This window comes from Chionomys nivalis, chromosome 15, assembly GCF_950005125.1.
Source record: "Chionomys nivalis chromosome 15, mChiNiv1.1, whole genome shotgun sequence".
In the NCBI taxonomy this organism is placed as follows: Eukaryota; Metazoa; Chordata; class Mammalia; order Rodentia; family Cricetidae; genus Chionomys; species Chionomys nivalis.
In genome coordinates, this window is record NC_080100.1 from 51606004 (window position 1) to 51894361 (window position 288358).

General features: G+C 44.5%; 3 protein-coding genes and 1 non-coding gene across 5 annotated transcripts; 1 reads left to right on the top strand and 3 right to left on the bottom strand.

The window, feature by feature from the left end:
- Window positions 1–742: 742 nt before the first annotated feature.
- Arsb (arylsulfatase B) lies at window positions 743–173220 on the bottom strand. Its single transcript, XM_057789978.1, has 8 exons — window positions 172755–173220; window positions 156321–156507; window positions 151768–151958; window positions 139505–139712; window positions 90940–91183; window positions 60921–60991; window positions 4737–4859; window positions 743–3856 (listed from the first exon to the last, which is right to left on the bottom strand). The coding sequence occupies exons 1-8, from the start codon at window positions 173067–173069 to the stop codon at window positions 3591–3593; spliced, it is 1605 nt and encodes a 534-aa protein (XP_057645961.1). The 5' UTR covers window positions 173070–173220; the 3' UTR covers window positions 743–3590.
- On the bottom strand, window positions 63173–63297 carry LOC130887705 (small nucleolar RNA SNORA24). Its single transcript, XR_009058399.1, has one exon. It is a non-coding gene; the product is annotated as a small nucleolar RNA SNORA24 (small nucleolar RNA).
- Window positions 173221–189497: 16277 nt separating the features above from the next.
- On the bottom strand, window positions 189498–257402 carry Dmgdh (dimethylglycine dehydrogenase). Its single transcript, XM_057789509.1, has 16 exons — window positions 257143–257402; window positions 253432–253600; window positions 245936–246034; window positions 243532–243696; window positions 240278–240482; window positions 234675–234923; window positions 231498–231696; window positions 229469–229638; window positions 228981–229134; window positions 226610–226775; window positions 225888–226018; window positions 222774–222991; window positions 220913–221070; window positions 217178–217237; window positions 196851–196985; window positions 189498–189956 (listed from the first exon to the last, which is right to left on the bottom strand). The coding sequence occupies exons 1-16, from the start codon at window positions 257400–257402 to the stop codon at window positions 189711–189713; spliced, it is 2784 nt and encodes a 927-aa protein (XP_057645492.1). The 3' UTR covers window positions 189498–189710.
- Bhmt2 (betaine--homocysteine S-methyltransferase 2) lies at window positions 257400–277350 on the top strand. 2 transcript variants are annotated; one of them, XM_057789909.1, is made up of 8 exons: window positions 257400–257433; window positions 261112–261244; window positions 262965–263056; window positions 268192–268383; window positions 270725–270872; window positions 271309–271491; window positions 272212–272440; window positions 277216–277350. In XM_057789909.1, the coding sequence occupies exons 1-8, from the start codon at window positions 257401–257403 to the stop codon at window positions 277295–277297; spliced, it is 1092 nt and encodes a 363-aa protein (XP_057645892.1). In that variant the 5' UTR covers window position 257400; the 3' UTR covers window positions 277298–277350. The 2 variants fall into 2 exon arrangements, with proteins under 2 accessions (XP_057645892.1, XP_057645893.1); XM_057789910.1 differs by lacking the exon at window positions 268192–268383.
- Window positions 277351–288358: the final 11008 nt, after the last annotated feature.

Consider the following 288358-nt stretch of genomic DNA (forward strand, 5'->3'; position numbering starts at 1 on the left):
GTCAAGCTTCTGGTCACAGCCAGTCACAAGGCATCTCAGAACGAATCTGCCAATCACATCCAAGCCTCAGATGATCTCTGCTCAACTGCTGGACTGCTGACTCATGAAAGACCCTGAAGCAGAGCCCGCAGATAAAACACTCTGAGTCCTCACCTTTATGCAATGTGTGCAAGAAACGTTTGTTGTTTCAGTGGCTAAATTTTGGGATCATTTCTTGGTCAGCAATAAAACACTACCATGCTCCGTCATCACCGTTCTCACGCCTGCCCTTCACTAATGCCCCTCTGATCTTAGTAGTGAACCTTCCTTTTCTGTGGTGCTCAGGACTGAACTAGGGCCTCATCAAGCACTCTTACCCTGAGCCCCATGATGTATGTTCTTAGGGCAATGTCTCACTTGTTTTTCATTTTAAAGTTATTATTACTGTGTCTGTGCCTATGATGTGGGGGATGTTTATGACAGGGCATGCATGTCAGAGGACAAGTCTATGGAAGAGTTCTTTCTTTCCACCCTTACATGGGTCCTGGAGCCAAGCTCAGGTTGTTGAGTGTGCATGGTAAGTGATTTACCCTCTGAGCAGTCTTACGGACACTAACACATTTTTAAAAAAATCTCCGATATATTTGTTCTTATTTGTGTAACAGATGTGTTGAGATATACTTCACATAATATAAAACTGGAAAGTCAGAAAAAAATGTGGCAATGCCTCTATTACACACAATCTGCCTTTTTCACCACCTTACAGTGTATCCCACTGGGTCCATCATGACCCATTCACCTACCACTGCTGCTGAGTTCCTGAACTTTCAACCATTGCAAGCTGAGGCCCCATGCTCACACAGTTTTAGAAAGATCAACTTTATTTTGTCGCTCAAATCTGAAACAGTCATGTGGTAACAAAGGGATGAGTTTGCACATTAATAAACAAAACCTTCTTTAAAGGCAAACACATTAGAAAGAACTAACATTAATATTCCTAAAGATAGTTATAAATCTTTTCTTTTTGTATAAAACATGAAAATCTAAGGAGATAGATCCTCAGACCCATACCATTCTATTTGTTTGATTAAACAGAATCTCCAGCCATTTTTTATATTTATTTATTTATTATGTATACAACATTCCTTCCATGTATGCTTGCAGGCCAGAAGAGGGCACCAGATCTCATTACAGATGGCTGTGGGCCACCATGTGGTTGCTGGGAATTGAACTCAGGACCTCTGGAAGAGCAGTCAGTGCTCTTAACCTCTGAGCCACCTCTCCAGCCCTCTCCAGCCATTTTTTAACATGACTGTCCGAAAGTCTTCTTTAACCCATTCATATGCTAACATTCCCAAGATGATAGCCCAAGAGCTAGAACTGAGGGTAGCTGCTCAGAGAATAATAAGGAAAATTCAAATAGGTGTTGTGAAGTAGAACCCTTCGGACTCAGAAGACTAACAGCCACCAACAGCTGTGGGACAAAAGGAGCATCCAGAGTCACCTCTGTCATTGCTCTGGAACAAGAGGTGGCCTGGTGGTCAGCTATTAGCCAGCCCAGCTGAGTAAAGGTTGGTAAAAGATGTCATTAGCCTTAGCACCACTTTCTTGCAATAGTTTTATCACAGTAAAATTCAGTGATGTGGGAGGGTCTTCTTTTTGTGTTGATTTCATTGGTTTATATGGAAACTGCCTTGGCCCATTTGATAGGCCAGCCCTTAGGTGGGTGGAGTAGACAGAACAGAATGCTGGGAAGAAGGGAAGTGAGGCCAGATGCCATGAAGCTCTGGCCCAAGATGGATGCAGGTCAGACATGCTGAATCTTTCCCGGTAAGCTACCACTTCATGGTGCTACATAGATTACTAGAAATGGGTTAAGCAAGATATGAGAGTTAGCCAAGAAGAGGATAGATATAATGGGCCAGGCAGTGTTTAAATGAATACAGTTTGTGTGTTGTTATTTCGGGTGTCAAGCTAGCCGTGCGGGAGCTGGGCAGGACGAAAAGCAGGCCTACAGCTCCTTCAACAATTCAGATTATTAATGACCAGGAAATACTGCTACGAACTGAAGGTGGCTGTACACGAGAACCTTTATCATATTATTGGTGGTTTTAATTCCTTGTGTTCAACGTAGAATGGAAATAGAGATTGTTGGCAACAGAAAATAACTAGGAAAAAGAATTCTCTTGTGTCTCCCTGGACAGGACATCACAGCCCTGCCATGCAGGGCCAGAGACTGTCCAGATATGCAGCTCATGCACCCACCAGGGCAGAAGAGACAGCTTAAGACAGACTAGCAAGGACTGGAGGGTATTTACACTGCCCTTAGAGTCAGCTCACTCGACTAGGATCATTCATGGTAAGTCTTTCCCATTTATTCGGTTCATTAATTTATTTAAAAAAAAATATACTGAGTGCCTATTATATCCCTGGCCCTGCTGTGGGCATTGGTGATAAGCTTTGAACAAGGCAACAGTGCTGATGAGAAGCAGTTTTGTATCTATCTGGGTTTGACACTCTCTGAGGCTAATCTGGATGGAGTCACATTGGTAGGATCTAAGAAGGTCTGAGAAAAGGTTGAAGGTCAAATCATTCTTCAACCCCAGAACCCCAGCATACCAGACATTGGTCAGTCCCTTTCTCAAACTGCCCCTTCCATCACCTCAGAATGAAAGTGCTTTCCTGACTCTTCTTCCCACTGCTTGAGAAAACAGCACAGATCATCGTGTAGTGGGAGATACAGCCACATTCTTGCTGGATTCCATGAAGCTGGAATAGACCTGCTTAGCAGATGCCACGGACCCACAACTCCCACGAGCATGGTCATGGAATGACCAGTCCACCTCCTCTGGGCAGGGCTTGGGACTGTCCCAGAGCTCAGGATACTCAGTGGAGGGGAAAGTGTCCTCAGGCAAAGGACAGTGAAGTCCAAAGGCATAACAGAAACAGAGCCACACAAGCTGGGGTGGCAGAAGTCTAGACAGAATGAGCAACAGCGGGTGGGGGAAGTAAGAGAAAAATGTATTTAGTGACGGTGGAAACCTAAGCCAAGGAACGGGCATCCTCCGTGCTGGCTTATTACAATGGGCTTTATGCTCCGCAGTGAGGTGAGTAGGTGAGCAGTGGCCCGTGGATCATGGATGTGGAAAGCTGAATGAGATCTCACAGGCACGGAGCCCTCTCGGCCAACAGAATCACTAGCAATCATCTGCTCCCCGCCTTTGTTACAAGGCATGTGTCTTTCCAATAAAACTGGCTATTAGCAGAGGGAATTCTAATGACCGACTTGTGAAGCAAAAAGAGCCAGCTGCTCTGGCCTCAGGGACTCAGGGATAGCTTCCTATGTCAAGTTCCCAGCGACTGGAGTTTAGGAAGCAGGATGAACCCAGCCACCCTGGCCTCCAGACACTAACTCCAGCCAACAGCAGGATCCGTCCAGATTTTTACTGGCTTTTGAAATGTACTGTGGGTTGAAACTGAACTCCTCCGGTGGATTGTGTAGCCTGAGGGCCAGGTGAGGGGCTGGATGACATTTAGAGAAGCCAGTAGAGTGGGGATCTGAGGTCTAGCCTGCACACAAATGCGCTCCAGCCCCCCTCCCCCTTGCAGCCCTACATCCAGGGGCTCCACACACCAGTATCCTTGGGATCACAGCGGGGGTCCATGGGTGGGAAGAAGGAAGGCACAGAGTGCTCGTGGTAGTACTGCAGGCGGGAAAGGAGCTTCAGGACGATATGGGGGTGCTCCTGGGACAGATCATGTTTTTCTTCGGGGTCCTGATCGATATCAAACAGCCAGACAGTCTTGGTTGATGAGTCCAGTGAACGTATCTCAGAAACGCTGGATTGAGATGGAGGCGGGATCCAGTGACCACAGCCTGGAAAAAGACATGACACGTCAGGGGGCAGAAGCACTGTTGGTGGGGTCTAATCTCCAGGCATCTGGGGGACAAGGCTGCCCTGGCTGTGGGGATGGTCATATAAAAAAATCAAAACAAAACTCCAAACCCCCGTGTCTCTTGGTGTTGACTCTAGATTTGTCTCGAACACTCAAGCATAAGCTAAGCATAGCCGAATTGCATCAGAGCCTGTGAAAATATGCGTGTGTGTCCCTTTCTGAGAACCGGGTAACAGAAGCAAACACAGCATCGGTGGAGACTCTCGGCTAGAGCTAGGTGTGCTATGCTTGAAAGTCACACATGTCTGAAATCCATGTCTATGAAGCATTCAAATAGGATTTTCTCCTCTTGACCCTACTACAAATAATTAAAAAACAAAACAAAAAAACCAAAACTCAGAGGAAGTTTGGTTTGAGCAGCTGAAGCCATTCCTCCACTCTGCAGCCTCAGAAAGAACATTTTATGATTTTTTTTTTTTTTAAAGGCAGTCACAATTTTGGTGAGCTTTCCCTTGCCACTCTTTCTGGGGGAGAGACTGCTTAGACCATGACAACAGAAGTTGTGCGCTTCTGTCCAGACAGAGGCCACGGAAACCCCAAGCAGGTAGCTGCTTTCTTAAGATCTGCGGGGAGCGTGAAAGATCTGAAGGCCTAGTTAGCATTTCAGATGTCTGAGCAAACTGAGGGGGTTTGGCAGGGAGCCTTGAGGAGCTAGGGAAGGAAGAGAAGGGCTTAGAAGGCAGTGATGAGACCTCCCTTTCTAGGGAAATAGCCCAGAGAATGAAGCCCCAAGAGGACAGAAAGACTGGGGGGCACAGCCCCTGCTCTGGCAGCTGTGGGAAGAGAGCTAAGCAGTCTACCTGGGTAGCCTGTGAGGAGTTTCCAGTTTTTGTATCTAATCCCAGCATGGATCGATGTGTTAAAGGGAGAATATTCTAGTGGAAAAGAATCGTTCTTTTCTGCAGCCATGCTCTTGCCAGGACCTGGGGAGAAATAGTTTGGAAGAATTAGACGGCTGTTATTGGCCCGTGTCATTATAAATCAACATTTTATACCCTTCTTGCCGAACAGTAGCTTTTGTTCAAAGCCAGAGCACAAATGAGTGCCCTGCCACAGAAACGAATCTTTTATTAAATATAAACAGAAAGTATAGTTACATTAGATGTCAGTCATAAACCACCACGAATATAAAGGAAACCCCAAAGAGATTAGAAGACTAATCCATCCTTAAAATCACTGCTTCTCGCCAAGACACAGAGGCCATGGGCAGAGCAGTGTCTGTTACAGCAACTGAGCTGGGCGTTGTGTGTGCGCGTGCAAGTGTGTGTTCTCTTTACTCTTAACTGTTTAAGGGAAATACATTTTCTGTGAATGCTCGTATCTTTGCAGATAGCATATCAAATTATAAATGCACATTTTATTGCAGTATGTCTCTCTCAATCCAGGAGAGGTTAAACACAGCGCAAAAACCAAGGATACATTTATTTTTAAACCATTCATGAAATTTAAAATTTGGTGAGCAGTACTTTTAACTATTCAACAGAATAAGTATGGTTATATCAACCATACTTAGGAGAGAGCATGGATTATATTAATTTATCATATTTTAAGGTCTTTCAGCAATGATCAAGTTTCTGAGGGAACAGTCATTAATACTTACCCCACCTCGAGTTTAGAACCAGTTAAGAGACAGAGGACAGACGGATGGACCTAAACTATCACCTTTGGGACTGATAAATCACCTACAGAGATACGGCTTCAGGTCACCGTGGAAAGAATTGGTAATAATTGACCCTTGGCTTCCTCAGCCACCACCACTGAGCTTGCTGGACAGGCTCAGGGTTCTCTTAGCGCACACAGTGAAGGCAGACTGCTTACATACACCCGGTACATGCGCTGGCTCTGAACTTAGACCCGGAAAGAGTTTCAAGCTGAGCACGCCCAGTCTCTTCTTCTAGGCTAACTTCCACTCTCATCTGCTGCTGAGAGGACTGTGCTATGTGAAGTCAAGTGCAACTGTAGCTGTGGACATTGGTTGAACCCTGAGGGCAGGGGATGGGTGGACTCATGGCTATGAGTGTATATTTACATATTTATAAGCTTCCACTTTGGACCTCACTGTATAATATTTAGTCTGTTTTAAGCTTACATTTCTTTGTTAACTTTCCAAATATGGTCAAGGCAATTGTCCGGGGGTGGGGGTGCTTCAGAAGGTTACTAAACAGGTTGCCAGCCTAGTAACTGTCAACATGTATGGTTATGTCTATAAAAATGCAAACTCAAAACAACTAAACTGAACAGGCCTGGAGATGCGGCTCAGCTGCAGACACGTGCCTAGCATGTTCAAGGCTCCAGCACTGCCCAACGAAACTAAAACAACCAAGCGCACACTCCACCAAGGTGGTGAAAGGGAGGTGGAAGTTCAAAACCCGGCTAGGTGAACAGCAGCAACTCGTGTGCTGTGCCATGACCTCCGTCCCTCCAGAGCTTCAGGGCTCGCTGGATTCAAGGCAGCGGTTGGCACAGGCTCCACAGGCCATGGAAAAGGTGGGAGTCCTAACCCCTGACAGTCTTTTGAGTCTGGGAACGGATCGAGTACACATCAGTGGCTTAGATCCTAGTAAGCACCCATAAGGAAAACCTTTTCTGATTGCTTGGTTCTTTGTCTGCAAATGTTTTGGCTGTAACACAGACGGATGCTCCTAGATGGTGGGGATGTATAATACAGGATGCGGGTTCATGGCCCACAGGCTGTGCTAAAACTGTAATCCTCTCGGCTCACCCCTCACAGGTTTGTATAAAGGCCCCGTTTCGATAGCAAACATTTCGGATGTTAAACAAAACAAGCATGTTTTGGTGAACATAAACAAAAGAAAGGAAACAGCTATCTCTGACATACTTACATTTATATACATTTTTTTCTTAAAACAAACAGGAACAGAAAATACCTAAACAACAAGTCTAAGGCTAAATGATGAATGATACTATTATCTCAGCTTTCTTTTTCTCATATTGAGTGACTGAATCAAGAAGTCAAAGAATACTAACACTCTAGGGGCACCACCAGTGAACAGAAGTTAGTATTTTGCCACATTTGCTTCAGAGACTTCTATTACATTTTATTTATTTTGTGTGCACTTATGTGCATGTGGGTGTCAGTGTGAGTGTGTGCACATGTGTCACTGTGGTATGTGGAGGTCAGAGAACAACTTCAAAGACTCATTCCCCCACCCCTTTCCTTACATGGGCCCAGGGGATTGAACCTGGGTCAACAGTTCTGGCGGCAGGTACCTGTACCCACTGAGCTATCACCAGCCTCACTCCAGCTGGACAACAGATCATGTTGAAGCTTCCTCTGCCCCCTCATTAGCTCTTTTTTTCCCATTGTTCCATCTGCCGTTGCTGCTATGGCTTGCACGCATCCTCCAGCCATTTCAAAGCTCAGGGCCATGTGGGTGTACCAAACAGTATACACAGTGTTGTTTCACATCTTACACACGTGTTATTATGCATATTCACACCATACACGTGTGCTATTATACATATTCTGTAACTATCATTCCCTCTTTAGAGTTTTATAATTATATAAGTGCATATGTTCCTCCTCACTGCTTAACTTTACTATACCAAACACTACCTCTTGTCAATCGATGTCTGTCAGTGTTCCCAAGCTGTTTGCTTTAGTGTCTGTTATTGGTTATCCACAGTGAGTACTGTTGTCTGCACAAGGGATGGGGTTTCTCTGGGGTCCGTGTCTAGAAATGACCACTTACAAGGCCCATGCTTTTCCATCATACCAATGGCCCTCCTATCAGTAACATCCCCATTCCTCTGAGTCCTGGATCAACTGAAAATCCTTGAGAAAACATTCTTGAAAAAAGTATCTTTGTGAAGGATGCAATCAGAAAGAACCATGTGTGTGTTTGTGTGTGTGTGTGTGTGTGTGAAAGAAGGGTTCTTACAGACACCTTTTTACATCCCTGTAGAGAAAAACAACATCACAGGTGCATAGCTCGGTGCACAAGAGGCTGAACATTGCCAGGGCTGCAGAACCCAGGCAGGGTCTCCAGATGCTCCCTCCTCGCTCCAAGGCAGCCTCTGCACAGCGAAGACGCTTCTGTCTGCTTTTGAACTCAATGTGAACAGAGAGTATGCAGTATGTTACTCTCACGTCTGGCTCCTTTTAATTCAAACATGTCCAGTCTGATAAAATGTGTCCACAAAACGTGACAGTGAGGTTATACGTAGCCACAGGAATCGGCCTCTTTTTGGTACTTCCTCCACGCCTGCCACTGGAAAGATTCCGTTGGTGAAGATCCAACACTCTTCTCTTATATTTGATTTTGAAACCCATGTGGGACTGAGTTTTGTCTATGAAAAGAGGTAGGAATCAAGAATACTTTTTTTCCCGCTTTCAAATATGGCTTTAACTTCTAAAGACCATTTAGTGCAAAGGCTATCTTCTCTCCATCAGCAGTGGCACCCTTGCCAGCCGCCCCGGGGGGGGGGGGGCGGGATCCTGTCCCTAAATCTTCAGTATCTAGTGGACTCTCCATGATAGTGGGAATGGCCTGTATCTGTGCCAGGCTGTGCTCTGGGCACCAGTCACATGTGGCTATGGCACAAATGAAGTGTGGCTGGTACAACTAAAGCTTTATTTATTTATTTATTTATTTATTTATTTATTTATTTATTTATTTTTAAGACAAGGCTTCGTTTTGTAGCCCTGGCTGGTTTGAAACTTGCTATGTAGACTAGGTTGATCTTGAACTTACAGAGATCCATCTGCTTCTGACTCCTTGAATTCTGGGATTAAAGGCGTGCACCACCATGCCCTGATATTTAACCTAACACATGCTTTGTAACCTAACACATGTTCTACCAATGAGTTATACCCTCAACCATATAAATTTAAGTATTTTACTCTTTTTTTAATCTTTCAAGACAGGGTTTCTCTTTGTAGCTTTAGAGCCTGTCCTGGAACTCGCTCTGTAAACCAGGCTGACTTTGAACTCACAGAGATCTGCTTGCCTCTGCCTCCCAAGTACTGAGATTATTTTACTCTTTTTTTGATATGATTAAAATGTCTTTCTAAAATTTCGTGGTTTTTTGGTTCACTTCGGCTATCCGAGGTACAAATGATGACTGTCTGCTGTTCTCGTACTGCAAAACTCTGTTGAAACTGTTGTTAGTTCTTGCAGCTTTTAAATTCTGACACACGCTTTAAACGTTACATCTGTTTATTTAATGATTTATTTTTGTGTGCCAAGACATGTAGGTGAGTACTGGAACAATTTGAGGGGGGTGGGTCTCTGGGGACTTCAACATGCAGGCCCTGGGGACCAAAATCAGGTCATCAGGACTGGCATCAAGAGGCTCAGCGTTCTACGATCACGACAGATGTACTTCCTTCACCATTTGGGTTTCTATTCTTCTTTATTTTGTTTTTCATTGTTTTGCCTAATTCTCCATATATGTCTGATACAAACAGTGAGAGCAGAATACAGTCCTTATAGCTCCTGATTTATGATGATACCTGTAGGACTTTCAGAATCAACCCCTGATCAAGGTAAATAAGACTCCTCCCACTGCTGGCTTGAGCACTCCTATCAATGAAGGAGTGTAGTTTTGTCTAAAAGCTTCTCTGGATCTTTTTGATTATCACTCTTTTGTCCTTTGATCCATTGACTCTCATTAATTAATTTTTCAATGAAGGAAAAATCATTATAATTAATGAAATGATTTTTTTCTTTAAAAAATCTTTCATTGAAAAATTGAAAAAAATCTTTGTCATTATTGATTTTCAGATGTTAAGCAGATCTTCACCCTACATGGTCACAGCATATAATCTTCTTTATACATTTCTGGATTTTGTCTGTTAGTATTTTATTGAGGGATTTTTTTTGTGTTTAGATATAATGAAATTATAAGGATAATAATATAAAAAATAATGGGTTATTAAATAGGTGTTGATAAGCTGACACAGATGAGACAGACTGTTGGACTGAACAACAGGAGCACAAAATTCATAGAAAAACCAACATCAAAGATTTGTCTGTGAGGGTTGACGCTAATGATGCAGGAAAGAGTCATTGTGGCTGAATGTCTCCACGCCCAAGGTGCACAGTAGGACCATTCGGAACCTGACTGTTTGGGTTCAAGTACCAACTCCTCTACTCACTGTGTGTGATCTTGGTGTTGACTGACCTTCCTGGTCTCAGTTTTCTCAGTTGTAAAGTGTAGGTGCAAGTATCTACTCTGCAATATGATTATGTGGCCTAAGTGTGACGATTCATTCAAATTGCCTGATAGTAAGTTCCTTCTGCAGAAGGTATATAATAAATGTTATTATTACCAGTTGCTCAATCTTGAACAACTTTCTGAACTCTCTATACTTCAGTTTGCTATCGATAAGATTCATTTAACTACAAGTGAGCTAAGACACATACCATGCTTAACATATTTGTATATTGTGAGACCATTATCAACACTAAAGCTACTTAAAACAGCTGGTACAAGATCTCACTATGTACTTGGGAACACAACACAGCATCATAAGAGTCTTCTGCTTGCTGACCCACTTAGTTCCCACAGTTGCTCTATGATGCAGGCAGCAATATCTGCAATCACTACCAGCGAGTGTCAGTTACCATCCGTGTGTACAGGTTTTCTGTTTTTATGTCCTCTTATTCCAAGGTAGAGCAAAGTAGGAAAGAAGAAAAGTAGGCAAAGTGATTATTATTTCAGGAAAACAAAACCGCCAACAAAGCAAAGCCTGCTCCCCTGACGTGAGTCTGGAGAAAATCTGTGATTGCTCCATCGCAGTCCAGAATCAGGACGGGGTGGAGAAAAAACATTTAAGATCAGAAATGACAGTTTTTGCCATTTTGAAATTTAATATCTTTTCTGTTCTGTTGTTTGGCCAGTTACCCACCTCCATGGATCTCTTTGCTTTTGATTATTTTATAATTTACAAAGAGTAGTTTAATATTTCCTTTTCCTACTGATCCATTTGCTTTTTCCTTTTGCCCCCTCTTCTCCCCTCCCCTTCTCTCCCCTCATCTTCCTTTTCTCTCCTCTCCTCTTTTCTTGAGATAGAGTATTGCTACTACGGAGTCCTGGAACTCACTTTGTAGACCAAGCCTCAAACTCACAGAGATCTGTCTGCCTCTGCCTCCCAAGCGCTGAGGACCATTCCCAAGCCAAATGACCTGTGCTTATTTACCAACATTGCAATTTGCTTCTAGCCTATGTCTAGCAAACTTCAGCTCTTCTAAAAATTTGACTGTCCAAGCGTTTTCTAATTCAGAATTCTGACAGGAAACATTTTGGCTTAGCTGCAAATACCTTCAACTTTTATACACCCAAGTTGAAAAAAAATTGTTTTATTTGTTTTTAGGAGTAGACTGTTAACTTATGATAGGGATCAAACATCTCTTTCTACAAATTATTGTTATGCATGTGAGTGTTTTGCCTGCGAGTATGTGGGTGTCATGTGGATTATGTGGGCGCTGGGAATTAAATCCAGGTCCTCTGGAAGATCAGTTAGCGTTCTTAACTGCTGAGCCATCATCTCTCCAGTGCTTCAAGTATCTCTTAAAGTTTACACTGAAGTTTGACTCATGTTAAACATTAAATCGGCTGATTATGTCTTCCTGGTCAAACTAATAGAAAGTTTAAAAGACCCAAAATCTGGGTGAAGTTCAAGTCACAGGTCCTTCTTGTGGCCACTGGCGAGAGGCCTCCTGTTGGGAGTCTGTATCATCTTCTTCCAAACTTAAACCCATGTAGGCTGCAGCTGGATGGAGACTCGCTGCACATGTGGATCAAATCTTCAGGGTGCTCATGGCTTCATGTCCCAGGCACCGTGGGCCCTGGCCAAGGCTGTACTCTCATCTTGCTGTGTGGCAAAGCCTTACATCTCCAGATGTGAGTGCGTATGCTGTTGTCTTGTTTCTTATTTAAAAAAAAATCATTACTGATCCAAACATAGAAGTTTTTCCCCTAAAAATAGTTTCCTAGATGTTACATTGCCTAGAACACCCTCCCTCAAGCTGATACTTTGCTGGATGCTCCGGTTAACTTTGAAAGACGGAAAAAGCCATCTTTTTTTAAAGATGAAGATGGCCTCTTCACTAGCTCCAAGGATGGGGAGAGCTGTGAAGGCATTAGTGGAGGCAGATCCCACAACCCCACCCTGAAGTTCTAAAGGAGAACCCAGACATCACACTGAGGTAGATTTTAGAGGCCTTTAGAACAATTACTTTTTGTCACCTTAATAAATCGTTGAACGACTGCCTCTGTTTCGTTCTGTGTAAAACAAGCATAAAAAGACTGCACAGTCACCAGGTGAATGTAGGTCAGACATAAAGCTTAGGGTGGTGGGTCTCGTGTATGAGCATGAAGATCCAGGTTGCAGGGCTCTTGAATCCCCACTGTAGTTGCCAGTGGACTAGGAGCATAGACAGAATCAATAAACTAAAAGACATCATCTTCATCCCAGATGGACCTATGGCCTGAGACTTGCGATCATGAAAGTCAAGGTGTTACAAGCTGCCCAGACTATAGCAACTGTGTGATCTGAACTAGCTGCCATGGGAACAGTATATGGTTAGAAAATTATTAGCTAAAGGCACAGGAACAGGACCAATATTTTATATACTATATCACAGGTCAAGCCCCACAGGAAGCAGAACAGCAATTATTCATTCTTCATCTAGACTGGGGGATCAGCTGGGGCCTTCAGTCATCCTAACACCCATCTCTGGCTCTCTGAGCCTAGCTAGCTCAGCCATGACCTCTGTCATCTAGCCCAGCCTGGGCTGATCTAGGCTCCTTGCCTTCTGCCCTCTTCAGAGAGCTGATGGTATCATTTTTGTCAGCATTAGTTGTACTTACACTGGAATTTGTATACTTACTACCCTAGGGCAGTCCCTCAGAGTACTTTGGGTTTAACCAGGCTGCCCATTCCTTGGGTGTCAAGCTGCAGTAACTGTAAAGTTCTAACCTGTGTCTCCTTTAATCACCCAGCCCACTGTCTTCTGTAGGCACATAGAGGACACATGACCTTCATCCTCAAATACAAAGCTCTTTTTACTAAATCTATGCCTATCACTGCTGTGAGCGGCTGTTTTCTGAGACAGCAGTCACCATCATGGGAGTCAATCTGCACCCTCTTACAAAAGGATCATCCCAGCTGGGCTTGTTAACTATTTACATACCCTCAAGGAGAAATGTCTTCCTGACTGCTTATAATCAGATGGAAAGAAAAAGAAAAGAAAGGAGGGAGCATAGAGCTAGACAAGGCCATTGTCCCCTCGGAGAGAAAGATTCATTTACTAAACTGATGTGTGTGTGTGTGTGTGTATGTGTGTGTGTGTGTGTGTGTGAGAGAGAGAGAGAGAGAGAGAGAGAGAGAGAGAGAGAGAGAGAGAGAGAGAGATACAGACAGACAGACTAGGGACGGTGCCTGGGGCCTTACCCATGCTAACTGCTCTACGGCAGAACTCTCTGCAGCCCTAACACATAACTTCTTGGGCTTGTACTAGCAGCGGGGCACAGCCAGCTGGAGGAAGACTAGGTAAGCAAAAATGGAGAGCGATGCCAGGAGGTCTAGGAACCCTAAGCGGGGAGTCTTGATTAGTGCAGGTGTGGGGAGACAGCCTCTCCAGAGAAATGATGGCTCGCAGCAAGGGCAGGCGATGCTAAGATTTCCATTTTATGACTTCTTTTGTGGGCTGAGGTGTGAGGGAGGAATGTGACGTGTGCACCGAGCTGTGGCAGACCCTGACATAGCTGTACACTCCGGTTGTCATTTTTACAGTCGCTGCTGAAATTTCAATGTCTTCTTTGAAATTTTCTTGAGGTTGGTTGAAATACCTAACCCAAGAGTGGGAGGAGCTCACTGCTCAGGCTCGCTGGAAGCCTTGGGTGCAGCTGTGGACAATCCACTCCCTTGCTGTTGTCTCAAGTATCAGTCTCTCAAGCCTGGTCTGTTACAACTGCACCAGGAACCGCCTCAGCAGGGCCATCTAATTCATATATAAACCTGCAGGAAAAAGTAGACCGGATTCAAGAGTCCTCATTGGCCTTTGCCTGAAGGCAAATGAAAAGGCCGGTGAAAATGTGCCCAGTGAAGTCACATTGTTTGGAACTTGGGAGTCACAACCTGCGAGCCAAGTCAGACCTAGGCACTTGTCCTCGATGAGCCGATTAGAAGAACCCAATCAACAGCAGGAATCGGAAAAAGGAGACTCATTCAATGTGGCCACGTTGGGAAGAGGGACAAGGGGATCGAGCAACTCAATTCCTTCTGCAGGGTTCTGAAGTGAGATCAGAGTTCAAAGAGAGGGCCCAGGCTATACACAGCTAAGCAGTCCCAACCAAGGTGTGGTCCACCCACCACTGCCCCATGGTTATCTGGGTTTTAGTCTCCTTCTAGAAGGTGGCCTCCTCTTTCAGGGAGACAAGCTACCCTTCTCCTGGCACCCTTTCCTTCTCCCAGCACAAGATTCCTAGGGAGACTGCACTTCCTGGGGCTCCATTGTTCCAATAGTCTCTAGGGTATTATTTCTACCACACCGATACAACACAGCGGACGGTAGAGGATGAGAGCCTGACATGCACAGGACGTGGGTGCAGATGACCTGTCCAGTGTCACCCTGGAAACTAGCGGAGTAGAATAAGAGGGAGATGAGGAGAGAAGCTTGGAGCAAACAGAAGGGAGAGGCAGCGGGGCTGGGGAGATGGGGAGAGTGCCTGGAAGGAGGAAGAGGTGGGGAAGAAGGCTGGAGCCAAGTGCACTCAGGGAAGGTTTAGCAAACCAGCCTTGCCTTTCACTTCCCTGCCTTTCCTCGTCAATGCCCCACCCCAGGACAGGTGAGGACACAGGATAGAGCGACACTTAGAGCATCAGTTCATGCTCAACTGTAAAAACACTTAGCAGGGAGGCCGGCCGGCCTGCCTGCCGTGGGACAGTCTGCTCCTTCCTGGGCTCTAACCCGATTAGCACAGCTTTTCTCGAACATCCACACGACTTATTGAGAAGCCTGTCTGTCCTTGGCAAAACCCTTACAACTTGAAAGAGGAGTGTCGGGGAAAAATACGCCAGACATGAAGCTAATCAGAAAAAGGTGGGGAAGAATATTACAGATGGTATTTATTATGAAAATCGAAAAGCCCATTATTTCTCTATGTACACTCCACGTGATGTATTTGAAATGAATCTAAGTCCGTGATTTTCAGTTGACGAAGTCATTTTCTCTGACACCTACTCACTCACTCCGTATTTGATATTTCAAAAGTCCCTGTGAACAGACAGCTTTGCTGCGACTTACTCAGCCTAGACAGGGCTCAGCGTTAATCACCGTTGAACTGCGCACAGTGAGTACTCAGAAAGGAGCCATTTACGGGAAACTTCAACAGTTGGTTAATGTCTGACACTAGCCAGGAGAGTCAGCTGAGCAATGTCAGCCAAGACACAGAAAGCAACCACTCCCTGAGGTCCTGTCAGCCCAGCGCTACTCTGATAAAGGAAGTCATCGCCATTGGTACATAAAGTAGATTGGCAGAGACCTTCTTATGTTGAGTTTACGCTAAATCTTGAATAATTTATTTGGTGACATTTATTTATCTATAAGACAAATATCTATCTTGATCACTGTATCTGCTAGATACCAAATCATCAGAATAAAAAAAAATGCCAGAGTCTAATCATAATGAAAAGATGATTTTGTTCAAACACCCCATATTGTAAAATAGGCAATAAATATTTGCTGCCAGGATGAAGAAACACACAGAGTGTTAGGAGAGTCTAGAGGACATGTCACCTCCCTGGGAGGGCCATGGGGCAGAGTGCGGCTCTGGAGAAGATGCACATGACAAGTAATGAAAGCTTGAGGAGATCACGCATGCTGGATAGCACATGCCTGTAATCTCAGCCCCTGGGATGCTGAGGCAGGAGGACAGAGAGTTTAGGGCTAGCCTCAGCTACATAGCAAGACCCTGTGGGTAGCGGAAAAGGCAGGCTGGGATCCTAGCAGAAAGAATGTCTCTCTTGGATGGGTGGTCCTCCCTCCACTCCTCCCACCTTCTCCCCACCTTCCCTTCTTCCTAGGTCCATCCCCTTTTTATCTCTCGTTAGAATCAAGCAGGCTTCTAAGGGACTCTGTATGACATGATGCGATAAAACAGAGCTATCACATCGGAACAGGCCAAAACAAAGAGAAGGAAAAGGCACAGATGCAGAGACCCACTTGCTCACACACTCAGGAACCCTACAAAAACACCAAACTGGGAGTCATAATATATATGTAATGGACCTGTAGAGTAAAAGAGAAGAAAAATTTAAATATACATAAATAAAAAAAATTAAAAATAAGATTTAAAAAAAATGAGAAATCCAAGACGTGACATTCTGAGACAAGAAACCTCCAAAGATGGCACTGAATTTGTTTTCTATTGGTCATCTCCTGCTGGGCATGCAGCCCACCTTCAAGAGTAGTTTGTTTGCGCAATGAGACTCCCATGAAGAAAATTAAATGTTCATTTGTGAGTTATCATCAATTGGAGCTTGCTTCTGGGTTAGGGATTGGGGGGGGCGGTGTCCACTTCTCCTCTCAGCTCGAGGACCCCATCTGGTGCAGACGTGGGCAGATTCTGTGCCTTCTGCCCCGGTCTGTATGCATCGATCCTGTTCATTTAGAGGGCCTTGCTTTCTTCGTGTCTTACACTCTTCTCTTCTTCTCTTCCTTGGGGCTCCCTGAGCCCTGAGAAGGGAGGGATTTGAGGGAGATATCCCATTTAGCGCCGAGTGTTCCAAGGTCTCTCACTCTCTGCACGCTATCTGGCTGTGTGTGGCATTTGTTCCCATCTGCTGCAGAGGAAGCTTCTCTGATGATGACCGAGCAAGCATCTGATCCGCTTCCCTAGCCCGAGTATGCATTGCGTCTTGCACAGAATGCCCTAGAAACATGAACTCGTTTGTTTCTGAGCAATAAGCTTAGGAACAAAGATAAGGCAGACAGAAAAGAGAGCATGTATTTTCTCTTGTCACCATCTCGCTAAAATGCTAGCAGATGGACGGTCACGGCCCAGCATCTTCGTGCCAACCACGCCCTCTCCTCTGATCCTGCCGCACACGGGCCAATCTGACGCGGGGCAATGGCTACTCCTCCAATTCACATTCTCAGCCTGTCTCTCTCTAAATACACGTTTTCCAAGTAATTGGTGGAGTCCAACGACAAATGGCTATAAATAGGCATTGTGTGTATAAAAAAAAGGAAACTAACCAAAAATATTCATCCTCAGCCTATGATTAAGGTGACGAGCGCGGAGTAGGCAGGGTCATCTGTTTTCTGGCTCGGGATGAAAGAGGAAAAGCCACCCCCAACCCTAGCACGGCATTTAGTGAAATCCCAACCACAAATCCTCACAGAGGATCCAAATGCCTCGCTGAAGACCAAGCTCTTCCTGCGTGGCTCAGTTCATTTTCCAGCATGCAGGAAAAACGTGTCTAGGCTCTGAGCACATGTTTTGGACAAGGATGAAATGATGCCGATAATTAATTTGGAAAGGAGGGGAGGGCTTGCCTGTGGTTCAGCCGTGATGGCTGTCAGGCGGGTCTGGCCTCTCTGTCTTGCTTGGGGATGGCATCCCTCTCGCTCCCAGGAGCCCACATTCTAGCTGCAAACGGTGACAATTATGGTGCAGGGAACTGAAGCTGGTGGCATCCTCCCAAGAACAGCCCCCGCAATACTGCCATCCACTGCCCAGCTCCAGAGTCACCCACACCCTATAATCACTGCAACAAGGGCCGTGAGCTGCTGTTGCCAGCGGTACAAGAGCCAATAGCGAGGCAGTTCTTCCTTGCCTCCTCTGGTTCCTAGCAGTGGTCGAGTGGGAAGGAAGTTTTATATTCTGAGAAGTTATTAGGGTCTCATGTGAATCCAGAACATAATCTCTTTCCAAGGAATATGGAAGCCTGTTTGAGAGAGTAGGCAAAGGTGGCTACATTGCTCTACAGCCAGTTTAGAACAAAATATTAAAGAACTGCCACCAAGTCTTGAGATCTGCTTTGGAGAGCTTTGCTTTCAGGGAACCCCTGCCTGGAAGGTTCCTGAAGTGCAGATCTGCTTTGAACATGAAGCTTAGCAAGGAAGGACAACAGATAGTTCTTCCAAGGTTTCCAGAGACTTGGTCCTATCCCAATGGCCTGAGCTGAGACCTTTCTGCATTCACAAATTTTAGTTTCTAGACTAGGCCAGGCTTGAGGTACCTCAGGCATATTGTGAGAAGATTCACTAAAGGGGAGACTGAGCCTGTGCTGGATGGCTGCTCTTCAGAGAGGGCTGTGTGTGTGTGTGTGTGTGTGTGCATCTGTCTATATGTCTCTCCTGCTCTTCTCTCCCTCCCTCCGTCCCTGCAATAGTCACTTTACCCAGGCGGGTAAGAGGGACTCACCATCCCCACCACCTTTCCCTTCCCCTCACACCAGTGGGAACTACTTGCATTCAGGGAGAATCTGCTCAGCAAACTCCCCATTCGGAGCCTGCACCTGGAAAACCAATGAAGAGAGGGAGAAAAACTAAACAGAACTGAACTTTCCACCTGACAGAGTCAAACAGATTTACAAAAAAAGGCATTGGGGAGGGCAATTCACATTGGAGGCTTCTTTTTGCCAGAGGATGGTATCCTGCAGAAGCTCCGAGGAACAAAACCCAGGATGGTGAACTCTGAAATACAGGCTGTTGGTCTGATGCCCTCTCTTGGCTTTGGGGCAGTGTGTCATGTGAAAAACCATGGGCTGGTGGCTTTTGGGCATGAAACACAGAGAGATGAAGGAAGACGCCATGGAGACCAACTATTGGTCTTCAGCAATCCACTCTACAATTCTAACAGCCAGAGACAAGTCTGGGGGTGCCCAACCCAGAGAAAGAATAATGTTCAAGGATGCAGAAATGCTAATTGCCATCATTTGACCATGATGCATTATAAATATGTATCCAATTATAATAGCCTAATTATGTCAATTAAAAAAATCTTAAACCAGGCACGGTGGTGCATACCTTTAATCCCAGCACTCAGGACACAGAGGAACATGAATCTTTCTGTGAGTTCGAGGCCTGCTTGATCTAAATAGTGAGTTACAAGACAGACAAAGATATATATTGAGACTCTGTCTCAAAAAACAAAACAAAACAAAATGAAACACAAACCAATTTTAAACTGGGCACGACGACTCATTCTTGTAATAACAATATTTGGAGACTGAGACAGAACTGCTGTGGGCTCCAGATTGGTCTGAACTTCCATGAAAGATCTTGTCTCAAAACAACAAGAACAACAAGAACAAAACCCCAAACAAAGCAAAAGAAATCCAAAAGCCAGATTTCGTGGGAAGCACGAAGATCTTGCAACTTCTTGCTTGAAAAAGAAAAGGGTTGTGAATCGGAAGGACAGAATATTTATCTCCGAACACTCCAAGAAACCCTCAGAGTCACTTCCTAAATTGGCAAGAGCAGCAGGCAGGCAGAAAACTGTGCCTAGATCTATGCTGCTGCCCTCCCAAAATGCGCAGAGTCTCCCTTTGGGGTTGAAAAGGCATTCCTTCCTGAACTTCCCATGGCTGTGCATTTTAGAAGGGATTCTATGTTAAATGTCAAGTTAAAAAATAGTGAGCATCTCTATTGTTCAAGGACAGCATACAATGTTACAGGAATGACAGACAACCCTTCATCCTTATTCTTGGTATGAAGGTGTGCTACATATAATTTTTAGATACAAGGAAGATATCCTCAAGAAGCTTAGATATCAAAGGAGTGGACACGTGCAACTATTACTTGTTCATTAATTAGAGAAAGGGATTTTAAAGATAGGTATGATTTACAATGTCTGCATTAACTGGGTCTTTGGATAATGAGTCCCTCCAAACCAGAGACAGAAGGCTTATTTCTAGCTGGTGGGGAAGGCAAGGATTCCCAGAGAAGGTGAGACTCAGGTGAGGGCTCCCACTGAGGGGCCAGGAGGATTTGTACAGTGGGAAGAAACAGGTGATCCTGGGTAGAGGCGATTGTGTATGGGAAGGAAGGATGGAAGGGAGGATGGTTGGGCACCCTGGCTGGCTGTGGGGGACAGAAATAAGAACAGCCTGGGAAGAAGAGGTTGCTACGCGTGTGATACATAACTAATCTCAGTACTCAGGGGGGCTGAGGCAGGAGGCTAACCCGGGTGTGTCAGAAGAAAAGAAAAAGGAAGCAGACGGATTGGGTCAGTGCCAATTCCCCCAACTAGAGAGAGAGAGGAATTTCTGCAGTAACTGTAACCAAGATCCATCTCCCTGTTCCATTTGTTGACTAAGCTGCAAAGATGATTTAATACTGTGAAAATGTGGTCACAGATGGCAGCCAGGATTAAGTGCCCTGGAAGGGACGGTCTGCATCACAGCTACACAAATGACATTCTGTATAGGCTCAGAGCCTTGCTGGACAAGTGCTGAGAGGGCCCCAGCCTGGGTGTGGGAGTGACCCAGGGGAAACCCAGGACCTCCTAGAGGCTCCTAGTCTCACAGACAAAAGAACTGAAGAATGGACTCAAATGAGGCACAAGGACAGCAGTATTAGAGATTCAAAGAAAAACCCCAGGGCAGGCAAGCTGTGAACCTCAGCAGGTGCCTGGAGGAGGGGAATGGCGGGAAAGAGAAAAGCCAAGGGAGCTGGTATGGAGGTGAGACACACGGTGGGAAGGGAGGTAGAGTCAGCCGCCCCAAATGGGGGGACAAGAGTGCCAAGTGTCACCTAGGAGACAGAAGAAGGAGGGTGAAACTGTACTTCCTCGCTGAAGAACAGAGACCCTGCCGGTCTCTTTAGCATGGCTCATGGTGAGTCCACCTTTGCAGCGGGTGGCCCTTAGCCAAACGGATGGGATGACCCAGCCTGTCTTAGTCACTGCTCTGTGGCTGTGAGGAGAAAGAAAGCCTTTGATTGGGAGTTCACAGTTTCAGATGGTTAGTCCATGACCACTGTGGCGGGGAAGTACAGTGGCATGGCGCTGGGGGCAGAGCTAGGAGCTTTACAACTGTAGACAGCTGGCAGAGGGAGTGGCACTGGGTCTGGTGTGGGATTTTGAAACCTTAAAGTCCTCCCCTAGCAACACACGTCCCCGCAGTGAGGCTTCAAACACCTCCTAATCCTTTCAGATAGTTCATCAATTTGGGACTAAGCATACAAATATACAAGGCTATGGAGGGCATTCTCATTCAATGCCCACCACACAGCCCAGCTGGAATGCGATGTCCCCACCCAAGCCAGAGATTGTATTCCGGTGACTCGTGCCTTTCCTGATCTAACAGGGGGATGATCCAGATGGCAGGCAGACCCAGAGCAGAACTTCAAGGTGTGAAGCCATGATGTGGGAACAAGAAGAAACACCACCAGAGATGCTGCTTAGGAGATGCTTAAGGGATGATGATCTTAGCTTAGGAACTTGGGACAAGGTTACCAAGTGGGCTCACTAATAGCAGGTGTACTCCGGATGTAGCTTCACCTGGTGTACTATGAATAAAGCCAGAGCTGCAACCCGACCCACAGGACCCGTGTCACCCACTCCATCTCCTCCAAAGGATCATGCGGATAACACTTCTGTTCTCCTTTGCACGCTAATAGAGAGTACGAACACCCTCCAGGCCTGGACCAGAACACACTCCTGTACCTTCCATGTAGACAAACGTGTGGCCTTCTCAGCTCATTGAACTGACAGAGATGCAAGAAGGGACTGTGGTCTCTAAAACACAAAACTTCAAAACTCCAATGGGCTTTGAAGAGGCCATTTCACACTATCTAGAAATATGAAACAAGTGTCCGTCCTGTCTTGGCCTACATACTCTGGGCCTGTTCAATCAGCAGCAACATCTTAACCCGTCCACTTGTCTGAGGTCTCCTCTCGTATTACAGCCTTTGCTTGGAATTCTACAATTGTGTTTACCACTCTAGCTGGTGTGGAACTGTGACGTCTCACATGACCGTGTTCTGACACATTGTACAGGTTTCTTTCAGAGCTTGGGGTAACTTTGGATGCTCGGAGCTCTGCTGGCCCCACTTGGGCTCTCTCCACTGCTGCTGTCTTTGCATCTGCCCTCCACCCAGGGACCTTACTATGCAACCCTCTGCCTAGATAACACCCTCTCCGAGCCTCTCATCAAATCACATTGGCACAGGGGCATTTTTGGCCTCCCAAGTTAACCTAGCCCTGTTAATCTTTTATGACAAGCATTATACTTTAACCACATGTATGTGTCTTTCCTTAGAAGACCGGAGTGCAGCTAGGTTCACGACTCTCTTGCTCAGTCATGTACTGTACACCCTGCACATAGCACTGAGAAGGAGGAGGAGGAGAGAGAGAGTTCCAGAAGTCCTTAGACAAAGTTTTAGAATATTCACACAGGACAAAAAACAAGCTGGAAAAGAGGAGGGCTGAAAACAATTTCCTCCCCACCCACCGAGCCAACTAAAATCAGCCACCGTTGCAGGCCCAGAGACAACGCCAGGATCCAAGTGTGACTGTGGATCTTTGTGATACTAAAACACACTCCTGTGGGTGGAGATTTACAATGCTGATGAAGACGCACAATGCATGAAGTTGTATGAAGAACGACACGTAACAAAGCATATGGAGACAGGCTGTGATATGTAAACGTGTCCCCAAAGCCCACGCTAAGGTAACAAAAGGCCAGACAGATGCTCAAAGTCTTTGTAGAGCAGGGCTCTTTGAGTTGTTGAATTGTCACTGTCCCTTTCCTTCCTTGAAGAGTCTTTTTCTTCTTAAGACAGGGTTTCTGTGTAGCTTTGGAGCCTGTCCTGGAACTAGCTCTTGTAGACCAGGCTGGCCTCAAACTCACAGAGATCCACCTGCCTCTGCCTCCCGAGTGCTGGAATTAAAGGTGTGTGCAACCCACCCCCAGTTCAAAGTGTCTTTCTTAACAAACATCATGGGAAGCAGAGACTGGAGGGTCACTAAGACTTGCTGGTTGTCAGCCTGTGACTGCCTTCAGAATTTATCCAGAGGTTCAAACGATTTGAGCAGTGTATAGACTGGAAATCTTTCTCCCATGGAACCCACGGCTTTGTTCATCCCACACACTCCGCCCTGTGCAGGGACAGGAACTGATGGCACTCAGGTTACTGCTTCACAGAGCTCAGGCAGGCTCTTGCAAAGTAAACCAGGAACACCAGGGTGAGAACGGCTCTGAGGACCAACATTGCTCGCTGCAGATGGAACCAAACAGAGTGCCCATGCTCAATTCCTCCTTCCTTTCCTCCCCACCCACCCCGTCATTGAGGTTTGTCAGGGCAAACACACACGGTTCTCTAGAGAAAATAAGAATAGCTAAAGCAAACAGGGGGCTGGGAACGGCTCACTTTCACTAGCCCAACCTCCTGACCCACTCGCAAGCAGCCTCAGCCCCTGGAAGGATCAGGGGAAATCTCTTGACATGGCAGATGATTAATCCGCTAACACTGACAGGCAAAGGCAGCAATGGAGCCTGTAATTACCCAAAGGCTTTCAAAGAGTAGATCCTGGAGAGGAGACAAAAATGGGCGGTTCTTACTTTGGTGGCTGATGACTGGTGAGGACTGGCCTTTTTGAGTCTTCTGTCCTCCCAGCTCACCACAATTATCCCTGCTATAACAGCAGTCCTTGTAGCTTTACCCTCGGAGGGAATGCGGAGACATTGCTGGGGGTCCCATGTCCTCCTGAGGTCCGCTGATGGGTCAGGCTATCTACACTCAGGGCCAGCTGAGGAGAGCAGCTGTCTTGGGCTCCTTGCTTAGTGTTCAGCCTACAGAGCACCTTGGAAATCTTTGCTAATTAGCTCTGACTTGGAGGGCTCTGTGAGAACTCATCCAGTGCTTCTTAGAAGCAGGAAGTTCCTCCCAGGTTTCATCAGAAGAATATGCATTGCAAGCTCCTGTGAGGGTGGGTGCAAGCTGGTGTCCTCGGTGTCAATGCCTGCCTGAGACAGAATCACGTGCCCGGTTCCGTGTGAGGAGGAGGTGCAGCGAGCAGCAGAAATAGCCCCCACTTTATTTTAAATAAAACTAATGTTAATTGCTCTCAGAGCTGGACTTTTTTCCCCCTCAAAATTAAAACTCTTTTTTTTTTTCTTTTGGATTTAATGAAGTACTGCTAGCTGAAGTCAGTTTGACATAGTGAAAGATGCCAGGAAGGAAGGAAGGAAGGAAGGAAGGATGGATGGATAGAGGAGGGATACATACATTACGTGCTGGGCAGAGCCCCACGGCAATGGTATAACTTTAAAAAGCACGTCTCCAGGAGGCTGTTGAAAACACCAGGGCCTTTTGCAAATAATTGCTGAATGGCATAACAAGCAGCAAGCCTAATCCTATAATCACATCAGGTCAATCTGATACTGATTCACTTTCCCACTTACCACTTATCGGTGGCGGGAATCGGCAGGCCAGTGAGGCCCACGGGCAGCTCCCGTTACATCTCCAGGACCTGCACTGAGATTTGACAGCAGGAATGCGATAAAGGTTGGATAAGCACATGAAGAGAAGGAAATATTAGGAAGAGTGCCTCTCCGCTAGTATCGGTTCCTCTTGTTTCTAGTTCTTCCCTTTCCCCCATCTCTGCCTCGTGAGAAAAAGTTTGTTTTTATTAGATTTTTTTTTCAATTTTATGTGTATGAGTGCTTTGGATGCATGTATGAATGGGCACCATGTGCATGCCTACTACGGGCTGAGGTCAGAAGAGGCCTGGAAAGACCCACCATTTGGGTGCTGAGAATTGAACTTGGATCCTCTGCAGAAAGCAACAAGTGATCTTACATAATAAGTCATCTTCTCTCCAGCCCCAAGACAGCAGTGCTGTGATGGCCTGTGAGCCTGGACTTACATAGCCCCCACCCTGCTACTTTCTGAGTGGCCTGGGAGTATAAACAACTGAACTTGCCTGGGACTCACTTTCCTCATCTGAAAAATGGGAATACTGACGCCTGCTTTAATGGGTTGCTGCAAGCAATGAATGGGCTAATGGTGGTCAAGGGGCAAGGAAGCAAGTGGCTGACACAAAATAGAGAGGAAAAGATGATTAAGTTTTACCATCATTTTCAAAACTATCTCCTCTGGGTTTTCTGCCCTCTGCCCTCTTACCTAGTGTTGTTCAGTAGTATTACGCAGACAGAAATAAAACTAGAGGAATGATAAAAGAGTCAGTGACCAGGGTCCTCTGAGGGACATAATAGCCTTACATCTGCTGTGGCTTGATTTTGTGGGTTTTTGTTGTAGTTGTTTTGTGTTTTTATACAGGGTTATTCTCTATTGCAGAAGGGCTGACTGCAGACTCAGTGGGTAGCTCAGGCTGGCCTCAATCTTATAGTCACCCTTCTGTTTTGGCTTCCCAAGTGCTGGGACTATGGTATGAGCCACCGCGCTGAACCTCACGTTCACAATGACAGCCAGTGCTGACTGAGACACTAAACCCCATGTTCATACTGACAGCCAGTGCTGACTGAGACACTGACCCTTATGTTCACACCAACAGCCAGTGCTGACCGAGACACTGAACTTCACGTTCACACCGACAGCCAGTGCTGACTGAGACACTGAGCTTCACGTTCTCACTGACAGCCAGTGCTAACTGAGACACTGAACTTCACGTTCACACCGACAGCCAGTGCTGACTGAGACATTGAACTTCACGTTCACACCGACAGCCAGTGCTGACTGAGAATGAATTTCATGCTCACATCGACAGCTAGAGTTGACAGACATGACATCTTTAGAAGTTTCCCCAGGACAGAATGCAGTGTTCTGATTGGGTCTTCTTTGCTGGACCGGTTAGAGCAGTGATACTTTCGGCCTCTCTTCCAAGCCATGCCACACTAAAGCCTAATAAGTTCCCAGTCAGCCATTGCTCCTAGCCTGTTCTTTCATCACCCGCCTGCCACAGGGCATCTGACCCAGCCTGCTGGATTTGCTTGAGAACGCTCAGTCGTCTGTCTCTCCGTAGCCTGACTGATCTCTGTACTCATCATCACCAACAGCCCTGGTGACACCTGGAAGGTGGTGTGTATAACTCGGTAGTTAGAGCTGGGTGTACAGGAGTTAGCCAGGATGGCTAACTGAAAGAGGTAGCTACCCCTGCAGACACTACCACCCCACTTTGTCTTCTCCAGCTGGGACACTGCCGCCATGCTTCCTCTTCCGCTCTAGTCTCTTGGCTCTTTAGCAACCACACCTACAGTGTGCAGGGCCACGAAGCTGAGAGTGGCTGAAGACAACAGGGCAAGCGTAGAGCGTTCCACGTCATGTCAGGGTGTGTGGCAGAGGACACGGTTTGTAAGTAAGAGAGCTGGGGGAAACCCACTCTGGAAAATGCTATGTGAACAGACTAGACAGTCTGTCTGGTCTAGATAGAGACACAACAGAAACATTTGGGAGGTTAAATAATTCAGCACTGAGCCTGCTTCTTCGCTTTATGTTCCCAGCTGGCCAGGGGTCTCCAGGTTCTATCAGAAAGTTCATCTTCACAGAGGAGCTTCTAAACAGCTTCGGTTCTAGTGAAGGGTCTTTCTTTTCAAATGCTCCCTTGCCAGGTCCCTTGGGACACCGGCACAGCGCACAAGGCACACTTCTGTTTCTCCCATCATCTGCAGTTAGTGGGCAGAGACTCCTCACCAGAGAAAGGCAAGCAATGAGCCCAAAGGGTACTTCAGCCAACAGTTCAGAGCAGGGTCCATAGGGAGGAAGGAACTGAATTTTCAAAGACTTTGAAACCTATTTAACTAAACATAAGCAGAGAGTTTTAAATGGGAGCCAGGACTGGGCTCTCCTAACTAGGGATCCTGATGTGACCTCGAGCAAGGCAGAGACACAGGAAGAGAGAGGCTAAAGGAGGAGGGTCTAAGACAAAACAACCTTCCACCTACTGAAACAGCCACTTTGTTAGGAAAAATACCAGAGAAACCATTATAATAATAAACGCCACCAGATCCAAGCTCCAACTCCAAAAAACACCATCCTACAACCATTTCTTTCTATCTTCTCATGTCAGTATCAGTTCATCCGCAACGGGTTCAGTATGTCTCTTAACAGACAAGGGTTTTAAAACAAACACTTTATAATTCCAGTAAGACTAACACATTAAACTTGAGTTAATATGCCAAGAAGAATGTCCTTCCTAGAATGTTAAGGACATTTCTCTAATATTGCTCACATATTCGGTTGGTGTTTATAGATGTCTGACTGTTGTCAATCAGTGTGTGTGCATGTGTGCTCATACATGTGATATATATGTTTGTGTGTGTGAGATATACATGTTTGCGTGGGCATGTATTTGTGGGTCTATATACAGAGGGTTGAGGTCAATATTGTTTTTTTTTTCTTTAATTTGGTGGCTCTCCACTTTTTTTTTTTTTTTTTTTTTTTGCTTGTTTGTTTCAATCCAGTCTCTCACTGAACTTGTGGTTCACCTCTTTAGCTAAAGATGGCTGGCCAGTGAACTCCAGGGACTTGCCCGTTTCTCCTTTTCCAGTGCGGGGACCACAGACACAGGCTGCAATGCCAGATTTACGTGAGTGTTGGAGATCTGAATCTGGGTCTTTACGCTTGTATGGCAAACACAGACTGAGCCATCTCCTCAGGCCTCCAGAAGCAGCTGGTAGGATTGATTCTGTCCAGTGGCAAGAATCAGGTAGAACCTAGCCTGCTGGCAGGGGCATCCTGTACTGCGTGGACTCAGCTTCGATTTGCGTTGCATTTATCCCTTTGAACAGAGAAGCACTGCCATCAAAGCATTTCCCTGACTTCCGGAGCCAAAGGCACTTCCAGAGCCAAATACTTTTGAAGGCCTCAAGGGGCCAATTTCAGTCTGAGCCCTCAGACCAATGGGTTCTCCAGCCTTACAAAGGTCTCCACACTACTTTGCAAGGAACTGGGGTGACTGCTGGTTCCTTTGGCTGGGGCTGAAGAGATAGAGGATAATTTTTTGCTGGACCCGTAGAAAGTGGGGAAGTCACCAATAAATGTCAATCATCCCCCAGGCCCTGCCTTTATTTCTTCAATTAATCAGAGCTAAAATGTTAATGAATGCTTAAGGCTTCCATCTTGGTTGGTATGAACTGGCATAACAGAAGGCTTGCAAGAGAGAAGCCATGAGCCCAGGACGGGGCTGTGGGAAACACCAAGAGGAAAGAACAGGCCTCTAGGCCCTGGGAACAAATGCTCCTCCTGGGATGAGCTAAGATCATACAAAATGGCTGGAGGGGGCATTAGAATGTGATGTTCCCACCTTTCCTCAGGAGCTTGGAAAACTGCCCCTTAGGCTGAGGCTGACACCAGAAGGGAGCTGCATCTGTGTGGTATGGGACACCTGGTCACACTTGCCCTCTCACCCCAGGGTCCTGCTGTGATCGCGGGTGTCCTAGCCATAAGCCCAGCAGACAGGGCTTTCCCTTGCTCTCTCCACAGCAGGCCTGCAGGCCTGGCAGGTTCCCTGTCCTGTGACACTTCTCAGTTGCATGTCCTCTTGCCTGGCCCACTGGTGCGGGCATAGGATGTGACAGTCCATGCCTTAGATTATATAAACAGGACACAGCTCTAGCCCTTTCCTCAAAACCTCTGTCATTTGTTTTGAGGGGACAGACACTGCCTGCTACACAGCGAGTCACAAGGAGGGGATGACAATATCTCATTCAGCACCAGCTTTCTGAACCTATTAAATGCCTGGTTCACGTGCTTCTGGGAGAACCGACTTGGGAAATGCTGGAGAAAAAGCACAGTGGGAAATCTGTGCATTGAAGGGAAAACAGAGCCAGTCCCCTGGACTTATTTGTTCCCCATTTGCTTTGGAAAGAGATCGTCTTGAGTTTGGAAATCCACATTCCACTTGGGAAAGTAGACCAGATTTCTGCTGACAGGGAGCTTGGCAACGGGTAGATTTTTGCCATGTGAGCTCATTTTCAGGGGACACACTACCCAGCTCTAGTCCAAGATGATTATCGAGGCTGTACCTTCAACCACAAAGCTTTAATTGTCACTGAATGGCTTTTAAGTTTTTATTTAGGATGCATTTTGGGAAAATATAATGCAAGGCCTCCCTTCTGCAAACAGTGAGAGCCACTGGGGAGCTCGCGAGTTAAACATCTTTAATGGAACTTACAGTCAGCCTTCCTATGCCTGGGGCTCCAGAGGCTTCAGTCCTGTGTTCAGCTGTATTACAACATGGCTGGGGTTGAATTTCTCCTAAACTCTCAAAGGCCTTGAATCTTTGACCTAGTGCTGTTAATGCAGTTAAACTTTTTCCTACGCAGAAAGGTTCTATTTTAATAATCAGCAAAACAAGAAAAGCTACGTTTCTCATAGAAAACACAGGCCCTAAGGTGTTAGGTTAAATTTCAAATTTGGAAAGAAAAAAAAAAATGCTTAAAGCCATGAGCATGCCAGGCTAGCGTCTCTTCTTCTTGCTTCTGGAGGCAGGAAGAGCCCAGGCAGAGGCCTGTGTTTGACACCCCCACATACCATCTCATGGTTACTGAAGTTGCTCCTTCTTTCCAAGCAGATGCTGATGCACCTGGGTCCCTCCCCACAGAGCAGAATGGGTGCTCACACTTGTAGGCACATTCCGAGGCTGGGGCTTTCCTGGGAGGCGCTGCTCTGGACGGGGGTTTCTGTTCTTGGCAGTGGAGCTGCTTGCCTCATTTTCTCCTAAACCCCATCAGGAGGACATAAACTTAGCATAGCAAACCAGAGCATAGGCGTTTACCGTAGGAGGTCAACAAACAGTTAACTTCATTTCTGACATGAGCCATGAGACGAGCGGATGAGAATTGCACACAATGGATTTATAACACAGTAGGGTTTTTTTTTCTTTCTTTTTTGGATGAAAGCAGTGACTGGGGACATCTCAGATGAAGAAATGGCCGTGTTTTTAAACATTTGCATCTGTGAGTTGCAGAGGCTCAACATAAAGCAGATTTCCTATATCCACCAAGAACCATTCTGGCCTGAGAAAGTTCCCTTGCCTAAAGCAAACCAGATGTGTGAGTGGGACATGCCAATTCTCTTAGGGGTGTATCAACTTAGAACTACAGAGCGACCTCAGGAACTATATATTCTGTGAAGCAACGAGCATAGAATTCTGACCACATTTTATCCCTAAAAACATTGAAAGCAGAAACTTAATATTGGAAAAAGGCAAATTATTAGTGCAGATGAGAATCCATTACCCACCCAGTGTCAAAGGCTCTCCGCCAAGCAAACTGACCCCATACTGCTTCTCACTCTTCCCGTTCTTGCCGCGTGCTGCATCAAGGATGTGTATTCAGATCCACTCGAGTGTTTAAACAGTTACAGTGCCACATCCTTGTATGTGCTTTCTATGAGGGAAGACTGCACCACGGTCATCTGCACATGGGATCCACAGGCAAGGCAATATGGAAATGGAACAGGAACCCAGGCTATCTCACTTGAAAATCACACCCAAATGCTGAAAAGATTTCACATTATAGAAAGTCACAGGAACATTCTATTCAAACACACACACACACACAGACACATACACACACAGAGACATATACACAGATACACATACAGACATACATACACATAGACACATACACACACATACATATATAGACACACACATACACACATACACACAGAGAGACATATACACAGATAGACATACAGACATACATATATATAGACACATACACAGACATACATATATAGACACACACATACACACATATACAGGCACACACAGACATATACACATACACATACAGACATACATACACATAGACACATACACAGACATACATATATAGACATACACACATACAGACACACACGAACATATACACGAATACACATACAGACATACATACACATAAAAACATACACAGACACACAAACAGACATACATACACACAGACATACATATACAGACATACAAAGAGACATATACACAGATACACAGACACACACATACATGTATACATACAGGCACATACAAAGACATACACAGACACACACACAGAGACACATATACAGACAGACATACACAGACATACACATAAACAGAGTCACACACACAGACACACACAGAGACATACACACAGTATTATATATATTAAATGCAGCTGGGAGAGTTTAGTGTTTAAGAATTGTCTGTGAGTATAATTACAATCACGGTGACAAAGGTCCACAGACTGATTAAGCATACGCAGAATAAATACAGATCCTTTCACTAACAGTTCTGCTAGCTTCACGGTGATGCAAATTAAACTCTGGCCTCTCTTTACCTGAATTCACACAAAACTCAAACCCACAGCAGCGATTCATCTCTAGATAAGAGTCCTATAGCGCTACAAACTCTTTCTATTTCCTCGTTCGTTTTCATGATGAATACTAGCAAGAAAGGGGTCTCTTAAATTCTTATGATTTTAATAAGACGTAAACATTTTTCTGAAGAAAACTTGCTCCAATATTCAAACTTGTTTGAATGAGAAAAAACCAACTACGAACAAAGGTGCTGCACCCATCCCGCACTCGTCAATAAAGACCCTTAACGCTGCCCTAAGAAGAATGAGCTACGATTGAATATCTGAGCTGTACGCGGACAGGCAGGGCACTGCCCTGCAAAGGTCGACAGAACATTCCCACATTCTAATTTGAGAGCACTTCCCTTGGTCGGTTTCACTGATTTGTACTGCAGTCCTCGCTGTCGTGGCTGCCACTTCTGAAGGAAACTATGCGGGGCAGAAGACCACGCTTTTAATGAAAGCATGCTTTGGCATTCGAACTTAATAATCAGACACCAGCGGCGACTACAGAATTTGTCAGCAGTGCAGACACTTAAACAAACCAGGCTGAAATGACACGTAACACCGTGCGTACATTTCTTTTTCTACACGCCATGTGCAATACTTTATGAAACATGCTGGAAAGCGTCCTAATGAGGAAGCACAAGGCTGTGTTTCAAGAATCACCATAGTAGCGAGGCCATCTCACTAAGTCGCTCAGTCGTCTGAGGCGCTCTGAGCTGTCTGTCACCGTACATTCCCACCCAGGGCTCCCTCTGCATTATTTTAAACATAGGCCCTTTGATCATAGCTCATCATTCATCCCCCAACTCCTCCCTCATCCATCCTTTTCTCCACTCCTAAAGGCCCAGTTCGAACCCAGGCCTTTGTTTTAATCCTCTGAAGAGCTCATTGTGGAACAGTCTCTTCCCAGCTACCATCTCTCCCACTCTTGATTTCTCTGCTACCTGTTGGCTTTTTGGCATCCACAATGGAGGTTTATAACTTATCTTGACACGTGTTGACATTCTAGCCCCTAAGACGGTGGCGTGTCCTTTGGACAAGAAACTACAGCTTGTACAACTTCAGGGAGTGTGTGTGCCTGTGGTGTGTGTGTGTGTGTGTGTGTGTGTATGTATATGCACGCATGTGTGTGCATGGGGTGATCACCAAACTCAGAGATCCTGAGCTCTAAGGAAGCTGCATTTTAAACATGTTGCCTGGGGATTTTTATATATGGTAAAGACTGAGTACCACAGTATGTGGTGTGCAAGGACCACAGTATTATAGACACAGAATAGCAAGAAGCATTTGTTAATATACAAAGACATACAAACAAATAAACAAAACCCAAACCCAAGCAAACAACAAATCAATCAACGAAACAAAATATAATGTATAAAATTAAGAGTTGAGTGTCTCAGTTTGGGATCACAACCTAACTATATTTTCATGAAGCCTTGCATAAAGTGGTATTTTAAAAAGAATGGTTTTTTCCTAGTCTCGTGTCTTCTGTGCCTGGGAGATGGAGGGCAGGCAGTGTTCATCCACAGTTAGCAACCTGCCATAGTCTATGGAAAAGGAGGAGGGCATTTCAGTCTACTGACTTACCCCACATTTCCCCAAAGAGAGCTCTTCCAGCTGCTTTTATCTGATTTCACTGCCCACCCCCAACTCAGGTCTAGATGCTGCTGGGGAATAAGGAAGGCCCCCCACAAATGCTCAGGGTGTGAGCATATGACAGTCCCCACATCCATGATGCTCAGGTGTGAGCATATGACAGGTCCCCCCATCCACGATGCTCAGTGTATCACATGACAGGTCCCCACATCCACAATGCTCAGGTGTGAGCATATGACAGGTCCCCACATCCACGATGCTCAGAGTATGAGCACGTGACAGGTCCCCACATCCAGGATGCTCAGGTGTGAGCACGTGACAGGTCCCCCCATCCACGATGCTCAGAGTATGAGCACGTGACAGGTCCCCACATCCAGGATGCTCAGGTGTGAGCACGTGACAGGTCCCCACATCCAGGATGCTCAGGTGTGAGCACGTGACAGGTCCCCACATCCACGATGCTCAGGGTGTGAGCACATAACATCAAGTCGCGAAAGAAGTGGCCTTCTTTCCACAGAGGAGGGAATAAAGGCAGGAAGGCATTTGGGGAAGGAGAAAGACCGGTGACCTAGGAAAGGGAGGTGGTTGAGGAGCTCTTATCTCTGGAGAACCGAAGAAGCATGAGGCGTGAGGTCTGAGCCACACTGCCTTTGAGACCCTCTCTCTGTTTGGGGCCGCTCTTCTGATAACAAAGCTCCTGGACCTCTCCCTCACACTAAGGCCCTGTCAGTGCTTCCCTGTGGGACTGAGGTCCCCACTTCAGGCAATCAGACCCAGATTTAAAACATGGCAAGTTACTTCCAAGAGACCTCGACTGCTTCAGTATTTGCCCAACCACAATGCAGGCTAATGAAAGGGGTCATTCTCAGCGCAGTAATCTGATTCTGCCGGCAGAAGCTGTCCTCAGGTTCCCAGAGGCGTCTCCCGTGTCACTCCATCCCAGCTGCAGCCTCGGTTCTCTGACCTTCCACCTCCAGGTATCATTTCAAGGTCAGACACAGCCACATCCTGGACAGGGGGTGGCCAATTCAAAGACGGGCTACATGGCTCCTGGCCCCCAGCATCCCTCCAGTGAGGTGTTGTTACATTAGGGGCAAAGGGAGTTCTACAATAAGACAACTAATCCATGACCAGCAGGGAGAACACCTGCAGGGCCAACCTAACCCCATAGGCCTTCTGAGAACAGTGTTTTCTCGGGCTGGCAGCAGCCAAGGGTGAGAAAGTCTATTTAAGAGAGATTCCACAGCAGAGGTTCTCTTCTGTGGACTTGGGGATGAAGAGTCCAGGAAGCCAGGGCCTGAGAAGCAGAGGATTGTCCCTGAACAGAGAGTGGGGCTCCAGTCCCATAACCGCAGCCATTGCCTTCTGCCTGTGACCTGGATGGCTTCAAAAGCAGGCCTTCCCAGAGCCTCCGTGGGAGCCCAGTCTAATGACCATCTTGTCTGTAGCCATAGGAGACCCTGAGCTTGCCCGGCTTGTTGCCTTAGAGACGGTGAATGAAGGCAGTGGGCATCATTTTAAGATGAATTCTTCAAAATGAGTCACACAGAGGAATGACATGAGAGCAGGGTCCCTCGGAAACTTCTAGAACCATGTTCAATTTGCCTGTCAGACTCTCATTCAGTCAGCCAATTAATTAGAAGGGATGAAATATAATCATTTGGTGATGGTGGTAGTTGTGGTGGTGGTGGTGGTGGTGGTGTGTGTGTGTGTGGTATTCAGAGATGGAGCCTTTGCCTAATATATAGAGTCCTAGGTTCTGCCCCAGCACAGTGTGTGTGTGTGGGGGGAGAGATTGAGAGAGGGAGAGGTGGGGGGGGGGTGAGCAACAGTGAACAAGAAAAGAAAGCTGGCGTACGTGTTCTCTCATGTATCTCAAACACCTCTTTCCTGCCCATATTCATGACTTCCTCTCCAATCCACCTCCTTATCCAAGGGAGTTTTGGGGACCACTGAGCTACATCCTCTCCGAATCCCAGGACCTCATGGGCAATTAGAACTATAAATGTGGACAGATATAGACAGAGCCCCTGAAGAACCTTCCAGTTAGTCCGAAAGTGATCAAGGGTGGTGTCTTTAAGAATTCCATTATGCGCTTGAATGAGTCAAATTTTAAAATCTTTGATGGACAACCAGGGCTGCTCAGCTTCACGGAGACGGGGATGGCACAGGGTACAGCGCCGGAGTCCTTCACAAGATCTGAGGTGAATATCTCAAATGTGCGCTATGAACTGAGGCGCTGAGCCCCCATCTCTATTCAGGCCTCTGCAGAGGGGCTCTCTAAAAACTTCACGTATTCCTGCCTCGCTTCTCCTTTCAAAACCCCACTTGCCTTGCCTTTGAATGAAGAAAATGCACCGAACGGAGCCTCTGGTTTTAGGTGGAAGCTGTGGAAGCTGTTGTTAGATGTGTTGTTTGGTCCCACTTTGCACCTAAGCCGCCGCCTCCTTGAGCCGCTTTGCTGCATCCTCTCTTCAGCATCACCTTCAGTCTGATTTACATTCTAAGTGGCTGTTTATGCTCCCATCCTGGCAGGCTCTGGCTTCAGGGGCATGTGGGTCACACCCCACTATTCTCTCCCGACCGCCTTCACATTGAACACTGAGTACATGGAAGAGTTTAGTTTCCACACTGGATTGAATTTACGACTGAGATTTCCTTTGCTGTCGGGTTTTAGGTGGGTGCTTAAGGTTCCTTGATCCGGGGAGATGAGGACCAAGAGGCTCCTTTGGCTCAGACCACGCCTGGAGTCTCCTGGAAGGAGTGTGAGGCTGCAGAAGATGAAGGCCTTACCATCCAGAGGAGGCTGGAAGGTCAGGCAAGGGGAAGAGGCTGTGGAGTGATCACCCTTGCGTCCCCTCAGCCAGTCACAGTGGGATGGCTTCTTCAAGGGGAGCTCTTAGCCTTGGCCGAGGTCAAGTGTGCTCTCTGCACAATGACTGTGTGACACACACGGGTGTTGTAGGAGCACAAAGTGAGGGGCGGCGGGCAAAGGTGAGGGGAGTTTCTTTCTGATTTAGCGTTTGCAATGTATGTTTCAGGAGAAATGGTCACCAAGATAAAAATGTGCAATAAATTCTGAACCACAGAGAAAAAGCATTTCTCAATAGCCTTTATGATCTGTAATACTGTATCTAATCGGTCAGTCAGTCAGTCAGCAAACTGGCATAATCCCTGATGACAGACCAGAGAGTCTGCAAAGCAGGACCCACCTGTAGATCATCTCCACACTCCCAGAGCCCAGCACAGTTCTGGGGAGCCAGCATGGTACCATAGAGCAGAGCAAGGATGGGCAGCCAGGGGCAGAGCCAAGGTGGCCCAGTACAGTTCTGGGGAGCTAGCATAGTACCACAGAGCAGTGCAGGAATGGGCAGCCAGGGACAGAGCCAAGGTGGGGGAAAGTGTGCTGAGGGTAAGCCCCGTGACTAGTTTGGGGAAATATACAGGCAGCTGGGAAGGTAGCCTGTAGGAGCTGCTGTAGGCATGGCCCCCTGAAACTGGACCCCAAGGTGGGACAGTAAGGCAGAGTGATTTGGCCTGGCGGCTCCTCCGCCATGAAGAGGATGGACATGGTTGGTTAGTGTGCTCACAAAAGGACTGAGGAACAGAGAGATGCACACCTTTCTCACGTATGACCTCCTGTGCACACCTTTCTCACGTATGACCTCCTGTGCACACCTTTCTCACGTATGACCTCCTGTGCACACCTTTCTCACGTATGACCTCCTGTGCACACCTTTCTCACGTATGACCTCCTGTGCACACCTTTCTCACGTATGACCTCCTGTGCACACCTTTCTCACGTATGACCTCCTTGCACACCTTTCTCACGTATGACCTCCTGTGCACACCTTTCTCACGTATGACCTCCTGTGCACACCTTTCTCACGTATGACCTCCTGTGCACACCTTTCTCACGTATGACCTCCTGTGCGTTTCGCCTAGCGCTGTCACCACGATGGGGCACCATTTCGGACTTGGAGATGAAGCCTTTTATAGACACATCTCTGGACACCTAGATCCCGGGATCCTCGACCTCCAGAACTGTGCAGAGTGAGTTTCTGATATTTATGAGGTGTGTGACCTGTGGCATGTTGTCACAGCAGCAGGGATGGATTAAGGCAGGGGTGTGCAGGGAAGAGAGCCAACTGTGGTGAAAAGGGAAAGACTGTGGCATGGCGGGCAGCAGTTCAGAGGGAAAAGATCCTACGGGGCGCTCTTGGCATTCTGGACCCTGTGTGCAGACAATTCTCTGCTAAGTGATGATGTGCACACTGTCAGCATCCTTGGTCTCTAACCATGAGTGACTACTCTCGAAAAGTCACCAAATCTCCCTGAGGCGAAACAGGCCCCACCAAAAGCCACTGATCTGTACTTACTAACCTGGAAAAACCTCCATATTGGTGAGGACTAAAGCATATGGCAAACAAAACAAAACAGACAAAAAAATTATATAAAACCAAGTATATGTAAAAAAAAGCATATCACACACGTTTGCAATTCACTTATCTGTATTGTGTAAATGAGTAACTGAAGGGCTGACAGGGCAAGCCAAACGTGTTAGCAAAGGCACAAAGCTGCGGCTGGGGTCATGGTGAACTCTGGCTTTATCCACACTGCTTGTCTCAAAAGAAAACAATAAAAGAGAAAGGAAAAGATGATGGAAACGTACTTGAGGCTGGAACTAATAATGGAAATTGAAGATCCAGGGAAAGTGTGTGTTCAGGGGTGCAAATGAGGCAAACCTGAAGGGAGAAGTTTTAGGGCGTGGCAGAACTTAGCACTGCTAAATTCAGTCAAGCTACAGTTCTGCTTCTGTATAGTGAGAAGGGGCTGAATCACTCCTAAAATGCTTCCACTTACTAGACCAAGACTTCAACAATGCCGCGCCAGCGACGATGGCTTCCCACCGCACTTAAAGATGCGCGGACACTCGAGTTTCTCTTTCTGTGTTCCTGCCGCATGTTTTCTCATTTGCAGTGCTCTGGTGTGTGCACAGCTCTCTGGAGCTACGGCACCGAGGCCGCTGTGGAAGCTCTGCAGACTGAGCAAGCCCTGAGAACACGGTTGACGTGGAGTGTGTTTGGTCTGGCAGAGCCTGGGACGCTGCAGGGATCTATTTGTTTTTCATTAATTTGTTTGTCATTTTTCTCCATGATCTAGGGAACATTTATTTCCCCTGAAGCAATAGGATCTGAAATGTCAGAGGTTTTTCTTGGTTTTGCTGGGGTAATGGGATGCTGAGCAAAAGAGATTTTTCTTATATGCTGTTTTTGCTGTGGAGGGAGGCATTTTGTGACCTTTTGCTGCTGTGCGGTGGTAATGAATTTTCTGAAAACGTAGAAACCTTGGGTTTCTTTGTTAAAATAACAAGGTTTGAGGAATAACTTTGACCCAGACCTTTGTAGAATTAATCAGATACAGATTTTGGAAAAATTGATGAGTTTGGTCTTTACCAAGACACTATAATTTATTACTGTCACGGAGGCAGTATACAGATCTATACCATGTAGAGACATCAAACGATTAACTCCAGCCCTAAGGCCCTTGGAGGGGGTGTCCAGTCTGCACACAGTATTGCTTTGTTTCCCTTCTCCTTTGTTCTTTTTTATTTAAAAAACAAAAAAAACCCTTTTAATTGTAAAAGAAATAGATACAGTGAATAAGACCTAAAAGTGAATGAAAACTGTCTATAATTGCACTTCCCCACACTAAGGGACACTGTAACAGTTCTGTATATTCTCTCTAATCCCGTTTGATGCCTCTATTATTTTTTTTATAAAACTGACACTGAATATAAAACACCTTTTCTTTTTATTAGATAGAGTGTTTGCTGCTAATCTTTCAACACTTAGAGAAGAAACCACCACAACAATAAATTCTCCCATTCTCCCCTCTGAATGTGGCTGGATAAATGATGACACCTGCATGTCAGATTCTAGGCAATACTTTTATTTTCAAGAGGCACAGAAACGCTGGGCCCAGAGCACAGGATGGGCTCTTAGGATGGTGTTGGGTGAGCAAGTGTATTGAGACACAGCGGCAGAACAACAGGCATCTCAGATCCTTCCCTGACGGCCAAACAAATGCACAGGTGTCAAAGGAGGGGCCAGAGGGACCTGTCAGCTCTTTACAGATAGCCTCCTCAGCACACAGGCTTCACCCGCCTTTTCTATGCAATCTTTCTGGAGTTTTCTGCACCTAACCTTAGCACTTCTAAGTTTAGAAATCTTCTTTACAGAAGTAAAGAAGATAGGCCCACACCCAAACAAGGTCTCAGGCAGCTCACTGCCTACTACCTTACTCTCAATTTGGGAACCCCTTCCAGGAAGATGTTCAGATCACTGCCATTTATTGGGAGCCCAAGTTGTCTTTCTGAATGTTGACATCATGGGAAATTGTCTTAGTTAGGGTTTCTATTGCTGCAATGAAAGGGCATGACCAATAAGCAAGTTGGGGAGGAAAGGGTTTATTTGACTTACACTTCCATATTGTTGTTTATCATCCAAAAATATTAGGACAGTAGCTAGGCGGTGGTGGCGCACACCTTTAATCTCAGCACTCGGGAAGCAGAGGCAGGCAGATCTCTATGAGTTTGAGGCCAGTCTGGTCTACAAGAGCTAGTTCCAGGACAGGCCCCAAAGCTACAAAGAAACCCTGTCTCCAAAAATCAAAAATAAATAAATATAGATAGATACATAAATAGATTAAAATAAATTGTTTAAAAAAGGAAATCAGGACAGAAACTCAAAACAGGGCAGGAATCTGGCTGGAGGCAGGGGCTGATGCAGAGGCCATGGTGCTGCTTACGAGCTTGCTTCCTCTGGATTGCTAAGTCTGCTTTCTTATAGCACCCAGGACCAGCAGCCCAGGGATGGGACCATCCACGTGGGCTGGGCTCTCCTCCATCATTCATTAATTAAGAATTGTCTGACAGTCAGATCTTGTGGAGATATTTTCTCAGTTGAGGTTCCCTCCTTTCAGGTAACTCTAGCTTGTGTGTCAAGTTGACATAAGACCAGCCAGCACAGATATCACGAAAACAGGGCAAGGAACCATGAGTGAGTCAAGTTTCAAAACAGTCTTGCTTGCTGACTTGAGCTGTGTTTTGGTCAGACACACTCAACTACACTAGTATTGGAAAACATTCTGGGATTTGGATAATCAGGAAGACAATGTATATTGCTACAGAGCCAACTTAAAGAAGAATTTGGGGGAATGTCTTATAAATCCTCAGAAAAATCAGCTATGAGATTTAAGGACTTGTGTGTATGGTGCTAGGGGTTGAATTTAGGGGTCCTGCACATGCTAGGCAAGAGCTCTACTGTGCCAGATCCTCAGCCATCCCTTAAATTTAAAAAGTTTCTGTCTTAAATACAATACTTATATAAATATATTAAATTATAAGACTTGAGCTTCAGATTAGGTGAAAATCATCTGTGTTATGGCTCTCTACTCACACTTTAGTCAAAGAACTTGCCACTTGCCTGGGCACTACCTAGAGAGTCATCAGATATGCTGCATTCGGGGCTGGAGAGGTGGCTCAGAGGTTAAGAGCCTGCACTACTCATTCTGAGGACCTATACCTTCCAGAAAACTCAAGTTCTGCTCCCAGCATCCTCATCACCTGCAAACTCCAGCTCACCTGCTCACACATACCTGCAAACTCCAGCTTCATGGGGATCTGGTGCCCCTGGCCTCATCAGACGTGCATTCTCTGCCCCCACCCTAAACACAATCTTTAAAGGACAGAAAAAGAAATGATGAATTCTGACCCATTGTTAATCAAGCAAAGCAGGAAATCTTCAAGAGCATTCAAAAGTGAGCAGCATTGGTATAAGAGCAGAGTGGTAGACCAGATGTCTGAAATGCAAGTGTTGTTGTTGTTGTTGTTGTTGTTATCATCATTATTACCTGACAGTCACAGATAAGTTCCTAGGAGCTGCAAGAATGGTTAGTTTTGTTCACACCTTGCTCTTTTCTTTCTGAGCAGCAGCCTGATTTCTAATATAACCTCTGCACTTTCGCCTTATTGATCATCAGAGTCTGCCCACTACTGAACAGCACTACAGCAAAGATACTGCATGTGATTTTCCCGAAGCAGAATAACAACACCAAGGTTATTATCCTTTTGGTTCTGAGTGGGGCTAAGACAGGCAGGAAAGAGGGTGGTTGGTGTGGATTAATGAGGCACTGCAGCGTAATTTAGTACATTTTGACAGATACTATTGGAACTCGAAGGAGTGCACGCTCCTTCACTCGCTCACTTCTATTTCTAGAAACAGAGAAACCCATGGGCAATATAAATTCTCGGGAGTGCTCAAAAGTATGTCTAAGGTCAGGAACACATTATGCATAGCAGTTAAGGGAATTTAAACTCAACCCTCATTGGTTTCTAATTAATCTCAATCATTAAACTTGATGAAGTGCCACTGAGTTATCTGAAGGAAAGCAGATAGTGCATAGTCGAGGGGCTGATGTCATCCTTGGAGCTGTCAGCCACCCAGAGCCGGGAAAGTGATTTGTTTTACAGGGAAAATGTACAATCAAGAAAAAGTACAGTTCTTAGATTTACTTGCATTCTCTCCCAAGAGCCTGGTGATTTATATACATCGTACACATCATTTTCTTTCTTTTCGAATTTGGTGCTCACTGTCAATATTTTCATTTAAAAGAATTTACATCTATTTGAGATCAAATGCAGGGCAAATGCTGTTTTTTTAATATTTATGGAGATATGTGCTAGAAATCACCTCATAAATTTGAAGATAGGACTGATGTTAGATAAAGGGAAGAGTCTAGATTCATTTGTAATTCTAACATTTTGGAACATTAGTTATTCACAGAAGTCAGTACCATCTACTAACTTGTTCAAGAAGCAACTCAGATGTAGTCCTCAACTTCTAAAAATGAAATATTTATATTATAAATAATTCTTTATTGCAGTCAGAAGATCATAAAGGAAGGTGTACTTAAGCTGACTTCCCTCTTTTATTTTTCATTTTGCTTTTGAGGGTGGAGCCAGATTTTATGCACTAAGTAATTTTTGCAAGATTTTATAAAACAATATAAAATCAATGACTTTAGGTGAATATAAGTAGTCCAAGTAGCTTTGATTGCCTGGTTAAATCACTGAATTTGGGTAAGTATCAGTCTCAAGTAAATGTTTCCTCAACTTACAATCATCAGAGTCAAGTTCAGGCTCCCTCATGTCTCATCTGGCCAGCAAGCACTAGCTCTTACAATGATGTATCTAGCATATGGCCAATCTCTTTTTAAAAGCAATTATTTATTTATTTATTTATTTATTTATTAAAGATTTCTGCCTCCTCCCTGCCACCGCCCCCCATTTCCCTCCCCCAATCAACTCCCCCTCCCTCAGCAGCCCAAAGAGCAGTCAGGGTTCCCTGCCTTGTGGGAAGTCCAAGGATCTCCCACCTCCTTCCAGGTCTAGTAAGGTGAGCATCCAAACGTGGGAGCCAAAGCAATTTATTTTTATTTTTAAGTTATGTGTATGTTTGCATGTCTGTATATGTGCGTATGAACACAGGTGCCCAAAGAGGCCAGAGCAGGGTGTTAGGGCTGGAATTACAGGTGGTTGAAAGCTGCCATGTGGTTGCTGGGAACCTAACTGGGGTCTTCTGCAAGAGCTGCATGCACTGAGCCATCTCTCTAGTCCAAACCTATCTATCTATCTATCTATCTATCTATCTATCTATCTATCTATCTATCTATCCATCTATCATCTATCTATCATCTATCTATCTATCTATCTATCTATCTATCTATCTATCTATCTATATATCTATCATCCATCTATCATCTATCTATCTATCGATCATCCATCTATCTATCATCCATCTATCTATCTATCATCCATCTATCATCCATCTATCTATCTATCTATCTATCATCCATCTATCTATCATCCATCCATCTATCTATCTATCTATCTATCTATCTATCTATCTATCATCTATCCATCTATCATCTATCTATCTATCTATCTATCATCCATCTATCTATCATCTATCTATCTATCTATCTATCATCCATCTATCTATCTATCATCTATCTATCTATCTATCTATCTATCATCCATCTATCATCTATCTATCTATCTATCTATCTATCTATCATCCATCCACCCATCCATCCATCCATCTATCTATCTATCTATCTATCTATCTATCTATCTATCTATCATCCATCCATCTATCATCTATCTATCTATCTATCTATCATCCATCTATCTATCATCTATCTATCTATCTATCTATCATCCATCCATCTATCATCTATCTATCTATCTATCTATCTATCTATCTATCTATCTATCTATCTATCTATATACCTATCATCCATCTATCTATCTATCATCCATCCATCTATCATCCATCTATCTATCTATCTATCTATCTATCATCTATCCATCTATCATCTATCTATCTATCTATCTATCTATCTATCTATCTATCGATCATCCATCTATCTATCATCCATCTATCTATCTATCATCCATCTATCATCCATCTATCTATCTATCTATCTATCTATCATCCATCTATCTATCATCCATCCATCTATCTATCTATCTATCTATCTATCTATCTATCTATCTATCTATCATCTATCCATCTATCATCTATCTATCTATCTATCTATCATCCATCTATCTATCATCTATCTATCTATCTATCTATCTATCTATCATCCATCTATCTATCTATCATCTATCTATCTATCTATCTATCTATCTATCTATCTATCTATCATCCATCTATCATCTATCTATCTATCTATCTATCTATCATCCATCCACCCATCCATCCATCCATCCATCTATCTATCTATCTATCTATCTATCATCCATCCATCTATCATCTATCTATCTATCTATCATCCATCTATCTATCTATCAATCTATCTATCTATCTATCTATCTATCTATCTATCATCTATCTATCTATCATCCATCCATCTATCATCTATCTATCATCTATCTATCTATCTATCTATCTATCTATCTATCATCCATCCATCTATCATCTATCTATCTATCTATCTATCTATCTATCTATCTATCTATCATCCATCCATCTATCATCTATCTATCTATCTATCATCCATCCATCTATCATCTATCTATCTATCTATCTATCTATCTATCTATCTATCATCCATCCATCTATCATCTATCTATCTATCTATCTATCTATCTATCTATCTATCTATCATCTATCTATCTATCTATCATCCATCCATCCATCTATCATCTATCTATCTATCTATCTATCTATCTATCTATCTATCTATCTATCATCCATCCATCTATCATCTATCTATCTATCTATCTATCTATCTATCTATCTATCTATCCATCCATCTATCATCTATCTATCTATCTATCATCCATCCATCTATCATCCATCTATCTATCTATCTATCTATCTATCTATCTATCATCCATCCATCTATCATCTATCTATCTATCTATCTATCTATCTATCTATCTATCTATCATCTATCCATCTATCATCTATCTATCTATCTATCTATCTATCTATCTATCTATCATCCATCTATCATCTATCTATCTATCTATCTATCTATCCATCCATCTATCATCTATCTATCTATCTATCTATCTATCTATCTATCTATCTATCATCCATCCATCTATCATCTATCTATCTATCTATCTATCATCCATCTATCTATCTATCTATCTATCTATCTATCTATCTATCTATCTATCTATCTATCATCCATCCATCCATCCATCTATCATCTATCTATCATCCATCTATCTATCTATCATCTATCTATCTATCTATCTATCTATCTATCTATCTATCTATCTATCATCTATCTATCCATCCATCTATCACCATCTCCCAACAAATATTTTAAGGTGTCTCAGAATCTTTCTTAATTTATTTTAAATGAAACAGAATATTTATTCTACGAATGCTTTCTGTTGTACCACTACCTACATGCTTGTGCACATATGTGAGTATGAGAGATGAAAATGTCTGGTCTCAGAAAACATTTTAAACAGGAGAAGAAAATGATAAATAATTTTTAAAAACTACAATGGGCAGCTGTGATGTGTGCTCAGGTACACAACACAGGGGTGTGACGTGATTCCTAGCACACAGCTCAGGCACACGACACGGGGCTGCGGCACGATTCCTAGCACACAGCATTGACAGTTAACAGTTTCTTGTCGTTATTTCTTTCTACATAATTTTCTCTCCACTCTCTTGAGTCATGCATGCAGCCCGTTCCAAACTGCTTCTGCGGAGAACTGAGGGAAAGGGGACAGACAGCATGGGCATTGAAACTCATTGCATACTAAAAGAGAAGGTATCAATGGCCCGATGTGTCTTTCCTGAGAAAACAGGATCATGCTTAAGAAATAAGCGAGAAAGCCGTGCACACGCCTCTAATCCCAGCACATAGGAGGCAGGTGGATCTCTGTGAGTTGCTGGCCAGTGAGTTCCAGGTCACCCAGAGCTACGTAGTGAGACTTTTGTCTCAAAAAAAAAAAACAAAACAAAAATTAATGTGAGATGCATGACATATTTTTTATAATATTGCTAATTTAGAAATAAAGGTAAGTTTCATGATAGAAGGGGAACCCCAGTTGGCAGCCTCTTTTGTTACCATGGATCAAGAATATTAGCATCATTTACTTCAAGGAACCCAGGGGCATCTTCATCACAGCAGATGAAGGAGTAAATGCTCGAGGCCCATCCTAATAGAGGGTCAGGCAGAGCAGGAAAGGGACCGGACAGTCACCTGCATGTCTAGAACATAGCCCAGGCTGATGAGAAGACTATATAGCCGACTCCACCAATTGCTCCGTCTAATACAGAAACCCAGAGACTATCTCCCACTCGGATAGCTCATCTGTGGCAACCGCTGAATGAGTTTCTAGTTTATTTATGGTTTCGATATGAAGTGCCCCCTCTCAGTCTCATACATTGAGGGGTGGCTGCGAGTTGGTGCGACTCCCAATAAAGTGAATGAATTCTGAGAGTCCCGATCGATGAGTGGATTCATCGCCTGGTGGGCTCACAGTGCCATGGCGTTATGGGTGGGGGGAGATGGCGAGAGGTAGGAGGTGAGGAAGGAGGTAGCTAGGCAAATCTTTGGGGCTCTAATCTTGCCCCGGTCTCTTGCACAAACACTCCCACCCTGCTCCCTGTCTGCAGCGAGGAAAAGAAGGAAAGCCTCTCTGCATTATGGTTCCTCCACACAAGGCTCTGCCCTGGTGCATGGCCAACCAGGACCTAATCTGCTTCTCTCTTCAAGCTGTCCACGGCCAGTCCTCTGTCATAGTGATGCAAAGCTGACTTAACTAGTCCTCGAGAGTTTTCTAACAGTTTGCTGTTATCTAGCAGAGATAAGCTATCGGTACTAATTTTAATGGAATCCATCCATTATACTCACTGGCTAGATAAGAACAGCATGAGGCACAGAAGAGCGTGCCAAACTATGAAAGCACTCCCGAGGAAGATGAACATATAATTTAGAAGTCAAGAACAGCACAACCAAGAACACTCACTGAAGAGAAATTTAACCCGATAGCATCAACTCCGTATTCATCTTCCTATGCAGACCTGGCTGGCTGGACACCTGCTTTATCCTCCACTCTGACCTCCACAGTGCAGCCTTAGTTTCCCGCTAGGACACCAGGTGTGCCCTGCCACACTTGGTTTCTCAGCTTCCCGCTACGGTACCAGATGCACCGCCACACCTGGCTTCTCAGCTTCCCGCTAGGACACCAGGTGTGCCCTGCCACACCTGGCTTCTCAGCTTCCCACTAGGGTACCAGATGCACCGCCACACCTGGCTTCTCAGCTGCCCACTAGGACAACAGGTGTGCACCACCTACCTGGCTTCATTTGCAAGTTTTAAAAGACATTTTAAAAGGACTCATGTGTGAAGCAAAAAATAAAAAGCACAATGATAATAAAATGCTGATGATCACATTGCAAAAATACATGAATACCCTTTGGATAGAGGCTGTTCTAAACAGGAGAGGCCATAGCTTATTGCAGTTCTGATTTGCATTTCCCTCAGAATTAGAAATGCCCAGTGGTTCTTCCTAGACTAGTTGGCCATGTGAATATCTTCAAGGAACAATTTCTGTTCAGGACCTTTACCCATTTTTCTTCTTTTCTTTTTCTTTTTCTTCTTTCTTTCTTTCTTTCTTTCTTTCTTTCTTTCTTTCTCTCTCTCTCTCTCTCTCTCTCTCTCTCTCTCTCTCTCTCTCTCTTTCTTTCTTTCTCTCTTTTTTTTAACATGGACTGATTTCTTGCTTTGGAGGTGTAGCTGTTCTTGTGAATTTTGGAGAGTAACTTCATCCCAGATACTTTATTGGCAAGCATTTATTTGCAACATTTTCAGTGTTTTATACCCAACTTGTAGCTGTGTAAATACACACCAGGGAGGAGGTGCTGGGTCAGCTGCCTGACAGGTCTACAGGCCCCTAAACAGTGCCTGTCATCTCTCCTTCTCTCTGACCAGGCTCCACACTGAACAGGACACCGTCTGAAGAGCAAGTCACCCACCTCTAACGGTGCAAACCATGGCTTCTATATCACTGAGTGTTCAGTCAAATAGGAAGTGCTGGAATGGCTGCTCCCTCACTCACCGTGCGCTCAGTAGATGTCAATCTGCAGCTGAAGCAGTTCAGGCGTGAAGGGTCTTTTCTACGGATGACAGCGACAGCACCCTTGGCGTAATCCTGCTTAGTGTCCTTGGCCTTCAAGGACTACTAAATAGATGAAATTATCCCAGGAGGATGGGTGTCTGAGCCTGGGGTGAGGTGTGTGTATGTGTTTGGGGTGGGACAGGGTACTTCTGGCACTCATGTTCTAGCTAGGTATGCCTATACTCATGCTTATAGGGGACTGGTTTGTGATTCAGTCTGTCTGATGGGGCCTAGCTTGGCACTGAACACTTAAGTCAACCCTGCTTCCAGACGAGCAGGTTCTTCGTGCCGTAGTGGTGAGAAACAGTAGTCTGTTGTTCCCTACCAGCCAACTGAGTTACCATGAAACATTTGCACAAGGAAGTCATAATGCATAAAAAGGATCTCAATCCTAGTAAACTTGCCTTAAGGTAGTCGCTGTGCAAAAAGTGGAAATAAAGTGATGTGTGTGCGTGTGTGTGCGTGCGCATGTGTAAATAACCCACAAGAGGGGAAAGGCATTTGCAGAATGGGATATACTCTTAGCAAATCATAGAGGTTGTAAATAGTTAAGAGTTAAGGAATTCCAACTACTAAAGTGTCTAAAACCCACACAAGGGGCTAGAGAGATTTCTCAGTAGTTAAGCATACTGGCTGTTCTAGAGGACCAGAATTCATTTCCCACTATGCATATGGAGGCTCATAACTATCTGTAACGCCAGTTCCAGGGGATCTGACATCCTCACAAAGATATGTACGGAGGTAAAACATGAATGCATATATAATTAAAAGAAATAAATCATCTAAAAATCTACATAACTCAACAGGAAAACCATAACTAGCCTCGTTAAAAAAGTAGGTGAAAGGCTTGAAAAGACATTTCTTCAAAGAAGGGTTGCATCTGTGAGCTAGCAGAGGGGGAGCATGCAGCAGCTTGGCAGGTCACACAGGGTGAACAGGCCCGGGAGAGCCGCAGTGCCTTGTTGTGCTGTGCTGTGCTGTGCCCAGAGCCCACAATGCAGCATTGGGTGCCTCCACATTTATCCAGGGAGCAGACTTGGAGTTAAGTATTCTTGCTACAACTGAAAAATGCTTAGGGGGAGTAAATAATAAAGAACAGAAGTTAATAGAAAATCCAGACAATGCAGAGAACCAGCAAAGCTCGAAGAATATTCTCTGAATGAGCTAATAAAATAGACCAGTCTTGAAGCATTACTCATGGAAAACAAAAGCACAAACATGTAAGATTACAAAAACAGGCGGCAACGGTGACAGCAAGAACTCTGGGATGTCTGGGGATTAACTGTGTGAAGTCACTGTGTCTAAAAGTTAATCAAGGTCAAACGAAACAGAGCTGCAGAAACAGGAGCTGGCCTGTGTTTCCCACAGCCAACTACTTTACATTGATGACTTTTGAGAAAACTTCTCATTGTATCTCAGGCAGGCCTTAAACTTGCTCTGTAGCTGAGGAAAGACACTGAACTTTTGCTCCCCCTGCCTCTACCTCCTAAGTGCCATGATAATGGGTGTAGCCTTGAACACCAGGCCACAAACCTGGAGCTTCAGGCATGTTAGACAAATCTCTACCAACTGAGCTGCAGGGCCAGACGTACACTTTGGAAAAAGACTATTAGCTTTTAAAAAGTTTTGTTTGTTTGTTTAAAAGCAGGGTCTTTACTCTGTAGCCGGGGTTACCTGGAACCCCCTTTTGGGATCAGGCTAATCTCAAAGCTGTGGCACTCCTTTTTGCCTCTGCTTCCTGAACGCAGGAATGACAGGCATGTCTGTCTCACCATGCCTGGTTTATATGGTGCTGGGATTTGAACCCAGGACTTAGGGGAGAAACGCTGTCAGAAAAACAACAAAATGACACAAAAAGCTTTACTCTTAAGGGGGTCAACTGTGCAAGTTTTCTCTCCGAGCCTGGGACAGAGACAAGCGTCCTCACCATCACCGCTATTCACAGTCACTGCGCAATGAGACGAGACAAATGAGAGAAGGCAAAGGGATGAAAGGGAAGCAACAAGCTACTGTATCACCACAGATAGTTCTCCTGCTGGGATCAAAAGATGAACCCATTAGACTTGAGTTGAACAATGACACTGACTGGATATAAAAGCAACCGTCTGTTAAGTGTCTAAACTTCAATGGCAGGGCTGCGGTCACAGGTTAGTAGTATTCTGAATTCCATCCTTAGCAACTCCCACCTCTTAAAAAAAAAAAACACTCTGCCGTGTACCTCCTGTTAGCTAACAGAATTCAGAAATAAAAGTAACCCCTGACACCAGTAATAAAACACAAGGTACCTAAAAAATAATGATTGACAATGTGAAACCTCTGGCGCCTGTGGGCAGTCCCTCAGGAAGGGCGGGATCGACGGCAAAGCACGTTGTTCATGAAGAGGACAATCTGCCCCTGCTACAAACCCCTAGTCGCACGAGTGCTATTTTCTATCAGTATGTCTACCTGTTTTCATTCCGGTATACCTAAGAGCCAGCAGTAGATGATTAAACGTCTATAAACAGCCAGGGACAAATGATTAAACCCTCGTGAAACTGGAATATTGGTGAGTAGATGAATGCAAAGATTTCTGCAAAATGAAAATTTAAAACTTAAATTTAAAATGTGTCCTTTAAAAAGCATTGTATTTACTTATTTTATGTGCATGTACATCTATGCGTGCACGTGCCCCAGTGTGAGGAGTGGGCGGTCAGGACCCTGGGGGAGTCAGTGCTCTCCTTTACCATGTGAATCCCAGCATCGGATACACAGGGATGATGGATGCTTACACTCAGTTTACTTTTTCATTTTCAACCAGTTCTGGACCCCGGATCATAAACGTGGGCTCCCTACATTACGGCTGGGCCTTCTCACCTCAATCAACTAGATAATCACTTCCAGACATGGGAGGAGGCATGCCTCTTCAGTGCTCCTGGACCCTGTCAGCCGGCAGACGGTGCTAACCATCAGGGAAATCATGCGCAGAGTGAAACTTTGAAAATATCCTAAAAATGCAGGATTAGGGCAATTGTTGAGCAAAGCATTTTATTGTAGAAGTGGTAGTTTCATCTCATATAATACCAACCTATGTGACCATTCATAAAATTATCATACAAGAAGTCTAGAAATCAGTGCCTATATAAGCTTATGTTAAATTAACTTCAAATTTATGATTCGAATCCTGTAAGGGTGTGTTTATATGTGTCTACTAATGACTAAAGTGGCGCGAGAGAACTGTAAAAGACATACTAAAACATTTGCAAGGCTTATTTCACCATGGCCAGGGTGTTCTAATATGACTTTTACCGGAGGAACAGAAGGAGAGTGAGCACGAGCAAGGAACTCAGGACTGCGAGGGGTGCACCCACACACTGAGGCAATGGGGATGTTCTATCGGGAACTCACCAAGGCCAGCTGGCCGGGGACTGAAAAAGCATGGGACAAAACCGGTCTCGCTGAACATAATGGACAATGAGGACTACTGAGAACTGAAGAACAATGGCAATGGGTTCTTGATCCTATTGCACGTTTAATAGACCTGGATGGAGGTGGGTGGTCCTTGGACCTCCCACAGGGCAGAGAAACCTGCTTGCTCTTTGGGCTGAGGAGGAAGAAAGACTTGATTGGGGGAGGGGGAGGGAATGGGAGGTGGTGGCGGGGAAGAGGCAGAAATCTTTAATAATTAAATAAATTAATTTAAAAAAAAAGAAAAAAAATATGACTTTTACCGCTATCTTTGATATTTACCGTGTGTCCATGCTCCCACTTTAATGCATTACTTGTACAAGAGCCATTAGGCAGCTCCCACCGCTGGCAGGATCAAGTCCCACTCCTGAGGCTGGCCAGCCCTTACTCAGATGTTTTCTCTCTGCCCCAAGCAGGCTTGAGTGTGCCTACACACAGAGCCTGCCACTTCCTGTGGTGATCCTTCCTCCTCCAGCAGCTTCCTGAGGTGAAGAGCCAGCCCCTCCTCTCAGCCAAGCCTTTGGGAGAGGGTCCTGCATTCAGAGCAACTCGTCAGACTCCATGGAAACCACTGACAATTAGCCAAATACAGCTCACATAATCTCTACCACTCCTTCCCGTTATTTAAATTTATTAATCTAGTACATTATTCTTTTGTCTAACTAGCTTTGAGTACTCTGTGTTTTTTCATAAAATACAGGACAACTGAGTGTTTGTGGTAGACAGAGTAATGCATTCCACCCCCCAATCCTTCACACCCCAACCCCCATACATCCCCACACCAAAAAGTCCCTTCTCCCGATTTTCCCAGCATCTGTGAATGAATGTGTTGTGCTACAGGACAAAGGGCAATTCAAGGTGTAGCTGGAAGAGACTGCTGAGCAGCTAGTACCCGAATAGGGGGCAGGCTGGCTCTCCAGGGGGGCCAGTTCATCCTGAGAATCATAGCAAGAAGGGCAGGACAGGAGTTACTGTGAAGGGAAGAGGGGCTGGAGCCACGCCGTATGAGAAAAGTTCAATCCTCAGAGACAGGTTAGGGGACACACCTCTCCCTGGACCACTGGGGCAGTGGCTAGGCACTGTCGGAGCACAGCTGAATTCTGTTCAACTACCGTTCCTCTGAAGAAGTCATTGTACGTGTCTTAGCCAATGTTTCTTTCCCTGTGTTTGGCTGCAATGTATCTAGCTGCTTCCTGACTGCCAGGCCAGCCTCATGTCCGGCCACCATGCTTTCCCTGTCACAGTGGGCTGTATCGCCTCTGGAACTGTATGCCGACAAAAACCTGTCTTCCCTAACTTGCTTCTCATCTGGATGTTTTATCTCGGCCACAGAAAAATTTAAAACTGTGGTTTAGATGTCTCGTTGTGGCAGAATGAAAAAAAAAGGAATCTAAGTGATTAGATGGAGAGAGTTTGCCTCCTTGGTAACTCTGGGGTGGGGCCAGCACACATATAAAAGAGGGCTATGGTTTGAGTGTGTCCCCAGTCAAGATGAAGGCTTGAGTCTCAGGTGATGATGGGAGGTGAGGCCACCATTAAGAGGTGGGGCTCAGTGCCAGGTCATTAGGCCATGGAGGGGCAATGCTGCCCTTTTCAGGAAATGAAGTCCTTGACTGTAAACAAAGACAAGGCTGGCCCTCCCCTCGGGGCTCCCAGCATCACCACCAGGTCACGCCCTTTCATCCCCTACAATGTGACACAGCCAATGGATTGCACCAGAGGGAGCAGATGTCAGTACCATGCTTAAATCTCCAACATAAACTATAAGCTGAACGCATATTCTTTGTTTACAAATTATCCAGTCCCAGGCTTTTCTTTTTTAAGGGTGTTTTTCTACAGCAATAAAACGCAATAGGGTTATAAAGAAGTAATCCCACCGTGATGTGCAGAGGGAATTTGGTGAGGCAGCTGGCCCTCGGTCAAATGGCCTCACTCCCAGAGACAGGGCCAACCCAAACCCTCCAGTCAGCCTCCGTCCTGTGATGCCAATTACCCTGATTTCTTCAAACATCAAACTGGGGCCATGGGATTTGCTAGTGTTGTACAGCCAACATCCATGGTGAGGATTAATTAGCATGCTTCAAGTGCTGTGGTTTGGGTTTGGTTTCTGTATTTTCTCAGGAGGAAAGGCAGCTCAAGACGGAGAGTTAGCAGCAAAGGTTTGACGGATGTGGCTTGAGATGTGCTGTGTGGAGTGGGTGAGACAGGGCATGCGGCTGTCGGGCTGCTCAAGGGATCAAGAAAGTCACACCCAGGAACAAGCAGGAGAGCTCCCCAGAATGGGGGAGGAGGCCTAGGCCTCTGAAAATTCAAAAAGGGAGGGCACAGAGTGACCCAAGGCAAGGGGGTGTGTGAGAAACTACAGGTGACAAATACCGGCAGTTCAGCAAGCATCCCGAAGCGTGAAGATGAGCTATGAAATAAGCTCCCTGCTGAAGGAAAGAGTTCAACAGACTAGGCGGGGTCTGAGAGGCTGACAGCTGAGAAGCTTAGCTCCACACCCGCCTCTCTGCCCCATACAGTGTCTCCACGAGCCTTGAGTAACTTTTCAAACTCAACCTAATACATCGTTTCTGACTATGAAAGTGACATGTGCTCATGGTCGGAACTGGAAACTGTAGAAATACATACATAAAGTAGAAAGGGCAGCGCCCTCCCCACCCGGACAACCACAATACACCTGTGCGCACAGCAGAGGGATCTGTTTACAGAGCTGCGCTGTCACTGTCCTCAGTGTGTTGTTGACAAAGCAGATGAGTGGAAGAGCTCGTCCCAGGCGCTCAAGAAATGAGTCAACCTATCATTGGAACCCAAGTCTGACACTCTACACACTGATACCGCCCATCCCAATATTCCTTTTTCTACCTTCAGAGAAACAGCACAAGGCATGAGCAGGGTGCCCAGGATCAGAAGTCAGAAGCAACCACCATCCAGAGCCAGACTGCACATAAAGCCAGTAAGGTTGGTGTCACCATGAGAGCCGCTCTCCCAGGTACACTGAAATATAGCACACCCCAGCAGGCCATCATTGAAATGAGCTGACTGTCATTACAGTTGACCTGGTTCTGATCAAACCGGTGAAGGACAGGAAATGAGAGGGGCCTGGAATCAGCAGGGTTGGAAATGTGTGAGAGGAGGAGTCCCGAGGTCAAGCTCCGCTGTTTAACAGTTACAAAGGACCTAAAACCTTGATTTCCCCATCTGAACTAGGAAAAGGAGGCAGGGGGTATCAGACTGACAACCCAGAATGTTCCAGAACTTTGCTGTTCTATGCAACAATGCGTGCGTGTGACTGGCACAGCCTGCCACACGCACCACGTTCTGCAGATAGGCAGCTAATCTGAGAATGGGTGAGATCATCACTGCCCATGCTAGCTTGTGTAATCAAAGGGAAGCAGTGGTCACAGACTCACTGGTCAGCATACATTTCCATACACGCAAGGCACTGAGCAAGCTATACAGATGGTGATGCATCTACTTGGAGCATGTTTCTCTGGATGGGAAGCAGGTGAGCACGGATAGGAAAGATGAAAGCATGACATGATGGACTGGAGACAGCAAAAGCTCCTGCTCTTCAGAAGTCCTGCGGAAACTAAAGGAGCTAAAGTTTGGAGCGATCTAAAAAGTCCTCCACAGGCTCTCATTTAAATGCACATTCCCGCTACGAACTGCTCCTAGATCTGTCCCCCTGTCTCTTCCCTGATGGACACCTGTCCAAAACACATCTTTCCTCCTCCACTGAGTTATTTGCAACAGATGATACAGTCACAGAAATAACCAATACAGAAAACTGGCATCGGAGAGCGAAGTGAGGCTGTTGCCATGACTACACCTGACAGGAACAACTGAAGAGAAAGGGCTTATTTCAGCTCACAGGTGAAAGATTTTGGTCTGGTTCCCAGTCGCTTGCCTCTGTGAGTCTGACCTCATGACCTCAGGAGCAGGTGGGGAGGAGATCTGTCTAGATGATGGCAGAAAGAAAGCTGAGAGAGAGAGAGAGAGAGAGAGAGGGGGGGGGGGGGGAGGGAGGGAGGGAGGGAGGGAGGGAGGGAAGGAGGGAGGGAGGCTGGGGCCACGGGTTGGTTTATAACTTCCAAAGGCACGGCCATAGTGATCTACTTATGCCAACCAGGCTGTTTTCTATTTAAATTTGAAACTAGGTGAGTCTTGCACCCCCAGCAGATGTGGCAACTATACTAGAGAAAATGTCTGTATGGGGGAGTGTATTAGTTAGGGATTCTCTTGCTGTGAAGAGACACCATGACCATGGCAACTCTTACAAAGGAAAACATTTAGTTGGGGTTGGCTTAGAGTTCAGAGGTTTAGTCCATTATCACCATGGCAGGACATGGTGGCATGCAGGAAGTCTTGGTACCAGAGAAGGAGTTGAGAATTCTACACCTTGGTTTGCAGGCAGCAGAAGAGACTGTGTACCACACTGGGCGTAGCTTGAGCATATGAGACCTCAAAGCCCATCCCTACAGTGACACACTTCCTCCAGCAAGGCCTCCTAACAGTTCCCTAGGCACCAAGCAGTCAAACACATGAGTCTATGGGGGCCATTCCTATTCAAACCACCACAGGAGGAGAGGAAACCAAGCCCCATTTCTACCATCATTGCTAGCAGAAGCAACATCTCAGAGGGACACCCAAAAAGAAGAGGCCTTCCACCTGAGCTCATAGCAACGCTGCAGAGCCATTTCAGAGTGGGCTTTCAGTGATAGGGGTTATGATAACTTCTGTTAGTGCCCTTCACCAATAGTTGGGCTCCTGCTAGCACAACTCGTGTGTGTGTGTGCTTGTGTGCGTGTACGTGTGTGTGTGTGTGTGTGTAATTACTTATGCATATGTCATACAACTGGAGTATTCTGGAGTTCTCATGATGACATCCAACATCTGAGGTGAGCTGTGGTCTCAGATTGAGAGGACCAGGACCAACCCGACAGCTGCAAGCTGAGGTCACTATAGTGGTTCTTCCCATGATTTGGATGGTTCTGGAAAACATGGAATCTAGCACAGGAGAGCACTCCGTCTATGCAAGCTAAATTCAGACCCAGCATCACAGCTGCTTCCCCAGTCCTCTCCAGGCTTTCCCATAACTCACTGTGAAGAGCGCCATCCATTTCCTCAAGTCCTCACTGGCTACTTCTGCTGCCTACTTAAGGGAAAGACCCTGGGTCTAGGCCACACCACCAAAAAGAAAGGCATAGAGGTACGGGTGCTAGGCTTTGCACATAGTCTGCCCTCCACAGGCAGTGTCCTTGGTCCTTCCCTGAGCGGAGCCCAGAGAGCGGAGGCTTGGAGAGTGGAGGCCCAGAGAGCGGAGGCTCAGAGAGCAGAGGTCCAGAGAGAAGAGGCCCGAAGAGCTGAGGCATAGAGAATGGAAGGAGGGAAATTGCTATCTCTTTCTCCTGCTCAGTGAGCACCTCGCCTGCCTGAAGGCTTCACTTGAGAGCAGCTGAAGTTCCAGCTAGACACTAATCCCTTCTAATGGACAGCTATGGAATCGGACCTCTGGGAGTCCATGGTGGAAATGTGATTATATCTATTCCCCAATTTCAGCTCACTTCCAAAACAACGAATGAGCACAAATGTTAAGCAGGCAGAGATTAGTCATTTTGGAGGGCACTGAAGATAGACCCCTTCCTGGTGGTTGGCTTTGGATCCCATTTTTTCCCTGCTAACACTAGAAAGGAAAACATTACCACTGCCTCTCCTTAGGCCTTCTAGTCAAAAGAATGGAATACCTCTGGCCCTGAGAGGAGATATAACACTCTGATCTCCTCCAAAAACTACATTATATACTATGCTGTCTCGTCCCTTGAGCTTGGCCTGTCAATCAAACGACCAGAGTCTACTCTCCAGGGAAGCTCGTTCACCTAATAACATTCTAAGGAGATGGGAGGAATAATTATCCCGTAATGAGATGATGTGCTCACTTATACTTCCATAAAGTCTCTCCCCTGATGCAGTTGCTTGCACATCTTCACTGCTAAGCTGCCTGCTTTTTGAGTTCTAAACTTCAAAAGTATAATTTTTCCTTTTTTTTCTGCGCCTTATTCCTAAAGTTCAGGCATGTTTTCCCCATCTAAGTGTGCGATCGCTAGCATCCTGCTTTCTCACTCATCCTCTGAAGCCCCACACCCCACTTTTCTGCCATGCAGCTGCTTGCCAACCTCCCTCCACTTGCGACCATGCCAGCTCAAATGGACCCCAACTCCAAGGACGTGACCTTCCCTCTTCATTCTTTTCCACCTACGCCCATTCAGCAGCTGCCAAAATTTACGGCTGGAATGCACTGTTTTTCTTTCAAACGCTAATAAAATGGTCCCTGAGCTTCCCTCTGACTCTGTTTTTAAATTCTTTTATTAATAGGACAGCTAGCCTAAGGAGGGAGCCCAGTCTCCCTGGATGTCCCTGCTACTCTAAGGAGGGCGTAGGAAGAACCAGCTTCTGTGGGAACCTGGGGGGATGTAGAAGGCAGGGCTCCCCTGGGAAACAGCCAGTTCACACAGTGTATGAGGTGAGGAGACATTGGTACAGGAAAGAGGACAGGGCTCAGAGGGGTGAACGGGATATAGCAATAACAAAACCATGTATCAACCCAAACTAGTTTATTGTTTATAACGCTTCTAAGGTTTTCATTTCTATACATTCACGTGTGACTCTGCCTGAGGCAACATTACTGTTTATGAACAGGTGCTCCCTGGCAGCCTGTTCCCTAACCATCCTCCCCTGAGTCTGATACTCAGTCTGGGAGACAATAGAGTTACAGCCAACCGTGGCTCTGCAGTCACATGGGCTAATGTCAGCCCTTACTTGATACACCAAGTTGGCTGCATCCTGGTTTCACAAAAGTTTCTAGAATATCTATTTGGCTTTCCAGATGTTGGTGTCATCTAAGTTTAAATTTTCTTATAACTGGATTTAATTTTTCCCTGCAAATAACTGCATAGAAAAGAAAGCAGGTTCATGTCTTCATGGTAAAAAGCAGCAGACCCCACAGATAGGTTTTTTTTTTTTTTTTTCTGATTTTGCCTCACAGCAGACTGAAGTAATTCAGACATAGCAGAAAAGGCCTGCAGGGTCATTCTGTATGAGAAGGAGGTGGGCATGGTGTTCCCTATAGACATAGACAACAAAGAACATCTCACTTCTATGAGCCAAGTTGGTGAGGAAGGCCAACATCAAGGACTTCTTTATAGGAGGCGCAAGGGACAACAGAGGCCAAATCATGTTCCTGAATTAATGACCGCAATTATGGAACTTAGCACAGCTACAAATAACACATTGGAAACTTTCAAGCAGTTGAGGAGTGGAGTCCCCTGTCCCGACTTCCACATCCCTACTAACCTGCATCGTGAAGAAACCTCTTGTCCATGCTATTATTTTGCTAGGCGTATTTTAGGGAGGGAAGTCAAAAGTGATGGCAGGTTATGATAAGAATCCTGCTGCAAACAGGGTTGTGATGGCCACCTAAGAAGCTGGCTCTAGGTTGTCACTCCTAATGCCAAACTGAAGGGGAAGCCCAGCCAATCACCTTGTTTGTGGGACGTGTTCCCCTTAGGCTAAGACTTACTTATAAATCTTGTGGGTGTGCTTCCTGCTTCCTCTGTTTGTTTTCCTGTGCTTCGCTGGAACTTTGGCTTTGTAAGTTCCCCTTTTCTTCCCCTTATTAAAGCTGAATATTTTATATTAAACCTAGTCTGGTTAATTCTATCGACCACTCGCCAACACCAAACTAAACTATAGCCCAGTAAGCGCACAGGCTATTTATTTATTTATTTATTTTGGTATGAGGATTTAGCAAATGAAGACAGTCCACAGCCATTATGTGGGAAGCATATTCCATCTGCCCTGGACCAGGGTTCTATTAAATCTACTCCTGCATTCGTACTGTTCTCCAGATACCCCAGGAGATTCTGGTATTCCTGGAATAGGCCAAGTCTCTCAGGTGTGAAGGAACAGGGAAAGTTACCATAATAGCCTCCAGGTACCTAATCAAAGGTCTCTGATTCTCTGTGCAGCGGATAAACTTATTTTCTAGCACCTTCTAGAATAGCGCTTGTAGACCAACAGAAATATAATGCAAACCACATATACAATTCTAAGGTTTCCATCAGTCACACTTTAAAAAAGGAAAAAGAAACAGAAGAAGTATCAATAGTATATTCAACTAAACATACTCAAAGTACTGTCCTTTCAATCATTCCAACATGTATACATCATATGTGCACACTCAACATATTCAAAGTACTGTCATCATAACATATATGCACCATATGTGTACCTAGCCTTCAAAGTCTGGTATGTATTTTATACTTAGAGCTGATCTCTCAACCCATAATTACCTACATTTCAAGTGCTCAGTAGCTAGTGGCTACCAGAGTGGACAGCACAAATCTAGCCTATTTGGGCTGTCCTCAGGGTCTAACGCAAAGTCTTGTCTCACCATTAATGTAATTTTACTCTAGAAGAGACATTTCTTGCCTGTTATTAGAACACTTTCCTTTTCTAGGTTTAATGCATCCACCTGGGTCTGGTGGTGTTTAGCTTTTAAAAATTAACATACTATTAGATTTCATATGGCATTTTCAAACAATTTGTTTTTCCTGTCCACCCCGTACTCCCCCATCACCTGACGCCCTTTCTAAAGCCCCCCTTTCTCCTTGCATGGTCCCCTTTCCAGTTGCATGACTATACCTACACTCACATGCATTCATCTACCTAAACATTAACAGCTAAGAGCTGCTCATGGAAGAGAAAATGCCATCTTTATCACTCTGGGTTTCCTTGCTTAATATCGTAATTTCCAGATCCACCCACTGTCCTGGAAATTTCATATTTTTAATTGCATCTAAGCCCTCCCACAGTTGTCCACTCTGTGATCAAGTAATGATTAGTGACTGCTTATCAAGGTGCTGGGCACTTGTGTTAACTGGTGAGAGTCAAAACACAAACAAGTCCTAGATCTTGCCATCCAGACCCTTCACGTCGAAGAAAACCATAAGCCCAATTAGACTGTGTGTCTGATGCTATTCAGAGCCACTAGAAAACACTAAGGAAGGAACAACTGTTTTTCATGGGGCCCCTGGAATGCTCTAGAAACTGCAAAGAGGCAGGAAACAGGTATTGAGTTTTGGGATGATATAATCCACTATGGGCTTTGAAATGGCAAGCAGGACTGGTAATGCTGGGTAACAACGTGACCAGGCCAGGTGAGAGGGTGCTGGGTGCTCAGTGACGTCATCGGGTTAACCCTCTGAGCAGGAATGTGTAAGGGGCGGGCTCTTGTGGTCACTTGGAAAGGACGAAGAAGTAAAGAGAGTTGGCCAAGGCAATCCAGTGTCTGGGAAGGAGGTGGCATGGGCCCCACACGAGTGTGGCAGTTCAATGCCTGGGAAGGAGGTGGCATGGCACCCACATGAATGCAGTGAATGCAACAACATCCCCTGAGGAACTGACAAGGCTCCTGCATGCAGCAGGAACAATGAAGCTGAATGACTCCCAGGACACTTAGGAAACTCACACCTGTGAGATTCTGCAGGTTCTATACAGCATCTGGCCAACCCAATCAGAGGCTGTGGAGGCTCATACAACCCCAGAGCTGGACAGAGGCTTTTTTTGATGGTGAATTTTCTGTAAAAAGGGTTCTGGAACTCTTAGGTGACACAGGCAATGACATGATATTGGTGGTGGAAAGGGGACTCGGGGCTCCTGTGGGTTCCTGTTACATAGAGCCAGCAAATGGCAGAGCCAGAATTTACTAACTTCACAGAACACTGAAGCCATTGTGAGATTACCAGAACAAGTGTCAGAAGGAAATGTTGACACTAACAGTAACTCTGGTGGGTAGAGAGCGCTAGGCTAGACTGTGAGGATCTACTAAAACACAGCAAAACATTTAACACAGCAGCAGTGGCGGGTACTCACACGGTGAGCTGTCAAAGAAGTCCCGGTCAATGTTATGCAGCAGCTCCACTCTGGGGGATGGGATTCCTTCACTGGAAAAGAATTTTTAGGAAAAGTTAACTTCCTCTCAAATGGGTATGCACTGTTTCATGACTTCTTTTCTTGATGCCTACAGAAAACAACAAATCTGCCAGTAAACAATCTTATCACAATTCCGATGTACCTAACAGCCCTGGATGGCGGATGTTGATTGGGTCATCTGTCTACATCATAATGATTATTGGAAGCTCCACATAAAAATGTCAGTGTCAGGCACATGATGACACCATGGCCATATTTAAATGCAACCATTCTTTATGGAAGAAACATAATACTCGAGCCATCTGTGGGGACGTCATACTGTGTAGAAGGAAACAAAGAACATCTTTCAAATCAGTAACACAAAAATTGCAGATGTAGCAGCCTCCTCATTATCTGTCACAGTCTTCAAATCTTTCTCATAGCCAAAGGGACTGCAGATCTATTTTTTAATTAATTAATTAATTAATTGAGTCAGGGTTCCCCGTGGCCCAGGCTGACTTGGAACTTGCTATACAGCAAAGGCTGGTCTTCAACTCCTGACCTTCCTGCTGAAGTTCTGAAGTTGTATGCTTGTACTACTACACCTGGATCACAGATTTAATAGAAATGCAAGTTAAATACATGCCTTTTAAACCTTTTTGGAAAGAAAATGTAACTAACAATAGAACCTAAATTGACCAAAGAAAAAAATTGATGTCTCTTAGTTCAATCTGCTCCTATTACAAGAAAGAAATTATGTCCTAAGTTACTGGAAGAATATTGGGCTGTATGACTTTGAAAGTAGGGTTCTTTAAAAACTAGAAGTATAAACACCCTGAAGAACCCTGGTCAGTTTATCTTGACCTTGTAGAAACTGTGAATCAGGGTAAACCACCGGAAGAGAGCTGAGGACACTTGCTAATCCAGTACCCCTGCTAGGCATTGCTAGTGGCAAAATACAGTTAAAATCACTGGACTCATGCATGTATGAGTACACCATAAAGTTCCTGATAAAACCAAAAAGACATGATTTCCAGAAGGCCCAGGGTCCACAGCCAGACTTACAGTTCATTCTATAATAGTTATTTCAGAATTCAAAGACAGCAACATTTCAAAATGGTCCATCCATCAATTTGATACTTGGTGTTTTCCAAGTAAGAAAATGCTAAAATAGAATTAATAAATTTGAAACCAAATCAAAGAACCTCAACTAGCATCATCATTTTCTAAACTAAGATTAATTTCACACATATAAACACACAGAGAGATGCAACAGGAGGGATGCAACTTGAATATATTTAATGTAAATATTTTACGAGCGTTTGTTCTCACTCTTACTCTCATCAAACACTCCTACTAGAGACCTGAAGGCAAAACACTCAGAGAGGGCCTAGTCTCCAGGGACAATACTCACATAGGATGTTCCACAGTCCTCAGTCCTAAGAGGCAGCATTGCAGGATGAGTTGGAATTGACAGCATGACATATCTCCTAAGACTCTACTCTTCCTATTTTCTACTGAAAACACTTCCCTGCCAAACTATGGATTCTGGAGATGGACAGCTAGTTCCAAACTAGGTTTGGGTGCAGAGGCTCTGAATGCAAGGAAGGGAAGATGGGCAAAGAGAATGGTAACTATAAGAAAACGTGACCACGAGAGAGGCTCAGCAGTAAAGAGCACGCACTGCTCTTCCAGAGGAACCAAGTTCAATTCCCAGCAATCATGCCAGATGAGACTTTCTGAACCCGAAGTCTGTTGACAATCATTTCTGATTATCCTTGGGAAAGTCTTCACAGGCAGACTTCTCAAGATGCCAACAGGATCTCCAAGTCCCCAACTGTCATAGTGTGTTATGATTCTACTTTTAAAATATGCTAATCAAGGTATTTTAGCAAGGATGTGGTTAAAAGACATGCCAAGAAAATACAATACGTGACAAGTGGTTAAAACAATAACAAATATATTGAGGGATTCCAGATTATTAAGAAAACCAAATCAACATTTAGGGGAATTGAATAAAATATAAATCTTGGGTTGCCTAATTTTTAAAGCATGTAAAATCTCAAGACAAGCTCATATAATTCACATGGGTTAACCCTTTGGAAAGGGATGGATTTTAGAAATTACACATGCCTACTTAAACTTTTTACAAACATTTCAATAATCATCTAGAAAAGTATGCCCAAGACTCCGGCACCCTAGCTTCTTAACAAAAATGCTGCCAGTCAGGATCTGTTACCAGATATATGGTGACGGTTTCACCAATAAACAAGAATATGCTCTCCCATGGCCAGGAAATGAGACTGCCACAGCAGCCCAAGGACATAAAGAGATGAAACTTGAAACGATGCACATGGGACTGGGGATGCAGCTTGGTGACAGAGCAGTTGCACTGGATGTACTAGACCTTGTTCTGTCCCTAGCATCACATAAAAGCAACGTTGCTAGGTCGGACAGTGGTGGCGCACGCCTTTAATCCCAGCACTCGGGAGGCAGAGGCAGGCGGATCTCTGTGAGTTCGAGGCCAGCCTGGTCTACAAGAGTTAGTTCCAGGACAGGAACCAAAAAGTGATGGAGAAACCCTGTCTTGAAAATCCAAAAAAAAAAAAAAGAAAAAAAAAGCAACGTTGCTGTGAACAATAAGGGAAGATGATACCCCAGACTGTACACTGGGATGAGGAATTAGTACAATGAACTGTATAGGACTTTGACTTTCTAACATGCTTTTAAACTGATAGTAAATAGAAACATAATCAAGAACAAGGTACTGAGCACTTAGGGAAGAGAACTGTGAGTCTGAGGTCTGCCTGGGCTATAAAGCAAACAAAAACAGCACCAACAAATGTATTGTCTGTGGAAACATCCACAATGGCACAAACAGAACACTTAAAACAATAACAAGGTTAAAGTTCGGATGCTCACATAGTCTAAGAGTGGACATAGTTCAAAGATGGGACAACTATCCATCTCAACTAATAACAAAATGCATGAGTAGCATAGAAGGTATTAGTAAATATTGGGGATTTAATTGTATTCTACCTATTATAATCTATTACAGTAACTGATCATGAGTCTTGATATTTCCTTGCAGGTCTTCGAACAAAACTGTCTTTATCTATAGTTGGAAATGGCAATGTCTCAAGTTCCATTGCTGAAGTCATTTCTTCTGCCTTCAGTAAAGGGCTTAGGGGGTCTCAATGTTTAGAATGGGGGATGGGAGTTAAGAGGAGCAAGAAAGGAAGAAGGAAATTCTAAGGAAGGAGGAAATAAAACATGGGGAAGGGAAATGTGATTAGGAGGGTTGTGTAGTCTCCATTCACAGTTACAAAGTAAGTTGCCAACACAGATACATTAAAATAATTCTCTGTTGAGAAATATTCCTTTACACTGTGAGAATGCACCACTGTGATTGGTTTAATAAAGAACTGAATGTCCCATACCTAGGCAGAAAGAGGCTAGGTGGAACTTCAGGGGGCAGAGAGGCCTCAGGGAAGAAAGGTGGAGTTGCCAGTTAGACATGGAAGAAGCAGGATGGGTAGTGCAGAGAGAACATAGAATAACACACGGGGGTAAATTTAAGCTATAAAAGCTAGTTAGAAACAAGCCTAAAGTATATGCTGAGCTTTCATAATTAATAAGTCTTTATATAATGATTTGGGGGCTTGTAATCCAAGAAAGCCTACTATATAAGGTGCCCAACATCCAGCCATGAATATCCACATAAGTTCTGAGAAAGGCTGTTAAAAAAAGTTCAGAACACAGAGTCAAACATGGCTCTGTACAGAGACACAGCTACCGGCCGCTGCCTGTGGGCTGGAGTCAGCTGCTGGCGCCATGTGCCTGCACCATGCGCTAAGCTGAGGCATGTGGCAGCTGACATGCAGTTTAGGGTTTGTCTCACATGGTCAGAGAATGCTGCAGATGCTTAGTAAATCTAGGTTCAGACACAGAAACTTCTAAAAAGGTACAATTTGTTTAAAAATGTTCTTAGATGTAGAAGAAAAAAAATAAAATAGGTATAGACATTCACAGAAAAAAATAGCTTAAAAATAATAAAGTCTTTAAAAGAGAATAAATTAATATAGAAAAATAAGCTACATAAGGATAGAAAGTACTATATAACACAGGGAGTTTGGACCTTATATTGTGCTTTGTTAATTTTGAATTTTTTGAATGATAACAGAGAATGACAGCTGTTGAAAGACACTGGATTAAACCAGCTGAATTAAACCAGCCGAGATACTTTAGGAATGCCTTAACTTTAAAATGGAACTCAGAAAATGTATTGCTTTGGGGAAGAGACTATCCTTTTGTTTCCACAGAAAACAAAAGACTATGGATTCATTCAAGGCTAAAGAGGATAAGATTTGATTGGGAGAGACTCCCTGAAAATCCTGGCTATAGAAATAAAGAAATAAATCTACAAAAACTATAAGACAGATGACATATATTTTACCTGCTCAAACATAAAACAACAAATAAAATCATCTTTGGCTGGCCTGTGTACAATACACAGTTGATACTTGTGTTAATGCAAATATGTATGTTAGATTTGAAAGGTTGATTGTTTTCAGAGCAAGGGGACCAGATAGCAAGAAAACTGGTGGCCCAGATGAGCCAGTCTCTCAGAATGCCTCTGTTGCAGTTTCTTCAGAGTTCTGCATCCAGAACAGCTTCAAGATTGCCAGCTGAGATGGTTGAGACTCACAGACTATTCCAGCCAGGACTACAGATAAGCCTTGTGCTTTCCCATTGCACAGAGACTGGACAAGAACTGTTATGGCTAGTTTTTCTAGGACTTGACCATTATCTCAGTTTTCTCAGGGTTCCCCAAAGATGCAATCACCGACAACAGGAAGCAGTCTAGAGATTATAATGCCCACGTTCCCAAAGAGTGGGGTGGGTGGCTTTTGGTCATTCAATGGGTTATAGATGTTTGCCATCATTTGGGGGGGGGTGGTTACAAATTATTACTATTCACAGTGAGAGAGAAAACTAAACAAAGGAGATTAGATTCAGGGATCTCATTCTGAAAAGAAAAGGGGGAATACAAAAATAATATGATAAAAGGGTATGTTGTTGAACTTTCAAACTAAAAAAACAACTACTAGTCTCAAATATTTTACATTGATATGGATTTTATACATTGATACAAAATTTGTGTTATTTTTGTTATACTGGATATATGTTTCTATTCCTAAGCTATTTTGTATATTGACACAAATTTTGGGTTATTTTTGTTATATTGTATGTATTTCTATTCTTGTTTAAGTATTGTACGTATGCAGCTCATTTAACATTGTATGTAAAGATCTAGACCTTGAAAGCTATTAAGGATAATAAAGAAAGATAGGCTAATAGTTATTCATCTATGACAATCAAACTTGTAGTCAGGTTTGATATGACACTTCAGAGACATTCATAATATGGCATTTAAGATGTTTCAATAATTGAAGGCTTCCCATGATGATGAGACACATCTGCTCCTGGCAGAACCAATCTGCTTCATAGATGGATGATGGGCACTGAAGAACCTCCATATGGATTTTGTTCTCACTGTGGCAAAGCCATCCATTTGGGTAAGAAACTGTCCTTGCTTCTACTGCTGACAGTATGCTGTACAAACAGGATAAGCAGGACACAAAGGAATAAGACTACTGAACTTGGCCAAGACAAGGTAGGTCAGTCCTTCAAAACTCCTGCTTCACAGAAAAGGCTGTCAGATATTCTATGCATGTAGGCTGAAGATGGATGTGCTAATGTTGCAGTGGAAGCTTGGGTGACTGACTGTCCAGGCAGCCAGCTGTTTCTGTTGTTTCTCTAGTTTTGGAAGTTGATTGTTCTGCATTTGTTGTTTACTCCAGTAATATTATATCCTTCTCAGGTCTTTGATGGGATTGAAGATAAGATAGTTATAGTGACAGTTTTCCTTAGTTGTGATAGAAAGTAAATTAGGTACAAAACTTTGGACTCAGCCAAGATGGTTGATAATGCAGTATTTTCTCTGAATTAGCCAAATACAAATGGAGTGGACATTGTGAATGCAATTCTTACCTAACAATTTTTCTTAATGTTTATAGTTTTATTACATTAGAGAAAAACATTTCATTTTTGCTTACACAAAAAGGAGGAAGTGTTGTGGAATATTCCTTTACACTGTGTGAAAATGTGTCCCTGTGGTTGCTTAATAAAGAGCTGAATGGCCAATACTTACGCAGGAGGAGGTTAGGTGGGCCTTCTGGAGGCAGAGAGGTCTTAGAGAAGAAGAAAGGGCAAGTTGTCAGCCAGACATGAAGGAAGCAGGATGGGCAGTACAGAGTAAAGTAACAAGTCATGTAAAAAATGTAGATAGAAAAATATGGGTTAATTTAAGTTGTGAGAGCTAGTTAGAAACAAGCCTGAAGTCTCCATGTCATGATTTGATGGATGGTGATCCAAGAAAGCCTGCTACATCTCTCTTTTAAACAGCATCGGTTCAGGAAGGCACAGCTGGGCATAGTAAAATGCACCTATAATCCCAATAATTCAGAGATAGTAAAGGTCAAAAGACCATGAGTTTCAGTCTAGCCTGAGCTGCATAGCAATACCTCAGTTCAAAAAACTAATCCCCCCCCAAATAAACTAAAATCCATCCAATCCAACAGTAGAGACCAGAGGATAAGAACGTGTGTGTTTCTAGAACATGGGCTTGAATCTGGGGATGGAGGCCAGGGAGGGTGGTGAACTGAGAAGTGTCAGAAACTTCTGCAGGCCTTATAGGTTTTCCTGGGAAATGATGGAGAGAGAATATTTGTAAAAGGAAATAAAACCAATGACCCAGGACCATACTCTGAGAAGCAGATATAATACAATATAAACTGGGCCACAACATCTGTATTCCCTTTATAAACTACAGTCAGACAGCTGTAGCTTTAATTTCTAAGACGCGTAATGTTCTCTCTCATTTTAGAGGAAAACTCCAGCGTTAACACATCCCACTCGTTATGAGCTATGTATTTAAAAAGATGAGATGTGAACTGCTACCTATGAATTTTCCTTATTTGGAGGCGTTTGAACAGGTACTGAAAGTTTAGTTGCTTAAGTAACACTGTCTTCAACAGGCAATGAATCCCATCTGGGAAATTCCATATCTCAATCATGACTGCTGATGTTTGTGGAAATTTTTTTCCATAATCATATATCTAGTCTTAGGTAAACCAAAGCAATGGTTGCTTCTATTACAGCAGAGCTGTAATAAAATACAGACACAGAACTGTAATCACCCCTTCTGGGCCTGTAAAAATGGCCACAGGAGTAAGTAGAAAAAGTAAGCAAGCAAAGAACTATGTAAAGGAAAAGGACAGAATCACTTTGCTCACCTCTATCCACTTAAGACAGAGGACAGTCTCTCAACCGTACAGGGGACGTGCTCCATCCATGCCATTAACCACCAAACTAGGATTAGTTTGTGCTTGCTTTGGCAAAGCTGGATTGAATAACAGCAACTAGCACTGACACACAATTTAAAATTTAAAATTGCCACGGGGGGAGATTGCTCAGCAATTAATAGTGCTTGTTACTCTTGCAGAAGACACAAGTTTGGTTTCTAGCAACCACATTTAGGTAGCTCTTAACCACATGTAACTCTAGCTCCAGGGTATCCAATGCCCTCTTCTGGCCTTCACATATACATGTGAATACACATACACACGCGCACACACACACACACACACACACACACACACACACACACACGGGTACCCTTGTGCTCTTCCCACAGACAAATGAGACGTGATGACATGGCTCCCCTTCTACTACCAACTGCTGACCACCTGTCACAAAGACACGTCCTAGAAGACACTGTCATATTTTTAGAAAAAGAAACCGCAATGGCAAGAGTTTTTGAGGACAAATTTTGAAGGAAGCAAACAAACAAAGCCCATGCCAGTTGCTGCCAAAAACACGAAGAGACATTCCAGGGCAGCTACCATCCACGTGTGAGCAGGTTCACCTTCCTTGGAGCTATGCTCCCAGATGCTGGATCATCCTTCACCCAGGCCTGGGCTGGGTTTTCCTACACATTCTGCCCAGTCTCGCTTAAGTTCTAAGAAGACGGGTACCACTGTGCTCGCAAATTGTTTGAGCTCATTATTTTTTGCAGAGTTGGGGATTGAACCCAGAGCCTTCTCATCCATGCTAGACAATCACTGTACCACTGAGCTTCATTTCCAGCCTGTGTTACATTTAACACATGATAAAATTAATGCCTGAATATATCAATCAGTAAGTGCAGGAACAATAAACACAGGAGATGGGATTTGAACCAGAGCTGACCACAAAGTACACATTTGAAACCATTACACTGGAAAACCACTTATAAGACTTATTGTATTCATTGTGTATGTATGGGTGGGTATTGGCTCTATGCAAAACCCGTGCTCCTTGCAAAGCCCTGTAACATGCAAGTATTACCGTGAGAAAAGAGGTTAGGCATGGGAATTATAAAATTTAGAAAAAATTTGGTAAGGATGTAGGTTGAATTTATTTGCTAGAGGATAGGGATACTTTTGCATTGCTATTTGCTTATATTAAGGAGCTTATTGAGTTTTTTAAAATAGACTACTCAAGAAAAAAAGAAATTATCAAAACTCATACTCTTAATGCAATCTCTTCCTATTGGTTACTGAAAAGTAAGACTCTTGGGTTAGTAGCAGGACACGCCATAGCGGATGCTATGCCCTTCTTCCAATTTCCATTCTAATCCTCATGAAGAATCTTGAAAAGATGAAGACTGGCAGCAGTGTTGGCAACTAGGCAGGAGGCTGGCTGCCAAAGTCCTGAGGGGATTTCTGTAACGCCAGCGCTGATGAGACTCACAGCATATTTTTTGGTTTTACAATAAGGATCAAAACCTGATTCACTTCATCTGCCTCTAACCTCACCATGTAGGGGCTAAACAGACAAAAATGGGCAGTAATCTCCCACAAACTATTATTAGAGCTGGCAGCTCTGTGTCCATCCATAGTGGCTATCTTGTTTACATCCACGCAGACAACAAATGGCAAAAGATAAGGAAGAGATGGCAAGCTATATACCTTACTAGACTGTGATACACATTAAGTTCTGGGGAAGGACCCGTAAAGTGGAGAACACTGTGAACACAGGCCAAGGCACTTGTATCAGACATGGTTATAAAGAAGGGAATCAAAACCAGCCATGGTTCCTGCAACAAGGCTCTGGGATCCTGGTGGAAGAGGGGTTGGAAAGATGGTAAGAGCAAGAAGAACAGAGTTTGCCATGAGAATGAAACGTCAGAAGCTACACCCATAAAGTCTCACCAACATGGCTGCCTAACCGTAGGCTAAATAAGAACACCACCAATAGATGTGTTAACATGGACAGGGACAATCTCAGAAGGCCTCAACCCTATACAGAAAAAGAACAGGCAAACAAGGAATGCCAAGAGCAGAAGAAACAGTCTTCCTTTGGGAAGAGTCACCAAATGGTTATCCAATACCAATGGCCAGCCCTGAAAACACATGCATACAAATAACATTATACAGACCAAACAAACATACATACATATGTATGTATGTAAGGGTAAAGAAAAGAGAGGCCATGAATTTGAAGGAGAGCAAGGGGGAAGGTGGTACAGAGAGGGGTTTGGAAAGGGGAAATGGTGCAATTATAGTTTAATCTCAAAAAATTTAAAAAAATAGCAAGCAACTTCTTGGACATTTTCTTTTCATAAAATACATACTCAGTAGTCGGTGGATCCTGTGACTAACGTTTCATCTAAGGTTGCTGGTTCTGTTTCATTTGAGAACGGTGAAAGAACCTAAGAGCACAGACATTTCCATCCTTCCTCAGAACAGTGATGACCACTAAATTTAAATATTTCACACAACTCTCTCTAAGCCTCAGGGGTAACGACGTCAAGTAAGAGTGCCCAGATGTCAGCCCGCAGCACACCAGGAGACTGGGTGGAAAAACCATCCCAGACCTGATGAGACAAGGCCGGACCCACCTCGGGGTAGGATCAGGCCAGAAGGATGAGAGAGTGACAGCAGAGGAAAAAAAGGTAGGGGTTCCACAAAATGATCATAGAGTTCAACAGACTGTAGATCGGAGAGAGCTCTGGGTACTGGGTAGTTGAAAAAAGGGGCTGAAGAGTGCAGAGAAAGGCGTCAGGGGTGCACCGGTACCTCTGTGTGAGGAGAGAGAAGAATGGGTGTCTTTTGGAAGACATGGCAAAGCGGAAGTAGGAAGTGTCTGAAGAACAGGTTCCCCTCCACACAAAACCATCAGCAGTCCAGGGCAGAGTAGGCCATGGCAAGGAGGTCAGGCCACCACAGAAACCATCTGGCTCTGCTGTCGTAAAGTAATTCAATTTCTTTTTTCTTCATTCCTTGATTTTTAAAATGGGGTCTGTGATGGCTATTCTTGGTTGTCAACTTGACTATGTCCAGAATGAACTACAATCTAGGAATGGAAGGCATATCTGTGATCGGCTGATCCGGATTTCAAAGCAAGAAGACACCATGCCTTTGATCCGGATCTTAGGGTGGAAAAGCACATTAATCTGGGCCACAGTTTCTGCTGGAAGATCTTGGGGTGGAAAAGCACACCTTTAATCTGGGTCACATCTTTTGCTGGAAGATCTTAGGGTGGAAAAGCACACCTTTAATCTGGATCACAGTTCCTGCTGGAAGCCTATATAAAGACAATGGAAGGAGGGAGGGATTGTTTGTTCTTCACCTGTCTGCCCTCTCCTTGCCAGCACATCCACTCCTTCTCTGGCACAGGAGACGGCTTCTTCAAGGTTCCAGTATATACAGAAGACCAACTGAGACAACCAGCCTCGTGGGACCAATCGGCTACTGGATTCTTAGACTTTCCATGCACAGCTAGCCACTGTTGGATTGCAGCCTATGTCATTCCAATAAATCCTCAGTGTGTGTGTGTGTGTAAGAGAGAGAGAGAGAGAGAGAGAGAGAGAGAGAGAGAGAGAGAGAGAGATTCATTTTATATGTTTTATGACTAGAGAATCCTGATTAATACAGGGTTTCAATTTGCAGCTGAGGCTGTCCTAAAACTATGCAGCCCGCCCAGTTTGCCTTCAAACTGGCAGGGATCTCTTGACACAACTTCCCGAGTACTGAGTTACAGGTGGGAGCCACCACAGCAAGCTCTGAAGTTTCTTTCGAATTGAGAAAGAAATTAAACTACTCAAATCCCACCCTTGCGGACTGCCTGCTAGCGAGGAAATCCCACCCTTGCGGACTGCCTGCTAGCGAGGAAATCCCACCCTTGCGGACTGCCTGCTAGCGCAGGTCTAGGAAAAAGTAAACACGCGGACAAGGCAATAGATAAGAATCTGCCATGAGCACCAAGTTTCCAGGGAAATTAAGAAAATACAGCAAATGAGAATTCAAAACTTTTGGCTAATGAAAACGACTTTCCTACTATGGAAAAAAAAGTCACAAGCAGAAGGAAACTGTCATGTGATATTTCAGCATGAAGCAAATATGATTTATAATTAACTTAGTAACTGTCAAAATTTAAAGCGGGCGGGGGAGGGTCACTTCCCAGCCTTTTGGGTAGAATTAAGTAAGAACGGTACACCAGGACTTGGAAACTCAAAATCCCAGGTACTTCACTAAGGGAGGAAACTAGAATGAAGAGATAAACAAGCCCAGCATGGCGGCTTCTTCCTATAACCTCAGTAGGTAAAGGGCCTATCTGAGCACACCATAAACTATGTAGTGAGTCCCACGTCAGCCTGAACCACAGTGTATACACTACCTAAAGGGGAAAAAAGTCAAAACTCTCAGAAACCAGGGACATTATGTATAACTAAAAGTATGTGAAGGCGGAGGCAGAAGAGAAATAAAGAGAAGGTAATTCAAAATTAAGAAGCAAAAAGGTTGAGAGAGAAACTGCCAGAAGTTTCAAATACTACAGATGGAGTCTCTGAAGAAGAAAATGAAACAACAGAACACAGTATTTAAAACTAATTGTACATATCTTGAACAAAAGACTTGGATGTCCAAACAGAACTAACCTACTTTGTATCTGAGAAAACTGGCCCAGAATGGTCAGCTCTAAGACACACCTAGCAACAGTCTTTTACATAGGAACAATAGTGACACGGACGATCCCCTAGGCCTCTGAAGGAAAGGAACTTGCTACTTGCAAAGGAAATTAATCCGGGCTGAAATTAGACCTATCCATAGCAACATATCAAACAAGCAAAGACAGGGGTAATGGTTTTTAAAAATTCAAGGAAAGACAGTATGAGACAAAGATGTTTATTTTAAAATTATTTGAGATTTTTTTTTAATTATCAGGGTTATAAAAATGTTTTGATAGGTATGTAAGAATCTAAAGAATTCTGGGAAATTTATCCAAGGAAAATTCTTCCAAGGAAGAAACCACTGGGAAGGCTTCAGAAATGGATGGATGGCTAGTATTAACTATAATATTGCAGACCTAATAGTGGAACAAAACATGGGTGGGAGAACACAGCGTTTCATATTATATGCTCTGACAAAATAGAAATAACATACTTAATAATAAAGCTAGAAGATCTGGAAAGTAGAAAGGTAAGGCTGAACAAGTTAGTTGGGTCCCTTATGGATAAGAGAATTACCAAAGGATATTAGTATATTGGTGAGCAATTGAAGAAGATACAAATAATTCTAAATATTAAAATTTCTAATAAATAAGATGTAAAAATATTTCATTAAACAAAATGACAATTGTAGTAACATACATATAAATAAAACTCACCCATTAGAGTAAAACACGTAGGGCCAAGTCTTAAATTTAAAGGACTGACTATCAAAAGCACCTCCTTTGACTGTGAGTTAAACTAGAGCTCACACCTGAGCATGGAAACTGCCTAGGCCCATTTAATAGGCTAACTCTTAGGTGGGTGGAATAAACAGAACAGAACGCTGGGAGAAAGAAACCGAGTCAGTGAGTCGCCATGATTCTCCCACTCCAGACAGATGCAGGTTAAGATCTTTCCTGGTAAGCCAGCTCGTGGTGCTACACAGAATATTAGAAATGGGTTAGATCAATATGTAAGAGCTAGCCAATAAGAGGCTGGAGCTAATGGGCCAGGCAGTGTTTAAAAGAAAAAAAAAAGAAAGAAAATAAGGTGGGAAGCAGTGAAGTCAAAGGCACAGTCAATTTCTTATTGGTTACATCGATTTTCCCTTGATGTATGAGGTCTTTTTGTATTTTTGTTGTTTTTATTGGTTAAATAAAGAAAACTACCTTGGTATTTTGATAGGGCAGAAACTCAGATAGGCAGGTAGACAGAACAGGATTCTGGGAGGAATAAAACAGAGTCAGAGAGAGCTGCCATGGAGTCATCTGCCAGGTCAGATATGCTGAATCTCTCCTGGTAAGCCACAGTCAAGTGGCGATACAGATTATTAGAAATGGATTGAATCATTTGAGAGTTAGCTAATAAGAGGCTAGATATAATGGGCCAGGCAGTAATCTAATTAAAAAAAAAAAAAAAAAAAAAGCTGCTTGTCTTACTACAGAATGGTGCCCAATGTGGTAAACTGACTCTACTTAAAAACTGAGAGGGCTTAAAAAAATTCTAGACACAAATATAAAGTTAAGCACAGCTGGTGACGTGCCATAGCTCCTTCAACAGCTATACAAAAAAAAAAAAAAAAAAAAAAAAAAAAAAAAAAAAAAAAAAAAAAAAAAAACTCGTGCAGTTTTAAAACGTGGCTTTCTGGGCCCTGCCGATGGTGTAAACTCCGACTATGGCACATTTGTGGGCCTAGATGTTTGTCTGTCCGCTCGGGATTGGGAGGAAAGTAGCTGAGACCATGCCCGTGGCTCAGCTCTTCCTGCCTGGACAGACGAAGAAATCAGGCTTAGGTAGGCGGGACAACATGGCGGATTCCTGCCACCATATACAGAGATGTTTCCAGGCTGTGCAATGCCCTGTATGACAGATTTGACTGTAACTCAAAAAAAAAAAAAAAAAAAAAAAAAAAAAGAGTTTATGTGCCACACACTCAGTCTCAAGAGTTAAAGTGCTGAGCGTGGCTCCTACCTGGCGAACCCAGAGCTAGCAAAAATAGTACATCCACCATTTTAAAATTAAAAAAAGGTGGAGCCAACTTCCAGAGCAGCCACAACCAAGCTGCTCAGCATTTTAAAATCTCTTCACGACAGTAGGAAATTACAGACAATACAATGGGACAGATTCAGGCATAAAAGACCTCTAAATGGGTCATACTGTTAGATAATGTACGTAGGCTTGAAAAAAATACAAAAAAAATAAAGTTAATGCCTTAAAATAAAGTTAATGCCTTAAAAATGAGGGGGTAAAGTCTTTAAAAAGGCAGAGTACAAATAGTTATAGATTAAAAAAAATAAAAAAATAAGCCACATAAAATTAAAAAATTCACAAAAAGCCTAAATTTTGTATATTATTGTGTCTTCTTTAAATTTTTTTAACTGTAAAAAAGCTAAGTACAAAGAAACATCTCATTATATGGGCTGCCAAGCTAAGCCAAAATAAATATTATAAAGGTATTATGACTTCAAAATTTGGATCTAAGGATATGATACTTTAAAAAAGAGGTTCTTCTTTTGTTTTCACAAAAGATGAGAACCTATAGATTGCTTCCAGAACAATCACATGGTTTCATGGACCTCACCCTCCTAAAAGGTTGCCGTAAGTAAATACCCTCAAAAAATTACTTCTCTCAACTGCAGACTGAAATAAAGCTAACAGACAGGTTGTACCATAAAAGACATAAATAACAGTGCCCCCATACAACAAAAAACATTTTTAAAAAAATCTGTGCCCATATTCCCAAATATTGTTTATAAATTTTCTTTTACATTTAAAGGGGGAAATGATATAGATATGAATAATTTACATTGGTATAAATTTTGCTTTGTTAATATAAATTTAAGGTCAATTTTGTTATATGTATATGTATTTCTGATCTTGATTAAGGTATTGTGATTGTGTAGTTGATTTAAAAATGTAATGTATAATTAGAAAATATAGGTTGTTAATGGGTAATCATTGATAATAGTCGTTTGTAGTCATTAGATTTTCTAGATATATAGAGATATATTTAAGTTAGATATGCATTCTTCATATCTTTCAAAGACTATAGAATATGACATTTAAAATATTTTAATAAATTAGGGTTTTCATGACAATGAGACACGTCTGCTCCTGGCAGCACCAATGTACTTCAAGAGGAAGATGGTCATCAACGAGGCTCCTTATGGAGTTGGTTAGCCATCTGGACAAAAAACTGCTCTTGTCTGGACTGTTGCATAAACTGGACACAAAGAACCTGCAGAGAGAGGACTGCTTAACTTGCCTAAAGGTGAGATGATTCTTCAGGGTTCCTGGTTCATGAAAGAGTCTGTGAGACATTCTGCAGGACACAGCAGAAAGTGACTAAACTGCCTTTAAAATTTCCTGCTTCATGAAAACGTCTGCTGGATACTATGGGCCTGTAGGCCAAAGATGGATGCCCCAATGGTACAAAAACAACTTTGGGTAACTGTCCAGGCAGCAAGATGCCTCTGTCATCTCTAGAGTTTTAAAAGTTGCTTACAATAGACTTCCTGTTTACTTAGGGAATATTATATCCTTCTGGAGTCTTTGATGGAGTTAAAAATAGATAGTTATAGTTTTCCTTTGTTATGATAAAAGATAAAAATAATGTAGCTGTAATTCTTGCTTGATAACTGTTTTGTTATATGTAATTTTACTATGTTAAAGTAAAAGCCTTTCTTTTTTGCTTAAACAGAAAAAGGGGAAATGATGTAGGATGTCCTGTATTTCTGTTGCTTTCATTGGTTAAATAAAGAAAACTGCCTTGGCCTTTTGATAGGGCAGAAACTCAGATAGGCGGGTAGACAGAACAGAATTCTGGGAGGAAGAAAACAGAGTCAGAGAGAGCCGCCATGAAGCCAGCCACCAGGTCAGACATGCTGAATCTCTCCCGGTAAGCCACAGTCAAGTGGCGATACAGATTATTAGAAATAGGTTGAATCAAGATGTAAGAGTTAGCCAATAAGAGGCTAGAACTAATGGGCCAGGCAGTGTTTAATTAATACATTTTCCATGTGGTTATTTCGGGGATTAAGCTAGTCTGGTGGTGGGATGCAGCCAGCCGCTTGTCTTACTACATTTCCCTAAGACAGAAAAATGGACAAATGGGATTTACTTACCATGATTCCTAAACCACTCAAACAAAAGACCAGCTGGAATGTATAAAGAATAACACCAGATATTAGCCAAAGGATAACGATGCTTGATAGGTGGGAAAAACTAAGACATGTGACTGCCCCAGTCTGAGGGAGTTTCCAAGTGCTGGTAGATGAAAGACAACTGAGATGGGCCCTGGAAAACTCCCTGAGCTGAAGAGACAGAGCTGAAAACCCAAGGAGTCCAACAAAGAGAGTTCTAGAGAAGAGAAAGTACACAAATAGAACTGGAGAGCTTGTAGAGGATTCCTAAGATCTGGGAACTTTGTAGAGGATCCCTTAGAGCATGGCTAACTACTACTTACCACCAGGAAGAGATCCTGCTGAAAGTGGGAGCTTTGTAGAGGGTCCCTTAGAGCATGGCTAAATACTACTTAGCACCAGGGATAAAGAATCCCAGCTGAAGGGTTGACAGGAACGGTGTTCAGAATTCAAACTGGGTGAGAACAGCACCCAGACGGAAATACTCATCACTCACCAGCAATGGGCATAGAAGGCTTTGGCTCAGTCATGAAAGATAACTGGCTCTAGAATAAGTACTGTCTCGAGCCTATGTAATTAAGTCACAAAAGCATTATTTAATACTAGCTGCCAATCACTAGAAAAAGAAGCATCTCTGATGAGGGCTAAAAGCTGTATTAATCTATGGGTATGATGGCAACTTGATACTATGTCCATGTAGCAAAATAATAGTAGTAGATTCTCATCTAGGGCTTATGATCTTGCCAGCCATTGGTTCTTGGCCATGTTTGCAGTATTAGGTATGTGTTCTGTCCTATGGAGTAGGCCAGAAGCCAATTTGAAAGGAGTTGGTTACCTCCACAACATTCCTGCCGCTATTGTGCCTATATGCTTGTCTCAAATGTGATGTCTTTGTCTCAGCCCTCCCCTCAAGGATCAGGATACACTGCAGAAGAGAGGCAGAGAAACTGTTGGAAGAGCAGAGGTTGGAAAGTTCTGCTGTGAAACAGCATTTTCTGGATATAGCTACTGCTGCTCCCACAAACTCACAGCAGGTGTGGCTTCTGTCTAAGACCTGGATAAGATCAATCCAGTCAAAATTCCAGCATGGGTAGGGGAGGAACTCATGAGGCCCCATTTCTCACAGAGGGGCTTTTGGCAACTGATTACTACCATAGAAGGGAGACTCAGTTGTCTTCAACAGTGTGTCCCTGGTCGGCTGGCCATGCTCCAATGGATGGCCCTACACCTATGAGCATATAGACAGAACTAACTGGACTCAATGGGTTATATAAAGCAGGGAGGACATGAGGTATTGAAGGATAGGATGTGGTAGTGGGGATCTGGGAGTCTGGGGCAGTGAGGGGTAGATGTGATCAAAATACATTGTGTACATGTATGCAATTCTCAAAGAGCAAATTTAAAAAGCAGCTTTCAGAAAAGCATTGCTCAAACAAATGCAGTGTCAACTGCATCTCTGAACAAAGCATTGCTCAAACAAATGCAGTATCAACTGCATCTCTGAACAAAGCAAGAAGATCCACAAGATGATAGGCTTTGCAGCCTCCAACTAAATGTGTGAGAATACAGACAGACATAGCAGCCACCAAGATAACGTGTGGTAATACAGAAAGGCGTGGCAGCTACTAAGGTAAATGTGTGGTGCCTTCCAGGCATGGGAAGATGACCCATAAAGAGAATGATCAACTAGTCACAACCACCTGGAACTAACATGCATGTTGGGATTAGTAACCTTCCCAGAGCAATTAAAGAACCTAATGCCTGTTGTAAGAAACGATACTGCTCTGGATCACAGAAAAGCTACAGAGAGAGAACAAAAAACACAGGAGAAACCATAAAGTGAGTAGTTTGACAAACTTCTATAAATGAACAAAGACCAAAATTAAAAGTATGAATAAATTACATTGTCACTGAAGGCCTGGTAGACACAGGTGGGGATGTAACAATTATGTCACCAAAATCTTGGCATCCAAATTGGCCTCTTCAGGATGTAAATGTTCAGTTTTTATGGACTGGAACTTTATCTCAGGTAAAGCAGAGCACAAGATGGGTTGAATGTATAGGGGCAGAAAAACAGAGAGAAATATTAAAACCACATGTGGCTAAACAGCAATGAATTTTGGGGACTTGATTTGTTATAGCAATGGGAATACTCAGATTAATACTCCCCAAATTTTAGAAACAAACCATAAATTTCTAAATGCTGATGAAAAAGGAACAACAGCTGCAGAGAGACACTGGATAATAGGAAAAAACTACAGAATTAAATCAGCCAATATACTTTCAAGATTTGTTGGCCTCAGCATGGAAACCCGGACATGTGTTATGTTGGAAAAAGGGTTTTACTTTGTTTCCACAGGAGAAGAAAAGCTATGGATACCATCAAAATTGATAAAGATTCTATTTGAATAAGATCTCTTCTTAATTAGAAGAGATCATAGTTCATTAAGCACCATGGCTGTTTAAACTAAACTAACCTTTAAAACTAACAAATGCTTTTCATTTGATCAGATATAACTTCCCTAAAGAGAATCTCCCCAAAGTTAGGGTTGCGGAAGGATTTTGTTTCTGTCTTTTCAGGGGAATGAAGACATCCAGTTAAGGAATTTGAAGATCACTGGACAAATGAGACATCTGAAGAAAAAGGACAAATCATCCAAAAAAAATGTCTCAAGAAAAAAAAGTAAATTGGCCTATTGGTATAACACATTTCCAACAGGATAAAATTTCAAAAATCTTCCCAAATGATTATTTCTACTGTTCTTTACAGACATATAATGCAAATGGTCTTTTTGTGGTCCCAGTCCAATTGAAGATTAAAGCTGGCTTTGGAGTTGCAGTGTGGCTCTCTCCTTCTCTAAATCCAAGCATACTTATTAAATTACAATCCAAAATCTCTGTCTCATGTCAGAGAGTCACCTGATATGAGACAGAAGAAAGACAAAAATTTAAGGACTATTTTATTGTTACTAATCTCATTATCCTTTGGTTTAATACTGACTCTTTAACAGCTTTTCTTTAGGTATAAATTTTATAAGATTAATACATATATATTCTATACTTTTGTCATGCTATTAATGGTCACATGGAGTACTAACTAATTCTAGAAAAAAGTTTCATCTACCTTTTTATACATGATATTGGTCAGAGTCTCTATGAGTTTTCTGCAGTGAACCATGAGCATGTCTAACAGTGACCTTTGAAGTATCCGAAAGGAGGATAGGGCGCCACAATGACAATTCCTCCAGGACTATGATAGCACCACTAAGCTGAAAAATACCACCTAAATATCAGCTTCAGACTACAAACTACTCAGAACAATTTTGAGGTGGCTAGGTGAGATGATCCAGCCTAACAGACTACTCTAGTCAGAACTTGAGATAAGTCCTGCACTTTCCCAGTTCATAGAGACTGGACAACAAATGATGCAGCTGCCTCTCCCAGGACTTGACAATTAACCCAAATTTTTCTTTTCAAAATCCCCTAAAAATGCCATCGCCCCCAGACAGCAGAAGGTAATTTAAGAATATGACACCCACATTCCCAGGAGGTGGGGTGGATGGTTTTTAGTCATTCAATGGGTTATGGATATTTGCTATTGTTTAGAGGGGTTGGTTACAAGTTGTTATTGATTACAGCAAGAAGGAAAGTTAAACAGAGGAGATAAGATTAAGAGTTCTTGCTTTGAAAGGAAAAAAATGGGGCTATAGATATGATAGGATAAAAGGATAAATTATTGAATCTACTCTGGAAAGAAAAAAGGGAGGATATAGATATGATAAGATAAAAAGGTAGATTATTGAATCTATTTTTAAAAATCAGCTACTAGTTTTAAATGCTTTATAATGGATTGGATTTTTTTGTATATTGTATTAAAATTCTGTATAATGATACAAATTTAAGATTAATTTTACTAGAACATACTGTACGTACATTTCTACTCTTGTCCAAGGTGTTGTACCTACACAACTCATTTAACAGTGTAATGCAAATTTCTAGTCCTTGAAAATTGTTACTACCAACTGTCTAGAATAATAAGGAAATGCAGGTTAATAGTTAATCACCTATGATAATTGAATGTGCGGTCACATTAGGTATGTTTTTAAGGTCAAACATAGATATATTTTAGATAGGTCATCTTCAAACACTTCAGAGATCTACCAAATATTTAAGATGTTTTAATAACAAATATTCTTTATTTTATGACCACGAGACAAGTCTGTTTCTGGCAGAACCAATCTACCTCAGAGAAGATAATGGGCATCAAAGAAACTCCACATAGATTTTACTTTCTTTGTGGCAAAAGCAAGCCACAGAGCAAGAAAATGCCCTTGTCTCAGCCGCTGACAGTATGTTGTCCTAATTGGACAAGTAGGACACAAAAGAGAGTAACTGCCAAACACTGTCAAGACAAGGAAGGACAACTCTGCAAAATATCCTGCTTCACAAAATGTGTGTCAGATATGCTAGGTCTGAAGGCTGAAGATGGATGCCCCAATGCTGCAGAGGAACTTGGGGTGACTATCCAGGCAGTCAGCTGTTTCTCTCACTTCCTACATTTTTTGAAAGTTGCTTGCTTGCACTTCTTGCTTACTCAGTTAATATTATTTCCTTCTTGGGTCTCTGAGGGAGTTGAAGACTAGATAGTTATAGTTATAGTTATCCTTGTTTATCAGATGCAGAAATCAAGTTATAATAGAAAGTAAATTAGGTACAAGACTTTGGACTCACCAAGATAGGCTGGATATGGTGTATTTTCTCTGAATTTGTTGAATGAAAATAGACTAGATACTATTGATATATTTATTGCCTTATAGAATATAAATAGTTATTGTACTTATTATATATAGTTTTTCTTTTTTTTTACATTTTATTTTATTTTTTTATTTTTTTTTTTAATTCTTTTTTAATTAAAATTTCCACCTGCTCCCCGTTTCCCATTTCCCTCCCCTCCTCCCAAATATTGCCCCCTCCCCCCACTTCCCTCCCCCTACCCCCACTCCTCTTCTCCTCCCCCCACTCCATTCCCCCTCCCTCTTGATACTGAAGAGCAGTCCAAATTCCCTGCCCTGCGGGAAGACCAAGGTCCTTCTATCTACGTCCAGAAAGGTGAGCGTCCAAACAGGCTAAGCTCCCATAAAGCCAGTTCATGTATTAGGATCGAAACCTAGTGCCATTGTCCTTGGCTTCTAATCAGCCTTCATTGACCGCCATGCTCAGGGAGTCCGGAATCAACCCATGCTTATTCAGTCCCAGACCAGCTGGCCTTGGTGGGCTCCCAATAAATCAGTTCCACTGTCACAGTGGGTGGGTGCATTATAGCCTTCCTTTATTTTAGATTTTTAAAAAGGGGGAAATGTAGTAACATATCATTTGTATTTTTAAAAAATAAAGCTTTCCTGAAGACCAGAATGCAAAGCAGGAACACTAGTCAACCATACAAACCAGGCAGTGGTGGCACTCACCTTTAATCCCACCAGCCACACTAGTTAGTCATAGAGGCTGGGCACTGGTGGTGCACACTTATAATCCCAGCACTAGAGAGGAATATAAGGTGGATGAGACAGGAACTTGCTCCCTCTTTTAGTCCTAATATTTCATAGAGGTAAGAGCTCTCTAGTAGCTTGACTGCTTTGCTGCTCTGATCTTCAGGTTGAACCCCAATATCTGTCTCTGGGTTTTTATTACCCGTGCTCCACAAAAGAAACAGAATGAAGAAGAGACCAGTGGTGAATCTAGCACATATTTAAACACACTCAAGAAGGGTAGTGATGACAGCAGTGAGGCACTCGCTGTGTGAAACAGATCCCAGTGCTAATGAGGACTTCAAACACTATTACCACGTCTAGGAAATACTATTCACAATCCATTTGACTGCAGCACTACTTACAACGAAGAATAAGAATCAGAGATTCTTTGCTCTGGCTCAATGACCACTGGGCTTCATGGTATCCAGGATGCAGGTGGGGAGGGGAGGGAAGTGATTTTTTTTGTATGACTTTCTTCTTGAACCTTCAATAGCAAGAAAAACCATCTCCAGAACAACACAGTAAGTTTTTAAGACATTGCACACCAGTAGTTAATAGTCAATTGTCATTGAAGTTGGGTGCCATACACAGATGCAGTCCCCATGGATGGGAAAGGAAAAGCGCATTCCTACCATTAAGCGCCAGGCTTCAATTCTGTCTTATGTTAAGATTAACTAATGAGCAAGTTCATCAAGAAATCATATGAAGTGTGAATCCTTTGATCTCCCTTTTTGTCATCCAATCTTATACAATATCTAGAAACAGCCTGTAAGCTGCTTATTGGTGTAAGACAGAAAAACACACAGCACTGGAAAGAGCCAGGAGAAGATTGGGCACCCTAGAAATGATGTGTGCTCTTGGAAGGAAGAGAAACTGCCCTATCGAAAACAGCATCAGTGCCCTACTTAGCTTTAACTATCAACCCAACTGCCCTATCGAAAACAGCATCAGTGCCCTACTTAGCTTTAACTATCAACCCGGCACGACCTAGAGCCATCTGAGAGGAAAGCTTTCATTGCAGAATTGCCTAGACTGGCCCATGGGCATGTCTGGGGTGTTTTCTTGATTCATAATTGATGCAGAAGGGGTGGGCCCACTGTGGGCAACACCATCCCTTAGAAAGTGATGCTGGGTTATATAAGAAAGCTTGTATAACACGATCAGAGAGTACCTAGCAAGCAACAAGCATGATTTCAGCTTCACACTCCTGCCCTGATCTCCCTCAATGATGGATTGTGACCGACCTGGAAGCGTAAACCAAATAAACCCTTCCCTCCCCCAGGTTGCTTGTGGTCACAGTGTTTTCTCACAGCAACAGAAAGCAAACTAGAACAGCTCTAGAACTCTGCTGTTCCTCTTAACATTTTGAAGCAAGTCTAAGAAGAACTGATGTCCATGCCCTGAGGGAGGCCTCTGATGCCCTGGCCAGCACCGATGGCCATCCATTAACTGCCATGCCCATTTCATGCGCCTCTGCTCAACGTTGAAAAAACTGCCATCACCTTAAAAAAATGGTTTTTCCTTTCCTGGAAAAAACCTCCCGTCCTCTTGGCACGGATCAAGTGTCTCTGACCCTTGGCTGGCTGCTTGCTTTTGCTGAGTGGGAAGGCGGCTCTGACACCAATGTGACTAGTCACTTTCTGTGCCTGCTGGTGAGTGTGAGGTGTCCTGCCACTGGTGTGGAAAGACTTAAGCAGAGCCAGGGGCACATGAAGATTTGTTTTTCCTCAGAACTTTTGTCCTGGAATGATATGATATGCTGAGTTTTCCACAGAGCGAGCCTGGAAACGTTTGATTAACCTGCAGAGACAAATCTGCCTTAAAACACACACACACACACACATAGAAAAGCCTACTCTCTTATGATATAGCATATATGGGCTATATCCTTTTAGTAACAATCCTGAAGAACCCAGAGCTCTGACTCCCTAAAGGGTTGATCACTGAGAAAACATACTGAAGAAAGACAGTGAGTTGGAGTTAAAGGTGACCACATACTGTGCCAGTTTCTCTGCAGGCAGAAACACAGAGAAGCCAGACTCTGAAAGGTCATTCCTGATTGAGATAATCTTAAGAATGAAATAGGGGTTGACAACCTAAAATCTGATGATACAGATGAACATCGATGATGTGCACTACGCCAAAAATAATAGCCCCAGTGGTCGGGAACAAAGGAATTTTCTCAAAATGAACAAAATGTCCCACAGAACCACAGTGTACATTTCTGCCTAAAAAACAAAACAAAAATAAACACTGACTTGGCGCCAAGCACACCACAGCGCGACCACATCAGAGCCATGCAGTTTTACCTCGTTCATATTTTCCTTACTTAATTTGCATGTGTGTGTGGTATACACGCGTGTGTGTCATGCACGGGTGTGTGAATGTGTATGTATGCATCTGTGTTTGGAAGCCAGAGGTTGGCATTAGTTGTTCTCCAGCTTATGCGCTGAGGCAGGGTCTCTCACGAGCTCTTAGTCTGCTGATTTAGCTAGTCTCCCTAGCTGCTTGCTCCAGAGATGTTCTGGGTCACCACCTCCCATGGGCTAGGATTACAGGCAGACTGCCGTGTACCCTGGCGCAGACATGAGTGGCGAGGATCTGAACTCAGGCCCTCATATTTATGGTGCAAACACTCTGTCCACTGAATCATGTCTCTAGCTCCTCCTTTTATTTAATTTACTTATTTGATTTTGACAGAAGAGTTCGCTGTGTAGCCCAGGCTATCCTCAAATTTGCCATCCAACTGCTTCAGGGTCCTGCCTATTGTGTGCCTGGCTTTTCTTCCTCGTCAGCCTTCACTGACTTCACATTAGTCGCTGATAACGTGAACTGAAGTCAGTGATGCATTATTTGGATGCTATTTCTTCTCATGCTGTGAGACATAGACTTGTCCAAAATTGTTTTCATATTTTCCTGTGTACTAACGTTTTGGCATCCTTATATCTCTCAGTGAGATCAGCTTTTCTTGCTTTTTTTCTTTTGTTCAAAATTCATTTCTCAGCTGTGTGCTTGGTATCCATTGAGATTTTCTTCTGAGTTTTGTGGATTGATTTTCTTCCACATAAATCCTGAATTGTGAGGTGGTGGCTCAGCAGTTAAGTGCATTTGAAGCTCTTGCAGAGGACCTGGGTTCAGTTCCCAGCACCCACATAGTGGCTCATGACCCTCTGCACCTCTGGTTCCAGGAGATCTGGTGCCCTCTCCTGGCCTCCATGTGAAGCAAACAAGTACCTGATGCACACGCAAACACTGAGACAAATACTGTAGGAAAGGAAAAGTGTGTGATTGCAAAAGAGAAAATGCAAATGGAAAGAACACTGAAGAGCTTTTTCAAAGACCACGCAAGAAAGGCTGTGATGCCCGGGAAGTGGTGGCGCACGCCTTTAATCCCAGCACTCAGGAAGCAGAGGCCAGTGGATCTCTGTGAGTTCAAGGCCAGCCTGGTCTATAGAGCGAGTTCCAGTACAGCCAGGGATACAGAGAGAAACCCTGTCTTTAAAATCAAACAAACAAAAAACCAAAAAGAAGAGAAAAGAAAAGAAAGGAAGAAAAGAAGGGGGAAAGGAAAGAAAAAAAGAAAGAAAGAGAGAGGAAGGGAGGGAGGCAGGCTGTGATGAAAATGAATATTTCTGTTCATCATGAATTATGAGAGAAGCCTTCTTGGAGAATAGTTAACTATAGTCACTGTTTATAATAATATATAATATTATATATGTCGAGAGATCATTATATCTATCTCTAGAGATATATATTATATAGAGATAGATATAATAATCTCTATCACAATTAATTTAAAATAATTTACATATAAAAAACATTTAAATGCAGGCAAAGATTTTATCCAGGAATAGTTCATTTCAGTGTTATTTACTAAAAACATCAGATAAGAATTTGAGGCTAGTGTTGGAGAAATAGCTCAGCGGTTAAGAGCACTTTCTGTTTTTGCAAAGGACCTGGGTTTAGTTCTCAGTCCCCACAGGGCAGCTCACAATTCTAACTCCTGTTCCAGAGGACCTTATGCCCTCTTCTGATCTCCATGGACACTGCACACATGTGGTGAATTACATTCATACACATAAATTAAAAATAAATAAAAATGTTTAAAAATTAAGGCAATGGTTTGGCATTTCAAGGAGCCTTCCACAAAATGGTGTTTGCTAGGAGCAGCTAAATGACATAATGAAAAACTGGTTATTTATAGCAATTGCTTATAAAATGATTATTTTTCTTTATCACAATTGATTTCAAACCTGTTAAATGAGGGAAAAGATGCAGAAAATGGTGAAAACATGTATTTGTGTGTGTGTGTTTATGTGTGGTATGCACATTTCTGAGGATTGATCCTGAGGCTTGTGCATGCTAAAAAATCACTTTACCACTGAACTGTATCACTATCCTTAACACAAACCTTTTAAAGAACAAATATTGGGTTTAAAAAAGAAATTTTAATACTTCTTGGCTCTACAATTCACTTGCAAGTTTTTTCAAATTGTCATAAGTTGGCAATGGCAAAAAAAAATGTGTTCTCTTGTGGTCCTTTGGCATAATTTTATGGCATTTAATTCATATAGCACAAAATGTATTGTTTGATTGCTAAGTCACTGGTGAGGCTTATGATAAGTAGCAAGCTGCTTATAAAGTTGTGGAAGAGTACAGTCACATGGAGAGCAGAACCCAGAGAATCTGGTTCCATTATCTCCATAGTAACGAGTAGTAGAGGCGATAGTCCCCTGGAGAACAGTGAAGCAGACAGGATTGTCTGTCACCCCCACCCCAGCACTGCAGCATCAAGCTGTGGACCACGCAAGGGTGAGGGGTGCACCATGCAAGGGTGCAGAACGCACCATGCAAGGGTGCAGGGTGCACCACCAAGGTGCAGGAGTCTCGTGTGCAGTCTGAATGTTGGAGGGGAAGGGAGTTGGGGACAGCAGATGAGAGTGGGACCAGCAGAGCTTCAATTCAAAGTAAAAGGCAATAGCCGCTTCCTATGTCATCCACGTCTATAGTCCTTCATACTCATAGCATTACCAAGAGTGAGTACAGATGACAGAAAGAATGGGGCAGGGCTCACAGAGCATGCTCTAGGTCTATGACCGGCACTGCTGCTCATAACTCAGGTGAAGGTCTCCACTTACTATATACAGAGACCATATGGTGAACACCTCATATGCAGAAGTGATGTAGATTATCGATAGCTAGGGTACCACACAGCCAGGGAGACCAGTGCCACAGGCTATGCATGGCCAGAGATTACAGACCATCATACAGCAAAGCTCTCTCTCTGTCTCTCTCTCTCTGTCTCTCTCTCTCTGTCTCTCTCTCTCTGTCTCTCTCTCTCTCTGTCTCTCTCTCTCTCTCCCCAGAGAGCCTAGAGAAGACAAGGTAAACCAGGCGATGAAGGTCAGAGCCCAGAGGCACAGCTACATGCAGCTTTGCAGCTTCAGCTTCAATTCCTGATGCAAAGGCAACAGAAATAGCAGCTCCGCCAGCTGTGGGCTTATCCACTCTCAATGATGAAGAGAGCAGGACAGAGAAAACAGTCATTTATCTGCCATATCACCTATCAAGAAGAGAGCATGCAAACCCAGCAATAAGGAAAGAAGAGACTGAGTGGCAGGGCTTGCCTTCTGCCTGCTGAGAGAGAAAACCGAGACCGCCTACTCTGTGCACTGCGGGGGCTTTCATTGCTGTCACTTTTTACTTAAAGATGCTTCTTTTTGGACATAGTACAATAAGGCCCTGTTTTTCTCAACATAGCTTTGTATATTGTTTCATAAATGATCAAAATGAATTTTTTTTAAAAAACTTCATTTTTAATCTTCAATATAAGTTTAGAAGTTTTTTTGAGTCTACTGACTTCAAATACCTATTAATAAAGATGTTAAATAAGAAGTTTTAAAATTAAGTGTGAATTTGTGACTATGCAGGGGTGACTTCAGACCCAGCACTGTTCAAGGGTTATCTCTAGTTGAAAAGTTGAAAAATGGGCCAATCCTTTTAATTTTGCTGCTTGAAAAGCAAGCCTTAAATTTTTATACATTCCCCAGGGAAAACCTGGAATTTGAGAAGCACAATCATTTAAACAAAGTTATAAAGCTAACAGAATCAGACCTCCTTGAGTTTGGAAGAGCTGAGACCTTCCCTCCTTCCCTCATCCTTCCTCCTAGAGGAGATGCTGTGCTTTGAGAAGCAGGAGGGCTCGGCTGAACATATCTCCCATCTTTCCCAAGCTCAGGAGACTGTCAACTTCACAGTTTGCACATTAACAGCCGCCAAACGCCCTCTACGTGACATGATATCATTCTAAACCCTGATTTAAAAATTTAATTACATTTATCTATTTATTTATTTATCTAGTTAGTGTGGAGGGTTTGTGAGAGTACACCGGCCACAGCGTGCATGGTACATATGCGTACATGTGTGTGTGCATGTGTACATGTGTGTGTACAACAAATGGAAATTGGTTTTATCCTTGTACCACATGCATGGAGGGGATCAAACTCGGGCTGTCAGGCTTGCAGCAAGTACCTTTACCTGCTGAGATATCTCAGCAGTTCCCTATATCTTTAACATTAAAATGACTACAGGAAAAACAAGAATATTAAAAACAAACAAAAAAAGAAATGGCTGGGCGGTGGTGGCACATGCCTTTAATTCCAGCACGTGGGAGGCAAAGGTAGGTGGATCTCTGTGAGAGTTTGAGGCCAGCCTGGTTTACAGAGCAAGTTATAGGACAGCCAGGGCTGTAGAGAGAAATGCTATCTCAAAATAACAAAAAAAAAAAAAAAAGAAAGAAAGAGAAAAAGAAAGGAAAGTAACAGAAAGAGAGTGAGAGAAAGAAGGGAGGGAGGGAGAGAGGGAGGAAGGGAGGGAAGGAGGGAGGGAGGGAAGAAACGAAATAAGCTATATGCTTAGCAGTGAGGGATCAGTTCAATCACCGTATGTGCAGAGTATGTGCACAGTATTGGCACCCTAGCTCTGTGAACTTGGATGACCAACTAGGGACTAGATAGGTGTCACCAGTGAATGCAGGGGCCAGTGGTCAGCTAGGAGTCTGTTTGAGTCCCCACCCACGATGCTCACGCATACACACAACCTTATAAAGAACCACGCACACCAAGGCTCTTCACCCCTGTGTCCTCTGCTGTGCATTTCCTCTGAGACCTGAAACTTCCCTGTTTTGAACTCAAAACATCATAGATGAAGAAAGCAAAGTATGGGGTGATTTGCAAGAGGACACTCGACCAGCGACCCCCAGACAAAACTTGGCACACCGAAGAGGCTGAGAAGCACAGTACTATCCAATATGTTGCTTCAGTGAATACAGCACTTCCAATGCACGTAATTTTATGTATAAACTGGATCTAGGTACTAAATCACAGATGCACATGTTATTAAACACATGCTGAATACAGACACCACGCTTGAGGTTTCCTTCCCATACTCCAAGGCAACATCTTCCAGCCTCCAGGGCCTGTGCCTCCCTTCCACGCTGTGGGAGAGAAATGGGCAGGACAGCTGCCATCGCTACAGCTGAGGACAGGCCCTGCTCCTACATGGCGTCCCCTTCTCCCAGAACACAGCATTTATTTCCTTCACACTTCTTATCTCCTCCCAAAGGACCCGAAGTATCTCGCTTCTTTTCCTGATTTAATGCCCTTACTCCACCCCCACCCCCAACTCCACAACGTAAGCTTCTTGAGAGCCAGGGTTTCGTCTGAGTTATTTCTAATTTTACAGAACCCAGAACAGAGCATCACATAGTAGGTATTCATCAAATACTTATCAATAAACTTAGTTCTCCAGACTGCACAGTGTCTCCAGGCTCCCATCCCACGCCTTCATCTCTGTTGAGGCCTCCATTTCTCCAGCTGGCAACAGGGTAGAAGCCCCACCATCCTGCAGGGAGTCAGCAATACTCTGTCCTACACCAAGAAAACTTCTCAGCTCTAAAGACCTTCTACAGGAGAATCCTGTCCTTTGCATAAAACACAAAACCAAAATGCCAAAGGTAAGATTTAAAAATATGTAAGGACAATATTTGGAAGAAATATTTGAGACTCATTTCTTTTTCTTATAAGGTGGGGGATAGGGAGTCTTGTATGTCTACGCTGGACTGTCATCCTACAAAGCAAAGTGATTATTCTCCATCAACCATGTTAAGTTGCTGGAGTTTCTGTCCTGACAACGAATGGGGAAAGGCATATAGGTACCTGATGGTTCTCCACACGTCGTATCCATCCAGAGGCTTGGTACCGTTGGTGCTTCCCCCAGCCAGATTCACCAGTGTTGGAAGCCAGTCTGAGATGTGAATGAGTTCCCGGCTCTTCACGCCTTTCTGTTTCAGCAAGGGGCTTGCCACAAAGCTCACTCCACGGATGCCTCCTTCCCACAGGGTCCATTTCCTTCCACGGAGTGGCCAGTTGTTGCCCCCGGACAGAGTCTGCCCACCATTGTCTGAAACACAGATAAGCCTTGGCATGAGCAGGTGAAAGATACCACAATGGAGTCCCTTGTGTCAAGCCCTAACAGACAAAGATGTCGTTGGAGAAGCTGAGGTTATGAAGGAGTGGGGTGTCATATGCATATGCCACATGATGAGAACACGCCAGAACCACAGTCTTGGGGGTGGGAGCTTACTGTGACCTTATACAAGAATACTCCTGCAAGGACATCCATCCAATAATTGTCAACCTTAGACAAGTTCTGTTCTTGTTACTCAACTCTGTGGCCAAGGACTATTACGTCAAAATAACTTATGCAATCTTCCTCAGCTTTCCTTTAAAACATCCCAGGTGCCAATCTCTTTAAAAATGCCCAGAGTAGCAAGAAAACATGTTCCCGTTGCGATGTTCCCTGCTCTCAGAAAAACTCATGACCTTTGAGATTCTATTTGGTAGTTAGGGGGATAAGGATAATGCTTCCTCTCTTTAAAGAAGAAGTTAATTATGTGTGTGTGCCAGTGTGTGGGGGCAGGGGGCCTACAAATTTAGGTACCTGTGGAGGAAGAGGATGCCAGCTGGGGCTACAGGTGTGAGCCACCTCATGTGGTGCTGTAACCTAACCAGGTCTTCTGTAAGAGCAGTACACATACTTAGAGGCTGAGCTATCTCTCCAAACAGCAACGCTTCATTCCTCCTCAGCCTGTCTTGCCTCCCCATCTTTCCAAGTGGTAGCACTTTGCCTAAGGGTGGGGACGAGCGGTGTGGCCCAGCTACTGAAAAGTGGTCAGGGCATGTTTTCCAGTGCTCAAGAACAGGAGGCTTCCATGTAACTCTGGGTAAAGGGATCTTGAGGAAGAACAGTGTGCCCTCTTCCCTTCTCCCACGGGACACCGTCCTCCAGGACCAGACATAACCAGGGTCGAACATGACACTCATCTGGTAAAAAGCCCTTTCATCCTCTATGAGCTCTACAGTGTAGATGGAGGCCTGGACAAAGCCATGGAGGAACCTCACGGACAGAGGACAACGATGCAAGCACAGGAGCACAAGAGCTGGCCTTCCCCGGGTTCATGAAAAGAAAACGCAGGGGAGTTTCACTTAGTGACTCCAAGCTCCTTCAGAGGAGGGCAGAAAACCTTTTAAGATTTGTCTTCCAGCACTAGGCATGGTGGCGCACGCCTTTAATCCTGGCACTCGGGAGGCAGAGGCAGGTGGAGCTCTGAGTTGAAGGCCAACCTGATCTACAGAGCAAGTTCGAGGACAGCCACGCTACACAGAGAAACCCTCAAAAAGAAGAAAGATAAGTTCATCTTGAAAGAGGACTTCTAACCCTGAAGCTGGTATCTCAATTACCAACCCACTCTCTGGTGACCTTTCTTATGTGAAACCCTATCTTATGCGTGAAAGTCACAGTTTCTCCCGACACTGCAAACATCGAGGTGTGGGGGCAGGGGCGGGAAGTGAACCATTTCCCCCCTTTACAGGGTGGCAAGGTGAAGTTCCACTGTATGCTGTACCAGGAAGAGAAGGTCTTGCTCCAAGATGACAGAGGTGTGCAGGGTGCTGGTGTAAACAGGGTAGAAGTGGTAAGAACAACAGACACTGGGTGGCTTATGAGCTGGGTGTGAGCTCAGAGGGAAACACTGAGTTTGGACTGTAGAAAAACAGCAGTGATGTTTCTTGGTTACCAAAATTGTAGAATCATATTAGTTTCCAAGGTACCCGGGGCCAAGGTGACTTCATGTACATATCTAAATAATCTTTATTTGCATGTATATGATACTTAAACATTGCTTCTTTTAAAAATCCACTGTTGTCCAAATGACCTACAGGAGGGGGTAAGATAGACTTGTTCCATGGAACGTTCCACACAGTCCTTATCCTGGAGGAGTGACCCAAGACATCCAGTGGATACTTGAAACCCAGTATCCACTCTGTTTTTTCCTACACACACCTATAATAAAAGTTCAATTTAGTTTCTTTTCGTTTTTACTTTTTATGTGTATGAGTGTTTTGCCTGTATATGTCTGTACAACATGCACACACCTGGTGTGGAACTCTGGAACTAGAGTTACAGTCTGCTGTGAGTCACCATGTGGGTGCTGGGAATTAAAGCCAGGTCCTCTGGAAGAGCAACCAGTGCTCTTAACTGCTGAGCCATCTCTCCAGTTCTGTATTATATACAGTGACCCTTCATAAGTTAGACATAGTAAGTCACCAACAACGATAACAATAAAACAGAACGAATACATTGTTACAAAAGCAGGTGCGTGCTGCCCCAGCTGAGGAAGGGTGGATGTTTTCCAGCCCTGGAGCTTGAGACAAGACTGAACAATACAGAAAGACCTAATCTAAAACTCCAAAAGTCATGTGGCTGTGGTTTCTCTCCCGCAGTATGGTACCATACTACATGTTACATGAAGGAACAGTTCATGTACTAGCATGATGGCAGACTTCACTGCACTAGATGTCTCCATGCAGAAGAAAGTACAATTTAAAACTTGGAGTTTGTTTATTTTGGAATGAATTTTCCATTTACTATTTTCAGTGGACCATGGTGGACCCTAGCAGACTAAAACAGTGGAAAGCTAAGCCATAAACACAGGGGACGCTAGAGTATGGACTGTGTCTACAGGAAGCAAGGAAACATTAACGCCACATCAGACACCACGGATTTCACAGGATCTTAAGGTCTAAGATGGGACAGAGACATAACTGACGGCTAATGCCAGCTGCTCACGAGCTGGGTGGCCAGAGACAACATGCTACCTCCGTTTCTTCATTGTTCCTCTTTGAAAGTGAGAATGAAATGCCACCTGGGTGTTCAGTAAACAGTAGTGACCGTCATCGTCCTTCATGCCATGCCAACCATCTAGATTACAATGGTCCTGCTACTTAGAGAGGAGGAAGATGAGGACTGAAAACAGTTGAGAATAGAAAATCTAGATCTTCAGGCTCTGGCTGACCCCGGGGCCTCTGCCCCACAGTGCTAGGCCCTGGTGTTCCTAGTGCAGTGTGGGCTTACAAAAAGGCTTCATCTCCCTGAGCAAGCCGCAAGTACCAGCAAAGAGCAAGCACACTCTTCCCATGAGACAGCAGGGAAAATCACTTCCAGGGTGTTGGGGGAGGATGTTCAAGGCTGCACTGCCACGGAGGCTTCTCATGGACACACCGGCACACACACTGTTGGTTCCTTGTCCTGCTTCATGAAGGAGAGTGTAGGGCTAGGCTAAAGAAATACCTCTTCAGCATAGGCCTGAGTGATAACAGATCTCATCATTTGATATCAATGACATATAAGACCACCTCTTCAAACTCCATTGCATTTTTTTAAGACTAAAAAAATATATGTATGTGTGTGTTCTTCTGTGAGTTTATGTGCACAACAGGTCTGCAGGTGCCAGAAGAAGGCACTGGATCCCCTGGGGCTGGAGTTACAAGCAACTGTGAACTGCTATGTGGATTCCTGAAAACAAACCCTCGTCCTCGAAAAGCTGCAAAGACTCTGAACCACGGAGCCATCTCTCCATACATCCTGTACTGCATTTTCTCCTCCCGCAAACCCAAGGACCAAATCCTCATGCAAGTTTATGAAACCCACATTCTATGTCATGTGGCCTTCAGTTCTCACAGAGTACCAGGCCCCTTCAGTCAACAGAGCAACATTATAAAGAAGGAGCCTTCGTGTGTTCAAAACTCAGACCCCTACAGCCAACAGAGCACACTGCAGAGAATTGTTGTGTGCTCAAAACTGCCCTTGTAGCTGAGGAATGCTGAGAACGAGAGATATCGTCTTCCTCGGGGATTAGATAAAGCACCAACTGGTTATCTAATACCAAATGGTCAGCCCTGAAAACATGCACACAAGTTATACTATGCAGACAGAGCAGGTTGTATTTATATTTTTAGGAATATACACATATATGTATAAGATAATGACAAGACAGAATTTGCAGAAGAACAAGGAGGGTATATGGGAAGGTTTGGAGAAAGGAAAGGGAAGGGGCTTTATAATTATGTAATTATATTATGAGCTCAAAAAAATTAAAAGAACTCGGGAGGCAGAGGCAGGCGGATCTCTGGGAGTTCGAGGCCAGCCTGGTCTACAAGAGCTAGTTCCGGGACAGGCACCAAAGCTACAGAGAAACCCTGTCTCGAAAAAAACAAACAAACAAAAAACAAACAAAAAAAAATTAAAAGAAATATTTTTTTAAACGCACCAAAACAGAGTGGTCACAACCTGGTGCATGAATGACTGGGGTGGCATGGCTGTGAAGTGGTACAGTGCCACAGACGATGCCTGCTGTTGCTTTTCCGAGCAGACACAGGTCTTTGAAATACTAGTTAATGAGTCCCTCGGTTCCATCCACATACTCGTTTGTGCTCCGTGGAAAATACCGGACGGTGGTGACGGTGGAGATCAGAGGTGGTGGGGCCGAGGGCAGCTATGTCTGGAATCTGATCCTAGTCTGACTGAGGGAGTCAGGGAGGAAAACACTCCTGGATGGAAATCGAATCTGGCCACTGCTGCTACTGCAGGAATTGAATGCATCTCCACACAGCACGCTGCCGGGGCCAAGGCAGCAGCGAGGAGGACTGTTTTTGTGATTAGCTCACCGTGATGTTTCTGCTATTAGCAATGATAAAGTCGCCAGCACCAGTTAGCAACATGGCTTCCCCTTTTGGTTTCTCGAGACTGCTCTAAAGGAAAGAACGGTCAATGGACACACCTGTGACTTCCACCGGCTTCTTCAGCCACAAAACCAACTGCGGAGGGACGTTTGGCGCCCCCTGGGGGTGGAATCTCTACACAGCAAGAATCATGTGCTCTAATAAAACAGTAGAAAAGGGGAGACCCTGTAGTGATCACTAGTTCAGATAGAGATTTTTAGAGGGACTATGGAAACACTGTACTCAAACATCTCTTAATTCTCCCTCCCCATTCTCTACATAGCCGAGTTAATTTTCTCCTATTAAGAATTCATTTTTCAGGAGAAAGTCTGGCTTCATTTTCTGACGGGCTTATGCAAAAACTTCCAAATCAAAATAAGATGACTCCAGCTTTTTAGGCTGGAAACTATGAAACTTTTTTTCCAGAGAAATAGATCCCCGCCCCCAGCAACATTTTGGCAGACACAAAACCTAATTAGAAAACCTTTGCTGTCTAGAAAGAACTGTCAAAATAAAACAAATGCTGTCAGATGGAGACGGTAAATCTCACTTTATTATTCATTATCGAATAAAAAATAACTGTCAGAAATCATGGAAAAGCATCAGTTATCCAAAGGTTCGAGAGAAAAACATTTAAGTCTATGACACCGACACCTCGTCTGTATCCAGCTGATAAAACCGGAAATGAAACCGTGACAACACTAGGCCCACCCCTGCTCAGACAAACTGGTGGCTTGACCATGTGACATTACCCTGAGCCATCAGCCTGATGTCCCTTGAATGTTCTGGGCCAGGTTTCCCCAAGACCTCCTTCTCCCACAGACCTGAAAAGCAAAGGAACCTTCCTCATCTTTTAGGAGCCCAGACTTCTCTCCACACAGGGCACGCTTGTGGATGTGAGGGTCTTATGGAAAAATGCCACTCTGCAGAGGACACGGCTTTGTCCCAAAGCTGTACCTACTGGTTGAGAGTTGATCCCTTTTGTTTTGTTTCGCCGAGACAGGAAGGTCTCTCTGTCCTGGAACTCACTCTGTAGACCAGGCTGGCCTAGACTCACAGAGATCCGCCTGCCTCTGCCTCCCGAGTGCTGGGATTAAAGGCGTGCGCCACCACCGCCCGGCTGGCAGCTGGTTCTTTTGGATTCATTTTCTATATTACTCAGGTGCAAAGTGGAAAATCAGTCTAAGTCTTAGCATTATCTGAAGGTCTGGGGAAAGTCAAGTCTCTTGCACTAAAGTAACCATCAAGCCGGCGGCTCGAAGGGTTGACCTTCATCTCACTGCGGTCAAGCTTCTTTGCCTAAACTGGACAAGCACTCAACTCTGCTGTGGATAAATTCAAATCGGCTCTCCAGTTTATCACCTACTGCCTTGGGTCAGGCACACCCCTCAAATGGGCTCCTTGGATAAGCAGGTTTCATATCACCTACATGCCACCAGAGGTATTTTTATAAAGTTACAAACCTATCAGGCCACACCTACGTATAAAGATCCAGCTGCTTTCCCACCACAGGAAGGGAAGACTTCAGCTCCCAGACAGAATCCTTTACACACGTGGCCTCAACCTGCTTTGTGGGCACTCATGCCTACCAAGTCTCTCACGCTTCAATCTTGTACAACTAAATTCTTCCACCGTCAGAACGCACCACGGCCTTTCAGACTAACTTGATCTTTGTACGAGTTAGTTTCCTCACACAAACACATCCTCCTTCCTTTCTGCTGGACTCAGATTTTAAGGCCTGAGGTTAAATATCAGATCTTTAGTGAACCGTTAGTAACCCAAATAGCCTTTCTCTCCCCCAGACCACACATTTATTTCCATCACTCCTGGGGCACTTGGCTCGATTGGCTCTTGGTGGTTCTTTTCTTCCCTATAACTCTGCTCCTTGGGGCCAAGTAGGAAGCTCTGCTGTTTGTGTTTGCAAGACCTGGAAAAGGACCAGCTAACAGAAAGAGAGGCCAGTAAATGAAGAAGAAGCACAGCTCCAAACAGGGAGTGTCGACACTGAAAACTAGTGTGGGATGCTGCAGGCTCTCTAAGTCCCTGCCTGACCTTGACCCTTAGGATGGAGATGCTGCTTCAATCAACAGATGGTCAACTAGCAGGGCCCCAGTGAGGATGTAAGCATCAAGCCTACAAGAACTGCTGGTCCCACCTGGGTACCTCAGTCACTCTGAGGTTTGGGGGGCTGCTCAGGAGCCCTTTGCAAAGCGCTGGCCTGGAAGGGACTCTCCAGAGCACACTGTAGCAAATCTGCTTTGAGTTCTGCCATTTTCCAGGGCCACCCTAGCTCTAGAACATGGCAGCCTACGTACGAGACACACAAACTCTTCTCATGATGTAAGTGAGAAAGAGACGAGAGCCCTTCTTTGTAAGCAGTAGCCTGGGCTGTCCAAAGAGAAGGAATGAGACAGATACAGAGCTGGCTCTGTGGTTACAGCACTGGCTACTTCTGCAGGGGACCTGGGTTTGGTTCTCTGTATCCATTAACCCCAGCTCCAGGAAGCTGACAGCCTCTTCTGACTTCTGTGGGTACCAACCCATACAGCTACAAATAATCCAAAATAAATCTTAATATTTTTTTTAAAGCTGAAACCAGAAGGGCAGTCACATGACCATCACAAAGCAGACATCCCAGACACAGGGAGCAGGCAGTACAAGGGCCTTATTCAATTACACGGGTTCCTGAGACGAAGGCTAAGGTCTCCTTTAGTTAGAACGAATTAGCTATATCTTTCATTCTGTAGTGCTGGGGGCGGCGGTTGAGACAAATGCTCTGTGCCCTCATCCCAGCAAACTACAGTACAGTCATACAGAATCAAGGAACTGAATGACAGCTAGACAGGAACAAAATTCGTCTGTTTTATGGCTGTTGTCATTTTTCTCCATCGTCCCTACTGTGACTTTGCTAATTTCACTGAAACACATTCAAGTGACAGGGCTGTCAATTGGGCCAGGATACTTAATCTCTGGGTCTGGGAAACAAAGCTAACCAAACCCACCTTACCACATAGTCTGGCAGAGAAGCACCACCTAGCAAACATTTGCTGTTTTTGTTGACAGAAGCCACCAGAGCCGGTAAAGGGTGCAGAGCAGACTGCCCTGACATTAAAGACAGCCTAAATTTAGGAGCGGCATTCTCGGGCTCTCTCCTTATCGCCCTGCTGGATTACACGCTACACTGTGAGCAGAAGACTGCAGTGAATTATGATGGGTTTTGTTATTATTAGGGAGAACTCAGGATGATTTCTTTCTATTCTATGGGTTTAAGTGAAGTTCATCCGTGAACCGTGGTTCAGCAATGACGTCCTGAGATTCAAATGAAGCATCAGAATCTGAATATTTATCCAGATGTTCATCTGAGCATCTGTAAGGCTGTGTGGTGGTTTCTTTCCTCAAGGAAGATAAGAGCCGTGACCCTGGGCTCCCAGCACACACTTCTGTCTTGTTCATCTTGACAAGCCAGCAGCCAGGGGAGGATCCTGCTGAGTGGGCTCCAAGAGGATTCTGGGAACGTGGGAGATTTGGCAGCTAGTCACCAAATAACTGACCTGGCCACCAAAAGAACTGAGATAAAGGAAGATGGATGTGGGGAAAGGCCGACACCAGGACTGGTGGGATCCAAAAGAAAGACTGTAAATAAAGCCCTTCCTCAATTCGCCAGCAGGCATGCCATTACTTAGAATAATGTGGGACCACTGAGATCTTATCTCTCCTTTGAAGTGTGCTGAGGGCACAAAGACAGAAAAGTCTGTGGAAAGACCGAGAGCATTTGTTCTCTGGAAGCCATGGTGGGTCTGGGAACCGGAAAAGCGTTCTAATTTACTACACTCTGCTCAGTGGATAACTTTTTCTGAATTTAAAGCATTGGTATCCACAGATTTGGGAGCTCTGTGGATGCAGTTATAAGATCAGCACAGAAGGTTGCGAGCCCCTTGCTCTTAGAAAGCAGAGATAATGTGGGTTTACTCTTCGTATTCCGGGTCCTCTGGTAAAGGGTACAGAAGGGTCACGTCTGCTATGCTAAGCAGAAGTACCAAATGCTTGTTCTGGCCTTATCTTCTCTGTGTTTGCTATGGTGTGATTTTTACAGGAGATACTCAATTTTAAATTTAAAAAAAAATTAACAAATTTCCAGTGTCTAAGAAATTTTGGGTCTTCTGAGGGTTCTAGAGTTTCCTGACAAATGGTTTGACTCTTCTTTCAGGCCTGAAACCATCGTTGGCGATCAGGTGACTCTTTACTAGACTGCTGCTTATCTCTCAGTAGTGCCAAACCAAAACCCAACAAATGGTTACCGCAGAAGTGCTTGAAGGTTTGGGACAGCAGGGAGACACTGAAAATGCTATTAACAGATAGGAAAAAAGAGATGTAGTTTTGGAATAGGCGTATTACCTACATACATGGTGAGGAAAATGAAAGTTGAGGCCAGTGAGCTTCAGAGATGTCTGGAATATTCCACGTAGGCAAACATCGGTGATCTTGTCTTTATGCTTCCAAATAAGGAATGTAAGCTAAACGTGTCAAAATCTATGGAGCCCTTGCTAAATGGCACTCTCGGGGTCAGCATTGTACGGGTTCTCTTAGGGTCACTTAGAAAGGTCAATGAACCTAATTGAGAGGCCGGGCAGTTCCGTTTCCCCAGAGCACTTCTCTGAAGCTCTGCCAAATGCTAAAGGATCTCACTGGGGGTTGGAGTTCCGCATCAGGAGAGGCAGGCAAACATAAGAACTGACCGGGAGGAAACACTCAATGGCAGACACAAAAATAACTCTATAAGCCCCAAATATGAAGCAGTCTAATTAGAGATTTCAGATGCTGAGCGCAAAGAAAAGATTTCCTTTAGATCTGCAGATGACGCCTGCTCTAAGGCCAAGAGGACGAAACCCTGTGAGTCCCTAGGACACTGGACTTCCATGCAGGCAGAAGCAGCCCTCTGACCAGCACAATGGGAGGGAGGGTGAGCTCTGGCAACACCAGGAGTCCCTAGCAAGTGCAGAAGCCATCGTAGTGAGAATGGCTGGAACAGAGAAGCTGGGAAGGAGGCTGCTCTCTGTGCCCAGCGAGGTAAGAGCAGATAAACAAGGCAGGGGGCAAGAGCATGCCAACAGCCCCAAACAGTATGCCGCCAAGACCAAACAATCAGCCAAAGCAAAACATGTCCTTGAGTGGTCACATCAGGCTCCTGATGTCCCAGGCCATGAGACAAACGTCCCTGAGTGGTCACAACAGGCTCACAAAGTCCAGGCTATTAGACACAGCACAGGGCTGAACTGTCTCACACTCAAGTCTGCTGATGTGGGTGGTGACCAGCCTCGGAGCAGGATAGGATCCTGATGCAGCAAGAAGCCTAACACTGTCTCCACAGACGAATGGAAGAAAAAAACCTGAGCATTAAAGATAAGTTGTGCACTATGTTTGTTTTTCCAACATCAAGTGTTCCACTTTCCTGACAGAGTAAAGGAATTATTATATGAAACACATTAGAGTAAAATGTTAGGACCATGACCCTCTTCATTGAGACAGTGAGAGGCGCAGGGCTGAGTATTTTAGACTTAGGGAAACAACTGTTATATTTCATAGTCACATCATGGATTCTGTCTATATCAATATAAGGTAAATCTTCACAAATGTTTCCTCCAGAATCACCTCCATATACACATGAAATTTATGCCGGGATAAAGTGATATTAGGCTTGAATACCAAAAAAACGAGCTACTCGTAAACAAACAGGATGCCTTTGGTGACTTTTATCTCCACAGCAATAATGCTACCAGATAGTTCTTTGTGATTCCTGTCACCTCAACCCAGGAAGCAGTCAGGGCAGTCAATGCTTGTCCTCTGGGGACAGAGAGTGGGCAGATGACACCTGGCTGGATCCACCATTCAGATCTGGAGGAGGAAAGAAGACAGCAGAAAAGGCAAGGGAAGGAAGGCAGCGGCATCCCTAAGAAAACACTCATAGCTTCAGTATCATTGGTGACCTATTGTTTTTACTGTGAGAGCTGAGTTGTTGATTTCGTCTATTATATATAGAATTCGTAAGGAAGGCAGAGCAATTAGGATTAGGATTACAGCTGGTAAGATGGTTCAGATGGTTTCTACTTCTTGGGCGTCTACAGTACTGGTATGGGTTAATTTTGTTGTTAATATAAGCGTAATAATATATAGTACCAGAGAGCTAATGAGGAAGACAATTATAAATGTGTGGTCATGGAACTTTATTAGTTCTTCTATAATAGGTGAGGAAGCATCTTGTAAGCCTAGTTGGAAAGGATAAGCCATATAAGATATATAGAGTTTAATCTATAATTTAACTTTGACAAAGTTATGTAATATATTTACTAATATCTCATTGAGAAAGACATAGAGTTTATGGTGCTGGCTTGAAACCAGTTTTAGGGGGTTCGAGTCCCTCCTTTCTTATTTTACTTTAACGAAGGTTGGTTCTTCAAATGTGTGGTATGGTGGTGGACAACCGTGAAGTCATTCTAGATTTGTAGAGGCATGTTCTACGTGAAGTACTTCCCGTTTGGATGCAAAGGCTTCTCAAATTATGAAAATTATGATTAGGACTGCTGTGAGTGAAATAAAGGATCCTATAGATGAGACTGTATTTCATGTAGTGTAGGCATCTGGGTAGTCAGAATAACGTCGTGGTATACCTGATAGGCCAAGGAAGTGCTGAGGGAAGAATGTTATGTTTACTCCTACGAACATAATGGCGAAGTGTGTCTTAGCTCACATATCGTCTAGTGTGTATCCTGTAAATAGTGGGAATCAGTGCACAAATCCGGCTATAATAGCAAAAACGGCGCCTATGGAGAGAACATAGTGGAAGTGGGCAACTACATAGTATGTATCGTGAAGAACAATGTCTAGTGAAGAGTTAGATAATATGATGCCTGTGAGCCCTCCAACTGTGAAGAGGAAAATAAATCCTAGTGCTCATAGCATTGCAGGGGACCATTTGATGTTTCCTCCGTGCAGGGTTGCTAGTCAGCTAAAGACTTTGACTCCTGTTGGAATTGCGATAATTATTGTAGCTGATGTAAAGTAGGCTCGTGTATCCACGTCTAAGCCTACTGTAAACATATGGTGGGCCCAAACAATAAATCCTAGGAATCCAATAGATAATATAGCTCAGACTATTCCTATATAACCAAATGGTTCTTTTTTGCCTGAATAGTAGGTTACAATATGGGAGATAATGCCAAAGCCTGGGAGGATAAGAATATATACTTCTGGGTGTCCGAAAAATCAGAACAAGTGTTGATAGAGAATAGGGTCGCCTCCTCCAGCTGGGTCAAAGAAAGTGGTGTTTAAATGTCGGTCTGTAAGAAGCATTGTGATTCCTGCGGCTAGTAGGAGGACAGCAGTGATAAGAACTGATCAGACGAATAAGGGTGTTTGATATTGTGTTATAGCGGGTGGTTTTATGTTAATGATTGTAGTAATGAAATTAATTGCCCCAAGAATTGAGGATACACCTGCTAAGTGTAAGGAAAAGATAGTTAGGTCGACTGATGCCCCAGTGTGAGCTAAATTACCGGCTAGTGGGGGGTAAATAGTTCGGCCTGTTCCTGCTCCGGCTTCCACTATGGATGAGGCTAGTAAGAGAAGAAATGATGGGGGTAGGAGTCAGAAGCTCATGTTGTTTATTCGTGGGAATGCTATATCTGGTGCCCCAATTATAAGTGGTACAAGTCAGTTGCCAAAGCCACCAATTATTATTGGCATAACTATGAAAAAAATTATTACAAATGCGTGGGCTGTGACAATTACATTATAGATTTGGTCGTCACCTAATAGGGCCCCTGGTTGACCAAGTTCAGCTCGGATTAAGATACTAAGGGCTGTTCCACTTCTTAAACCCCCCACGTTCAAACACAGACATAGAGGCAATTAAACCTCAGTTTGGGAAGAGACGTGAAAGCCATAACACGAGGTGGCCTCCACACAGCAGAGCAGGAACCTGGGCAGTCCTGGAGTCCCTGGGGAGGAAGGAGGAGTCACACGTTGCATTTCTAAGTCTGAGCCCTGAAATCTGGGGTCACTCTGCTCATATCTGATCATTTGGATCTTAACAAAGGTACTAGGGTTAGCAGAGGGAAATTCAACAAGAGAGGCCAGACTCTGGTGTGTTAAGAGCAACACAAAACAAATAACCAAGACAATAACAAAACAAGCCTTGACCAACCCCTACTTCAACACATACCTTAAAATCTAAAGACAGTGCTATTGCAATTCAACAACAAATAGACAAGGAACTCAATTAAAATATGAGCAAAAGATACAAAGAGACATTTCTCCAAAGAAGGTGTATTAGTGGCGTGGCCGATAAGCACGTAACAAGATGCTCACATCATTACTTAGTAAGTAGGCAGAAACTAAGACTACAGGCGGTACCGCATCATACTGAAGAGTACATGAGAAAAAAAAACAAGCCTCACAGCTTCAACGAGAAGCAATTAGAACCGATTTTACTGCCGCTGGGAATGCAACACTATTCAGCTACTGGGATGCAACACTATTCGGCCGCTGGGATACAACACTATTCGGCTCCTTGGGAGAACATTTACGTGGCTTCTTAGAAGGTTAAACCTAGAGGTCCCATGTAGATTAGTCACTTTTGTGACTAATACATTACATAAAATATATTAAAATAAATTAAAGGACAGAAAATGCATTAAAGGACAGATTCATGTTACAAAATGGATGAACCTTGAAGACATTACACTAAAGAGAAAGTGAGACATAAATAATCAAATACTATATGGTTTTATTTATAGGACATGTTCAAAACAAAAAAAAATCTATACTGAAAAAAGTAATGACTGCAGGATTGGGAGGGGCAGGGCTGGGAACAACTGATAATGGGTACAGGATTTCTGCTGGAGCTGATAAAATGTCCTGGAATTAGATAATGACAGGGAATGCACAACTTCGTTCCTAATTTTATGGTAGGTGAATCATAGCTCAGTGAGCAATACTGTGTGATGGCCTAGATGCTGTGATAAAACACAGATGGAGGAACTGAAGAGATGGCTCAGTGGACAGGAGAGCACTGTGCTCTTCCAGAGGACCTGGCTTGGGTTCTCAGCATTGATGTGGTGGCTCACAGCTGTCCGTGACTACAGTCCCTGGGGCTCACGGCTGTCCGTGACTACAGTCCCTGAGGCTCACGGCTGTCCGTGACTACAGTCCCTGGGGCTCACGGCTGTCCGTGACTACAGTCCCTGGGGCTCACGGCTGTCCGTGACCACAGTCCCTGGGGCTCACAGGGACTCACAGTTGTCTGTGACTACAGTTCCTGAGGATCACAACTGGTGATCCAATGCCCCCTTCTGGCCTGCACAGGTACTGCATGTATATGGTACATATACATACATGCTTGTAAATACTTGACAAACTAAAAATAAATAAATCTTTGGAAAAAAAACAGTAGCAACAAGAAACTTAGGGGGCAAAGGTTATTTGGCTTACACTTCCATTCCATAACCCATCACTGAGAGAAATCAGCACAGAAATTCAAGGAAGCAACCTGGAAGCAGGAACTGAAACAGAAATATGAAGGGGGACTGCTTACTGGTTTGCTCCCCTATAGCTTGCTCAGCCTGCTTCTTATACAACACAGGACCACCTGCACAGGACTGGCACTGCTCTCCGTGGGCTGGGCCCTCCCACATCAATCATTAAACAAGACAATGCCCTATAGACTTTTGTATAGACCAATTTGATGGAGGCATTTTCTCAATTGAGAGTTCCTCTTTCCAAATGTGTCAAGTTCACATAAAACTAACCAGCATATATAATAAAATAAAAGAAAAGATAGATTAAAGTCTTAATGGCAAAACAAGCCCTAAGAAACTCTTACAGAAAAAATAAAATAATTTGTGCACTGGGGCAGGTCAAGGGTCTCTCTAAGCCATGTCTTTGTCTCACTACACTTGTGCATAAAACTAGTAAGGCCCAGCATGGTGTGAGAGGAAGCAGGGTGATCATGTGACTTCAAAAGGAGAAAGTGCAGTTCCGGTAGGCTGATGGACACCATTACAGGGGAGCAACCATGACTCCTGGGGCAGCAAATGGACTCTCCTGGACAGGTATTCCAAACACCATCCTATCAAAGTCCAAAGCTTTCAGGACATGGCAGATTCTTGACTCATGTTTTCACGAATCTACTACAGTGACTTGGCTTCTTACAAATAAAACACACATGCACGCACATGTGCACACGCCAGCAGGTATGTTCTGGAGCCAGGGAGTCTCTCTCGATTTTATAGATCCTGATTTTGATAACCCATTTCTCAGTGGAGTCTTTTGGGGGCAAGCCGATCCTACAAAACATCCATCTGACATGTGAAACAAGACATTCAGATTTGGAAAGCTTTCTGTATGTGGTCAGAGAGACTGCCTCATTGTTTATTCCATTTTTGGCTTCCTGAAAGTTTAAATATGAATCAAGTGGAAAATGACTTCAAAATAGATAAGGGATTACACAAATCTTTCCCTATTTCCCATTGCCATGGAAATAACCCTCTTAGACACGAAATGGTGTGCTGGCACTTTCCTTCTTGTTTTAAAATTACAGATGATAAAAATCCAATTATTCTACATGCATTTCTATGGATTTTGACAGCCACATAACATCACAGCAAGCATCCTCAGAAATGAAGCACCCCGAAGGACTCCCTGTACGACGTCCAACCCCTGATATTCTCTCCATCTTTGAAATTTTCTTTTGTCAGAATGTTTCATTAGAAAAATATCTCACCATACAATCTTAGCCTCGCTTCTTTTCCTCGGCATAACGTGTTGGCAAGCCGTCCACGCCAATGCCTGTGGCAAGCATTTCTCACATGCAGCGGGAAGCCCCACACTTGTTCACCCATCCACTCGTTAGTTACAGAAAATGGCTGTGGTTTTTCCCGTTATCAGTAAAGCTGGACTGGGCGTGCAGCTCAGAGGCAGAACACTTGCCTGGCACATGTGAGGCCCTGGGCTCGACTCTATGCACTGAATGAAAATGCTACAAACAAACCAGGTGGGGGTGGCGCACGCCTTTAATCCCAGCACTCGGGAGGCAGAGGCAGGCGGATCTCTGTGAGTTCGAGACCAGTCTGGTCTACAAGAGCTAGTTCCAGGACAGGCTCCAAAACCACAGAGAAACTCTGTCTCGAAAAACAAAACAAAACAAAACAAAAAGAAAAAAAGAAAAGAAAAGAAAATGCTACAAACATAAAAAGTATAAATTTTAAATTAAAAAAAAAATCTTTTGAGGCAAGGCTTTCCTGTATCTTCATTTGGCCTCAAAGTAGGAAGCCAAGGATGACCTGGGACTTCTGATCCTCCTGCCGCCACCTAAGTTCTGGGACTGCAGGTGGACACCAGCACTCTTGTTTGCTGTGGTGCTGGGGACCACACCCACGGTTTCACGCGGCTTCGGGCTGCATCCTCAGTCCCAGGGTTTACATTTCACAGGACCAGTTTCATTTCTCTTGGCAGAGCCAAGCAAATAGGACTGCTACCTTTAAGGCATTCTATTTCATTAGTTTCCAGCAATTTATGATTTGAGTATTTTTCTGTACTTTACTGTGTAGGTTTTTCTGACTTTCTTTTCTACACGACCCCTTCATTAAATCCCCAATGTCTTCCATCATTCCCTTCATTATATATTCTGCATCGATATTCTTTACTCTGGGAAAGCTAACGACAGGCCGATCCCTTTTAACCCCCACCTTTAAAGCTGTATAATCCCCACAGACCCATCTTGAATTTCATTGGTCCTTTTCATTGTCATCTTCATTTGGGCCACTAAAATATATTCTGAATTTCAACAGGACAGTTTTCAGTTAGAAAAATTGGGTTTGTTGATTTAAGTTGCTCTTTGTTTGGTTGTAGTGTCCACTTCTCTACTGAGAACTAAGGTTTTCCATTCATTTCAAGACTGTTTCCCTCATCTCACAGAGCAGGGCAGCAATGCTTGCCTGACAGAAGCAGCTGCAGCCTGACTTGGAGAGGCTGCCTCTCCTTACAGCAGACAGTGGCGACCATGGAGACTCAGGTCAGGCCGCCCAAGATGCAGAGAATACGTGTGATGGATACGGCATGGGCTCAAGCCTAAACAAGTCATGTATACCACCCCCTGAGGCTCAGGGAACACTGGGAAAGAGAAGACAGGAAGTGTGGAAGAACCAGAAGATGGGGTAGGGGGCTACAGAACTCCATCCTCTAGACCAGATACAACCACTACAACAGTTAACTCCCATCAACTGTAGTTGCCACACCGGACCCACAAGACCAGGATTATCAATACTCAGTCAAAGGCTCACATGGTTCTCCCCTTTACCTCGGAACTACTGGCTATTAATAGATTCTGCGAGAGGGGGAACCACTGTCTTTAGTTTTCTGTCCTCTGCTGAGCCACCAGGCTCCAACAGGCAGCTTCATGGTCATATACATGGCCCTGGTTAATATTGGTAGATCACAAAACAAAACAGATAAACATGAACGTGTGAGGGAGGTTTGGGAGGAGGGTGGAAAAGACAGATGTACATAGGAGTGGTAGGGAGATAGGAGATCAAAGTGGTTTGTTTACCAAGTATACACATGTGAAACTATAAAAAAATAATTAAAATTTTAAAAATATTTATCTTTGAATTCCAGTATTCAGCCCATCTCAAAGATGGACATGTACACTTAGATTTTTGCTCTGGGTGCCAGTTCTTAATAAGACGAGGAATTTCGAATTGTTTCCTGAGTACCTGGAATATGGTGTTTTGCTAAAAGCCTCTCAAGGGGTGTGTTCATTTGTGCAGGCCTCAAGTGGGTTAATTGGCGCATGGGCCTGTTCCACAGTCTGTGGACAGTGGTGTTAATAACGGTTCAGTCTTGAAATCTGTTATCACGCACTTGGGTTAGTCTAGGGTTTGGCGAAGAGTCCTCAATGCCCTTGTTTTGCCTCTGTGGGTCTGTGTGGTGGTTCCGGGTGGAGGGATGCCTTGGTTCACAAAGAGTAGGGTACTCCTCTCCAGGTTTGTCTTCAGATGCCCTCACACATGCCTTACTCCTGCCCGGAGTTTCTCTGTCAGGACAGCTTTCCTTTGCGTTAATTTACTCCATCATGACTTTATGTAATCTGTACAAATGAGATTGCCTTTGGGAGTAAAGTAGCCCAAGAAAAGAGAGGAAAAAATAATGAGGATTTCCCACAGAAGCAAAAATAATGAGGATTTCCCACAGAAGACTATGCGTCTTCTTTTAGGTGTTAGATACAAACCGCACCACAGGGGAAATGGAGAACCTCAGCTGGAGTTTACGCTGAAGCTGGGTCAGAGAGCATTGAGTGAGGTGAGCAGAGAGGAGAGCAAAGAAACACAAGTAGAACAGACAAGAGAAACGAGAATTCCCCATGTTTTCCAGGGCGTTACTGATTTCTTCACTCACACTAGAAGTAGGGTTTTCTACAAGAGAGCACTATCCATGCCTGCTTCGCGTTTCCTGGGCCGGAGCTGAGAGACAGAGGAGAGGATATAAACAAGGAAGTCACCCCAACACAGGAACTAATAAAGCTGAGTTCACTGCTCGACTGCCGTCTGCCCTTATGAAGTCTCCGCTAGTCTATTTTGCTGTATCATCCATTTTTCAGCTGTCACAGTGGATGAGAAACTTGGTGGGCTGACTCCATCTTAGCTAGCCGGGGAAGGCCGTGCCATGGTGTGAATGAGAACAGGCCAAGAGCACTTGGGTTTTAAAGCCTGTGTCTGGATGAACACAAAAGCACCCTATGTAAGGTAAGGAGTAAAGAGAAAACGACGATCTGAATGCCCTGATTAAGGGCTTCCTAGGCTGCACGGTTGTTAGTGCTGTGGAAACAGAAAATACAGGTTTAGAAAGTGGTTCCTGCTCTCCAGGAACACAACTATGGGAAGTCTGGCCCAGGGGGAAATGTATGGCTGCACACAGTCAAAAGTGAACAAGACTGCACAGGAAGAGGAGGAGGAGAGAAGAAAGCTGGGGTGATATGCGGGCCAGGCAGCTCCGCGCTGGACCTTCATGGAGACCAAAGGCATATTCCACCGGGGCCAAGAGACCTTGACAGGGTAATTATTTTTCTCCAGATGGTTTTGTCATTAAAAAAAAAATTATACAGTGAGATTATTTTCCTAAAAGGAAATCGGGAGGCAGTTCCTAAGGGCATTTTTTTTTTATTACTCCTGACCCTGATCTTGCCTTCCCATCTCTGTGCGTGATAGAAAGGGTCTCAGGGTGGAAAGGAGTGGCCCAGCTGAGACGAAGCAAGTCATGGTATCTTCACTAGGGAGTCTCGGTGACCAAGGTAACTCAGCAGGTTGCTGGCGCTGCTGTGTGCTTTGGCTGAGCTCAGGCATCTGGAAGTTCATTTCTCATATTCTATCTGGGTTTACTCCTACCAACCACGGACTCTTGATCCTAGGAGAGAATCTATTATGTTAGAAGCCACTTTTTGCTAAGCATTTGGAAGGTCTTCACGGAGAACCCCTGCTAGAGGCCATCCCCACAGGGGAGAGGCCCTGGGTAAGCCTTCGCACAGATGGCCAGGAGGAGCGAGGAGGCCAAGTCCAGGATGAATTTTCACTTGCAGCTGTGTGGTAAGCAGCTACGCATGCTGGTGGCTCAACAGCTGTGGGTTTCCAGCTTTAAATTCAGGCGTGGATGTAAATCTTTTCCAATGCTGAGCATACAGTGAGATCAAAGGACCCAGGTGAGGTCTGAGCCCATGATGACCTTGGGTTGCAAACCTGAGCGTGAGGGATCTCTATGAACTTGAGCATCCAGTGCACAGAAACCAACCTGACAGATCTGACGGGTTCTTCCCATCATATATATCTTTACTTCCATCTAGTAAGGCTTTGTGCCAGGGTCCTGATTTTTCTTTGCTGCTGCTCAGATCCAAAATTTATGCTCACCCAGCCATACTGGGTCACGTATGAACGGCAGGACTATGAACGCATCACACTTGTGCCTTTTCGGAGTTTTGTCTGGAGCCCTCCTCGTGTGGGAAAGGACCGTGTGTCCTCGGACTCCCAGCCCCATCCCCCTACTGCACCCCTCCCCCATTCGGCCTGCTGGTGGGACTGTATTCTGTCACTTATCTAGCATAAAATAAACAGAACAATCTGGAGCTAATTTAAGTGGCTGACCATATCAGGATACAGCTGGGAAAGATTTGAAGAAAGGGCTGAGCGGGGAACAATAGCGCTGTGGAGTGGGGCTGCGCGGCGCAGCGCGCACAGGAAGGCCGACGCAGACAGCCTGGCAGACAGCTGTCAGCCACTCCAATAACAATCCCCAAAGCCAATGAAAACGGGCAGGCTCTGTGCAGGCAGCTCGGCCGGAACACCAACAATGAAAACAAGGGATTATAGGGTGTTCGGACTTAGTGGCTAGGAGTGTCAGGGCCACCCCTCTCCCGGGAGCCCTCCGCGGGGCTCCTGACCAGTGAGGCCAGAAGATGAATTGCAGATGAGACTTTTCATTTCTCGACTACGCTGGCCAAGATTTTTTTTTCAGACTCATGCATACATACTGGCTTTACCCTGACTTATGAATTCAGCAAGGCCCTCAGCAGCACATCTGGTTTTGACATCAGTTTCTTCCACTCTGCAGGATGGCTGGTTTGTTTTTTTTTTTTTTAACTCTTTGGGGGACTCTGGCTAGACCTTAAATTTCCTGGTGCAACTTGATGGAGCTGAGAGGACTTGAGGGAGTTAAACAGAGTGGTGTGCTGTTCTTGAGAGAACTTGTGAATGCTTTATATTAAACCAAGCCAAAAAAAAAAAAAAGTGTTCGGAGCAGGGGCGGTGAGGGAGGAACCCCTTCGGATGAAGCTTTAGACAAAAATCCAGTCAAGAAGGGGTTCTCAGAAGGCTAAAGGCAGCGGAGGAATTCCTGCGAAGAGATGGAATCAGAAGCAAGGCTACCTGACCCTCGTCAACTCTCAGCACCAGGCCACGGCTTCTGGGTCAGTTTCTTCATCGAGGCTGAATGACATTCTCCCCTTCACCATCATGCGATGTCTGACGTATGCTCATACTCTCTCCTTTCAGAAAGAGTTCTAGATAGTGAAAATCCCCCTCTGACAAGAGTAACTTTGGGGTCTACTGTGGGAAAAACTTCATTTGTTTCAAAGTAATTTTAAAAAGATAACTTAACCCTGCTGTCCTAAAGCAAGCAGAACGACGTCTGGGAGGCTCAGTAGAAAATTAACCAGCTGAGAAAAAGAAATAAAGGTTTTATTAGTGACCATTCTCACCGTTTTAAATTGTGTCTACCACATCACAGTAGATCACTGAAATAAGTTACTCATGTTTCCATAATGGAAGCTAAGCCTAAAATTTCGGTGTATAAATAAGTTTTGAAACAGAAGAAATGTGAAAACTTCTAGGAAGCACAAGGATAGGAAGACTGGAAAGTATTTCTTTAAAGAATATAACACCCAGGGCCGGAGCAACCACTCCGTAGCTGAGAGCATGGACTGCTCTCCCAGAGACTCACGTTCAATTCCCTGCACCCACACTGGGCAGCTCACAGTCGCCTGTAATTCCAACTCTAGGGGACCCAACGCCCTCTTCTAGCACTGCAGACACTGCGCACGTGATCATAAACCCAAACACAGACACATACGCTGTGCTGGCTAGTTTTATGTCAACTTGACGCAAGCTAGAGTTATTTGAAAGGAGGGAACCTCAGTTGAGATTTGCATCCATAAGATGCAGCTGTAAGGGATTTTCTTAGTGATTGATGTAGGAGGGTCCAGACCTTTGTAGGTGAGAACACCCCTGGGCTGACTGTCCTGAATTCTACGCTAAAGCAGGCTGAGTAAACCATGAGGTGGAAGCCAGTAAGCAGCACCCCTCCATGGCCTCTGCCTCAGCTTCTGCATCCAGGTTCCTGCCCTGTGTGAGTTCCTGCCCTGACTTCCTTCTGTGAACAGTGATGTGGAAGTGTAAGGCAGTTTGCTTTTGGTCAAAGTGTTTTCTCACAGCAATGAGAGCCCTAACTAGGATACATACATATACATAAAGTAATTTAAATTAAAATATATATTTTAAAATGCAACGTCCAGTTAGGCTTGATGGCACAAACCTGGATTACAATCCAGGTACTTGTGAAGTGGAGGCAGGAAGATCATAGATGACATAGTGAGTATGAGGCCAGCTTAGACTACATAGAGAGAGAGAGAGAGAGAGAGAGAGAGAGAGAGAGAGCGCTCATGATGAATACATCCTTACTATTTTTAAACCACAGCAGCTCAATGGTTATTTCAAAAATAATGATATCGCAGGGCGGTGGTGGCGCACGCCTTTAATCCCAGCACTCGGGAGGCAGAGGCAGGCAGATCTCTGTGAGTTCGAGGCCAGCCTGGTCTACAAGAGCTAGTTCCAGGACAGGAACCAAAAGCTACGGAGAAACCCTGTCTCGAAAAATCAAAAAAAAAAAAAAAAAAAAAAAAAAAAAAAAAAAACCAAAAAACAAAAACAAAAAAAATAATGATATCACTTTAAAATGAAACCAATTTTTCTGAAAAACCAATTTTTTTTTTCCTAGGAAAATGCTCCAACAGTTGCGTGCAGAATTACCCAGAAGACTGTGAAGCATAGATTAGGATCCCACTTCAAGGGCCTCTGGTCCAAGGAAGAGACCAAAAGTTTGTATTTCTCACAAGTTCCCAAAGGTGTTGCTATTGCTGCTCCTGTTGAGGCGGGGTTCCACTGTGTAGCCCTGGCCGTGCTGGAACTCGCTCTGTAATCCAGGCTCGTCTCAAACTACAGAGATCCACCGACCTCTGCCTCCTGAGCGCAGGAATTAAACATGTGTACCACCACCGCCCAGCATAAAATGCATTTTTAACTCACAGTGAGTTTCATAGGAAGGGCGAGTCACCTACGAATGCAGACATCTGGGCGGGTTTAGTGCACCTGCCGCCCTGTTGTACTGTAGGAGCTGTTTACCTCACTTGGTTCTCAGGCTTCCCTACTATGGCCAAACACAGAGGTGTGATTTCTATGAGTTTATTTTACAGCGGTGTAATAGGGCCCCTTGGTTCACATCTCAGTGTAGGCGCAAGGCTGTGTATGGTTGGAACTGAATGCCACAGTCCAGCCAGCACATCTTCATCACAGCTACTCGCCAACACCATGGCTAAGTGTTTAACCAAAGTGCCACATTAAGGTACCCAAAAATTTAGCAATGACAAACAAAAACTCTTTGGGTAACTGTATTCACCAAACTCTTGGATTCTTAAAGTGAATGCTATTGCTAAAAAGTGATTTTGTTTGTTTGCTTGTTTTCTTATGTTGCCTTTTAAAAAAATGGGGAACGGGACACCACATATACCCTATAGCATACATGTTGGTTAGAGTACAGCTTGGGGGGTCTGTTCCCTCCTTCTGCCATGTGGGCTCTGGAGACCAAACTCTGGTCACCAAGCTTGGCAACTCTACCCACCTGGCCATCTTGGTGATGTTTTTAATCTTGGGACTAGAACCCACAACCTTTCACGTGCCAGGCAAGACTCAACTACTATGGTACCTCTCAGACCACAACTCATGTTTGTAAGGAACTGTTCATGTCAGGAGAAACTTTCCCATGAGTTTACACAATTCATATTTTCCTCTTTATCTTTTCACTACTTCTAACTTTCACGATCATGAATTGATTTTAAATCAGAAATAAGAGCCATTTGATAAAATAACTGAGGTGATTTTTAAGAAATCACTGAGGAGATAGTAAGGATTTCTTTTGACAGCTGATATTAAATCTATAATGTCTGTGACGGGGCTGGAGAGTTGGCTCTGCAGTTACCAACACTTCTTGCCTTTGCAAAAGCCATAGATTCAATCCACAGCACCCACACTGCAGCTCACAACTGTCTGTAACTCCTTTCCCAGGCACCTGATGCTCTCATCTAATCTCTAAGGACACCAAAAATACACATGGCACACAGGTATATATGCAGGCAAAACACACGAACGCATGCACACACGCACACACACACACAAAGTAAATAAAATAGGTTTATTAAAATGTCTAATCTAGAAATCTAAAAATCAGAAAGTATTATTCACTGGTGTTAAGTTACAATGAAGGGAGAAATAAGCAAAAGAGGACCTGTTTTCTTTTGAAAGAGAGAGAGATCACTTTTTGATGGAGAAGCCTTGTTAACCAATTATCTTCAAGAAGTGGGACCAAATTAGGGTGTGGCTTTCTGTGACCAGAGAAAAAGGGGCGCATGGCCCAGGTGCTCCCTCTCTCTGTGGTTCCCACACAACACAGCTGAGCTTGGACTTCTCGTTCCTTTTTCGTGAGTTTTTCCCTTACAATAAATAAAAATATAACTGCTTTATCTTTTAGCTAGCCTGGTTATTTCCCGAATAGAGTTAGTTAACTTCTGCAACTTTTCAGAGCCATGTCATTAATCTAATACAGTGGTGGCCCGGACAGACAAGGTTCCCTCCCAATGCGCTTAGCTCTGCTGAGAGAAACAGGTTTAAACAAGGAAAGGAAAACAAGAACAGTCAAGAGCGTTGTGGTAAAAACCAAACACAGTAATACAGACTGGATTTACAGAATGGGAAGGGGACACACCATATGACAGCCATCATGGCAAGGCCAGAGTGCAGAGCTCAGACAGGAAGGAGATCAAGTTGATGGCAAGAGTATATAGTTTCTTTGGAATTGAAAACTATATTAACTGTATTTCTTATTGTTTTCCATTGTCAAAACAAATAAACAAAAAAACCACAACCCACATCCAATTAAAGTTAAACGGCAGGCACCTCAGAGTGCAGCAGGGAGACGCTGTGGTCGGGGTTCGGGCACACAGTGCAGCAGAGACGCTGTCTTCTCCACAGTAACTAAGCATTCTCTGTGAAACTCTGTAGTGACAAGTTTACACACCAGGCACAGGTGATGTGATGTTAAAACTACAACCTTAATACTTCCATGTAGAGAGCATGAGCTGTAGGAAGGTAACCCATAATACAGCTTCCTACAGTAGAGTTTCATTTTGTGGACACGTTTGGACACGCATTTGGTGTGACCACTCAGTTTACTGCTCAAAGTTCCTTATTTGGCTTTAATAGTCTATTAGATTCTTAGGAAAACAAGCTTATTTTTTAGACTATTTTGAATGTCTGAGATGTCCTGGACAATGGTTTCCACACACTGTAGACTGTTCCCCTGTGCTAATATCACATAGAAATCAGTCCTATATATATATTTTTTAGAGAAAAGACTCAGTTTCATTACACACACACACACACACACACACGCACACACCACTTAATACAAAGAAATCTCAAACCAGTGTGGGTTTCCCCATAAAGCTGTATCATTTGTCATATCTTAAATACTACACAAAGGTATAGGAAGGTAGAGCAAAGAATGAGAAAAAGATTGAGAACTGGGGACTGTCACTCATAGTAAGACATTATAGTATAGTATACAATTATAACCCCAGAAAAGTCTTTCTTTTCTTTATATTTTCTTTCTTTTTTGAGACCCTGTCTCACGTATCCCAGGCTACCCTCAAACTCACTATGCATCCAAGGATGACCCTGAACTTCTGGTCCTTCTGTCTTTACCTCCTGAGTGCTGGTGTTGGCCACCACACCCAGTCCATGCAGTGTTGGGATCAAGGCCAGGGCCTCACTCATGATAAGCAAACATTCTACCAACATACCTGCATCCCCAGCTCCTTTCTTCCTTTCATCCTCTTCTTCCCTATCTGTCTGTCTTTCCTTTTTCTCTCCTCCCTACCCCTTATTTTTTAAACAAAGACTTCCTCTTAGCAAAGGCTGGCCCGAAACACTCCATCTTCCTGCATCAGCCTCCTGAGCACTGGAATTACAAACAAACACCTCAAGGCCTTTCCTTTTATGAAGATTTATTTTTTACTTTTATTTATGTGTATTTGTGTGTGTGACATGTGTGTGACGTGTGTGATAATATGTGCAGGTTCCCTCAGAGGCCAGAGGAGGGCACTGGATCACCTGAAGCAGAAGTTACATGTATGTGGCCATCAATCAGGTCCTCTGCAAGTTCAGCAGACGATTCAAGACCTTTCCCAGTGTTACAATTTTCTATGACATCAAAGCAGCAGTGATTTATTAAATTAAGCAATTCTTCTTGAGACAATTTTAGACTCAAAGCAATTTTTTAAATCAAAAGGTCACTACCCAATAATTATCTAATTAGTGAATACACTTTTTCTCAGCTCAAACGGTAATTAAAAATTACAACCGTAAAAGAATGCTAATTGGGTTTTCAGGGAAGTGTGAAGGGCCTAAGCATTTTTGTGCCTCTCTCCTCTGTTGATGGTTGTGCTAATTACTCCTTTCTCTTTTGCATGACAGCGCCAACAGGAGATGTTTGGGTTCAATAGAGGCAGCGGGGGAGAAGGAGCAGAGTCAGGGGAGCTTCCGGATTTTCCGAATCTATGAAATTTCCTACAGATGGTGTAGGTCCAGTCTGGGACAGAAGCAACAGACCCCACGCTTTCACCTGGGAGGAAGAAATGGAGGTGAAGCAGGGAGGGCAGAGCTCAAAACATCCTTGCAGGAAAGTCTACTGCAATTTTATACACCAACTCAACGTGACAGTATCACTTATGTGCCGGTAACCCTGTGGCATCCCTGACTGGAATCGGGCTCATGATAGGTCAAGCTTCGGAATGGCACCGTCCTTACCCTATTATATGCCTGCCCAATTCAAATGTCAGTGACTTGCAGCATATTGATGGGTGCCAGATATGGAGAGGCTGCCATGGCTAGCAGCTAGGATGGACAGGGTTTGGGGAAACATACAACCCAAAGCTCTGCAGGTGTCTAATTGGATTGTGTACTCTGCAGGGTAGCTGCAGAGATGAATGCATATCTGCTAATTGGCAGAAGGCATGAAAAGTTCCCTTGGCCCTAAAATGGTTCTGTGTACATTTCGGAGACCAGAAATCAGGGTGGCCACAAAGTCCTCCTGCACCTAGATGCAGAGATCTGTCTGGTGGTCTTACTGCCGGCAGTGCTTTGACCCTGTCCCCCTGCACTTTCCCCACTGCCAGTCCAGTCATTGTCCTCAAAAAATTAGTTATGTGTGTGTTTGTGAGCATGCATGCATGTGCGCATGCCACAATGCATGTGGTTCCAGGAACTGAACCCGGGTCTTCAGGTTTGGTAGCAAGAGCTTTGGTCTGCCAAGCCATCCTTCCAGCCTTCACAATCCTTCATTTCCATATCAACACATCTTTCAAAAGATGATCTTTCAAAAAGCCTGAATAAGTCTGAACCCCTCACAACCAGTCTCCAGTAGCACACTCTCTGATGACTGCTGACCATCTTTTCAGCTCGCTTCCTGTAGAACCGAGCTGTTCAGAATAGCGGCCACTGTTGGACACCTGAAATAAGGTGATTTAAACTGAAACTGAAATGTGCCATCAGCATAAAACGCATGGTTTTAAAAGATGGCAAAATTCTCCTTCATAGCTTCTGATGCTGATTTCTTGTTGGCGTGGTGATATTTTTGATATATTGAATAAGAAAACATATTGCTAAAATTAATTTCTTCTAGTTCTCTTTAGTTTTTTTTTTTTAACTTGGCTATGTAAGATTGCATCTGTGGTTCACATCAATGACTTGCACTGTATTTCCACTAGACCGGACTTCATCTTAGTAACTCTTCAACTGTGGGGGTGGTGTATCTCCAGTCCTGTAATCATACTTTTCACTACTCCTAAACGACCCGCCGCCTGGGTCCACCGGGTCCACCTGGGTCCACTGGGTCCACTGGGTCCTGGTTTCTTCCCAGCTTGCATTCCAGTGCTGCCCATCACCCTGCCTCTCACTTCTCCTTCTGCGGAGCAATAACCTCAGTCAATTCCATGGATATTGATGTGTGCAGAAATCAAATATCATTAGTATCTCTTTGACCAAATTTTGTCATCACTGGTCTCTTCCTCCCGACAAAACAGCTTGACGGTCAGCATGTAAACTGCACGTGGCGGGATGATGGGCATTTTTAGAGGACAGACTATTAGCCAAAGGCCAGAATGAAGTTCTGCTCCCACACCTGTCTCCGGCACGTTGTGTGACCTGGCGAGTAACTTCACGTCTTTGGAGCTCATTTTCCTTATCTACGAAACGAGGCTATTAACCTGTTAAGCCCCCGAGCTGGTGAGATGGGGGAAGCTAGTGTGAACATGATGAAGGACAAGTGCTTTCGGGCACCAGTTCGGCTTGGGCCGAACGCAGAAGCGTGTACACGGGGAGTTTGTTTTGGAAGCGATCCCAGAGAGTAGGAGTGAGCAGCTGGGGAACAGACAGGGAAAAAGGAAAAAGCAGCACATGGAGGTGATGTCATCCTCGTTGGTCCCTGCCGCAGATGACCAACCTTCAGCCTCAGCATGACCCTTAGGAAATCACGACAGAATCCATCTCAGACTCCTGCCCAAAGAAGCATTAACCAGCTAGTTCCCGATAAGTAAGGGCGGCCCTGTAGAGATGGGCTCCCTGAACATCTAGGTTATGGTGGCCCTGTGGAGACGGGCTCCCTGCACATCCAGGTTATGATGGCCCCAGGGAGACGGCTCCCTGCACATCCAGGTTATGGTGGCCCTGTGGAGACGGGCTCCCTGCACATCCAGGTTATGGTGGCCCCAGGGAGATAGGCTCCCTGCACATCCAGGTTATGGTGGCCCTGTGGAGACGGGCTCCCTGCACATCCAGGTTATGGTGGCCCCAGGGAGATGGCTCCCTGCACATCCAGGTTATGGTGACCCCAGAGAGACTGGATCCCTGCACATCCAGGTTATGGTGGCCCCGGGGAGACGGGCTCTCTGCACATCCAGGTGATGGTGGCCCTGTAGAGACGGGCTCCCTGCACCTCCAGGTTACGTATGAAAGTCCTGCTGTATCACAGACCTCATGGACTCAGAGCAAGGTCCTGGACGCCCACTGAGAAGCTGACCAGCTGCTCACCCACTCAGCACAGTGGCATCTGCAGCACGATGGGGAGGGAAAGAACCCAGCGACACCTGGAGGCGCCTGCAATGGACTTTGTCTTAGCATGTGTGGTTCCTAAATGAAAGCCCGGAGCTACTGGACACAATTGTTTTAAACTATGTGCCACTGTGCCAGCAGGGATAGTTAGCAGTAACAAAATTTGGCCCTGGAATCACCGATAATACTTTGCTTTTTGATACTCAAAAGGCAATGGAAAATCGAGTGTAGTGGGCTTGAGTGTGTCCAGGTGAAGTGTATAGAAAAGTAAGGGGCCTTTGCTTTGAAGGGATGCTGCCGTCTCTCAAGCCCAGTTTTGTTTTTCATGTGAGACATGAAGAACTAAGACAACATTCCGAGAAAAGCTTAACAGCAGAAAGCTAATGTTGCATAATTTACAGAACCTCTGTAATATTTAAATTTAATGCTGGTGATCAGGTCATCTGCCCCAAACATGCACAGAGTGAGTCTGAGCCTTCAACACACAAGTTCGGCTCTGATACCACACTCTTGTGGAGTCTACAGCTTTCCCTCCTACCCTTACTCCCATCTCTCTTGCAGCAAAACCTTCACCCTACCTGCAGTGGAAGGTTTGTTTCCGAACAACTGTTTCTGTGACCTGAAAGTGGGGTTCTGAAGCCTGGACAGCCCTTACCAACCGTCTCCTCCAGGGGGCGCTAGTTTATATCCATGGAACAGATTCCACCCAGAGACTACTGCTGCAGTGTCCTCTCTGGCCAGGCAAGATGGCCAACGGGACAACCATAACAACTGCATTTGCGAATTCCCACTTCTGTCAGTTTTTCTTCCAGCTGTTTTGCATCAATTCTTTCATTGGATTCTCACAGTAGCCCTGGTAAGTCCAAGTACCATTTTGAAGATAAGCAAACTGATGTTGAGAAAGGGCATGGTCCTACACGGCACCGATTAGCAGGTAGTAGAATGCGGATCTGAGCTCACGTCTCTCTGCGTCCAGAGCCCTGCTGTCTCGGGCACTGTACCATACTGTCTTTCAGCCTGGCACCCGTGACTTTACTTGGACTTGGCTGCCCACCTTCTCCCCTTCCCCAGAATGCCAAGAAGTTGATTCTATTGCAAAGAAGATTTTCCAGAGAATGTTATACTGACTGGGCCTGGAATCTTTCAGGCACATTATTTTATTTTATCGTTCATTTGGCTTGGACCGTCTTCTTGGGTTAAGATGTAATAGAAAGTCCTTGTGTTAGAACAAAGTCTGGGTTTAGTACCATATTCTCCACAAGAGCAATGGATATCCAAAGCCAAGAAGAGAAAGAGAGGTGGGGCAGATGAGGGGAGGGTGATCTTCAGGGACTAATACTGAACCTGGCTGAACTCACAGCATAGGACTCTGAAAGCAAAATGCTGTCCTCAAATACCAGCACGTAAACATTGTTCTTTTCCAGATGTGTATCTTACTCCACACACATTGTACTCATATGTGGCAGAGATAAATATCTACTAGCAATTATTTTACATGTGATAAAAATATCCTCTCCAGACTCCATCCACTCCCCATATTCTAAGTGTTAAGGAACACCATGGCAGATTGACAGCATGTCTGCAAGAAAAAGGTTGTTTATGTCTGCTCTTCCCTGGATCTGCAGACATGGAACAACTTATTATCATGGCCCACACTTTCTGATTTCTGATTTATAGAACTCCGCAGGATCCCCAGCCAATGCAGCCTGTGCACCAACCCACAGGAACACAGTTTCTGCACTGAGTGTAACCAGGGATCTTGCTGAAGCCTCATAATCAATTAACACTCCAAGCCTGGCTAAGATATCAACAAAGGGATGGCCATCCAAGAGAAAAGTAAACACATTACCGCAGAGAAAATAAATGTCATTGCTTTTCAATCATATGCAGCAAGACAGGAAATTAAGTTCCTCAGGCATGCAAGCTGACAGAGCAGTGAGAAGAACAAGGAAAGTCACATGACTTCAGGGGCCTGTCATCCCCTAGAAAGGCAATGGGGATAAAAAAAACTGGCTTTTGTTTTGTTTTGTTTTGTTTTAACTGTTGGGCGTATTGACCAAGACCAACAAATTATTTAGCTTTTTTACCTTTTAGGTATTTTATAAACATCTATGAGTGCTAAACAGACAGTGCAGAACCTAGGGAAAAGAAATCCATCCAAAAGTGAGTCTCACCTTTGAAGTTTTCAGAATACTATGCACTATTAAGCACAAAAGATATTTTAGTTCTTACATAGCTATGCCAGACTGTTGTGGAATATTATTTTAAGGTGTGTTATGTTTCTTCCTACTTCTTTTGTTTACAATGCAAAAACATTTTCCATTTGTTTGATTAAATAAAATTAACCTGTGGTCAGGAGGCTGAGTCAGCAACTAGCTGACAGGAAGTGGAAGGGAGAAACCAGTTATACTGAGTGTTCTTTAGTGGGAGCTAAAAGAACACTCGTGGGTTTTTTGGGAGATACAAACAAAGAGAGGAGGACATCAGGGGCCAGCCACACACTTACATGGTAAGCCATGGAGGAAGAAATAAAGAAAGGTATACAATAATAGAGAAAGATAAAAGCCTAGAGGCAAAAGGTAGATAAGTTAAGAAAAGCTGGCTAGAAATAAGCCAAGCTAAGGCCAGGCATTTCTAAGTAACCAGAAGACTCTGTGTGTATTTACTTGGGAGCTAGGGGACAGGCCACACAAAAGAGAAAGAGTAAAAAGAGTAAAAGAAAAGCCAGCAACATTTTGGCCCTCAAGCATGGGGCTATAGTAAAAGAACAACCAACTACACCAGACTGTTGTAGGTTTGATGAGAATGGCCTCCATACGTTCCTATGTTTGGATACTTGGACCCAGTTGGTGGAACTGTTTGGGAAGGATTAAGAGGTGTGGCCTTGTTGGAGGTAGGCTTTAAAGGTTCAAAGGATTCAAGTTATTCCCAGCATATTCTTTTTTTCTCCTCCCCCTCTTCTCTCCCAGCCCTCACCTCTGTCTCCTGCTTGTAGACCAAGATGTATGCTCTCAGTTATTCTTGCCACCATGCCTTTGCTCCACTATCATGGACTCTAACTCTCTAAAACTGGAAGCCTAATCAAATGCTTTCTATTGTAATTTGTCTTGGTCATGGTATTTTATCATACCAGTAGAAACCCAAACTAAAACAACCGTGAATGTAATAGCTAGAATAGAATGCCACTGAAATTTTTAAACTATTTCTGCCACTGGTCTCTTGGGGTTTTCAATAACCTCACTACAATTGTTATTTTTACTTATAAAAGAGATATAGTTATTTTTAATATACCTCAGAGAAGAAAAAAATGTTGCAATGTATAAGAGGTGCATGTTATTAAATCTGAAATGTCCCCAATATGCTCATGTTTTGTATACTTGGTCTGTAGCTTGTAGCACTATTTGGGGAAGCTGTGGGGCCTTTAGGGAGTGAGATCTGGCTGGCAGAAGTTTGCTGATGGAGGCAGGCCTCTGAAGGTGGGATCTGTCTGTGCTTCATGTCTGAGCCTTTGCTTCATGGATGGATGTGATGTGGACAGCATCAACTCCATGCTTCTGTCACCATGAACTGCTCCATGGTGTCTTCCCCACCAAAACACACTGCAACTCTGAACCTGCCCAGATGGGTCTTTCCTCCATCACACTGTTCTTCCAGATACTGTGGTCACAGCTAGCAAAAGTAAACTAATACAGCACAAATACAGAATGCTAGACTAATGTTCTTCAATGCCTGTGCTGCATAGTATGCTTCCTTTGACCTCTGTGTTCGGTGATTACGATTAATGAATAAAGAAACTGCCTTGGCCTGTTGATTGGGCCGAACTTAGATAGGCAGAGAGGACTGGACCAAATGCTGGGAGAAAGAAGGGCAGAGTCAGGGGACGCCATGGAGCCGCTGCCAGAAATAGACGTGCTGAAACCTTGCTGGTAGGCCACGACCTCATGGTGATACACAGATTAATAGAAATGGGTTAAATGAATATGTAAGAGTTAGCCAGTAAAAATCTAGAGCTAATGGGCCAAGCAGTAATTAATACAGTTTCTTTGTGGTTATTTCGCGTTTAAGGTAGGCAGGCGGACAGGACAAACAAGCAACCTCACCCCTACACATCTTAATCATTAGCACCAATACAGCTTGAAAGTGTTCTCAGAGTCAGAGCATCCCTACTCAGAAATCTCTTCTCTTCTCTCCTCTCCTCTTCTCTTCTCTTCTCTCTCTCTCTCTCTCTCTCTCTCTCTCTCTCTCTCTCTCTCTCTCTCTCTTTCTCTCTCTCATTATGTTTTGCTCAGACTAGCCTCAAACTCCTGAGAGCAAAAGATCCCCCTGTTCAGTGTTCAGTCTAACAAGTAGGTAAGATCGCAGGTATACGCCACCATATCCAGATTTCTTTTTAGATTATATTCTTTTTGCAAATTTGTTATTAGTATTTTTCTCTATCAGACAGAAATAGTCTTTTCCTCCTAAGCATAGAAAATCTTTTATAAAAAAAATGAAAGCTATTATTTTTGAGGAAAAATGTTATCACAGCACAGTAAACAAATTAAATTTCTCTCCAGAAGTTCCAAAATGTTTTCCCCTCCTCTGTCTATATCATTTCTCATTCTCCGTTGCTAAAATAACAGTAGAAAACTAGGCACCACATTTTAACCCCACACTAGGCAGGCAGAGGCAGGTAAATCTCTGTCATTTCCAGGCCAGCCTGGTCTACATAGGGAGTTCCAGGCCAGCTAGGGCTATATAGTGAGGTGATTAAAAAAAAATGGCTACCGAAGGGAGTGGCACTATTAGGAGGTGTGGCTTTGTTGAAGTAGGAGTGGCTTTGCTGGAAGAAGTGTGTCACTGTGGAGGCAGGCTTTGAGATCTCCTATGCTCAAGCTACACCCAGTGAAACAGTTCACTTCCTGTTGCCTGCAAGACGTAGAACTCTCAGCTCCTTCTCCAGCACATCTGTCTGCATACCGCCATGCTCCTCACCATGATGATAATACTAAACCTCTGAAACTGCAAGCTGCTACCTCAATTAAATGTTTTCTTTATAAGAGCTACCATCATCATGGCGTCTCAGCAGAGCAATAAAACACTAAGACACATCGTGAATCCCAATCTCAAAAAAAAAAACCAAAACAACAAATAACCAAACCAGTACACACAGGCATGTTTCCTGGTCACGTTCCTCTCCACACCCTGAGCAGCCCTGAGCTGTGCAAACCAAGTGCATCGGCAGTGGGGTGCTGGACGGTGAGACCTGCTGTCAGTGATGCTCTCAACGCACAAAACTGTTTCTGGAGTTGCTTTCAGAGACCATTTGTGAGCCTTCTAAGCAAACTGGCCTTTCTCCTCATGCTTCCAAACAGAGAATAGGAAAAGCAGAGTTCTCCCAGTCAGCATTACCTAATGGCTCACAGCCCAAATCTGCTGAAAACAAAGAAAGGTAGCCGGGGCAAATTCCTGGGTGGGCAGAGGGAGCCAAGGAGGGAATGTCATACTTAGAGTCAGTAAGGGAAAAATGACAACTGCCTCTGGGGACCCTGCAACTCATTATCCTGGAAGACGGCCCCTGACAGTTCTCTTGCTTTCTTGACAAAAAGAGCAGACTTGACTCCTGGCCTGTGGCAGAGGTGTTTCACAGCCGCCGTGTGAAGACAGGCAACTGTGTTGGGGACCACACTAACTGCTATGAAGATCGCCATCACTGGCAGTCTCTAGAGCCTGCCCCCTCCATACACGCTGGGGTTTTCTAGCAACTAAGCCAAACCTTCTAACCTCCTCAACCTCGCCCGCCACAGCAGCCCTGTGGATTGCTGGGCAATTCTGATGCCTGTTGACGGCCGCTGACTTTGAAAAAAACAAAGTCAATGACCACTTTTAAAGAATCTTAAACTGTTACACTGAAAGAGCAAAAGAAGAGTGGAGATAGGCACGGTGGTGCACCTTTAATCCCAACGCTTGGAAGGCAGGGTGGATCTCCAGGAGTTCAAGGCCACCCTGGTCTATGTAGTGAGCTCCAAGACCAGCGGAAGCTGCAAAGAAAGACCTGTCTCGAGAAGGAGGAGGAGGGAAAGGAGGGGGAAAGGGGAGAGAAGAGGAGAGGTGGGGAGAGGAGAGGGAGAAGGAAGAAAGGAAGGAGTAGAAATCTGAGTTCTTACATTTTTAAGTCTACGGGATTGCATTCTCTTCAATAATGTGCCCCTGTTTTAACATAAAAATGTTTAAAACTACTACATTGTTAACTTATTACTCTTCCCTCCTGTGCAGACAAACAAGGTGCTGAGTCCTGGAGGCACGTCTTGTCTGTCTTGTCTACTCTGGAGCCGTGTGCTGCCGTGAAGATGACTGGTTCAGTCACCATGCCACCCTCTTCCCGTGCCCCTGCATGGGCACAGATCCATGCCCCCAAAGTCCTGTCCTCTTTTTCATTGGCCGCCCTACCTCGTAGTGATTATGAGAACAGTTTGATTTAGATCCCATGTCCTCCCCTAAGCTGGCCTGATGCCAGTCTCTTCCCCAAACTCCATCATTCACACCTGCCTCTTGCCCTAGAATTGGGTCCACGTAGATGTGAAGTTAAATTCCAAGTATGTCCACTATCTCTACTGCCCAGGACTCCTGCATTCTTTAGGAAGCACTGCACTAGCCATAAAGGACAACATACAATTTTATGCCCATTCACATTCCCTTTAGATCTTTTTGGAGGAAAGTTCATAACCTCAGACCCAGGAAAAGATTCCCAAGGACAGGAACGTTGCTTACGCCCCAGACCACCAACTGTGCCAGATAAGTTAAGAGACCATAGCTCATTTAATGACAGATCTCAGAACCAGTTCCTTGTCTAAATCAAAATTACAAAGTCCTGCCTGTTAACTATGGATTCCTATTGCCTCCCCTAGTAACAATCTGATAACAACCTCCATGGAAACCAATCAGGTCACTTCCTTCAAGGACACAGAGACAATGTGTACTGTGCACACAAAGCACTTTGAGGGCTGCACCCCACCACCCAGCCTACTCCATTAAACACTAAGTGAAACTAACATGATATTTGACAATGACATTGCATGGCCACCAATCTCAGAAACATGGTGCGCCATTCTCCTCATCCTACCTTCACTTACGATTTCATAAATCTGCAAGTGTCTGAATATGTGATAAGACCACAGGCTGATCTGGCAAGAGAAAGAGGTCAAAGGCATTTGGCAAGTTCCATAGCACTGAGATTACTTTTAAAGTTTGTTAAATTTTAGAAACAATTCTTTTAAAAAGAAGCAAAACCCTACCTAAGGTAGAAAGTGCTTTATGGATAGAGATGGAAAGAAGGGAAGGAGGAAGGAAAGGAAGGAAGGAAGGAAGGAAGGAAGGAAGGAAGGAAGGAGGGAGGGAGGGAGGGAGGGAGGGAGGGAGGGAGGGAGAAGGGAAGGGAAGGGAAGGGAAGGGAAGGGAAGGGAAGGGAAGGGAAAGGAAAGGAAAGGAAAGGAAAGGAAAGGAAAGGAAAGGAAAGGAAAGAAGGAAGGAAGGAAAGGAAAGGAAAGGAAAGGGGAAAGGGAAAGGGAAAGGGAAAGGGAAGAAGGAAGGGTTGTAAGAGTCCTCTTGTTTGTTCCTGGCTGCTTAGACTCCCAAAATAACCACAGAAACTGTATTAATTAAATCACTGCTTGGCTCATTAGCTCTAGCTTCTTATTGGCTAACTCTTACATCTTAATTTAACCCATTTCTATTAATCTGTGCATCACCACAAGGTCTTGGCCTACCAGGAAAGTTTTAGCATGTCTGTCTCCCGTAGAGTCTCCATGGCTTCTCTTGGACCTCGCCCCCTTCCTCCCAGCATTCAGTTTAGTTTTCCCTGCCTACCTCTATCCTGCTCTGTGCAGGCCCAAGACTGTTTATTAACCATTGGTATTCACAGCATACAAAGGGGAATCTCACATCAAGGAAGGAAGAATATTCTGTTTTAAATTTTTTAATTTTAATTTTGAAAGTTGTTTTAGGTTGATTTATGTGTGTGTGCTGCCTGTGCACCATGTGCATGCCCGATGCCTGAGATGGTCAGAAGAGGGTACTGGATCTCCTGGACCTGAAGTTAGCAGATGATTGTGAGACATTGAATAGGTGCTGAGAATTGAACCTGAGTCCTCTACAAGAGCAACCAGAGCTATTAACTGCTGAGCCATCTCTCTAGTCCCTGTGCTCTTTAGTCGTTGACTAGATGTGGCCCATAATGGAACAAAATTACAAACAAGATCACAGAGATTTTAGTTGGTTAAGAGCAAAAACTACCAGAAAAATAAATAAATAAATAAATAAACCTGCAGTGCCAATAATCCCGAAAATATGTCCTCATTAGGAAAGCATGAGAAAAGAGCCCTGTGAGGTTAGGGTTGCTCCGTAGGAGGGGAACAAAGCCTGGGAGGCAGAACTTTTATGTCCAGCATTTTATTGCTGCTTTGACCCAACTGCCAAAGTCAACAAGAAAAGTAAATGGGGAACCCTTGGAATACATTCCTGCTATTGTTTTAGGCCCAGTGGGCGGAGGGGGGGGATCTGATGCTCCTGCAAGCACAAGATGGGAGGCAGCAAAGCCAAGCACAGCAGGGCGGGTCCCAGCCAAGAGCCTCCACTTGGGTTCTCAGGCCCTCACCTCAGGGAAGAGGCGGCCGATAATGTGCGGAGGAACAGCATTTGTGGACTTTCTTCGGCCTTTCAAAGCTCATCAGAATGTCACAGTGGCCTCTGCAAACCCCACAGAGGAGAGGGATCCAGGACATACGTGCCACTAGCTAGCCCTGGAACTCTCTTGTCCTTGGAGCAAATGCTTTATGTATACATATATACAGCACCTACCACTGCCCTCAGGGAGAATCCGCACAATTAGAGCCAAATGGGGAAAAAAAATAGGTGCATCAGTAGCTAAAATTTAACCAATCTCAGTTTTCTTCCTTAAAAGATAAAGTAACAGCAGCAACAACAACAAAACTATAGAGTAAATAAGTGTGCATTTTTATACTGTGAAAGAGATGAGGGTAAACAATGTGGAGCTTTTTGTCATTCAAAGGCCAGTCCCTGCTCCCACCCCCAGATGTGTATGTGTGTCCTTTACCTACTGTTAATAACCCTCAGCACCTGCGGCCCACCTACTTTCTGCAGACTCATGAACCAATATCTCCTGGGTGTTCAGCCTTTTCTTCCTCTGGCTGCTTACACTGGGTTCCACACTGCTCATGGGCATTTTCATTAGGAGATGAAATCTGCAGTGGGAGGGAGGGAAGGAGGGCAGGTGGGCTAGGGGAGAACAATTAGCTCTTCAATTTTGCCACGGATTGGCAGGTAGAATAAGAGCTTGGAAAGAACGACAAGGTTCTCCAGTTTTCAAGTCAACGATAAACGCATGTTTTCTTCTATGCTGGTCCTCACCCAGTTCTTAAAGGTGGCTACATACAGGTTAGAAAGACGTTTTGCCCAAGAGCTGAAGAGCCTCACATAGTTGTTTCGGCTCGAGTTCAGCAAGGCCTGTTCTCAGAGGGCATCCATTTCCAGGTGACTGAAGCTGAGCTCTTGTCCCCACGGATGGACATTAAGACCTCCGTGTCATTATCACGTGGATGAAACCTACCGTGCAGAGAGGGAAGAGCCTAGGGTTGGGAGGAAAGATTAACCCAAGTGTCTACTTTGACATCATCTGCTCAGCCTGCCTAGGTCTGTTTCAGTTTTTCGATGATCAGGGTAGACTGGAGTGCCTCCTAAACCCTCCCCAGCTCTAAGATTCTAGAACCCCACCCATCCAGGCAGACCTTGTTCCGCTCCTATGCGCTGAGCTGAGCTGTGTGTACCTTCATATCAGACCCCACTGACACAGAGCTTGTCAGACAGCCTTGAACTGGGTTCCACCATCCACTGAAGAGTGCTGTGCATGGCTGCAGACTGTGAAGACCCTGCTCCAGTCTCGAGGGAGCCTGCAGCACCTGCTGATGAGCTGGCACACATACATCTGTGATGCTCACCGACTATCGGCTGTCACCACTGTCACTGTCTCCATGAGACCTCTAGAGATGACCATTTCTTTACTCTCCCTCTGCCTCTCAAATCTAGACATCCTCCCGGGTCCCATCTTTCTGTGAATCAAGCCCAGGCTATTCCCACTTGCATTTTTCCTTCTCAGCTTTGAACGAAGTTTTCTATAGCGCACATTAACAACTGTCGGGACCACACAATTTAGAACTTGGTTGTAGCACATCTTCTATTACTAGGGGCTTAAGAACTGGCTCAGTGGTTAAGAACACAGGCTACTTTCCCGGAGAACCCTGCTTCAGTTCCCCGTACCCCCGTGGCACTCATTACCATCTATAATTCCAGTTCCAAGGAATCAGATGCCCTAGTCTGGCTCATAGGCACCAGGTATTGTGCAAGACATGCATGCAGGCAAAAGAGCCATACACATAAAATAATTTTTCAATTAAAAAGTTGTATAGCACTAGCAGGTTGGGTCAGATGGCTGGTCTGATGTGGGTGATAACGGGAGCTCTCAAAAGCAGAACTCAGAACGTACAATTGCAGAGATCAGGTCATGACTCCTTCTATGGAAGATGAGGAGAAAATGAGACCTCAGAGGACGGGGCAGAAGGTCATGTTTTAAAGGTGAGTTGATCAATGAGTTGACAAGGGATGGAGTTGGGATGTTTCCATCCTCCACCTAACAGGCTTTGGAATCACACCTCCAGAGAGTGTCAATCAGTGTACTTCTGGAAAGGGTTAATGGAAGAGGGAAGACACTCTGAATGGAGGCAACATCACCTGGTAGGCTGGGGTCCCAGGCTGTCAGGAAGACAAAAACAGATTTAGCACCAACTGGCATCCCCACTCATCTCAAGGGTTCCTTGAGGCTGCGGTTCAGCAGCGACTCCTCAAACTAGCTCCTCATTTTTTTCCTGGGCTCCCCTATAGCCTACAGAATCCTGTCATGGGAACAGCCCTACAGTTACGTTTGGACAAGACTACCTCATCAAGTAACGCATTCAATTACATTTCTTTGCAGGGTTGACAGGCATGTTAACGATTAGCCTGTTTGATAGGGCTGCTATCTTGAAACACTTGCGGCTGCTGGAGGAGAACAGATGTGCACAGACCAGACACGTGTAAACAGGCGGGGAGGCGGGGGTTGGCTTTGCTTCAGCCCCTTCCTCTTATGTCTGTGATTTCTAGGTGCCTTCCTCTCTCTATATATAATCTTCCTTTATCCTGACTCAACCTTTCATAAAGCTTGTGCATCAAAGCACCTCCTCCCCTTGGCTCAGAGGGAACTTGAGCTCCAAGTTCTATGAGAACTGAGAAACGGAGCCATCTTAAGCATGACCTTTAAAATGGAACACAAAGGGAATGCGGAAAAGAGCTCCAAATAATTTGAAAGTTTCCTGCAATTTAGTCAATAAATATGCTCGGTTCAATATGACCGTCCATTAATTATAAACTCAGAGAAAGGCCACGATGCTATATGCTCACAGAAGCGTGGAGATGTCGATTACTTCATGTTTCACCTGCTGGAAATTCAAAATATTAACAATATGATATTCTTGCATCTATTCAGTAACATAATAAAAACCGACAGTCTATAAACAAAGGATTGAGAGGCGTCCTATCCTTAGACTTGGATTGAGCATTCAACGTACCATCACTAAAACCAAGACCAGAGCCCTGAATGTACACTGGTGATTGTTTTCACTTGGTGATGCTATCAATAAATTAATACCCCCTACGAATAAAAATTTCACGCGACCCAACATGCTCTTTGTGTGGACGCTAATATTCAAAATCTCAAGGGCTACCATGAGCCTAGGGGGCTCAAGGACAGCTCAATCTCGTCTCAGTTTTAATCTACCTACTGCTGCCTTCCTCCGACAGACACGTGTTCAGTGCACACGCCACTGCAGGGTGAGCGGTAGGGTGATGTGTGCAAGCCGCTTCATGGACCTGACAGCTCTGTCAGACATGGCCTTGAAGGTCTGGAGCGCCGAGCCACGCCGCTCTGCCTGTCAGGTGGCACATTCCCAGCATACATTTCTACAATATTTATAAGTCTGCCAACTGCACAGGCATCCTGAAAGCCACGGGGCAGCTCTCTATGGCCACCTACCCGTTCTGAAGAGAATTCTCATAAAATGCCAAGGGGACTTTGATGTCAGAGGCATTGGTTACGGTTCCTTTCACTCTCACATAGATGTGTGAACGCTCAAGTGATAGGAGCAAAACTTCATATGCTGCAATAACTGACTCTGTCTAAGCATAAACATGCTGCTGAGCAGGCCCTGATGGTCTAAGGATGATGTCATGGACAAGACCCCTCTGCACAGGGCTGGCCTGAGCACCATAGAGCCTGCAACTTCTCTGAACGGCAACTTCTCTGTAGTCAGGGCAGCAGTCGGGCCTGATTCACATATTCCCCACTCCCCCAGTCTATGTCCCAAGTGCACAGTGAATCCAGGGCCTGTGACCCCACCGCCACACAGATTACACATGCACTCGGCCAGAGTCTGCACCCTTCATAGTTCTCTGCAAACGCACCCCAATCTCTGGCAAGACCTCCCCTGCACTGGAGATCACAGGTTGACAAGCTGTCAGCGTTGCTAGAAATAAAAATGTTCTTAGCCCCAATTCTGCTATTTCCTAAATCTCTTGCAGCTCCATCTCTTATCCCCATTTTTGTCTTTCACCCCTCTTTCTTGTCAGTCTCCAAAAACCCTCCCTGCTTTTAATGCACCCCCCCACCCCACACACATACACCGAGTTAACAGGGAGATTTGATCCTGCTAAACACCTGACATTATCTCCTCAGCGCTCACAGAGGCCAAGTGATTGAACAAATGGTCATTTAACAGACGGTAACTGAGGCAGAACCACGAAACTCATTCACAGGAAAGCTGGACTGGAACTCTGATAACATGATATCAGAAGGATTAAAAGGGTCACTGTGATATAAAAACACAGCGGTACCTGTGTAATGAGACAAACAGTATTTGCTTATGGTAAAATTAACCCCCTACACAGAAAGAGTGGCGTGAGATGGAGCTATGGCCAGTGGTAAACATGCCTGCATCAGTGTGAAACTCCCAATCACAGAGAAAAAAAAAAAAAGTCCTGACCAAATCCATAACAGAATGACATTAATTGATCAATTGTAATTCAAATCAGTAGGAGCATGACAAACAGAATAAATAAGTTTAAGTTTGTCTCCTTAGCTTTAATGAGGAGCCTAGAAATGAGTACATTTTCTGTTTTAAGGAAATACATTTGCTCATTTTATCTTATGTAGGTGGATTTTGCTCGCACGTGTGCACCAATGTGTGTACACTGCCCATGAAACCAAAAAAGGGCATCAGATACTTTGGACCTGGAGGCTGCCATGTGGGTACTGGAAGTAGACCACAGCCCGCTTGAAGAACAGCCGAGGCTCTAACCACAGAGCAATCTCCCCAGTCCCTACTTTTTCTTCACGGAAAGCTAGCTGGGAGAAGCTGAACGGAATGCTCAGTTGGTTTCTGGCAGGCACATATGATTAACGCAACCATTAGCAAACATCCCATCTCAATTCTTCTTACACAGAGATCGCTAGTCCTTCTCTGGTAGCATGTGAACAGAGAACACATTTCTCCTAGTGTGCAGGATATGCACGTGAACTTACACTTTGACTATTCCTAGCAAGGTAAACTCCCAGGACCTGAATGAGAGTCACCTCAGCTCAGAGGTTCTCAAATTCTCTGTACAAAATAATTATGTGCAGCGTTACAAATTCCAAATCCCCCAATCTTGGGGCATGTGCTCACAAACAAACAACACACAAATAAATAAAAAGGCATTACACTTTTAAAATTAAGGCGAGATTCATAGGGCATGAAGTTAGCCACTTTAAAGGGCTGGATTCAGCAGCATTTAGTATATTATATGTGCAGTGTTGGGCCACTAACACTCCAGAAAACCAGTACTGTGATGGTCTTAAGATGATGACAGATAATGGTCACCTTAAGCCCTCAGACAAGGAATAGGTGACAAAGGATGAGATGTCCTGTGGACTTCTCTCAGATTATAAGGGGAACTTCAAGAAGAGAGCAAGCACCTCATGACACCCTAACCTAGAACCTGTCTCTCTCTGGCATGGAGCACAAGCTGGACACCAAGAGGCTGGTGCATCTTGTGGTCTCTCTAACACATCCAACACTGCACAAACCCTTGAGCGCTTACAAGGAAGAGGAACACTAAGTAGTAAGAAAACTGGAAAAGATGAACCACATGGTTTCAGCGCAGGCCCTTTCTCCTGGGGTGTAACCACACTGTTCTGCTCGTTACTAAATGTGACCTCAGGAAATAAACTGTCGAGAGCAGGAGAAAACCCTCTGAAGAAAGAAACGCAGATTAGGTTTCTCCTTAACGCCAAAGCCTAAGTGAGACTAGCTGTTCTGGGAAGAGCTGGCGTAGACATGTACAAGATGACACTGTTTCTTCTTTGGACTCTCCTGGTCTAGTTCAGTGGTTCTCAACCTCTGGGTTGCGACCCCTCAAAGACCACTGGAGAACACATATGTTTGCATTACAATTCATAACAGTAGCAACATTACAGGTAAGAAGCAGCAATGAAATAATTTCCTGGCTGAGGGTCACCATAGCATGAGGAGTCAACTATATTAAAGAGTCACAGTGTTAGGAAGGTTGAGAACCATGGGTCTAGCTGATCAAGAACTGGCTCTCACTCCTGAAGTTTAGCAAGTAGAAAGATGAGCCCTAACGAAGGGAGTCCAGGCTAACATCTTGTCCTTTTGACTGTAATGAACACTGCTTCTTTTAGGCAATATCTAGCTAAAAACAGAGAAAGATGGGAACTAATCATAGCTCAGGCATGACAATAGGAAATAGCTTATAATCCTAGAATCATGAAAGTTTCACAAAGTTTAAGGCCAGGGATGCTGGACCGAGGAAACAGGGCTAACCTGCGCTACTTGGTCTCTGGATGTGAGCCACTCCGCCTACTTGAATGGAAGCAGGAGAAAGGCTAGGAGTGCTAATTTTGCACATGACCAAAGAAAGAATTATTACCTCTTTACCCTTATATATTTAGTTAAGAGGTCTTGATCACTTCTAGAAGATGGGATGGGAGGAAGGAAGGGTTTCCTGGGCTATTTCCAAAAGTAAAACATGAATAGAATGGAATTGACGGGAGTCAGGTCACAGTGACCTGGGCTGGTCTCTGGGCTGGTCAAAGAACCAATGGCCAGAAGGGAAGGAAACGGCTTCTGCAGGGTGGAATACACTTCACTCCTAGAGGGCCTGGGAACCCAGTGAGCTGTGTCTATCAACCTGACCCCAACCACAGATGTGGGACAGAATTAGCCAGGGCACAGAGAGATGGTTACACGTGCTGTGCACACAGACTGCACTTCACTACATTGGGAGAAAGCTGGCAATGATTTGGCATAAAAATAAAGACTTTAAAGTTCTCAGAAAGATTTGGGGAGAGGTTGGCTTTGGGAACTGATGCTCAGAAAGCCAAGAAGGAAATAAAAGACAAGGAGATGAACTAAAGGACAATCGATTGGTAATTAGATATTGACCCCAGTAGACCTTAAGAATTCTGGCTCTCTCATGACTGGCATGTAGCTAATCTCTCAGCTTCTTGAAGTCATGGTTCTTTCTTTGATAAAATGGAGACTGGGAACCAGCTCACAAAAGAACCTTGAGCTGCCCCACTTACATTATGAGCAAGGGCAGTGTAAGTGGAGGCAAACACTAGAGGGCGCCTAGGTGTGCAGTCAGGACTTAACACAGTGGTCACTCCTACTATGAAACTGGGCAGAGAAGGGCACGGAGCAAAGAAGGGAAGGAATGCAAAGATATTAAAAGCACAGTCACAAATAATCTCTGCCAGAAACACTGATGGACAGAGACAAGACGGCAGAACCTCCAGCTCGTAACACAGGCACGAGAGACTGAGGGAAAGGACAGAAACACAGGAGGGAGAGGGGAAAGACAGAAACACAGGAGGGAGGGAGAGAGACTGGGCTAAGACAGAAAGTCAAAAGGGGATAAGAAAAGAAACTGGATTAGCAATCCAACCTATTAAAGTTTGATTTCCCCCTCCCCAATTTAAGCAGACCGAAGTCAGCAAGCTAAATATGGGAAACTTTCCTGGGATGGAGAATCATCTGAAGGTGCGATCAAGGCAGGCACTGTATCTCAGGGAAAACTAATCTGAAAACATTTGGAGACTCATATGGAGACATAAGTAAGGAGAAATGTAAACTATGGAGACAACCTTTACAGAGCCTCCGAAGAAGGCTCCAGGGACTGCCCATCACTCCAGATCATAGAAGACATGGGAAACCATCCTAATTATTTTATCACGTGGTTCAACCAAGACAGCAAAGCCTGCCAGTGAAAAAGGAAACAACCCCACTCTCACTTGTGAACTGATGTGGAAATCCTAACTAAAATTCCACCGAATCAAATTTAGGAACATTATTAAAACGTCTAGTCATCATCAAGCTGCATTTAGCCCCGAAAGCAAAGATGACCTAGGATTAATACATCTGTTAAGACATCATCACATCAGGAAACAAGAGCTCTATTATAAGGTGATCACCATGTTTGTAGTGAAAGGCTTCAAATATTATTTTTGCTAAATTGAATAAATGTTCAGATGTTTATAAAATGTTCAACTCTGTTTTAAAATACACACATATCTGAAATCATGACACAAAAGAGACATCGATTTTTAAATATTTTTTCATTCTCATATATCACACAAAAAATTATTCCAGCTCTTCCCAGACATCCTTGATACCAATATTGCTATTCCTATGAGAGTCACTGAGATACTTAACAGTTTCCAGAGTAAACCATCTTCACTTCTGAGCGCTCTTTAGTTCATGAGTAACATATTAATTCATATTCAGGAAATCACTGTCCAGAAACCATATAATTATGGTTTCTGCAATAAGGCTTGAGTTTTGTTTTTTGTTTTTTTAACTTATAGTCTCCAATTTTTGCAGCCATGAGGTCATTTCCAAGGAACAATTGATAAATCGGTGTTGAGCATCTTGGTCTCCTTTTCCAAGTGTTTCTAGAGACTCCAAGGCCTTCAACACCACATTGATCAAAAATGCTATAGAGGGATTGTTAATGAAATAAACTGAGGTTGACCCCCAGATTATAAGACACCCTGTAAAGGGATACAGATGTCTTTCTTCCTTTCTTTTTTGTGAAAAAAAATATCTTCTATTCAACCCTTACCAATATAGGAAACACTTTGAAAACTATAGTATTTAGATGGCACTACAGCAACCACACAAACTGCTCGCCAACCACCCACCGACTCACTGTGCCCTGCCCGGCTCCTTAGCCGCCTGCCACTGCAGCCCACCATGGAGACAGTTCTGCTGTGTCAGGAGTTGGAAGAGAACACAAACATCAGCTCACCAGGGATGGTGATGAATCATTAGAGTCCAGCACCGAAGAGGCCGAGGCAGGAGAACTGAGAATTCAGACCAGCTTGGCTATATGGCAACAAGATCTTGTCTCAGATAAACAAAGATCGCCATCGTTGAGGCCAGAAAATGCTACACCGCCTGAAACAGAAAGTCAGAACTGCCCAGGTATGGCGGTGTAACCATGGGCTAAGTATTAACTTCTTGGGGTCCCGGTCTCACATCTGCAAGACGAGGGAACAGTCTCAGGGAGTGAATTACTGTGACGGTTATTTGAACTAAACATGCGAGGCTCTTGAGATTGTCTGTATACAGTAAATGCTCAAACACACTAGATTTTACAACTATACTTAAAGTAAAACATCAGAACAACAGAAACAACTACGAGGCCAGCAAGATTAATTCTTCGCCATGTTGCCTCACCTCCACCCCCACCCCCACACCGTGACTTTTCAGGATAGCTCACTGGATGACAAGCTCTGATCTCACACAGAGTTTCCAATCAAAGGTTATGGTATTAGCCAAGGTCAAAAGGATGTGAAGAATTAACTCACTTGAAAGCCTGACGAAAACAAAAATACAAACCTACACACACACACAAAAACCACCTTAAAATAGAGAATGGTGTGAATATAGTAAATCTAATGATGTATATACACACATGTATCATACATGTATCAAGCACACGCACACATATTGAAGAATAAGCTTCTACATCTATAAAGAACAAAAAACCTTAAAGAAGTGGAATTACCAGGAAATAAGGAAGAGTTCTTGGTAGTTTAAAAAAAAACTAGTGAATGAGATAAATTCAACACCAAGTTTAGAAAAGACCAATAAGTAAATTTTCCAAACAGTAAAAGAAATGTAAAGAAAACGGAACAAGAAACCAAGAGTAGAAGACTGATCAAGAAAGCAAATATCGGGGTTCTGCAAAGCCGGGACGAGAGGTGGGGGTTGTCTAACAATCCCAAAGTCCACGATGAGAAAAGCTCCATCACGGCACGCTCGGCACGTCATACAGAACATGCCGCCTGCGTGCTCAGGACAAGGAGCAAGCAAAGATCGCAGCCCAAGTCCCACTGGAGGGAAATCAAGAAAACCGTTTCTGGTGGAGGACGGGAATCATGAACAAAGAGATTTCTGCTCAGAAAGTCCCTGACTCCATGAAAGCGGTCTTCAGTCAGCTCAGGGGAAGTCCCTGACTCCATGAAAGCGGTCTTCAGTCAGCTCAGGGGCTGATGTTTGACTCTCCTGTCACCCTTTTCAGTGCTTACTTTTCCTCAGTGAATGTGTGACTTTTATTGTCAGAAAAGCAGTTTAATACAAAAAAATCCTATGCTCTGAGACTCCAGTGTGGGGGTCCACAGACGTGAGCCTGTTCCGCCTGACTGAAGGTCAGAGAGGTTGAGCTTATTCTTGCTCTTTCAAAGTTTTTGACCACAGGTGTGGCTACAAACAAGCGATCCTGACCTAGAGTGTGGCTAGTTAGGATTTTGCATAGAGAGGTGGATTGGCTCCACCTGGAGCAAAGGTGGAGGACACTTGGTCCACTCCTTAAATCATGTTAATGAAGTCTGTTGCCTCCCTTCCCCTTTTGGAGTGAAAATAAAAACGCACCGAATTTCCCTCCCGATGCTGTTTGTGTTTCTGTCTCTTATTATTTCTCTCATGTCTATATTCCTTTTGCTTAATAATTCTAATCCTCACGCTCCTACACGGGAACATACGAATTTCGTCGAGGCTGGAGCCCGACACTCTGGCCTAAGTTTAATTGGCTCCTTTTCTAGTCTGTCTTTACACTGTTGAGGCCTGTCTCTGCCCAGACACACCCCTTCAGTTAGCAACAGTGGTAGTCACAGAAGATGCCTGGCCTGGCGAGGCACTCTGGGGACTTGCCATCCTGATGCCCTGTAGATGTGTGGCACCTACTAATGCACTCAGTGAGTGCTGGTCTTTGAGCACACTCCCGGTGTATTCTGAAATATTAATGAAAGGAGACAAGGTATGTAATTCTGTTTCCTCATTCACTTTGCGACTGCGGTTCCGCTACCACAGTTAGTGCTTGTTTTCATATGGAAATGCTAACTGCTCCGATCTGTTTTCATTCCGCCTACCGAATGCCACATCCTAGGCTTTGCCAGGAGATGGATAACCTAGTGGCAGACTTACCTGTGGAGAAGATGAACACCGTGTTGTTCCAGAGCCCATGGTTTCTCAAGGCTGCGGTGACATTCCCCACTGCTTCGTCCATGAGGGACACCATCCCTGCATAAATACGTCTGTGTTTATCTTGGATAAAGTCATACGGCTTCATGTATTCCTCAGGGACCTGAAGGGGATCGTGGACAGACTGGAGAGCAAGGTAGAGGAACAGCGGCTGGAAAGAGAGTTTGGAGACAGTAGTTAAAAGGGAACGGAGGCTTTCGATACAAAACATGAGACAGTTAAGATTTATCAGTTCATATCAATAACTTCAAGAACCTACAGAGGGCTCCAAAAGTATCTGTGAACCATATCTGTGGTAAGAATACATGTCCAGAATACATAAAGTCAACAATAAAAGGCAACTTAGTTCAGCACAGAGAATTTAAATAGGTATTTCTCCAAATATGTAACCAGTGTTCATAACCAGGGGACTGCAAAACAAAAACTGCAGTGAAACATTATTTCATGTCCATTAGATGCTTAGAGCATCTAAAATAGTAAGCACTAATGTTGGCGAGGCTATGGAGAAATCGGAATCCTCAGCTGCTCTTGTGGGAATGTAAGTGATGTATGCAGACACTGAAAAGCAGTGTGAAGGGTTTAGTGTTACACAGCTACCTTACAACCTGGCCTTCCTATTCCAGAAAACCATGAAAAAACATGCCCATGTAAAATGTACATGGATGCTCCCTGCACCGTTATTCATAATGGCCAAGAAGCAGGAAAACTCAAATGTCTGCAAATTGATGAATGGATAAATAAATTCAGAATAGTTAAGTCGTGGTACATACAACAAAACAATCAGTAACAAGACAGTTGGGCTTTGAAAACATGTAAAGAGCCAATCAGGGACCACATCTTGCATTGCTACATTGACCTGAATATTCTGAAGAAGCAAGTCTACGGAGACAGAAACTAGGTGAGTGACTGTCTGTGGCTACAGGGAATTCTGGGACAGAATGATGATGAGGCACTGCTAGCGGGCAGAAATTACCCTCCAGTGATGAAATATTTTAAAAGCAGGCTGTAATGATGATCAAACACTGCTTAAGATGCCTAGTTAACTGTGTACTTTAATTGGGTGAATTTTAAGCTATGACAATTACGCCTCGGCAAATATGTTCAAAGATGACAAAGGACCCAAAACATAACATGAGAAAAGACACAAAACATAAAGGTCAAAGTCCTAGAATGGGATGGAAGGTTCTGACCCAAATAAACAATAATATCAACAACACACCACATATTAAATGCTTTATATAAAATACATTCTGATGACTATCTGACCACTCCATGTCATTTAACACCCAAGCCATCCTGTTATGTCCATTTTACAGGTGAGTTAGCCAAGCTTCAAAAGTTAGATAGTATGCCCACATACCACTAATTGGTGAGGTGTTTTCTACCAACAGTCTCACTATTCTGCTATTGACATGCACCAATAGATACGTTAGGTAAAAATAAGAAGTTTACAGGGTTTTTAAACATGTTTTTTGAGGAAACAGTGTTTTGGCAGTCTTTAATGCTGAGCCAAATAAATGTAAGGCCAATTTAGTTCCTGGGATTAGGAAGTGTGTTCACAGGTTGTTTTTTTTCTCTCATGCCAATCTGTAGCATCCGGCATCTGTGGTACACCTAGTCAGCCATTTCTCCTTAGGGGGCCACTCTGCACATATCCCCTGCACTGGGCCTTGCAGGGTTCTCCAATGAGCTGAAAACCCTCAAGGAGACAATTAATGACTTCAATCCAAGAATAAGCACATTGTGCTATTAGAGTATTTGGGGCATTTAAATCATTAATGAAGGAGGCAAAAAGGCAGATGAGAGGGACTCGCTTCCTTTTTTTTTATTTTTGTAAAATTGGTTTAAATAATACAGACATACATCCCTTTGAGTGTGTGCCCATCAGTTAAGGGGATGCAGACACATGATAACAGGAAGGACTGTCCATACAGGAAGCCCAAATAGACACCCAAACTCTTATCTGGAGTTCAGATATTGCAAGTTAAATGTTGGACATATATCCATGAAAAAATATTTCAAATCCCCATTTGTAAACGCTATACTACAAGTTCTAACACCATTTTGTTCTGCCTGTGCTCCCCGCCTACACACACACTTCCCACTCCATCCTACAGGCCATACTGGCACTCAGGGTCCCTCTGGACCATGGAAGGATGAGGGGGTGGGGAATTCATTCTAAACTCTGGCAGTGCTCGCAGCTCGCCAGGGAAGTCTTCCTGACTTATTCTTCAGCACTAGTCCAGGCACCAGCCAAGGTATAGATGGGGATAGGACTAAAATTCACAAGCCAACCATAATTTGCAGCCCACATAAAGTGTTAAAATAAAAGTCACATGAAAATCATCTGACACTTTGTTAAGCTGCGCATGGTGTCCTACGATGTAATTTTAGTTATCGGGAGCCTAAGGCAGGAGGATCGCCATGAGTTTGAGGCCATCCAGGGATATTGTGAGTTCCAGGCTAGCCTAGACTACAGTGTGAGACACACCCCCATATCTAAATTAATTAATTAATTCTTGAAAAATTAGAAAAAGGTGTGGACTTCTGGGAACAGACTGGGGGTGGAGCAAAGAAGCCAGTCTGCTCACTTCCTAGGCCTCTGACTGAGAATTTCTTTGGTGAATCTGATTGGCTCTGCTGAGAATGAGCACGTATAACAACTTAATATCAGGCAGGCTCCACCCTTCCTTTAGCCAACTGTGATGTGGAAAAGCAGGAGCGTTAGGGCAGTTTTCCGGCTGGTTTGAGGAGGAAGCTCTGAATTACCTGCCCTGGGGAAGAGGAGTCCATCCCACTGACCTGTCTGTCTCTGGGGAGAAAGCAGCAGAGGGCATTGGAAATACCTCACTCCTGAGACTCAGCCACTTGTCTCTCACTGGATGTACTCAGCACACCACAGTACTGTACTTGGGGCTCACCATTATCTGGACATGCATTGGTGAATACAAGAGCCTGTAATCCTGGCCAGGGTTCTCCACGGAAGGTGAGATGTAAGGACAGTGGGAAGAATGGGAGCTGGAGAACACAGCTCAGGTGAAGGGTGAAACAGGATCTCTGGATACCGACTGCCTAGGTAAAGGCACCGGAAAATAGTAGGTACAGGATCACTTTGTCTGCATGTTATTTCTTCATAATGAGATGAAATCCCAACATGAAAGTCACTTTCCCTGACTACAGAAAGGTCTCATCTTTATCTCTAAGGACATGAAGTCTGGATGGAGAGAATTCCATATAGACCTGTTGTCTTATTTAAGGTCTCTATTGCTGCAACAAAACACCATGACCATAAAGCAAGTTGGGGAGGAGAGGGTTTATTAGGCTTACACTTCAGTGCTGCTGTTCACCACTGAAGGATGTCAGGACAGGAACTCAAACAGGGCAGGACCCCAGAGGCAGGAGCTGATGCAGAGCCCATGGAGGGGTAATGCTTACTGGCTTGCTCAGTCTTTTTCTTTCCTTTTTTTGTTGTTTTGGGGGGTTTGTTTGTTTGTTTTTTGAGACTGTCCTGGAACTAGCTTTTGTAGACAAGGCTGGCCTCAAACTCACAGAGATCCACCTGCCTCTGACTCCCAAGTGTGTGTGCCACCACCACTGAAGAAAGCTAAGTCTGCTTTCTTATAGAACCCAGGACCAACAGTCCAGGATCATACCACCCACCACAGGCTGGGCCCTCCCCCATTGATCACTAAATTGAGAAAATGCCTTACAGCTGGATCTCGTGGAGGCCTTCCCTCAACTGAGGCTCCTTCCTCTCTGATGACTCTAGCTTGTGTTGAGTTGGCATACAAAAACAGCCAGTACACCCAGTTTAAATGGCCATTACCTCTTAACTCTACATGAAACTTAGCCACATTTTCAGTCACTAGTCTTTGTCCTTAGCATATAAGTAACCAGACACCTTCATGTCTGTTATGTCCCCCTTTTCATTTCTGATTTTGTTAATTTGTATATTCTCTGTCTGCCTTTTGATTACTTTGGATAAAGGTTTGTCTATTTTGTTGATTTTTTTCGAAGAACTAAATCTTTGTCTCATTGATTCTTTGTATTGTTTTGTTTCTATTTTGTTGATGTCAGCTCTCAATTTGATTATTTCCTGCCGTCTAGTCCTCCTGGGTGAGTTTGCTTCTTTTTCTTCTATACTTTTCAGGTGGACTCACTGGTGTGGGTTTTTTTCCACCTTCTTTATGTAGGCATTTACTGCTCTGAATTTTCCTCTTAACACTGCTTTCATTGTGTCCCATAAATTTGGGTGTGTTGTGTGGTCATTTTCACTGAATTTTAGGAAGTCATTAATTTCTTTCTTGACCCATTGGTGAGCATTGTTCAGTTCCCATGTGTTTGTGGGCTTTCTGAAATTAGTGTTGCTCTTGAATTCTAATTTTAAGCCTTGGTGATCTGATAAGATACATGGGGTTATTTCAATTTATTGTATCTGTTGAGGTTTGCTTTGTTACCTAGTATGTGGTCAATTTTTGAGACGGTTCCATGAGATGCTGAGAAGAAGGTATATTCTTTTATGTTTGGATGGAATGTTCTATAGATGTCTGATAAGTCCATTTGAGTCATAACATCTGTTAGTTCCTGTAGTGAGCTGCGTGAAGCCACACCTGATGGCAATGTAGAGAGCTGCGTGGAGTCGCACATGATGGTGCTGGCTCCCGCCCTCTGCAATCCCAAAAGCGAGTGCTCTCTGTGATAATCAACTCCTATGGCTAAGGCCTGACGCAATGATTGTCAGCTGCTTGTATATGCATGGACCTATGGGCAGTGCCCACCTGGCAATCCGGGGTTGGTTGCCCATGCCTTCTTAAGGGCTGGGAGAGGTTTGCCCGGAGGGAGAGAGAGAGAGAGGAGAGAGGAAAGGAGAGAGATTTTACAATTGTCAAAAGGTCCCTGAATAAAACTGCAGTGAGAAGAGCTCCGGTGGTCGCGTCATCCTTGCTGGACAAGGGGGGCCGCGACAAGTTCCCTTATTTCTCTGTTAAGTTTCTGTCTGACTGATCTGTCCAGTGGAGAGAGTGAGATGTTGAAGTCTCCCACTATTAGTGTGTGAGGTTTAATGTGTGATTTAAGCTTTAGTAGTGTTTATTTTATATATGAGGGTGCCCTTGTATTTGGGGCATAGATGTTCAGTACTGAGATTTCCTCTTGATAGATTTTTCCTCTGACTAATATGAAATGTTCTCCTTTGTCTCTTTTGATTGATTTTAGTTTGAAGTCTATTTTGTTAGATATTAGGATAGCTACACCTGCTTATTTCTTAGGTCCATTTGATTGGGAAAATTTTCCCCAATCCTTTACTCTGAGACAATGTCTTTTTCTGAGGTTGAGGTGTGTTTCTTATATGCAGCAGGAAGATGAATTCTGTTTTTGCATTTAGTCTGTTAACCCGTGTCTTTTTATAGGTGAGTTGAGTCCATTTATATTAAGGGATATTAACGACCAGTGACTGCCAGCTCCTGTTATTTTAGTTTTTGTTATTGGTGATGTTATTATGTGTGTTTTTCCCTTTTTGGGGATATGATACTGTGAGATCATCTATTATCTGTATTTTTGTGGATGTAGCTAACTTCCTTGAGTTGGAGTTTTCCTTCTAGTACTTTGCATAGGACTAGGTTTGTGGCTAGATATTTGTTAAATATGATTCTGTCATGGAATATCTTGTTTTGTCCATCTCTGGTGATTGAAAGTTTTGCTGAGTGTAGGAGTCTGGGCTGGCATCCTAGTCTCTTAATGTCTGCATAACGATTGTCCACACCTTCTGGCTTTCATTGTTTCCATTGAGAAGTCAGGTGTAATTCTGATAGGTCTGCCTTTTTATGTTACTTGGCCTTTTTCCTTTGCAGTTCTTAATATTCTTTCTTTAGTCTGTAGGTTTAGTGTTTTGATTATTACCCAGTCTATTTGGTGTTCTGTAAGCTTCTTTTATCTTTATGTGCATTTCTTTCTTTCAGTTAGGAAAGTTTTCTATGATTTTTCTGAATATATTTTCTGAACTTTTGAGTTGAACTTCTTTTCCTTCTTCTATACCTATTATTCTTAGGTTTGGTCTTTTTATGGTATCCCATATTTCCTGGATATTTTGTGTTAAGCTTTTGTTAGATTTAATGTTTTCTTTGACCAATGAGTCTATTTCCTCTGTTGTATCTCCAGGGCTTGAGATTCTCTCTTCTATCTCTTCTATTCTGCTGTTTTTGCTTGCATTTTTGGTTCCTGATCATTTTCTCATAATTTCTGTTTTATAGTTCCCTCAGTCTGTGTTTTCTTTATTGTCTCTACTTCAGTTTTCAAGTCTTGAATAGTTTCTTTCATCTGTTTGATTGCTTTTTCTTGGTTTTCTTTAAGGGATGATGATGTCTTCCAATTTTTTGTTTGTCTTTTTCTCCATTTTTTGAGGGAATTTTTCATTTCCTCTTTAAGGGCTTCAAACATTGTCCTAAAGTTATTTTTTAGGTCATTTTCTTCTGCTTCATCTATATGTGAGTGTTCAACTCTTGCTGTTGCAGGGTCACTAGTTTTTGTTGGTGTCAAGTTGCTTTTTGTGATGTTGAGTGTGTTCTTACCTTGTCTGCCCATCTTTTCCTCTGATTGGTATAGTTGGGACTGTGACTCTGGTGATCAGTCTTCCAGGTGCCAGTGGATCCAAGGCTCAGATGGTTGCTCCTCGTGGTGCAGACAGGGCCACGGTTTCAGTCACCCCAGAGGTCACTTGGTATTACCAGAGGTCACTCAGTGCTCCCAGGGGTTGTTTGGTCCTGCTCCCATAGAGGTTGCTTGCGTGGGTCTGCTCCCACTGAGGTTCCTGCCTTGGGCCTGCTCTGATAGAGGTCGCTGGCTCAGGCCTGCTCCAGTGGAGGTCGCTGGCTTGGACCTGCTTCTTTGGAGGTTGCTGATTCACATCCAGTTCCGCAGAGGTCTCTGGCTTGGGCCTGCTGTGGGGTCACCACTCCCTTGTACCTACTCCTGTGGAGGTCACTGCCTCAGGCCTCCTATGGCAGAGGTCACTGGCTCCCACCTTCTTTTCTTAATGTAACTTTTAATGTAAACTGTCTCATGTCAGTTTGATTCTTGGAAGCAGTCAGAACCCCAAGAGGACAGAAGTGAGTCTGTCTGCTCCTAGATCACTTGTGGCAAAAATAACAACCTATTTGGTGAAGGCCATAAAGGGGAGAGCGGCCTATCCCCAGCTAACAGCGAACCCTGAAGACAAAAGCAGCAGAGTATGGAACGCTCTTGTTTCGCTAGAGAAAAAATGTGGCCTGGGGAGATGGCTCAGTGGTTAAGGGTGCTTTCTGCCGTTGCAGAAGACAGAGTTCTGAGCTGGGTCCCTAGCACCCACATGGGTCAGCTCACAGCTTTCTGTCACTCTAGCTTCAGGGAATCCAGTGCCCTCTTCTGACCTCTACAGGTACCTGTACACATGTACACAGCACACATATACACACAAACACACACACAGAAAAAAAATCTTAAAAAGAGAACACGATTCTGGAATCAATATTAAAGGGATTTACAAATTCTCAGTGTGGAACAAATTGTACTTCTTTTTGTTAAATATCGAAAAAATTTGACCATCATTCTATAATTATTCCTTAGTGGCTAATGATATAACCATCACTCTTAAAGGGATACAAATAAAAAACCACAAAGACCATCATATTGTTAGCAATCTGACTTACACTCACTTAAACCTTAGTGATGGAGCTAAAGTTAGTCTGTCAGGTGACCATCACATGCAAAAGTCTCGCACCGCTTGCTGACCAGACCATAATTTCATAACATACAAGAATAAATACGTGCATTTTTTGAACAACAACAAAAATGTTGTCTTTTCTTACACTTCATCAGGAGCAGTCAAGGGCAGTTTGCTGTGGGGTAAACAGCCCCCCATCCTTGCACAGCTCTGGGTCATCGAGAGGACACAGTGATGTGCAATACTGTCCATTTCATGAGGTTGGGACCAATGAAACACATTTTATCTGCTTCCCTACTCCCCCAGGTCCTGTGTCTGTCTGTCCTTCCCCCACCACCCATTTTGTTTTATTTTAAGACAGCATCTCTCTATGTAGCCCAGCTTGACCTGGAACTTGCTATGTAGAGCAGGATAGCCTCAAACTCACAGAAATTTGCCTGTCTCTCTACCTCCCCAGTGCTTGGATTAAAGGTACACGCTATCACACCCAGTCATTTCATAAACGTGTATAACACTATAAATCAAACTTTTAACTCTCAGTAGTACTTTATTTATGAACAACCAATTCTTCAACATTACTAAACAGAAGTATCACTATACTACTATTTTTAAAGATTTTTTTAAGTTAATGTATATGAGTATTTTGCCTGCACATTATGTTTGTGCACCATGTGCATGCAGTACCCACAGAGGCCAGTAGAGGGTGTCAGTTCCCCTGGAACTGGAGTTAGAAATGGCTGTGAGTCACACAGCATGGGTGTTGGGAACTGAACCCAGGTCCTCTGCAAGAGCAGCCAGTGTTCATAATCACACAGCCATCTCTCCAGTTCTGCTGTATTGTTTTTTAAATTTCAGGGGGGAAATGGTAGTTTTTGAACTACATGGTTGCCTAATGGAAGGAGCAATTATCTAAGGCCGTCTCCAACCACCATCAGGACCCTGCCTGCAGCCACTATGGAGTCCTCCAATGGAAAGCTGTACCCAGTTTCTCCACACCTGCCAGCTGCAACCTCTGCTCACTGCTAAGAGCAAACAGCCAGCATCTGGCAATGGGTTCCTTACAGGTCTGGGTCCTGAGGCCTAGCCCGCTCTGGCCTTGGCTTTGGAGGGGCCCATTCTCACCTCATCGACTCTGGATTCACACTAATGCCCAGCCCCACCTCAGCCTCCACCCATCTCTGTTTATGCTGGAGCCCAACATGTCCTTATTATTCTCTCAATTCCAGACTTGGGTTCTGACCAACTCAGCATGGGCTGCCAACTTTACCCCAATCCTAACTGTGACCCTTTCAAGTATCCTAAGACTATAAAATGAAGTCCCGGGTAGGAAATCATGACTAGACATTTGAGTATCACAGAAAACCCAGACATAGCCAGCAGAGCTATTCGATGCCAATGGCTCTTTCTCCTTTGCTCCATGCCTCCTCAGTTCTAGACTCTGAACATCCCCACGATGGAGAGAAATCACATGTCACTGAGGAGCAAAGTCTTATTTTTATGTCTTTATAGGTTTTCCTGATTCAAAGTATGAATGGAAAAACGTATTACTTTTTTTTTTCAATAAATGTTACTACTGTGAGAGCCCCCTGACATCAAGGAGAAAGGACATCCCTTCCTGACACATGTACAGCCATGAGAAATGTCCCCACTCAATAGCGACACAACAGCTCTATCGATTTTCTCCCTCGGCTGCCCCTTAAAAGCAGGGACATTTTTAGTTGACTTGTGGACACTTCGTGGGAATTCCTTTAATGACTCCCATCTTAGAACAGATGTCATGCTACAGTCTATAAATGTCGCCTGGCAGCCTAACACAGAATCAGGTTAAACCTTGGAAGAGCCACACCAGTCTTAGGAACTGAAGCTGGCAGATGTGCAGAAGCTGCCTTGTGAAAATGGTGGAACTGCCTCTGACTGCCATTTCCTTGCCTGTGCCTGTGCTTGGGGACACTAGGCACCTCAGACACTGGCGGGGAACGTCCATCTCTCATCTGCTGATTTCATAACGCGATCTGTGAGCAGTGCCACGCTGACAACACCCTTCCATAGCATGGGAGCGCCTGAAGCCTTTCAGTGTCCTCAGTTCCGGTGCTTTCCCCGCCAGCCCAGTTTAGCTGCCCACCCACAAAGAACAGCTTCTGCACAGCTGCTTCCTCTTAGCTGCTCGATGTCACGAGGGCACCGGGAGACAATACTGTTCGGTACACATTTCTAAACATTTGAGAGAACGTTTCCCTTTCTTCACAGACACAGTTGACTAGAGATGTCAGCATGAAGCTCTTAAAAACCCCAAGTGAGGCAAAGCTGAGACGGTCACCAGGAAAGATACCCTCATCCTGAGTAAGAGGAGCCAAGACAGAGCTTCTATAGCAGACAGGGAGTCATGAGGCGGTCACTACGGCTGAACAGGTGTGCAAGCCAGAACCTTTGCCAAGACCTGTGCTGAGTGCCTCCAGGCAATGACTTTTTTATTGTAGGCAGAGTATCCCTGTGGCTTAGAGTATCATGAGATCGGACTGTGAACCTGAGCTAGGTAGTTGAGAGTGCCTGAATAACATGTCATAGAATCCTAACGACACAGGCTATTCACAGTGACAGCATGGGACAATCTCTGAGATGAGGTGACAGAATACTGGCGACTCAGTCCTGCCGGGGACCAGTCCCTCACAACGTCTGACATCATTTCTTACAAGTATCCCAGGAGAGTCTACTATGGTGTCGAAACTGGGACTGTGGAGCTGAATGCGAACTGGGTTTCAAAATCTCTGCACTCGGATACTAGCTGGGAGCTAGGGGCGCTGATTAGGAAGAGAGCTCACATTCTGACGCTGCCTTCCAATGGCCCTGGAATTTTGAACACGTCTCTTCGTTTCTCCAAGTCTATTTGCTTAAATAAGTGGTGTGCCTTCCTCAAAGGATAACAAAACATTTATTTAAAACCTGACTTTGACTTTTTGGGTATGAGGCTATGCTTACAAAATGCCACACACACAGTTAAGAACTACAGTACTGTCAGCGAGGAGGGCCATGCTAGCGAGACCTCTTCCATGGAATACAGGCTCTTAGGGGCTCCTATTGTCCTCAGTTTCGTGCCTACCCCACCACTCCCGGCTTAGAATACCCTCCCACAGAGAACCCTTCACCCAGCTGCTGCTTTCCGTCCATTTACAATCCATGAAGTCAGTTACGGAGCTCACCAACTATCTTAGTTTAAATCTAGACTGAAAGTGTGCCTGTTTCTAAATGTTTGAGAGAACGTTCCTCTTTCTTCATGTTGCGTGGCAGATACAGTTGCCTAGAGATGTCAGATTGCCACTCTTAAAAAGCCAGAGTGAAGCAAAGCTGAAAATGGTCACCAGGGAAGATCCCTCACACTGAGTAAGAGGAGCAAAGACAGAGCCTAGAAGATTCCATACCAAACAGGGAGTCACTGGTAGGTCACTAAGTCTGAACAGGTAGGCAGGTATGGACCTTCACAAGACCTGGCTGAGTTCCTCCAGGCATCGCCAAAGACAAAGCACAGCAGCAGGACCTGTGCACTTTTTAGGCTCCTCTGTGTTAGGCAGGCTCCCACCGCAGGACACTCTGTGTGAGTGTGTGACTACATTCATGAGGACACTCTTTGAGCCCAGTGTCTGGCAACATAAAAAATGATAATTTCCAAAACACTTGGATGCTAAATCCAGGCAGTCTGGGTTTAAGGCTACTCACAGCTCTTTTTAACCTGCAGCTGTCTGTGCATGACATACCCAATGGCTTCCTTAGTTACCTGTGAAAACCAATCTACCATGCATTTGAATTTTTAAAGCTCGGTATAGCTAAGATGGCCATTTCCTTTAAGTTAACCAATGAACACCAAATAAGGCAACTACCTTTTGTTTTCTTGGTAAAAGTCGGTCAACAGAATCTAAAATTAACATGGGCATAGAAATGATTCAGAGTAACCAAAATAATCCTGAAAAGTGTAAGATGGGAGAGTTTGCTCTGAGCCCTGAACTCCTAATAGTTCTCCATAGGGGGCCCCACCTTGCATGCAGACACCTGTTTGCTAGCCATTTACTGTGATGCACGCAGAGCATCATAAAAGCAAGCAAAGACGGGCAATAGTTGCGCATGCCTTTAATCCCAGCACTCTGGAGGCAGAGGCAGGCGGATCTCTGTGAGTTCAAGGCCAGCCTGGCCTACAGAGTGAATTCTAGGACAGCCAGGCTATGCAGAGAAATCCTGTCTAGAAAAACCAAAACAAAACAAAGAGAAAGCAGGGTTTCCATGAAATCCTGAAAGTCAGCATCCCTACGCCTGCAGTCCAGGGTCCTCTCCCATGAGAATCATCTCTTCGGGGTTCCTGTATGCTGCATGACTTTCTCCCACACTGATCCACAAATCTTTAAGATTCTTCACTTTTAACCACCCTTCCCTTTCTGGCTAACTGGAATGTGCTCTAAATTTTTTTTTTTTAAAACCTTTAGAAGTAACAAAATTTTGAGAATAATTAAGAAGGAAGCCTTACCTTCTCTGGTGGGTGGTTAGCTATGAGGGATGTAGCCCTTTTGCTAAATATGTTTGTTGAATAAATATTTGTATACTCTTTCGCGGGCTCTTCACCGTCTCGGAAATCAAGAGCACACCGCGTAACATTCAAAGGCTCAATTAGTGCGCAGACCTCGTGGGTGTAATAGTTTTCACTGCCGAGGAGATAGCCTACAAGAAGAATGGGAGACGAAACAGTCAGCAGGCGAAAAGCTTGTTAAGCAAACGAATGTTCCAGCATTTAATTGCCTAATGCAACTGATTGCCCGTGACGAGGCTAATCAAATGACAAGGCTAATCAGAGCTACATTTCTTAACATCTCTATATCTGCTGGCAGACACTGTTGAAATGTGACTGCACAGAAGCCCAAGTCCTCTTCTCACTCGGGTCTTTTAGGGCATCAGTTTCATCACATCAGCTCTGTAGGTAGATGATTCCGTGGAAACAGGTTCTTAGGAATCAGAGTTCAGGTTCAGTAAGCAATAAGATGTTAATCCTTCAAGGCTAAGAGAAAAGATCACACACAGGTAATGCGATTTGATGCAAGGTTTTTTTTGTAAGATAAAAAAAAAAACGGGATTCAGCTCACGCCATTTGCTGTCACTGCTGTTGGGAGACTGATGGCTGCGGTCATTTATGAACGAGGCCTCAGCGAGAGTTATATTTAGTCAAATGCTGACACCCACTGGTGGGAAGGTAGAAACCTTCCCAAATACAAGCGAGGGGAAGCTGCGGTGACTGCTCAGGAGATTTGGTTTCTTTTGTGAGTGATTAAAGATTGTCCTGTACCTGGGTTGTGATGGTAATGACACAATCCCTCAACTTGCATAAAAATTATTAAATTAAATACCTTGATTGGGTGAGCTGTATAGTATATGAATTATACCCCCAATGAAGCTATTAAAAAGAAATAAACTTTCCTAGGCTCTTAAATATATTCCTTTTTATTCTCAAAATGATGAAAAATGGGCCTATCTCTTTCCTTTCTCGTGGAATTTCTCTATAATTAAGAGCCTTCGCCGGGCGGTGGTGGCGCATGCCTTTAATCCCAGCACTTGGGAGGCAGAGGCAAGCGGATCTCTGTGAGTTTGAGACCAGCCTGGTCTACAAAACCACAGAGAAACCCTGTCTCGAAAAACCAAAAAAAAAAAAAAAAAAAAAAGAGCCTTCTACAGCTTATATAACAATTCAATTTATAATTAACTTATATAATAATTCACTTTAGATTAACCATTTTCCATGATTCAAGGTCAAAGTCCCAAACATAACTAGTTTAGGATCTTAAGTCAACTTTTTATATGATTTTCACTTTTTTCATTTATAGCAAATATATATAACATATTTATTACTTAATGTGGAAATAGAAAAATATGTATTCACAAAAAATAATTTCAGGGCTGCTGAGATGGCTCAGTGGGGAAAGGTGACTGCCACGTTGCAAACCTGACAACCTGAGTTAGATCCCTGAGATCCACACGGTGGAAGGAGAGAATTGATTCCTGCAAGCTGTCCTCAGACCTCCACATGTGTGCTGGCACGCATGCGTGCACACACACATACACATGAATGAATGGATGAATGAATGAATGAATGAGTAAGTAAATAAATAAATAAAATGAAGAATAATAATCTCAACCCTTACCTTGGCAATCAGAGTGATCGGGACCTACTTTATGTTTTAACATCGATAAGGTATTAGAGTTTGGAGAGAAAACTTCAGGTTCTCTATCCATTCATATAAACTGTCACTGGGGAGGGCATTGCACAGGCTATATTTGGTTATAGGAGCCATAAACATTGACAGGAGAGTCGCAAAAACAGAACCACATCCTCAAACACTTGGCCAAGCTGACCCTGCACAGCTAGTGACAGTCACACAATGCTGTCATCATTGAGGTCCACAAACTTGAAGGCTGAACCTCAGGACAACGGCCGCCTAGACTTTTGTGAGGAACTTTAGAAAATACTTTTAAACAACTAAATCTGTGTCCTTCAATGGTTTTATTGAGATGCAGTTCACGTCGACACCGTTACCCATCAAGTGTGTACTTCCTTGGCCTCGAAGGCATTCACAACCACCTACCCACTTCCAGCAGGAAGGCTAAACTACAATGCTAATGACGGCCATGCGCTCCAAATACTCTTCTTGGTTGCAAGTCTCTCTTCACGTGAATGTGGGTATTGGTCTACCTAGCTCCAGGGAAGACCTTAATTCTCCTAAAGCCTATGGTTTCTGCCTTCTATGTGAAGGTTTCCGTTCGTGTCTGTGTATGAGTGTGTGCACAGGCTAAAGTGCAATACTTAACCACTGCCAGGAGCTAGCCCCCTTTGTGGTTTAAGACAGGTTCTTTTACTGGCTTGACAATTAGGCTAGGTCCCTTGGCCAGTGTCCCCCAGGGATTCACCCATCTTCACGGCCCGTGTGCCAAGACTAGACCCCACAAGACATCCAGTTTGGCTTTTTTTTTTTTTTTTCACTTGGGCCTAGGGACTGAACTCAGGTTCATGGACGCACTTTACAGACTGAACTCTCTCCCTAGCTGTCCAACTAAGACTTGGATTTTTCATAAAGATTTTTAAGATCCACAGTCTGTCAAAGGCCAGACATGAACACATCCTCTAGCAAAGTCCTGGGTGGAAAACAAAAGTCCCCAAGGTGCACAAGCCATTCCTCTGGAACGTCCAGGATGCTAAATCAATGAAGGCTGAGTTTGAACAGTCATTCAAGGGCGCTGAAGACTCAGCCAGAAAGAATGTCATGGCTGGCTAGTGGTGCTGCGGCACCCGGTGGGAGAGGGACACACCTGCTCTCCTCTCTGACATGCTGGTATCTTGACCTCAGGGTTAAATCCAAGTGCTTGGTGCATCTAAGCATATGTGGCCCCGCTCCCTTTCACTGGGCTCTGCTTTGTCCTTACCTCACACGGAAGCAAGGAATGACGAAGGAGCTACAGGGAAGCCACCACTCTGTGACTAGAGTGGCTCTCCACTCTACCTCTTTCACCAGAAGCTTTTCTCACAGCTAAGAATCAGGAGCAGCTTCACTTCCTCAACGCCTACTGTCCACTTAGCTTGGAATAATGTCCCTCTACTCCTCCTCTCCCTACCTACTGATATAAGAAGTCTCCTATCGTAGACTTGAATGTGGAGTGCTCCTGCAGCCACACAGCTTTGTACTTCTTACTTTTATTTATTTTGCAATTTGGTGCATTTACATTATCCCATGTCTGACTAGTCACTCCAATTTTGTTAGTCTACTTAAATGTTTATGTTAACTAACCATCCAGTTTGGAAGAAGCAGGTGGGAGGGAGGGAAGGAGGTTACTAAACAGACAACAGAAGGACAGCTCAACATAAAAAGAACTTGACAGAAAGACACACAGTTTGCGGCAAACAGGTTAGTAATCACTGCAGAGTTTATGACAGACATACAGTGTCACACTTTAAAACAAACAGCAGGCTTCACGTTTCTTTCTGAGGGCTCTCCTGTTTCTAGTTATCACTTCATTATCTCCCACTTCTATTTATTATCTTTTATTGCTATTAATTTTTTAAAATTGGTTTTCTCCAATCTAGTAATTTCGGAAACAGATCTCACAGGTAGGAGAAGATGCCGTCATTCTTCCCCCACCCCCAAGAAGAGGGCCACAGGAAGAAAAGCATGTGAACTTTAGTGAAGGACGCACAAAGTCTGCCTCTAATTCCACAGAGACCTGCCCCATCACCTCCAAGATGACCCTGTAGAGTGGACAGTTGATGGAGAAGGGTCATCTGTCTATCTGTTGCTTTCATTGGTTAATAAAGAAACTGCCTTGGCCCTTTGATAGGACAGAAAATTAGATGGGTGGAGTAGACAGAACAGAATGCTGGGAAGAAGGGAAGTGAGTCAGACGCTATAGCTCTTCTCTCCAAGATGGATGCAGGTTAAGATCCTTCCCGGTAAGCCACCACCTCGTGGTGCTACACACATTAATAGAAATGGGTTAATCAAGCCGGGCAGTGGTGGCACACGCCTTTAATCCCAGCACTTGGGAGGCAGAGGCAGGCGGATCTCTGTGAGTTCGAGGCCAGCCTGGTCTACAAGAGCTAGTTCCAGGACAGGCTCCAAAAACTACAGAGAAACCCTGTCTCAGAAAACCAAAAAAAAAAAAAAGAAAGAAAGAAAGAAATGGGTTAATCAAGATGTGAGAGTTAGCCAGTAAGAGACTGGAGATATGGGCCAGGCAGTGTTTAAATGAACACAGTTTCTGTGTGATTATTTTGGGTGTAAAGCTAGCCGGGTGGCGGGAGCAGCCCACTGCTCCTTCTACACAGTGGTCTCTGAGTGGTCCCTTAGGGTTCTGGCAAAGGTCCACCCAGCGTTCAGCACAGAGCTGGCTTATGGAGGGACCATCAGAAAGCAGCCCCACTATGGTGCTGGCTGATTTACTCTGTGTTCAAGTTTCCAGTCATTGTGTTGATGTTACTTGGGTGTGTTTTATGAGCGGGATGTAGTAGGTCTGTGTTGTTAAAGAAACATGAATTTCCATTACCGAAGTAGGTATCGAATCCTCGGCGTGTTGGCAGACACTCTTTCTGGCGCATTCCCAGGTGCCATTTTCCGACCATATGCGTAGCATAGCCTGCTTCCTTCAGGAGCTGGGGCAGGAGTTTTTCATCCAGGGGAACACAGCTGGGCTGACAGGTCTTGATGAGGTAATGCTGTAAGCCCATATGGATCTTAAAGAGACAGACATAGAAGCAGGGATTAATGCCCTGGAAACTCTGTGAAGGAGTGGATACAGCGACCACCTAAGTCATGGAATCTGTATGTCCAGGTTTATTCTGAAAGGTGGTTTCCCCAGTGGCACAATAGGTAAGGGACACAAATAGGAATTAAATGTATGAATGAAAAGCATTACAACAAACCAATATTTTCAATGAATATTGATCATGGCAGTATGTCAGGAACCAGTAATTTGGTCTCTCAAGGAAAAGGATTCAAATCCCACTGCAGGTGAGAAGTTGAAATCTGATTAGAAGGATTTCGATTCTTGGAGGACTTGATGACTTTTTTTAAAGACTTATTTAACAGTACGATGAAACTAATCGTTTATGATTCTTATTAGACTTTACATAAACCATAATCCGGAAAGACACTGATCTTTTCAAGAAAGCATCCCACTGACTGCCACTTTGGAATGGCTTACGAAAGAATTCCCAGGGCACAGGGTCCACACAGCATACTGTATTAAGAGACAAAGACTTGTTTAGTTTTAGAACAGTAAAACTGTAATTTCTATAATTTTAGAAGTTCCTTGGATTTTAATGGAAATACGATCCTAATAAATCCTTCACAAATTGAAATGATCATAAATTGCAAGATGCATTTAATAAAGCTAACCTGGAGGATACTGCAACCTAGACTAGGCTACCTTACATATCCTCAGCACTTACACACAAAGCCTGCTTAACAGCAGCATGCTGGACGGTTCTCGGGATTTAATGACCGCCACACCAGAAGTGAACAGCATGACTATGTGGACTTGGTTTCTGAACTGTTATAAAGGTGAAAAGTATTAAGCTAAACCATTATAAACTGGATTCTATCTATAAATGAAACTCTCTCTCCCTTTTCCAAAAAAAAGGGGGAGGGGACTGCAAGCCTTTATGAAGTCAGACTTTCTTCATCAACTTTTACCTATAAAACATATTGAGATCATGTAGATCAGATGGAAGAAAGTGTTCAACAACCTAGCTATCTTTTATGAACAGAGGCAATTTAAAAAAAAATCAAACAATGCTAAGCTTCATGGCTGTTGTAGAAAGCATGCTCTTTTTCTCATTCTTTGTTTTTGGTAACATATAATGGGCCCATTATTGTCATTTTCATGAATAAATGCATTCTCATTTCTGTTAGAGTAAATTGCAAATGGTATAATTTGTTCATTTACTCTTTTGGTCCTTCAATAATTTTTTTAAGCAAGAGCAGATATCCTAAGACCAAAAAGTTTGACACTGGACTCTACTGTATGATAAGAACCATTGTTCTGAAGAAACATAGAAGAGACGGTGACAGGTGACATGGGATAGGTGGCCAAAGAACACGTCTCTGAATCTCTGAAGATATGCGTGAGAAGTCAGCTGCACATGAAGAGAACTAACACCATCCGTGTCCTGGACTGTGAGAGCACTCTGGACTTGCCTGTGGCATTTGAAAGCCAGCGAAGAGGAGCCTAGGGACCTGGGCCGAGCTCTTGAGCTGTTAGATGCTACCATACCCGAAGATGGATGAAACACTCCTCCGCCGGCCCTGGCTTTCCCTAGCACTAGATCCTGTGTTTCCTCAAAGCAGTGGCCCTCAACCTTCCCAATGCTGCGACCCTTTAACACAGTTCCCCATGCTGGGGTGACCCCACAACCAGAAAATCATCTCCATTGCTACCTCATACTGATAATTTTGCTACTGTTATGAATTATAATGTAAGTATCTAGTGTGCAGAATATCTGAAAGGCAACCCCACAGGGTGAGAACCAATGCCTTAGATACACAGGACTCTGAGGAGAGTGAAGGCTATGGGTATCAGCTGACAACCCAGGTAGGACTTCAGCACCCTGGTCCACTAAAGGTGGGTATCAAGCAACTTGCTGCTAATAATCCCTTAAATGTGTTTGCAGGTGATCGACATGCTACATAATATAATGCAGAATAGGACAGAGCAGGAACCCAACTCCAACATGGCCCTATCTTTACAAACTTTGTGACCTCCAGACAGTAAGATAGTGGCTTCTGTGACTTCCTTCCGTCTCGACATTTGTAAGGTTATCGTCATCTGTAAAGGAGGGAGCACAACAGTATCTATTTCCTGTGGTTTGGGCAAGATTAATGAAGGGATACATAATGCCAAGTGCGTATTAAATATCCAGCGATGGTGATGGTAACAGGTCTGAGCAGGTATCAATAACACCCTCCTGTCCTAGGATGCTTCTCTGCTGGTGAGCTAAAACGCTGACCAGCCCACCCAGCACGAGAAAAGAGTTTATTTTGCTCACAGATTGACTGCAGTCCGTCCAGAGTGATGCCGAGAACTCGGAGCCAGGAGCTGAAGTGGAGACCACAGAGGGACAGTACTGACTGGCTGTTTCTCAGGCGTCCTCAGCTGCCTTTCTTAGAGAGGAGGGGCCCACCTGCCTAACGATGACACTGCCCACGGTAGGGCAGCCCATGCGACATCAATTAGCAACCAAGAAAATACCCTCAGAGACATGCCCCAAATCAAGCCAATGGATGCAATTAGTCAATAGGGGTTCCCTCTTCACCGGTATTATCAATCTGGCCACCAAGTTTAACCATCACACCTCCCAACACTGTTTCCTTGAGGACCAAGGCTTTACGGGACTCTTTGGGCTAATCTTGAGCCGATTTCCTGGCCTGTGTTTTGCAGATAACTATCATGTACAGTGCACACTGGAACTTCACACTCGCAGTTAGTTCTGCTCCCACTGGAACTAAATAAATACACAGTTAGCACTGACTTTCTCAAACTTTCAATTGCTAACTACTCAGACCACATAGATCCACAGACTTACATTTGGATCGGTGTTATTTTCACTATTTTTAAATTATATCTACATGCAGAGGGAGGTGCCTGAGAACATGAGTGCAGTGGTTACAGAGGCCAGAAGACAGTGTTGGAGTCCCTGGAGCTACACAGGCAGCAGGGAGCGGCCAGCTCTGTGTGCTGGGATCTGAACTCAGCTTCTCTGGAAGAGCAGCAAACAGTCTTAGTTGTTAAAGCCATTTGTTTTCAAGGTTTTGTTTTTAAATATTTGGCAATAAACAAATGCAAAATTCAGACAAAAATATTCAAATTTAGTTTCATCAATAAACAAATGCAAAATTTAGACAAAAAAATTTCGAACTTAAAGTGTCATTTTCTTTTTTACTATGAACTTTGATGAAAGAGTTTTCTCCCGAGTTCTGAGAGAATGTGCAAAGCTGGGATGGAACACGGAGCCTTGTGCATGCTCTTCCACTGAGCTACACGCTCGGCCCTCTTTTAATGTTTTAAGACAGGAAACTCACTCCATATCCCAGGCTAGCCTCGAGTGTGTGACCTTCTTGCCTCAGCCTCCTGAATAACTGGGATTACAAGGCTGATCCACCATGTGTATTATTTTTGCTATTTTTGTGTGGAAATCACTAGTTTGCAGACTGAGGAGGAACCATGATTCCATGCCTGCTGGGCAAATGCTCTGCCACTGAGCTATATCCTCACACTCCTCATGAACTTTGGATTTTATTTTTTGTGTATTTTGTCAGAGCCAACACTTTTGAAATTGTGGCTATTATGGCTTGAGTCCATGATATCTTTGCATAATTTCATTTGAGACCACATGGACTGTCTTAAATGTTAAAGTATGATAAACTCACTATCATGGTTTCATAGGTGGATATAAACATCAAAATATATCAAGTTGTATGTTTAAAGTATGTTAGCTTATTGCATGTTAATCATATGTCAATAAATATTTTTATTTTAAAAATGAAAGTGCATTTTCTGTGGATTCTTAGGCCTCTGTCAGCAATAACTGGACATAGACAACGAGAATGTTCACAGGCCTTTCAGGTGCCTTCCAACCAGGTCGTATTCAGTATCTAGAAGCCAAAACAAAGGACTTGTTGCCCTCCCAACTCTGGCTTCTGATCAAGGTCAGTCAGTGGGGAATCAGTGATCAGAGAGAAGGGGAACAGGAGAGAGTGAGCAGCCTTCAGTCACCTGCACCTCTGCACTGAAGGTCACTTTGAAGGCAGCTTCCCCATATACCTCCTCTTCCCGGTCACATCAGCCCTTTCTTCCCTCCCCACTGGGGTGGTAACAGCTTCACTGAGTGTCTCCCTGACACTTTCTGCCCACTCCCACATCTTCTAAAACCTCACTTTGCAGAGAAACCCTCTCTAAGGGGCTCTCATTTGGATATGCCATCTCTTTCCTGATTCGTCCCTGAATGCCAAGGGTTTTATAATTTCTAGGGAAAGGTCCTCATCACTCTGCAATCGCATAGGCACATACATGCGCACAGACCACATGCACATATGCACATGCATACAAGCGTGTTCATACACACAAAGGTTTCTTTCCATTGTTAGCACTACAAGCTTACTAAACAGAAACTCGAGCCAAGGCCCAAAACACTTCATAACATATTCTAATATATCACCAGCAGGATGTAAAAGTAGTATTTATGGAGCCCAAAAGCATCAGTGGATATAAACGTGCAAAGCTCACATGGGAAGCTCATCTATCGTGCACAGAGAATTGTCTCTGAGCACTAGAAAACGCTGCCAAGAGATGCTTGGCAGCTTGGTTTTCCTGTACCATGGGCACCAAGCCAGGCGGTCAGCTGAAACCTGTCTCCATTCTCTCCGATCACACAGAACGGGGAATTTGTTCTTTTTAGTTCCTGAGAATTTATTTGACAGGGCATTTTTATGGCATTACTGGGAAGCAGAAGTCAAACTCTGGATAACAGCCAGAAATGTGGTTGCAGTCTGTTCAAGCACTATTTGAAGTCAGGAAGCTATAATGTGTGGAGACGCAGTAAACAGGCAAGAGCCAAGCTCACGACCCTCCAGCGCAGAACTCTGGAGTGACCCCACAATGCCTGGGGCAGGCTGTCATGGGGTACAAATGCAAACCAGAGAAAGAAGGGCAGCTATCTAAACAAGAAAATCTACAAGTCCAATCCAAGCCTCATCTTCAACATCCAGAAAGAAGGTGTGAACAGAAAAAGACATAGCTGTAACCTATGAAAGCCCATGGGAGCTAACACACATCTGCCTTGTGTGGCGGTATCTTCTTCATGAAAATAAATCCTCCTGCAAAAACACCCCTTCCAAAGATTGCACTTGGCCATTGAGGATCTGCTCCACTGATGCAAAGGTCTGCAAACCCCGGGAGGGACTTGCTTCCCATGAGATAATTGACAAGAAATCTTCAGTCTTTTCCCTGAGATCTAGGAGATGCATGCTTAGTTTAAAAGAGAAAAACAAAACCGAACAAAACCACCTCCTGCTGTGGGGAGGAGGATCATGGCTCTTAGGTCAGAACTTTGTCCAGTCCTCTTTCTGAGGCCCATGCAGTCCTCCGATTAAATGTGTGTCTGTGCTATGTCAAGTTGACACAAGCTAAGGTCATCTGAGAGGAGGGAACTTCAACTGAGAAAACACCATCATATCAGACCGTGGACAAGCCTGTAGGACTCTTCTTTAACTAGGGATAGCTGGGGGAGGACTCAGTCCATTTTGGTGATGCTATCCCTATGCTGGTGGTCCTGGGTTCTATAAGAAAGCAGACTGAACAAGACATGAGGATCAAGCCAGTAAGGAACGCCTCTCTATAGCCTCTGCATCAGCTCCTGCCTCCAGGTTCCTGCCCTGGTTGAGTTCCTGCCCTGACTTCCATAGATGATGAACTATGATACGGAAGTGAAGTCAAATAAACCCTTTCCAACTTGCTTTTGGTCATGGTGCTTCTTCCCAGCCAGAGAATCCCTTCTTAGACAGTATCTCAGAGCTCAGGATGCTTCAGCCACCTTGTAAGAAACTGTACCAGGGGCTCAGTGTACCCCTGTAGCACACTTGGCAGTGGATGCCATTTGTCTCCCACCCTGAACAGTGGAGGGATAACACCTGGTGGAACAGAAGGGAAGCGTCCATCTGTCTATCCCTCCATGCACCCGAGTGTTTGTGAAATGCCACCTCTATGGCATTTGAGAATTCAGGAAAGTGAGCAGGCCTGGCCTCTGCCTTACACACCACGGAGCCTGAAAGGAGGTTTCCACAATAGATCACAGTCACACGACAAGGCAGTGGCCAGCCAGGCTTCATAACCCTCAGCCTGTGCTCTTGCCAGTTTCCTGTAGGTTTTGATCATGGTCAGGAAACACTTGTACCACCCTACAGTTTACCCCTGGAGATGGCCACAGGACAACTGGAGAGTGGAGAATCTGCTCCCTCCCCCTTGCAGCCCGCCTGACAGTCAGCTGCCCAGGGCACTGAAGCCAAGAGCTACAGAACACACATTATGCCTCAGGAGCCTGGTGTGGCCAGCTGGCCTGGCCCCTCAGAGCTCAGGTTTCAGAACTGGCCCGCACCACTGACAGTTTTAAGGGCCTATTTATTCTGTGCTGACTAGTAAAGAGCACAAGGCTCTGACTAAACCCACAAAGCAATGTTGTTTGTGAAAAGAACAAACAAGGCAGAAATGGTTTCCGTGACTTCCTCTGTTTAAATTATGAATCCGACAGAAGCTTATTGAGGAAGAAAATATGAAGAACTCTGAGAAATGGATTTTTTAATAAAGAGATATGATTAGGAAGCAAAATCAATAATGATAATGACCTGAGAGCAACAGAGTATGCACAGATTTTCAATAGAAATTATTGCATTTATCATGTATAGGGTTTTTATGTACATGTGTGTATATGTATGTGTGTGCTTGTGTGTAGACATGTGCACACCATCTCACACATGTGAAGATCAGAGAACAGTTTGCAGAAGGTGGTGCTCTCCTCCCCACCATGTGGATTCCAAAGATTGAGCTCAGGTCAGCAGGCTTGGTGACAAGCAAGCGCCCTTACCTGCTAAGCCATTTCACTGTCCTCAAATAACCAACCACATCAGTCAATCAGCTACAAAAATGCCACAAGTCAACTGATCACATTCCATGCAACTCCGAATGCAACTTACTTTCTTATTTCCAGTATCTTGGGAGGTAAATTAAACATCTCCATCAGAGCAAGTCGCCCCTGGGTTCCTCGTACTGGAGACCCATGCTTGACTGCTGGCCTCTTGCTAGCTCATATAAAGCCAATGCATCCTTTGTCTCCCCCTTCAATGAACACAGACATGAAAACTACCACTGGCAACACGATGGCCTGCTGGCTGCACGCTACTCTCGTCTCTGCCTTTGGCCAGACGATGCTATGGCTCTTCTGACTAGAATCACAAGTCCTCACCCAAAGTCCCCTCCCAGTTCTCCCAGCTCCTCCGCTATCTCTTTAATCCAATTCAATGACAGGAATCCATCAAGGCTGATGGGGACCAGGCCAGACCCTGAGGACAAGCAGGAACAGCAGCTAGTAAGGCCATGTTTAGCTGGACCTTCATGCCACCAGGCCCTCTTCCTCTGCAACTGTCTCCTGCCAGTCGTGAGGCAAACTTGTAGCAAAAGTCAGGAATCACCTGCCCTGTGCCTGCATGGCCTCTTCCCCATATTTCCTGTCCAAGGTTCCGCTTCAGGGGTGAGTAAAAAGCCCTGAGAGTGGCTTGTCTATTTATCAGGATGATTAAGAAAAATGTGGCTCAGGTCCCCTAGGAAAGAAGCGGTGTCATCTTTCATTGTCTGTCTTCTCTGCCAAGGCTTATAGAATTCTGGTGTGGAGTGACCTCCTCGGTCCCCAGGGGAAGAACAAGCTGAGGACTAAAAAGAGTTACTTAGTGTTTTCCCTGAGACCTGCCATTTTTGTTGTCCTTCAATCTTTGCTTCCTTCCTTCCTTCCTTCCTTCCTTCCTTCCTTCCTTCCTTCCTTCCTTCCTTCCTTCCTTCCTTCCTTCATGTGTGTCTCTGTGTGTGTGTGTGTGTGTGAGAGAGAGAGAGAGAGAGAGAGAGAGAGAGAGAGAGAGAGAGAGAGAGAGATGGGAGGGGGCTCATTTTGTAGGCCTAGGGTAAGCCAGGCTGGCCTCCAACTCACAGAGATCTTCCCAAGTGCTGGGATTAAAGGCGTTGCACCAGCTCCCAGCTCGCCTTCTCAAAAGCCTCATTAAAAACAAGCAGGCATTTATTACCACAGAGCTACATTTCAAGTCCTTGTTTGTTTGAGACAAGTCTTGCTTTGTAGCCCAGGCTGGCCCTATGCACTTGAGTCTAGCCTCAAATTCCTAGTCCTTCTGCCTCAGCCTTCCAAGGCTGGGATTACAGGCACATGGCCTCCACCCAGCGCAGTCCTAGGCCTTGAACTATGATGGAGCTCCTTCTTGTGTAGGCACACAGCACACACATCTGCTTAGCTGATCAATGTGAGTGCTTCTCGACGACAGAGAGAATCAAAGTCAACCTAATAGGAGGAGCAGGCCTTGAACTACTAACACGTGGGACTAGAGGTCTGAACGGTGGCTCAGCAGTTAAGAGCACTCAAAGCTCTTGCAGAGGACCTGCGCTCAGTTCCCAGGACCCACATGGTGGCTCACAACCATCTGTAACTCCAGTTCCAGAGGATCTGATGCCCTCTTCTGACCTCTGAGGGTACCACAGTATCAGATACATGTGGTACACATGCATACCCCCAGGCAAAATACTCATCCACATAAAATAAATCTTTTTAAAAGTAGACAATTTTTATTGGAGCATGGAGAGATGGCTCAGGGGTTAAAAGCCCTTGTTGCTCATCCAAAGAACCCAGGTTCAATTCCCACATGGCAGCTAACAATTATATGTTAACTACAGTTGCAAGGAATCTGATGCCCTTTTCTGTCCTCCATGGGCACCAGGCATAGACACGGCATACCACATACATGCAGGCAAAACTCCCATACATGTAAAAAATAAAATTTAAATTAAAATTAAAAAAATTCACTGGGAATGCAGACATGTAATGGATACTGTATAGTGAATCAGGTCAACTTGTTAGAATTTGAAAATTCAGTATTTTTAAACTCTCTGAACTGAAAACAGTACAGAAATGCTATTCGGAAAGATGAGCAGTTTGAATAGAGGACAAATGAATAGAAAATTTTTTCCCCTACAGGAACCATTAAGAAACTAGTAAAGAGGGACTGCCAAGTGGAAGTGTGGGAAACAGAAAAACACAGCTTTGTATTAGAAACTTCCGGATGCATTTCCTACATGCAATTTTGAAAATAAGAATGCTTAGCTGGGCATGGCAGTTTAGCCTTTAATCTCAGCACTTGGAGACAGAGGCAGGTGGATCTCTGTGAGTTCCAGTGGACACAATCTTTAGGGTATAAAAATATCAAGTGTAATATTCTTATGGAAATAGCAACAATCAGAGCTGAAGACTTAACATTTTTATCCTGAACAGGAAGCATTAGGTCCAGAGAGACCTTGCCTTCCTCTGAGCTCCCAGCATCCCTTTGACCCTTCATTCCCTCAGTGCCCACTACTATGACCTTCTCCAGTCTTAGGACAAGCTAGATCCAGTCTCAGGGCTTGCTTCTCTTCTTCCTCCCATAGCTTGTTAAATCCTTTGCAGGATCTTGACCCTGCTGACTGTGACATTTGGGCCTCTGTCAACCTCGCCTCCTTGGGGACATTCTCAGGGTCCCTATCACTCTACCTACTTTATTCTCAACTCTTATCACCACACTCTTTAGAGTCACCTTCCTCACTTCCTTGTTCATACCCACTTAGTTCACTCCTCCCCATCCCTCCTCCTTTCACCTTAAACACCGGAAGATCCTGCAGGACAGCACAGTGTCCGGCACAGCAAGCTGCTCCACAAACACCTGCTCAACAAAGGAACAAATGAACATCACATTTCACGGTGATGGACTGCAAGCCTAGACAAGATACACATCTATTCAACAAACACCAAAGGTTCTAGCCCAAGCAACCAGGCAAGGAAATATAATGAAAGACACTCGGGTTTGAAATCAAGCAAGAAAAGTGCTAATTCAGGAAACCTTGAGATTTCACACACACATACATGCATACATGTACACACATGCACAGGAACACGCACATGCAAACACACGTGTACAAACCCTAGTACATCTCACAAGCGTGGTCAATGTATACACATTAGTTGCATTTCTATATAAGAGCGCTAAACATCTGAAAATGAAATTAAGAAAGCAATTCCAATCACAATGGGACCAAATATGAAATATTTAGAAATAACTTTTACCAACAAGCTACAAAATCTGTATTCTGAAAACTAACTACTGCCGGAAAGCATTAAAGAATACTTGCAATACTGGAAAGATGGCTCAATTCCAGGACTGTTGTCAAGGCTGCAATACTTTTAAGTGGTTCTGCAGACCAGTGACATCCCGGTCAAAATTCTGTGTCTCGTTCCCCACTCCCGAAGTAGATAAGTTGATCCTAAAGTCCACATAAAAATCAAGGGGGCTCACAATCATTAAAACACTCTTGCAGGGAAAGAAAGGCGGGCAGAATTCACACTTCCATATTCTGGAGCCTAGTATATAGCTACGGTGTCATTTAGAGTCATGAGAAACACACAGACTTATGGGAAACCACTGTGGTCAGTGGGCTGACACCGGCTGAGGTGAGAAGACAAAGGAGGAGGAGCAGTCTTTTCAGCGAAGCACACATCTCCACACCTGAGTGACACACACAAATTAGCTCAGAATAAATGCAGAGCTCAATGTAAGGGTAAAAGTCATAAAACTCCTGGAAGAAAACAGAGAGACCAATACATGCAATATTAGGCAATGACTTCAGTATGTAACACCAAAAGCATAAGCTATCAAACAAATTAATTATATTACATCAAAATTGAAAACTTGTTGTATATCAAAGGACACTGTCAAGAAAGTAACAAATAATCATCTGATTAAAGTTTACTACCCAAAACATAAAGACCAAGAGCCAACATTAAAAACGCACAACCCAATTAAAATTAGGCAAGGGCAAGAGAGGCTGAAGAGATGCCCAGTGGTTAAGAGCACTGATTGCTCTTGCAGAGAACCTGGGTTTTGTTCTCAACACCCACAAGGCAGCTCACAAACATCTGTAACTCCAGTTCTAGTTACTTCTGATATCCACAGGCACTGCACTCCTGTGCAGACGCACATAAGCAGACGCACATAACTACAAACAAAAATGAGATTTTTCTAAAAGTTCAAATTTACAGTACAAAATTACAAACGAACGTTAAATTAAATCCAGAAATTTTGTTTTTGGGAAACTGTTCTACAGATGTGTTTCAAATGAGCAAAAGGACATGTGTACAAGATATCGATTTCACCTTCTTTGATAAGGCAAAAGGTTGAAATTACTTTTGTATCCATTATTATGTGACTGGTTAAAATGCTCTGTTCATGTAACAAATCAGCGTGCAGACATGCACGAGGATGCTATTTATTTAACAACATGAATGATGTCAAATGTTCAGTAAAATTAAACATGGGTACAAAGGTGTGAAGAGAACATTACAATATCTACATGTGCACTTGCATGCACAGTCATGAGACACTTCTGGAAGGATCTTGTCAGTCACAGCTTGTCACTTCTCTGTATACTTCTCTATATATGGGAATGAACGCCTAAGGGAGTGGCTGGGTAGGGAAAAATTTTCAACGTAAGCCCCTTTTGTAAGCTTTGAGTGTTTTAATTTTTTATTTGAAGGTTCACATATTTATAACAGATTTAGTTGCTTTCGTACTTCATTCCCCACCCTGCGCTCTCCATTGGAGCCAAGGCTTTCTCAGCAAGTTCCCCTCCTGCACTCATGACTCCTCTTTCTCTGTGACCCTTCGAGTTTAACTAGAGTTTGTTTCCTGAGTGTGGGACGGGAAGATTCCACAGGAACGGGGGCTACTTACAGGGACTACACCACTGAAGAAAATAAAACCTCCTTTCCCCAAAATTTGGGTTTTAAACCATACATTTTTTCTACTTAAAAATAAAATGTATAGGCAGATTTTAAAGATAATGGACAAAGGTCATGGGGAAAACACCAGCTGGCTGTAGAGAGACTGAAATCTCTACCTCGACTACCTCCCTCATCCGTGGCTCAGTCTACCGCCTATCTACCACAACTACCTCCCTCATCCATGGCTCAGTCTCCCCACTACCTCACCCTCCTCTCTCAGATGCTATAAATTTTCCACCATGACGGTTAAAAGGATCTTGTGAAAGAACTGGTAATAATTAAATGTTTTAATATAAAATCTTGAATTCATATTTCTGTTTCATTCTCAAAAGCTGAACAACTAACCCATACAGTGTGTAAGGCAGCACTAGGCAACAGGGTCCCATACAGCGTGTAAAGCATGCTAGGCAGGGTCCTCTCCTCCCGTGCAGTGTGTAAGAAGTGTGAGGGTCCTCTCATCTGTTCCTACCAAAGACAGGCTGGTGAGTAGGATAATAGCCCTTTCCCTAGGAACAGAAAAGCATCAGCGTTAAAGACATGTTAGGCTAGGCAGAGCATCAGATTTTAGCCCTGGTCCTGTATCTATCTGTGAGGAACAGAGTTCGGCAAGGTTTTGACACAGCCAGGACTGAAACCTACCTCTCAGCATTCCTGACCATTCTCTTTACTCATCACTTTCAAAAGTAAAACACACACACACAGCTCAAGAGAGCAAAGTTCGGTAGTCTAGGCTTGTCTAGATTTTCAAATCTGAAGGGTTCCCTAAACATTAACTCTCTCAACATTAGTAGAATTGACATCCTATTTTCAATTCTATTGCTGTGATAAAAAAAAAAAAAAAAAAAAAAAAACCAACAAAAAGTAACTTAGAGGAGCAAGGGTTGTTCCATCTTGAGATTGCAGGTTTCATGACGGGGAAGTCACGGCAGGAACGTAAGCTAACCAGCACGTCCAGTCAAGAGCAGAAACGCACCTGTGCCTACTCAGCCCACTTTCCCCATTCCCATCCAACACCCAAGCTCAGGCCATGCTGCCAACACCGTGGGCTGCAGATGAATGAACACAATCAAGATCTGTCCGCATGCCAACCTAATCCAGGCAGTCTCTCACTGAGATTCTCTTCCCAAGAGACCGTGCCAAGCTGACAGAACCCATTACCACAAGTGCAAAGGTAACAGACAGGACTCTTGAAGAGTTCAAGTACCTCATTTTGAAATAGTTAACAATCTTTTCATTTTATTGTACTGAACGATTCTTTCAGAAATAACAGTCATTCCCATTTTATAGCTAACACAGGCAATTTTTAAGTAAAAATATGTTAGATTCATTTTTCAGATAGAGATGTTTAGGAGTGACTTAAATGCTCAAAAAATAATAAGGATATTAAGTATGAAGGAGCTACTAGGGGAAATAGGTTGAATACTTCTGAGGAGAAAACAGTTGCGGTAAGTGCTGATTCTAAACACACTGCCTGGTACGTGAGCAGTTCCATCCTTTAGTCCTGTGGCCTTGGGCGCATTTCTTCTGGATGAGTGGTTGTGTGTGTGTATGTGTGTGTGTGTAAATGTGGCTGCAGGTGTGTACACACTCAGCACCCATCGTGGAGCCAGAGGACAACCTAAGGCAGCAGCCCTCAGACACGGTCCACTTTTCTGTTTTGAGAAGGCTCTCTCATTGCTCTGAAACTCTGCCATAGAGACCAGTCTAGCAGGCCTGAGAGCTTTCTGGTGCCTACCTGCCCCTGCCTGCCCCCGCCTCCCTCCACCTGCCACCTGCCAGGGTTCTGGCACCCAAGTCGTCCCCAAGCCCAACATGTCTTACCTTGTTCCAGCCTCAGTTTACATCATTGTGATAAAACGGCAATGCTAATACAGCACGACTTTTAAAAATGTAAAAGCACTGCTCCTCAGTATAAATATGGCATCAGGACAGAGGAACTAGTTGATTTCAGAGAATAATCCTGATATTATGAAAAAAAGTATCTGGATGTTCCAGAACTATCACCACTGCTGTATCACTATAACTCCATGAAATATGAAATATTAAGAGGTTGCTATGTGAGAAAATCTACAGCTGAGTATTTGGAAGGTACAGAAAATATTTCTTATAGTTTTGACAATGATTCTAAACAAGGAAGGGTCATCAGTTTTGAATTATTTAAATATAAAAATCATTTTTAATTAGCTTTGAAGGATATGAGAAAGGTACCCAGAATGTACCAATGTATAGAATTTGAAAGCAATGATCCTTTTTAGACTCCAGTAAAAGAATATCATTAAACCAAAGTAATCTTTAACAGGAACTCGTGGATCCTGTGACAGACTATAAAGGGTGGAAAAAACACCAGATATGTTTGAGTCAGCTCCCTTGAGATGCCTCTGGTGGTTCTGAAGTACACGGCTTCTCCTTTCCCTTCACTTATTAACCACAGATTTACTCCCAGTACTCAAGTATTTTCAAGGGCTTGGTGGGGTAGCACATTAGGAGGTGAAAGTAATCAAGTCTATGAGAGGTTCGAGGTGCAGCATTGGCTTTTCCGTCTACGTCTGTTAGGACGCTGCGTAAACCAACAGCCCCTCTGTTACTTTGCAATGTGAGTTCAGTTTTCTCTCTTCAGAGCAAACCCAGAACCTTCCCCTACTCCTGGGAGACTCCTACTGTGTGCTGGAGACACTTGCATTGGCCTCGGGACTACGATTACACTTCACAGTCAGGTAGACTCCTTGGCATGACCTTCCCGCTGGTAGGGAAGCAGACCATGCTTAGTTTCCATAGTAAACTCTTGGCTATGGATGTTCCTGAGTCTCTTAGAGAAGCATTGTCTTCTCCCTTCAGCCTTCTGTTGAAATCTTTATCTTGGTCTTAGAACATGAGGTTAGCGTTGGTCTGAAAGGTTTGGGGAACACATATGTAGGAGGTCAGTGAGTTCAAAGTGCTTGTTGAGTAAACTGTGTGCTTAGAATCCATTACACAGTAGATGACATCATACTTACACTTATTGCTAACTCATTTTTCCTCGAAAATATCTGCTGACATCTTTGATTGACTTGTTCTGAATATCCACACTGGCACCATGTTATCTAAATCTTTGCATGAAGAAAGGCCAGAAGATTGTGTGATGTGTGTAGAAAGATAAGAGAGATGGATGGATGGATGGATGGATGGATGGATGGATGGATGGATGGATGGATGATAGATGGGTGAATAGAGACAGAGATTGAATATCAGTATCCAATAGTAGCCACTAAAAAATATTATATTTAATTTGGTCATAATCACATCAGGATCTTATAAACTCATCAACTGCACTCAGAATGGGGAGTGACTAATTTCATAGGTGTGAGATGGCCGGTGGCTGCAGGAAACTGAGGACCACAATTGAGTAGCTGACATCCGTGTAGGCAAGCTATCTCCTCTCACCTGTACAGGGGATTCACGATAACTATCTCATGGGGTGTTTTTCAAAATTAAGTTTAAAGACAATAAAACACTACAAAAGTGTTCTTCCTGTTTCTGGTCATCTAACATACACATAGTCCGTGGGGAAATCCGTGCGTTGCACTTTTCTAAAGGGCAGTGAAGACGATCATACAGGTTGGATTTACCCTCCAATGTGGAAGGAGTATCAGCATCCCGTGTTTCATTCTAAGGTGCAGAGGACCTGGAAGTGACTTCCGTTGTTGGTTGTGTACGGCGGACGACCTGGAGGGCAGGCACTGGAGTTTCCAGGTTGTTGGCACAGGGGTAGTTACAGGCAAGTGCTTATTAAAGGAAAGACATACAGAGGCGCCTGGGGTACACCTTATCTCTCCTGTAGCGGGCTCCAAGGCACAAAAGGAACTGGGGGTAAAGGTTAAGACTTTTTACAGTACCCTCCAGACTCATACACTGCAGGCTTCTCTGATTTTGCTCCCCTTGTCAACAATCCCAGTCTTTTTATAATGTTTCCAAGTTAATCTCTGAAACTCCCATCTACTTGGTTTCCTATCCTCCTGTCCCAGCAGCTCACTCCTGACCACTGAGCACACCGATTATCAGGATCCTTCCCACTCTAATTCCACTCTGGAGCTCCGTGAGCCTCCCTCACTTTCTGCACCCTTCCTCCTTAGGTCCCCATCTACCCTTGACCCTGGGGGTTCACAGGCACAGCACCTCGAGTTCCCAGAAACCTCCTCTCCTCAGTCCTTGAGAAAACGAAAGCCACTTCAGCACTGGAGCCACCAAGAGGAAGCCGGGCATGCGCAGAGGCCTGGGGAAGCCATGGGCAAGCGAGCGCGGTCCCACTGAGCCCCTAGTGCCAGCGCGCGGGCTCACAGAGCCACGCAGGGCGAGAGGCCACCTCATACCTGATAGCGCCCGGTGAGCAGCTGGCTCCGCGAGGGTGTGCACAATGGCTGCACGTAGTAGTTGTCCAGGACCACCCCGCCGGCCGCCAGCGCATCCAGGTGCGGCGTGCGGATGGCCGAGCCGTGGAAGCCCACGTCGTTCCAGCCCAGGTCGTCTGCCAGCACGAAGACCACGTGGGGAGGCCGGGCAGCCCCGGAGGCCCAGCCCGGCGACGGCTGCAGGAGCAGCAGCGACAGGAGCAGCTGCAGCTGCAGCTGCAGCTGCAGCCCGAGGCCTCGGGCCTGCCTCCCAGCGCATCCTCTCGGCTCCCCCATCCTTCGCAGCCGGCCGAGCCCGAGCTGCTGTTGTCCCGGACAGAATCGGGAACTGAGTGACCCGGGGCCGGCAAGATTTCATTCACCGGGGCGGGCCGCGGGCTGGGGAGGGCCGTCGTCACGCCCTCCGCCTCCCCCACGGGGGCGGGGGAGGAGCCCGCACAGAGCACGCGTGTAAACTCCACTGGTGTGGTGCTTTCAAAGCCTAGAGCAGAGACCCGTTATTTTCCCTAGCCATGAACTTGAGAACCACGAATTCCAAAGGGTTTTCACATCCCTTATCTGATTAAATCTAGCTGCAACCTTGGCAGCTAAGCGGTATAATTATCTCCTCTCTTCACCCTCCAGAAGAAACCACCTTGTAAATGGCTCTACTACTGGCTCCCCTTTCTCTGTTTCCCTGTGCCGATGTCTGTCTGTGTCTGTTTCTCCCTCTTTCTTGTGTGTTTGTGGGGGGGGGGGGGGAGGGTTTTGTAATTAGCAAGTTGTGTCTAATTCAAGGCCATAGCTTGGGGCACTTGAGAAAACAGAAGACAGCATGCAGATGGTGGGGTTTCAGATCCATTTATAAAAAGTGTGTACCCATGAAGCCACTTCCTTCCCATCAGCCGTGGGCTGAACACCGTCCGTTTGCAAAGGGTGAAGTTTCATTTCCAGGTTGTTTGGGGGTGTGCCACAGAAGACCGTCTGCTTACTCAATGTCTAGAGATGAGTGATAACTGTTAGGTGGAGGAGAAAACTCTGCACCTAGGGAAGACACCCTCTCAAGCCGAGGCCAAGTCCACGGAGCTATTTTACAGCTTTAGAGACGGTCCTCCAATGATAGCCTTGACAAACAACTACCCCAAAGTGCATACATGACTTCTGTGCAGCTGGTCAACAGGCATTTGTTGCCTTGTTCTTTAAATGGGTTTTAACTTCTTATCGGTTTGTCCATTAAGTTAAATAAAATCTGATGATGTATTCATTTTTGCATTTGTGTGAGAGTAAAGATTTTTCCTTTTTTTGGAAAATTATCCTTAACTGCTTAGCTTATTTCCCTCTTAACATACTTACATCTTTTTCCTTTGCAGTAGATAACTACTTTTCGTCTTTTATAAAGAATGTAGCTGAAAGGTTTTTAATTTTAGCATTGTAATTTTAGCATTACAAAGAGCAGTTTGTTTCCCTTTGTGTTGAGGATGGACTAGGGGGAGACAGAATTGTCCACTGTGGTCTTTGCATATTCTTCTACCCCATAGTTGTTCTCTATATCCCCCCCTCCTTTTTTGTTGCTTTTGTTTTTGTTTTGAACCAGGTCCTGGCTGTGCAGCCCAGGACAGCCTCCTCCAGCTCTCTGTCTTCCTGCCTCTTCCTCTAATAGAGGGAAACTGGGGTTACAGTCACATGCCACCATCCCAGGCTTTCTCTGTCCTTCTTGATAAAACTCCAGCAACCTAGCTAACCCTTCTTTAACAACTGCTCCTGAATCTAAGCCCACACCAGACTCTCTGTATCCTACTCTGTCAACTAAGCATATAGGTGGGAGGTGCCCTGGAGACATGCAGATGGAAGGGTCCCTTCTGGTTTCCCTATGTCCTGAATGTCCATGGCGTGCATGCTGTGGCAATGGTTAGTTGTTTTAAGTAATCTCTCTACTGGTGTCCGTTTGCTGCTTCGTCAGAATTTGAGTCGGGCGACACTTTGACCATGCATGCAGGAAAGTGGTGCGGATGCTTCTGGAGCCTCAGACAGAGGCGCAGTGTTGATTAGCTCCTTTGTGGAGCCACTGTGGTACTGGCATCCTATCTCCACTGCAAAGTTACCCTTCCCCCTTGTCGTCAAACTTCGCTCTTTGGTTTTTGTCTCTTGCTTGAGTTGGTTATAATTAGGATGGCTACCAATAGTGACCTTTTAGTTTTCTTTCTATGAGTTTCTGAGTTCCCTATGTATTTAATTCACTGTGAACTCTTGGAATCTTGTTTTGATTAATATGCCCTAATTTTTAGCATAATTATCACCCCCATCTCAACAGACAGAGACTGCTTTATTGGAACAGTGAGTGGCCCCCAACATTTCTGAGGGATGAAAGTTGAGTGCATTTAGTGGGCATGGGAGATACACACACGCACACATGTGCGCACATGCACATGTGTGCACATGAACACACAGATACAATGCACACGTGCACACACACACACACACACACACACACACACACACGTAGCAACCAGGAAGTTAGAGCCATTTTTTTGTGACTTGCTTGGGAGCAGAGTGGGTTGTTTTTACTATCTGAGCATATTGTTTCCACAGGTAGATCCAGAATGGTCAGGCTGGGGCTAAGTCATTCTTTATGGCTCAGAGCTATGCCCCCCCCACACACACAGCCTGACTCAATTTATCATGACCCTAGACCAACATATCCCAACTCTGGAAGAAAAATAAAGGGGGGGGGTGTAGTTTCAGGGAGGCTGCTTCCTGCTGGAAGGAAGCTACAATCTCAACATTTGGAAGGGGCATGTTGAAGTAGCTCCCAGGTGGGATAGGGGCTGGTCATTTTCTGCATGAAGAATTCAGTGACCTTCTGGGAGGCAAGAAGATGCTCAACTCAAGGCCAGTATTGCAAAACTTTGTTTCCAAATAAATAAAATGTTTGCTGGTGTTTTATTGGAACTGAATTAAGTTTCTAAGTTAATTTTCAGAGATCAAGGTTTCTGTGATACTCAACTATAGCCACCGGTAAGAGGTGCCTCTCCTTTTTTTGTGCATTTTTTTATTAGATTAAAAAAATACCAATCTAGCCAGGCGGTGGTGGCGCACGCCTTTAATCCCAGTACTTGGGAGGCAGAGGCAGGCGGATCTCTGTGAGTTCGAGACCAGCCTGGTCTACAGAGCTAGTTCCAGGACAGGCTCCAAAAACCACAGAGAAACCCTGTCTCGAAAAACCAAAAAAAAAAAAAAATACCAATCTAAATTCCCACTCCCTCCCCTCCTCCCATTCCCTCCACACACCCTCCCACCTCACGCCCTCCAGTTTTCAGAGAGGGTGAGGCACATTGCTTTGTGGAAAGTCCAAGGCCCTTCCTACTAAATCTAGGCTGAGCAAGGTATACATCCAAAGAGAATAGATTCCCAAAAAATGAGTACATGCAGTAGGGATGAATCCTGGTGCCACTGCCAGTGGCCCCTCAGTCTGCCCCAGCATGCAACTGTCAACCACATTCGGAGGGACTAGTTTGGTCCTACACTTGTTCCTTCCCAGTCCGGCTGGAGTTGATGAGCTCCCATGAGCTCAAATAGGCTCTTTAAGTGGGTGAACCCATCATGGTCTTGACCTCTTTGCTCATATTCACATTCCTCCCACTCTTCAACTGGACTTTGGGAGCTCAGTCCAGTGCTCCAGTGTGGGTCTCTGCCTCTGTTTTCATCAGTTGCTGGATGATATTTAAAATATTCATCAGTCTGACTACAGGGCAAATCAAGATCAGGCCCCCTCTCCTCTATTGCTTGGGGTCTTAGCTGGAGGGGAGAAGGGAAGGTGTGAGGAGAACTTGGGGGAATGGGATAGTCGAGATGGAGAAAGGACAAAGATGAGAACAAGGAAAGAGATATCTTGATTGAAGGAGCCATTATAGGGTTAGCAAAAACCTGGCTCTAGATTAATTCCCAGCCTCTCCACTTTTAAGACCTGCTTCTGTAACCTTTAGGAGTACATTAAGATTTTTCTCTAGCACTTTTTTTGGCGGCTTTTTTAAATTTTATTTTTATTTTATGTGCATTGATGTTTTGCCACAGGTGTCAGATCTCCTGGAACTGGAATTACAGACATTTGTGAGCTGCCACATAGGTGCTGGGCATTGAACCTGGGTCCTCTGGAAGAGCGATCAGGGCTCTTATCCACTGAGCCATTTCTCCAGCTGTCCTCCAACACTTTTCCACTTATTAAATCAATTCCTGAGTACTTTTCCTTCTCTGCTGTTGTTGAAATGGAGTGGTCACTACCATTTTATCTTTCAAAATATTGTTAATTACACTTGTTGATGTTGGTTTTTTTTGTTTTGTTTTGTTTTGGTTTGGTTTGGTTTGGTTTGGTTTGGTTTTTCGAGACAGGGTTTCTCTGTGGTTTTGGAGCCTGTCCTGGAACTAGCTCTTGTAGACCAGGCTGGTCTCGAACTCACAGAGGTGTTGATGTTGTAATCATCTAAAAAGATAACGTGGAACCATCTCCAATACACTTTCTTCTTGGAAACAGTGAAAGTTATGGGTGGCATGCTTTTATTTTCTTCAAGTTTGTGCGTGCGTGTGTGTATGTGTGTGGAGAGAAAGAGGGAGGGCTGGTTGTCCTAGGTAGATAGGTTGGTCAACAGAGGGATGGGAACATATTCAGTTTTCCACCGTATTTCCTTCTGTGCCTTCAGTTTTTAAAAACCTCTGCATCTGAGTACCGCTCTCTTCTTGTCCTACTCCTGTTAACGTTATTATTAGTGATGCAATGACACAATTTGCAAAGCATCATGAGTAAGTCTTCATCTTCCACTAAGGAACCCACACCCACAGCCACAGCCACCCATGCCCGCTGTCTCCTGCTGTGTTTGGCGGCTTGTGCTGAAAACCAGCGAGCTAAGCTCAGAGACAGAACCCCAAGCAATTTTTGTCTCAATGCCTTTGAAGATGCTCAGTCCCAGCAACCGAGGCCAGGCCTCCTCAAACCTCTTATGTCTGAACGTGAAACCGTTGGTGTGGGTGAAGAGAAGCTAAGCAACTGCTGAGATAAGACTGGCAAGCGGGCTTTCTTCAGAGAGATAACTCAACGGCATGCCCGTGTGTTAAGTTGTGGTTGATGTTGCTCATTGATCCTGGAGGCACAGGTCAGGCACCTGAGCATCAGAAAGGGGGCCAAAGTCTGTTCATCTAGATGCTGCCGACTAAACTATTTTCATGGTGTATTCGGTTGTAGAAATGGATGTGGGGACGCATTTGTAACTAAGAGCAAAGGATCTCGTAGGTGTGTAAAGGTCTAAAACAGGTGTCCAAGGAGTGTTCTGGGGGCCTTGGACCCTTCTTCCATTTGTTAGTACTTACATGCATACACTTTCTGTACTGTTGAAGCAGAAAGAGCCCTTGAGCCTCCAGACAGCATATTAAAAAAGTAATTCCTCATAAAGAGTACCTTCAGTTTAGTGTGTGTGTGTGTGTGTGTGTGTGTGTGAGAGAGAGAGAGAGAGAGACAGAGAGAGAGAGACAGAGAGAGAGACAGAGAGAGAGACAGAGAGAGAGACAGAGAGAGAGACAGAGAGAGAGAGAGAGAGAGAGAGAGAGAGAGAGAGAGAGAGAGATGGGTGGGGAAAGGTGAGGGGGGAAGAAGAAAAATAATTCACTTTAGCTCTTAAAATTCCCCAAATTTATGAAATTGGTAAGTTAGAACAAAAGCTGATGCTAATTCAAAATGAAACTAGCTTGACACCTTCACCCCGGCCACTGTTTGTCACCTCCAGTCTCAAAGCCAGCCACAGCAGAGAGAAGACCTTGCTTCTGCTCTGATGACGAGATCCTGGCATTGACAGTGTGCCCAAGGCAATGGATTCTAGCAAAGTGATCCCATTTCTTCTCTCCTTGAGCACAGCCTGCTCATTGCAACAGCTTATTTCTCGAGCTAGTTAGTGTTGGTTTCTAGAATTCATGGACCTGTGTATACTTTTGTGTGCTTATTTTGTGCATAAAAAGAAATGCGAACACTGTTTTTACGTTTGGTATACTACACTGTCTACATTTTATATCCATTTCCTGAAAATAAATGGATATAAACACACACACACAACCTAAGTAGTAGTTCATTTCACTCTGTCAGGGAATTATGTTTTCAATGCAGAAAGCTCTCCGCAGGTTGTGCTTTGAAAGCTTCATCCCAGCAGGTAATGCTGCTGTTTGGAGACACTGCAGAGTCTCTAGGATGTGTGACCTGGTTGGAGGAAATGGGTCCCTGGGTCATAGATGAACTAGAAGTTTATAGCCCAGCTCTGCTTCATGCCCTGACCCCAGAGGTGTGAGCAGACAGCCTGACTCTCCTGTTTGCCACGGTGTCAAGCCAAGCTCACCACTGTGCTTTCCTCCAAATGATGAACATGTCTTCAAACTGTGACCCCAAATCAACCTTTCTACTCTTCAGTTGCTTCTTGTCAGGTGGCCACAGCATTAGAAGTAATTAGTACAGTTTTAACGTGAGCAGACGTTTGAAAAGTGTTGGCTCACCGAGCTCTCACTCCTTCCCACTAGGCACACATGCTCCTCTTGACCATGAATCAGCCAGAACACATCTCTCTGTCCCAGGGGCAGCCACTGTCCAGGTTGTGTTATCTGTTCCACAGTCTTCTTTGCTCTCCGTCACAAGGGGCCAATGCTTACACAAGAGACCAGGCCCCTCCTCCTCCTTGGCATCCAGCTGGACTGATTCAATGAGGAGCCCAGGACAGGGTGTAGAGGGTGACAGTAAGGAAGATACTTTGGATTCGGTTGTGACAATAGGGCTGTATCTATGGTTCCAGATCCTGCTAGCATCTGGTCCCCATGACCCTAGGGACTGTTTGGTGACTCCTGAAGAGCATTCTCATCGGTCATTCTGCATGTTAGGTTGATTTCTTTTAACTGTTTGGCAAGTTAAACTCATGGAGAGGTGTAGTAAGGAGGCCACTAGTTCCTTCCCAGCTGCTCAGGCCCGAAATAACCACACAGAAACTGTATTAATTAAATCACTGTTTGGCCTATTAGCTCTATTGGCTAGCTCTTACATCTTAATTTAAGCCATTTATATTATTCTATATCTTACCACAAGGCTCGTGGCCTACCAGCAAGGGTCCAGCTGAAGGCTTGCGTCTTTCCCCTCTCATGGCTACATGGTGTCTCTTGACTCCGCCTTCTTTCTCCCAGCATTCAGTTTAGTTTTCCCCACCTAGCTCTGCTCTGTCCTATACAGGCCAAGGCATATTCTTTATTCATTAACCAATAAAAGCAACACATATACAGAAGGACTTCCCACACCAGAGAGGCCCCTTACTCAGAAGGCTGGAGAAGAGTTTTGCAGTTCAAAGCTAGCCTGGGCACCTTTGAGTCTGTCTTGAAGGGGGGTCTATGGAGATAATTCAGGGGTAGAGTGCTTGTTTACCATGTGCAAGGCAATAGATCAAATCCCCAATACTGGAAAAAAAAGAAGCCTTTGGTTATATTGGATAACCAAATGATGAAATTAAATTTTTAAAACAAAAATTTGCCTCTTCCATGTGACAGTTATTTTTTTTTTAGTAATATCATCAAATAAAATGAGAAATAGTGACCGGAAAAGAAATAGGACTGAAAATTTTCCTTTGTGTCTGTAAAAGGGAGATGAGAAAAATGAAAATGAAATAAATATTACATCACAAAAGGAAGCAAGAAGATGATATTTCTAAAATAGGTTACATAATATAGTTTTGAAAAAGGACAATATTCAGCAAGACTCCTGGAACTCAGTCAAGTGCTTGGCTGAGGATCCCTGTGTCTGCTTTCATCAGTGACTGGATAGAGTATCTCTCATGACAAGTATGGTAGTCACCGTTATGATTATAGGGGAAGGCCAGTTCAGGCACCCTCTCCCTCATTGCTAGGAGTCTTAGCTGGGGTCATCCTTCTGGATTCCTGGGGGTTTCCCTGGCATCAAGTTTCTGCCAAAATGCCCCCCATCAAGACATCTCTTTCTTTAATCTCCTCCTCTGTCTTACCTCCCATCTGCCTCCTGTACCCAGTCTAACCCACTCCCTGAAGTTCCCATCCCCTGCCCCCAGTTTACCCAGGAGATCTCTTTTATTTCCCCTTCTCAAGGTGATCCCCACATCCCTCTTTGGGCTCTCCTTGTTATCTGGACTCTCTTGAGCTGGGAATTATAGGTTAGTTATTCTATACGTTACTCCTAATATCCACTCATGAGTGAGCACACACCATGTTTGTCTTTCTGGGTCTGGGTTACCTCACTCAATGATTTTTTTTTTCTAGTTCCATCTATTTGCCTGCAAATTTCAAGATGTCATTGATTTTTTTACCACTGAGTAGTACTCCATTAATGTATCACTTTTTTTTTTTCCATTCTTCAGTTGAGGGGCATCTAGGCTGTCTTCAGGTTCTGGTTATTACGAATAATGCTGCTATGAACATAGTTGAGCAAGTTTCCTTGTGGTATGATTGCACATCCTTTGGGTATATGCCCAAGATGGATATAGATTGATATGGGTCTTGAGAAAGATTGAGTCCCAATTTTCTGAGAAACCACCATATTGATTTCCAAAATAGCTGTACAAATATTCATTCCCACCAGTAGTGGAAGAGTGTTACCCTGACTCCTGATCCTCTCCAATACATGCTGTTATCAGTGTTTTTTTTTTTAATCTTAGCCCTTTTGGCAGGTGTTAAGGGTCATTATTGATTTGCATTTCTCTGGTGACTAAGGATGCTGAGCAATTCCTTAAATGTCTTTTGGCCATTGGATTTTACTGTTGAGAATCTCTGTTTAGATTTGTACCCCATTTTTAAATTGGATTATTTGATATTTTGATGTTTAGTCTCTTGAGTTCTTTGTATATTTTGGAGATCAGACCTCTGTCAGATGTGGGGTTGGTGAAGAGACAGGGGGATCATGACAGGGGAATCCACAGAGACAGTTGACTTGAGCTCATGGGAGCTCATAGACTCTGGACCAACAGCTAGGGAACCTCCATGGTACTGACCTAGGCCCTCTGCATGTGTGTGACAGTTGTATAGCTTTGTCTCTTTGTAAAGCTCCTAGCAGTGAGATTAGGACCTGTTCCTAGTACCTACCTGGCTTTTGGGAACCTGTTCCCTCTGTTGGATTTCCTTGCTCAGCCTTGATGCAAGAGGAGAAGCTCCATCTTACCTCAGTTTGATGTGTCATGTTTTGTTCAAACCCTTTCTGAATGGAGATGGAGGAGTGGATGAGGAGGTAGAATAGATGGGAAGATGGAGGTGGGGGGAGAGGGAGTGGAGGTTGGGGACAGAGGACCGGGAGGAGAAAAGGGAGGGGAAAATGAAGTCCCTATGTAAAATAAATGAAAAAATGCTATTTAAATAAAATAAATTTAAAAAAATAAAAAGGGCAATATTAATTCATATATACACATTCTGTTGCAATAAACTAGTCTGCCATGTATGTAATTCATTTATTACTTTTTAAATTTCATGTATGTGAATGTTTGCCTGCGTGTATATATGTGCACCACATGGGTGCAGTGCCCACAGAGGCCAGAAGAGGGAGTCAGATTCCCTGGAGTTACAGATGGTTGTAAGCTGCCATGTGGGTGCCAAAAATGGAACTCTGGTCCTATGAAAGTGGCCTTAACCTCTGAGCCATCTCCCAGCCCCTCAGCCTTTCTGTCTTTAACCCTAAACTTTTGCAAAAAGTGTCAATGACTTCAGCAAAACCAGTTTTTTTTTTCAAGCATCAGTGTTTAAATGTCAGTGCAGCCAGATTTGTCCATTTATTGAAAAAGCATTTTTTTAGGCTTTGTCATCAGTTTCTTTTACATGAGCATCAGACAAGTGGGTGGTTAGGAAAAGACTCCACTCTAATGATGAGTTTGGCAAATCTGCTTTCACAACGCTATTACAATCGTCTGTGTCTTTGTTTCTTCGAGAACAATGCTGGATCATTTTAAGTGTCCTCTGTACTTGAAAAAAATCCCTATTCAGCCGGAAATTCACAGAGTGCTTCTTTGTTTTTTTTCACATAACTAACAACTTGAAAAGAAGAAATCTGGGGTTTAGCAATTCAGAGTATTTGCTGCTCTTTTAGAGGGTTTGAGTTCAGTTCCCAGCACCCATGTTGGGTAGTTCACAACTGCCTGTAACTCCACCTATATATGATCCAGCACCCTCTTCTGGTTCAGCAGGCACCTGCACACAGGCAGCATACCCACACACACATACACACATGTACAGGAACAAGAATAAATTAATCTTTAAACAATCTGAAAAGTGTCTGAATTTGACAAATATGTTCAAAACTGGTGAAATACTTCATGTATGACCCTACAGTGTTCTCTTACTTTACACATTGAAGCTCACAGTTTGCGTACAGTCTAGCTAATAACATACATAACAAACGAGAACTTCAGTCACACAGTACAGTGGAATCTAAGAAGCTTGCTTCCTGCCCCTTTCTGTTTAAATACTCTGTGGTTATTGTTATTTCCAATTTGGGTCATAAACATAGGATAGCTAGATCTATAGGGACTGAAGACATAGACTCAGCCTACGTAAACTTGAGGAAATCCAGTGCAAAACCTCATTCTGAAAATGAATGGCGTGGAGCAGTGAATACTGGGAACCCATGAGAAAACTGTAGCTCTCAAATTACCTCTGTAAACGGTGCAGTGTTCACAGATGTGAGTGATAGCTGGTCGTGCAGGGACAGGCCTGTCATTCTAGGCACTTGAGGGGCTGGGGGAAGGATCAAAGCCAGTCTGGGCTACAAAATGAGGCCTGGGGAGATGGTCAGCTGCTAAAGTGCCTGCCGTGCAAGCATGTGAACCTGAGTTCGGAACTCAACACTCACATAAAAGCTATGTGTGGCCAGGGCGTGGCAGCACATGCCTTTAATCCCAGCACTCAGGAGGCAGAGGCAGGCGGATCTCTGTGAGTTCGAGGCCAGCCTGGTCTAGAGAGTGAGTTCCAGGACAGCCAGGACTACAACAGAGAAACCCTGTTCCTCTACACACACACACACACACACACACACACACACACACACACAGCCATGTGTGGTTCTGTGCCCCATTAATGCTAGCGCTGAGCTGAATTTGGGAGAGAGGTGGACCCTAGAGCTGACCAGTTTAGCTAATCAGTGATCTCTAGGTTCAGTGAAACACCTGTTCCAAAAAATAAGAGTGATAGTGGAAGGCACCCAACCAAGCAAATGTCATGGGTTCAAGCCTTCCACCAGAAGAAAGACATCCAGAATATTCTCTCTCTCTCTCTCTCTCTCTCTCTCTCTCTCTCTCTCTCTCTCTCTTTCTCTCTCTCCCCCTCCCCCCCGTCTCACATACACACACAGACACATGCACATACATACAATTAAAAAAAAAAAACCTTTTAAAACCCAAAGATGTAATTAACCAAAAGTACAAACTTGAAGGTAATCATATGTTACATAATAATATATTGATATGTATGACAGCCTGGATTTTGTCTTCATCCGTTCCCTGAAATAGTTCATGCCACTAGCATCATCAATAACCATTCTGCTTAATTCGGGTGGCGGATGTGTTTCAGCCTTTAATCTTAGTTGACATCTCCTTCCTTCTGATATTAATCATGTAGTTAGAATTGAGGAGGCTTCAACAGCGCAGGGAAAGAGATCTATGAAGTTCTGGCACCTACCAAGCTTCTTAAGTGATTTAATAAAACCATCATCACCCCAGCTTCTGTTATTAGGAGTGTTTTTAATCTGCAGTCAAATGCTTGCTGCTAACTGACAGTCTTTTAATCATCTTATTCAAAGGTTACTTACCCCAGACTAAAAAAATAAATAAAAAAAGTGTGTGTCCTAATTCTCCAACTCCTTGTTTCTTGTTCGTCTTGTGATGTTGTCTGACTTCTCACTGGTCTCCTAAGACGTAGTGATGGTGGCATGAAAAACCTGGTCCTAAGGGGAACTTTCAGCTTTTATTTTTACTTGATGGCTGCTTATGTTCTGCCCCTCTTCCCCTTCCCCTCATTCTCTAAAGGTGTTGTCCCTTTGACAATTTTTGACAGCATCATTTTTAACTGTAGAGCTGTGTGTTCTTTTCCTAAATGCTTGCCTGGAGCTTCTGCAGTCTGGACAACCCTGAAAATCTGTGTTACCAGGGAAACCTCTTCTTAAGAAAGGAACTTAGAGACAGACTCTGAAGAAAGCTTTGGGATGATTTTATAAGTCTCTAAGAGAAAGTCAACAAGGCAGGCAAGCTGCAGATCTTGGCAACTGCCAGGCAGAGAGATGGCGAAGAGGAAGAGAGAAAGCCAGGCCATGTGCCATTGAGGTCAGCAAGCACCTGCATGGTGGAAAGGAGGGGCCTTCAGAGAAAGAGAGAGAAAGTCTGGAGATGCAGGGAAACCATGTGGAGGCTTTTGGCCAGTATCTGAAGGCAGGAAAAGGCAAAGTTAGGACAGCTCTGCTGTGCTGCTTGCGGGGTACCTCGAGCATCCCTGACGAAGAGGCTGCTGGAAGGCTAAGAACACTATAGCGTTAAGGGGACAGTTAGTCCTCCCTAGCCTTAGCACGTCTTCAGGTGAACTAGTTTCCCTACTCAAGTGATTGACAGGCCCAGCTGTAATCCTTAAAGGCAGAGACTAGCATACAAGGTTTTGGGTATCTCAGACTGTGATGTCTCCACCCAGGGTCATAGTAGAACTTAATTCCTATTCTTTTGACCAGAGGAAGAGGCTTTGAAGGACCTCAGTAAGGCCTAGATTCTGCATCACCTCCCTATACTGCAGTTTAAATCCTAAGGCGGGAGTTTCTTGTCTAGTATTAACAAGAAGCAAGAGATGGGATTGGAAGCCCACCTGGAAAGAAGGGCCCATCCTTAATGGCCCCCAATCTCTGTAATGGGAGGGGCTTGTCTGCTCGGGAATCGCTACTTTCCCAGGGCTGCTCTGTATAGACCAACACATCCTTCTCTAAGCTGTTGATCACACATTTGAAATATAGGTGTGGCGTCGGGGATGGAAGGTGCGCGGTCTGTGCTTTGTTTACGGGAGGTCTGGAGTCCTTCAGTCCTGACGCCTCCACACTATCCAGTACCTCCATGATCCTATGATTTCTACAACTATTAATGGCAGAGAGATAAAGCTGGGATGGTTCTATATGCCAGCCCTCCTTAGCCTTCTTCTCCAGGGAAAGGTGAGTGTGCTATCTGCCTGTTCCGCAGCCCCACGGTGCAGGACAATCAGATGCGATAGGGAGTCAAGTCAAAGCAGGAACTCAGTTTATTACGGTGAGAGTCAGCTTATATAGGTTAAGCGACATAGCATATGTGGGGGCACCTCAAGCCAATGAGAGACAACCAAGCCCTCCCTCTGGGGCAGCTACCTAGATTTTGCTGTCTCATCCCCCCCTCAATAGCTTTGAGACTATCCTTCAAACTCCAGCCAGGCTTTTCTCTGTCCTACAGGCCTCAAGGTACAGGCCCTGAGATAATTTTGGCCCAACACTATATACACTAATTTTTAAAAATATTTATTTACTTTATGTACTTCAAGCAGTTTGTGGGCATGTATGTATGTGCACCACGTGTATGTCAGAGGGGGCATTAGATTCCCAGGAACTAGAGTTGCAGATAGCTGTGAGCTGCCATGTGGGTGCTGGGAATTGAACCCAGGTTTTCTGCAAAAGCAACGTGAGCTCAAAAACACTAAGCCAGCCCTCTAGCTTCCCTACTTTTCTAAATGCCATAAACTTTTACTTTTTTAATAATACAACTTGCAAATAAATAAAAAAATACCACACACCAAAATTACCCAGACCAAAGTCTATTCCGCTCAAAGGACACAGCTACAATAGGCATTTGGGGCAGGCACCCATTCCTCTGGCTCCTCAAAGGGCAGAATGGACTCAGCTGCCTTCTCAGACCCTGGTGCTGTGAACGGCCCTCGCTTTCACGGCTGCTCTTTCCTAACCCTCCTCCGCTTTCCTTCCTTCGGCTCAGTTTATATATTCACAAAGGGAGGTCCACAAACGTCCAGAATCTAGCCCACCTATTTAATACCCTCCACTGCAGACTTCGAAGTGTTAAAATAATTTTTCTCCTGTCATTTCCCCCTGTCAGTAGACAAGAAAGATGCAAATTCCTTAGGACGTGAACATCAACAGCATAGTAACATCCATAAGTATCCTGAAAGAGAGAGATTCCCTCTCCTGTGCCTGGGCCTCTTGTACCCCAGGATGACCTTGAACTCCGCATCCTCCAGCCCCAGCCCCAAGTGCTGGGATTGCAGGTGTGTGCCACTAGGTGCAGCCAACATCAGTTCATCAGAACGGTTCTCCCGTAAGGCTCTTCTACATATCTCTCTAGTATTTTCAAATTTATTACATTTATTTATTTATTACTGGGAGGGCGGGTCACGTGTACCAAGGTGAGAGAGTAGAGGTCAGGGACAACATGTGGAAGTTGGCTCTCCCGTTCCACTGTATTAAGTCCCAGGGAATGAGCTCAGGTTGTCAGGCTTGGCCGCAAGTCTCTCTATCTGTTGAGCCATCTCGCCAGCCCTCTCTCCTCTGTTCAAGAATGCTGGCTGTTAGCTGTTCAGAGCTCACATCAGTCCTAGGCCCAATTCTCAGAAATCTCTCGGTCTATGATCCACATTCCAGAACTGGTTACACTTGGGCTTTCCCTCCCCCCTCCCCCCACGCCTGATGCCAAGGATCAAACCTAGGGCCTCCTAGTGGTTGGAAAATACTCTGCCACACTGCTATGTCCCTGGCCCATTTTACTTTTGATTTTGAGACAGGATCTCACGAAGTTGCCCAGGCTGGCCTTGAACTTGGGAATCTCCTGCCTCATGCTTCCAGGAAATTGGGATTATAGGCCTGAGCTACCAAGCCCAGCTTCACTCTTGAGCTCTTCTGGGTCACAGTGCTCATCCGAGAGCTGCTGACTAGCCATCAGGAGCTGAGTGCCTGGGGACCTTGTGGTCTCTGTCTTTCTGGGGCTCCCTTCTCAGGAGCTCGTGGCCTCTGTAGGCTTCATGGCTTCTTTTGCTGTGTATCTTGTCAGCCCCAATTTTGCATACTAACCAGATTGTTCGCTGTGAGACACCGCCCACATTCCCACGGGGAGAAATCTGCTTAACTCGCCTCTCTAAGGGCAAACTGGGCTGTGTAGCAATGGATTACCTAGAACAAGGTCACACCACTGACTGATGGGGATAGGAGCACAGGGGTGACCTAACTCCTAATGGTACAACATGAACAGAAGAGGGAACTTGGGCAACTTCCTAGTGAACTTACAACGTAAGAGGCGGCCTCTTTTCGAGGCTTACGTCCTGTGCATTCCAATTTAATATGGCTGTTTTGTTTGGTTGGCTGTGGTTTGTTTGGTTTCTGTTGTTGTTGTTGTTTGGTTGGGGGCTTTAAAACCAGTGTCTTATTCTGTCGCCCAGGCTCTTCTAGAACTTGAGTTAATCCTCCTGTTTCAGGCTTTCAAGAGCTAGGATGACAGGCATGAGCCGCTCTTCCTCGCTATCAATATTCTGCTTTCCACATTGCTTCTCGCTGTTGTATCTTCAGAATAAGAGGAATGTAAGCTCACTTGGCATAGAGAGTAACTCTCCTGAGGCCATCCGATAATGGAGCCAGAGGATAGGAAGCCATGTTCCCGACACAGGGCCTTCTGCCAGCCTCACTGGGGAACTGGGTTCAAGCCTGGATAAAATTCCTGATAATCAGGAAGCATTTGTAAGCAAGGGCTCCCTCTTTATGTAAGAGGACATACTGAAAGGAATGACGGGAGAGACTTTTAGTATGTAATTTCTCGGATAAAACATTTAAAAATGTAAATTTGGTGTCATTTCAAAATTTGCAGGGTAAGAACTCATTTTAGAGTTTGTTTTGATTACAGACTCTTAAAAGTCTTCAGGAACAGTTTTCTTTGGTATCTAGGAAAAGTTCAAAACCACAGAGCAAATGTATATATGTGTAAATTAATCATGAATGATATACCTACCACCTTTAAAAGCCTTTTGATTTATTCCATCAGCTAAACTCTAATGATTTTTTAAAAAATATATCAAAGGACTATCTCTCGGTTTTTCTCCCTTGACATCTACAGCGCTACGGGTAATCCTGTCATCTCTTAGGCCTTTGCAAACCTGCGTGGTCAAACGCTTTGTGAAAAGCTTCTCAGAAGAACGCCATGTGATGTCGGCTCACATTAATTCTCTCTCCAGGAGAGGCACTCAGTATTCAAACTGTGTTTGTGCTGGCATAATCTATTTAGTCTTCAATTCGCTTCTGGAGATTTACAAGCACGCTTCCTTGACAAGACTCTCCTCTCCGCAAGCCCTTTGCAAGCAAAGCCCGGGAAGAGAAATCACAATGTCCCTAAAGCCGCTTTCCATGGAAGCCATTAAGAAACCGGTATATATCTGAGAGGACTGCATAAAGATGTCCGTGACGACCAGATAATAAAGGCAGCTGCCCCCATCATAGACATGCTATGAAAACTTAAAACTCACACTTACACACCCAAGGAAAAATTTCTCAAAAAAGCAAATGGATCCATGTCATTGCATCTTTTTATGTAGAAGGTAATTTATCTACTTGTTTTCGGCTTTCAGCCACATTCTGTGTTTCTGGAAGCACAAAGTCCCTTAATTCCATTAGAATCATGATTTCATGCTAGCCAGCGCCTAATATTTCTCTGACTGGATTTCATATACATCAGTTTGGGGGAATAAAATGTGTCCGTTAAGTTCCTCATTTGAATGGATGACGGAAATCACTGATTCATCAAGCCACGGTGTTCAGAAAACAATTAAGAAAAAGCTTTTACTAAGATGTTGGTCTAGATGTTGATGATTCTGAAATGAAGTCTTGGGAACCTTTATCCTGGTTGGAACAGGACTCCGGAGCAGTCCTGTTAGCTACAACCCAGTTGGCGGGAACGGGCCCTTCTCAAGTTTTGTCTTTCTACCGTCCTTCTGGAGTCTGGTTCTGGTAGGTTCCGTGAGTACCAGGGGTTCTTGTATGATGGTTGCTGGGTAATTTTTACCCAGCAGTTCGACCTCCACTTGCTGCCCCACTTCACTGAGCTCTATGGGGACATAAGCAAAAGCCAGGCTCTTCTGGATGCTGTAGCTGTAGCTTCCAGACGTTGTGTTGCCAACCACCTGAAAAAGAAGAACAGCTGTCCTCAGCATGTCAGCATAATGGTCAGAGCCTTGCGCTCTTCATCTCCAGATGTTTCCCGGGCTACAGAGTTGGCTCACAGCGGGGAGGAGGCTATTAGCATATATTCACAGTACAGAATACAATTCACCCTGAAATATTTACACGTGTGCCCCATGTCCTTCCCCATCCCCCATCCTGCTGGTCCCTTTCTACTTTTATGCCTTACCTATAGATATTTTTCAATCTGTATTCCACAGATGAAAGCAAACACATAACCCTGTCTTTCTGAATCTGGTTTCTGTCACTTAGCACAATGATCTCCAGTTCCACACATCCTTCCTTGTCCCTGGGGACCTCACTAGTTAACCCTCCCACCAGCAGTGTTCGAGGGCGGCTTTGCCTCTCACATCCTCACCAGCACTGTCTGCGGAGATCCCGTCTAGGGAGGGCATTTCAGCCTTGCCCATTAGAAGGCACCTAGGTAAGGTGTGATGTTAGCAGTTAGTTTTACCACGTCTCCTATACTCTGGAGAAATGGGCAGGAGTTCTGGCACCTACCTTCAAGAGCTTCCAGCTTAGGTGGGAGAAATAATAGAGCTAGAAGGGAATAGAACCAAAACGCCATGGCCTAAAACATGAAAAGCCTACTTTATAATTTGAAAACAGGTGGAATTAGGTTGGCAGAAATGGAGGGTTAAAGCTTCCAGAGGGAGGGAAGGCTACAACCAGCACAGATAGATAAGTCAATAAAAATGTGTTTGGTAAGATTGCACCCTACCTTAGTTGGCAATGGGCAAAGGAACAAGCCATCAAAAACAGGGACGTTTCTAGGTAACTGGGGTGTGAACAATACCAATCAAGCAATCAAAACCCAGGATTTGATAATAGGAACTTTATGGGGAAAAAAATCATGCAATAAGCCTCTTTAGAAAATCAGAAGGCTAGTGCAAGCCAGATCTAAAGGAAAGGATGACAGAGAAATAAAAACAGAATGCCGGGCTGGAGATATGGCTCAGCAGTCAAGAGCACTTGCTTCTTGGTCCCAATACCCATGACCTGTGACAACTCCAGCTCCTGGACCTGGCGTCCCCTCAGGCCCTTAGGCACTGCACACACATGGTACACAGATGAGCAGGCAAACAGGCACATAAAGTAAAAACCTCTCTTTGAAGAAATTAAAATTCAAAACCACTTGTTAAATCAAAACACTGCTTGGAACAAAGAATAGAAGACAACAAAAGCAAAATAAGACATGTAAAGAAATGTACACACACACACACACACACACACACGAGGTCTCATGACATTCTGCTGTTCCTTCTGTCCAGCACAGAGAACTGCACATGGGTGGTGTCAACACTCACAGCATGAATCCACCTAGTCCCTCTGACAAGAGCACAGGCTAGCCCTCGTTACTTCAGCCTTTTAGATGTTAGCACACTCATGAACTTAACCCTAGACCTTATCTCTGAGGTCCTAGTTTTTAACTATCCCTTTGAAATCCTGAATCAGAAGCTCTCCGTGAACTTATAACGAGAACTGGCTATTAAAGACAGAAACAACGGAGTTGAATGTTTTCTCCTGGCATATGATTGACAATTAAAATACTGCACACACTTTGAAGTTGCTTTTTCTCCTTTGGGTCAGACTTTAGTAACACAAAACAAGGATCTGGGTCCAAGAGGATGGGGGTCTAAAGGCTATCTTGGTGACTTTGGATCCCTTTCTACATCTGTAAACCAGAGATTTGTGTGGGCAGGTAGGAGAGTTGACCTGGTTTGCCTGGGCTACTTAAGAAACAGGAAGAGTTCTGGGTGACACCGGGTGCTGTTCCCTGACTCACTGATCACAAGCCCTCAATCACTCAGAGATTCCACAGACATCCTGCTTCTCCTAAGGCCCCACAGGAAATGCTTGCTGGCATTTCTTCCTTAGTCTCCTAAGAGGACTTTGTATTGAGTGTTAATTTTTAAAGGGGCTTTGTCTTGTGTTAACACTGACTTTCATTTCTACTTTAGCCTGAGACAGTTTCAAAATCTAGCCTTTCCTTTTATCTTACTTATAAAATCCACAGAGAGGTTTTTTTTTTCTTCTAGCACGATCTACCCCAACTCCTCTGGGTTCAATTAGACCCATCCCTTTTCACCGAGGACACCATAAGGACACGTGTCCCACCCTCCCCAGTAGACCCTCACTCTTCGTTTATTGGAACATTGACCTTGGGATTTTGCTTTTAACCAATGTATATAATTCTCATTTATTGTTAGCCTTTTCTCACTTGTCTCTTAAATTAAGTCTCTCACTGATGCAGGACAGCATGGGAAATGAACTTTCAAGAAAGTGGCACATTTTAAAGTTGCATGGTAACTTCTTGTGCCTCTTCTGCTGTCCCTATGTATTGCGATTTGTAAGCAGAAAGAGGAGGAGACAAAGGTAATGACAATGACCACTGCGCTTACCTCCTGAGCTCTCTAGACTTTCCCACAAGCCTCTTCCTAAAAACCCCCTTTGCTGCTAAGGGTCTTTCAGAACTAAAGTGCCCTTATGTCTTAATTTCTAAAAACTTAAACCATATTAAGGACAGGTATCCCCCAGCCCCCACTTGGACTGTCCCCAAAGGCTGCCCATCACCATTCACTGTGCATACATCTCATGGACCCCCTCTCTGCCCACCCCCTCTCCCTAGTGTATAAACCCCACAAAGACAATGGTTCTCTTCTGTTTAATTTGCTGTTGTGCCTATAACATTGCTGGCACAGAGTAAACTCCAAAACAATATATAAAATGCATTGAAGAACATAAACTTCTTTTCTATCTCCAACACTGAAATGTTTGTAGTAATAAAACGTCAAATACCAAAAGCATAGGAGATAAGCACAGTCAGGAAACAAAAAGCAAAAAAGTATCTATCATTCCAGAATCTAAAGAATAGCTGACCAGAAGGATAGTGCCTCATGTAGTTAATAGAGAGGGTTCTAAATGCTCCCGATTGCCTCACAAGGTGACCCATGCCTTGAATCCCAGCACTGGGGAGTAGAGGCAGGTGAGGCCAGCCTGGTCTACATAGCAAATTCCAGGATAGCCAGGGCTACCTAGAGAGACCCTATCACAAAAAAACCAACCAAGCAAATAAAAATAAGTGCTGTCAACACAAAGAAATGATAATGTCTCTGATAATGGAGCTGTCAATCACCCTGAAAGGATCACCACACTGTGTCACACGGCCCCTCATAGATATGCATAATTAGTGTGTCAATTCAGACACTTACTAACATTTTTAAAAGACGATCTTTGGAAATGAGGATTTGCCATGGAAGATCTTTTAACTAGGAATATTATATGATATATTATTTTAATTAGTTACATTGTTTATGCTGCAGACTATTACTTTACCTGCATAGAGGTGTGTTGCTTTTGTTTATTCTGCATTTGTTTTATGATATAAGAATGTGCATTTAATTATGTAAAGATGTGTTGCATCTGCTTCACCTAGCCTGCTTAAGGTACCTGATTGGTCTAATAAATAGCTGAACAGCCAATGGCTAGACAGCGAAAGGATAGGTGGGGCTAGCAGGCAGAGAAAATAAATATGAGGAGAAATCTAGGCTCAAAAAGAAGGAAGAAGAAAGGAGAGAAGAAGGAGGAGAGAAGAAGGGACACACCTGGGGCCAGAAGCCAGGCAGCTGTCAGCCAGTCAGACAGAGATAGCAAGAAAGTAAGAAAAGGTAAAAAGCCACAAGACAAGAAATAAACAAAGAAAAATATGTTCATTTAAGTTAAAAGGGTTAGCCAGAAACATGCCTCAGTTAGACTGAGCATTCAAAACTAATAATAAGTCTCTGTTTCATGATTTGATAGCTGGTTGGTAGCTTAAAAGAAATAGCCTAGGGGCTGGAGAGATGGCTCAGTGGTTAAGAGGATTGCCTGCTCTTCCAAAGGTCCTGAGTTCAATTCCCAGTAACCACATGGTGGCTCACAACCATCTGTAATGAGGTCTGGTGCCCTCTTCTGGCCTGCAGGCATACACGCAGACAGAATATTGTATATATAATAAATATATAATAAATATTAAAAAGTTAAAAAAAAAGTAATAGCCTGGTAGACGGCTTTTAAAAAGAAGGCTTTTAGCATGATAAACGGGATTACCCTACTAAGCGTCAACAGCAGGCACGCTTCTGTTAGGGAATTTGAGAGGAAGGATCCTATAATTGGCATAAGGTAAGAAAGATAGATTGGGCAGGGGATGTGGTTCAGTCAGTAGAGCTCCCGCCTAGCACACACAGAGCCCTGGGCTCCATCCCAAGCTCAGCGTAAAGCTGGGTATGGCAGCATGCTCCTGAAATACCAGCCAGCACTTGGAAGGGAGGAGAATCAGAAGTTCGGCGCCATCCTTAACTACAGAGTGAGCACGACATCTCCAGCATTCACGGCTGAGTACAGCAGCATGTCGGTGGGAGGGTAACGGAAGACTAATGACTAATTTTGATTGACAGCTTGTTTGAATTATGAAACAGTGGGATTAGCAAAGCCCAGCTCACATATGTCTATGAGGAGGTTTCCAGTTACAGCTGCATTATGGGGGTTCTGATCTAATCAGCTGAGCAGCGCCTTGATGGGTCCATACGATGATGGCATCACTGGGAGGCAATGAAAGGAAGGAGATGGAGCCTACTGGGGGGGGGAGTAGGTCACTGGGACTACATCCATGGGCCTCTGCTTTAGCACTTCCTGTTGGTTTCCTCCTCCATCTTCTACCTGCCCACCACGAAGAGAAAAGCCTGCTTTGCTCTGCTCCCACCCACCCCCTGCCATGATGCTCTGATCAAGAACATGGGGCCAACCAACGGAGGACTGGGTTCCCTGAAACCTTGAGCCAAAAGAATTCTTCCCTCCTCTAGGTTGCCCATTGTGGGTGGTTCCATCCGTGGAGCAAGCCGGTAAGCAACATCCCTCCACGGCCTCTGCATCAACTCCTGCCTCCAGGTTCCTGTCCTGTTTGAGTCCCTGTCCTGACTTCCTTTGGAGATAAACAGTGATCTGTAAGTGTAAGCCAAATAAACCCTTTCCTCCCCAACTTGCTTTTTGGTCATAGTGTTTCACCACAGCAATAGCAGCCCTGACTAAAACAGGTGTAGCATTATCCTGTCCAGGGGCTTCATTCTATAGATGAAGAAACCAAGGTGAGCAATCGGGTCAAGAACCTGGGTAGTAGCAGCTGGTGCTTGGTAGAAGTCGTGTCGACTGTGGACAAACTAGAAATCGGAGGAAGAACAGGCAGTTGCTGTGCAACCCAGGCTGGCCTCAAATTCACTGCATAGCTCAGGCTCGCCTTAAACTGACGATCCTCCTGCTTCAGTTTATTGAATGCTGAGCTCATTGGAGTTCCTAGCTAACAACATGTATCAAGGAATGAGGTCAAGAGCCGGAAAGGGGCTCAGTAGCCGAGAGCCCTTGTTGGGGTATTTGATTCTCTATGTCCATCTGGTGGTTTACATCTGTAACTCTGTTTCCAGGGGATCCAAATATAGAGAAAGGAAAGAGGAAGGAAGGGCCACAAGGAACATTTCAAACAGAAGAGCAAGCTCAGCCCTGGCTGAGATGGGAAGTGAAGACCAGCTTGGTGGGGAAGGCAGAGAGGAACTGGAGATCTGAGGAAAGCCTATCAGCTCCACCGTGTGTGATAACACGCTCAGACAACATGTGGAGCTATGGCGTATAACTAGGTAGTAAAGTGACTTCAGGGTACACCAGCAAGGACAGAAAGAGGACAAACTGAAGGAGTCAGCAGTCTTTAGAGGAAGGAGCAAGAATCAAAGCTCTAATATAGGTGGATTAACTCAGCTCCATCATCCAATCACTAGCTGTAGAAACTAAACGGATTTACCCATTCTCTCTGAGCCTCATCTTTACGACAGAAATGCTCACACGTGTCCAGCAGGGATGCTGCAAAGCTAAACGAGCAAACAGGTGAAAAATATCTGGTATATAGGGGCAATTCAGCCACAACAGTTCTGTCAAAAGGCGTGTGCCTTCGTTCGTGTGTTTGTTCAGTGAGGTTATGATTTGATGCCACAGGTCCCCGACTCCAGTCACCTACCACTAGAGGGATGGAGAAAATGAAAACAGGCCTCAGAGGCGCTGCAGTCGGTGAGAAAAATCACAAGACCGGGATCTCTGAGCTTCTCATATTAACAAAGCTGACCCTGCTCTATATGGAATAAACAGCTCTTAGAAGGGCCTCGAAGGGCCAGTGCTCTCTCTCCCCCATCATCCCACTGGGCATCCCTCACCAGCCAAATCACATCCAGATGCTGAGCCACACTGGACTTTACAAACAGAGAAAGTGAAGGGAATAGAGACCTGTGGCTGGGCTATCCCACTAACCCTGCTTAGACCGAACTTTGAGAAGGACGTGAACAATGCAAAGTTGGAAGACAGCGGCCATATTCTTCCTGAAAAACCAAATGAGAAGGTGGCTCCCTCCCATGTCACCATCTAAGCTTCAACCCTCATTGTCATGATGTGTCTATTTGGATCTGTGGCTGTTGTGTTAATAGTATCTTTTAAAGAGATTCCTGAGAAATTAAATCAAATACCAAATTCTTAAAAAAAAAATCAATCTTCTGCCTTCACATACATAAATATATTGTTTCCCAATATATTTAAAATCTTTGGCTATATATTTTCAAATGCACATAGATTCTTCTGTTTATAAAAATGAGCAGCATTTCAATTTCTTGTCAGTTAATTGCTTTCTGTTTCTTTAACGTCAGCTCAGAAATTAAAACTGTGTCATCCTTTCAGTAAGCAGATAAATTAGGGGAAAAAAACATCCACCCCAGTAGAGCCTAGAGAAGTTCAGTCGTGGGTGATGGGGTGGCCCTGGCACCCACCTTGCCCTTGTACCAAATGCTTTCATTTCCCTCCGGATCCACATCCTCCGTTGCCAAGGTGAGGCAGACGAGTCTCCGTTTCAGGCCCTCGGCTTTAATCTGCTTCAGTGCTTGCTTGCCTATGAAGTCGGCTGGCTGCAGGAATCCAAGATAATGATGATGAATGAGGGCTCAGACACCGTGACAAGGTTAGAGATGCAAGCATTTAAATTTGTCTTTGCTATTTTTCCCCAATTACACATTAAATAAAAATACAGATTGGATCAAACGTCTACACAAATATTTCTTAGTGGCCAAGTGACGGTACCAGCCACCCATTCCTTCGGAATAGCTTAGACTTAATTTAATAACTTGGGAAGACAATTTTACCAGAACCAACTCAGCGAAAAAAGTGTAAGGAAAGCATGCATACCGTGCCAGTGGGTGACACAAGTGGCCCTGTGTCTAATGGGTCTGGACAGTGGCATCAGCTATCTGGACAAAGGATGTTTCCACCCATTGGAAGTTTTTATAAAAAAAAATTCTTTGATATGTGATGCCAAAAACTCCCCCTAAATGCTACATTTCCCTTCTCCTTCAGAGTAAATTCCCTGGGATGTTTTAACTCCTGGGCTTTTCCCATTACTTTACTCAGGAGAACACACAGGTGTGGAGCCAGAGTCCAAGTGAGACCCCGTGTAGGCTGTGAGGTAACAGAGTCAGATGTGGGCATCTGTAACAAAGACCTTACTCCTGAGACTGCTCTTTAGCCTTTCTTCCTTCTTCCAAGTAACACGTGACTGACAACACCATGCTCCAACTTGAAGGCTTTCCCATTATTAGACACCCCACAACTGAGCAGGACACAGCAGTGAGCCATAACTGAGCAGCGGCGACGCTGGGTAATAAAGAAAGGAAGATACAATTCCACCCAGCCAGAATGCCAGGGGACCTGGGACAAAGTGAGACAAATTCACCGGAGGCAAAGAGCAAGGACAGTGCCCAGGAGAGAGGAGTGCCCTTCAGGAGAGAAGATGATAAGCCACACACGCACATCTCAAGGGGTGAAGAGGGAATTCGCTACAATAAAAGACATTTGAGATGCAAAAAAAAAGTCTCGAAATCAACTGTCACACACACTCAAAAACAAACAACCCACAACCCAAAGAAGCCGTCGTAAACTTTATTTCTCTACTAGCCAGATAGGGAACACTAGTTTGTGCCAAAGGCGTACTCTGTGGCCAGCACCTAAGATTTATATAGTGATCTCTCAATGCGAAACATTTAGGACTGTGTGCAATAAAGCCCATGCCCGCCGACAATCAGCGGGAGTTCTCACACGCCGCCTCACACCTGATGCCCCCTCACCATGCCTTCACTGATGCTAGGCTTCCAGGATGGGTCCTGCAGGGACTGCAATCTAAGTTGCTGACCTGCACAGGACACAGGCTTCCATTACCCTAGGTTTAAATACTAAAAACCTTTGTTTAATGGGATTGGAGGAATAACTGCCCCTTTAAGACAATGTGCTTTTCTTCGCTGGAAAGCTTGTCTCTGGTGAAGTCGAACCTGGAGCTACAGCCAGGGGTCAAGGTTACATCTGCCGTCTGCCCACTACGCCCACCGTTCTGAATTATTCATCGAAGGATAACTTCCTTTTTTCCCCTTTTCATTTATTCCCACTTCACAAAGCATGGGCATGTTTTCCTGGACACTTGGGCTTACTTGCTTTCTTTCTATAGCGTTATCCTCCATCGCAGCCCACCACCCATACCTCCCCAGGGCTGCTTACAAAAGGCTTAGCCTTCTTAGCCTTGCTCTTCCTCTGCTCCAGCTCCCTCCTCTGGGTAGCTGCTGAGGTTTAGAGTTTGCTATCCTGCCATTTTCTTTTAAATGCTAATAAAACTGCCCCGGAGATTTCTTCTGAGTCTGTCCTTCATTCTTTCACTAACAAGACTAAGAACCCTGAAAAGGGTCCCAGTTTCTGTGGTGACAGGTGGCACCCCAGGTGGAGCTCCCCAAAACTTCCAGTAACCAAATAACAGGAATAACTCAGTAGAGAATAATTCTTGCTAAGTCACATTTACGATGGGTCAGCTTTATGATGGATTAGGCTATGCGACTCGGTAATCGTCACAGTAACCCTGAGGTAGGACTGGATAGGAGTAGATAGGACTGGATAGGACTGGATAGGTATACCAGTTCACAGGGCAAGGACCTGAGGCTCAGTCAGTGGTAACACAAACCAGCATCTGTAGGTTTGTCCATATGTAAAAACAAATAAAGACGCAAACACATCTGTATCAGGATCCTGGGATGCATGGCTGCTAGAAATACTCCAAACACTGAGATGCCTGGAGTCCTAGCACTTGGGAGGTCAAGGCAAGGGGATTTTTGAGTTCAAGGCCAACCTTATCTCAAAATAAAATCAATAAATTGTAAGAGTCAAAATTAACCTGTAAGCCCCACCTGCCCAAGGACAAGGTAATTTCCTGAAATTGGGAGTTGTCATTCTTGGGAAATAAGCCACGTGGTTTCTCTCCCCTAAACAAGTTTATTTGAAGCAACTACACCAGAAGTGCTTGATCACATGTAGGTGGGAGGTTTGTAGGCAGGAAAGACATCAGGATGTATACTCCCCCTTGATTGGACCTAAGGTGAAAGGCAATGAATTATGACTTTGGCCTTTTTAAGCCCTTGCAAAATGTGGTCCATGGCTGTCTTCTGGGGACCCAGAGGTGGACCTGGCCAGTGTTTAGTTAAAACTTGCTTCCAACTGGGCTCAAAGTTGTGAAACTTGTTTTTCTCAAGAATCTCAAGATTAACAAAACACAAAATCTCTAAAAGGAAAATGCTTTAAAAAAAATTCCTTCAGGTGGCCTCTGTCTGTTTAGGTTGACATTTATTATCAGTAGTTTTGTAGTGTGAAATATTTGAAAACACTCTGCAAGCCAATACTAATAAAATCTGACAACTTCTGTCTCTATCTTGTGAGCAAGAGCATCCTTCGACACGAGTGTTAACAATACCCTGACAACCAAATCCTCACTGCCCGTACATCTCGCGATGGTTCGTGTAGTCAACGTGACCCGATGAGAATCGCCGAAGATGCTCATAAAGCAGAGTTCCGTGTGTCTGCTGGGGAGTGTGCAGAGATTAGAGCGTGAGCGCTCTGATCTAATGGTTTAATTCACAGGTGATTTCAGAATTTGTTTAGACCTATGGGAGTTGGTGGCCCTGGTTCCCTTCTGCAACTCCAATTCTCTCTGCTTCCTGGCGGCCATGGGCGAAGTCTCTCTCCCATGGGCTCTTCGCTGGCATGATCCTATACATGAACTGAACCCTCTGAAACCACGAGCCAAATAGTCTTCCCCTTCCAGGTTGTTTCTGCCAGGCATTTTGTCAGGGCAGTGAGGACAGTAACAGAGAGGAAGAAGTCAGCTTCCACCCCTTCACACGCCCCCTCCCAATCTAACGGGACTCCCAACACGGCTGACTTAAAGTGCAGTCATGACATTTCAACCCTGTTTTATTTGGCTTACTCTCAAGAGTTTACTCTACCACCTACTAATTGATTATAAATGAGAAGCAACAAGTCTGCAGGGGATGCTGTAATTAAAAGTGGTACTTTCAGAATGACCCAAGAACAGAAATACATCTGTTTACTGAGTCACTGATGAATTACTGATATAAACAGCAGTTAATGCCTTTAAGAAATGTACCGATTTCTGAGGCACCGAGTCTTCAACTTAAAAATAGTCTTGACATATTTTTTAGTGTACTACTTTTAAATACCAGTAAAAGTCATAAAGTCAGCCACCTGTGATACACACTAAATATACCATCCGTATATACAAAGTAGGCTGTCTGTGGAAGCTGATTACTCAGCCTCTGTTAGCCCTGTTAACGGCGTGCATGTTACCTGAATACTGGTGTAAATTCAGTAAATTAAACCAGTGTATTTGGGGAATGAGTCTTAGGGCAGTGAAGTGTTTGACGACGCAGTCAAAGGTGACAGCCACACGGGAGGAAGACTGGGTCACAGAGCTGGGAGAGGGGCCTGCCATAGACCAGAGGAGAGGAGAAGGATGAAGGCTTGGGTCTTCCGTTCCCGTTTATACAGGATAAAATGCCATCAGAAATTCAAGGGTATCTGTCATCAGTTTACCTTAGGTTTTGGGCTCATATCCTTTAAACTCAAATATTAGAAGTTCCAAAGACAGAACTGAAATAAGTTTCACATCCGGCATCCCAGAATCCCCAAGAACAAGGCATGGGCGTCTAATCCTGTTCTGTGTTTTTCAGCCGCTGGTTACCAGCTGCTCCAGAGTACAGGGTGAAGATGAAAAGCCAGACTGCCACTGTCTCTCATACACACTTGAGAAGCTTCTTGTTTGAAATGGGCTCAAAGAATCACGGGAGGCCTCCTGGCGGAGGTCTCCTTGGGAAGCTCAAGGTCATTGCTATCCTGAGACTGGGTTAACTGTCACATCCTCCGCTCAGCTGTTCAGTGCTCTGGGTGTGACTCAGAGGCTGAGAAAACTGTGTCCTGAGGTCACTCATTTGGGGAAAGGGTTGGTTCAGGCTTCACCCCATCAAGACAAACCACAGCCTTATTCAGAGGTAGACCACAGAGCCTACGAGAGCTTATAGTCATAGGGCCGGTCTCACTGTAGTACCAGAACTGCAAAGCCGGCGGAGGCTGGAGGGGATTGAGCAACCAGGCTCAAGCCTGGGCAGCCCTGGTAGGCTTTCTCTGCTGTCTAGCCAAGCGCATCTTCAACAGAGCCTTTGTGGCAAGGTAGTAAGTAATGAGGTTAGCTGTATTGTTGGCTGGAAAATGAACGGTCCCACATACATCAAGATTTCATTCTCGGCCCTTAGCACACACGGCTGAGGAACAACTCAACCAGCATTTTCCTAGCCCCAAATTACTAGCCAGACAAGAGAGAATTCCTTCTCGGAAAAAGTCTTTAAGGGAGCAAGGAAAGGGACTCTGCCAGGTACTGGGAAGGAGAGGAGAGAGGAGAAACTCAAGGAACAGTGAAGTGGCACACACCTGTTCTCTCAGCACTCAGAGGTCGAGGCTGGAGGATCGCGGGCATAGAGCCAAACTAAGTAGCAAAACTCTGACTCAAATCCCAACAAAACAATCTGTAAACTGAGGAAAACATTAAAACATGACTGAGGCAGAAGAATAACCAGGATAATTACCATCTAAACCTAATTAAAAATTTTTGAAAACTAAAACATCCCCTTTCACATGTATTCTGTGACTTCCATTCAATCCAATTTTAAGGGAAATAGTAGCTAGCCTTTGAAGCGCATGACTCAAAAGCAAGCTGTGGGCTGGATGCGTGACTTTGCCAGGTACACTTTTATGCTTAATTTCAGCAACAGCATTTAGCGTGCTCACAGTATAGTGGACCACTGCAAATTCTGCAAGTTCAATCGATTGCAGAGCAAAAAAAAAAAAAAAAAAAAAAAAAAAAGATCAGGAAAAAATTGTGCTTGTGTTGAACTTATGTGAGCATTTTTCTTATCATTTCCTAACAGTGCAGCGTGGCCCCACCCATTTGCATAGCGTTTGTGTTGTGCTGTGTGCTGTGTGATTTGAAGTATACAGGAGGGTAGGAGGGTGTGGAGGGCTCAGAACTGGGGTCACTCGCCATTCTCTAGAAGTGTTTGAGCGCATGAAGATTTTTGTACGCTGGAAGGGCCGGGTCTCCACTACCCACCCATCATAGGGACAGCTGGGTTTTCTGCTCTCTCCAGGGTAAACAGATAAATGAGTGCCTGTTGGGTGTTTTACATCTACACAAAGCAAACGACCCTCAAGGAAACAAGCATGGAAACTGAGTGAGCCTCAGCAGAGATCTTTCCTTGATGACGTCTTGACTGCTGCAAGGGTTTCATGCCTGGCTGCTTTAGCCTATGCATTTCATTTAGATCTGAGCCAGCCAGATGTTTACTGTGGTGACAAAGGCTCTTGATCTCATCTCAGGCTCATAGCCTGCTCACGTGGTTTATGTTTCCTTCGTGATATAAGTAAGAACACTGAAGTGTGCGGAGGTGAACAGATGAACTACCTTGTGTGTCTTAGCCTGGCAGGTGGAGCAGCAACCACTGAATCCGTCAGCAACCCAGACTCGGCTGCCACCAGAAGTGCAGGTGGAGCTGAGGAGGCAGCAAGCACTCTGCAGTGTGATGCACAGTACTAATACCCTTTACTGTTAATTCCCACACATATCTGAAAACCCAAATCCCTGCTTCCGGAACAGAGTTCCAAACCCACAGGCCCAGCTGCCTGCCAGGCCTTTTCACCTGGTTATTCCACACCCACCAAGCCTCCCTGTCCGCCAGCCACATCTGTTTTGTTTCCAGATGCCGACAATATCCCGTCTTTCTCTCCACCCTTCACCCGCAGCCCCCGGGGTGAGCTCCATGCTACCGTCTCATATTGTTCCCATTATTTCCTCCTCCACCTATGGCCTCCACTTAGCTGAAGCTTTTGCCCTTTCTCCACTAGACTCCTTCAATAATTGGGGAAAAGATCTTCCTGTCACACGAGCAACTTTCTTCTAATCAGTTTTCCATCACCGGAGTGTCACTTCTTGCTCAAAAGCCTTAAATCACTCCTTAGCTTGACAGACAAGAAAGCCCCCTTCCTGATGGGCAGCTCTGTGTTCCTAATAGCAGTTCTGGGCACTGCTTTCAATGGAATAGATTAACTGAAAAGTTATTTATGTGCCAGTTCCGAGTTAGGTGTAGAAGATAAAATATTTTGTATACTGAATTGAAAGTGTACCATTCTGATCAAAAGAAATAAACAGAATAAGTTTACTCTTTGAACAAGTAAGATAATTTCAAATGCTCAAGACCAACAAGGAGATCATATCTGTTAAATTTATGTTGGATTCCATAATTTACTTTAGAAATGATTTACTAAAACCTGACAATATCTTTTAAAAGATCAATTGTAATCACCAAGTTAATTTTATGCCTAAAGTGAAAGGCTTAACATTAGAAAATAAATATAATTCAACAGATAACAAGTAAAAAAGAAAAACTAGCTGATTAAATGTAGAAAAACCCTTTAATAAAACGAATATCTACTCCCAATTAAAAGAAAACATTTAGCACTAGGAACAGAAGAAATCGCCTCAACATGAAATAAAGCAGCTGTGCAAACCTAGAGTGAACACCATCCATAGTGAAGGGGAGCTGTGCACACCTACAGTGAACACCGTTCATGGTGAAGGGGAGCCATGCAAACCTACAGTGAACACAGTCCGTGGTGATAGGGAGCCGTGCAAACCTGCAGTGAACACCGTCCAGAGTGAAGGGGAGCCATGCACACCTACAGTGAACACCGTTTATGGTGATGAAGATGGTATTTTCCTCCTGTGGTCAAGGTCAAGGCAAGGGTGTTTGTCCTCACCACCACCATTCAGCTTTGCTGAAGGTGAAGCCAGTGGAGGATCTGAGCAATGAAGTAAGGTAAGAAAAAGAAATAGAAGACTTTAAAAGAAACAAAGAAAAGCTGTATTTTCGTACAACATTGTTGTCTATGTAGAAGATCTGATGGAACTTGCAAAAAATCTACTCGAGCTACTAAGTAGCATTATTAACACTGAAAGGTACAAAACCTACTGTATTTTTTTATTCATCTGTGTGTGTGTATTCGCATGTATGTATGTGTGTGTAGAGGTGTGTATTTGTGCGTGTGCATTCTTGTAGGGTTTGCACATGTATGTGTTGAGTGTGTGTATACATGTGTGTGCAGGTCTGCAGGTGTGTACATCTTCTTTGATGTGCATTGGTGTTTTGCCTGCCTGTATGTCTGTGTAAGATATTGGATCCCCTGGAACTGGAGTTACAGACAGTTGTGAGCTGCCATGTGGGTGCTGGGAATTGAACCCCGTCTCTGGAGGAGCAGTCAGTGCTCTTACCTGCTGGACCATCTCTCCAGGCCCCAGGGGTGTGCATTCTTACAGAGGGTGTACATGTATGTTGTGAGATATTTGACTATACTGTGTAAAGATATGTCACTCTGATTGGTTTAATAAAAAGTTGAACAGCCAATACCTAGGCAGGATTTCCAGGCACAGAGGATGCTGGGGAGAAGAAGGGCAGAGTCAGAGGAGACATCATGAGACTCAGTGAGTGGAATGGGAAGGATGTGGATGAGGTAGGTGAGCCTTGGAACGGCACATAATTAATAGACATGGGTTAAGTTATAAAGGCTAGCTAAAAATAAGCCTGAGCTATTGGCCAAATATTTATGATTAATAATAAGCCTCTGTGTGGTTATTTGGGGACCAACTGGTGGGACAGAGCTCTCGGGAGTCTAGATGGAAAACTGCCTACACATGTTTGTTTGTATGTATGCAGATCTGTGGGCGTAGTTCTCTTTAGAGAGTGCACATGTATGTGTGTGTACCCATGGAAACTAGAGTTTCATGGTGGGTGTCCTCTTCTATTTCTAACTTGTATTTTGAGACAAAGTTTTATGCTAACCTGGAGTCCACTGAATGGACTAGAACTGATTAGTGAGCCCCCAAGATCCTCCTGTGTCTGCCCACCCAGTACTGAGATTACATGTGCATGCAGCCATGCCTGGCTTTTTATATAGGAGCTGAGCAGTGAAACTCAGGTCCTTATAGTGTGGGCTTCAATCTCTTTACCATTTGAACTGTCTCCCAAGCTTCCAACTGCATTGCTATAGGCTAACAGTAAACAATTGAAAGCTGAATTTAAAATAACATTTATGGTAGTATTAAAACATGAAATACTTAGGTATGAATATGTACAAAGATTTACAGACTTATGCACTATAATATACAAAATATTTCTGAGAAAAATGATTGATGGTCTAAATGAACGTAGAAACATACATTGTTCTCAAGTGTTGAAAGATTTGAATATAGATGCCCAGTATTTTCAATCAAAATACCAACAGGGCTTTTAAAAATCAATTCGCAAGCTGATTCTACAATTTATGGAAAACCCAAAGGACCTAGAATAACCAAAATTAATCTTACTTAAACTATAGCAATTAAGGCAATGTAATATTAGTATCAGGAAACACTAATAGTTCAATGGAATATGGCAGAGCCCAGAAATAGGACCTACGAACATACAAGAGCTGAGTCCTCCAGGTACGTGAAGGCGGTGAGTGCAAACAGAGCAACCTTTCAACAGATGGTGGCAGAGCCAGGCGGTGCTGGCGCACGCCTTTAATCCCAGCACTCGGGAGGCAGAGGCAGGTGGATCTCTGTGAGTTCGAGACCAGCCTGGTCTACAAGAGCTAGTTCCAGGACAGGCTCCAAAAACCACAGAGAAACCCTGTCTCGAAAAAAAAATAACAACAACAACAAAAAAAAACAAATGGTGGCAGAAACTTGGGAGCCACAGGCAAATAACTTCATCCACCCCTCACAACGGATACAAAAATCAACTAAAAGTGGACCATCAACGCAAAAGTAAGAAGGTGGTTTCAGACCTTGCTTCAAAATGAATAATTTTTAAATGTTTACAATTTCTAGATGGAACTTAGCTATTACTGAAACTTTGGGTCAAGCAACGGTTTCTTAGATATGAACTGAAAAACGTCATCCATAAGTGGTCATCCGAGGGCCGGTGAGACGGCTCAGTACGTAGAGGCACCTGCTGCCAAGCCCGAGGGTCTGAGGTTCATCCCCAGGCCCCACAGGGAGGAAGGAGGAAATCAACAAGTCGTTCTCTACTCTCCAAGACACATGAATACTCTCCCCCACAATCCATCAACCAACCAATTCATGTGAACCGTTTAAAGATCAGTTGATAAGGCTTCGAATTTTATAAATTAAAATCTCTGAAAGACACATTTCAACAAACAAAAATCTAAGATACAGATTGCAAAAATATTTACAGGAAATTTGCCTGATAAAATTTATATATTAAAAATATATAAGTAACTTGATCAACTCAGCAATAAGAAAGTAAACTGAACATGGGTGAGAGATCTGAGCAGACACCAAAGAAGAGACAGAAAAAAGCAGACAGGAAAATAAAAAGGTGTTCAACGTTATTAACCACGAAGGAAACAAATTACAACCATTTCACACCTCACATAATAACTCCAGTTAAAGAAACAGACCAGCACCTGGTGGTGGTGGCAAACACCTTTAATCCCAACACTCAGGAAGCAGGGGCAGGCAGATCTCTGTGAGTTTGAGGCCAGCCTGGCCTATAGAGTGAGTTTCAGGACAGCCAAGGTTGTAAAGAAACTCTGTCTCAAGAAAAAAAAAAATGGAAAAGAAGAGACTAGCCAGGATAACATCTGATAAGGCTGCAAAGAGAGTGAAATTTCTACGTGCTGTCGTAGAAATATAAAATAAAAATGATGCACTTTGTAAAAATCAGCATCTTGAACATTGACATAAGAGCCAGAGAGGTGGCTCACTGGTTAAGAGTATTTGCTGCTCTTCTGGAGAACCTGGGTTCAGTTCCCAGCACCCACATGGCAATTAGCAAACTAGTTACAGAAATCTGATGCCCTCTTCTGGCCTCCATGGGCACTGCATGCACATGGTGCACATATATACAGACATACATACACACAGGCAAACATATAAAAATAAATCTTTTATAAAATAAATATAACATATCCTTGCTATTTGACTCAATAATTTTACGTCCAGGTATTTCTCCAAGAGTAAATAAGGCAAATGCTCAGAGAAACAGTTGTGCAGAAATGCTGCCAAGCACTGTGACACATGCCTGTAATCCCAGTACTTGGGAAGAGGAAGCAGAATGGCAGGGAGGTCAACCCCATCCCCAGCTAGTGAATAAAGAGCCAACGGGGCAATACGAAATACTGCTTCAAAATAAATATGTCTTTAAAAACTTTTATAGCGGTTGCATTTGTAATTGTCCTAAACAGAAGCAGCACAGATGTTCAGCAACAAATCAGTGCTTACACAAACTGCAGCTCAGAAGAGGGAAACTGCGGCCATGTCAGCAAACGCAGCGGGTTTGCAGCCTGGTGAGTTTTGCAAAGCCAAAGCTTGGAAAAGCAGAGAGAGTTTTACTACCAACAGTAGACAAGAACAGCATTGAGTTATTGCCAAAATGACACCTTCTCAACAAAGGAAGCTATGCAGGCTCATGTAGGGATTGGCCCATTGCTGGGCACGCTCGGTTGAAGGTCATAATTTAAGAATGATAGTAGACTCGTCTTTGGATGTGCTTTGGATCACATATATAAAGGTTAAAATGAAGGCAGAGGCAAGAGGATCTTTGTAAGTTCAAGGTCAGCCTGGTCTATGAAGCAAGTTCCAGGACAGCCAGGGCTGTAGCACAGAGAATCTCTGTTTCTAAAAAAAATAAAAAAGTGCTCAGTTTTCAAGTTTGGGCTGGAAATAAAGGAAAGTACATCCTGAAGTTGCAATAATGTAGGAGTTTGCCGCTAAGGACACCTGCTTCATCTTGCAACCAACAAGTAACAACACGAATGACTCTTGAATGATGCTGAGTAGATCCATATCCAAAAAAGTGTATGCCGTATGTGATAGTTATAACTTGACACAGCCTGGAATCCCTGGGAGAGTCTTGATGGGGGTTTGTCTACATTCATTTAGTCCCTGGGAATCTCTGGAGGTGGGAGCTGTCCTGTGAATTGATGTGAGAAGGCCCAGCCCACTGTGGGTGGTGTCATTCCCTGCTCAGGAGTTTCTGAACTGTGTAAGTGGAAACATCAAACTGAGCCCAAGCAAACAAGCAGGTGGGCGTGATGTATCTCTTCTCTTTGCTGTAACCATGACCGGCTCACTCCAGTTCCTGCTGCCATGACTACCCCACGTGGTGGACTAACCTGGAATTTTGGGCTAAGATCATCATCCCTTCTCCCCTAAATTGCTTCTTGTCGGGGTATTTTACACAGCATTAATTTCATTTATAGAGATGTTCCATCTATTCCAAAAGATGCGGAAATAAATTAAAGTGCTAGAAAGCAGAGAAATGGGTGCCTGGGAGTAGGTGAAGCTATGGGGAGGGTTGGAAGGTGGGAATTACCAAGGGTTGTAATTATTCCTTTTGCCTCCGGGGTAAGGCACTTGCCATTTTTATTGGAGTTATAATTTCATTTTGGTATGCATATCAAACCTTTCAAACTGTTTTCTTCAAATGTCAATGATTTTTGTGTTCAATATGCTGTTCAAATAAAAATGATATACATAAAAGAAAAGCAGTCTAAAATTACTTAAAATTTATTCTGAGACCAGAGTTTCCATGGACGTCAAGGTTTGGAAGCAGTTAGTGGAGAGCACACTTGGGCTTTTCGGGTAGAAATACTGATTCGTAGCTGAAATTGGATCTACCTAAGGATGATAAGTCAGTAGCTGTTAGTCTAATATGCTCTGACAGGTGTTTGGGAACGGTAAGCTCTGCTCCAGCCCAGGCTGAACCCTGTGTCTTCCCTTCCTGCCCCCTTGTCACTTAGCAATGAAGACGGGTAAGAGAGTAAGGATGGCATAATGAAAACAGCGGAATTATATGGCTCATAAACACCGTGGCCCCAACCTCTATGCACAGTGGCATTTTGTAGACTTTGAGACTCGCAGAAGGGGCTTCCTTTTTCAGATGAGAAGTCTCAGGTACAAAATGAAATTAAATTGTTTCCTCGGGCTGCATAGATAGGGTTGAATGACTTTTAAAAACATCCAGGGGCTTGGCAGCTAAAAGCACTTGCTGCTCTTGCAGAGAACTGCTTCTGTTTCCACGTGGCAGCTCAGCTGTCCGCAGCTCAGATCCAGGAGATCTGACGCTCTCTCTTCTGACCTCCACAGGTACCAGGTAGGCACATGTTGCAATATATACATGAGTGTTATTTGTAAGTATAAAACAAATAAATATAAATAATAAAGATTTCTTAAACCCAGGGGCAGGAGACATGGTTCGGTGGGTCAAGTGTTTGCCTTGCAGTATGAGAACCTGAGTTCGGATGTCTTGTACTCATGTAAAGCCAGACATGGTGGTAATAGCGCCTGCAACGCCGGCGCTCCTATGGCAACATGGGAGGTGGAGGCAGGAGAGTTCCAGTACACTCATTGGCCAGCTAACCGAGTACACACAGTGGTGTGACCAACACCCAAAATTGTCCTCTAACCTCTACACAGGTACCACGTCATGGGTGAACCCTGCCCCCCCATACACATTTTAAAAGCCCATTTGGGACTTGAGCTCTTACTTAGTGGTAGAATGCTTGTCTTGCAGGTGTAAGACATGAGACTTACTTCTCAAGGGAAAATAGTCACTCGTTGCACACCTCTAAAGAACAAAGACGTGGGACGCAATATTAGTGACATGCCGCCTAACCAGGACGGATCACAGACTTGCCAGCTCCCTTCCGACACAGCAGGCTCCACAGCACCAACTCTGCCCAGGCCTGTTGTTTTGCCTTCTAATCTTAAAACCGCACTTGGTATGGGGTTACAAGAACTAATGTCATCATCTTCATGCTTAAAAAAGAAAAGGAAACGATACAAGACGGCTCACTGGTGGGACAGAGCAATCTGGATCCTCCTTTCAGAGTATTGGGCTGGGGGAGAGGGGGAAGGACTGACAAGATGTCTCCGTAGGTACAGAGACTTGCTGCCAAGACTAACAATCTGAGCTGGGTCTCTAGACCCACACGGTGGGAGGAGAATAGCAAATCCTACACGTTGCTCTCTGAGTTCCATACGTGATGGGGCAAGTGCGTTCCCCTCCCCCTCCACCAAATAAACACACTCCACAGAGACTTGAAAAGAATAACATTGGCTTGGGGCAGGTCAGGAGTTTTCAAATTAACTACATCAGAACCACTACATTCAAACAAATTATTGCAAGTCAACTATGGCCACATACATTTGTAGGACCAGCATACAGAAGGAGAGGCATGGTTGCCACAAATTTTAGGCCAGCCTGGGCTACAATAGTAAGACTCTTCGGAATGCAGGACAAGATGCTACATCACCCTAAATCTCCAGTCCTCTTCTTAACTCTTGCTCCCACCTCTCTCTCTCTCTCTCTCTCTCTCTCTCTCTCTCTCTCTCTCTCTCTCTTTCTCTCTCTCATATACATGTTTATGTGCTCAGGTTTGTATGTGTTCAGGTCCAGGTGAACATGTGTGCACATAGAGACCATAGGTTGATGTCCGGCATTTTTCTCCATCAGTCTGTGCTGGCTAGTTTTATGTCAACTTGACACAATTTAGATCGGTGGTTCTCAACCTGTGGGTAGAGACCATCAGAAAACACCTATTTCCAATGGTCTTAGGAACTGAGACATTGCTCAGTAGCAGCATTACAGTTATGAAGTCACAACGGAAATAAATGTATGGTTGGGGGTTCCTAAGTATGTGTTTTCCAATGGTCGTGACCCACAGGTTGAGAACCACTGAGCTAGCGTTCCCCCAAAAGGAGAGAACCTTGGTTGAGAAAAAAATGCTTCCATAAGATCTGACTAGAAGGCATTTTCTTAATCAGTGTCTGATGGGGGAGGGGCCAGCCCATGGTGGGTGGTGCTATGCCTGGGCTGGTGGTCCTGGGTTCTATAAGAAAGCAGGCTGGGCAAATCATGAGGAGCAAGCCAGTAAGCAGCACTGCTCCATGGCCTCTGCATCCGCTCCTGCCTCCAGGTTCCTGCTTCAGTCCCTGTCCTGACTCCCTGAGATGACGAACACTACTGTGGAAGTGTAAGCCCAATGAGCCCTTTCCTCCCCAAGCTGCTTTGGTCATGGTGCTCCATCACGGCAATACTAACCCTAACTAAGACACTCCCGTCTTATTTTATGAGACAAGACATCTCGGGGAACCTGGATCCTTCTTTCTCCTCCCTTTCTGCCCAGTGCCTGGGTTACAGGTGCACACTGCCACGCCTGGCTCTTTACCTGGATGTTGGGGTTCCAAACACAAATTCTTCTGTTTGCATTGCAGGTACTTTCGGCCTGGTCCTATGCAGTTATGCAGCCCAGAGTGGTCTTCAACTCACAGCAATCCTCCTGCCTCAGCTCTCTATTTTTTTATTTTGACTCTGGGTCTCATTACATTGCCATGGTGGCATTGTGCTCATTCTGTAGCTCAGGCAGGGCTTGAACTTGAGACCCTCCGGTCTCAAACCTGGAAGTAGCTGGGATTACAAGTGCCTGGGACACACCACCAGGCCTGGCTGAAATTTTATTTTAATTCAAGTAGGGTGGAGAATGGACCTTGGTGGGATGGGGGTAAGGGATAAACGTTTAAGAAAAATCTGCTCTACCTAAGCATGTTCCTCTTAGTGCTTAACTCTCCCTTGCTCTAGAAATGAACAGAGGTTCAGTAATTGCAGGAGAGAAATTCCCAAATGCCTGTGGTGTCCTGAAGCAACTGCGTTCCCTTTGCTGGTGATTAGAATAATACATTGCTCCATTTCCGATGCTAATCAAACGCCGCCGATTTTTCCCTCCACATAAACTTCTTTTGGAATGAATCAAAATACCACGAAAAACGATGGTAAGACTTATTTTACTAGAGGAGGTTTAATTCGATTTTAAAAAGCAAATTTCTGATTGGGTTAACCTATTTTGCAGGTTTGAAATTCTTCCTTTGGGGTTCTACTGCTCACTTCCACAAGGTGGCAGTGCTGTGCACCACGGCAAGCCCCTCCTCCTGCAGAAGTGTTTCCAGAATGCAGCCTTACTTCCCCGAAAATTCAGTTTCTTGGGTTCTGAGAGGCATCAGAAGTGTTTCTTTAACCAGGGGTTTAGCAAGAAATATAAGGGTAATCAATAAATGTTGGCTAAATAGATGTGTGCATGTGTGTGTGTGTGTGCTTGTGTGAGTATGTGGGCATGTACACGTGAGTGTGTATGTGTATGCGTGTGCGCATGTGTAAATGTCTGTGTGTGTATGTGAATGTGTGAGTGTGTGCATATGCATGTGTGATATGTGTGTACATATATGAGTGTGTTTGAGAGTTGTGCATTTGTTTTTTAGTGTATGCATGTGTGTGTTTGCACATGTGTGTGCATGTGTGTGAGTGAGAATGTGTGTGTTCTTGAGTGTGCACATGGATGAGTTGTAAGTGTGCATGTGTGAGTGTGTACGTGTGTGTGTTTGAGTGTATGTAAGTGGGGAGTATATGTGAATGTGTACATGTGTGAGTGTGTGTAAGGGTATTGTGAGTGTATGTTTTTGAGTGTGCACATGTATAAATATGTGATTAAGTGTGCATATGTCTGTGAATATGTGTATGAAGGTGTGAGTGATGTGTGTGATGTGTGTATGTGTGTGAATGCATGTATATGTGAGTGTGTGCATCTGTGTGTTAGTGTGCATGATATGGCAATGTGTGTGTGTAGATGCACATGCCTATACGTGTTTGTGTTTGTGCATATGACTGTGGATGAGTGAGTGTGGATGAGTGTGTGTTCATGAATGTGTATGTATGTCTATGAATGTGTCTGCATGTGTGCGAGTATGTGTGCCTGTGTGTGTTTGGACATGTGTGTGTACTGTGTGTCCATGTGTATTTGGACATGCAGGTGTGCATGTATGTGTGTGTGTATGTGAGAGAGTGTGACTCAATGACCACTTTGATTGACCACCACAGTGAATGCTACAACTGACCACCACAGTGACCACAAAAGTGACTACTTCAGCCGACCAATCAATGACACCACATTGACCACATGATTGACTATCACAGTGGATGCTACAACTCACCATCACGGAGACTGACTAATACTGTGAATGACCACAGAGTGACCACCATAGAGACTGCTACGCTGACCATTACAACGACCTTCTCAGTGAGTGTGTGTGTATGTGTGTGTGGTGTGTGTGTGTGGTGTCTGTGGGGGAGGGGAGTGGTATGTGTTGTGGTGTGTTTCTGTGTGTGTGTGGTGTGTGTGTGTCTATGTGTGTAGTGTGTGTATCTGTGTGTCTGTGTATGTGTGTATGAGGTGTGGTATATATGCATGTGTGTGTAGTGATTGTATGATGTGTGTCTGTGTATGTGTGGTATGTATGTCTGTGTGTGTGCATGTGGGGTGTGTGTGTGTGTCTGTGTCTGTGTGTCTTTCTCATAAGCCAGTGCCAGGCAAGGAGCTGAGCTAGTAATGGAAGATTCCTATTTTCCATTTTCTCTCTCTACCTTCTCATTGGTTTTGACAAGAACATGGTTCACTTAACAAGGCCTGATGACTATCCCCCACCCCTGTGCTTTGCTCCTTAAAATGGGCGTGCAGTCATGCTCACCCTATGCTAAGAGGAAAAAAGTTGTTATAACAAAAACATGCCTGAGGACAGTTTCAGTTTATAAGAGAGTCTCTATAAACCATAACATACGTCATAAGGGGTGGGGGACAAACCTGAGCAGATTTTCAGGTCTCCTGATGCCCTAAGAAAGGGAAAGGCGAGGTGCTCCACACCGAGCTTCCCTCGGGTGGCATCATCTCTGTGTGATTTGCTTCCATCCTCACAGGCAGAGGAAGAACCAGGTGTTTCCCACCACCTACCCCTAGGTCAGACAGCCACCTGCCCATGTCATCTCCCTCCAGTCACTGTCACGTGATAGATGTTAAAGATACAGCAGAGGATTCTATTTGCTTTGGAGGTAAAGAAAAGAAAAAATTATTTCAATAAAATTATCAATTTTTTGTTTTGTTAGCTTTGTTTCCTTATAAATAAAAAAAAAACAAAACAAAAAAAAACAAAAAAAAAAACATTCCCCTGTATCCACTTCAGTCTCTGCCGGGCACTCCTTTCCCAAGCAATGTGGACTTGGGTGCTATTTGCTATTATCCTCTTAAGTGTTACAGGACACCTTCTAAAGATGATCCTTCTATAGGGATCGTCTCTCTGTACATTAAATGTCCGAATAATGTTTTTGGTTCTTAGGCCCAGGACTTGACTTATCAAGTCACAATATTTGATTTCCAGAAAGCTGTCTCTCATTGTAGACTGTGACAGAGCTGTGAAACCCCCCCCCCCCCCGGGGAGGATCTCAGGATCCTGGCACTCGCTTGAGAGATTAGCCTGTACCTCTACCATGAAGTTGTAGGCAACCAACTGTCTTTGGTGGGAAGGACCCAGCTCAGTTAGGGCTGAGTCCTTGGGTTTCAGGAATGCTAACCCAACAGAATCATTAAGAACAAACTCTTGGGGGCTGGAGAGATGGCTCAGAGGTTAAGAGCACTGGCTGCTCTTCCAGAGGTCCTGAGTTCAATTCCCAGCAATCACACGGTGGCTCACAACCATCTGTAATGAGATCTAGTGCCCTCTTCTGGCCTGCAAGTATACGTGCAAGCAGAACATTGTATATGTAATAAATGAAGATTTATTTTAAAAAAAGAACAAACTCTTTGACACCTGACCAAGAATCAACAATTCAGTATCAAAAAAAAGCACATTATCGATCAAAATTAGTATCTATTAAGCAATTTACTTTGGAGCTCAGCTTTGTATGTTTGATTATATCGTTTAAAAGAGCTAATAAATTCCTGTGTGCACCTGCTGATCATCAGAAAGAGCATCTAAAGCTTCCACTTCCCACATGAAGACTTCACTCATCTAGGCCCTTCTCCTCACAATAACATCCAGAACACGTAGGCTGAAGAACTGATTCTCCCTCCACCCATCAGGGCCAGCAGCTCAGAGCTGGGTACTCCAAGGAGCCAGGCATTTTTATCTTTCTTTCAAACAGCCAAACACAGACTTCTGTCACCGCAAGGAGCAATCTGCTGCTAGGAGCTGCCCTAGTTCCAAGCACCTGCTTTCCCTCGTCTAGAGACAGATGGAGCATCATAAAAATAAAAGCCAGGAAAATGCGCAGAGACGATGGGTTCCTTTAAGAACTCTTCATGGAGTCCTTGCTCCTAAAATTCGGCGCTACAAACACACACGTTTCCTGTTAATACCTTAGCTGAGAATTTGGGAACTGATACAAAGAAAAAAAAAACCATAGCCTGGTATATAGACAGACGTTTGCATATTCCCACAGGAGGGAAAGCCAGCCCAGAGACTGAAACACGATGGTGTATTTGGGGAATCCTACAAATATCGTCCGAGCAGCTGTTGCTCCTAACCTTGAACACTGTCGACGGCTGCAAGTCCTTTCAGTTCTTTCGCCCCCTCAATGACATAACCTCGTTTGCATGTGGAGGACTGGCCCCAATGAGTGGGACCCCAATAAATCGGCCTCCTATGATATGAATCTCCACAGTAATAATGTAGCATAGTGTTTCTCAATTCCTGGGAACCCCTGTAGGGTTTATTAAACCACAGCTTTGTTGGCCTGGCTCCCAGATCTTCTGCTTTTAAGGATTTTTTTAGGATTGGACCTGGGAATTGGCATTTCTAACACGCTCCCAGATGTGGCCGAGGCGGGCAGCCTGAGGACTACTGATGTCAATTATGATTCTCTGGGCCTGTGTTGGCTCCTCCCATCTCATACTGGGCGTGACGGAACAACATCCTTTGTTTGTATTTAGATGTTATCATTAGATACAGACTGCTTCTTAAGCATCTGCTTAATCCAATGTGGCAAGACCACTAATTTACCCTTTGAACATCCAAGGAGAGTCAATGACCAGTCTGCTTGGTCTGCTCGGTTAGCTGATGTACAGCCTCACTAGACACCAGAAGTGTTGATACACACACAACATAAACAATTTCTGTAAAGATGTCTGTTGAAATCCAACTGATTATAATCATCTTATGATTTTTTACTATCTTTCTTTGGTTTTTCAAGACAGGGTTTCTCTGTGTAGCTTTGGCTATCCTGGAACTCACTCTGTAGACCAGGCTGGCCTCGAACTCACAGACATTGCCTGCCTCTGTCTCCCAATTGCTAGGATTAAAGATGTTTACCACTACCCAGTGAATTTTATGACCTTTCATCTTGGGTTTTAGTCTTAACCCTGGATTCTGCTCTCTTAAGTCTCTAAGTCAGCGGTTTTCAACCTTTCTGATACTGTGACCCTTTAATACAGTGACTCATGCTGTAGTGACCCCCTAAACATAAAATTATCTCATTGCTACTTCGCAACTGTAATTCTGCTGCTGTTATGAATTGTAATGTAAACATATGCTATGCGGCGTATTTGATATATGACCCCAAAGGGGTTGCGACCCACAGGCTGAGAACCACTGCTCTAAGCGCACTAACATAGACTATACTGGTCAAATTATGACAGATAGCGTATACGGAGAAATTAAGCAATGCTTAGTTCAACTGATTTTTTTCTATACTCACATTGGTTTAATTTTAAAGCATGTCTCCAGCACAAAACACTGTCATCATTTTATGATTTATTTCATATACATTTGAGAATATAAACATACCTTATTCAGCTTGACAAAATAGTCCAGTCCAGCTTCCAAGGGATTTGTATCACAGTTCATCTGCAAGGAAAACATGGTTCAAATCTCGGGTGAGCATGTTTACATCAGAACTGTGCTGCCTTGAAAGGGTTTGGCACTTCACCAAGATCTGCCTGCCTCTGCCTCCAGCGTGGAGGATTAAAGGGGTGTGTCACCCCCCAGCAAGTCTTAGCACATTTTGGGTAGGGGCGAGGGGTAGACAAATTCCCCGTTACCACAAAGAGAACAGTAAAATGGAGAAGCAAACCCACTGCCTCCATTAACAAACAGTGGCAAACATCGACTTCCGCCCTGAACCGATGTTCACAGCTGATTCAAGCAGCAACACTTTTTTTATGGTATTCTTCTCTCAGAGCAAAGATGCTTTATGATTTTTGAGTAAAGATTCTTAAAGAGACTAGTTATGGACTAGTCTTCAAAACAGTATTTTTCATTCAAAATTCAAATAAAGTCTTTGGCAAATGTCATTTAAATATAGCACACACAGAAACTGAAAGCTGGGATTTATTTCCATTGCTCTTTTATATTAAAGATGTTAATTAACTAATTTTAATTATGTGCACGTGTATGTGTCTGTCTGTGTGTGACTGGGTGCAGGCAAGTGTCCTTGGAGAACTGAGACACTGGGTTCCCAGTCCCAGGCCTGGAATAATGGGAGGTTGTGGGCTGCCCAAGGAGGATACTGGGAGCTGGCCTCGAATCCTCTGCAAGAGAGGTACAAGTTGTTACTGCTGTCGACCCCTGAGCCATCTCTCTGGCCTCTGCTCTTTTAATAACTATTTGAAGGCTAGCACATGACATTCCGCAAACAAGAATCTCCTGTGTATTGTGTGATAATTTTACATAATTGTGTTTTCTGAAGTTCTGAAATAACTTTGCTTATCTTGTCATTAGCCATGAATAGGAGTGGAGAGAGAAAAGCTGATGGCGGAACACTGGCCTTTGCAGAGTCCAGAAAAGAAGAAGGGAAAGGGGGGTTGCATCTCAAAAGTGGTCGAATCATGATAGACGATAAATTGATTCAGAGGAAAGCCGATATTTAGCACTGAACTTGAATAAAGTTATGTGAGATTTTGTTTCTGCTTTGTCTTCAAAGGGTTTTTTTGCCTTCTCAAAATTTTATAAGTTTAAAATTTATATGATGAGAACTAAGGAAATATGAAAGTGGTTGAGATAAACGTATAGAAATGGGAACAAACAGAATACCACGCATTATTCAGTTAACCTTGTAGAAATCAGCCTGCTCTGTTGTTCTCTTATGGCAACGGGAACTCCCTGCTCTAACTTCCCAAAAAGTCAACACAGTGCTTACACAAACTACACAAACACAAGACTATTTTACAACACGTAAAATTGTTCTCATATTTCTTAAATCAGTTTGAATTACTCTGAAATTATTTTTCAGTTTGCTCAAACTTGGAGAATCCTTTTTAGTAAAACAGAGCGGCCGGGCGGTGGTGGCGCACGCCTTTAATCCCAGCACTTGGGAGGCAGAGGCAGGCGGATCTCTGTGAGTTCGAGACCAGCCTGGTCTACAAGAGCTAGTTCCAGGACAGGCTCCAAAACCACAGAGAAACCCTGTCTCGAAAAACCAAAAAAAAAAAAAAAAAAAAAAAACAAAAACAAAACAAAAAAAAAAAAAAACAGAGCGGTTTCGTCGCTGTTTCAACACTAGAGGGCGCTCTGGCACTGTTGGGAAAACGGTCCTAACTCAGAAGAATGCCTCTCTGCACTTCTTTGGGGAGACAACGGAGACAAAACTGCTCTGTTTTTCTGAAGGCACTGGCCTCATCTAAGTCCTGGCTGTAGATCGTGCCTTGAAGCAGACAGGAACTAGCTTCCTCCAAGGCCCAAGACCTGAGCTTTCACGTTAAATTAGAAAGCATGGGATAAAACCGGACTCGCTGAACATAGCGGACAATGAGGACTACTGAGAACTCAAGAACAATGGCAATGGGTTTTTGATCCTACTGCACGTACTGGCTTTGTGGGAGCCTTGGCAGTTTGGATGCTCACCTTACTAGACCTGGATGGAGGTGGGTGGTCCTTGGACTTCCCACAGGGCAGGGAACCCTGATTGCTCTTAGGGCTGACGAGGGAGGGGGACTTAATCGGGGGAGGGGGAGGGAAATGGGAGGCAGTAGCGAGGAGGAGGCAGAAATCTTTAATAAATAAATACAATAAATACAATAAAATTTAAAAAAAGAAAACAAACCTCTTAGTATGATGAGTCTAAAACAGGTTAGAGAGGAATACACCATGATGAATGTAATATGACCTATTTCATGATCCAAGATCTCAATTTGAGTGATAATAAAGCAATATTAGCAGAGGGATTAAAAAAAAAAGAAATTAATGGTATGGTGTGTTTATTTGGCTCTTTATAAACCATCTCTGTGTCTGTGTTAATTCTTTAGGATAAATACTCTATTTCACTGAAGAACAGAATATCCGAGAGATTCCGTCACCGAATTAGCTTGTAAGTACGCAGGCTGTAGAGGATAAAGCTAAACCCCAGAGTCCCCACTCTGAGACTCATCGTTTCCACGGCCCCTAAAACCTCAGTGTTTTCCAAGAGAACAGTTCTCTGAAAATGTTAGGGGTTTGGTTCTCTCACAAGGAAATAAAAACAGGTGACTAGGACCAGGATCGGGAATCTGGACTGCGTGACTCAAGGATACCAGCGTGTTTGGATGCAAAATAAGAATCTTGGTAACAGTTCGTTCTTGGACAGCTGAGAAGGGTGATGGCTAAATGTCACTCGTGGGACAAAAGCTTCTGTGTGCGCTTGTAGTGTATCTTGATTATAATTGATGTGGGAAGACCCATCGTCATTGAGGACACTGCATTCCCTGCTCAGGGACCCTGGGCTGGTTAAAACGCAGAAAGCCAGCAGCCCAGCAGCAGTACGCAGGCATTCATTGCGGTTATGGATGTGTTGTGACCAGCTCCCTCAAGCGACTGCCGTTGTGACGTCCCCACTCTGAAGAACTGGAACTGAGGACTGAATTAACCCCTCCTCCCTGAATTTGCTTGTGTCAGGGCATTTTATTACAACAACACGGAAGAGACCAGGCAGCAGCTAGGTAGAACAAATACACATAAATAAAAATGTTGCATAAATGGATAAGCATTCTACAAAGAGAAAGCCTTGATTACCACTATTACTGGTGGGAAAGACTAGACCAACATGTACGGGACCCTTGTCCCCATCCCACAGGAAAAAAAAAAGAACATTAGTTCAACCAAGGTTGTATTATGAGAAAAAAATGAGACGAGACACTACACAACAGAGAAGGAGAGATGAACGGAGATTCTCGAATCCTCTGGGATGTGCCTGTTAGAAAATACCTGGGGGCCTTTAATCCCAGCACTCGGGAGGCAGAGGCAGGCGGATCCCTGTGAGTTTGAGGCCAGCCTGGTCTACAAGAGCTAGTTCCAGGATAGCTAGGGCTACACAGAGAAACCCTGTCTCGAAAGGAAGGAAGAAACTGTTTGGAGGGTTAAGGCAGAATAAACACGATTCCAGAACCCAGTCAATGTTCGATGCTAAATAGAGGAAGCCTCTTTCCCTAATCAAAGTCACCTAACAGTGTCTGATTTCTCTGCCAGAATTGACAAGACTGTTAGACTAGTGCCCCGACAAACATTAGATAAACAGACATAAGGTCTTAATGAGGGTGCCGGTATTCAAACCTCTGAGCCCCACGCTCGGAAAGCTTTCTCCAGTCTTAAGGCGTTCAGGGCATATGTTCCAAAGTTGTCGATCCCCTCCTGCTGGCCCGCATTCATGATGAGCTCATACAGGGCTGCAGAGTCTTCTCTCCTGTGGTACAGCTCCCATCCCAGCTCACCTGAAATGCACGGGCAGAGTCCACTCAGCACTGAGAACAGCGCTTGCAGGGCGAGCACTCGTGTGTGTTAGCCAGCGCGCTCAGGAGAAAGCCTGCTCGCATGATGCCGCCTTTGCCAGGCCATTTGTGTGCAGTCCTGGCTCCTACACGGAGGGCGAGTGCCAGATGACTTGTCTTCGGAGACAGAAGGACTCTAGTCCGGACTCACTTCCCACCCTAGACCTTGGCTTCATCCTGAGCCTCGACTGTTTCCAGGGCAAGGATAGTAGGGTAACAACCAGCACATGTTTTCAAGGGTTTGGGTGGATACAGAGAGGATGTCTGTGATGCTTATACTCAGAAAGCTGAGGAAGGAGGATTCTGAGCGCAGGGCTAACCTGGGCTACTGAAACACTATCCAAAAACAAAGCTAACTAAAAGCTTTAAAGAGGGCAAGGGGCCAGTTCAGACAGTAATGATCCCAGAAAGCATGTCTTAAAAAGGTGCAGGATGGGATGGGGGTCACACAAGGGTTCAGTGGGCAAAGGTGTCTGCTGCCAAGCCTGATGATCCGAGTTTGATTCCTGTTGCTTTTTTTGCCAAGGTTGGGAAAGTTAGAATGGAGGTCCGGGAGGCTGTGACGTTAACAGTGAGCACACTCTTGTTCCCCATCGTCACAGGTCGGTAGTGATGGGCTCCGCCAGGACACCACCCGAGCAGGAGCATTATCGAGCTAAGTGAATGCCTGGGCACCCAGCGCTCCTTAGTAAGGGGACACAGGAGTGGGAGGAGTGGGAGGGGGTTAGCCTGAGCATCATGGGGTAATCAAGAGCTTCCTGCACCAAATGCCTACTCTGTGCCAGGCTGGCCGCAGGTCTCCCAGAGACCACATGACTGGGAGGATTGCCAGGGGCCATGCTCTAGTGCAGTGGTTCCCAACCTGTGGGCCTCGACCCCTTTGGAGGTCAAACAACCCTTTCATAGGGGTTGCCTAAGGCCATCAGAAAACACAGATATTTACATTATGATTCATAACAGGAGCAAAATTACAGTTATGAAGTAGCAACAAAAATAACTTTATGGTTGGGGAGGTCACCCCAACATGAGGAACTGTATTAATGGGTCACAGCATTGGGGAGGTTGAGGACCAGGGGACTCGTGGAAAGCTTGCCACAGTCACATCAGGTTGGAAGCCACACTGTGAGCGTTCCCATACAGTCTCCTGACTGGGGTCTTCCAGCTAGTCCAATGGCTGTCTTTTGCTCTTTGCTTGTCTACCCTTCCAAAGGGAAGCACCTAGAAATGGGTGGGGGCACTAGAGAGGAGGGTGGCCGGACAGACTTCTTGTCTTAGAGTTGGGCAGAAGAAATATTTCTTCAAAATCAGAGAAAGTATGTGTGTGTGTGGGGGGGAGTAATGCATGAGTGTTTGTGTGTGAGTATAAGTGTATGTGTGAGTGAGCATGTGAGTGTAAGAGTGTGGGAAGGTGAGCATGAGTGTATGTGCAGGTGAGTGTGCATTAAGGGTGTGACAGTGGGGGTATGTGTGAACACGTGTGTGTGTCAACATGCATTGCGAGGGTGTGGCTGTGCGTGTAGGGATGTGTGAGCGTGTGTGCGAGCATGCATTGTGAGGGTGCAACTGCCTGAGTGTGCATGTGTGTGTGTGTGTGTGTCCCATTTCTGGCAGCCTTTCCTTACTTTAGGTTGTTTCCCAGTTCTTACCCGTATAGGAGATCCTGATCGCAGTGACAGGAACGTCAGACATCTTTAGAGACTTGGTTTGAAGGAACTTGAAAGCGTCATGGCTGAGATCTTCTGAGGTCAGCTTCTGAAGGACTTGCCTTGCATATGGCCCTGCCACTCCCAGGACCCCAAGCTCATCAGTTATGTTTTGAATTTCAACATTATAGCCACCTCTGACAGCTGCTTCTTCAATCCATCTGCATTGGGATCATAAGCACTGCGTAAGCGTCGCTGGAATAATGCGTGCCTCTAACATATCACGTCTCTGAAGACTTGCTGCAAGTCAAGAATTATCAGAAAGTCCCTAGAGGGCCATGGTATGAAGCCATCTCGCTTTGAAAGTTGCCAACACCGAGTCCCTGAGAGGTAAAAAGATTCTCTTTAAATTGCTCACTTAAGACTTGGGAGGGAATTTTCCAGGTAACAAGAATCATCCAGTTTAAATGAGCTTTGCCACGGTTGTAAATAGGGATGGTTCTGTTGCATTTAAACTAATGGTTCCATCTTCAAAAATTAATTTAAACTGAGTTTGCTTCAGTGCCTGCACCCAGGATGCATATTGTGCTGCTAGCCATTAATAATGCGCCTGCCACCAGACACATAATTGCTCTGACAATCACAAAGAAAGAAGAAAACTCCAGTCTCAATTTCTAAGTCTTGATGAGGTTTTGGAAGGCAGTTCTCTGGCCCGTCTATAATTTATTGAGCCGTCCCCAGAGCCCTGGGAGTCTATCACAGTGTTCGTCTAGACTCAGGGAGGCTTCGATGAGTAAGGTGACCTCCACGCCCCTCGCACCTGATCAGCAGACTTTCATCATTCTGCAACTAAGGGAGACTTTGAGTCAGACCTTGATTTGGCAATAACATCCCGCGTACTTTGGGGATGTTGAACGGAAGACGGAAACTTTACAAGCAATCTAGTTGTGAGGCCGTGTGCACTGGGTCCCACAGAGGGAGCCATGACTAAGGGAAAGCTGGCTGAAGTGAGCCCGGTGTGGCACCTTAATCACTCCTGCAGACGTGGGCAGGTGACTTTTACCCACACCTGTTTCCCCATCTGAAAAAGAGGATAATGCTTCCTTTGTAAGAACTTTTTATTGGGCACATGCATGTGTGTGTGTGATGTGTGTGCATGCACACATGTTTCATGTTGTATGTATGTGGAGATACGTGTGTATGCATGTGTAGAGGTCAAAGGTTGACAGTGAGTAACTTCCTTGATGGCACTCCACCTTATATTTTGAGGTGGAACCTCTCTCCTGAACCCTAGTTGACAGTCTAGCTAGCCAGCTTGCTCTTCAAATGTCCTGTCTCTGCCTCCTAAGTGCTAGGATTACCTGCAAGCCACCATTCCTATCTGCCGTTATATGGTTGCTGGGGAGTCTAAACTCCAGCTCACACTTGTGAAGGATGCACTTTACCTATGAAGCCATCTCCCCAGCCCCTGCAAAATCTTAAGAGAATTGAGGTCTGAAAGGCGTGGTGGCTCATTGATGATGTTTAGTAAATTAGAGTCAGTATTGTCAGAACCAGAAAACCCACTGGGCAGGCAACCTTGTGGAGTGGGCTGGGACTTTGCTTCAACTACTCCTGCAGAACAGGTGAGGTTTGTTCACATCGGTAAGGTTTAAGAATTGAAGTTGGGGGCTGGGAGATGACTCTGTAAGAGAGCGGAGGCTCTTGCAGAGCACTCAGGTATGATTGGTGCACAGCCACCCGTAACTCCAGATCCAGGGGCTCTGATGCCCTATTCTGGCCTCTTCAGGCATCTCCATGCATACATACACATAAACACACACATTCACATACACACACATACTCACACACACATGTACTCACACATTCACACACAAACTCACACTCGTGCACATATACACTTACACACACATACTCACACACACATGTACACACACATTCACACACAAACTCACACACATACTCACACACGTGCACATACATACACACATGCACACAAACACTCAACACACACACACTTTAAGAAAAAACTAGCCGGGCAGTGGTGGCACACACCTTTAATCCCAGCACTCGGGAGGCAGAGGCAGGCGGATCTCTGTGAGTTTGAGACCAAACTGGTTTACAAGAGCTAGTTCCAGGATAGGCTCTAAAGCAATAGAGAAATCCTGTCTTGAAAAAAAAAAAAAACAACAACTAAAGTTGTTCTTTAAGTACTGTGTCATGATTATCCTTTTTTTTTTTTTTTTTTTTTTTTTTTTTTTGGTTTTTCGAGACAGGTTTCTCTGTGGCTTTGGAGCCTGTCCTGGAACTAGCTCTGTAGACCAGGCTGGTCTCGAACTCACAGAGATCCGCCTGCCTCTGCCTCCCGAGTGCTGGGATTAAAGGCGTGCGCCACCATCACCCGGCTTATCTTTTTAAATTTTATTTTATTTATATGTGGGTGTATTTTTGCCTACATTTATGTTTGTACATCATGTATGTGCTTGGTACTCCTAGAGGACAGAAAAGGACGTAAGGTCTCCTGGAACTGGAGTTAAAATGGTTATGAGCTACCATGTGGGTGCTGGGAATCAAACCCTGGTCCTCTGGAAGAGATGCCAGTGCTGCTGATGGCTAACCCATATCTTCAGCCACCATAAAGAGCATCTTTGTCAGCTTGATGCAACCTAGAGTCATCTGGGCAAAGTCTCAGCGAGGAATGCTGGCCTGTGGGTATGTCTGTGGGGCATTGTCTTAACTAAGTTAAGTGATGTAGAAAGATTCATCCCATAATGGCAGCCTCATTACCCAGGCAGGGGTCCTAAACTGTCTGAGAATGGGCTGAGTGCCAGCAAGCAGCCATGCATGCATTCCCTTCTCCCTGCTCGTGACTACAGATGTAACAGTGCTAGCTGTCTGAAGGTCCTGCTCCTGCCCTGAGCTCCCCACAATGACGGCCTGTAACCTGAAATTGTAAACTGACCTAACTCAACACCTTTCTTCTCTACATTGCTTTTGGTCGAGGTATTCCATTACAGCGACAGAAAGGAAACTAGAATGTTCTGGCACCAGCAAAGCTCTTGTGAGATTGAATCAGTGCATCACCCGCTCAAAATTATTTTCCTGGTGTGTACTTACCTAAGATCATGAAGCTCCGACCCAGAACCTGTAACCAACAGGAACTCGCTCGGGGACTGGTGCGAGACAGTAAGCTCAGCATACACTCGGCCTTTGGGTGTCAGCATGTGACTTATGTTTGTAAAGCCCACCTGCGCCAAAGGATTGAAAATCATGTTAGGGTGAATTAAACAGCTTAGCACACATGTAGAAGGTGTGGACAGTGAGAAACCGCCACCTCTTATCATCTGTGTCAAGTGCATGAACCAAAGCAAAGGTTCATTTACATTTTCCATTTAAACAATCAGACAAAGATTATTTGTTCGAAAAATTGCACGTCGGGGCTGGGAAGATGGCTCTGGGGAAGGGCAGTTTCAGCCAAAGCTGACACCTTAAATCCAGTCCCTGGACCCCACAGGTGAAGAGACACCTGTAAGTTGTCCTCTGACCGCTGCAGGCGTGACACACATAGATAAATAAGCATAGTAATTTAAAAAGCCTCCACATCCATTTAACTGCAGTCAACTTTTAGGATCTCATCGGCACGTTAAATAAAGCCATTAGTTTCCTAAACTACAATTCACTCAGCAGAAATGGCCATTGAGAATCAGCTTGCGTACTCTTGGTCAGTTGAAGCCTTCTAGCCTTCAACTCAGAATAAGTGAAATCGAAGAAGGGTGGGTTAGGGTTTTTGTTTGGTTTTTGGAAGGACCAGGTCAGAATCCTGGACCTTGTCTATTTACCTGAGGAATGACATTTGCAAAGAGATGGTCCAGAAGTCGGGTGGAATCTTGGCCTTTGATGTTGAACTTGCCAAATGGAGACAGGTCAATTACACCAACTCTTTGCATAACCTGTTTGTACTCAGAACCCACTGGCTCAAACCAGTTTGTGCGGCGGAAACTTGGCCTGGAATGTGATATTTACTGTTCAAGACAATTGTCATCCATTATCTAAGAATTATAGAATAAGAATATTTCAATCACGCCCCCCCCATCTCGAAAAGACTATGGGGCTGGAAGAGGTGCACCCTCCAATGTGTTCTGTAAATTATATACACATGTTGGAATCTGACCTTTTATAGCTTACTTATCTAAGTGTTCCACTCATTTTATAGTGAATGAGTGTTAATTAGTGAGAAAAATAGGGCAGAACTCTTGAGTGCTCTGGTCTGAAGGGCAGTGAATAAGGCAACAGTCCAAGGGTTTTGAATCCTGCTTGCATGCTAGAATCATCTGGGGAGCATTTTTCAAATACCAATTGTTAAGCCTCATTAAATCAGAATGGAGTGTGTGTGTGTATACCCATGTGTGTTTGAATGTTGAACACATGTCTGTGCGTGTGTGTATGTCCCTGTATGTGCATATATGTATATATGTCTGTGTGTGCATATATATTCATATATATACACCCCTGTATGTGCATGTATGTATATGTCTCTGTGTGTGCACATGTATATGTCCCTGTGTGTGCACATGTGTTTATATGCCAAGTGTATATTCCTGTACATGCTCACATGCAGCTGTTTAGCCAGCACTATCTTCAGAACCATGAATGCAAGTCACTTTCTCTTGTTAAAAGAGACTGAGCATCGTGGAGGGTTGCAGAGAGTGTCCATGACTGAGTTAAGCAATGGTCTAGCCTAGCACCTTCACTTTCCAAAGAAAAGGCACAGAGTGACTTCTAGGTCTTTTGCAGCCGCTAATGACAGAGCTGGGTCTAAAGCAAAGGTCTCTGGATTCATTTCAGAAGGTCCTTTCCACTTAAGCAAACTTCCAACATGCTATTTTTCACTTCAGAGCACCGTGCTAAGTCTGCAGGATTTTCCAGTAGCTTAACTATTAAAATAAAAAAAAAATGAAGCCAGATCTAAATCTCACAAAATGAAACAAAGCTAGTATTTATCTGAGTCATTCCTGGAAAACCAAGCCAAGTATCTGGCCCCCAAACATGCTAGGTCAGCTGCTCCTAGAGTGGAACACACTCATTCATTCTGAGTGTCTCACATCACTCACCTGAATTTAAAGTAAACATCAAAACCTGTTGTTTCTTGTGCATGCATGTTCATGTATGGGTGCATGTGTTCATGTTGAGGCCACAGGACAATCTCAGGTACCATACCCCAAGAACCGTCCACCTTATTTTATTACCCAGTCGAGCTCTCTCACCAGCCTGGAGTTTGCAATAGGCTAGGCTGACTGCCCAGCAAGACCCAGAGACCCCAGTCTCCATCCCGCCAGCACTGGGATTACAAGCATGTGCCCCTACAGCCGACTTTCCTCCATGGGTACTGGGGGCAGCTCAAGCCCTGGCGTTTGTGCAGCAAGTGCTTTACCATCCAGACTTCCTTCTTTCCAGCCCCAAGCCCTGGTGAGAGCAGCAAAAAGGAACCATTTGCCGGGAACCATAAGTTGTCTTCTAGACTTGCTATTCAGTTTTCCTTAGTTTACGGGTTCTCGTGGGGAAAATAAGCACCATTAACCCCGCGTCCATCAATGACATGCAGCACTTCACAGGAGCTCACATGCCTGTTCTGAGGGCAGGTTGGGTATTTTAGTTTAACCCAAAATGCGGGTGCCCTTGGCTGTTTCGTGACCCAGAGCTGTGGGTTCTTTCCATGTGGTATTTGAACCTAAGCTATGACAAACCTTCTGCTGTCAATCAGAGCCATATCAGTAATTGTATGGGGACGAGGAAGGGTCCCTGAGGTCTGGCAACTGCCAGTAGAAGAGTCTTCACTGAGACTGGCCAGTGTCCCTTGGGCTTGCTTAATAAGTGCCGCCACCACAAACAGATAAGAGATACCCGAGTGGGCTCAGTGCTCCCCTGAGAGCGACACATGGTAATGGCAGAAGAAAGAACCTGTGCCCTCCCGTCCTCCTGCTCTGCCGTCCTCCCGCTCCTCCCTTTCATCCTCCCGCTCCTCCCTGCCGTCCTCCCTCTCCTCCCTGCCGTCCTCCCGCTCCTCCCTACTGTCCTCCTGCTCTGCCCTGCCGTCCTCCTGCCCTGCCGTCCTTTGTTCTGCTGTCCTCCCGCTCCTCCCTGCCGTCCTCCCGCTCTGCCCTGCCGTGGAAGCCCTTGATCAGATCACAGGCCGCTAAGACATTCACTTACCGATACTGAGTGTCCTGGCCAGGTTTGTAGAACCAGTGTGGCTGTTCCCAGCCTGCATGGAAGCCCATGGAACACTTGGACCGCAGGATCTTGTAGAGCCCACTGACCCTCTGGGTCGGCCTCCCTGCAAACCGCTCTTCTTTAGGATAACCGACTGTGAAGAGAACATGGGTGCTCTAACAGCTTGTCACGGAAACGACACAATGTATCGAAGGGATTTCAAAATGGAGACCAGAGAACTTACAATCCAAAGCATATATATGTTTCTTCTAAAAGATGTCACTTATACTGATCATCAAAAGGTAAAGTAAAAATACACTCAAAACTTAAAATCAGTGATGTATCCAATCATTAGCTCTATGTAGTCACACACATCCCTTGTTGTGTCTTAAAGCACAGTGCTGTTCACAGGTCCTCGCCACCCCCAGGGGACAGAGCAGGGTCTACACCTAGAGGTCTTTCTAGATGTCAGAAAATTAGTACTTCACCAATGTTGTTGAACCCGTATGATTCTCTGGCTTTGGCCTCCGTGTACTGGGCCGTGGTCCATTTGCCATAGCGATTGGGATCCAGTTCAATCAGGTCAAAAGGGGGTTCTCCGTGCAGGATCCAGTCACTGAGGAACTTCCCTACCCCACCAGCGTGGATTATGCCATAGCTTTTGGATACAAAGGATGGTGGCATGTTACAAATGAGGTACGTTCGAATGGGTACAACATGTTCAAACAGCTTCCAGGCCATCGAAGTTGGAGTCACCGAGGCCAGGGAAAACACACAAGTAATATAATCTTTATGCTGTACGTTGTTTCCCCTCAAAAACACATCAGTGTGTGGTACGGTATGCAAATGAAGGCACCTGACTTGATTGCTGGTGTGTTTTCACAGTTCCACCCTGAGGGAAACCAGACCTCCAGGTAGCCTGTGGCTGCCAGCTAGTAACAGCACTGGCTTCAGTGCGGATTGGTTGCCCTCACCTGCCTTCTGAACTGTGATTATCCTGTGATAGGAAACTCTGTGGGAGATACCCCTCCATCTCTTCTCAACTCAGAGTAGTGCTGATTCTCTTAAGTAGCGGCCTCTATGCAAGGGATCTTGTACTTAGAAGCACTCCAATGGGGGCGGGCACTCAGTGGGGGCTTGTGGGAGAGGGTAGAAGGGGACAAGGCCTCTGTAATTAGTAACTAGCAGGTCTCTTGGAGGGGAAGGTCTGCCTGTCCCTGTTCCCACAAGAAGATGCATTGGGGTCTCATGTAACCCAGGCTGGCCTCAGACTGACTATCTAGCTGAGGGTGGCCTTGAACTTCTGATCTTCCTGTCCTCCCCCTTCCTAGCCCTGGTATCACAGGGATATAGTACTATGCATGGCTTGTAGGGCACTGGGGATTAAACCCAGGGCTTCTTGCATGTTAAACTGGGATTCTACCAACTGAGCTACAGTCCCCATTCCCCAAGGATGCTTTAAACTACACATATTATGATGTCAGAATCACAGTTCCCGGTAGGCTTTATGTGGGTCTACCCTCCCGTCCTTATCCAACAAAGTCTTTAAATACGGGTTTATCTGTGGTTACATAAAAAGGAACTTTTAAGAAACTGAATGGGGTGAGAGTCGTGGGGAGAGAATCAAAGGAAGTTGATATTGTGAGAACCCCATTCTATCCCTGGGTTTGACCCCCATTCCCATATATTTAAAAAAAACCCTCACAAAAGAACCCTGGCATCCCCCAAACTATAGTGACTTCACAGCCTGCACTTTGCTTCTGAGACGTGTGAGAGGAATTTGGCAGAAAGCAAAATGTTCTCCCCACAATTGCACTCCTTTAGAAACATGGTTAGGTCCCAAGGAGAACACAAAGGCATCAATTGGTACTTGCAGCATGAGCCCCGGCACAGAGCCGCAATCATTAAAGATGATCTGAACAAACAGCCAAACAGAATAGAGAAGAAAACTAGAATATTAGAAACTGTGATATGATGGTGAAGTGAGCTTGACATCAATATTCAGCATATTAATGGAACAAATATTAGAAATGAAACACGGGCAAGGACTGGAATCTTAAGTAGGAAGCGGCCAGGGAAGTTACACAGAAGTAAATCACGTTAGACAAACAGGAATTACTGTGAAAACACATAAGACATGCGATCCATTTGATACTTTGAATATGTCACATTCTGATATGAAAATATTCATGTCCAATTGGGGCAAATAACCCGTTGGAAGTCAATGGCATAAAAAGAATGGAAGGGCAGGAAAGACGTGAAGAGAGTTTCAGACAGTGATTGCCTCTGCCTGCTAAGCTTGATCACATAAGTGCTTAGCCCATTATGTGATTAGTTCCTCTTCATTCCTTGGTTATCAAAAGGAGAAAATCCCACCCTTCCCTTACTCCCCACTCTACTGCTTCCCCATCCTCCGTCAGCTCTTCCTCTTCCATTCTGGGGCCTGATACTTTGATAAAGGGTTTAGCTAAAGTAAGTGCTTCTTCAAGACATGTCAAGCATTAGGGTGCTACTCACCCAAAGCCTATGGCCACCCAGTAGTTTCTGACCCCCTGGTGGGGCCCCACCATAGGCAGAATGTCAGGAGAGTAGGTGATGGGACCATTGACAATATTGATGATGTCTGCCTTTTTCAAAACAGGAATCATTTCCATGGCAGCTTCTAGGTGGTCCGTGATCCGGTCCAGGTCAGACTCAAAAAGTTCTTTTCCAAAGCCTAGAGAGACAAACCTCTGTGGTCAAAGTGTTGTGGACAAAAAGGTCTCAAAGCAATGCGATCTCTGCAACAAATGCCTGTAAGGCAGACATTCTTTTGTCTTTAGACGCTAAACTCAGGGCCAGTGAGAGACTTGGGTTAAAGGCACTTGCCCCCAAACCTGACAACCTGAGCTCATTCCCTAGGAAACAACTGACCCCTGAAAATCATTCTTTGACCCTCACACAAGTGTTATGGCATTTAAATGTCCACATATACCTGTCAATCAATGTAAAAGATATTAAGCCTAAACTAGGCACTCACTATTCCCACGTGAGTACCTATAATATTCCTGGGAACAATAATGCTATTCCTTTCTAAATCAAAGTCATCTTTTTAGTAAATAGAAATTGAAATTTATGGTTGGGGCTTAGCCCCCAATATTTGATGCAATTGTTATTAATAGCTTAGTTTGTTAGGAGTTTTTTTATTTTTGATTTTTTTATCTTTCAATTAACATAAAAGGGAGAGCGAATGGAGTGTATTCCCGGACCCTGGAGAATGAGGACCACTGCCCCAGGATCCAGGATGGAGGACTTAAGAATGGAGTGTATTCCTGGACCCTGGAGAATGAGGACCACTGCTCCAGGATCCAGGATGGAGGACTTAAGAATGGAGTGTATTCCAGGACCCTGGAGAATGAGGACCACTGTTCCAGGACCCAGGATGGAGGACTTAAGAGCGCTTTGAACTCTCCTTTCCCTGGGCAGCCTCCATCTTGTAGCTTGCTCCCATGTGCATCCGCAGGCCAGATCCCCGTGTGCAGAGGTGAGTCTTGCACAACGATTACCTTCTGCTTGTCCTAGAAGTAACCGTGACTAAAAGCATGGCCACAGATAAACTTCATGATGTTCATCCACATAGCATCCACCCAGGTTCTCCCAGCCCTTCTTGAGAATTGCAGGTCAGGGCAGAGGCATGGAACCTCCAAGCGAGCACGGTTACACTGGGTCACGTGGACACCCATGTCAAGCACAACGCACAGTCCACTCTCTCTCCAGTTAGGATTATTTAAATATTTGTTCTGCATTTATTTGGCAGAGAAGCCACAGCTTAGGCAGGATGGAGACAGAGCCGCTCTCCATACTAACCTCCCTAGCAGCCCAGCCGTCACTCTGAAGTCAGGATCAATTCTGCTCAGGCCCAGATGTGCGGGGCCCAGATGTGTAGGGCCTACTCAGCAAAACCAAAGCCCTCGGGCTGCCAGACCAGCCTCTTCAGGGGGCAAGGTGGGTTAGAAATCCTTTCCTGGTACATGGGAGGAAGGATAAGTTCTCTGCCCCAAATTGCCTATCAACATACAGTTGCAGAAAATACACTTACCTTTCTTCACATTGCTTCAAATATTTCAGTGCCCAAACCAAACCATAGTTTAGCTCCTTTCTCAGGCTGAAACTAGAGGGTTGGGGAGATGGATCTGCCTAGAAAAGAGCTGGTCTTGTGAGCACAAGGACCTAAGTTCAACCCAGAGCCCATGTTTTAAATAAATTAAATAGATGCATAGATAGATAGATAAGATGGAGATAGATAGATAGATAGATAGATAGATAGATAGATAGATAGATAGATAGATAGATGGATTAGATGGATAGATAGGTAGATAGATGATGGATGGATAGATAGATAGATGATGGATGGATAGATAGATAAGATGGAGATAGATAGATAGATAGATAGATAGATAGATAGATAGATAGATAGATGATGGATGGATAGATGGATGGATAGATAGATAGATAGAAGATGGATGGATAGATAGATAGATTAGATGGTTAGATAGATAGGTAGATAGATGATGGATAGATAGATGATGGATAGATAGATTAGATAGATAGATAGATAGATAGATAGATAGATAGATAGATAGATAGATAGATAGATTAGATGGATAGGTAGATAGATAGATGGTGGATGGATGGATGGATAGATAGATAGATAGATAGATAGATAGATAGATAGATAGATAGATAGATAATGGATGGATAGATATATAGATAGAGGATGGATAGAGAGATAGATAGATAGATAGATAGATAGATAGATAGATAGATAGATAGATAGATAGATAGATAATGAATGGATAGATTAGATGGATAGATAGATAGATAGATAGATAGATAGATAGATAGATAGATAGATAGATGAGAGAAAGCTGGGAATGGCTGCATGTACTTGAAACCTCCAACACTAAAGAGGTGGAGACAAAGTGAATTCCTGGGGCTCACTGGCCATCCAGCTTACTTCTGATGAGTTCCTGGCCAGTGAGAGACCTATTCCAACAAATAAAATGTAGACTGTGTCTGTACATATATGCACCTGCATACAGGGACACACACGTACACACAAGGTTAAACTAGGGGTGTCTGCCTAGATAAGCCAATTCTTGATTTGGCTTCATGGAAATGTCTCATGGAGGAAAAATAATGAAAAACAAAACAAAAAACCGTGGCCCTTCTCCCCTACGGAACTAGGAGCATGGCCCTTCTTGCTGCAGCCCCGAGCTGAGTCATCCTTGCTTGTGAGGTGCAGGAGGACCTCTGCCCATTGTTCCAACTTGGTTGAGGACTCTGGCCTGCATTCTTTGTAGGCTGGAAATCCTGTCTTGGGCACTTGCAGTGTGGACAACTGTCAGAGCACACGAATCTGTGTTCAGATCTTGAAACCAGACCAAATAGGCAGATTGAGGGAAAGGACTTGGCAGACGGTTGGCATGGTGAAAGGGCCTTTGCCAGAAGCCCCATCTCTAGCGTCAACTTCTCTCCTCAGCCCTTTCCTCGGGTCTGCTTACTCTTCACAGACTCACCTCCAATCCCTCCCTCATGCCATCCCAGACACCTGAAGGGTAGCACTGGGGTTCCGTCTTGTTCTCTACCTGGCTCCCAGCCACGGGGAGTTGATCCATCTTCTCTGACCTTTGTACCTTCATTTGCTGAACTCACCTGGAGGGACTCCCTGAGTGACCCAGGAGGCCTGAAGCTTCATCTTCTCCTGACTTTCATATGGCCCAAACAAGAGCCCGTCCCTTTCCTGTCGGAGGTAGTAGGATCCTTCCAGGTCACGGAGTACCGGGAGCTCTCGTTTCAAAGCTTTCACTTCCGGTATGGTTGATGTGACGACATATTGATGTTGAACAGGGATGAGGGGATGCTCTAGTCCAATCATTTTACCTACTTCACGAGCCCAAAATCCTTAAGAGAGAAAATTATTTTAAAGACATCATCACATGTATACATATACCTATGACATTGATATGGTAATTTGTATTTGGAAACATCATTGTTTATTTGGTTCAGTGCTCTGTTGTTTTGTTTCCGTCTGGCCTGTCAGGGTGTCACGCTTGAGTAATCACCCCCCACAGGCTGCCCTTTGTAAACTTGGAATCCAATCTGTGGGCATCTGAGACCTTTGCTGTCTTAAATAATTTAGAGACTTAATTTATTGTTTCTTGTAGAAAGGTGTGAATTACCACTGTCAGGACTTTCTAAGAAATAGCAAAGCTGTATATTGTCGTTATACACACTAAGACAGTTTTCAAATCTAAAGTCAAATACTTAGCCAAGGAATTCAAAGTACTACAGTATCCCCAATCTAGTTATTTTGATTAAAAGCATAAATTGAAAAAGATAAATTCTGTCCTATTCAAATATAATTATAAATTACTGAGTCGGATGCCTTGCTTATTAATGCATTTTATCATTAAAATAAAAAATTCATGTTTGCCCGCATCTCAACTAACTGTATTGCTTTAAATCCCACAAGCTCCACACCATTTACCCTTTGGTGCTGGTATCTGAGAAGCCGCCTTTTCTGTTTATTGAATTAGTCTAAGTCTAGCTAGGATTATGCTGCAACTCCTGCAAGAGCACTCGGCATCCAAGGTCAAAGGGGAGACTCAAGCACAGAAAAAGCATCCTGAGAGGAAGCAAGGTAAGGGCACAGAAAGGTAGCACTGGAAACGAGCTCTGTTTGAGAGTGCAGAGCCGGTCATGCAAAACTACAGTGGTTGGAAGGAAGGAGGTTAGATTGAAGGGAGGTTGATTCATGACCCAATTCATGTCTTCAAAATGCCTTGTACACAGTGACAATGGAGGTCTCTCTCGTCTGATACAGTGACGGGCAAAATGTAGCAACAGGGCTTTTCTCTGTAGCTTTGGAGCCTGTCCTGGAATGCACTCTGTAGACCAGGCTGACCTCAAACTCACAGATCCGCCTGCCTCTGCCTCCTGAGTGCTGGGACTAAAGGCGTGTGCCACCACCACCCAGAAACTCTTTTTTAGATAAACACTAGGCTCCGTGTCAGCATCATTCAGTCTCTTCCTGATTGGTATTACTAGGAAAATTCTTAGATAAAATTTACAAAATTTTCTCAGGTTAATGAATCAACTGGGAACAGGGTCAAGAGGTACTTTCCTTACCATGCACGAGAAAGCTTCCCTTCATAGTGAATGGCTTCTGTGTGTCTAGGCCCTGTCCCTGTGCGGTGCTGTGTCCCTGGGATGTGTCCCTGGGCCCAAGCAAGGGGTGGACTAAAGCAGAATCCAGTTCATTTATGAAGTTCTGGGTAATAAAGGGCAGTTAGCTTGCTGCGTGCTAAGATGTTGGAAGCACTGAGAACCCTCCTCAGCCCTGCTCGCTCACAACTAGGGTCACACAAAAAGAAAAACTGGAAAAGAGAGGAGGGGAGGGGAGGGCACAAAAGGGGAGGGAGGGAAAGGAAGGGAAGAGGAGGGGAGGACAGGAGAGGGTTGGAAAGGAAGGGGAGGAGAAGGGAAGGCAGAAGAAGGGAGTGGGGGGAAAGGAAGGGAAGAGGAGGGGAAGGCAGAGGAGGAGAGTGAGAGAAAGGGAGGGAAGGGGAGGGGAAAGCAAGAGAGGGGAGAGGGGGGAAAAGAGGGGAATGACAAGGGAGGAGGACAGAGAGGAGGAGAGAAGAAGGATGAAAAGAGGAGGAGGAGAGAGGAGGAGAAGGCACAGGGAGAGAATATGGTCAGCACACTCCCCTTAGGACCAGGACTGTTCTCAGGAACTGTGTCAGCCCGATGAGGTGAGCACAGGGTAATCCCAGACCTCAGAGGGTGAAAACAATTTCAAGTTTAAAGCCAATTTGCATCCGGGCAGTGGTGGCGCACGCCTTTAATCCCAGCACTCAGGAGGCAGAGGCAGGAGGATCTCTGTGAGTTTGAGGCCAGCCTGGTCTACAAGAGCTAGTTCCAGGACAGGCTCCAAAGCTACAGAGAAACCCTGTCTCGAAAAACCAAACCAAAACAAGCAAAAAAAAAAAAAAAAAAATTTGCATTTGCATTCTATACAGTTTGAGGCTACCTGGCAATTGAACAAGGCCTTAGTTTGATGTAAAATTAAATACATAAATAAATAAATGTGTAGGGTGTAGTTCAGGGGCACAGTTCTCAGCGTGAATGAGACCCCAGGTTCACTCCTCAGCAGCAACCCTCAACCCACCACCACCACACCCAAAGAAAAGGTCTTGGGAAATCATCTAGGAACAGACAATATAGTTAAAATACAGTTTCTAGACCAGGAATATAGCTCAGTGCAAGAACACTGGTATCCTGGCTAGTTTTGGACAAGGGAACCCCAAGTGGGAAAATGTATGTGTAAGATTGGCTTTATACAAACCTGTGGAATATTTTTTAAATTAGTGATGGATGTGGGCGGGCCCATCCATGTGGGTGGTGCCATCCCTGGGCTAGTGGTCCTGGGGTGTGTAAGAAAACAAACTGAGCAAGTCTTGTAGGTAAGCAGTGCTCGTGTGTGGCTTCTGCTTCAGTTCCCGCCCCTGGGTCCCTGCCCCAACTTCCCTCAGTGATGGGGAAGTATAAAATGAAATAAACTCTCTGCTCCTCAGATTGCTTTTTCACAGCAATAGCGACCCTAAGACAACCAGCCTAACCTGCACAAGGCCCTGGGCCCAATCCCCAGCATCTCAAAAACAAAACACATATAATAAATACACCTTGCTAGCCCCCAGCTAGACTCCCTGAATTAGAATCTTTCTGAAGCCTGGGAAACCTTCCAAGGTGATTCCCAGGTACCCTCGCTTAACAACCAAGTTCCTTGGGAAGTCATTTCCTAGCAAATGTTTGCTAGATGGTTTCGGGACAGAAGAAAGGAATAATCTTATGATTAGCACCAAGAAGCCATGATACTTGATGCTAGTTAATGTTTCCCAGACAGGCATAAACTCTCAAGGAAATAGGCATTACAGCCCTAATTATTATCACTGTAACTAATGTTCTGATATTTCATATTTTACTGTCCACAATAACTTTCTGAGAGGGCATTATTAACTTTTCTAAATTGGTAACTTGCCTCAAGCAGAGGCTTGGCCAAGCATGTGTCTCTGGACCAGAGCTCCCGTGCCCTGAGCAAACGCACAGGCCTTTGTTCTTTCCCCTCCCTATGGGCATTCCAAAGACTCAGCAGCCCCTACATCTCTCACAGTACGACCCTTTCCAACTCTGCATCCTGGTTCCTTCAGGAGGATTCCAGAGCTACCCTGAGGACTTTGCCCAACGGTGTGTGGCATCTTGGCCTCACTGGGTAACTCTGGGAAACGTTCCAGCTGCCACGTTCTGAAACCATTAACGCGATGCTTGCTTTTATTCATAAAACTGGTGTTATTAAAACAACATCAGTGCAGGAAAGTGGAGTGACCGGATCTCTGCCCCCCCCCATTACCAAGGCCAAGGTTGACCTTACAGAATGCCTCCAGCTGTTAGAAAGGTTCTTTGAAAACACACACACACACACACACACACACACACACACACACACACACACTCCTCCTTACTCCCAGGGGCTACTAATATGTAATCAGTGACTTCTGCCCAGGGGAGGAAAAGGAAAAGAAACTGGGAGGGAGGGATGGATTAGAGATAGTGGGAGATTTGGTGTGAATGGGATAGAGTTGAGAACTGAGGCGGGCCACTTCACACAGGTTTCAGCATGAGCTTCCTGGAATACCACAGCGAGACAGCAAAGGTGACTGGACAGCTTGGAGGGGCAAAAACGTGCAGGAAGGACAGCCATTCCTTGAAGAGCTGACCATTGTTAGAATGAGATCCCTAGAGCTTTTCTTCCTGGGCAGCTCAGACAACCTTTTTTCTTTTTCTTTTTTTTTATGGTATTATTTAATTCTATTTTTGTTTTTGTTGAGCTATGTATTTTTCCTACTCCCCTCCTTATCTTTCCCCTCCCCCTCAACCTTCTCCCATGATCCCCATGCTCCCAATCTACTCAGGAGACCTTGTCTTTTTCTATGTCCCATGTAGATTAGATCCATGTATGTCTTTCTTAGGATCCTCATTGTTGTCTAGTTCTCTGGGATTGTGATTTGTAGGCTGCTTTTCTTTGCTTTATCAGACAGCCTTTTCTCAGGGCTGTCTGTATTGCTTTTCCAAGGCCATCACCTCAGAATCTCACAAATGCATAGAAAACGCCACCCGATGACCAGTTCCTGGGCTGAGCTCAGGTCTCTTTGGAGCAATTCTCACTTCGCTCTTCAAAACGGCCTTAATGTCACAGTAAAAGAAATGCAGAGTGTTGCCATAGTACCCTATTATATAAGTAATTGTATCCATTTTAGAAAAGCAGTGGGTAAATGTCTTAAACTGAGAGTTACTTCTCAAAATACACATTATGGCTGCAAGAGTTCCTGAAGCGCTACGTTGAAACAAAACACAGCGGGCCTCTGTGCAAGCTCACCTAAAATTACTAATGTCTGCCCCAGGAACTGGACACGGAGGTCTCAGTCTTTGCTGTTGCTATGAAAATAGTCAAACAGTTTTAGGAGTAAATTCAGGAGACCGTAAAACACTGCAAATTTACAAAGAACTTATCAGGTGATGTTGGTGGAATGAATGATTTCCAAGATAACTTGGACTAGAGGTTCCCAAGGACAGCGGGACAGAGGAGTACCAGACAGAGCATTGAGGGGAAAGAGCAGTTTAAGGCCTGACTTGTGTTCAGTTGCTTCTACTTTTTAAGCAAGTTTTATAACGTGTTTAATAATGTTCTGAAAGGTAAGGGGTTAAAAGTTTTGACGAGTCAAAGTAATCTTTGGATAAGAGAGAGAACGAGAGACAGAAATGATCAAATCTGCCTTAAGAGATAAACTAAGAGCAAGTCACATGGTAAGAAACTGGAGCAGCGGAATTCAGGTTTGTCTGCTTGCTTGGTTATTTGTTTGAGGCAAGGTCTCAGGTATCCAGGCTGGACTCAAACTCCCTACATAGCCGAGAAAGGCCTTGAACTTCTGATCCAAGGACTTCATGTAAGCCAGAGAAGCACTCTGCAAATTGAACTACAACCTTAGTCCCTGGAATTTGATCATGAGCGTAACCAGTACAGGATAAAGATAAAAAACTTAAAAGAGAAAGAAGCCTAAGTTGGCTAAACACAATCTAGAATAGAAGGGAATGGAAACCGGGGGAGGAGACAGGAGAGGATGGGTAAAGCCAGGCATCTGGAGAGAGGGGGCTGGTGGTGAGAGGGGGCTGGTGGCGAGAGAGGGCTGGAGGCTTACCGGCAGCATTCACAATTCTCTTTGCTCTCACGGATCCTTGTGGAGTTTCCACATCCCATGTTCCATCTGGCCTGGGCTTCAGAGATGTCACCGGTGCAGGATACTTCAGAAGGGCCCCATATTTCCTAGCCCCGGCAGCCAGGGCCATTGTCAGAGAATAAGGATCAATGTGACCATCTCCTGGATTATACAGTCCAGCTAAAATCTAAATCAACCATAAGAAAGTCAGTATTCCATGTTTGTTTATTATTCAATGCATTTTATAGCCTGCTAAACAGATGTTTAATAAAATCAGTCTTTAAAAGTCTGTCAGTGGCTAGAGGTGTCCAGAGCTGAGTGGCAGAGGGCTTTCCTGACATGCACAAGGTTTTGACTCCAGCATAGAAGGAAAACATCTTGACAGCAGGGGGAACACCTTTTTTTCTAAGTCCTACTCAGACTTGAGCAAGATTTACAATGAGAGTTGAGTGACTTGTTACAATGACAAGCAGCTTTATCAAGCCTTGCCATAGTCTCCGGTAGTTGGACATACACCACTAAGAACGAAGGGCACAGTTTCTAAGCTGCTGGCTGCTATTAAACTCCAGCCAGTGGCTCAAGCAGGAGGCAGGAGCTGATGCAGAAGCCACGGAAAAATGTTGCTACTGACTTGCTTCACAAGGCTTCCACAGCCTGCTTTCTTATAGAACCTGGGACCACCAGCCCAGGGATGGCCCCGCCCACCATGGGCTGGGCCCTCCCAAATGGATCACTAGTTGAAAATGTCTTACAAGCTTGCCTATAGCCTGGTCTTATGGAGGCATTTTCTTCACTGAGGTCCCCTCCACTCAGACAACTTTAGCTTGTATCAAGTTGACATAAAACTAGCGGGGACAAATGCTTAAATAGACTCACTTAAACATTATTATTTCAGTCTCTTATGCTTAAAATCAAATCTAATTCTAGCTGACATACAATATATTGAATTATTCAATACTGTAAATAAAATTACATATGTGTTAATGCATATCAGATATCATCTGGGTCTGGTGGTGCAGGTATGTAATCCCAGCTCCTAGGAAGACCAAGGCAGAAATTTCAAGTTCAATACCTGTTTGGAACAGAGTGAGTTCAATGTCAGCTTGGGCCGCTTTGGGGAGACCTTGTCTCAAAATAAAAAACTAAAACAAAAAATGGGCTGGACTGTAGTCCAGTGCTAGAGTAACAACCTAGTGTACGAAAGGACTAGGTTTCCATCTGCCCTGCATTCATAGGCCCACATACATGCTTGAGGAAAATGTATACACAGTTCATAGTTCAACAATGCCTTCTTGAACACCTACTTTGTGTTAAAGCTTCAGCTCAGGCATTGGGAGAGAAATAATAAAAGGATGGAGAGACGAGGTGAGTTGGCAGAACCAGCGCAGTGGCATGCTATAATGCGATCTCAGCTATCGGACAAGAATTTGCCATCACCCATGAATTCAGAGTCTTGACAAATATTTTATCCTGCATCTGTTTAAACTATTTTAGCTCTTTGTCCTTTGTTGTTGTGATGTTATTACATTATGTTGATTGACATTTAGTTTTCAAACCAATCTTGCATTCCTGGGACACACTCTATTTGACTATATTGTAGAATTCTTGCTCCAATTTACTGGATTTTTGTGAAAGACTTTGCATCTCTAGTCATGAAGGGCTATAGCCTGTCTTTTCCTCTGATGCTTTTCTCTGGTTCTTATGTCAGAGTCATACTAGTTTTATAGGTTGTGTCGGGAAGTATTCAATTCTAATTTTAGAAGACTTTGTGAGGGATTGGTATTAATTCTTCAAATATCTGTGTAGAATTTATCAAAGATATCACCTGGGCCTGGACTCTTCTTTGTCTGAGTTTTTTTTTCTATAATTTAGTCTTTGTACTTATGGTTCCAGTGTAAGAGACTTTGGGTTTCAATGGAATTCACACTCCTGTCTACTTGCAAATGTCACCCTGGTGGTTTGTCACGACCACGTCCTTGTGGTGATCCCATGTCTGTTTGGTTTGGCACACTGGCCCTGGTCCATGTGTTTCCATTGCTTAATATCTTTGAGAAAAATCTGTAATGATGAGAGTTCCTAGGCAAGTGTTGCAGGGTTGACATCTAAAGAGACATAAATGGATTCTCAGTGTCATAGCGGAGATGATTTCAATGAAGACATTGTTAGCACGTCAACTCATAGACAAGGCGTTCCATGCTCTGTAAAAATCCACAAGAGCACAGCGCCCCGGCACCCACAGCAGTTACACAAACACTCAGGGAGAGGAACTACTGACAGTCACTAGCAGGGCAACAACTGTCTGCTTTCCCCAAGTAACCCATTGGCTACCCATACCCAGGACGTGTGCACAGCACAAGTCAGGGGCCTGGGTTCGAATCTTTCCTCCAGCAATTCTGAACGGAACAAACTCATCCCACTGTGTAAACAGTTTAAGATTCTGTTTTCTGGGCCACGACAGCCAGTTTTTGCATAGGAGGGGCTTAACATGGTCTCTATTGCATAAACACTACCGAAGTAGATGCTAATGCTGCTCTCATCATGTTGAAAGGATGGTCACCCAGGAGGGGAAAAAAAAACCTTTAAATTCCCGGTCAGTGGATTCTCTGCAGGAAATTCAAAGTTGATCTAGATCTTCCCCAGGCGCAGTCTGAAAGGGAAGTGCAGCTAGGGGCCAGGAAGTGCATGAGGATGGCACAGGGCTTCTTGAGTTTTAAAAATTCAGAAAACCCTTTCTAGAACCATTACAGCAGGATGCCATTCTCTTTGAAGTTCCCCCAACAGACAGCTGGTGTGTAAAACTTCAGTCTGAGCGGTCTGGTCCTAGAAAGACTTTGAAATGTCTCTTTAGCTATCGTGGACAGAACTAAAGGGTTTTCATTGCCCCTGAATATGTTATTGAGTAACAGCTCACCTTGTGATTTGCCCACGTTCCAGGATCAATCATCTAATGTTGCCATTCTAAATGTACGCACGGGTTACTTTTACCTTTATTCTACCAAACTCATAAATTCATGGAACTTACTAAAATATATTGACGAAGTGAAATTGCCCTTCAGATAAATACCTTGTTCAAGCAGGACAGTGGTGGCACATACCTTTAATCCCAGCACTCTGGAGGCAGAGGCAGGTGGATCTCTGTGAGTTCGAGGCCAGCCTGGTCTACAAAAAGAGTTCCAGACAGCCAGGGTTGATGCACAGAGAAACTCTGTCTCGAAACAAACAAACAAAAAAAATACCTTGTTCATGTTGAGTAAAGGGAACATCTCTTGAATTTTTTCAGGCTCAATAATATACTGTTCAGTGGCATGCCAGTTGGTCCGGGTCATTTGATATTTAAATTCATCTACCCTTACAGGAGTCGTGGCAAGTCTGATACTGCCTGGTTGATGGAATCCCACCACCTGTGACAATAATGCCAATAAAAGCACATCAATAAACTACCTCCTGGTACTCACACACAGATCTCCAGCACAATGAAAACTCAAGCGTGTAAAAGAGAAGTTTACTAAGTAGCTAACAAAATAATTACATAAGATATACTCAGCTTATGAAAAGGTATTCATCCGGCAACAATTTACCCGGTGTTCCCATACGCCGGACAGCACCGAAAGCCTGAGGTGCAGGGGAAAGAGAGAGGCAGAGCCCCTGACTGATGGAACTGTCCATCTGCAGCTAAAGGCAGGGCAGGTAAGAGCATATGGTTGCATGGACTGAGGGTTCAAGTGCGGAGTGGAGAAGCAGCACATGAAAAGGAGAAAGCCAGAGGATTTAGGGAGGGATTACAGAGAGTCTACACGCTGCTCTGGGGAGAGCAATTGTAAGTCAACGTTCATTTGGCATTTCTTAAAGTCTTTCTATTTGAAAAATTTCGGTGAGGTCCTGGGTCATGGAACAAGAAGGCAGTCCTGGTCCTCAAGTTGCTCACATCACAGTTTGCAGGAAAGAGCAACAGTAACAGTGGGACAGTGTGTTAGAACAGTGTGCACACACGCTTGTGTTAGAACAGTGTGCACACACGCTTGTGTTAGAACAGTGTGCATGCGCACTGTGTGTTAGAACAGTGTGCACACACGCTTGTGTTAGAACAGTGTGCACACACGCTTGTGTTAGAACAGTGTGCACACACGCTTGTGTTAGAACAGTGTGCACACACGCTTGTGTTAGAACATATGCATGTATGTTGTGTGTTAGAACAGTGTGCACGTGTGCTGTGTGTTAGAACAGTGTGCACACACACTTGCGCTAGAACAGTGTGCACACACGCTTGCGTTAGAACAGTGTGCACGCAAGCTTGTGTTAGAACATATGCATGTATGTTGTGTGTTAGAACAGTGTGCACGTGTGCTGTGTGTTAGAATAGTGTGCACACATGCTTGTGTTAGAACATTGTGCACTAATGCTGTGTGTTAGAACAGTGTGCACTCATGGTGTGTGTTAGAACAACGTGCACGCGTGTTGTGTGTTAGAATAGTGTGCACACATGCTTGTGTTAGAACAGTTTGCACACATGCTGAGTGTTAGAACAGTGTGCATGCATGCTGTGTGTTAGAACAGTGTGCACACACACTTGTGTTGAAAGCATGAGGGGTTGGTCGTCTGTGTAGGTTGACAGAAAGGTGGTTCCAGTTGGAACAGGAAGGAAGAAAACAACACAAATTTAGAAAGCAGGTGTGAGAGCACCCAGAACATTCCAGAAGTATACACTGTTGAGAATAATTAAAGCACACGAGCAAAGGAAATTGAGGCCAAAGAGAATGTTAGAAAGTCAGGAGACAAAGGCTGAGAGCCTCCGACCCTGCTAAGTCTTTGGTTTTGATCCTGCAGACTCTGGGAAGCTTTTAGTGGCCTTCAGTCAAAATAAATGCATGAAAACATTAAGAAGCCTTTGATCTTAGCTCATGGAAACTTTTTATTTTGTGAGCACAGTCACTATGAGAAAGGATAAAGACAAAGATGGGGAAGGGGACTTAGTGCGCTGTTTCTAAAGCCATGCGGCAGTTAGCGCACCTTCAAATCCTGTGCAATCCACTTGCTGGAGTGCTCTGACTTTATATTCTCTAGGTATGGGAACTGACTAAACAATGTTTGAAGCGTTGTTATTTATTATCTTCTGCTGTGGGATAATCCTCTTACACACTGTAAAGCCTCGTCACTGGAATTGGTTTAATAAAGTACTGATTGGCCAGGAGCCAGGCAGGAAGTATAGATGGGGTGGCTAAACTAAGGATGATGGGAAGGAGAAAGGCAAAGTCAGGAGTCACCATCCAGACGCAGAGGGAGCAAGAGATAAATGTGCCCTGCTAATAAAGGTACTACCATATGGCAGCGTGTAAATAAGGAATATGGGTTAACTTAAAAATGTAAGAGTTAGCTAGTAACAATCCTGAGCTATTGAACAAGCATTTGTATTTAATATGAACCTCTGAATGGTGGTAGCTGGTGGGTGGGAGGGAAATGTCCGACCACACTCTTTCTTTAAAAAATGAAGAATAGTTAATTACATGGGTAATATGCTTGAAGAAATTAAATCAACCCGGGTTCTTACCTTAACCTTTCTTTCTCTACCACAGCCAGCCCTGCACATGGATTCTATATCTGAGTGACTGACCTCACAGACAACTTCAAACTAAAAGCATTTACCTGTCCAGTTTCTTCTTCCAGCTTCTCGTACAGTTTGATGCTGTCATAGTGTATTTTCTTCAAGTTTATCCCAGGGTGAAAGTAAGTTGTTAGACCTGCCTGAAGAATAGAGAGAGAAGAAAATGCTGAAATGAGTCGGCATTTGCACAATATTGATAACTCCTCTGCTAAGCAGCAATTTCTTGCTGCTGAGACGAGAAGAAAGTATAGGGTGGGTGCAAGAAAGAACACATTGGTTGGAGGCCGCAGAGCAGATGGCTTATCACATGGAACAAGAAGCAACTTCAGTCATACGAGTAAGAGCCAGCCCACAGACATGCCCAGGAAGAGCCTAAACTTCACTAGGAAAAGGGTGAAATGGAGTGGGTTAGGTGGAAGGTTTAGAACATCTGCTGTTGCTGATTGCTTTTTATCTGAAATGCATGGGACCAGAAGTGTTTCGATTATAAGTTTGGAGACCAGGAAGATGGCTTGGTGGGTAAAGGTACCTGATGAGCTCCCAGAGCCCACTGGGTCTTAAGAGAGTATCAACCACTGTAAATTGTCCTCTTGAATTCATGGCATGTGTCAGTAAATAAGTGCACACACACACACACACACACACACACACACCCCTACAGATAAATTAATTAAATGCTGAGTGGTTGTGGTGTACGCCTTTAATACCAGCACTTGGATCTCACTACAGATGGTTGTGAGCCACCATGTGGTTGCTGGGAATTGAACTCAGGACCTCTGGAAGAGTAGCCAGTGCTCTTAACCTCTGAGCCGTCTCTCCAGCCCTAATCCCAGCATTTGGGAGGCAGGTAGATCTCTGAGTTCAAGGTCAGTCTGGTCTATGGAGTGTGTTCCAAGACAGCTAGGGCTACACAGAGAAACCCTGTCTGGAAAAACCAAAACCAATAATTAATTAATTAATTAAGTGTAATTGAAAAACAAAAATAAAGATTTTGAATTTTAAAATTATGAACAAGTGCAGAGCAATGGGTATCTCTCAGGACAACTGGCGAAAGTGCTGCAAGATCGGGGGTAAGAGAAAGCCCGACCACAGGAAGCAGGAGTATGATCTGGGACAGCCTGCTGCCAAAGCTAAGACTGGCCCTGGTGGTATACACAGTCCAAGTGTATAAGAGGCAATAAGAAGTGCCATGCCCTAAGAGTGGATGTGGGAAGCTTTTCCTGGGATTCTGAATGCTATACTCGCAAAGTAAGGATCATTGATGTTGTCAACAATGCATCCAAAGACCAGCTGGTCCGCACCAAGACCCTGGTGAAGAACCACATTGTGCTCATTGACAGCACACCTTACCGACAGTTGTACGAGTCCCACTATGCACTGCCCCTGGCCTGCAAGAAGGGGGCCAAGCTAACTCCTGAGGAGGAAGAAATATTAAACAAAAAACAATCAAAGAAAATTCAAAAGAAATATGATGAAAGGAAAAAGAACACCAAGATCAGCAGTCTTCTGGAGGAGCAGTTCCAGCGGGGCGAGCTTCATGCCTGTATCGCCTCAAGACCAGGCCAGTGCGGCAAAGCAGATGGCTGTGCGCTAGAAGGCAAGGAGCTGGAGTTCTATCTGAGGAATATCAAAGTCCAGAAAGGCAAATACACCATCATTCATAACTCATGTAATAAAGGTGTTTATTGTTCTACATTTAAAAAAATATATTTGTGTATACATAAAAATGCCCAGGTGTATACAAAAAAAGAAATCTGTGTGTTTCCTAGACATCTTATGTACACATTATATTATACAGTATGTCAAATAACCAAATAGCACCTACACATGTTTGGTGAATAAATGTTGATTAATTATTCTTTAGAAAAGATTGATAAATATTAGAAATCATGTAGCCCCTCCCATCAACTCTGAGAGATGCAATGTACCATCCAGACCAAGAATTCTAGGCAATTACTGAAGCAAGAGTTTTCTTAATTAAGTATCTGGGGTCTCATTTTTCAGCTAATTTATCTTGGGGAGCTCATCAGAACACAATCTGTTCAAACTCAAATCCATTTAGGAATATTTATAACTTTCTCCTAAGGGAATTTGAGTCTCTGAAACTCAAAACTATTTCCCATTAAAGTCAATCAACCAGTGTTTAAAAACCAGAAGCTCAATGCTTCCAATCTTGTCGAGAGGTCTAACATACACACAAGTGATGCTTCTGACAAAAATCCCATCCTGGTTCCGAAGGCATCTTGTAGCGCTGCCCTGGTGAGCGTATTGGAGTGTTTCCACCACAGAACTCCTGCCAGGGTCTTAGAAACACAGCCGAACCGCTCTTTCCCCTTCATAAGCTTGGGATTTGGTGTGCATACGAACTTTCCTCATCCAATCAGTGAGCATCTCTGGTCTTCAGGTATGAAGATGAAGTACTGTACTGGTCAGAACTCTGATTACTCCTGGAGATCCTGTAAGCCACAGCCCTGGAAGAACCCAGGCTTAGTCGGTGTTTCTAATGCTGTGAAGAGACACCATGACCACTGACTGCAAAGCTGAGAAAGGAAAACATTTCACGGGGGTTTGCTTGCAGCTTCAGAGGTTTAGTCCTCTGCCATGATGGACATGGCAGATGAGAGTTTTACATCCAGATCTGCAGGCAGCAGGGAGAGAGAGAGACACTGGGCCTGACTTGAGCTTTTGAGACCCCCAAAGCTCACCCCAAGTGACCCACTTCTTACTTCAACAAGGCCACACCTACTTCAACAAGGCCACACCTCCTAACCCCTCTCAAGTAGCCCCATCCCCTAATGCCCAAGCATTCGCATATATGAACTTGAGTAGGGGGCAAATCCTGTTCAAGTCACCACACCAGGCCACCAGAAAGTTCCATTCTTTATATCTACCTATAATGTATTTTCTGTTCCCCTACCTCAGAAACTAGAGACTATTGAATTTTCATTTGAAAAAATCACACAGACTCACTAAAGACATATAGCCCCGTGTACTTTGTTTAGGGAACACACACACAAGTCTTTGAGTCAATTCAGAATCTGCAAATTTTTGTTGGTGTAAATTTAAAATAACAAGAAAGGAACACTCTTCCCTATAGTGCAATGACAAATACCAAGTAAGAAAAAATTGCAGGAAAATCATGAAGGGTTGCTAAATAATGGGGGTGACTTGGATGCCAGCTCAGGTTGTGACCCCCTAGTCTGATATGCTTCCTGTCTCTCAGGGGCCTCTACTGCCTCAGAGAACCCAGCCATTGGCCTAAGCCATCATCTATCCCAGTGACTCCAAGTCCTTTTATTCATCCACGCATGCTCAGTTGGAATGTTTGCACGTAACCACTAAAACATTCTCATGCCTTTATTTACACATAACGTGTAAATATAGGTTACGGTATTAATAGAAATCGTAAAGCACACTAAATGAGCTTGGGATGAGTGAAGTGTTTTAAATAAATTTCATCTTAGTTACTGTGTCAGAAAGCGTGTGAATATTAAGCTCATGAATCATGTTTTCAATAGAGCGTGGTGATTAACACACTCCATTATTGAGCTGTGTACATGGGATTGAAAATACAGCCTGGTTCTGGGCTTGCTTTACATCCAGGATGGCTTATTTATTTGTTTGAATTCCTTTGTGCCATAAGCGGTCTCCCTACGTAGCTCAGGCTGGCATTAAACTCTCAGTCTTCTCCTTGGTGTGAGCAAATACCAAAGGAGAAGCCACTAGAGGAAGAAAAGGTTTATTTTGCCTTCCGGTTCGCGGATTACAGTCCATCACGGTGAGCAAGGCCCAGAGCAGAGGGGAGGAGAGCAGATGATGCTGAATCTTCCCTCAGAAAGAGGTGAGTGCCAGGTCTGAGCACTCCTTTTCCTTTTATTCTGATGGGGACCCTGGCATGATGCTCCCCACAGTTAGGGGTCTTCCCACATCGATTAACACAATCTGACAACCCCTCACAGATGTGACCAGATGTTTGTCTTCTAGGTGATTCTACAGCCTGTTAAACTGACAAGTGGGATTAGCTACAACATTCTTCCTTGTCCTCTTGAGCGCTTGAGAGTTGAGACGGATTTCAGAGGCTACGTGAGCAGAAGACACCTCTCAGTCCTACATGGACCCAAGTGGAAGCAGAGGTCTCTTGGCTGTGTGCTCTGTGTTTTAAACCCCCTTCTCCATTTCAAACACCTGTTACTGCACCAACCTATCCAAAGGTTCCTGGTGACCGCTGACTATCATGGTCTCTCGTCTCTCCGTTCTTGTTAACAACTTGAAGAGTATCATGCTCTTTGTATTTTAAATACATAGGAACAAATCCTACTGGAATTCCTTATCAGAAAAAAATTAACAGGTTAAACAGACACACCCGCATCAGGAGATATCATTTAGTCTAGAAAATCTAGCCGTAATATCCCCATTTCTAACTATCCCTTTTAGCATGCTCTCCTCCCAACAGGGCTGCCTTGCAGGCCAGCTGCTCCCTCTTTAAAGCCTCATCCTTGCTCACCCATCTCTTTCTAGGGCTGAGGATCAAGCCTGGAGCCTTGCACTGCTCCTAGACAAGCACTCCACCATTCAGCCACACTCCCAGGTACAGTTTTTGCAGCCCATGTAACTGCTATGTAGAAACCACGCACACCCCTTTGGATTACTATAGGCCAACACATTTGGAACTCCTATTTGTAGAAGAAATACAAGCTTAAAATTCTCAACCCTTTCTATCACTACCAGGTAGCAAATCTTTCCAGAGTGCGGCTCTGGCAACCTCAAGCCACTCGCTCCTCTTCCTCTCCTCACAAACTACACCATGTAAAGGCTCAGTAAAGCTAGTCACCATGACGGCCTCACATAGCAGTCAAAGAAAAAGCCAAGATGAGCCCACTGTGCAGAGCCAACCTGCCCCCAGAGAACCTGGGGATCCTAACCAATACATCAATCACGTCAGACGCTACTCGTGTTAGTAAAGCTTGATTTCTTTCTTATGTATGTAAATCAGTAGAAAGTTCTAGATTCTCTTCCATCTTGTGACGTCATTCTCAGGGACATGGAGGACCCTACTCTCCAAACCTGCGTCTGATGCCATTCCTTGGGCACTGATAAAAGTGAGCAAGACCTTAGGGTCTGCAGACTTGGCTACACTTTGAACATTCGGTCTCAGGCTGTGCCGCCCTCTGGCCCTCATTTCCTGTACCTTGTGGACGCTTGCCATCACAGAAAACATATGGAACTCTGGGAATCTCCAGGGATGCTGCCTTCATTTTCAGTCTGTCCTTTTAGCTGGTTCTCCAGCTCTGAACATTCCAATCTGTTCCCAGATATGTCTGGGCGGAACACACTTGGCTTGTGAAACTTCCTGATGGCATCTCCTACAGAGAAGGCTCGTCGATGTGTAAAAGCTCCCAGAATCAGTCCCTAGGACAAGTCTTGCCCTGTCCCTTATTTCAAGGGGCACAAATAACCTAGCTGTTGCTGTCTGACTCTGCACAATGGTTCCCCATTTGGCTCTGGCTTACTGCCTTGTCTAACGGGGTGGGGTGCTTTCCCCACTATTTTGGTATCTTTTAGGGAAAAAATATTAAACACAGTTAACTTCACATAAGGGATTATCATCTTAAAATCTTTGCCTGCTTGTCTTAAAGAGTTTAGGCTAAGGTAGGCCCTGTATATTGGTGGGAGAGCTAGTGAAATCTCAGGGAAGCCTGTAATCTACCCTGAAACGTTAGCCTTACCAAATTACTGTCAGTGAACAAATAAGCCTTTCCAAATAAGGCTGTCCCCACTTAGCAGTCGGGAAGCATGAGGCTGTAAGCACCATTCTCTTCAGTTGGTCTGGCTAACCTCAGAGTCCCCTTAGGACCCTTGAACCTACTTCCCACTGTAGTGTCCTCCCCTGTAGCTGTCTCCCTAACTGCTCCTCCTGCATTCTGTACTCCCTACCAAGTTTCTTCTTTCTTCAAGGCTCAGGCCCACTCTTAGTGCTTTCTGTGCCCGAGACTAGCTCCAGGAGGGCAGGACTGCTCTGCTCCCTTGTGACCTCACTTCTGGGACTGACCATAGTGCCCCAACATGGTCTTTCAGTCTTGAACGATGACAAAGTGCACACTGAATTAGCTGAGTTTCTGCCAACTTGACACAGTTATAGAGGAGAGAGTGTCAATGGAGAAAATGGGGCTGTAGACAAGCCTGTAGGGCAACTTCTTAACTGGTGATTGACTGCTCTGCTCCCTTGTGACCTCACTTCTGGGACTGACCATAGTCCTGGATCCTATAAGAAAGCAGGCTGAGCAAGGCTTGGGGAGCAAGCCAGTAAGCAACACTCCTCCAGGGACTTTGCATCAGCTCCCGCCTCCAGGTTCCTGTTCTGCTTGAGTTCCTGCCCGACTGCTTTTGACCATGAACTGTTAGATAAAACCGTGAGTGAAATAAACGCTTTCCTCCCCGAGTTGCTTTTGGTCATGGTGTCTCATCACAACAACAGTGACCCTAAAGCTCACACTAAGAAAAAAATAGAGGAGGTAAACTCGCTTTTAGGACAGCATGAAGTCTACACAGAAAATTTAGTTCAGGGGCACGAGACAAGCCTAGGGGACCAGGGCTTCTGCAGGCAGAAGGAAGGCAGAGGGGAATCAGTGAAAGCAGATACCAGTGCTGAGAAGACTGCCACGGGCAAGTGATGCGGTGCCCCCCACCCCTCCACACACACACACTGAGTGAGGATGAGGGGTTGGAGGGAGAGGAGCTGGACTTGATGCTATTTGAGGGGAGCACTGGCTGACGGATGTGTGTGGGCTGACTGTGGGACTAGAGGCTGCAGCCAGCTGAGTTTGAGTCGGGGTGGCAATGTTTACCTGCATTGAGCCTTGACAACCATGTCAGACACCTGGCCTGTGCTTCAAGTGTGTGCTGAACATGAAGGGAACTTCAGAGAGAGTTCCCCTTTCCTCTCCTCACCACAGGAAAGCTGATTATGGAAAGAGATAGGGAATGAGGCCAAGCTCTTCCTCTCTCTTTCTCTCTCTCTCTCTAGAGACAGACAGATGAGACAGATGAGGCAGAGAGCAAGCATGCACATTTGCAATCAACGGATCTTCCTTTCCTATCCCTTGCTGACTCAGACCATATGGGAGCCATGCTAACCCAGGGCCTTTACCTAGGCCATTCTCCAGCGCTGCCCCGGCATGCTGCATCACTAGAACAATAACAGAAACTGCCAACAGGGTGATACTGTCACAAAATACAAAACAAACCCCACTCAGAAATGGAATGCATCAGAAAATAGAAACCAAAGGAAACTCCTGGAAGTTACCCTGGGTAGAAAGTGGTAGAGCCAGGATCAGAATCTAGAACCCACATGTTCACATAAAAGGTATTTAAATAGCGATTTCCCACTTCCTGGAAGCACAACGGTCAGGTGACAGTACACTTTGTGGTGAGGTGAAGGTCCCATGCTCGGCAGAACTCTCTGTAGGACCCATGAATGGGAGGAGCTGGCTCACAGTTTGAGGGGCATACATAGGACATTTTAGGGTACTTTTCTTACTGCGTGCCAGGTAGAGCCAGCCGTGAGCTCCGACTTCTCCAGCAGGACCACATCTCTCATCCCTGCTTTGGCCAGATGATAAGCCAGGCTCACGCCCACACAGCCGCCTCCAATGATCACCGTCTCTGCCTTGTCCTTCCATTCTGGGGCTGAGGGTGGGCTTTCCTGTCTGGAAGACAATGTTTTTATGAGTGACTCACTTGCAGAGAGCAGGTCCAGTTATTCCCTTGCTTGCCTGTCTCTAGGACTTCACGCATTGCGTGCAGGATGCATTTTGCACTCAGAAATCTGGGGCATCTGAGCCCCGACTAGGTTCCCAGCATCGAATGTGGCTCAGGAAAGGAGCAGTGGTGACTGCTTCTTTCTCAGTCTAGACATCATTTTCCCTTTCTGAAAAACACATTCTGGCCAGGCGATGGTGGCACACACCCTTAATCCTGGCACTCTGGAGGCAGAGGCAGGTGGATCTTTATGAGTTTGAGGCCAACCTGGTCTACAGAGTGAGTTTTAGGACAGCCAGGGCTACACAGAAAAACCCGTCTCGAAAAACAAAAAAAAATCAAAAAACAAACAAACAAACCACCCATACGCTGGGACTGGGGCTCAGCTGGTCAAGCATTTGCTGTACAAATATGAGGGCATAAATCTGATCCTCAGGTTCCATGAAAAGTTGGGCATGTGGCTCCCATCTGGAATCTCAGCTCTGGCCAAATAAAGACAAGAGGATCCCTGGGTATTGCTGGCCAGCCTCCCTGTCCCAGTCAGCGAGAGACTCTGTCTTCAAAAACAATTTGGAGAGCAATTGAAGAAGGCACCCGACCTCTGGCCAGCACATGCTCACACCCCCACGCACTCCTTAGAAAAGCCCTAATCTTCATGCAACTTGGCACCTGTTCATCCTCTTCTCTCTGATGCTCCCCAAGCTGCAGGGAGATGGATGGAGAAGTATCCTCCTCTTCCGGCATCTCTACTCATCAGTTTGTAGGATGGTCGTCTTCCTGGCTTTACTGTGAGATTTTTGAAGGCAGGGGACAATATTTGTCACTGATCTCAGCCCTCTCTCAATGCCCACATCCAATGTGTATGTCCCATGAACACATCTGATTTTTTTCATGACTTGTTCTCAACTCTCTACTGGCACGACTTCCCTATACAAGTCTCTATAGGATGGCATCCTGGCACTGGGTAGAGGGGTTTGTTCATTATTGCCACATTTCCTTCAGAGTATTTCCTTTTTTATATTTATCAAGGGGTTCTTACATTCCTGCTGTGTGTAGGGCTGGACACACAGGGCCTCAGAGCTCTGAAGCTTATAGCAGACCGGGGAGATAAAACAAGTCAAACTGAAAATGTGTACAGTACGGCAATGAAGCACTCTTTAAGGGAAGGTACAGGTTGCAGGAGCGTCCATCAACAGGAGGGCATGATGGGGTAGGTGAGGAGGAATGAAGGAGTCAAGGGGTAGGGCAGAAAGGCTCCCAGGCTGTAGGGGCGGTTGCGGGCAGTCAACACAGGGATGGGCTGGGCTCTGAAAGGCCATTGAGGCTGCATGTGGAGGGGCCTCAAGGATGCATCTGGCTCTCCTTAACACAAAGAATACTCACAAGTCCTGTGGAACATAACCAAAGGATGTGATTTATTAATTCCTTGGTTCTTGCTTTCTTTCCTAGTCACCAACCTCTTTGCTCCAGTAGTGTCTGACATAGGAAGTCACAGTATGAATTAATAAGAATTCTGTGGAAATTCTCCATGGTATACTTGTTGGCACCAAACCAAAAGGTGTCATTTTAAGGATAAGGTTTTGTTATTGTTGTTTTGCTTTGTTTTGTTTTGTTTTGTTTTTTCGATGAAGGGTTTCTCTGTGTAGACCCAGCCATCCTGGGACTTGCTCTGTAGATCAGACTGGCCTCAAACTCAGAGATTTGCCTGCCTGCCTGCCTCTGCCCCCTGAGTGCTAGGAATAAAGGTGTGTGCCACCACCACCAGCTTAAGGATAAGTTTCAAAGTGAAAAAAAGCAGGATGGAACCTTCCCTCAGACTGACGTGGTAGTGGCGACTGTGTTTGTCTAAATACACCTTATCTGGGAAAAGATGATCTGGTTATCTGACGAGGATTAAATTGTTGAGCTTCTGGATGTCTCAATTCTAATCTGTCTTCATGGTTTGTCAGATTTAATGACATGGGGTGTGACTTTGTATTCAGACATACAATTTCAGACTGACAAAAAAGAAAAACTTGTAGAAAGGCCTCATAGAGCTCTCTTTGGTTGTGGCTGCTTCGGTTTGGTTTTTGAGACAAAGTCTCACTAAGTATCTTCCACAGCCTACAATGGCTTTGAGGTTGACACCCTGCCTCAGCCTCCCGAGTGCTGGAACTTCAGTCTTTTGCCACCACAGCCAGCCTGTCTTAAAGTTGTTAGAAGAGAAATGTCGTCTGTGATGACTCTCAACATTCTGGAATATATGCATATAAACACTCCCATGCCCATGAATAAAGACTTTAATGTTACACTGTATCTGTCTAATCAGATTTAAACAAATTAACCCAAGATGAACACCTTTCCATTTCCTTCCGTATTAGATGCAGTCTCCTGATTGGGATGCTTTTACAGCTTGTAACTCCTTCTTGCGCTGTCTTTCACTTAGGGTTTGCAGTACTCCTGAAAGCCAGGTAGAGGGGAATTAGCATCCTGTTTTTGCTGATGAGGAATCTGTGCTGGGCCAGCAGCTGCTGTGTCTGAAGGAGCCAGAACCGCTGTTCTGGGGGCCCTGTATTCCCAGAACCAGAAACAATCCCGCACACCACAGGCGCTATGTAAAAATCTGTCGATGGAAGGACGGCCAGCTGCTCCTCAAAAGCAATCCTTGCACACCATAGGCTGTACAATGCAAACGGAGTCAGCATCTAACGTTTGTTGAGTGACTCTATGAACAGGAGCCTCGCCTTGCCACCGTGGGTGACATCAGGAATGAGTACAGGAAAATCAAAGATGTTGTCCCGCTCATTTACATACAGACAATTCCATCTCACTTTTGAAGTTTCACAGCCCTGCTCTAGGAGCCAAGGAAGGAAGACATGGGTAACAAGCACCCACCGGAAGCATCCTAACCTTACCCGAATCTCACTGTCTTTGGGCAAGTTTGTTGCTGTCCTTTGATCTTTCAAATGACCTAACCCTTTTCCTAACAATTTTGTTAAAAAAAAAAAAAAAAAAAAACTTAAAACAAAAAAAGACTCTCATATTTGCCTAAACACACGTGCGTTAAAAATGCCAAGTTTACGTTCTGTGCATTACCAAGCAACCCGACCTAAGCAGTTTAATTGTTAATGAGTAGACTGCTTAATTATATTATAGACTATTGATCAGATGAAAAACTATGCAGTCATTCAAAAGAATAAGGCAAATCAATACGCCCTGGAATAGAATAATCTCGAAGACGGATTAATCATTGAAAATAAAACAATGATAACAACCACCATCAAGGTGGGAGTATATCAGAGGCAACGGTGTCCAGCTGTTTGAACACAGGAGAAAGGTTCCTACAGACAGACATCCACACACTGCCCATTGCTGACCGGGCAGGGCTTGGGGCCAGAGAAACTGACAGTTTTCCCTGGTTGTTGTAGGTAATCCCAGGAGGACTCCAGCCGGTTCCTGTGGGGAGCCTAACGGGTCCCCTCTTCCACACCTGCAGGCGGTGAGCACTCACCCTTCCCGGCGGCCGGTGGAACTTGGGCGCCCAGGGCAGCCACGCAGTGCCAGACCCCGCAGCCGCAGCGCGCCCGGGCGGAGCATGGCGGAGGGGAGGCCAAGCACCGACAACACGGACTGTGGCCTTAGGCAGGAGGCAGAGGGAGTGGGGAGGGAGAGGGCGGAGGGGGGTCCTCCCACAGAGGGGCGGACTCCGGCACCGAGGCGCCTCCGGGACCGGTGCCACCGGGACCCGCGCCTGCACAATCGCAGCGACATGGCACCAGCCGGAGGCCAGCGGGCCAAGAAGGTGAGTGTTGCTCAGGCCCTCTTCCTTTCCAGCGAAGTTCAAATCCCGCTTCAGCCAAACCCCTAAAACCTTATTAGAACGTTACGTGCGGCCTAGGGCCTCAGTTTACCGGATTGCAAGTCGATTAGCATGCATGGAGCCCTTACCCAGCCCAGAGTATCTGCATTTGCTGGTATCCCGAGTTTGCGGAGCGGAGGTGGGGGGATGGGGGGTAGGGTGGGGACTGAGACTCAAGAGTCAGGCGACCTACTCAGAGTTGGTGATCGCGTTCAGGGCAGAGGAGGGATCTGAGGTCAAGTTTTTGGATTTAAGGGACCCTTATTTTTCTCTCTCAAGGAAGCCCATGCAATAGATAGCCCCTGGCGTTCATCTACCCGTTTCCGTCAGTTTCCCTCAGGTTTCCTAAGAGCGTCAACCAGGCCCTGCTGCTTCATGCTTGTCCTGTATGAAACAAGGACACCTTGCATTTCTCAGGGCCGGGGGTTTAAGTCCCCTCTGTTGCCTTCAGAAGGCAGTCCCACATCTGGCCCTTCTCCCATGGCGACCAGATTTGGACTTTATTCCCACAACACTGAGGACATGTTGTGGAAGCAAAGAATAGCAAAACAACCAGAAAGGCATGAACTTGGAAGAGGGGACTCCCAGGACCCACCAGAATCATCCTCCCCAAACAATTCAGAGTCCTGGGATAGTGGAAGCAAGAAATGGGCACCTCTGTTTTAGGAATGCTAAGAAACTGGGGACAGAGGTGACTTACACTAGGGATTGAGAGAAGTCCAAGTTCAACCCCTTGCTAAATTGCTAGTCAGCCATTAACAGCTCCCGGTGAGAAAGAACTGAGGGCAATGGTGATGTCAGGCAGCGTAGACCCACCCTAACTGAGCAATAGTTACAGACACATGGGCAAAAGACTAGTCAGGGTCCCACACAAAATGTGGAGCCTAGGTTTCATAGCTCTCTGAGGGACGTTCTTTTAATGGCAAAAGTTAAAGTGTAGGAAAGAAATGAGATTGTTTAAAAGACTTGCCTGGGGTGTGGCCCATGCACGCCTTTAATTTCCAGGACTCAGGAGGCAGAGGCAAATGGACCTCTTCTGAATTTGAGGCCAACCTGGACTACAAATGGAGTTCTAGAACAGCCAGGGCTGTCCCTGTCTCGAAAAACCAAACCAAAACAAAAAGACTCCTTTTAAAGATGAAGAGCATTGTGTCTCCTTCCTACACCTGCCTCTGCTGGGATTAAAATAAATTCCAAGTGCTGGGATTAAAGACTGCACCGCCACTCCTGGCTCTTCCCCTTTTAAAAAAAGGGTTTTATGGGGCCAGTGTGGTGATACATGTCTGTAGTCCCAGCACTCAGGCAGCAGAAGCAGGTGGCTCTCTGAGTTTGAGGCCAGTCCAGTTTACATAGTGAGTTTCCCCTACCCAGGGCGACACGGTAAAACCCTGACCTTTTCTTTTAAGATTTTGAAAACATTCTGTGCCCATTCCTCTGGGACTCTGCTCCTGGAACGGCATGTTTTCATGCTGGTCCCTGTTAATGTGTTCCTGAGAGAGAACTCGGAACTATCTCTCCTGAGCTGGCAAGCACAGGTCGCCAGTGCTTTCACCCCATTCGTCAAACCACAGAAACTGCCTCTTCCCACCCCACCCCCAAGCCAAGACAGGCAGATGGGGCTGCTTAAGCAGTTTGAACGGCCTCCCGTGAGGATCAACAGTCTCAGCCTGAGCCCAGATGGTAAATGCAGAGGTTTCAGGTTGATATCTTCCGAAGGAGGGATGTAAAGGCACCCCCAGCCCCCACCGTCAGATCAGCAGGTGCACTGTCTGATAGAGGATGAACGAGAAGGCAGGACTGGGCAGGTGAACCCACATCCTCACATGCTCTCCCCGTTCTCACCTAAGCTGGCATTAGAACTAAGTGAGGAAGGGGAGACAAGGAGGGACGGGCTGCGCGGGCTTCAGATTTCCAAAATCCAGTTATTCTGATAATGATGACAAAGAAAAATGGAGACTTTAAAATGCTGGGCACGGGGCTCGAGAGGTTGTTTAACAGTCAAGGGCCTGGCTGCTCTTCCAGAGGACCTGAGCTCAGTTCCAGCACCGGTGTTAGGAAGCTCACGGCTACCTGTGATCGGTTCCAGTGGGTCTGCTGCCCTGCAGGCTCTTAGGTCACTGCACACACACGCACACGTGTGCACACATACACAAAAACACATAAAAGGTAACATAAAGAAAACATTGGAAAAGCTTCCAGATAAGAAAGGAAAATAAACCGAGTGGTGACTCATGCCTTTAGTCCCAACACTCAAGAGGCAGAGGTAGCAGATCTCTGTGAGTTTGAGACCAGCCTGATCTACAGAGTGAGTTCTAGTACAGCCAGAGCTATTACATAGAGAAACCCTGTCTTAAAAACCAAAATAATAATGATAATGATAATAATAATAAAAAGAAAAGAAAAGAAAATTTCTCCCCTCCTACCTCATCTCACAAAGACACAGTAGTCAAAATCTGCATCATGGTTCCTTTTAAAGCCTGCTGATTTTTGCTGGAAGAGTGCCAGGCTTTGCCTCTGTTTCTCAGGAAACAGCCACTACCACTTGTGGTGCATCCGATGTTTCCAGAACCACTCGGTACCTCTGCTGTCTCAGCTGGCAGAGTTCCCTAAGAACCTCTCTTGCATTAGATGCTGGTAGAGGTAGGAGGAACATAGACAAATAAGATATGTCACCCGCCCTCCCCCCACATCCTACCATCATAGCGAGGCAGGTAATGACCGGATGCTGTTGGGCAGCTGCACACATGGACGAAGGTGCTGAAGTTGTCAGGGCACAAGGAAAGGCAATGACCGACAGGAGAAGGACAGTGAGGTGTATTAAGATCATTCTGTAATCCAGTGGCTGTGGCAATAGGGGCGAGGGAGCCATGAAATGCTTCACAGACACAAGCTGCAAGGTTGGATACGAGAAGAAGGAACCTACGTGAGAAACCTGGAGTGACGATTTCCCCTCAAGGACTGGGTGATGTGTTCTAGTAAATTTGATTCTCGAATTGGTTAACCCAAGGAGGTGATTTGCATCTCTCACCCAACGAGATGTAAAAGCAAGCCGCGCATATCCGCTGTGGCTACAGTGGATGGTCCTGCAAAACCGTATTACCAGTTGGCTCCTCCTAACATTGAGTGCAGCTGACGGTGGCAGGGTTACAAGATGATTCTACGCCTAGGTGACATAATGCCACTCCAGTCAGAACGGGAAAAATGGCTTCTACCTGTCCTGCTGGCCAGTGCTGTGACAAGGCCATGCCCAGCAGCCTGCAAGTTTGGGGGTTTGTTTAAGTTGAAGATATTGTGCCCTCAACCCCTAGTATATTATTAACAAAGACAGAACATAAAAAAACTGAAAATGACTATCAGGTTAATCAGTGCTTTCAGTATAGTTTGACCCAGAAACTGTGAATCAAGAACAAAAAAAAAAAACCCATAGCCCCTCAACTGCACAAAATAGGTGTTTAGATTGGCCAGGAATCATGCAGCAATGTCTTTTGAAACACTTAGACATAATTTTAGCAGAACTATTGCCTGAAGAACACAAAATCCACATTTCTAATATTGGAAGAAGCTTTACAAGGAAAAGCAGGGTGCAGAGAGGGCCTGCTGAGTCTCCGGTCTCTTTCCCAGGGCATTTTGGAGCGCCTGGACAGCGGAGAGGTTGTGGTTGGGGACGGCAGCTTTCTCATCACGCTGGAGAAGAGAGGCTTCGTGAAGGCCGGGCTCTGGACCCCGGAAGCAGTGGTGGAGCATCCAAGTGCAGGTGAGTACCACGACACCCAGAAGTGTATGTACAAGTAACAGTTGACTTCAACACCAATGAAGGAAAATCAAGGAACAACAGCAAGCATTTCCTAAGGACTGCTTCCCTTGCACAATTGCCAAGGGGTGGAGGCTAAGGCAGTGTGGACTGAAGCACAGGAAACAGTATCCTTCTCTCTCCCTCTCTTTCCTCTCCCCCCTTCTCTCCCTCTCTCTCTTCCTCCCTCTATCCCTCCCTTCCTCTCTCCCTCTCTCAGCTCATATTTTCTTAAATAAGCATTTGAGATATATATATATATATATATATCACTGTTTATTCCTTGGAAATTTCCCTTCTAGCTATTCAAGAATTTTTATAAGTTAGCAAAAATCACTAGTTGCTTTAGATTCATCCTGCTGAAGGCTGTGCACGGTAGATAACAACCATGGCCATCACCAGCTTAATGAAGCAGACAGCCAGACTCTGGGGATCAGAATGCATCTTCCTGACTTGGGAAAGAAAATAAAACTAAAAGAGTTAGAAGCTAGAAACCATTGCAGTTGGTTGGTGACCTTACAATGGTCCTTTAACTATACTTGGCTTTATTGATTTCCCTTGCCCTTCTAGAGTCGAGGGACCAAGCCCAAAGAATAAGAGGGGAGATCAGGCCACACACTGGAAGTGTGGCTTGAATCTACCGGACTCCATTCACACATACATCATGCACAAAAGAAAGCTAGGGTCCTTGCTTGGTTCTTCCCCAGAGCAGCAGTGTATTAAACAAGACCCTTGACCTCTTTGAGAATCTGCTCCTCTGTCTGTCACATGGGGCAGGACGTGGGTCAATGGTGAGGACAGATGAGTTTACCACCTTGAGCTGCCCATGCGTTGTTGGAGCCCTGAGCCCATTCATGCTATTTCCTGAGACTGCTCAGACACCCACTTCCGTGGAGGACAGAAAAGCTTCGCTTCTCCAGTGCCCATTGGGACTTTTTCATTTTTGTCTTACTTTTGAAAGATCTTTCAGCTAAACTAAATGTGTTGAATTAGCCAGAAGGGGGTGCTGGTGGGAAGGAAGTAAAGGGGGATTTTCTTTTCTTTCCTTAGCAGAGTCTCAGACATCCTAGGCTCGCCTCAAGCTAGCAATGTAGCTGAGGAAAACCTCAAAATTCTTCTGATCCCCATGCCCCCACCTGAGTGCTAAGATCACACCTGCTTTACAGGGTGCTGAGGATCAAATCCAGGGCTTTATTCACACTGAGGAAGCGTTCTGCCAACTGGGCAACATTCCCACCCCAGGGAACTAACTCTCTCAGAGGCTATGTGCAGCCAGGGCTGCTTACCACTTGCTGTGGAATCTGCCTGCTGTGGGTGTCGTGTGCAGGCCTGCTGCACTCTGTGTGAGCTTCTTCACTCTTCCCACTTGGGTGATAATAGGCCAGCGGCATCCTGCACACACTGCCGTGTGAATAAACTCCAGACAAGGAACGAGGGGACAAGAACTAGTCAGGCTTTTTAGTCTCTGCAGGGGACGCACTGGAGAGCAGTCAGCAGAACCCTGTGGGATGCTCCCACAGTGCATGTGGCCCTGTCACACTCCTGGCTTTAATTGGTAGCTTTCTCAGTTCTCGGTTTGAAATTGGATCTGGTGGGGAGGAAAGAAAGAAAGGAAGGGAGCTGCTAGTGAGAACGTAAGCTTCTGGAATTTGATTTTGTGCTTGTGATTTCAATCGCTTGGCAGTTCGCCAGCTCCACACAGAATTCTTGAGAGCGGGAGCAGATGTCTTGCAGACTTTCACCTTCTCTGCCACTGAGGACAATATGGAAAGCAAGGTAACTGGGGTGCGGATAGGGGGCAGCCACCAGGAACAAGCTTTCTCATGGGAGGTGGTAGAACTGGGCTCCTGTGTTACTGCGCTGGTCATGAATTCATGACTCCACAGGCGTGTGTATGGAAGAGAATGTCTTCGGGTCTTCATTGCTGTGAAGAGACACCATGACCTCTGCAAACCATACAAAGCAAACATTTCATTGGGGTGGCTCGCTTACAGTTTCAGAGGTTCAGTCCCTTATCATCATGATGAGGAGCATGGCTGTGTGCAGGCAGACATGATGCTGGAGCTGAGAGTGCTACATCTTGTAGGCAACAGGAAGGCAACTGATTGTCACACTGAGGGAAGCTTGAGCAAAAGAGACCTCAAAGCCTGCCCACACCCTGACATACTTCCTCCAACAAGGTCATATGTCCTAATAGCGATGCTTCTTTTGGGGGCCATTTTCTTTCAAACCACCATAAAGAATATCATCAGTTCATGTGTAAGATGACAAGACCAGACAGAATACGCTGTTGGAAGAGTGAGGCATCCCTGCAGAGGGGTTTTGTGGAGAAAGAACATTTCTCTGGATCATTTTTTACCCCGTCATTCTGTATTGTTCTTTTATCCCCTTATCTGTCTGGAGACAGCAGAACCTTGAGAACCTAAGGCTGGCCTACCAATGACAAAAATCAGGCTCGATACCCAACTCTGTGGTCTACTGCCTGTGTGGCTTCATGGAAGACCATCCTGCATGGCGCATTGGCCTTAGCCCTGGAAAAGATAATACACAGAATTGTGCTCAGACCTGCCAGGAAGAGCAGATAAGATGAAGAATGAGGAAACATTTGCAAAGCCAACTGTTCATGACAACTGAAGCTTATGGGTGCTCATGTTCACTGGGGAAACCCACATTTAATGAGAAGCAGTATGTCCAGGTTTATGGTTCCATCCATGGACTCTCATTATGGTGCTCTCTGTGCTAAGCAGAAAGATGATATAAAAAAAAAAGAGAGGTGTCTTAGTTAGGGTCCCTCTTGCTGTGAAGAGACATCATGACCACAATAGCTCTTATAGAGGAAACATTTAATTGGGGTGGCAGCTTACAGCTGCAGAGATTTAGTCCATTGCCATCATGGTGGAGAGCATGGTGCCATGCAGGCAGACATGGTGCTGGCTACATCTTAATCAGAAGACAACAGGGAGTCACTGTCTCACTGAACAAAGCTTAAGCAAAAGAGACCTCAAAGAGACACACAGTGATGCACTTCCTACAACAAGGCCACAACTCCTAAAAGGGCCACTGTCTATGAGCTAATGGGAGCCAATGACATTCAAACCATCACAAGAGGCTTAGACCATCTTTTTTTAATTTATATATATAGTTTGATTTTTTATTGAGTTCTACATTTTTCTCTACTCCCCTCCCTGTCTCTACCCTCCCCTTCAACCTTCTCCCAAGGTCCCTATGCTCCCAATTTACTAAGGAGATCTTGAATTTTCTATTTCCCATGTAGATTAGATCTATGTATGTGTCTCTTAGAGTCCTCATTGTTGTCTAGGTTCTCTGGGATTATAGTCTGTAGGCTGCTTTATGATTAAAAACCACTTATGAGTGAGTACATGTGATAATTGTCTTTCTTTCTCAAAATGTTTTCTAGCTCCATCCATTTTCCTGCAAATTTCAAGATGTCATTATTTTTTTCTGCTGTGTAAATGTACCACATTGAAAGAATGCTGTGTAAATGTCGTTATTTTTTTCTCCACTGTGTAAATGTACCACATTTTCCTTATCCATTCTTCGTTTGAGGGGCATTTAGGTTGTTTCCAGGTTATGGTTATGACAAACCATGTCATTATTTTTTTCTCCACTGTGTAAATGTACCACATTTTCCTTATCCATTCTTCCATTGAGGGGCATTTAGGTTGTTTCCAGGTTCTGGCTATGACAAACAAAGCTGCTATGAACATAGTTGAGCACATGTCTTTGTGGCACGATTGAGCATCCTTTGGATATATACCCAAAAGTGGTATTACTGGGTCTTAAGGAAGTTTGTTTCCTAATTTTCCAAGAAATCGCCACACTGATATCCAAAGTGGTTGTACCAGCTTGCACTCCCACCAGCAATGCAAGAGTGTTCCCTTTACCCCACAACCTATCCAGCATAAGTTGTCATCAGTGTTTTTGATTTTGGCCAATCTTAAAGGTGTAAGATGGAATCTCAGAGTTGTTTTGATTTGCATTTCTCTGATGACTAAGGATGTCGAGCATTTCCTTAAGTATCTTTCAGCCATTTTAGAGTTCTCTGTTGAGAGTTCTCTGTTTAGGTCTGTACTCCATTTTTTAAATTGGATTATTTGTTCTTTTGAGTTCTTTGTATATTTTTGTGTGTTTCTTCTACGTAGCAGAAGGATAGATTCTGTTTTCATATCTAATCTGTTAGCCTGTGTCCTTTTATAGATGAGTTCAGTCCATTTATATTAAGGGATATTAATAACTAGTCGTTGCCATCTCCTGTTAATTTAGTTTTTGTTGGTGGTGATATTAATTTGTGTGTTTTTCCCTTCTTTGGGATTTGCTGTTGTGAAATCATCAATTGTCTGTGTTTTTGCTGTTGTAGCCAACTTCCTTGGGTTGGAGTTTTCCTTCTAGTGCTTTGTGTAGGGCCGGGTTTGTGGCTAGGTATTGGTTAAATCTGGTTTTGTCATGGAATATCTTGTTTTGTTCTTCTACGGTGATTGAAAGTTTTACTGTATAGTATTCTGGGCTGACATCCATGGTTTCTTAATGTCTGGATAACGCTTGACCATGACCTTCTGGCTTTCATTGTCTCCAATGAGAAGTCAGGTATAATTCTGATAGGTCTGCCTTTATATGTTACTTGGCCTTTTTTCTTTGCAGCTCTTAATATTCTTTCTTTACTCCATATGTTTAATGTTTTGATTATTATGTGGCAAGGGGACTTTTTTGGATCCAGTCTATTTGGTGTTCTGTAAGCTTCTTGTATCTTCATAGGCATATCCTTCTTTAGATTGGGGAAGTTTTTCTTCTATGATTTTGTTAAATATATTTTCTGTGCTTTTGAGTTTAACTTCTCCTTCTTCTATACCTATTATTCTTAGGTTTGATCTTTTCATGGTGTCCCATATTTCCTGGATATTTTGTATTAAGCTTGTTAGATGCTTTGACTGATGAGTCTATTTCCTCTATTGTATCTTCAGCACTTGAGATTCTTTCTTCCTCTCTTGTATTCTGTTCTTTATGTTTGCATTCGTGGTTCCGGATCATTTTCTCATGATTTCTGTTTCTATAGTTCCCTCGACTTATATTTTCTTTATTGCCTCTATTTTAGTTTTCAAGTCTTGAATAGTTTCTTTCATCTGTTTGATTGCTTTTTCTTGGTTTTCTTTAAGAGATGATGATGTCTTCCAATTTTTTATTTGTCTTTTCCTCCATTTCTTTGAGGGAATTTCTCATTTCCTCTTTAAGGGCCTCAAACACTCTCCTGAAGTTATTTTTTAGGTCATTTTCTTCTGCTTCATCTATAGTTGGTTGTTCAAGTCTTACTGTTGTAGGGTCTCTAGATTTTACTGGTATTGTAGAGCTTTTTGTGGTGTTGTGTGTGTTCTTGCCTTGTCTACTCATCTTTTTCTCTAATTGGTGTAGTTGGAGCTGTCTGTGACTCTGTTGATTAATCTTTTAGGTGCTAGTGAATCCAAAGCTTGGATGATTGTTTCTTTTTTTTTTTTTTTTTTTTCTTGGTTTTTCGAGACAGGGTTTCTCTGTGGTTTTGGAGCCTGTCCTGGAACTAGCTCTTGTAGACCAGGCTGGTCTCGAACTCACAGAGATCCGCCTGCCTCTGCCTCCCGAGTGCTAGGATTAAAGGCATGCACCACCACCGCCCGGCTTGGATGATTGTTTCTTATGGTACATTCAGTGCCATGGTTCTAGTTACCCCGTTGATCACTCCATGTTACTGGAGGCTGCTCAGTGCTCCCGGGCTTTGCTCTGCTGCTCCCTTGGAGTTTGCTGTCTCAGGCCTGCTTTGGTCTAGGTTGCCAGCTCAGACCTGTTTCTGCTAATGTCCCTGGTCTGGATGTGCTCCTGCAGAGGTCTCTGGTTTGGGGTTGGTCCTGCAAAGGTCTCTGGCTCTGATCTTCTCCCTGGTCTTCTCCCTGGTCTGGATCTACTTTCTCTCCCATGGAGTTTGCCATCTCAGGCCCGCTCTGTCCTAGGTCACTGGCTCAATCCTGCTCCTGTGGAATTTGTTCAACCCTCTTCTTAAGAAGCTAATAATCTGTGTGAAAGAGGAATGAATAAAATTATTAAAATACAATGTGGTGGAACTGAAAAATGGCTCAGCAGTTAAGAGCAATTGTTGCTCCAGGGGTCCTGGATTCAATTCCCTGTACCCACATAGAAGCTCACAAATGTCTGTAACTCCAACCCCTGGAGACCTGATGCTCTCTTCTGGCCTCCAAGGGCATCAGCACACACATGGTGCACAGACATACATGCAGGCAAAATCCCATGCACATAAAATAATAATAATAATAATAATAATAATAATAATAATAATTGAGCGAGCCACTATACCTCACAAATAGTCTAAATTTATGTTTTAAAAACTCAGTGCGGATAATAACAATAATGGAAATATAGAGTCACTGGTGGGGCTGGGGAGATGGCTCACTCCATAAGGTACTTGCTGTATAAACACAAAGCCGGAGTTTGGATTCCCAGAATCCATGTAAAAGTCAAGTACATTGATGCACACCTGTCACCCCATCACCAGCATTGGGGTGAACAGAAGCAGGCAGACTCCCAGCGAATGTAGCTAAATCCATGAGATCCAGACTCAGTGAGAGACCTTGTCTCAAAAAACAACATGGAGAGCAATGGAAGAAGACACCTGGTGTTGACTTCTGGCCTCTACAAGTACATGCACCCCTCCCTCTTCTCTCTGTCTCTGTCTCCCTTCCTTCTTCCCTCCCTCCCTGACACAGGAGTCACTGGTAAGAGAGGAGATTATGTTCAACTCTTCTTGAACTGTAGGTTGCAGGACTGACTTGCTCACTGCTCCCTCTGTGACTTATGACTTGCTTTATTTTACATTGAAAACACCGGGCTCATGTTTCTGCTCTTGCTCTCAGTGGGAAGCCGTAAATGCAGCAGCCTGTGACCTTGCCAGGGAGGTGGCTGATCAAGGGGATGCTTTGGTGGCAGGGGGCCTCTGCCAGACATCGCTGTACAAATACCACAAGGATGAAACTAGAATCAAAAACCTTTTCCGACTACAGCTGGAAGTTTTTGTCAGGAAAAATGTGGACTTCTTGATTGCAGAGGTAAGGCTGGTCTTAGAGGAACTGGACAGGGCTGCTGTATGCCCTGATATCCTCCATGCAGATGGTCAAAGGTTTAGGTTAACACACTGCATTCCAGGCAAGGCTCTGGCATCTGCAGGCTGGGTTTCCTGTGAGGCAGGGGATGGCTCTCTCTATCTATCTCTGTCAATATGGCTGTTGTTTTCTGAGGTTACATGATTATGGTAGCTGACTTGGGGAACAATGAGATGAGAAAAAAAAGGACAGTGGCTTAGGACAAACACATCCCCTCCCAAAGAAGAGGTCAGAAACGGAAAGTGCTGCAGGGCAAGAGGTAGGCATTGGAGACAGTGGAGGAGCAAAGCCAGGATAGCACAGCAGGCAGATGGCTGCTCAGACTCACCCAGGCCTCTGTAGCAAGACTAAGCACCAAGTAACCGCCTTCTCCGCCCTGGCCTTTCTCACTGCCTCTGTGCTATTCCTCATCTTATCCCATGTGGATAACGTTTTAAAGAAAGGATTGCTATAAGTCAGATTTTTGTTGTTGCTGCTGAGACATACACTTGAGAAAATCAACTTAAGGAAAAAATCACTTGGGCTCATGGTTTTGGAAGGTTTGATCCCCAGCCAGCTGGCTCTAGTCACCTAGCTCTAGTGAGTAGTCAGGAGAGCATGACGGAGATGGGGCATTGCAGAGCAGAACATGGCCACCAGGAAGAGGAGGGGCAGAAGGAAGGAGCCAAGACAAGATGGCCTCCAAAGGGCACCTCCAGTACCTACTTCCTCTCACCGGACCCCTCTCTTCCTGCTATTTGCCAAAGATGCTGTCAAATTATGAATCGATTCACATCTAAGTAGACTGATGAAGTCAAAGACCTCGTGGTCCAATCCCTTCTCAGTGCTTGGTTCTGCCAGCTGAGTTCCAAGCCTTTGCCACATGGTTCTACTGGGGGACATTTCGTATATAAGTGATAACAACTGGTCACTGGCGGGATGAACATGAAGAACATGCTCTCCCATCTCTTCCCCATTTTCTGGCATAGTTTCTACCTGGGACCAAACCCCTGACTCAGATCTTCTCCCCATCACTATGTCTGCTAGTGGAAACCAACTCAAGGCCCAGGGCTGTCTGCTTCTTGCTCCAGATTCTTGGAACACTGTCCGAAGTGTTTTCCAGCTGGGTGGGAACATGCGCCATTGTTTTTAGAGCTTTTCTTGATTATCTTTTTTATTCCCCAACATGCTTCCATAGAATTTCTTTCAATAGTAAAGAAAAAAAAAAAAAAAACAGCCATGGTGGCACACGCCTTTGATCCCAGCACTGGAAGACAGAGGCAGGCAGATCTCTGAGTTCAAGGCCAGCCTGGTCTACAGAGTGAGTTCCAGGACAGGACAGCCAGCACTACATAGAAAAACCCTGTCTTTCTCTGGAAAAAAAAAAAGAACAAGAAGAAGAACAAAGAAACAAGAAACCAGGAGATTGCTTCTGGCTCTTGTCCAATTACTTTAGGGTCACCCTTTTAATTGTGACACCAAAGGGAGCTTCTGGAAAGCACCCCTGCATCTGACACCTGACCACCCTCAGCTCCATCTTGTGTCCTAAGCCTCAGTCTAACCTTCTGAGAGCATCTTCCCACTTTTCCCTTCCTCTTCATGGAGCTCCTAGGTAGGACACCTAACCAGACATGAGATCGAATCACTGAGAAGCATAATGAATGATAGAATATCATCTTTCAGATCTAACCCCAGTTCCATAAAAGATGATCCTCAGATCAACAAGGCAAGTGTTTATTCCTAGGTGGCTTAGCGGTGCAGGGGATGGCACATTGGACTTCTGGTGACAAATATGTGTGCTCCTTCAAGATTTTTATTTTAAATATTTAACTATTTTTTTGTTTTTGTTTTTTGTTGTTGCTTTGATTTTAGAGACAGAGTTTCTCTGTGGAGCCCTGGTTGCCCTGGAACTAGCTCTGTAGATCAGGCTACTGGTCTCAAACTCACAGAGATCCACCTGTTTCTGCCTTCTGAGTGTTGGGATTAAAGGCGTGTGCCACCATTGCCCATTTTAACTTGCATACACACACACACACACACACACACACAACTTTAAACGGTATGGTTTTGTTTTACAAACAGTTACCAAATGCTGATCTTTAGATAAAACTCCAGATGATCTCATTGATGGAATTCTAGTCTTTACTAGGAAAGTGATTCTTTACATAATCTGTTAGACACGTCAGTCAGCAAGCTGTGTCACATATTATAATTTGGTAATGGTTACTACGGTTTTTCATCATTTGTGCTTTACCGTTCCAAAGCCTATTTTAACTTGAGGCCAGTTTTAAGAAGTGCTGTCTCCTAGTATTTTGAGCATGTGGAAGAAGCTGTGTGGGCTGTGGAGGTCTTGAGAGAAGTGGGGAAACCTGTGGCTGCGACCATGTGCATCGGCCCGGAGGGGGACACGCACGATGTGTCGCCTGGAGAGTGTGCAGTCAAGCTGGCACGGGCAGGTAAAGCGGCCATGATGAGACGGGCGGTGCAGGGGCTGCCTACGAGATGCAGCAAGGTTTGCTCAATATTGTCAGGGAAATAAGAGAACAAGAAGGAAATTTTCTTGACTAGGGTAGCTAACCTCTAAACTGGCTTCCAAGGTTGACTGATTCATTCGTTGGTTGGTTGGTTGGTTGGTTGGTTGGTTGGTTGGTTGGTTGATCGGTCAGTTGGTCGGTCAGTCGGTTGGTCAGTTGGTCGGTTGGTCGGTTGGTTTGGAATGAAATTGAATTATTTCTAATCATCATAGCCCAGGCCAGTGTTGAATTTGTGACCCTCCTGCTCCCAGATGCTGTTAGGACAGGCATGCACCCCAACCAGCTCATCTTCTGTTATAAGAAGAACAAACAAATGAACCCACTGTACGTTGTAATGGTTCTTTATTGCCTTGCGCAGGAGCGAACATCATTGGGGTCAACTGCCGATTTGGGCCCCGGACCAGCTTGCAGACCATCAAACTCATGAAGGAGGGTCTCAGGGATTCGGGCCTACAAGCTCACCTGATGGTGCAAAGCCTGGGCTTCCACACACCTGACTGTGGCAAGGGAGGGTTTGTGGACCTCCCAGAATATCCCTTCAGTAAGTTTGGGTGCATGAAAAGTCCTTCGTGGGTTTGTTTTGTTAGTTTTTCACAAAGACAGAGTTTCTCTGTGTAGCCTTGGCTGTCCTGGAACTTGTTCTACATACTAGGCTGGCCTCGAACTCATAAAGATCTGCCTGCCTCTGCCTTTCAAGCACCAGGATTAAAGTCATGTGTCATCACTGCCTGGCTCTCATGTTTCTTACTATGACTAAATTGATAACAGTTTTATAGTATAAGTCCATGTAAGGAAAAAAAATCTTTTAGTGTTAACCAAAGGGAAGCTACCTTAAAGGTTGCACAATCATTCTGGTACTTATATTTGTTTTTTAACCTGGGGTAAGGCTGGGTGAAGGAGAAGCCCAACCAGCGAGAAAATGTCACTTGAAAATAGGAGCTGCATTGCTTACTTTTCTGGTTGTTTTCACCCAATACCTACTGAGACGCAACTTAAGGGAAGCTGGGCGTCACGGGGATGTGGTCCATCATGGTGATGAGGCATGGCCGGAGTATCTGGACACATGACCTCCATGGACCAGATGAGGACAGGAAGCCTAGGTGCAGAGCAAACCTCAAGGTCTGCCTCTGGTGAAAGTCGCACATTTCCAAACAGTCCACAGTTGGGGACAAAGTACTGGAACACGTGAGCCTTTGGGGCACATTTCGCATTCAAACCAGAACAGAGATGGTAACAGAACCATCAAATCACTGTATTGCAGGCATGGAACCCAGAGTTGCCACCAGATGGGATATTCAAAAATACGCCAGAGAGGCCTACGACCTGGGGGTCAGGTACATCGGCGGCTGCTGTGGATTTGAGCCCTACCATATCAGGGCCATTGCGGAGGAGCTGGCCCCAGAGAGAGGATTTCTGCCTCCGGCTTCAGAGAAACATGGCAGCTGGGGAAGTGGTTTGAACATGCACACCAAGCCCTGGATCCGAGCAAGGTGGGGTCTTTTTAAGTTGCACCCATACTTTCTCCAGCCTCTTCTATGTATTGCTGTAAACGTGATGCGTGCACAAGGCAGTGAGAACTCACACAGTGCAAAGGTGCCTAGGATGAAAGCAAGCCGCCCCACCCCCACCCTGGCCCCGTCCCCAGGGAGTCCTGGTCTGCTCAGGCCTGCTGTCACAGAATACCATCATCCGCGTGACTTAGAAACAGCAGAAATTTAGGGCTAGGACTGGGGTCCTGTACCTTAGCCAAAGCACCCGTAAAACGAAGGCTTGCAAATTTTCTGAGTTCAAGGCCAGCCTGATCTCTACAAAAGGAGCTCCAGCCCAGCCCAGCCCAGCTACAGAATGAGGCCCTGTCTCAAAACAAATGGAAATTGTTTCTCATAGAGTTCTAAAGTCCAAAGTCAAGCTGCTGGTAGATGCAGTGTTCGGTGAAGATCCACTTTCTCAAAGACAGTGGCTTTTTGTTGAGGGCTCTATAACGAGTCTCCATCCCATCAGCCAGCTCCCAAATAACCACATGGAGACTTATTGTTAATTACCAAAGCTTGGCCTTAGCTTAGACTTGTCCCACTAGCTCTTATAACTTAAATTAATCCATTTATATTAATCTACGTTTTGCCTCGTGGGTTTTTTCCTTTCCTTCATCTGTATGTCCAGCCCCCTCCACATCTCATTGGCATCTCCCTGCAGCCTAGATTCAACTCTTACTTCCTCTCTCTCTGCCCATAAGTCCTGCCTATATTTCCTGCTGGGCTATTGGCTATTCAGCTCTTTATTAAACCAATCACGGCAACACATTTTCACCCAGTGTAGAAATATCCCACAGCAGGGTTCTCATAACAGAAGGGTCACGGCAAGCTCTCTGAGGTCTTTGGTAAGGACACTAATGCCATTAACTAGGGCTCTACCACTGTGATTCAATGCCCACCCCCCAAGACCCAACTCTTGTGATCATACGGATTAGGTTTCAGAAGACATTTTTAATGGATACAAAAATTACATATTTATGGATGCCACATGATGCTTCCATACATGTACACACTGGATAATGTCCATGTCAAGGTAAACAAACATGTCTGCCTCCTCCAATAGTTACCATTTCTTGATGGAAAATATTCAAACTCCTTTCTTCTAGCTCCTTGATATGTCATTATATATATATATATATATATATATATATACACGTATATGTATATGTATAATATATATACATATATATTACAGTACTGTTTTCTGTAGTCATCTAGTATGTGCCTATCTATGTCTTAATCCATCAATATGAAGTTCACTCTATAAAGTTCACTCTCTACTTTCCCTCTCTCTTCTACTTTTTGGACTGCCTTCCCATACCCTGTGTGTGTGTGTGTGTAAGAATATTCTGGCACTTGTGAACTCACAGAACAACCCTAGGTGTCATTCTTTCTAGGTGCCGTCCACCTTGGTTTTTTGAGACGGGTTTTTCCCTAGTGCCTGGAGTTTGCCGATTAGATTAGGCTGGCTGGCTAGTGAGCACCTCCGGCCCCTGCCTCCCAGCACCAGGATAAGTGCACACCACCAGACCTGGCCTTTTATGTGGGTGCTGAGACTTGAACTCAGGTCCTCATGCTTGCATGGCAAACACTTTCTGACTGAGTGTTTTCCCTGGCCCCATTCTTTGACTGCTTCTAGTATACAATTAGCATTTTTAGCCACTATGCCCTATTCTGTAGTCACAATTAAGTCTCCCAGGATTTATCTATAGGTTGCTTCTAAAATATAAAGCTGGAGAATGGCATGTACAACATGATTACAGTTGTCATACGAGCAGCAGGACTCATGACATATCATTGGATGTCTTCTGTCCTATCTCTTAACCCTTCCTTTGAGGTACAAAGTGAACACACTGGCATGCCCCAAGACAGCGTCCTTGGGGAGTAGAAAGTCTCGTAACTGCTTTAAATGGGGGCACTTGGTCTCAGCTTAACAATGGAAAGATCTCAGCTCCACACAGAATTAAGAGTCAAAACATGTTTCAGACTTAAAACTTCTTCTGTCTGACGAAGCCTCTGAAGGACTGTGAGTGATTCCAGTCCTCTTCAGAGGCAGAATGGGGGAGAGGCTGGAGAGAGGGCTCAGTAGTTAGGAGCACTGGCTGCTCTTTCAGAGGTCCTGAGTTCAATTCCCAGCAACCACATGGGGACCTTGTCGGAGGGTTGAAGGGGAGAGGGGAGAGGCAGGGAGGGGAGCAGAGAAAAATATAGAGCTCAATAAAAATCAATTTAAAAAAGGAAAAAAAGGAAATCAACCTAGAAAGCCAGATGTTAGACAGGAATAAAGAATGTCAGTCCAACCACAAAGCCAGATGTTAGACAAGTGTAAAGAATGTCAGTCAATTTACCTCTGTGAAGAACTCACAAACATCTATAATGGAATCTGGTGTCCTCTCCTAGAGTGCATAGAAACAGAACACTCATATACATAAAGAAATGAATCAAACAAACCCAGACAGACAGAGGGTGGAAGGGAAATCTCCTCGTCACTCACCTGTCAACCCCATAGAGGCAGTACTCTGAGAGCCTGGTGGATCTCCATGAGCATGCGAAGGTTCTTCAGTCTCCCCAGCAAACTCATCTGCTCTCCTGTCTCTGGCATTCATGAACTGCCAGTTTCCCCTCACCTTCCTGCTTTTCCAGCAGGCCCCTGGAGATCTTCTGGTGCCCCCGCACCCTGGGCTAGGCCCATGCTCTCGCTCTCATGCACAGACTCAAGTGTGGACTGATCCTCTCTGCTCCCGAACAGCCATGTTGACCCTTGGTTTTTCGGTGACTCTGAGTTTCCAGTGTGGTGTCTTGTGGGTGTCACAGTCCTTGGCCATCCTCTGAGATTTCTGGGAAGTGACCATGGATGGGTCCCCTTTGAGACCTGCTTGTCGCTCATCTCTTGGTGCCTCTACACTTCCATTTCAATGTCCTGCTGTGCAAAGTCACCTCAGAACACAGTGCGTGCTGGAAGCGCAGGGAAGAGCAACCGCTCCACTTTGCAAACCTTGAGCCCCTTGAAGGGGGATTTCCCAAACATCAGGGTCTGGTGGATTCTCTTCTCTCTTATATTCAACCAGTCTCCCAAATTCTCCACAGAGGTAAATTGGCTTTGTGATTGGACTGACATTCTTTATTCTTGTCTAACATCTGGCTTTCCAGGTTATTTCTAAGCGAATTTCTACTTCCTCTTTCATTGTTGAAAGAAGAATCACAGGCCTGCGTCTTCTCCGAGTTCTTCCTGATCCTAAATTATACTAAATGTTATGATTGCTTTATTATTAAAGGCATTTCCCTTGGGGGCCCGTGAGTCTTGTTTTGTTTTCCTATGTATCTGTGTGTTTGCTCTCTTCCAATATCTATCAATACAATGCCATCTCCTTTACATAGTCTGGAAGCCGGTCATACATTGGGTTACCTTCTCCTAGGGTCCTGTTTACTCAATGATGTTATGTAGTAAATACATCTCCTTTGTTCATCTTGGTGAGATTTGAAGGCAAGGAATCATTGCCAAACCTTTCTATGGGTGTCTGTCAGAGATGATGGTTTTCATAGGTATAATTCATAAAAAATGGATCAAATTTAATTCAAAGACAAAGGAAGGACACTTTGGTGATGAATATAAGTTTAAATAAGTGAAAATAGCTTATTTTAGTTGTTATAATCTGTGCAGCCTTAAAAGTAATGGGCCAATAAGATTAAGACCTTAGTCTGAAGACCAAAGTTCTCTTTCCACCCTGAACTTCCAAACCTATTAATGTTTGTAGAAAGTTGTGATTCACAGGGGCCATTTTAAACCTCAAGTTCTGACATTACATCATATAAAAATATTAACCATTCTCACAAGTTTCCTAAGGAAAGCAAGGGAAACTGTAATGTTATATTTAACACCGAAGTCTGTGACCAAGAATCCTGTACTCTTTTTCTTTTGTCCCAAAAAATAAGGAACAAAGTCCCACAAGGTTTTGTGTTTTCTGTTCTTAGTTACATAGTTGAAGAATTACCCTTTGCCTCATTATGTTTAAAACTGTCTCGATAACTTCTCACTTCACTAAAATACTGAGTAGACTTAGCATGTCTCTGCTGGAAGTTTCAGGATGAAATGTAATTAATAGTTGTAAAATCTCCTATAACTGAAATACATTGTTCTGAAAGGTGGCCTTGAAGCCTAGCGATCAGTGAAGAAAGAGGATTAAAGTATGGAAACTGGCCTGGGGAGATGGCTCAGTCGGTAACCGGCTTGCCGTGAAAGTAGCGAGGGCCTGAATTCCCATCCCCAGAACCCAAATGAAAAGGCAGGCACAGCAGTGCACATCTGGAGACACGTGGATCCCTGGCCAGCTGTGCACATCTGGAGACCCGTGGATCCCTGGCCAGCTTAGTTAGTCACATTCCTGAGCTTCATAAATGTGACTCTGTCTCAAAACATAAGGCACAGGGCAACTGAGGGAGACAGCTGGCCTCTGTGTGTACATACACATATGCACACGAGCATGTGTACACACATGTACACGCATATCCCACACACAAAAGTTGTGCAAAAGTCACTGGTGTGAATATACAGAATTCTTCTGACTACATGTTGAAAAAAAGTTCTACTTTAATCTGATCTCTTCCTCCATCTCTTCCTCCCTCTCTTCCTCCCTTCCTCCCTCTCTTCTTCTCCCTAACACACACACACACACACACGACATACAGAATTTATAAAATTCTTTTACTTAATGGTGCATATTTTCCAAACCCAGGGCTAGACGGGAATACTGGGAGAATCTGCTGCCAGCTTCAGGCAGACCTTTCTGTCCTTCGCTCTCAAAGCCGGATGCATAAGAAGCAATGAAAGAAAACTCTGGAAAGACAGACCAGGAAGAACCGATCTCAAGCCCTGTCTTCCTTGCTACTGTTGTCAGCCTGCCTTGTCTTCCAGCTGCTGAACTTCGATGAACTGCTGTCCCTTCAGTTCAAGCAACGTGTCCCTCCTGAGCAGACTCGCCAGATGCTGTGGAGATGTGGACCCGGCCTCCCTCCCCAAGCACACTCTGTCTAGTAATTCCACAGTGCATCCATGCGGAGGTCAGCAGGCAGGCTCTCAGGGTGGATTTGACATTCTTAAATAATCCAAAGTCAGCGAGAAGCTACCTTAGTGAATAATTCAGTTGTCTGAGGACAAGGGAGCGAGCAGGGCTCTGATCTAGCAATCAATATGCTTTTCTCAAGTGATTTCTATTGTAGCTATAAACACGTCTCAGTGGAAGAAATGCCGAAACTGTTGCGAGCGATTGCAGGATTATTAAAATCACAGGGCTTTGCTTTCAAAGATGACTTTTGCTTTCAGGTCCTAGGATTTGTAAGAGTGCCTTTCTAACCACACACAGCTAGATTGTAAACTGCTGACGGTCAAGGACCTTATACCATGCTGTTCACAGCCCTCTTTATTTAGCTGAACATAATCACAATGCTCAGTAAGATACTTGTTGGTTATAGTCAAACAGATGAACCCTAGAAGACCCTTTCAGAACTCAGAGTTCAAGTCCATCTTGTTCTAGTGCTTTCTTGATTCCCATTTGTGTCATACGCTGACAGTGTATCCACTTTTCTCCTTTTGCAACAATGTAGTAATGTGTGACAATTAGTAAAATTACAATTTATTTTCTTTTTACAGAATTTGAGTGTCTTAAACTTCATAGACATTCTCTGGAAAAATGACAATAAATATCCGTTACCTGCCATTGTTCTAGCTTTGTCCGATGCTCTCATGGCCACATCCTTATGGGGTTAAAACTGTGATTGATTCATTTTTAACACAGCAGTTTGCAGGTGAGGAAACGTCACACATGTGGGAGTGACATTTGAGCCCACGTGCTCTAGATCTAGAACCCTCAAACGTTGCTCTGCCTCGCCTCTGCCCAAACACAGCTGTTGCTTTTGTAATGATTGGCTCGAGGTGTTGGTATTACCATTTCCTTAGATGTATAATCTTTGTGTTTGAAGCCTTCAAATTCCTCTCTTCCAGTGCTTCGTAAAATATAAAACATGGAGTTTAAGGTCATTAAACTTACGAGTGGGATTATGAGTCACTTCTTACGAGTGAAACGACCCTTCAGTCTGAATGTGGTTGTTTCTGTAATGCTACCAACCTGGGGCTCATTCACCCTTACCACTTCAGAATGCCATCCGATGCAGTCAGAGGGTGGTTTAGCTCTCATCACGGCAAGGCCTTCCGAGTCCTTGAGGGTGACCAGTCTAAGTGATCAAATGGCCGACTCTCCTTGCAAACCTCTCCAGCCAGTACTCATTCACTGGAGCCTCACGACCTCTCAAGGCCACTTACTTCTTTCTAAGATATGTCTCATTTCTAAGATATGACTCCGTGGGAACCAGAAATTTGCTCACTACAGCCAAACATTAGGTCTAAACATTAGGCTTTGATTATCCGTAGAACAACTTTTTTTCCCCCATTTGGTAACTCTTCCAACTTAAAGACCAGGGGGCCTGAAAAGGTGGCTCAGGGATTAAAAGTATGCACCTCTTTGGCAAAGGACTTACTTCAGTTTCCAGTGCCCATGTGGTGACTCACAACTGTTAGTCCAGTTTCAGGGGATCTCATGCTCCCTCCTTCCTCTGCAGCCTCTTGCACAGATATGGTGCACAAAACCTCACTCAGGCTCACATACGTACATGCATACATACATACATGCATACATACATACATACTACACACATGCATACATAAATAAATGCCTTTTCTCAATTGATAGTTTTTTTAAAGATAGCTGTTAGGCTTCCCTGGGCCTTCTTTTCCTCATCTTCTTCAAACCAAAAGGTTTGGAGACGTCATTTGTCCTATACCATCTGTGTGACAATCACTTAACATCTCTGTCAAGATCCTCTTCTGTGAAATGAAGGACACAACGGAAGCATTCTCACTGAGGTGCTGAGAGGATCAAATGAGATAATACGGCACTTAAAACAGTGTCTGGCATGTGCTAGGCTCACACTGTGTGTATCCCCTGGTCCCCGTGATAGCTCACCCCGGACCAAAGCTTCTTCCTGTGTTAGTGCCTGAGCTTGAACCTGCGCTCCGGTGTGAACTCCTCACCCTGTAACCGCTGCTGAACATGACGAGGGAAGCTTGTGAAATCGTGAGTGGAGAGGCTGCACCGGGGCAGGGCTGTCCCTTCTGGGGTCCACACAACCCTCTCCCCTAGTTCTGCAGCATTCAATAGGGAAGCCATCTAACAAGTTTAAAAAGCTAATGACAAAAGGTAGATGGTAAAGATGTGTTATAAACCTAGATCCATCGACCTATACAAAAGGAAAATCAGTTGAGACACAAATCAACAAAGAATAGCTCATTTAGACCTGAAGAGAGTGTCGGGCTGCTCATCAGCTTTTCAGATAGACAGCTGTGACAGCTGCAAAGGTGTAAAAAAAAGCGTGCTGTTCTGAACACGTGAACACAGGAATCCACGGCCTGAAAGGTGTGAGTAGGGACAATAATAAGAAACCTAAACTGAAGATGTTCAGAACTTGCGATACGAGATGAGAGGTGGCCTGGGGAACTGATCGGATCAATCTGTGCCGTGTGTGTCCTCAATGAAACAGTGCACAGCCACGGAGAACTGGGTCAAGAAGACTGTTGAATAACCTGGTTGTGTGTGCGCTGTTTTGCTTTGGTGATGTGTAGTTGGAACATTATTGATAGGACAAAGGTCATCTTGTGTCATTAACCATGAAGATCTCACTTCGGGTGTAGAGGGGCAGTGGCCTTGCCTAAGATGGTGGTGACGCTAAAGTTGAGAAAGCTCCCCAGAGATTAGCAGATACAACATTAAAGTTAGGATTCTGGTGCTGTGGATTGAACACACGGCTTGGCACGGGCATTCTACCACTGATCTACACCTCCAAGCCACAAATTAAATAAAAAAATGTTTTGAGACAGAACCACATTGTGTTGTCCAGAACAGCCTTGAACTACTGATTCGTCTGCTTCAGCTTCCTCAGTGCTGAGATTACAGACGCATGGACGCACACCTGGCTGGAAACACTTTTTAAAGGATTGAGTTCCTATGTGGAAAGACTGAAAAATGTATCACGATTGGATCATAGTGTAAATAACAATAAAACATATTAAGAGAAAGAATTTCAACTCCATTAAAAAACAAAAAGAAAAACTATCCCCCTAGACACAGTCTGGAACTTACCATAGCACTTTTTGCCATTGCATATATGAATTCATATATGCATATATATATATATATATATATGAACTCTTATGTAAGTACAATAAGAAATATTTATTTCACATTTTGGTAAAACAATTAACTATCCAGGAACAAAACTAACTTGAGTTGTGCAAGAACTATTGAAGGAGTTTAGATAGATGCTACAGTAGCATGCAGAATAGGACTTCAATTAATACATGCTTCTGCTCAAAGGAAGATGCTGAGATGCTCTGAACTGATGAGCAACTGTCATGAGACCTCAAGGGAAAATACCATCAGAATTGAGGAGAAAGAGGCATGCAAACTCTCACTGCATATGGAACAACACTGGTGTGCAAAGTCCTTCTGTCTATGTGTTGCTTTTATTGACTAATGAATAAATCTGTTTCGGGCAGTGACTTAGCAGAATAGGGCAAGGCAGGAGTTCCAAGCAGATAGAGGAGGAGAAAGTAGGCAGAGTCAGAGAGAAGCCTTGTAGCTGCCTCTGGAGACAGATGCCTCTGCTGGAGCCTGCCCAGAACCTTGCCTGTAAGCCACAGCCACGTGGTGATACACAGATTATGGAGATGGGTTGTTCAGGATGTAAGAGCTAGCCAGTAAGAAGCTAGAGCTAATGGGTCAAGCAGTGATATAATCAACAGCTCCTGAGTGGTTATTTAGAGTCTGGGCAATCGGTAACGAATGAACAGCCTCCCCCAACACAAAACTATAGAGTTTGAGGAAAATTAGAAAAAGAATGGAGGTAGGGCAAGTGTGGATTGCCAGACAATCGCTGGATAATAAACAGAATAATTAAAACCATGGGGCGTGGGCCTGAGGAGATGGCTCAGTAGTTAAGAGCACTTATTGCTCTTCCAGAGGACCTTAGGTTCAATTCCTGGCACCCATATGTAGGTTCACAATCATCTGTAACTCCATTTCAAGGCTTGTCTAATGCCCTTCTCAGGCATCTTTGAGCACCAGGCATACATGTGGCACAGAGACATGCATGCACTTAAAATAAAAATAAAACAGTAATTAAGCTATAATGCACAGGTTATTTGTATTAAAAAAGCAGTGGTAGGGAGCCATGCATTATAAAGGAGCATTTCAAGCCAGCCAGGGGAACCTGACTAGTTAAAGCTGGGGACAACTGATCAGCCATCTGGCGTATGCATTCGCTCTCTGTCTCGCTCTCTACATTTAGAGCTGATCAAAGTCTTGGCCAAAATTCCATGAAGAAAGAGCCATAAAAGAACAAAGAAACTGTTACATAAACATTTTTAAATGTATACACACACAAATACCCTGGTCCAAGAGGCATTAGACATTTCACCAAAAGCAATGGGAAAATGAGACCATCTTCCCCTGAAATGTGAAAAAGGCTTACTTGATGGCTTTGATCCAGGAAGACAGCAGGTGACAAGTAATACATGAATAGATAGAAGAATCTGAGTGCCAGCAGCCTGCTGCAAATTTTTGCATATGTTTTCTAGACTAATGGAGACTTTCCTGAGTTTACAAATTAGAGAATAGATTACCTTAATCCACTAAACACATTTGCAGTTAGGGAAATGTATAGCAAATCAATGAGGTGACTTTTTTCCCAGCTGTGTTGACAAGGCCAAGAAGTTAATGATGTTTTTTTATTGATGAAGATGCAGGGGACTGACACCCCATACATGCACACTATGTAGAAATGTAAAATATTGTATTTTACATTTAGAAAACAATTTGCCCATATCTACCAAATTTTCAAGTTACACATCCTTGTATAAGCAATTTCCTTACTAGGCTAAAATGTATTTTCATATGTGTCCAAAGGCTCATGTCTGGAAACCACCTAAATATCCAACAATAACATATAAGTTAGTGAGTTCTCAAACATTTACATATATTAACACATAAAGTCATTGAAAAGGATACAGTAAGGCTGGAGAGATGGTTCGGCAGCAGGTAGCGGTTCTTGCCACCAAGCCTGGCAACCTGAGTTCCATATCCCTAGAACCCTCGTGATGGAAGGAGAGAGAGAACCTTCTACGGCAGGCAGTTCTCTACTCACACACATGCGTGTAAACACACACACATACTCACACAGATGGGAACGTGTTAGACCAGCATGCCGTGAAGCAGAAGAACGTTCCTAGACCTGTGTGAAAGCCTGTACCCCTCTGCGCATAAAGAACATTCCTGGAAGGAGCAGTTCCCTCCCTTAGAAGAAAGGCTAGTGATTGAAAGTCTAATGCCAGACAAGGACTTCCTTTTCGCCCAGACCCCGTTTCGTCTGAATTTGGTTATATGGATAGGCATTACCTTTCCCAGGAAATAAATTAGCTTGACAAGCTATGAAAAATTTCTGGATGTGAGGGGATAACAAGATACCATGAGTTCCACACAGAACAGGAAGTCCACACCACCAATGATGCATAGCAACCAAGAATGCCAGAGTGAAATCTAACCAAGTCAACTAAGAGGACATGTGAAGTTTCTGTCCATTTTCCATGGGGAATTATTTAAGGCAAGATGTCTACAAACTCTGGTTTGGTAGCAAGAAACCAACAGGGAGGTAATTGTTAAAAGAAAACCTCCCACAAGACTGATGATGAGTGAGCTAAGACAAGCTGGTTTGAACCAGTTCTTTCCAGTCCCACAGTAGATATTTGCTGTCCTAGAGTTATCGAGAAGAGCAGATGGCCCTCTGATAAACCCTGCTGTGGGGAGAATCAGGAATGCAAGCCAGCAAATAGCTGGTGTAGAAACCACTTGAAAAGGATCGAAGAGTTGAGGGGAAGCTAGGGGTGGAAGCCAGCAAGGGGTGGAAGCGAGCGAGCGAGCGAGGGGTGAAGGTCAGCTGGAAAAACAATCCCTGCTTTGCAATGACCACAGCCATGGTCTGACACCTTATGAAAAACTCTCAGGCAAGGTTAGGCAACCCATTTTTGGCTGTACAGTCAGCTGCCTTGAAGACAGGCACACACTTTGTTTAATCAATAATAAAAACGCTGGGAAGAGTTTTAGAAGGGCACACGTCTGCCTGACCTTGGGCTTTTTACTAGTGGCTTAGAGGGGTTGGGAATGGCTGGCTGCAGAATTCTGGCCTGCACGTTCTAGGCCTCTGTTATCTGGGCACTGCAGAGAGATGGGTAGAGGAGCTTGTGACATATGACAGACCAGCACCACACTGTGTGGCTCAATGACACTAAAGTTGAGGACACAATATTAATGCCAGAGATCAAGAATAAGACCACTACCACTGTTTGAGCCAAATTTGAAGCAAGCTTGATTTTATTTAGGGTACACCTTAGACCAAACCAGTGACTGCCTCCTAAGCCAGGTTAAAGAAAGCCACCCAGAATGCATTTCTTGGGCCCCCTTTAAGGAATAAAATCAAAAATAGTTTGCAAACCAGGAGTTATACAGAGAGATAATGGAGCAATAAGGAGGTTTAGAAAAATCTCAGAAAATATCATATGATTGACATGTGATTAGGGTTAGGAAAGGACAGGGCATTCTCAAAAAACAAGTCAAGGTCAGGGGTTGGGGCAGGCCAGGCTCCAGGAAACAGATTTAAAAACAGCAGCTCAGATCATTCAGTGAATGGAAAACTTATTTTTAACAATACAGCATAGTGGCTCCTGCCTTCAAAATGGAGTCAGGCAGGTTCCTCAACTGCGAGTCCACAGCACGGAGAGCACCAGGAATACCAGGCTGGGCAAGAGGAGTGGGTCAGGGGGAGAGAAGGTCCAGACCAGGGTAGAAGGAAAAGTATTTACGACAGAGTTGAGACTCAAGACGAACGATGGGAAAAGAGGCACCTCTAAAGACGCAACATTACTATTTAAGACACGACTTAAAACATGGGGACTATTTTGTGTGCTTGTGTGTTTGGCTGGCTGGTTTCTGTGCATGTGGTCTATACAAGTGTTCCTGTGGGTGTGTGGATCAGTGTGTAGTGTCTTCCTCTACTAGAATGGCTGGCCAGTGAGTGCCAGGGATGGATCTTCTCCACACGTCACACACACTGCTGCATGCCCATCTCTCCTGCACTGGAGTTACAGACACGTGCCTCTGTACCAGGCTCTCACAAGTGTGCTGAGATCCAAACTCAGGTCGTCGTCCTTAACATGACATGTTCTTTCTTGACTGGAACCATATCACTAGTCCCTTGTTTTCAATAGGTCTTGCTAAGTAGACCATGCTAGCCCCAACTTGCATGTAGATCATGCTAGCCCCAACTTGTGTCAATACTCCTGCCTCTGTTTCCCAAGTGCTGGGACTGCAGGTGTGCAACACCACATCTGAGATGGGAACTGTTTCATTTTAATATTGACTGTAACAGATTTTATTCTTTTTAATTTTCAATCATATATAGTAAGTACTAATAGATTTTCTGTACCCCAATAATAGGTTTCTCCACCAACACAGTAAGCCAAATCAAGTGGAATTGAAAAAGTAGCACAGGTTTATTTGGGCAAAGCAACTCCTGAGTGAGTTCTCTAGTCCCAGAGATCAAGGCCAAAGAAGTCACAGGCACAAATTAAAGCAGGGAGCTTATATAGCTTGTAGAAGAGGGGTAATGATGTGCCCATCACAAGCTGGGTTTATGGCCAAGTATGGTCAAAAGTTGAATGCTTTAGTCAGGGACTTGGATAGCTGACCACTTCAGAGGATGAAGCTGCAGTAGCCGCCAAGAATGCAGAATTGTGGGTTTTGGTGTCTTCCCTTGTTGTGGAATGTTATTTTAAGATGTGTCACATTATTTATGCCGTGGAACATTTATTTTAATGATGCAAAGATGTGTTGCATTCTTTTGTGTTGCATTTGTTTAACTTGTGAAGCTGCGTTACTTTGCCTGCCTACAACACCTGATTGGTCTAATAAAGAGCTGAATGGCCAATAGCCAGGCAGGAGAGAGAAATCGGCAGGGCTGGCAGGCAGAGAGGATAAATAGGAAGAGAAATCTGGGGAAAGAATGGGTAGAGAAACAGGAAGAGAAGGAGAGAGGATACGAGGGGCCAGCCACCCAGCTATTCAGCAAGTTATGGAGTAAGAAGTGAAGAAAGGTATAGAAAACAGAGAAAGATAAAAGCCCAAAGGCAAAAGGTAGATGGGATAATTTAAGAAAAACTGACTAGAAATAAACCAAGCTAAAGTTGAACATTTGTAAGTAATAATAAGACTCTGTGTGATTTATTTGAGAGTTGGGTGGTGGCCCCCCAAAAGAGTAAAGAGTGGAAAACAAAAAGCATCAACATTCCCTTTATTCAGAGATTTTCTGTGGGTGGGGTTTGGAGAGACGGGAATAGAGCTGGAAGCGCCAGCTGAACAAGTACATAAGATACTTCTAACAAAACATGAAGTAAATAAGGAAAAATAAACTTGTGACGAGTCTTTCTAACACGCCATTTGTACTGTTGATAACATTTGATGCAAGTATATTAATTGTACAAAGCAGTGAGCCCCATCTTCATACTTTTGTACATATAGATTAGGAGCTTTAGCCGTATTCCAGACCTTCTCCAGTCTGTCCCTCTCACCACCAGAAACTATTTTTAAGTCTTTAAGAAGAAAAACTATCATGGCTTTTCTAACCCTCCCCCTAAGAGATGAATGTGAGCCACAATATTACCAATTCCAATAACAGCAAAACCGGTAGACGGTCACATTCTGAGCGGGTGATGAAGGAAGACTGATCTCCAGCCACGACAGCCGGGCTTTCTCCCTGCTGAGGGAGCGTCCACGCGGCCATGATAGAGGAGGGATCAGACTGTCCTGATTTTAGGGGCAGAAGACAACCGCCTGCATTCCTCTCAAGAAGTGCTTTTTCTCACTTGGGAGGCAGAGGCAGGCGGATCTCTGTGAGTTCGAGGCCAGCCTGGTCTACAAGAGCTAGTTCCAGGACAGGAACCAAAAGCTACAGAGAAACCCTGTCTCGGGGGAAAAAAAAAAGAAGTGCTTTTTCCTCTTTACCACCTGCCCATTGCTCAACCTCCTTTACACACATTTAAGGCTTTCAGGAGGAATGGCCTGCTGAGCATCCTGGTGACCCCGGATCTCACAGTCCTGCTCTGTACCCTCCGCCCGGGTCAGAGTGGTCACCCTGGAGCCACAGCACTGTGGCTTTCCTTTCTTTACCCCTTTTTGAATTCTTTTCTGAATCATAATAGGACAATGGCCCAGTTCAAAAGACCTTGTTTCTTCTCTGTTCTTCTTCTTCTTCTTCTTCTTTTTCTTCTTCTTCTTCTTCTTCTTCTTCTTCTTCTTCTTCTTCTTCTTCTTCTTCTTCTTCTTCTTCTTCTTCTCCTTCTCCTTCTCCTTCTCCTTCTCCTTCTCCTTTTCCTTCTCCTCCTTCTCCTCTTCCTCCTCCTCCTCCTTCTTCCTCCTTCTCTTCTTCTTCTCCCCCTTCCTCCTCCTTCTTTTCAGTTCTGAGAATCAACCCCTGGGCCTTGTACACTACCACCTGACCAAGCTGAGCTTGACAATGTTTCATTTTTCTGGTAGTTGTGTGATGGCTGTCAGTGGGGGCTGGGGGTATTGCTAAGGACCCCAAGCGATCCTTCTGAAAGTTCTGGCCCCCTTCAAACCTCACCAAAGAAAGGGAGAGAAAGCTGTGGTCTGCATTACGGTCTCAGTTTTGTGCCTTTAAAAGATGGGTCTGGCATCTTTACGGGCGTCACTGTGTCCTCTGGCATCCATCTTTATAGCCAGAGGGAAGAACGTGAACAATACGAATGAGGTTCTCTAAGTGGTTAGAAATGCCTGCCATGAGGGAGCCAAGGGTTCCAAGAGGATGCTCTACAGGGCCAGATTACCTCTGCTCCCTGGTTTTGCCACCTCCAGAGAGGGCCTCCAACAAGGGCCCTCAACAAGGGCCCTGGCTTCAGCAAGCTGCTTATTTCTCATCTTTAGGAATAAAAACTGCAGTGGCTTCCAGGGACGTGGGGAGATTTCCATTGGGTAAAACATCTACCCAGGACAAGATGAGACCTTATTCATGTAAGCAACACAACTATTGACGACATCTCCGCAGAGCCGCTGTCCAGCTCTGAGGCAGTTCAGGCTCTTGGAGACCCAGCTGTGCCTTATGAAGTGCACGGTCATTTTCATATCTGAGCATAAGATTTGTTGAGTGAATAAATGACTGTTTGCTAAATGTGGTGGTTTGTAAGAAAATGCCCTCCCCCCTCCAGAGGGAGTGGTACTATGAGGAGGCGTGGCCTTGTCAGAGGAAGTGTGTCATTGTGGAGGCGGGCTTTGACGTCTTTTTTCTCAAGCTTCACTCTGTGTTAACAGGCAGTAGACCTCCTGTTGCCTGCAAGATGTAGGACTCTCAGCTCGAGCCCCAGGCCTGCCCGCAGGCAAGCTGCCATGCTCCCCTTCATGATCATAATGAACTGAGTGTCTGAAACTGTACGCGAACCACCCTCAACTAAATGTTTCCTTTATAAGAGTTGCTTATAAAGTCATGGTGTCTCTTTTCAGCAATAGTAAACCGTAAGACCGAAGTTGGTACCAGGAGTTGGGTATTGCTTTGATAGGCCTGACCATACTTTTGTTTGGAGTAACATGGACTTTGTCACTTTGGGTTAGGAAAGCAGTGGCATGCTTTAAGCACTGCATAGTGGCATATTCTAGTAGGAGCATGTTAGACAATCGTGCTGATGTGGAGAAGAATTTTAGTATGCTG

Excerpts from the sequence above, each read along its gene's own strand:
- Dmgdh (XM_057789509.1), bottom strand. The coding sequence starts at position 257,402 with ATGTCGCTGCGATTGTGCAGGCGCGGGTCCCGGTGGCACCGGTCCCGG. Across the intron at positions 226,019-226,609 it reads TTGCAAATGTCATTCCTCAG|GTGGGCTTTACAAACATAAG; the intron begins GTAAATAGACAA and ends CCTTTGGCGCAG. Across the intron at positions 189,957-196,850 it reads GCATTTGGTACAAGGGCAAG|GTGGTTGGCAACACAACGTC; the intron begins GTGGGTGCCAGG and ends CTTCTTTTTCAG.
- Arsb (XM_057789978.1), bottom strand. The coding sequence starts at position 173,069 with ATGGGGGAGCCGAGAGGATGCGCTGGGAGGCAGGCCCGAGGCCTCGGG. Across the intron at positions 156,508-172,754 it reads TGCTCACCGGGCGCTATCAG|ATCCATATGGGCTTACAGCA; the intron begins GTATGAGGTGGC and ends TGTCTCTTTAAG. Across the intron at positions 60,992-90,939 it reads GACGTGTGGAGAACCATCAG|TGAAGGAATCCCATCCCCCA; the intron begins GTACCTATATGC and ends ATTCTTTTCCAG.
- Bhmt2 (XM_057789909.1), top strand. The coding sequence starts at position 257,401 with ATGGCACCAGCCGGAGGCCAGCGGGCCAAGAAG. Across the intron at positions 257,434-261,111 it reads GAGGCCAGCGGGCCAAGAAG|GGCATTTTGGAGCGCCTGGA; the intron begins GTGAGTGTTGCT and ends TCTCTTTCCCAG. Across the intron at positions 272,441-277,215 it reads AAGCCCTGGATCCGAGCAAG|GGCTAGACGGGAATACTGGG; the intron begins GTGGGGTCTTTT and ends TTCCAAACCCAG.